The 250,000-nt window shown below is 41.2% G+C and overlaps 3 protein-coding genes and 2 long non-coding RNA genes across 21 annotated transcripts in view; 4 read left to right on the top strand and 1 right to left on the bottom strand.

Annotated features, from left to right (window-relative positions):
* The window catches only part of ACSL6 (acyl-CoA synthetase long chain family member 6), a 110,160-nt gene extending 64,741 nt beyond the window's left edge, over positions 1-45,419 (top strand). For 2 of the 6 annotated variants that reach the window (XM_072990177.2, XM_072990178.2), the window contains exons 3-21: positions 1,473-1,587; positions 6,280-6,344; positions 7,224-7,325; positions 7,420-7,519; positions 9,648-9,826; positions 10,234-10,266; positions 11,125-11,176; positions 13,117-13,190; positions 15,612-15,830; positions 16,817-16,951; positions 21,304-21,438; positions 24,203-24,298; positions 25,502-25,574; positions 26,125-26,213; positions 27,335-27,451; positions 28,232-28,375; positions 29,538-29,639; positions 36,206-36,277; positions 39,366-45,419. In XM_072990177.2, coding sequence (XP_072846278.2) covers positions 1,473-1,587; positions 6,280-6,344; positions 7,224-7,325; positions 7,420-7,519; positions 9,648-9,826; positions 10,234-10,266; positions 11,125-11,176; positions 13,117-13,190; positions 15,612-15,830; positions 16,817-16,951; positions 21,304-21,438; positions 24,203-24,298; positions 25,502-25,574; positions 26,125-26,213; positions 27,335-27,451; positions 28,232-28,375; positions 29,538-29,639; positions 36,206-36,277; positions 39,366-39,506 — 2,043 coding nt within the window. In that variant the 3' untranslated portion in view covers positions 39,507-45,419. The remainder of the gene's footprint in view (positions 1-1,472; positions 1,588-6,279; positions 6,345-7,223; positions 7,326-7,419; positions 7,520-9,647; positions 9,827-10,233; positions 10,267-11,124; positions 11,177-13,116; positions 13,191-15,611; positions 15,831-16,816; positions 16,952-21,303; positions 21,439-24,202; positions 24,299-25,501; positions 25,575-26,124; positions 26,214-27,334; positions 27,452-28,231; positions 28,376-29,537; positions 29,640-36,205; positions 36,278-39,365) is intronic. The other 4 variants (XM_072990179.2, XM_078385750.1, XM_072990180.2 and 1 more) reach the window with 2 other exon arrangements.
* A 6,587-nt stretch (positions 45,420-52,006) lies between these two features.
* On the top strand, positions 52,007-77,863 carry MEIKIN (meiotic kinetochore factor). 6 transcript variants are annotated; one of them, XM_078385748.1, is made up of 14 exons: positions 52,007-52,133; positions 52,792-52,973; positions 61,668-61,758; positions 62,185-62,263; positions 63,656-63,716; positions 64,543-64,683; positions 64,972-65,094; positions 65,853-65,877; positions 67,064-67,119; positions 67,697-67,791; positions 69,808-69,984; positions 72,368-72,451; positions 73,824-73,949; positions 76,797-77,113. In XM_078385748.1, the coding sequence occupies exons 2-14, from the start codon at positions 52,829-52,831 to the stop codon at positions 76,980-76,982; spliced, it is 1,389 nt and encodes a 462-aa protein (XP_078241874.1). In that variant the 5' UTR covers positions 52,007-52,133; positions 52,792-52,828; the 3' UTR covers positions 76,983-77,113. The 6 variants fall into 6 exon arrangements, with proteins under 6 accessions (XP_078241874.1, XP_072846276.2, XP_078241872.1 ...); XM_072990175.2 differs by lacking the exon at positions 52,007-52,133 and adding an exon at positions 52,204-52,277; XM_078385746.1 differs by lacking the exon at positions 52,007-52,133 and adding an exon at positions 77,673-77,863 and having other exon boundaries at positions 52,357-52,973; positions 76,797-76,920.
* Positions 77,864-87,462: 9,599 nt separating this feature from the next.
* FNIP1 (folliculin interacting protein 1) lies at positions 87,463-186,502 on the top strand. 7 transcript variants are annotated; one of them, XM_072990170.2, is made up of 18 exons: positions 87,463-87,694; positions 139,777-139,903; positions 149,154-149,297; positions 153,268-153,368; positions 154,581-154,655; positions 155,125-155,216; positions 161,456-161,539; positions 162,490-162,561; positions 163,420-163,555; positions 164,320-164,521; positions 167,488-167,573; positions 173,299-173,445; positions 175,143-175,312; positions 176,233-177,640; positions 178,405-178,573; positions 181,727-181,924; positions 183,775-183,890; positions 185,605-186,502. In XM_072990170.2, the coding sequence occupies exons 1-18, from the start codon at positions 87,600-87,602 to the stop codon at positions 185,681-185,683; spliced, it is 3,501 nt and encodes a 1,166-aa protein (XP_072846271.2). In that variant the 5' UTR covers positions 87,463-87,599; the 3' UTR covers positions 185,684-186,502. The 7 variants fall into 7 exon arrangements, 6 of the variants coding, with proteins under 6 accessions (XP_072846271.2, XP_072846272.2, XP_078241869.1 ...); XM_078385743.1 differs by lacking the exon at positions 87,463-87,694 and adding an exon at positions 88,069-88,132; XM_020807787.3 differs by lacking the exon at positions 87,463-87,694 and adding an exon at positions 124,923-125,792.
* A 4-nt stretch (positions 186,503-186,506) lies between these two features.
* Positions 186,507-244,957, bottom strand: LOC144586832 (uncharacterized). Its single transcript, XR_013541886.1, has 2 exons — positions 244,826-244,957; positions 186,507-186,711 (listed from the first exon to the last, which is right to left on the bottom strand). It is a non-coding gene; the product is annotated as an uncharacterized LOC144586832 (long non-coding RNA).
* Positions 189,192-200,038, top strand: LOC144586831 (uncharacterized). The gene is made up of 2 exons (XR_013541885.1): positions 189,192-193,281; positions 198,077-200,038. It is a non-coding gene; the product is annotated as an uncharacterized LOC144586831 (long non-coding RNA).
* Positions 244,958-250,000: the final 5,043 nt, after the last annotated feature.

Genomic DNA, 250,000 nt, shown 5'->3' with positions numbered 1-250,000 from the left:
ATATATCCAGTTTTTTGTGTATTTGCACTGATTCAGTAAAATAATGGAAGCCTTGAATGAGAATATTACACAAGTATGTATTTTATTTATTTATTTATTTATTTATTTACTTACTTACTTACTTACTTACTTACTTACTTACTTACTTACTTACTTACTTACTTACTTACTTACTTACTTACTTACTTACTTTATTTTATTGTTTATTTATTTATTCGATTTATATCCCGCCCATCTGGTCTGTACGACCACTCTGGGCGGCTGTTTAGCAGATGGATTTATAATGATTTGCCTTGAAGGGAACACATTTGGGCACAATACAAAAAGGATGATTTGCTAACAGTTTCTATTTATGCATGAGATTACAGAACATTTGAAGCATCCAATTTTACCATATTGATTTTTCTGAACATTATGTTTTGTACCTAGTGTTTTTAAAATTCTTCTTGCTGGCTGAAGAAACGATCCCTGCAGACACTCACTGTGGAATTAAATGTATTTTTCATGAGTCGTTCTGCATCATTCATGTTGTCCACAAAGCAAGACAGTGGTGGGAGCAGGAGAGGGAAGGAGATTGATTTCTGCACAGCTGCATGCCTCAACCTTTGGTTATTTTTTTCCTACAGATGTTGACAGCATTTCTGTAGAGCTGAATGTTAGCACAAGATGAATTCTGTGGCTCTCCTGTCTCTCCTCATCTCTTAGATATGTTTTAGTGATCTGCTTATTTTATAAATATCAGAACTTTTCTCAACTTTCCTATTCCACAAAAAGAAAACAGAGAGATAGACAGAATAGATTTTTCAACTTGAGAACTTTGTATACACATTTATAGTACTGCACTTAATTGTGCAGTTCTATAGTCACCCAAGGGTAAGTATCATTGAACTCAGTTGGATGTACTACAGAGTAGACATGCATAGGTCTGCAGTTTAAATAGGAAGAATCTGTACTTGTGAAGGCACTTTTTCCCCATTGATAGTGTAGTTTGGCAGTGAATGAAATGTTGTTAATCTTAAGAGCTGACAAATACATTTTGATGTTACAGTGTTCCACAGATCCTTTTTCATTGTCCAAACCAGTTATTAATATGAACACAGAAATTCTGACAACTATCAAATTGTAGCTGACTGTTTACATAATACTATCAATCAGAAGACATTTTACAAACATAGGGCTAGTCTCTTGTGTCCTAGGACCCCAGAGTCTACTTTTGGAGACCTTAGAGTGGGACCAAGGTGAAAGAACTGGGAAAAGCCAGAATAAAAAGCAGTAGTCTGAGCAAATTAGGTTTATATACCGGTAGGTTTCATTTCAGTTTGTATGTGAACTAAGAAGTATTTAGCATCATTTTATCATACCGTCATTAAGATTGCTAGTTTTTTGTAACTGAGAACCTGAAATGAGATTCCAAAAGCCATGCTCTTGCCATACAGACATTTGATCTCCTTGTCTGTATTATTTCACTGTAGGGCTGGGATGGTGCACGGAGATCTGTAATTGGCGAGAGTTCACAATTGCTAACTCACTACTATGATGATGCAAGGACCATGTACGAGGTTTTTAGAAGAGGGTTTAATATATCCGGTAAGTACTTGCAAGCATTACTGTAAGTATTATTACATATAGCATAATGTTAATTTTTATATTCTGTTCTTGGTTTTCTCCCCTTGTACCTTCACTCATAGTATATATTCCATAATTGATTGTATATAAAGTATATACAATTTCTGGCCACAATCAAAACTTCGCTGGGTGTTTTACATTTAGAGTGAAATACTGTGCAAAAAGATAAGTAACAGTTTTAACACAAGGTAACAATGAGCAGGAAAAGTTAAAAAATAAAATAAAACTTAGACCAACACATCTTAAGTCTATTTAATATCAACACTTCCATAAATCATCAAAGATGTTTACAGAAAAGTTTAAAAACCTTAGAAAACAAAAATATCTTCAGTTGACTTTGAAAAGACCAAAGTATAAGTGCCCTGTACCTCTTTCTTGAGGGGACGTGGTGGCGCTGTGGGCTATGCTGCAGAAGCCTGTGTTGCAGGGTCCGAAGACCAGCAGTCATAAGATCAAATCCATGCAACGGAGTGAGCTCCCATCGCTTTGTCCCAGCTCCTCGTCAGCCTAGCAGTTTGAAAGCATGCAAATGCGAGTAGATAAATAGGTACCACTTCAGTGGGAAGGTAAAACGGCGTTCCCTAGTCATGCTGGCCACGTGGCAACAGAAACTGTCTTTGGACAAGCACTGGCTCTACAGCTTGAAAACAGGATGAGCACTGCCCCCTTAAGTCGGACACGACTAGATTGAAAATGTCAAGGGGAACCTTTACCTTTACCTTTAAGTCTTTCTTGGAAGGAAAGTCCGTAACTGGTGTGTCACCACCAAAAAAAAAAAAAAAAAGCTTTTCCCCTGTTGTATCTTGTTAAGTAGGCATAGCTGGAGAAGAGCTCCCAAAGACTTGTTAAATACATGGGAAGATGTATGACCAGATTCTGCTCTAGCATTCTTGTGAAGAAGCCCTTGTCCAAATAGCGGTGAGACTCATCCGACAATAACAGATAAGGGGTTGCTACTGCGCTTAGGTCAGTCCCTTGGCCTCCTTTTGCCTAAAACATTTTCTGTTTTCACAGGCAAGGGAAAGAATGCTGTTGAGCCATGCTCCAAAGTAGATTTTCTCCTGTACTGAACTGCAAGGAGGAAAGGAAAGTTATTCAGACACTAGACAAACTTTAAGCTTTTAATACATAAAGAGGTTAGGCAAGCTTGAGTAACCTAAATAGAACACCTGATTTTTCCATGGCTGATCATTAAAAAGGTCAGCTTTGATATGATTTAAACTTCTGGTGCTTGGATATAGGTCAGTTGGAGATGAAGGATAATATACAGAAGATTCGCAATGGGAAGATGATGAGCAGAGCAATAGTGGGAAGTAGTGAGGATTGGGGGTTATAAGAGAAAGATCTGCTACATGGCCTCTGCTGTTCCTAGAATCCTGCTGGCTTCCAGATGCTCAGGCAAGGGAATGGATTTTGCCTTTCTGTTTTCCAAAAGAAAATTTCTGCTCCGATTTAAAAGTAGGAGGAGAGAATTAGTTGTGTCAGCTCTTGGGTTGGTGTAATCTGGGGGTGGGGGTGGGGGTGGTCAGCAGACTGAGGGGACCGTGGATTCATATCTTCCCCTGACACATCCTCAGGACAGTCTCTTCTGATCCTTATTACTATTGGTGGTGATGAGGAGCCATAGAATGGGAAGGCCTCCCACCTTTCTGGTCACAGCATCCCTTTTGCAAAAGGATCCCTCTCTGTCTAGGGGGAGGTTCATCCTCTCCATGCATGGAGAGGTTGCTTTGAAGCATCCCACAGCTGCCTTGACATCCTTCTAGGTCATATACAACAACTGCTGCCTTGGCTAAAGAAATAAAATGAATAAATAAAATGCAAAGAGTTAGCCATAAACCTTCACGGTTTTCAAAGTTTTGGCTAACTTTTCTTTTCTTCTCAGGAACAATTATGCTGTTCTTAGCATAAGATTTATTAAACAGTAGTGTGGATATGTATTTCACACTTTGTCATATTCCAGAACAGCTTCGTCCCTAACATGTAAAGAACATAATGGCTTTCATTATGTGTAGAGAGCTTTGCCCTCACAGGTACAGTATGCACATAGGTATCTGCAATTAGGAGACAATGCTTTAGCCCTAGGACGTCTTAGGCCTTCTGCACCTCTCCCTTCTTCTATTTATTTGTTTTAAAGCCAGTTCTTGCAAGTCTATCCCTATCAATTGCTACTGCAAAGCTTCAAATTATTGGCTTTTTTTTACTACGTCTCTCAAGGAGTTGGAGTGGTGTGATGCAAGGCAGATCATCACTAAATATAATTGAGCCTAAGTATTTATCAGCCCCAGACAAGCTGCAGGTTGCTCCGTATCACTGGTTTCCCTGATACTATTATTGCAAGTACTGTACAGTTTCTCTGCAGTGACACTTGCAGTGCAGCACAGTGCAGTTCAGTGAGAAGTCAGCCTCCATAAGGCTTTTCCAACCCTGTAGAGTTGTGGCTCCTAACCTTGAGTAACCAGGTTTTCTTGTAACTCCAAGAAACCCTAACCATCACAGTTGGTGGGGAAGGCTTCTGGAAATTGCAGTCCAAAAACATCTGGGTTACCCAAGTTTGGGAACCACAGCTGTAGAGGGTTACTGTACACCAGGAGCCAATGTAGCAGAGCAGATAGAATATCAGACTAGGATTTAGGAAATTTCGGTTCATATCCTCATTTAGCTATGGAAACTCCCTGAGATGGGGTGACACTAGCAAACCTGCTCATTTAATGTCTCATATACTTCAAGAATCCTACTAGGGGTGTCATAAAACAGAACTGATTTAATGTCACATCACACACACGGGATGACAGCATTGATGAACGACTGAGGTGTTTGTACAGTGAATCAGTTTTAGAGATGATGAACATTTTCATCCCAGGGTTAGCATGATGTCCTACATCAGCAGCACGATGCCCGACAGATATTTTGGGGGAAAGCCATGTAAGCCCCACACAGCATGACCAGTGATAAGGGACTTTAGGATTTATGGTGGAAAACATCTCAAGGGTACCAGGTTGCCAACCAACGTTGTAAAATGTTTCAGGTGGTCCAGTTTACAGTTAAGGCAGTTAAATGCTATACAAAATAGTCCTTAAGCTAATTCTTACTTTCCCTTGCAATAAGGAAGCCTACCGTGCCTGATATTGAGCCTTACACTGTTTACTTGCAGAATTTGGCCTTTCCATGGTGTAGCCTTGTATATTAGGCCATAGTTGGTCGAGCTACAGAATGAGATTATGTAGCAATCCCACTTTATTTTTAAGTAGTCCTCTCATGTAAAGTGTGGCATTGTTAAAAGAATGTGCTTCACTTGCTTGATACAAGGGATGTATTTTATGCAGAGAACACAAGATGAAGATAAGGAGAAGATCGGTGTGTACAGCTAAACCACAACATCATGTTCTTCCCTTTTCCCTTTTTTAAATCCTTCTGCTGTTGATCTACACTTAGCTATAACTATTGATGCAGACAGTTATACTGTATAAATCTAATGAGTCATCAATGATCTGATATAACTAAGGGCTGTAAAATATTACAAGAATGGGTCTTAACTTTGAGTCCCAGGTATTGTTACAATAGAGTTTCTGTCCCTGATTATTGACCATACTGGATGGGGATGATGGGAGCAGTAGTCTCACATTGCCTAAGGATCCAATATCTGGAACCTATGAGTTGGACCTTTGCCTGTGTCATGACAACAAGACCTGAGAGTGCCTTCGTAATCAGCTGGAGGTGATGGGAACTGTAATCCCACAATATCTGGAGATCCAATATTTGTAGCCATTGTGCTGCGCCTTTATGTACTGTACGTCATGACATCAAGAATTAAGAGTACCTCCACAGGGTTTCCTGTGCCCACAGAAGTCTTTTCTGGAATCAAATCAAATGTAATAATGTCTCCGTCATTGTACAGGGGCTTATATAACTCTAACGTCTAAGAATATACACCATGTATACTTTTTGGCAGTTTTTTCTTAATCCTGTAAATTAAGGTAAAACGTGGGCATAATCAGTTATGACAAGTTACAGCTTCTGTTCAAGAGCAAGAGGGAGACAAGGAACACATGTTAAAATGATCCTACAGTAAATCTAACAACTTTGGAAATAAGTGTTATTTTTTAATACATTTTATTGGTTCTCCCTAGAGCTTGCTACTTTTTATATTCGCTTTGCACTTCTGAAAACAATCACATTTTTATTGTTGCTGCTTTTGCTACTGTTGCTGCTATTATTATGATTGATTAGGATTTTCCAGAATTTATTTTTGCATATAATAAAGACAAAACAAAACAAAAGAATGAGCAGTGACATTAAGTCCAGAATTAGGTGCTTACCATGTTTTGGAGCAAAGTTTTCTTAATAAGGCAATGGCGGTGCTTAATACAACAGTAACATTCTCATTTAAAAATGAAAGCTCACAATTGATTCCTAGGTAATTAGAGAATGCAGCATTCCATTAGGCAAGATAGCTTCTTCTTGCATTTGATGGCCCTCTATATGAACTCTTGAATTGCTGACACTGCAAATTGACCTTGATAATAACAGTGGTTTATTTTTAAGCATGCTCTACCGGCTGAGGAGCAGTCAGGGAACCAGGAAATGCATTATTAACTTTCTTTTGGAAAAGGATTATAGACTTTACAGTTCCTATTATCTGTTTTTCTTTAGAAAATGGGCCCTGCTTGGGATTCAGGAAACCCAAACAGCCTTATCAGTGGCTGACCTATAAAGAGGTGAGATTCATATATTTTTTCCCCTAATAAAGCAAACAAATGAATTAGAACAGAGCTCTTGAAAAAAATGTGTAGTGGAGTCTTCCTTAACACAGTGCCCCTCAGATGTGTTGTTCTCTTTCTCTCTCTTTTGCATCCATAGGCTGCCTTTCTCCCAGTGAGGGGCTGAGGTGGCTCAACATGTTAAAGCAAGTCACACTAAAGTTCCTTTCATACCAGCTGGTAATGAAGAAAGTTGTTGCATAGCCCATATGGAGGCCACTACACTGGAAAAGCTGTTCTAGTCCAGTGTATAGCATTCGGGCTGTTTATATTCTGTCTCACACAAAATCCACATCAAGACAGATTCTTCACAGAGAGTGTGATTTCACTGGATTGTGTCATCCTTGATCTGTGCCAGTGCAGATTAATAGTTGCACATTTTTAACTTAATCTCTAGTAACTGAGAATGGCTGAACAAATTATTCCATGGTATAATTGTGTTCAATTCAACTTTTTTGAAGAATTTGGAATTCCTTTGCCAAAAGCTGGGAGGGGTCTCCTGGGATTCCTTTTGGGAAGAAAAGCAAGATAGAAATAAGATGGATGGATGGATGGATGGATGGATGGATGGATGGATGGATGGATGGGATAGGATAAGATGGGATAGGATAGGATAGGATAGGATAAGATAAGATAAGATAAGATAAGATAAGATAAGATAAGATAAGAATGTAGTCATTGGAGATTGGTGGGGGCAGGGTTCCCTTGATACATTATGATATGTTATTAATATGTTTTAATTCCATGTTAAGGCTTAAGTAAGCCTTGACTTGCCTCAGAGTAGTCTGTGAAATGTTTCCATGTTTGTTCTTTTTAAGCATTTTCTTTCACTTTTAGGTTGCTGAAAGAGCAGAAGCACTGGGATCAGGCTTACTCCAGAAAGGATGCAAACCATCAACAAGTCAGTTTATTGGGGTCTTTGCACAAAACCGGCCAGAGGTAAAGCGTAAGAAAGCCAGCATCTTACTTCCACCTTGACATTTTATTCATATTTATTGCCAAATGTAACATATTTTTCATCATTTCCTTCCAGTGGATCATTTCTGAGCTGGCTTGCTATACCTATTCCATGGTTGTGGTTCCCCTGTATGATACGTTAGGCCCTGGAGCCATTCGTTATATTATCAACACAGGTAAAAAATAAAATAGATTTATTTATATAAATAGCTTCTGAGTATACTATTTTTGTTGTGTAAAACAGCAGCCCATTTGGCTGTTTAAAAGGAGACATATTTAAGAAGCAACCATTCGTTTACTTCTAGTGAAATGAGATTCAATCGGAGTTCCCAACCTTGGGTCCTCAGATGTCCCTGAACTCCCAGAAGCCTTCACCACTAGCTACACTGGCCAGGATTTCTGGGAGTTGTAGTCTAATAACATCTGGAGACCCAAGGTTGGGACCCGCTGTTGCAGAGGAACCAAGAAGATCTTGCACCAATACATTTTGTTGAGAAAATGGTTACAAATGGCTGTTTTACTACACTTCTGCACAAGAACCAACTCTGCTTTTGGAAATAATCATTTTCTCCATGCTAAAAAGTCAGAATTTCAGCAGGGGAATCAAAGCTAATCATATCACAGAATCAACAACAGCAGACATCCAAGCGGGAATTTAAATGTTAACTACTAGTATATTTAGAGATGAGCTTATCCATTTTGGCTTTATTTTTGTTAATTAAATCATGACATGGTGTAATATGTCATGTGTTGTTGTTCAGCTGAGGTTATATTTACCTAATTTTCAGACCTGCTAAGGACCAGATGATTTTATGTCCTGATATAGAATTCAAAGAAGGTGTACTTTCTTTTTCACATGACTGTATATAGGTTTAACTGATTAATCACTTTGCAAAAGTCAGTACCCCCAAAATATTTTGATATCTCCTTGGACTGTGTCACCACTTTCCTTGGAGGAATATGGCTTTGAAAAAAGAAAGAGCTAAGGAAACATATCTGACATTACAGTATTATTAAATCACTGTGCTTGCTGCCTGGGGAATTCTTGGTACAGTATTCCAGAAATACAAATCTGCACACTCTTATTACTTCTGTAGGGAATCACTAACATCTGACTATCCTTGAAGACTCCATAAGTAATAATAATAGTAGCAGTAATAGTAACATTGCAGCATCTTTAAGATTAACAAGTTTATTTATGTACTTCTCAGCCACAGTTTAGGAAGTAATGGCTAGAATCTTGTTGCTTACAGACACCAGTGCAGTGGCTTAAATCACAATGATTTATTGCTAGTTATGGAGTCTCTGCTTGTATTTTCCATCACATCTCAAATCAGTTGACTAGCATATAATGAGGAGTAAAAGGGTGACTCCTTAACTACTGGCAACTCACTGCTATGGTTTATGCCTTGCAGTTATGATGGTGTGTGCAGTCAGTTTCTGGTCAATAGCAACTGAAATGAGCTTACCATATACAGTTTAGCACAGGTTGCAAGTACAAAAGAGAGAAAGAGAGAAAAATACACTTTCCTAGATAGTTATATAGACCTGTTAAATTGTTCAAGATGAGAGATCTCATACCAATACATACAGCTTTGCCTGTACTCTCCATAATGATGGAAGGAGTTTGTTGCTGTGGCTAAAATACAGATAACACTTTTGGTGTATTTTTGTGCAGTCTGGATTGGATGAGGTTTTGGAGAGGGGGAGATATAAAGTGGTTATTTGCCTACTTATGTAGTCTGGGATGTAGTGCTCTCGGGATGTATGTATAGTCTTGAGTATATGATTTTTGGAGGTTCCCAGTGTGGTGTAGTGGGTAGAGTGATGGATTAGGAAAACAGGGTTCAAACCCCTGCTTAGTTATGGAAACTCACTGGGGGAGTGGAACTGGAAAACCCACTCCTTGAATATCTCACTTAACATTAAACCCTACTAAGTTGCAATAAGTCAGTTCCAACTTGATGGCACAGCTCACACAAACAGGTTTTTTGGAACAGGTAGTTCTTTGGGTATTTCTGTATACAGTCTGGAGAATATAACTCCAAGAGGGGTGGCTCTTGGGTTTGTGGCTCTTGGGCAAGGTGATCTGGCTCCCGGTATCATAAGTTTCACTAACTACCAATAGATTTGCCTATCATTAGTTGTATTGTTAATGCCTACCCAGCCAATGGGCGCTAGTCACCACTGTATACATGTATCTCTGCATAATTGTCACACAAACATTTTCTATAATTTTAGAGAGAAAAAAACTCAGTTGATTCAGTATAATTGTCTGAACATTGTTTTGCTTGTTTGTTTTAGCTGACATTTCTATAGTAGTTTGTGATAAACCCGAAAAAGCCAAAGTCCTGTTAGAAAATGTAGAGAAAAAAGAAACTCCGGGCTTGAAATTCATTATTTTGATGGACCCTTTTGAGAAGGATCTTAAAGAAAGAGGACAAATGTGTGGAGTTCATATCCAAGCTATGCAGGAAGTAGAGGTGAGGTTCTCTTGCACTGCTTTATTTACATGATGTTAAACAGTGTTTGAAAAGAGTGTATAATAATAATATATTAATGTACGTGTAATATTTCCTCCTATTCTGTTATGTTACTCTCTTCCACACAAGACAAATCAAGATTAGCTCCAGTGCTATCAAGTACAGTTGATTGGTTGAGATGTTAAAGATGCCTAAAGTAGTAACAAGAGACAATAATTTTAAAAATTTTGGTGCAAAAAACTGACTTGCCATTTTTTAAAAGTGTCCTTGTTTGATATCACAACATGACATAAGCAAAGAAAAGGGACATGAAAAGCATCCACAGAGCAAGAGACATACAGCTCCTGAGACAAGGGAAACCTAGTCTGAAGATTTTAAACCATTATCTTTTGATTCAATTTTTTCAGGACTGTGGTCGAGAATGCCGGCATGCCCCTGTTGTGAGTATAAGCTTTTCTTCCTTTCTCCCATAATACTGTGGATTGTGCTCATAAATAACCCACCATTCGCATCCATGAGCCTCATTGAAATTAATGAGGGCTGCACATAAACCAGTTTGTTTCTTCGGGCACATCCCATTTCTTCTAATAGAAGTTTATGATGCAGGCAATTGTGGATTGTTCCCAAACTTTGTAAAATCTGCACTTTAAACATTTCCCAGTACAAATTGCTTTCGAATGGAATAATTGGCTTATATCAAGCATATTAAAATGGTGTGTTGTAGGTAGGTTTACTCCTCCACCACCACCTTTGAAAGGGAGAAGACATGAAGGAGTCAAAGTAGGAGAAGCTTGGTGGAGGGGACCAGGGGAGATTTGGTTTGGTAATTTTGGTAAACTCAAAATTAGGGAAAGCTGGTGTGACTTTGATCTCATGACAAATATTGAACTAAAGCATGATGGCAACTTCAGAATTGTACTGTTGTGAAAGTCTGAACAGCTGCAAGATATTTGCAGTCTTGGGGTTTAACATTACTGGGTATACCATCACTAAAATTCACAATACTAGATAAACATGTTTATTCAGAGGTACAGTGTGTCCCATTGTCTTCAGTGGAATTTAACCTAAGTAAATACATGTATGATCACATTTGAAAACTTCAACATGATAAACTATTAACCAAAAAATATCTGCTTATACTTGGAGCAAAGCCCTGTGGGAAAAGGAAGACTCAATATTAGAAAGACGAAACACTACGGAAACTTACTATAAATTTCTTGCAATGCTGAATCTGTTAAAGCAGGTCAGTCCTATAGACAAAATAGGGAAGTCATTAATTTTTCTTCTGATCTTTTTAGCCACCTCGACCAGAAGATCTGTCAATTGTATGTTTTACTAGTGGCACTACAGGTAAATATTATCTCTTCTGTGATTGTTTTCCCTGACTTTAATAAGGAGATACTGTACAGAAATAATATTTAAACACCTATTGAAACAATAGGCAAATAGATACCAGATATCAGATGTGAATTAAAGTTAGAATGTATGCATTTGATTTGTAAATGGATATATGTATACAAATGTGTGTGTGTATAAAAGTTGAAAAGAGGATTGCCTCTTCCCTATTGCCTAAAGCAGAGGTTTCCAACCTTTTTTGAGTCACCATCACACTCAAAGAATACAGAAATAACTAAGAACTCTAGGTTGCCTGTAAGTCCAGTTCAGATTAAAATTATCTTATCTGTGGGCCAAGAGAATTAAAATAAAACAGTATTGTGTGTACCATATTTAATATAAGAAACATATAAATAATTTCAACTAAAAATGACCTCCAAGAAATCATTTTGTGAACCCCTTGGTTGGGAATCCATGGCCTAAATCTTTTATCTTCCACCAAGTTGAGTTTGCACCACTGTCCCTAAATGTCCAAACAGAAGTTCAAACCAATCTTCAGTATGTCTTTCCAGCCCAAAGCTGATCAAGTCAGTTAGCTCTGTATGCTGAGTTCTCCACTTTTCCATAACCCTACTTCTATGGTTATCATTCCATTGCAGTTTCTCGCCTTTCAGCCTGATTCTTGCCAGTTTATACATATGATTGAGGCACTCAATACTGTAGAAGTAAAGGTACTGGAGATACAGGAACTATCCCATGTCCACCATGCCTTTCCAGAAGATGGGATCTCCCTGTGCCTCCACAAATGTGCAGGGTCAGCTTTTGTTTCTGAGCGTCAAATGATAATCTGAGATATTCTGAATGTCACCAAAATAAATCGGGATGATATTTGTTTCACTTGGCAGGTAGAAGATCTAGTCTACAGAGAATATTAAAATGGTTTCTCTCAAATTACTGTAAAGTATAGTTTACAAATAAAAATTTCCAGTATTTCTCTATTATTTCTTCTTTATAATCTACCTGCTGACTAAGTATTCTAATTTCTAAGTATCTTATCATGTTTCCTACAAGTCTAAGGCCTTCACCTTATGACACATCTTTACTGTACGTTAGTTTGTGATGAAAGAGAGAAATACTATATTAGGGAAAAAATCATATTCTTTCTCTTACTTGTATATTTCTTCATCAAATGCTTCCTTTTGAATTAAACTATTACTTTAAGTGAACTAATGTCATATTAATCTTGGAACTGCAGAGCTGGATGGGACCCTATGGATCATCAAATCCTTGATTCTTGCTTGTTCAAAGATCAGTTGAGGGCTATCATTACTGCTGAACATAGTGGAGAACAGAGACTATTAAGCAAGGTTGCTGTAATTACTTTGGCTGTAGATCTACAGCATACAGTAAATAAATTTTTAAAAGCATTCAGAAGCAGTTTGCTTGACAGGGTAGTTTCAGAACAAGCATATTGTTTTAACCTATCCTTTAGGTATAGCTGATGAATACTTCAAAGAGATCCCACTGAAGATAGCTTTAGTGTGCTGTGGCAGAAGATCAGATAGAAAAGCACACCACTGGGAATGGAAAATACCTTTGTGGTGTCTTCTTTAGGCACTTTTGGTGATTTATATTAAGAGTTTTGCCCCCTTGCCTTCTTTTTTAAAAAATGTCTCTTTCTGAAAGGCTATTTCATAGAAAGCATTCAAAATTACTGCTAAATAAACTTGTGATCCTTTCATGGATCAACTGGAATATGAGCTGATCAAGAGTCAATTGTTGAGAGAGTCCAGTGTAATTGGTCCTCTCTAATTTTATGTATATATCAGGCATGCAGCATGTTCATATATTAAGTAACAGAAATTCTACTTAACCAACATTGTTTGCATTGGGGAGGGGGGATTATGTTGTCAGTAATATGGTTTGTGTGTCCTAAGTTTCTGCTACTTTTCCAGGTAACCCTAAAGGTGCAATGCTGACACATGGGAATGTGGTTGCGGATTTTTCAGGTTTTTTGAAAGTGACTGAGGTAAATATTGTACTTATTTATTTTTTCGATCAGCAAAAATTGGAAGCAGAATGACCTGTGTAAATTATATTAATGTGGAAACATCTACAGGATGTGAAAGTGTCTCTTCTAAGGGCCAGTCTTGTCCCTAAAGTGCTCTTGTCAAGATTTTTCTGTGGAATAAAGAAGCCACCAAAATAATTCAACATCCTTAATAGCAACATTAGCTTGAGATGACCTGTGATATTTATCACATCCATAAAAGATCTCAAAAGGCGTGTCTAACTAAGGAACTAACAATTCTGTTTATTGTTTCTCTTGGTTTTATACCGAATCAATGCCATTGTTTTGGAAGATGCAGGACAGAATCAAGTCTTACTAGTATAAATAATATATTACACATCATCAGATCAGTTCCAGTTTATGACAGTACTTTCAGTGGCTTCCCAGGTACACTCATTACTCAAGAAGAAATTTATCATTCCTTTATTCTCGGGGCACCCTGGGACTGTGCAGTTTATCCCTGAACACACAGGATGGCTCTTCTCCTACAAGGCTCATTGGAGAATCAAACCCTTGACCTCTGGAGTGCTGCATCTCACTGAACTATCTAGCCGGCTTTGCTAGAATAAAAAAGAATAAATTTTCAATGCTGTTGTCAGTCCAGAGTCATAAAAGGATTGTTGACCCATTGTTTTATCCATACTTAACTACACCGAGAAAGCACTGGACTGTTAGAGAACATTTCATAAAATGAGGTACATGCTCAGTTTCTCTTTTGTTTCTGATATTCAGAAACAAAAGAGAGTTATTCAGAGAAACATTGCTATATAGTTCTGTAAAATATTGAACAGGAATACGTTTTATATCTGGTTTTGTGATTACTATATTTTTTGCTATTTCCGTTTAATCATCAAGATACTTTAATAATTTTGAAAAGGATAGATGTATTTTTAAAATATTTTATTTTATTGTGCCTTTTTTAGCACATGACTCTTAGGAACTTCACATTTTATAGCAGTTTTGTTTTACAGAAATTATTTTTGAGTGTTTTCATTTACTTTCTCTGAATGCATTTTGAACAAATGAAGGAGACTTAATAAAATGTTGGCCCCAAACACTTTGAGATGAGGGAAGCAAATGCCTGCTAAGTATTAACTTACACAGAATTTAAAATAGATACTCAAATGAATATATAAGTCTTAGTAGATATCAACAATGTCAAGAATGCAGTATTACTTTATTAAAATGGCCATTATTTTCTCTGGTAGGATTGCTGCATCTTTAACAACCTGATAAACAAGTGTAATTGATCGGTCTTCTTTACTGAAATCCAATTGCTGAGGTACACAAATCTTGCTGTGCAGTTATGCACAACTTGGCATGCAACAGATAATGACCATGGATATTTCTTAGTTTACAGCAATTCACATCTAAAAGTTATGCCATTGGCATTAGTGCACGGCAGGATTTCCGTCATTGTATCACATCCTCTACTGTGTTCTGTTTAAGAATATCCTACCTGAATATGCCAAGAAGAGAATCTAGAACCATGTGCATGCAAAGCATGTGCTCTGTCAAGGAATCGTGCTCCTTCTTATCTGGCAGCTGGAGATGTGCAAAGAAACATGCTACTGAGGAAAAAAGAAACATGGCAACCTTATGATGTAATCCTGTGGTGTGGATCTTCTGAATACCTGCTAATGCTAAAATGGGTGTCAGAAAACAAGCCTAAACCATTGTGCACCTACAATGTGCAAAAGGGAATAGATGGAACTTGATGACAGACCACATGCTTTGCATGCCAGAAGTCCGACAATTTATCCTTGGCATCTCCAGCTAAGGCTAGAGGAGATTCCTGTCTGAAACTCTGGAGGCCATATTTGCCAGTCAGTGCCAACCGGCCACTTGGCTCATTATAAAGCATCTCTGTATGTTCCTTGTCCTTGTTGTGTGTATATTAGACACTTTATTAGGTTGCTTAGTAATTGGGCACTTTTGCTGGAAACCCTTTGATGACATAGAGAAATGTGCCCTGCTTTTGGACTATCTCGGAGCAAATAGAAGTGTCAAGGAGAGACCACACAATGCTCTTTGGGCTGGAGGCTTTCGGTTTGCAGTCCAAGCATTTTGATGAAAGGGCATATCCAACCTTTCGGGAGACACCTGCCCTCGCCTGTGCAGTGGAGGAGAGCTCTCTCTGCATACCCATCCTTGTGTCACTACTCACCACTCTTGCTAACATAGATCCATCAGTGTTGTGGCCTAACACACATTACTTCAAACACTGTTCTCTTTTTCTTGCTTAATAATCTTTTACCCCCTTTTGCTCCTCTTGGTGCCATGTTTCTTTTTATTTTATTTTATTGTTTTATGACTTTCTTGTTGTGTCTTCCTGTCAGTGTTTCTTTCCTTTCTGTCTCCCATGCCCTTCATCTGCAGAAAGTGATCTTTCCGAGACAGGACGATGTGCTCATCTCCTTCCTGCCTTTGGCTCACATGTTTGAAAGAGTGATACAGGTAAGAAACCTGTCTAGACTGACCTGGGCCTTGCGGGGCTCCTTGTTGTGTTTTTTTTTCCAGAGTCAGTGGTCTCCTACATTTGAGGATGTACACATTTCCTATTTGCCCTTAGCACACATGTTTGAGAGAATGGTACAGGTAAGGTTGTAGTGTCAGTGGAGATCCACTTTCTTCCCCTGACCAATAAATACATCTATGCATAAACAGTGGGATGCTTCAAATGGAATGCCAGAGTATAGTTCAGTATTACAAGAACAAGCAAAGCCTCATGCTGGGTTCATGTCCACCATCCCCCAATATTACCATGAGGAGTTTGAAAGATCATATTTCATATTAACTACAACTGGTTGTCTTATTCAGCCCTGGAGGAATTGTGATTCAAATTGAACTGCAGTTAATGGGAACAAGCCAACCTGAGGCCATTTCTTAAATGCTACATGTGGCATTTCAAGAAATTGTGTCCAAAATATGTCTTTCTGTTGCTTTCCAGCAGTTAGCATTGGAAACCAACCATGTAGATCAATTTGCAAATCATGCTGAACTGCAGTTTCCATGATACATTGCATTGGCTGTGTAGACTAGAGCTGATGGGAATTGCAGTTCTGCTCCTGGATAGCTGCATATTCCCCAGCTATATGATAAAACATGCTAATCTGGAAAGAGTTATTAGGCATATTTGGATATATTTCAAGTATATTTCTTTATAATGGTCTTTTCACATAAGACATTTCACCCTATGTGGAAGTGGCCTTAACTGTTGTGGGTATGTACTTGAATTAATGTAGTTAGCTGTAGAGCTAGGCAAAGGATGATAAAGACAATGGCATTCTGTAGAATCATAGAGGGGTTTTGTTTTTTTTGAAAGGTGCCGTGATAATAGCAATTGCCACTCAATTTGTTCAGAAATCTTTCAGTGCTCAAAAATTGTTTCCCTTGCAAATATGTATTTGAGGAAGGAAGAATTTATTTGTGTGAACCGATCCATATTGTTTCCCAAATCAAGGAGAATCATTCATTAATACCTAAATTCTTAGAAAGTATCCTTTAAAAGGTACAAGAGGAATAGGCATGTTAATGTATGTGAACTAAGGAAATCAATCTATTTTCTTTGCTCTCCCCACCAGTCTGTAGTGTATTGCCATGGGGGCCGAATTGGCTTCTTCCAAGGAGACATTCGTCTGCTGTCTGATGATATGAAAGCACTGCGCCCAACCATCTTTCCTGTTGTGCCAAGACTGCTGAACAGAATGTATGACAAGGTAACATTCACATTCATATTGGTGATTTATTTTAAGCCAGTGATGATCTACACCTTTTTCTTTTGACTTCTCTAGGCAAGGGGTCAGACTTGGCATATTGTGTGTGCTACATCCGTTATGCTACACTGAATTGTTGCTCAATTTGTGCATGGTAAGGTGGGGGGGGGGAAGCCTGCAAACTTTACATTTTTGTACCACAACACCTAGAATCTCCCGACCAGCATGACCCCTAAGGGGATTCAGTGAACCAGAGCATCCACTGTTTGGGCCTGGTGTTTTATGAAAGGAAACAAGCGTTTCTATGCTAAATGCCACTGCACTTTCCTTTGACTTCCCTCAACTAAGCAGGGCATAGAAAGTGGGTAACCCACAGTAAAATGAATGCAGACTGGGCAATTATGGGAGTTGTGGTCCAGAAAAGGAACCCTTCCAAGCTCTGATATATTATGTCCCTTAAAGCATTTTCTGGTTTGGCAGAAGGATGGGCCTCCATAACTTTTGGTGTCCCTTCCAGCACTACAGTTCTATAGGTCTACGCATCTATGATCCTGTGGCCTTCCACAAACATTAAAGCCGACCCTGGGGGAAAATGCTAATGGAAAAAATAAGGAGCATAAGTTATGATTCTGCTTCTTGTATTTTTTGTGATTGAATATATGGTTGCTGTAAATATTAGATTTCTGGAAAGAGGATTTAGACAATGAAGAGAAACACCCAATCATGTCCTACGCAAAGAACTAATTCTACATGTATTTGTCTTGGTATGTCTTCTTGAGCTTACTGCGATATATATTCTGTTAAATTAAATTGCTGTTACATCATAGTAAATATGCATAACAAATTGATATGTCTCTATTCATGAGGAAGTAGAGATTGGCTGTTAGGCGACATGGTCAGTGATTATTCTAGATGGTATAGTCCCAAGAGTAAGTTTTTAGGCTCTGTTGTGAATCTCTTTCCCAATATAGCATAGCAGTAAAACAGAACCACAGCTAATGGCGTTGGGGGTTTAAGAAGCAGGAGACAGAGTGAACTGGCACTTCTCTGTGTGTATGTGTGCATGTGTGCGTGCATGCATACTTGCATGCACGTGTGTGTGAAGCCTTAATAGGGCAAAAAAAGAGTTAATCTATGATTGTTTAAAGTTATAACATATTTAATCTGGATCTCTAAAGAAAATGACACCATGTTTTTTCCCCTGATTTGTGCAGATTGTCCTTATTTTCCTCTGCCTTTTTTCTTGCAGAACAGGTGAATGTGTGTCACTCATGGGGGATTTCTGTAACATTCTCATGCAGGGTTTTAGTTTTAGTTCTCCTTTTGTTTGCCATCAGTAAAATCAAATTTAGTTTAAATGTTTTCCTGATTATTAATGTTTCAAGTGGTCCAGCAAATTTGCTGACTCTCTGAGGCAATTACTTCATTCAGAGTTTTACTTACGTCTTAGTTCCTTCATCAAAACAGCAGATCCCAATGACACCATATTAGAGGTATACTGGAATTTGACACATGCCTTGCAGAATTTTTGTATACATATAAAAATCCAACTTGAAATCACATCCCTGTTTATAAACCCTGGTTTAACAAGCAATGTACTATAGCGAAAAATATTCTGGTGGTAAAATATAGGTCATATAGGGAACAAAATTTGACAAGGATTCCTGCTAAATGGGTTGTGATGAAAAGAAAGCACAAAGCTTTAATGAAGATGAAAATGTTTCAGGCACAGAGAGACCTGTGGCAGCATTTAATAACTGCATCAAAACTAAATGATTCAGCCTTCTTTTGGAGGATTGTTGCCAGAGGCTTGCATAACCATTCAACCAAATGTGATTCCTGTATTTCTAAAAATGCATGGGATCATGTTTTCAGAGCATTTATGCAATGGATCAAGAATGTTCCCAGGTTTTGCAGAGAAGTTTGAATTGTATAGGAGAGTGGTTGCCAGTATACATCTCAGAAACTACCAAACTGAACAACTAAAGTCAGGCAAAGCTCCAGATGCTGATAGTTCCTAAACACTGTATTTATAACTTGAAACCTGTTCTATGGGGTTCCCATTACAGTGGTGCCTCGCTTGACGACGATAATCTGTTCCATTCAAATTGCTGTTAAGTGAAATCGTCGTCAAGCAAAATTTAAAAAAACAATTGAAACGCATTGAAAACCGTTCAGTGTGTTCCAATGGGCGAAATACCTCATTGTGCAGCGAAGATCCTTCATAGGGTGGCCATTTTCCGATGCCTGTATAGCGAGGAATCCATCCTAAAAACAGTGGGGAGCCATTTTGCACAGCGGGCTGCCATTTTGCAACCCGCTGATCAGCTGTTTGGAAATCATCGTAATGCGAAGAATCGGTTCCCGAAGCAGGGAACCGATCGTCGTGAAGCGAATTTTCCCCATAGGAACATCGTTTTGCGATCACAATAGCGATCACAAAAAAACATCATAAAGCGGATTTGTCATTTAACGAGGTAATCGTTAAGCGAGGCACCACTGTAATTGTCTATTTGTGCTTAGATCTATTTTTAGTGAAAACCAACACTTTACTCTTAGAATAATTGATCTTTAACAGTTCCTCACTTCAGTATGAGTTCAGTGCCCTCAAAAGTATCCTTAAACCAGTGCTAGTTAGAGACAATAACCCAGCAGCAGAAGCAGCATATAAGAAAGTGGACGAGTGGCCAAATTAAGTAGATGAAAATCAGGATTTGTCAAGCTTTTCACTACTGACTTAATACAGAAATTAAACACTGTGGGGGCTAAGATACAACCCTATTTGACACCATTAAAAGTGGAATCTAGACAAGATCCCAGAATGGTTGCAGTTCACCCGTAGTCTTTCATTTTCACATAGGTGATGCATAAGCAGCAGTAAAGATCTATTAATACTGGTGTTCTCAAATTTGAACCATAATTTGTCTCTAGGGATAAGATTGAACACTGACTTAAAGTCAATGAAAACTGAAAAAAGGGCACTATCATTTGGTGAGACATATTTATCTACCAAATGCTGAAGGATAAATCCCTTGTTCATCGTTGACCTTCCTGTTCTAAATCCAGCCTGTTCTTCCTCAAGAATGTTTCTAAATGTAACCAATTTTTCAAGCAGAGGATGAACTGTACTGTAGTTTTCTAATAATACTCAACAAACTACTGTAGTTGGATGATAATGGGCAAGGCCACATCTGTTTCTTCTCTTTTTTACTGGGATAATGATGGCTAAGCCCAAATGCTGTGGGATACATGCTGTTAGGTCAATCCATGTGAACAAAGATGCCAAGACTGGGGTCTATCAGTCTAAGTTAGCCTCTGACAGACCAGAGGGGGGGTATTATTCCAAGGTTAAAATACATTGAGTACAGGTTGCTGTCCTCTGAAGATGCCGGCCACAGAGACTGGCGAAACATCAGGAAGAACAACCTTCAGAACACGGCCAAAGAGCCCAAAAAACCCAGAACAACCATTAAAATACATTGGTAGGAAAGCAATGCAACAATTAGTGTTCTTAATTTGCATAATTCCACATCAATTCACATTGACATTATGCAAATGAATGTATTATGAAAATTGGACTATCTGATTTGAACACTATGCCAATTAAATTATTTAATTTGAAGAACTAGAACATAGCAAGCCTAATCAGCAGAGTTTCTTAGTGTTCTTCTCAGTATTGTGGTGTTGACTTTTGAATAAGCATGACGATGCTCATTATAATGGTCTCTTCTGTGTTTTATAATTGAGCACAGATTTCCAGCTAGGAGAAGGAGCTTGTGTGTTGACACTGAAATGCTGCAGTCTAATGTGAATAAAATCTGGTGTTCATTTTTTAATCTTTTCTTTTCTGCATATGGGGTTGTTTATGAAGTAGTTTCTGATGAATATTAGCTTGATTTGGCATAATTGTCCAATATTAACAAATATTAATAAATATAAGGACTAGCTGCAATTAGCTCATTAAAGAGCTGGGAACTTCTGTGCAGCTACCAGATGTTTTTATTGTGTTGCTACAATTTCTGAAATAATTCTATTGCTGTGCCAAGCTAATTGCATAATAGAAGCCCTCAGGACACCTTAATCTCTAAATATTTTTCCATTACTTTGTTTTCTTACTTGTCTTTCCCATTAGGAGGGAAGAAAAAGAAAGAAAGCATAATTCCAAATGAATTACAACAGAATAACTTTTGTTAGCTTTTAGCACTGAGTTTGCTAAGATTAATTTACATAATAAATTGTACTCCTGGCATCTGCAAAGTTGTGTTCCACTTATGTCAGTTATGAATTTGTCTTCTTTCCTTTTTATCCATGTGAACTTCCATTTTCCCCCCTTCTGCCGTTTGATATTCTCTTAGATCTTCAGCCAAGCAGACACCCCACTGAAACGCTGGCTTCTGGAATTTGCTGCCAAGCGTAAAAAGGCAGAAGTTCAAAGTGGGATCATTAGAAATGACAGTATGTGGGACAAACTGTTCTTTAACAAAATACAGGTAAGCATCTGGTGCGGAAATGCTAGCTAACATGATAAAAATAAAGCTGACTTAAGAGCTCACTGGACATTTAAAAGGGGAATATTGAGCTTAAAAAGGGGTAAACTCTTCTTTGTGGTTTATGCTGGATTAGCATAGGAAAATTGGGGGATATCTTGGGTGATTTCAGGAGCAATCTCATTTCTTCATCTGCAGCCTTTGAAGCAATGGTTCTCAAATGTGTGGGTGCCCAGATATTGTTGAACTACAGTTTATAGACTTCTTGACCAGGCAGGCTGGGGCATTTGTAAGTTGACACCCAGTGATGTCTGCTCACTTAAATTTGGGAGACACTTTTTAAAGGATGCTCTCTACAGCTAGAGGGGACGGGGTTTTGTCTGCAACATCTGTTCAAATTTCAACCAGAAGAGAGTTGGGAGGTTTCTTGTAGTTCTGTTTCTTCGAGGTGTGGATTATTACCAAGCTCCTGAAGCTAATTTAGGCCTGAGACCTGGTCTGCCAGCAGGTCTCCTGTGACACAGTAGAATGATTTGCTTTTTTACCTCAAGGAAATTCTGCTTCTGCATGTGACCAGAATGGTGTTTCACTGATTTACATGGAGCATGTTGCAAGGAAAAGTACTGCTTAAGATTGCTACAAAGATGCCAAGCGTATTCTTGTCTTTTGACAGTTACAATAACTGTGAAATTAACAACAACAAAAGTTACCCTGAAATGATATCAGTATTATCAAAATAAATATTTTTAAATCTCTGAATAAGTAAGTCACTCCTTCAACATGTTCAAGTAGTCAGGGTTATGCTCAACAGATTGTTGTATATACTTTCTGGGTAAGAGAGCCATTAACAGAGCTCTGCTTATTTTTCACCTTTATTCCAAGTGTCTTTGTCTCCTTTCCAACCCAGACACCTCCTATTCCTTTTCTTTTTGTTGATTAATTTATTTGTTACACTTTTTAATCATTCCTGTTTAACTAAGATTCATGGATGAAAATATATTTTTAAAAAAATCTTTAAAAACAGGTTAAAATAATCAAAAATCAGTTAAAACCACCAAAGGCTTGATGGAATAATATAGTTTTGACCGCCCCTGAGGAGCTCAACAATGATACAGTTGCCCTAATTTCCTTCCCTAATTTCCACAATTGAGGTATAGCTAGAGAAAAAGCTGTGCTTCATGCATCTGCCAATTTAGCCTTCCCGGGTGGCAGGGAATGCATCCAGGCCTTTGCTGAAGATGTCCGATTCTCGATAGGCTCATATGGGAAGAGGCCCAGCCCAATTCTGTCTCTCACTGTCTCATGATGTCTACCCGTCCCACCTGCACATCATATACTGGGATACTGTGAGCAGTGAGCCTGAGGAAGGCCTGGAAATCTGCCACCCAAAACTGGGACTTTCATTGTTGGCTGCTTGAACTCCCTCCCTTCTGAGGTGCAGCCTTGCCACTAACCAGCTGGGTGGGGAAAAATATAAATATTTTTTTTAAAAAAGGATGGGTGGATTGGACAGAGAATCAAGCTCTTATTCAGAACCTGTCAGAAGGGCCACATAGTTTAATTGGGGCTTTGTGTGTGTTGTGGATTGTCAGGTGACACCTGGCTTACAGAGACCCTAATAGTGTTTTCAAAATATCAATGTAAGATATTAAGGAGCGGTTTTAACAGAGCCATTGTCCAGCGAACTCCATGTCACAGTGAGGATTTGAACACAGTCCTAGTCCATCAGCTCTTAACAAGGGTTTTAGTCAATAATATTTGCAGTAGCCAATTGTGTTTTATCTAGCAAATAGTAATCAGAAATCAGAATGAAAGCACTAAACATAGCATTCATTTGACACAAGCAAAGAGAAAAACAGAATGCCTTATGGTTGATGGCCTGCCATCTGAATGCCTCTGCTGATCTTGTGTTGGCTCCCCTCAGTAAAATAATTTTTTACCTACCAGTCTGCAGATCTGTTCAGCTTGTGCTTAACTAGATGGCATAGAGTGACAAGCTACTTCTCTATTTTTAGCTCAGGAGATCACTTGTTCCTTTAATCTGTGGACTGCTCACCCTCCGTTTGTAAATGATAAGAAGTAGAGACTGGTATGATCTGAATAGGACAAAGATTCTGAAAGGTTCCGCAAACTCCTTCTGGTCACATCTTTTCTGATTCTGATTGACAGATAAAAATCAAGGTGGCTAATGATACTATTGGCATGTTAATGTCAAAAGTGCCCACACATAAATAAAATAGGCAGGGGCTGCTTAAAACAGTTAAATGTACGGGACACCATTTTGACCACAGTAGTTCTTACATTTGGGTTTTAAAGCAAACAGGAGATGAGTATAGCTGTTGCAGAATGGAATCCAGCAAATAGAAACCTGCAGGATTGTGCATTAAGAATCTTTTTCTTGCTTCCTTTGTCTATGTACACCCCTTGACCAGTTCCTCTTGGTACATTTTGCAGCAAAATGACATGATCAATTTGCCACTCTCTTAAAGTTACCAATTGTTATAGAGGAGCAAAGGCTCCTCTAGATGTCAGGGACTCTTCCCAGCATGTAGAATAACTTTGATACAGTATAAGAACATAAGGGACTTGGAAGGTGACAGGTATGAATGGTAAGATCAGCAAGTGTATTCGAACTTTCTTTTAATGGAATGGCAGGCTGGTCTGGCCATTATGCCAAACAAGTTGTACTGACCGATATAATTTAAATTATGTTTGTACAGGGGATTCAAACATTATAATTGGTTTCAACTTTTTGCTTGTCTTCTAGGCAAGCCTGGGTGGTTGTGTTAGAATGATTGTAACAGGAGCTGCTCCTGCTTCTCCCACTGTCTTGGGTTTCCTTCGAGCATCCCTAGGATGTCAGGTATGTTGCACCTGGACTGTTACCAGTATGTGCTCCCCCACTGCTGAAAGTACTTAATTGAGGATAGTCTTATTATTTTAATAAAACTATCAGATCAACTACAATGTTAACTGACAATGTTAACTACAATGTAAACTGACAGCTTTATAAAGATGAAACGCATATACAATGGTGCCCCACAAGACGATGATAATGCGTTCCATTGAAATCGCTGTTTAGCGAAATCATAGTCTTATGAAAAGCATTTCCCCATTGGAATGCATTGAAACCCGTTTAATGCGTTCCAATGAGGAAAATAGTTGCCGTCGTGCGAAGATCGCCCATAGGGAAGCCATTCTAAATTGCTGTCTTCCGAAGCAGTGCCGAAAACACCCTAGGTAAGCCATTTTGCGGAGCTGCCGATCAGCTGTTGAATTAAACTGAACAATGGCTGGCTGCCGCCGCATGCCCCGTATTGCCGATAGCCCCTGGTGGAAGGGAGCTCCTCCGTGCCCACCTGGCCCCAGTTAATGGCCAAAGAACCTCCCCTCTCAACTCCGTCTGGGGGACTCCTGCCCTCTGGTGAAAGGGAGCCCCTGAGTACCCACGTGGCAAAACAAAGGTGACCTCTCCCTCTCGACCCCCAGGCAGGGGAAACCTTGCTTGGCGCTGGAAAGGTGCTCCTGAGTGCCCACATGGCCGGCAAAAACAAAGGGAGTTGCTAGACATGGCCCCTCTAGCAACAAGGGAACCTCCCCCTCCCGAGCCCCAGGCTGGGAAGCCCCTGCTCAATGCTGAAAAGGAGCTCCTGAGCCTCCCAAGTAGCCCCGGTCGTCCCTGAAACCGCTTGCGACCCCCCCCCGCTCCCGAGACGCACCTCTGGTAAGTGCCACTTGTTGTGGGTAGGGAAGCAAAAGGGGGCACAGCTCTCCTCCAGCACCACATTTCAAACAAATCAATTTTTTTCCTGTCAGCTTCCTTTCCTGTTCAGCTTTCACACTCATACATGATGATTGGAAATACAAGAGTGTGGATGATCTTGGTCTTGCTCTCCAGTCACACAACAACATAAATAATGTAGTTTGTGTACAGAGCTATAAATTGCTTCTTGAGCACAGGGCTGGAAAGAAAAGGAAGACTTCACTGATTTTTTTTTAAACTTTTAAGTCTTCAAATAACCTGCTAAAAGAAATTTCATCTTGCTTAAATTATATATTTTGACAGGTTTATGAGGGCTATGGTCAAACAGAATGTACAGCTGGTTGTACGTTTACCACTCCAGGGGACTGGACATCAGGTAACGATTGGTTAATTTGGTCATCTAAGCTTGAAAACAGGTCAGAATTCTAAGATGTCATGTTTACAAATATATGGATAATTGTATGTTGAAGTACAGTATATCTTTTCCAGTTTGTGACTTAGCTTTTTTTTCTGCCAAAGAGGCAAGAGCTTCTACAATCGGGCAGTGGCTTGTCTCTTCTGTAGTAAATACCACAGATACGCAAATTTCAAACAAAGCTTGGCCAGACTGTCTGGTACGTTAAATCTGATGTATACATTACTACTATGGATCCCAGTGATTCTGATAGATTATGGCCCTGTTTGGATTTGTCTTCTTCTGAGAAAAACTGCCATCAAGGAGGAGAGAGAGAGGCTCATGTACATGTTCTCTCTCTGCTGCTCCTCTTATTGTGGGAACTGTAATTTTCTAAAAGTGTTTTCACAGAATATCAGTTAACTACGCATACTACAAGTTATTACATAATTGTAATCTGAATTTAATGTATAATAATCATAAATTTGTCACTTTTTTTTTAATGACAAATATCCTTGGATGTGATTTTCAGGACATGTGGGAGCACCTTTGCCCTGTAATTTAATCAAGCTGGTGGACGTTGAAGAATTAAATTATTTTTCTTCCAAAGGAGAAGGAGAGGTAATGTGCGTTATTGTACCCACTGCTGTTTCACTGGTAGTTTATAAACCATGGAACCATTCATTAAGAATAAAGTTTTGTTTCTTTTCTATGCCAAGGGCTGGGAGTTTGTTTTAGTCCTCAGGAAGCAAGGCATGTGAACAAGTCAAAAATTTAGAGTAATTCTTTTAAATTACAAGTGGCCATCGAGTGGTCTCCCCAATTCTGGAAGTTTTCACTCAGACTAATTATTTCCAGGTTTCCAACCACCAGTTAACCCAGAAGGAGCCCAGGAAGTACTAAGTCTGTGTGAAAACTTCCTGGATCAATTAAGTCAATTAAAATTAAAAATATACATAATTTTATATACAAATAAATACACGACTGTACTATTAACCACTAAACAATTTAAGGCAATTTTAACCCATTTCAGATATAATGGGAAAGTATTTGGGAACTCTGCTTACATGTTTTGGCAGCTTTAGGGGAACATATTTTCCCTCCCCCCCCCTTTAAAAAGGGCACCACATCCAGCTGACCCACACAAAGCATCTCCTGGTAGACCTTCCCGCTAAAGGATATACATAAGGCACATGTAACACTCTATGGCATATTGGCTCAAGCTACTTTTTGCTCACTTCATTTCTGATAAAAACAAAAAAGACTAGTGTGGGTTTTATTCTCCCCCCCCCCACCCCACTACAGGTTGGGTTCAACACTGCAACATAATGACATAGCACAGGAAACCCTATATGTGATTTGTCTCATTGTTTGTGTACAAAAATCCTGACTGCAACAAGCCCCATCTGCATCCCCATCAAGTTTGTCTACATTAAAGTCCTCTGTGCTGTATCACAACTCTGTCAGATGGAGAACTGCACTGGAACCCCAATGGGTAGCCCTCCCTGGGGGGCAAAAAAAAAAAGCAGCATTTTTCCTCTTTTTTCTTGTTCTTAAAAGGACAAGGAAAAGCACTGCTAAAATAAGGTTTCTTTCGGTGGCTGTTATACTGCCAGTTATACTGTCCAGTCTAGTCTTCAAGGGCTTTCCCCTTTTGTATGATAACAAGATAGGGTGGTGTAAGCCTCTCTTAAAACCAGAATTTCACCTTAGGTGTCCTGACATATTTCTCTGTCTTGCAGATCTGTGTGAAAGGTCCAAATGTTTTCAAGGGTTATCTGAAAGATGACGAGAGAACTGCTGAAGCATTAGACGAAGATGGATGGCTTCATACAGGGGATGTTGGGAAGTGGTTACCTGTATGTACAGAACTGCTAAATTTGCATGCAATTTGTAGTTAATTCCTTTTTCCAAAAAGAAAGGTATAACTATGCTACCTGACAACAACTATAACTTGATATGGGATAATGTCATTACTTTAAGCTACTTTTGCAGTTATACAGGTACAACATAATTCAGGTTGTGTCTTGTATTATATTGTGGGGTGCAGAGGTGACAAGGAGGTGGAGAGAAGGACAGTGAGCTTTGTAACATGGACCAGTATATTGTAGCAGTCAAATGTTTGGGTTTTTTAAAAGTAACTTTTGTCACTTTTGAAATAAGATAAAACATAGAATTACTTTTTAGAAATGATAACTATAACAGCAACTACTAACATTCAAACACCTCAGATCTATAAATATAGTTACATTTACAAAGTAACTTCTGTGAAGGAGTGATGGCACTGACATTCATGGGTAGTTTTAGACCAAAAGTATGGCTTGTGATAGTAAAGTATTAGCCTGTGTGGTTTAATAGAGAGTGGACGAGGTCTAGATTCAAATTTCTTCTCATTGATTTAGTTCACTGGGTGACTTTGAATTAGTCATTATCTTTTAGTATAATTAATTCCACTGGGTTGGTTTGTATATCTGGGAAGAAAACAGGACATAACTACGATTAATCATATAATCCCTAGAGTTACAATACTAAACACGCCTGCTTGAGAATAAGTTCTTCTGCCCATAATAGTATTTTTATTCACAGTGCCCTACACTTTCCCTAGATGGGTATAATTCTTTGTCCTTTTCTGTTTTCAGAATGGCACACTAAGAATCATTGATCGGAAAAAGCATATATTTAAACTGGCCCAAGGTGAATACATTGCACCAGAAAAAATTGAGAACATCTACATTCGAAGTGAGCCTGTCTCCCAAATATATGTGCATGGAGATAGCTTACAGGTAACCCTATTCTTTATATCTCTTGGAGCTTGGTCCCGGTTTCTGATAACTATTTTGTGATTTTATCAGGCAAAACCCAAAGGAATAATAATAATTAAAAAATAAAGACAAAAACTCTTAAAGATTATCTGTTATATTTGAATGTGAACTTTCTCAGACAAGTCCACTTCTTCTGACACTTCTTCAGACACATGATATTTTACTCTATGTGTCTGAAGAGGTGGACTTGTCCACGAAAGCCCACATTCAAATATAACAGATAATCTTTAAGGTGCCACATATTTTTTAATTTTATATTTATTCCCCCCTTTGGGATTTGCCTGATATGCTAGCACAGACTAACATGACTATATCTTCTAAAACTACAACTATTTTGTAATTTAAATGCTATATTTATGAACGGTGCAAGCATTACCTTTATTGTAAGCAGGATTGATCATTGCTGCAGTGCTCTACTTTTCACACTAGGGTTTTGCACTGTTACTTAAATGTGCAAAGAGAAGCACACAAGTAATTATTTTACATAATTTTCTTCTTGCATCAGCTGTGTGCAAATTATAATGTGCCATTCTTTTGATCAGGTGAGCCCACTTATTGGAAACATAGTTTGTTGAGAAAGAACATTTCATTTTCTTGCTGATGTCCCAAGCATGAAAAATTCTGCTATATACAACAAGCTCTTGGAACAGTAGCATACATGGACAGGGATGTCTGACTAAGTGAATGAGCAGATCACTGTATAGGTACAATGAAAAACACACATCTCTGTGTTCAGAATGCTTCTACACCCTAACTGAAGCCAGAATCCTAACAGAACTGTCAGAACTAAACGATACTGAGGAATTGCCGAGGTAGCCTTTTTGCAAAATCATTTCTATGGAAGCTGTCATGAAATGTTTTGAGGAGAGTGGCACCTAACAATTTTCTTTTCTCTAAGTCTGCTCTACATGCCCATCCTCCCTAGCCCTCCCACCCACTCTGCTCTGGCTTTTGTGATTAGCAGACACTGCCATAGCAGTTTTTGAGAATGGGAGGGAGCAAAGGGCCAAAGAGTTTGGCAGCACTTGCCATTTGAAGCAGACACAGTACACCAAAATAGAAGGAATTGTGCTGGGATACCATGCCATAAATGGGATTCCCTGTTTTATTTTTCTGCTTGCAGGCCTTCTTGGTGGGGATTGTTGTACCTGATAGTGAAGTCATGCCAGGTTGGGCCAAGAAAAAGGGCTTTGAGGGATCTTTTGCAGAGCTTTGTAAAAATGTGGTAAGTTCTTTATACATCTGTTTATGTGCCTTAGAAACATACAAGGACAGTACTCGGTGGTAAAATTATACAATGACAGACAGCAATTAAAATTCTAATTAATGAGACAAGATTTCCCAATGTGCTAAAGCAGCTTCATGCTAACACCTTCTGGCAGCCATTAGAGTAGGACAATTAGGAAACATTCGGTCTTGAGAGACTATGGGAACATGCTCTTTATGGGGGACTTGGAATAGCGTCTAGTGTGGCTGAGAAGGCCAATATGAGAGTGACAATCCCTTCCGCACTGAAGACAAATACAATCTGTCCCTCGTCCAGCTCCCTGATTTTGCTGCTTTCAGGACTGCCTCTTTGCCTTGGCCTGCTGGACAAGGGTCTCTTCGAATTGGGAGAGGCCGTGACGCACCGCCTGCCTCCAGGCTGAAAGCTCAGATGTCAGGGTTTCCCATCTGTTGAGGTCCATTCCAAAGGCCTTCAGATCCGCCTTGGAGATATTCCTGTATCTCAGCTGTGGTCTCCCTCTGGGGCGATTTCCTTGCACTAATTCTCCATACAGGAGATCTTTTGGAATCCGACCATCAGCTATTCTTACAACATGCCCAAGCCAACGTAGACGTCACTGTTTCAGTAATGTATACATGCTAAAAATTCCAGCTCGTTCTAGGACTACTCTGTTTGGAACTTTGTCCTGCCAGGTGATACTGAAAATGCGTTGGAGACAACGCGTATGGAACGTGTTCACCTTCCTCTCCTGCCATGCACAAAGGGTCCAGGACTCACTGCAGTACAGGAGTGTGCTCAGGACACAGGCTCTATAGACCTGGATCTTGGTATATGCCATCAGGTTCTTATTAAGCCATACTCTCTTTGTGAGTCTAAAGAACATGCTTTGCCCATGCATTTATCTAGCTTGATATCTAAGGAGAGAGTGTCAGAGATCATTGAGACAAGGAACACAAAGTCATGAGCAACCTGCAATTCTTGTGTGGAGATGGTAATAGAGGGAGGTGAGTCCACGCCCTGACCCATGACTTGTGTTTTCTTCAGGCTGATTGTTAATCCAAAGTCTTGGCAGGCCTTGCTAAAGTGATTCATTAGTTGTTGGAAGTCAATAGCTGCATCATCAGCGAAGAGGAAGTCCCACATGCATTTCAGCTGGACTTTGGCCTTCGCTCTCAATCTAGAGAGGTTAAAGAGCTTTCCATCTGATCTAGTCTAGAGGTAGACACCTTCTGTTGCAGTTCCAAAGGCATGCTTCAGCATGACAGCAAAAAAGATCCCAAACAGGGTTGGTGCGAGGACACAGCCCTGTTTCACTCCGCTTCAGATGTCAAAGGGATCTGATGTTGAGCCATCAAAAACTACAGTGCCCTTCATTTCCTCATGAAAGGACCTGATGATGTTAAGGAGTCGAGGTGGACATCCAATCTTGGGAAGTATTTTAAAAAGGCCATCCCTGCGAACCAAATCAAAAAGGCCTTTGTGAGATCTATGAAGGACACAAAGAGTGGCTGTCGTTGTTCCCTTCATTTCTCCTGCAACTGTCGGAGGGAGAATGCCATGTCAGTGATGGATCTATTAGCTCAAAATCCACACTGTGATTATGGATAGACTCTGTCTGCAAGCACCTGGAGTCTCTTCAGCACAGCACGGGCAAGCAGCTTCCCTACAACGCTGAGAAGAGAGATACCACAGTAGTTATTGCAGTCACCCCGTCTCCTTTGTTCTTATACAATGTGACAATGTTTGCATCCTTCATGTCCTGTGGTACTCCTACCTTCCCTCCAGCAAAGACAAAAGATTTTATACAGCTTGGTGGTGATGATCTCTTTACAGCACTTCAGCAGGGATGTTATCCTTCCCAGGTGTTTTGCCGGACGTGAGGGAATCCAAGGCCACTTTTATTTCTGCTAGAAGTTGGTTCACTGTCCAATTCTTCCAAGACAGGCAGGCACTCGATGTTATTTAGTGCCTCTTTGAACGAACAGTGGTTCTCTCTTGGGGATTTTTTTGATAATAGCTGCCAGATCATCGTAGAATTTGTCTTTGACTTCTGTTGTGGATGACAGTGTTGGTGCATATGCACTAATGAGGGTGATGAGTGGAGCTGCAGAGACAGGATTCTTTCACTCCCCACAGTAGGCGGAACAATGGATCTCAGCAGAGTATTTCTTACCGCAAAGCCAACACCATATTCCCTGGTCTCATTAAATGGGAGTTTTCCCTGTCAGAAGAATGAGAAGTTTTTTCTTTGACAGAGCCCAAGTCTGGCAATCCTGTCTCTTGCAGGGCAGCAATGTCCATCTGCAGTCTACTCAGTTCCATGTTGATGACAGCTGTCTTGCGCATGTCGTCTATTTCCTGCAGGTCATCAGAAAAGCCAGGGGCCATTGTCCGAACATTCCAGGTGCCCAAGTTTAGGGCAGAAGTTTTCTTATGATTGTTGCATGGTGCAGGGTTATCGATCTGCTTGTCGGCTTTCACCCTAAACCCCACACAACCCATGAGGTTAACAGACCGTGGCAAGGTAGCACCTTACTGGCTGAAGACTACCCAGCTTAAGGCGGGCAGTAGCTATCTAGTGAGGTGCCATGACCTCTCCCACCATTGGAGGTAGCCCCTGGAGTCATGCTCTACATCAATAAGCAAAGACTTATAACTGGTAACTGCTACTTCCGGTGTTGTTTCGACACTGTATGCGAAGCTGGAGTGTCCTCTCCAGAGCATGAAGCCTGGATAAAATAATTTGGAGAATAGGCTGTTACCCAAGCAGCAAATGCCCCCTCTCCATGTTGCTGAAATAGTCCAGTGGAAAGGCAAGAGCTAATACAACTGGTTCCAGCGACATTGCAGGAGTTGCCAGAATGATACGAACTGCCTCTGGGACTCCAGCTCCAGATTTTGCCTTGAGGTTAACTCCTGAAGCCTTTTACATCTGTGGATATAGCCGCAAGTTAGTGGAGGTTTGAAATCAGAGTTTTCATTCTCCTAGATGGGCTGCCTTCCAAGGCTGACGAGCCCCACCCACCCGGCCTGCTCCCTAAGAGTGCGGAGATTAAAACACAGGCCTCCAGCTGCTGGACTTTGTCTTCCAAGGTGACCACCAACTAACAGAGCATTTCTACCCAGGCACGTGGGTGGGACAATAGTACAATATGATAAGGCTAAGAATGTAATTCTAGGCAACATCTGTTTCGTGCAGGCATAAATGTTCCCCAAGTTATGCCTAGGAATGTGCAATTGGCATGTGATTCCCAATGCAACCATGGATAGCACTTCTGCTTTTGATGCTATTAGTATCTACTGTGGGGGTAACATGGTGTTATAAGAAGATTTTGTCCTATATGTTACATTGAAAATACAGTGGTGCCTCGCATTACAACATTAATTCGTTCCAGTGAAATCGCTGTAGAATGAAAACGTTGTAAAGCAAAATTAAAAAGCTCATAGAAACGCATTAAACCCCGTTTAATACGTTCCGATGGGCTGGAAACTCACTGTCCAGCGAAAACCCTCCATAGGGTGGCCATTTTCGCTGCCTGTGCAGCGAGGAATCCATCCCAGAAAACAGCGGGGGGCCATTTTGTTTACCCAGCGGCCATTTTGAAACCGCTGATCAGCTGTCAGAAAATCATCGTTTTGCGAAGAATCGGTTCCTGAAGCAGAGAACCGATCATCGCAAAGCAAAATTCCCCCATAGGAAACATCGTAAAGCAATCGCAAAAGCAATCACAAAAAGTTCGTCATAATGCGGTTTCGTCGTTAAACGGAGCGATTGTAAAGCGAGGCACCACTGTATTTTTGATTAGAATAGGTTGTGTTTGTCTCTTTCTTCATAATCATAGAAATGGACCTGATCTGAATCAGAACTGCATTATCCAAATACTAGTCCCAAACACAGTAAACCTACTGAATCAACTTCTGGGTGGTGAGTCAGTACTAATGTAAAACCCATTGTCAAAGGACTAGCATTTGGATTCAGACTGCAATGTGCTATATTCCTACCAATAATCCAAAGCTGATATTTGCTCCCAAAGATACTATTTTGAAATAACACATCTGCAGTTGCGATTTTTGAAAGGATGAAATTACATATTTTTTTGTAAAAGACATGCCTTGATTAGAGATGTGGGTATTCATATACAAATATCTTCATGCAGCTGGAGTTACTGAGGATCTGGCTCCTGGGACTGGGCTGTCCATTCATCCTTCTAATCGCTCCTGAGTGTCGTTCTCTTCCCAGTAATCTAGCCACTATGGAAGAAAAATGAGTTTCCCTGCAAGGCTGCCAAGTGGCTAGCCAAGCAGCACTCTGGAGTGATTGAAAATAAGAGAGGGGCCACTGCTGCCATTGGACATATGAGTGGACGTTCCGGCCCCAGTGGCTGGACCCTCGTTAACTCCAGCTCCACGGGTATATTCATATTTGTATATGAGTAAGAATATCCCCATCTTTAGACATGATCCTTATGTCATCAACCGCAACCACTGCTGCCTTCTGGGGAAAAAAAGTCAATGACATTTAGAAGCATGCCAGTTCTGAATACATCTAGTTAATTCCTTAATTATGTAATATACACTATGCAGAAGAGTGATTGCTATGTTGGAGATTTTAAAAGATCCCACTGGATAAGCAGGGTTGTGCACGATAAGATGTCTTAGTTTTTCCCCCCACTCTCTTCATCAGTATTATTCCATGCTGGCAAGATGACAACTCTTTCATATTTATTGGGGGGGGGGGTTAAGATTTTTTTTAATTGGTAGGGCCTAGAATTTCAAAGCCTGTGCCAAATCATGAGAACTTTCTGTCATTGCTAGATTGGAGGAAAATGGGGGTAATAGTCCAGAAAAAAGGCAACTGGCTTGCTGAAGAAAAGGTTTAGGTTTTTGTTAAGGTGTCTGTTGTGGATGTTCTAGCACATTGACCTGCACAATGGCAGTTGTAACTGAATTAGAAATTAATACTAAAAGGAGGTAGCCCAGTGACAAAGCGCAGATTCCGCACATAAAAAGTTCCCATTTCAGTTCATGGAAGGTCTTGCTTGACCTGAGAAATACCCCTGCCTGAAACCTTAAAGAGCCATGGTGGGTTACAGCAAACAAGACAAAAACAAATTGGGCAGTATTTCCGCAAGAGCTTGGAATGGTTATTTGTTTGAAATACACAGCAGCCACCAGCCCCAACGGGGATTTAGGAGTTTTAATCAAAAAATTAATGTTCCCAAGTTTGTGTTCCTTCTGTATTCCTTGCCCTGACAGTGACCAGGAATTTGCAGTGGTACAGGGATTAGATGCTGTCCTTCCCCTATGTGCCACTCATACCTTGTATCACCTTGAGAAAGAGGATGGAAATGTGTGCCTGGGACGTCGGGAGGAGTGAAGCAGGATTGAAGTCAACTCTGCCAACAACCATTTCCACAATATTGGGGTGCGGGAGAAGTTAGTGGAGACACAGGATCCAGAACATCAAGGAAATAGACAAGCATCCATTTTTAAATGGTTGTCAAAGCCCTCAGACATGAATGTTGATGAATGTTTATGGCATAATATAAATAATAAATAAGCTACACCAAATTAACATTAATAAATAGTATATCCATGTGCAATCTCCAGGCTTCAAAGGAAGGTGCTTCAAAATGCCAGATGCAGGGGTGAGGTATCATGTGCTCCCAGAGGCATCTGGTGGGGACCCTGTGAGATACAGGGAGCTGGACTAGATGGGCCCCTTGGCCTGATCCAGCAGGACTCTGCTTATGTTCTTAATCACTGATATTGCAACTACTGTATTGCTTTCTTTGGAATACAGATTAAGTCATCATTATGGGGCCTATGATTTAAAACATAGTTTACAGTCTGAACCTCTTCATGCTTTCACTTAACACTAGAATAGTTTGAAAATCAGACCAATACCAAAAATGACTATAAGCTTCCACCCTGCTAGCATTCATAGACATGCTTGATGAAAAATAACCTAAGGTGACTTTCCAGAGAGTTTTGTATTTCAGAGACCTATAAGATTAGGGATTGTAGCTTGTTACCTACCTACATTTGGGGGTGGGGTGGGGGCTTGGTTTTTTTCCCTTTACTATTATGCATTGTTGACCTGTCAAAAAAATAGTCAGATTAAGAGCTGGTTGTGGGGTTGAATCACAGCTCAAATTGGGCAGAACTTGCAGTTTTGTCCACAATATGTGTTTCTCTGTCTGTGCCCCCCCCCCATTCCTGTTCTACCTCTCTTTCTTATTCCGGCACGCACGCGCGCACACACACACACACACAAAAGCTAAAAGAATACTTGAATGTTAATAGGATTTTATTTTCTGGTTGTTAAATAGTGTTTATGAGCTATAAATAGACGTTTCATGTATTCTAATTGTGGTTGTTCCATACTGTACTGTCAAGTCACTCCTGACTGAAAGCCTGTGAATTAATGACCTTGAAAAGAGTCTATAAACAGCCCTGCTCAGGTTTGTGCAAATGCAAGGCCATGCTTTCTTTATTAAGTCAATCCATCTCATATTTTGTCTTCCTCTTATTTTTATTCTTGCTTTATTATTATTTTTCAGGAGCTGAAAAAAGCGATAATGGAAGACATGGTGCAATTAGGGAAAGAGAGTGGACTTCATTCATTTGAGCAGGTGAACTCTGAATACTAATACTGTTGCCTTGACTGCCAGGATGAGAGGACATTCTTATTTGAGATGAATAGACAGGGATTTTAACATGCATTATGAAAAAGCATGAATGCCCCACTGTGCTTTGCAGTTCAGTCATAACCTCATTTTTTGTTTAAAAATGTACACAAAGTAATTTTTAATTAAAGTCTTCTTAGGGTAGCTAACCTGATAAAACTCCATTCCATTCCACCCTTCCTGAAAGTAGTGCTAAAAAGTCAACTCTAGCCCGTAATTACCATTCTTACCGTTGACCTGGAAAATGCAGCTGTTCTGTTTATTCTGATAATCTCCTCATGACGTACATATAGATATTTTTGTATCAGACCGGCAGACACGCATGAGGGAAAGTTCAGAAATAAACAAAGTATTCCTCTTCCTTATTTAGTTATACATAGAAACAGACATGTGCAGACGAAAACATAATTTAGGAAGTATAATTTAATGTAATGTATTGTGAACCTTTTATTTGAGAAACACAAATATCATAGATCTAAGTAATATTTATATTATTGCTTACATTTCTTGGGATCCCTGTAATTTTCCAATATATTCTGAGATATGATAAATCTACCTAAGTCTGTACAAAGTGTAAAGCTGATTCTGGAGGGAAAAAAAATCAAAATCTCTGGCTTGTCAGGAAAACCTTGTTTGTTCTTGATGTAAAACCATCTCATATTGCAGTCTACTAACCTACCTGCTGCAGCCTTCCAGGATCAGGCACATGAATCCCCTGGAAGTTACCCGCCTCAACCTATGTACATACAAGATAATAATCCTGTTCCATATTTGCTGTGACAATCCTTTCTTCAAAAAGCAGACCACATAGAATATTTGGTGTCAATGCTTCTGCTTCTGATTTGTAGACCTAAGTGGATATTAGGAATGTTTCTTTTTGGGAATACAGCTCAAAGAATCACCCAACTAGCATTGCTACTGGGTAATAGCTGATGGACTCTAAGAGTTACAGTCCAAAAAAGGTATTTTTTCAGGCCCCTAGGCCCAACCCCAACTTCACCTATTTCAGAGGGCAAACTCCTCTTGGCCCAACCTCAGCACCTTCATATTGAAGCCATCGGACTTTGGACTTTGCCTGCAAAGCTGTTAGCAACAAAAGCTGTCAGTTGCCCTTCCATGTCAGCTTTGTAGTCACTATAGAGTCTGACATGCTGTTCCTCCATTGTTGTGCCCAGGAGGCTCAGATGAAAGGTTTTCAAAATGGGATCCTGCATTTCCACCTATCAGAGTTTTACTGGTCTGGGCCACACCTCCTCTGCCATAACCACACCCTTGTCTCCAAAGACAAGTGAAGCAGACTCCTCCTTAAACAATACCACCAATGTTCCCTCTAATTTTCAGCCCTGCTTGGGTGGGGTTTACCTCTCATGTGCACACAATTCTCCCCCCCCCCCCCGATTTCCGTGACCAGAACCAAAGGGGCTGAAAACTACTGCTGGAGGAGGAAGAACCCTGAGCGGAGGGGGGCAGAATTGCACGCCTTAGAGGGAACCTTGAATTCAATTGTGACCATGCATTGGAATGCATGATTGTAGCAGTGGAAAAAAGGGCACAACACATTCTAGGTGGATAGGAGACACTCTTTGCCATTGCTGGAGTCACCGAAATACTAGGCTGCCTCTTTCCAACAACCACTGAAATGGGCCTGGATTGGTACCAGATGTCACTTCTGACTCTACCATATTTACTTCTTGTGCCAGAGGCAGTTTTGGTTATTTATCTGTGACCAATCAAAAGTCCCTGGTAATTAAAGGGCCATCTCTTTATTCTTTCTGTCTGTTATTTTGATGTGTTGCAATCTCTTACATGGCACAGATATTGTGCTTCTCATTACAAGTCAAAAATAGTAAACTATTTAGCAGCATCTATATATAAATATCCTTATAGTTCTTCCAGAAATAATACTTTGAAAAATGTGCTACTGTCATGCAGAGGAAGGTTGCATCTGCATGAAACTGTGGGGTTACATTTAGCTGTAGAGGCAGAAAAAGGAGTCTGAGAGTTTAAAAGCAGATATTTCTTTTGCCAGTGATCTCTGCAGTTTCTGCAGGAGCACAGTATCTCAGCATGTCTTAATTATGTCTTGGTTCTAGAAAAAGTTTGTCTTTTGATGTTTGTTTTCAACTCTGTTGAAAACTCTGTTGCTTAAAATATATATTCTGCCTGTCAAATGCCAAGTTATAACAAAAGCTGCTGCCTGTGTTTCTGCCTTTCTTGTTCAGGTATTTAGAATGAGTATTTTAAGGTGAAATGGGCCTTATTATCCTAAATAAGGAGGTTCTTTATGGTGGAGATAACATATTCTGTGTGTAAAAGAGTTGCAAAACCTTTCCAAAACATCAGTGTTGCTCTCATTAATATAAGAGAGAATAAACAGTCTCTCTGAGAAGAGGAAACAGAGGTGGGTGTATGGATCTAATTCTGTCCCATCTGTCCCATTATATGGACCTAAATCTGGATCCAGCCCAATGTTAACAGTGAGTAACTGTAGCTAAAGGTATAAATTTAAAGTAGACAGGCAGTAATACTTGGCCCACAATATCCTCTTTTGGTGGTGTCTCTCGCCTTGTGGCTGAATTTGATTAAGGTACCACCCCTTTAGTAGAAACATTACTCAGGGCTGTTTACAAATTAAAACTCACAATCCCACCTGACCCCATTTAACAATATATTCAATATGGTGGTTCACTGATCTAAAATTAATACAAAAAGAGAAAGAAAACATGAGAAAAGAAGGAAAACAATTAATATTAACAGCATATGGGAGGAAAATCTATTGAAGGCTGCTGAAATTCTTTTGGTGTAAATTTATGCTGTATAAACCGGATAATCCCATCAGCAGTGGTCCTGGTCGGAAAGTGATTTTTGGCTGTCAATAGCTCTTCCCCATCCCATAGTTCCCAAAGGCTTCCCCGAGGCAAAAGGGAGCCCTAAGAAGCATCAGAACCTTAAGGGGGGGGGGGAATCGGAAGCTGGATTATATCATAATTCTATTTTAATTATAAATGCATGTTGTTGTTTTTTTCATTTTCAGGTTAAGGCTATTTATGTTCACTCTGAAATGTTCTCTGTGCAAAATGGCTTGTTGACACCTACATTAAAAGCTAGGAGACCAGAGCTGAGAGAATACTTCAAGAAACAGATAGAAGAGCTTTATTCCAGTGTTTCCATCTGACAGCAAGGTTCTTCGAAACAATGTACTTTGTAGCAATATTAGGAAAAATGAAAAGGATGCGGTTGAAATGAATAAGCATCTGACCTTCCACATGAGCCTTCCATTGTCTGAAGACACTGTCAATGAATAATTCCGTTGCCATCTAGTTTTAATTGCTCTTGTAATGGATGCTCTAAAGTCTGTTGGACAACCACTAAGCTGTTTTAAATTCCACTCCTTCTGAAAGTACTTTACCAACATCTTTTGTCATTAATACCTGCAAAAATCCCATAACAAACAGGAAAAACGAAGGAAACACCCCTCTTTGACTGGATCTGCCCATTTTGTCTGATACTCTTCTGCTCCTGGATATTCTGATAATGTGATCTGTAGGGTTTGCAGATGCCTCCCTGGATGAATACAATTAAGAACTCATTAGAAGCAAGAAGTGTGTGTTTTGAATCACAGGTTGTACATTATCTGCACACCTGTTCCCGTGTGACACAGCCTCCCTTTCTGAAATATCATTGATTGCAAACGTAGCCAAGAACTCCTCACTGCAGCGGAGCTCTTTAAAGTCCCAGAGTTCCAGTCCAGGAACAATCACCGACGAAGACTAGTGGTCTACCTCAAATGTTCTTTGTTACTCAACACTATAAATAAATCTGTTGTCCTGATCTAGAATTTAAAACTGGAATTGTTTAGTTGTTTGTTAAATGGCATCTGTTAGGCTCTGCAAGAGGAAAAAATAACATTCTTCGTGTAATCCATTTATACAGAAACAGAAATAGGTAGAGTTCAGATGTCCCATGCATCAAATTGATATAATAGATCCAGTAGTGTATGCTATATGAGAATGAGCCTTTAATTGTCATAAATGGTATACATCTCAAAATTATGCTACTTGTTTCTAAAGCAAGATTGGGGAATGGATGGTCCTCCGGATGTTGTTGGACTATACGTCTCATCACTCATCATCGGTTGGGCTGCCTAGGGTTGATGGAGGATGTAGTCCAACTGCACTTGAAAAAACATCCATTCTCCATTCTTGGTGCACCAGCACTTTTGTTAAGGGTGATGCAGAAGGTTTCCAGCCTTAGCAGGATTGTTGTACATGGGAGATAGCTGTTAGCTGCACTTTTTAAACAGTTTGATTGCTCTTATGGTTTGGAAGCAATGTGTTGGAAAGACAGTGTAAATCTACTACATAATTTTAGTACATCCGTTCCCTCTGCTGTGGATATGAACTATTTTTTTCCAGGCAGATTAAACTAAATATGTGCTTTGAGCCACAGCTTTGTGCTCCCACGTTATAGTGCACTTCAGGAAGACTGAGCAGGCTTGTGTAAATTGAAGAGGATGCCAAGCATCTCAGCAAACAGTTGATTGACTGGATGCTTTCTCAGATGTTAAAAGTGTTTGAGGTTAGACAGCCGTCTCCCTTCAGAACTCACAATATTTTCTCTCACAATCAGGATACCAACAGCTGCTCCTCTTGCTCTTCCCTATCCTCACTATTCAGTACCCATCATCCTGAAATCGTGTTTCTCATTCTTTCCAGTCACCGTTCTTCCAAGATGAAGATAGTGCACTGAAGGATGGCCTCCACCCTCCATGAGAGGGATTGTATTGGCTCCACATAACAACACAAGAAACAACTGTCACTCATATTCTAAGGTCTTTTTTCTACCTTCATCCTCTAAACAATTAGTTTAAATAGAGTTCAGAGTTCCTGTGGATAAATTAACACAGACACTGTAGAAACTACCTAAGCATTCACAAGATACTCAGGAACTGCCATGGAGACCAGGTTATAAAACCTGTGATAGAGCTAGATTTTGTTGGGCAACAACTCCTATCCTCCTGGCCCAACAACACTAATGGTCAGGGATGATGAATGTTGTGTTGTGGGACACAGGTTCTCCCAGCTCCTTGTGTTCATAATATATAATGATTGCCTGTTCTGGCTTAGTTTGAATCAGGGCTTGGTTTCACCAACATATAATAAGAATACAATGCTGCCTCGCATTACGACGTTAATTCCTTCCAGCGAAATAGTTGTAGAACAAAAACGTCGTAAAGCGAAAATAAAAAAGCCATTGAAATGCATTAAAACCTGGTTAATGCATTCCAATTGGCTAAGAACTCACTGTCCAGCGAAGATCCTCCATAGGGGTGGCCATTTTCGGGTGCCTGTGCAGCGAAAAATGGCTCCTAAACACAGCAGGGAGCCATTTTCAGCACCCGGTGGCCATTTTGAAAACCCGACGATCAGCTGTTTTGAATACCGAGAAGCGAAAATCGGTTCCCAAAACAGGGAACTGATCATCACACAGCGAAATTCCCCCATTCAAAACGTCGTTTTGCGATCGCTTTTGCGATCGCAAAAACCTCGTTGTAATGCGGATTCGTCATTAAATGGAGCACCCGTTTTGCGAGGCACCACTGTAATCATCCTCTCAGTGCTCAAGATATGAGAATGCACAAATTAAAATTCTCCATTGCTTAAAATAACTGTGAGCATGTCTGCAGAATTTAACTTAATAAGAAGAGAACATGGCTTGCAGTGTGTCTTCCCATCCTTCAAACTTACTTCAGCTTCTCAAATCATCCACACTGTGCATGAGAAAATTATTTTATGGTAGTTACAAACACTCTTCATAATGTAATATTGCTTGAGCAATCCATCTTGAAAATACTGCTTACATACACCAGTGAAAGTGAGTGTTGCCTGTCTAAGGTGGCTCAGGCACTGTTCGTTCTTTCATGACAGCACATCCACATGGAAAATTTTAAATTAAGAGTAGGGGATTTTTGGAATACATTTGTCTTGGGCTTCCAGATGAAATCAATTTATATTCCACTACAAATCATATTATTATTAAAAATGGTGTCAAATAGCCAGACTTTTCTAGAATGTATTGAATCAGATGAAAAATTAAATATTTGTCATGGTCGATTTTATACAAACTGTTTCAAAAGTGACTGCATGTTAGGTGTAGTACTTTGACTACAAAAAGTACTTTTTGTGTCTTTCACATACCTATCTTCTTGCCAGCCCAACTGCAGGTTTCACTTTAAGAATAAAGTTGAAGACTGATTTTATAAGTCTTTCTTCTGCTGCAAACTAGTACAGAATTTGTGTAGCATCACTATTCTCAAGTTGGAGCTACTGGCCATAAGGCTAGGGATAATGGGAGTTGTATTATGACAGTTGCAAGGCAATATTTTGGGGAAGTCTTGCTTGGTATCTTAAACAAAGACAAGTAACTTAGATAATGACCCCAATATTAGGTCATAATTTTGTATCGTATAATGAAAACATCCAGTTTTCATATTTGTGGGGCAGGGAAGGTATAGAAATATGTCATAAACATATTTTTCCAACTACATTAATGGTCATCTCAGATGAGATAATTGGCAGATAAATTGAGATAATTGGCATATAAATTCAACTCGGTCCATATGGTTTTATCTGTATGCATTTAATACTTTCCCAAAAGTTGTATTGTGGGCCCATTTATTTAGACAGGAAGTTGTACTGATGTTAGATATTAAACTTTTATTTAAAATAATACATGGGAACAATTTTCATATGTTTCAATCAAAATTTAGCACTTCTGTTTGATTTTAATTTAAACGCTACATATGCTGTTTTTATAGAGTCATGGAGACATAAAAATACATGGTTCTTGTTTTAATTGCACATTTCCATTATCCAAAAATAATTGCAATTGAAGCTACATCAACACAAAAAGACTCATCCAATAACTATAACTTCCCCAGTTTAGTGATGGATCAGTGCATATTGTCTGGTGTACAAACTCATGCTAAATCGTATGGTGTCCTGCATAAAAAAGAGACAAGCTAGAACCTGACCTTATATGCCTGTTCAGTGTTGGAGGATGCAAGCCACGATGGTTAGGCAAATTGAAAGAACCATGCGGCCTGACTGGGAATGATGCTCCTTATTTGAGCAGTAGTAGGAAGTAGATATTCATCCCTGGAATTATCATAAATGCATGGGATTATTAAGGTATTATTGACTTTCAAAGTGTCCTTTACTTATTAACACAGTGGGATGGAAACTGCTTACCCATGGCTTTATACTACACTGCTGCCATGAGATCTAAAGGAAGGTCAGTTATAAAGACCCTTCCCACCTAAATACTATCCTGATCTTAGTGAACTGGATTTTTGCCACCTGCAGAAGGATTATGGCAGCAATGTAGGATAAAGCTATAATTGTAATTAATCACTATGAGATCCATGACACAGTCATAACATATGAAAGATATTTTAGTAAGAAAACATGCACAGCTTGTGCTACTGTGCTTAAAATAAATGTATATGAAATAATAAAGTACCACCCAAAGTTCAATCATTTCCACTACTTGTGTCGGGAAAAAACAACATATGGTAGGATGGACTTCCTTGCACTATGGTGAGATAATGTTGCATCATTCTGAAGACTTGTGGGGTAAATATTAAGGATTGGAATGCTGGCACCACTGTTACTACTCATATTCTAAAAAATGCTATGAGTATGCATTTGCTATGCAACATTGTCGCTTACCTGCAGGCACAATGGAAGAAGGTACAAGGTTGCAGTAGCAGAGTGGATATGGATACCAATCAACTAACACCAGGGTTTATGCTGTAGCTATTTTGATATCCTGGTAACAATACAGTCCCGTACTACTTCAGCAATTGAGCCAGGATTTATTTATTTTTATTCAGATACTAAATATAGGGTGAAAAATAATAGGTTAATTCAGAATGAACATTGCTGCAGGATTCAATGGCATAAATGAAGTCTCAGACTAGCATTTTTTGGGGGAAACGATAGGGCTATGATGCTTAACGAGGTCTTTGTGCTCTAAGCCCACCAAGCATCATCATTCTCCTACTGCTTTTCCAGACCATGAGCAGATAATTTTTAGCAAGATGTCTTACAATGTCATGGGGAAAAAATCCACAGTATTTCAAAAAAGGTTCTGTATCCTTGACTTGTTCACATTTTTCTGGCAGATAATTCATATGTGTATGTTTATGATTTAGGATTATAAATGTGAAATGTGGCTGTTGGAAGGCCTGTTGTTTGAAAGAGGTAACATAAGGTTGCATGAAAGTTATGGCTGTGGTGTTTGAACTGTAATATTTACTTGCCACATGTCATCTCAAATTGCAACCCACTGAGTGAAACATGCCTGCCTGAATCTGCCATGGAACTAAGCCAAGGTCCATTTAAATCTGTACTTTTACGATGATCAGTTTATAACATGACTAAATCATTCCTACAGATCTAGAGAATGCTGTGTAGTTTTGCATTCCGTATATGAATCACAAAAAACAGTATTTCCTGTAAAATGTCAATGAGCTGAAAAGCTTAAACAAATATCTTTAAAAGACAGCTATAGAATCCGATCATACTGCTGTGGAAGGGGAGCACTCTGCATTTTGATGTGAATTTGCAGGGTACAGTGTATTCTACATAGGAAAAAAAGATAGGAACTCTTGTACAAATATTTTACGGCATACACATCACTGTAATAATAACATGAAAATTCTGTTTCTTTGGATTTGGTTGTTACTATATCAGAAAATTCCTCTATCTTCTAACAGTTTCCTTGGATTGAAGTCAATTAACTCAAAATGATAATCTTTGGTATTCCATGTGTGAAAAGCACAAGCTGGTGATTGGTATGTAAATAAACTTCTATGAAATGAATGTAAACTTTAAAAGAATATACAGTACTATTTTTGCATGAATGCTGACAACTTAAAAGATATGCTGATGTCTCACAGAAAGCTGTGGAATCTTATTTAGATGTGGCAGTATAGCAATTGAATATAATTTTCTTCTCTTTTTGTACAACATGGAGAAGTTTTTAGTTTGTACTAAGAATAAAGAGTTGTGTTGCTTTGTAGAAACCATGTTCTACTTTGTAGGACAAAGTCTAGGAGAACATAAAGCACATTTTCTATATGACAACATACTAATGCTATATAAGCGTCAGCTTGATATAAAATGTTCATGTGTGTTGGAATAGTGGAACTATTTCCCAGTTGATTGGGGGCAGCTCACCCCTACCCCACCCTTTTAATTAGAGTATTCTCCACCACTAATTCTGTTAGAGAATTTAGCCTGATTATTTTCTCAGGAGGTGAGCATTAAAAAACACAAAACTGATATGGAAGCTGTGAATTTTACTTCTTTTTTTCATGTTGGGCAGTACACAGAAGTTAAGAAGGAAAGTCTGAATCATTTCATTGTCCCTCAAAAAGAGTGTTCAAATGCCACTGTGAAAGAAGCAGCTGTACAAGTTTTAGTCTTGCATAAATTAACATGGTCCAGCTTTTCATTTTGGCAGTCCTACCACAGTTTCAGAACTGTGGTCAAATTCACCTCTTTTTTTCCTTGAATCTATAGCAACATATGCTAAAAATTTAGTTGAGGTTCATACCCAAGGTCAGGGATTCCAAAACAGGTAGGGTGTCCAGGTACTGAAGGTGTGGTTGCACACCATATCATATGTCTCATATGCCTCATCAAACCAGATAGGACAATGGCTTTACACTTATGTGCAGTTGAAAGGAAGTTGTGCTGGAAGTTCCAAAAATGGACATTCCAGCTTAGGAAAAGCTGGAAATAAATGGAGAGAAGTATCAAATCTCAGACATACAACAACTGCAGGAACGGTGTCAACTCAAGAAAAGGGGGCCAGGGTATTGATTGATTAATGTGACTGCCAATCCGTGTAAACAACTTCCTTTTTACTGCTAGAATCTTCATCTAGTGTTAGTAGATGGATAATTTTATTAACATACTGAAATGGGGTGGAAACACCCATCATATTCAGTCCATTTTTCTCCAAGTATAGCACCTTCCCTGAATTCCATCTCATGCAAAGTAACAATGTGCTGAGTAAGCAAAAATAAAAGAACCTTCTGCCACGTGTGCTTTCACTTCTAAAGAAAAACTACTTAATTTTTTAAAAAGATATGCTTGAGTTTCACCCACACAAAGATATTTTGCTGCCTGAAGCAGTAAATGATTTCTCCACCTGCCAGATCAACGTGTGTACAGTAGCATCCAAAGTCAGACAAAACATGTTGGCACGTAGGGCAGGAAATGCCCTAAGTGCTTTTCCTCATCCCTAGCAGGGATTTTTGCAACAGAGCAAATAATTGAAAATTTGCCCTTCCCTTTTGAAATCTGCTGCCTCACTCTGCCTAATGGTGCAGCTGGCTTTAGCATGCGCTCCTGCGGATAAACTCCTGCCCTTCCATATGCCCATATAACTAAACACCTCTAGAGCATTTTCAGGAGTACTCCTGTTCTGGGGGATGAAAAAAACGATAGAACAATCTCAACAAGCAGTAAGGTTACATGAGCAAGAAATACCTATGTAGTGAATGTGATTGTGCTGTGTTGATGACGTGTGGGGCAGAGGCTGGAAGATTTGGCTTTATCAGTCATTAGAGAAATGGAGATAAGCAGAGCTCTCCTTAGTGCGCATGTGTGCTGGTGAGGTGGGAGTTTTATCAGGAATCTCTTTCACGCCTTAATTCCCTCCAGTGGGCCCAATTCTATTGTTTTTATCTCCCACCCACAAAATCAGTTCCAGTCGGGCATGGATTAGTGGCCTGTTCCAGGGGAGAAAGGACATTTGGAGTCCAAAGTTACTGCTGGGACTCCCCTTACCAGGTTTTCATCACCAGCAGTAATATATGGGCACATTTATGCCCATGAAGCTTTCCCTGGGGTCCTTGAGGCAGGCCTACTACTCTTCTGCAGAGCAGTTCTCTGGCCAAGCCACATTTCCATCCTATCCAAAATTCCCTTAGCTGACATTTGTCTAAATTCAGAATACAATTAATCAATTGTTCCATTTTTAAAAAGAGTAAAAACTTCAGTTTAGCAACAAAACAGCAGATTTAGGTCTCTTGGCACAACCAGTACCTTTCCATTTAAATGGAATTTTTTTCTCTTTGAATGAAAATGTGTATAGAATGAAGTGTTAATTAGCACTATCTACATTGTGATCCTGTGCACAGCTACCTGAGAATAAGGTTGCACTCAGAGGGCTGAAAAGCTACACCAGATGAGCAATCACCTGTAAAGTGACCCTTCTATTTGCTGCGGCATTGCTGCAGTCCAGCCCCCCCCCCCCCAAATAGCAACCTTATACAGTAGTCAGACCAAAAAGGTCCAGTATGGGCATGAATTGATACTGTGCTGGAGCACGTTTCCCTATACACTGTGTGATCATGAGCAAGTACATTACACTGGACCACTCCATAATTGGTCCAAAATGTGATCTATTTCCCCATATGCTCACACCCCAAGTCCCACTGTACTTAGTAGATCTTATTTCAGCGTGGTCACATATACGGCAGCACTTTTAGACTATGAAGTTGTCAAGTGATGAGAAATTAAAGCAATAAAAATCTGCTTCAGGTCTGTCTAGTTGCAAGGAATTGGAATTACTGTACATGTAGGACTTTAGTAAAAGGAGAAATTTCAGGATGGAAAACTTTCTTTAAATCTGCATGATGAGGTAAACTTGCCAAAATGTCCTCTTCTATAGAAACTTCCCCAGGAATGGTACAGGAGCCCCGAATCCTTTCATATGCGGATACAATCTCTGTCTTAGAACAAAGAGTCTTTCCCGATCAGGAAAACAGACAGAAAATTACACCTCTGTGACACAGAACTATGATTACTTTTTAAGTGTTTCCCCCCTTTCCTGTGAGACAACAGCACCTCTCCACAGTCTTCACTTTATCCTTTCAATCATGCAATCAAACAACATATCTGCATTCAAATAAGAGTTAAAACTTAAGTAAAAGAACCATTTTTCCTACATATTCTTTATTCTATTTTCAAGTAAAGGAAAACGAAAGGATTAAAATACAATGACTTCTAAGTACGTTTGTGTTTTAAAAGATCTAAATTGTAATTAATTTTTTCCAGTTTGGTAAATCCGCATGTGTATACTGTATATATATATATATATACATTATATATAAAAATATATATAATACAAAGAGGAAATGTAGAATTTTTGTTTTGTAAATGGAAAAACTGTCAAGATTCTCAGACTTGTTAATATTCCTCTTGACTGACAAATAAAATTATTTTATAAAATCTCGTTTTATTCCAGTATAGTGTCTGTACGGCTGATAATGAATTTTTCAGGAATGTCTACTAATTAATGTTGAACTGAGATTTTTAGAATGATATATTAATAAAATTCACTGACTGCAATGCTGACATCTGCAATAGCAGAAATTAACAAGAGGAGACAAATTCAGGAGAGTTGGGGGCCAAATGCCTTTTTTTGTGATGTTTAAAATACAAAAACAGAAAGTAAAAGTAACTATAAGGACCTTAATGTCAAAAGCTGCTAGCAGTCTGGAACTGAAATGGACCATTTTCTGTGAGAACAAAACAAATAAGCTTTCCTAGGGAAGTCTTGATGACCTAGTGGCGGGCAAAATTACCCCTGTGAACTTCCCTTTGCCCACCTCTCAGATAAATGATGTTAGCTAACAGATTTATTTGAGTAACCAGTGGGTAACTCATCTTCAACTTTATTAAAGCCCTCTGTGCTGTGTCACTCGGTTGGCAAGCCAATGGATACGTTGCTTACCAATAAATGAAAGAAAAATCCAGCTTTCTTCTGCTCTTTACAGAGGGAGTGACAGTACAGGACATGGAGGGTGTTTTTTTCCCCCTCAACAATCCAGCACTGTTTCAGTTTGCTCATAGAAGCCTTCACCACTAGCTGTGCTTGCCAGGGTTGGTCCCCAGGCTGGAAACTACTACCCTGGCAGGTGGATCAAAAGATCACTCTAAATCTCAGACCGCACTTTCAAGTGACCCTTTCTAGCCTGATCCCACCTGAGAAAACTTCATTGTCTATTCACACCTTTCAACTCCTTGTTAATTCTTTGGAATTACATGGGAACTAAACTGACACACCATTTTCATTAACTTGTCACGCTGAGAGGCAACAATGATGCCTGCGAATTTCCTTCACAGCAATCTAACTGGCTCTCCACCCTGCGCTCCTTAATGCCTCTGCTGAAGAGGGCAAAGTTTAAGAAGCAAAGTTTGGAGGCATATGGAATCCCCTTTCCCTCATAACCAGTTTTCCTTCCAGAGGAGAGGAAAAGGGAATGTCACATATACTCCTGCATTTGGTATAGACAGGAAATCATTAGGTGAGCAAGATTATTGACTCAGAATTTGTTGCTGACTCAGACTTGGGCAGGTTGAAGTCTTTCTTCAAAGCTATAGCCTATACAGTGGGGTCTCTACTTAAGAACTTAATCCGTATTGGAAGGCGGTTCTCAAGTTGAAAAGTTCTTATGTTGAATCTGCATTTCCCATAGGAATGCATTGAAAACCATTTAATCCGTATCTGCTCTTTTCCGTCCATAGAAACTACAGTGGAACCTCTACTTAAGAACTTAATCGGTTTTGGAATGGTGTTCTTAAGTTGAAACGTTCTTAAGTTGAAGCAAAATTTCCCATAGGAATGGACTGAAAACCAATTAATCCCTTCTGGCTGTTTTTTTGTTATGTAGAGGTGCGTTCGTACATTGAAGCATTAGTTCCCATAGGAACTAATGCAAAGCTGGTTAATACGTACTCTACCACTAGGGGGAGAATTTTTTTTAACCTAAGATGACCTAAAGTTAAAAAAAGAGCAGGAAAGGTTTTTTTTTCCTGTTCTTATCTTGGATTTCTGTTCTCAAGTAGAAGCAAAATTTAGCAAATGGAGCTGTTCTTAAGTTGGATTGTTCTTAAGTAGGGACGTTCTTAAGCAGAGACCCCACTGTACTGGAAGACGAGGTCCCCAAGAGTCTGAGCTGCTTCTGGATTTCCCTTTTCAGCTCACATTAGACATCTCCTGTGCAGTGGTGGTTTCTGCCATCTCGCTAGATAGATAGATAGATAGATAGATAGATAGATAGATAGATAGATAGATAGATAGATAGATAGATAGATAGATAGATAGATAGATAGATAGATAGATAGATAGATAGATAGATAGATCCTTTGGATGCTATTACATCACTATCATTTACACCTCTACTCAGAAATAAGTTCCACTGAGTTCAGTGGGGCCTACTGTTGGGTAAAGAGGTACGTATAGCTTTGTAGCCTTAATTAAGAGTATTTAATTAGTATGGGTAAGGATGGGCATTCTTGAGGGCAATGAAACTCTGTTAGTGGGTTGTTGTTTTCTTTCCTGGTCGCGAATGTGCAGGCTCCAAACTCATCTCCCTTCCTTCCTTCCTTGGTCGCCTCTGGGCTAGCTGAATCTGCACCCTGGTAAACGGTTCCCGGTAGTAGCGACGAGGGTATGTGAGGCCTCTAAACAGTAGGAAGCTATCTAAATGTTTAGCCTTGCACCTGCATTTTTAGTCAGGTAGTCAGAGGTTTGTTTTTTGTAATTATTATTTATTTGGTCGATTGGTTTTGATAGCGGCCCATTAGCGTGCCTCCACTGCTCTGGGCGGTTCGCAGAATAAGACATTAACAAATTGACGGAGCCCTGGGACTCCCCCTCAGGTGGATCTCGGCCACCTGAAGCAAGCCATGCTAAGGGCGTCTGGAATTATAGAAAGCATCCGTGTCTGCTGCATAATTAGCTTATTAAAAATACGATTAAAACAGACGCATGCCAGCCTCGGTGCCTTCGGAGTCGCTTGGCACAACAGTGAAAAACGGTGTGACGACGAGCTTCCCCCCCACCCCCCGGCAGCAAGACTCGACAAGCTAAACGGGAAGCGAGACAAGCACCTGCGCCGCCATTTTCAACCCATGGTCTGGAGCGCCACCTACTGACCAAAATAAAAGCCTAAAATCCCTGTGTGTTTAGGAACGCAATACAATCCTTTACGTTTCACGTAACATCTAACGTGTTCCTTCAAATCCAGTTTAGAGCTTGGTATTTGAAGCCAATTAAGGGTTACCTAAGCGGACCGCTTTCGTTGCCCCCTCTGCCGTCCTAAAAAAGCCTCAACAGGGCTTGTTTTATCAATTTAAGTCGATATTATCAGTGGATAGCCTTCGTTTTGGGAGACTTTCCACACAATAACAACCAGCATCCCTTCCAGTAGATCGGCCGTGATTCCCACACGCCGGCCAACAGCTGGGACAAATGCAAGGAAAGACGAAAGGCTCCAAACACTCTCCCTTTGACCGCCCGTGGAAATCGCCTTTGAGAAAGAGGCGGGGCCTAGTGGGTTAACGGCCAGGTGAATGGTCGGATGGATTGCGGTGAACGCGGTCTTGGATGATGATTGGGTAATAGAGGCTGCCTGTCAAAAAGCCGGGAAGTCATTTCTTTCCCCACAGCCTCAAAAGGTGTCAGCTGTGGTGGGTTGTGCGGGGGTTTTGTTTGTGGGTCCAGGGAGAAGCTGGGAGACAACGAGTGGGATATTTATGAGGAAATCCCGAGAGGGGAGATGGGCAGGAACGGAGGCTTTCTCTCCCTTTTGCCGTGACGTCCAATGGGAACCTTTGCTTTTAGTTTCTGGAAGGCGGTGATCGCGTTAATGGAATTACTATTAAGAGGAGCTGTGTGTGCCCCAAGGATAAGGGGTTGATCATTTCATTACACACAGGTGCATATAATCCAGAGGGCAAATCCTGTGGTCTGCAGACTTGTTCGGCTGCAGGTATCTGGAGTCCCCCCACACACACACACACTAGAATCTCCCCAAGTGCTAGTCCTTTGCTTGCTGCTGTTTGCCTTCTTTCAGAAACAGGTAGATTTGCACCATACAGTATTTTATGAACTTCCCAGGACATGGTTGTAACCACATTGTAAAAATTTCTATGGGACTGATTCTTCTGTGAAGCAACATTTACTGAGATTAACAACAGTCCCTTTGGTATCCTTTTGCCCAGTGTATGGTGTGAGTTTGATATTCTTCAGAATAGCAACTTTTGAACTTGACTATGGAAATTGTAGAAAGGTTTTGTTTACCTCCTGCAACCACTTGGCAAGCTGGCCCCCCAAGTTTCATTTCTGCAAATCTCAATGGATTGCTGCTTTCTTTCTTTTGTGTTGTTGGGGATGTGAAGCTTGTGGACCAGGTTTGCCCAGCTTCAGGCCCTCCAGATTTCCAGACTGCAGTTCCCACCTTCCCTTCCTGGTTGGGGCTACTAACTGTTGATGTTCTAGTTCTAAACATAAGAGTGAGCCACAGTTTCCCTACCTTTGTCTTGAACTGTCATGGATTCAGGCCGTGTATTCTTACTGCTGTTTTACTCTTGTAGGCAGCACAGCTGTGGAGGGAGGAAAAACAAACAGAAGATGGACTGGATAAAATTGCGTTCCTATTCCAGGAAGAGCCGGGCTCAAAAGAATGTACACTGTGCTTCTCCTCTGCCAGCTGTGCCTGCATCTGCAGGCAGAATGAAAGCTAAAGCCAAAGGACGTACTGACGCTTATGTCAAAAGTAAATCTTTCTGTCCCATGCAATTAGTCCTCACTATCCAGTATGGCTGGATTACAATATTTGTTGTTTCTTTGTGCCTATCAAAATCCTAGACATTCTTTTATTTACTAATTGGTGTGTAAGTAATGTGTAGGAGTGAGAATGTGTTTCTAGTTTAGCCAAAATATAAATGAGTTTATGTTGTGAAACAGTGGGAAGAGCGTGGGGTGTTTATGAATGTGTTTGGGTCCTTACCAACAACATCCTTTCAGAGTCATATTTATTTAAAGACATGTTCATTCAAAGCAAATCTGATCCCTGCTGCTATTTTCCAATAAGCAAGATAGAAAGTCTGTCAGTGTTATTATAGAGCAGGTACCTGGATTGTTGTTCCTGTCCTTTGCAAATCACAGGTAAAGGAATCAGGTCGATTCCCTGTAATTTTGGGAAGAAACGTTTTTTTTTTTACATTGAGAAATGTATGAAGCATCTTTGATGGGTGTGGAACTGTATTGGAATGAAAAAGTTATTACATTCTTGATTCCTCCTTTCAGATATAGAACGAATTATGTCCTAGAGGGACGCTGTGTAAGGTGTGATGAGGTTATATACCCTACCACTTGGATGGCCTTGGCTAAACTGCATAGTCTCAGAGCACCGCCAGAAGAAGTGAAACCTAAACTATGTCTGACTGCTTCGTATATGGAAATTCCTAGGAGAGTCCCCATAGTTTGACTTGGCAGTACAAAGTTATTATTATGTCTTGGGTACGGAACCTTTGGCCTTCCAGATTGTCTGGACTTCCACCTGCCATGGTCAATGATAGTGGAATTGGTAGTATAAAAACATCTGGAGGGCCAAAGGCTCCCCACCCCAGCTTGTTCTGTGTTTGCTTTATTTGTAGCTAATGTAGCTTGTAAAAGTCATTATGCAGCTCTAAAGCCCCACATGTAATCTATGAAATTTCCAACAGACATGGCAGATTTAATGGCCGATAAGGGAATTTATTGATTTTCTACACTGAGATCTGTTGATACAAGGTAGATTAGAACTATTTCAATAAAGTGAACAGGACCTACACCTGCTGTCCAATGTGATCATTCCGAGAACTGCAGGGCTAAATTTCTATCCCTGATGCATTTTTATACACTTTTCGTGCTCAGACAGCTTGTCCTGCAAGATAACTGAGAACTGGGGGATTGTAAAGGGGAGGGGGGGAAGTGCTATTTTCCTCTTTCTTTCAGAAAGAGGAAAATAGCAGAAGACAGAGATGTAGTGCATCCCTATGCTTGCTTACTAGAAAGTATATGCATACTACAGTATCCCTGTTGTTCAACTGGTTTTTTAACTGAGATACACCCAAGACCTTGTCCATCAGCTGCAGCAAGTTATGCACACTTTGTGTGAACACCAATAGAATTCTGGCCATAGATGCAGGCTATATAACATGCTTTACAGAACAGAACAAATGCCTCTCAGATACTACTGAAAGCTCATTACTATAGGGCCAGCTGGGGAGGAGCTTCCCGGCTACTAATAGTGTCAGGGTTGGGGCAGCAGAGTCCTCACCTTCTGGACATGGAACTAAAACAGAGTTGCTGGAGCTGCCCTTTTGGCGAGAATGGCATCACTGATCAGCCAATGCTGGAAGCCTTTCCAGGTACATTGGGACAGACCAGCCTGCAAAATTGCTTTTGCCTGGCAGCAACTTAGTTTTTTACTGCATGTTGAGTGAACAAGGACTCTTAGCTGCTACTCTGACGCTGGTGGTATCGGTAGCCAGGAAGCCTCCTGGCAATGGTGGACCAGTAGTTGCTCCTGTTCTGCTTTAATGCAAGGAATCTCATTAAATCGGAATGTGTTTCCAGAGGTTTCATGCCTGTTTGCAAATAACCACAGTAAAAAAAAGTTTACTGCGGGTTATCTGCAAACATGTAGTCCAGTGATAATGTCCATGTCCACAAATAGCAGATTTGCAGCACAGCCCTATCCACAGTTACATAAACCCAGTCCAGTTAATGTATATTTGGGGAAAGGGAATCTTGTTTTTAATGGGCTTAGTACTATGTAAGTGGAGTCTGGTCTCTCTCTCACATACCCCCTGGGACCTTTTTTGTTGTTTAGTCATGTCTGACTTTTCTTGACCCCATGGACCAGAGCACGCCAGGGCCTCCTGTCTTCCACTGGCTCCCAGAGTTTGGTCAAATTAATTTTGGTCGCTTCAATGACACTATCCAACCATCTCATCCTCTGTTGTCCCCCACTCGCCCAACATCAGGGCCTTTTCCAGGGAGTGTTCTCTTCTCATGAGATGGCCAGAGTATTGGAGCCTCTGTCCTTCCAATGAGCACTCGTGGTTGATTTCCTTCAAAATGGATAGGTTTGCTCTCCTTGTAGTCCAGGGAACTCTCAAGAGTCTCCTCCAGCACCACAATTCAAAAGCATCAATTCTTCGGCGGTCAGCCTTCTTTATGGTCCAGCTCTCACTTCCATACATCACTACAGGAAAACCCATAGCTTTGACTATGCAGACATTTGTTGGCAAGGTGATGTCCCTGCTTTTAAAGATGCTGTCAAGGTTTGTCATCGCTTTCCTCCCAAGAAGCAGGCATCTTTTAATTTTGTGGCTGCTGTCACCATCTGCAGTGATCATGGAGCCCAAGAAGGTAAAATCTATCACTGCCTCCATATCTTCCCCTTCTATTTGCCAGGATGTGATGGGACCAGTGGCCATGATCTTAGTTTTTTTGATGTTGAGCTTCAGACCATTGTTTACACTCCTCTTTCACCCTCATTAAGAGGTTCTTTAATTCCTCCTCACTTTCTGCAATCAGAGTGGTATCATCTGCATATCTGAGGTTGTTGATATTTCTTCCGACAATCTTAATTCTGGCTTGGGATTCCTCCAGTCATGCCTTTTGCATGATGTATTCTGCATATAAGTTAAATAAGCAGGGAGACAATATACAGCCTTGGCATACTCTTTTCCCAATTTTGAACCATTCAGTTGTTCCATATCCAGTTCTAACTGTTGATTCCTATCCCACATATAGATTTCTCAGGTGATAGATAAGGTGGTCAGGCACTCCTATTTCTTTAAGAACTTGCCATAGTTTGTTGTGGCCCACCCAGTCAAACGTTTTTGTGTAGTCAATGAAGCAGAAGTAGATATTTTTCTGGAACTCTCTGGCTTTCTCCATGATCCAGCGCATGTTAGCAATTTGGTCCCTAGTTCCTCTGCCTCTTTGAAATCCAGGTTATGCTTCTGGGAGTTCTCGGCCCACATACTGCTGTCCCTACTTTAGCATTCCAGTCCACAATAATGACAAGAACATTTTTCTTTGGTGTCAGTTCTAGAAGGTGTTGTAAGTCTTCATAGAATTGGTCAGTTTCAGCCTCTTCAGCATTGGTGGTTGGTGCATGAACTTGGATTACTGTGATGTTGCAAGGTCTGCCTTGGATTCGTATTGAAATAAATCATTCTATCATTTTTGAGATTGTATCCCAGTCCAGCTTTATCCACTCTTTTGTTGACTATGAGGGCTACTCCATTTCTTCTACGGGATTCTTGCCCACAGTAGTAGGTATGATAACCATCTGCATTGAAATTGCCCATTCCCGTCCATCTCCTTTTTGACCACATCCAGCTCACCAAGGTTCATAGATCTTACATTCCAGGTTCCTATGCAGTATTTTTCTTTGCGGCATCAGACTTTCCTTTCACTTCCAGGCATGTCCACAGCTGAGCGTCCTTTCAGCTTTGGCCCAAGCACTTCATTAGCTCTGGAGCTACTTGTACTGTCTGCCCCTTCGAAATCCAGCGTGTATTTCTGGGAGTTCTTGGTCCACATACTGCTGAAGCCTCACTTGTAGGATTTTGAGCATAACTTTGCTAGTGTGTGAAGTGAGTGCAATTGTACGGTAGTTGGAGCATTCTTTGCCGCTGCCCTTCTTTGGGAATGGGATGTAGACTGATCTTTTCCAGTCCTCTGGCCACTGCTGACATTTCCAAACTTGCTGGTATATTTCGTGTAGCAACTTAACAGTGCCATCTTTTAAGATTTTAAATAGTTTAACTGGAATGCCATCACCTCCAGTGCCATTGTTGTTAGCCATGGTTTATAAGGCCCACTTGACTTCACTCTCCAGGATGTCTGCCCCAATGTCAGCAACCACACTATCTGGGTTGTCCGGGACATCCAGATCTTTCTGGTATAATTCCTCTGTGTATTCTTGCCACCTCTTCTTGATGTCTTCTGTTTCTGTGAGATCCCTACCATTTTTGTCCTTTATCACGTCCATCTTTGCGGGAATGGACAATTTCAATGCAGATGGTTCCTTTAATATCTCCAATTTTCTTGAACAGATCTCTGGTTTTTCCCTTTATATTATTTACCTCTCTTTCTTTGCACTGTTCATTTAAGAAGGCCCTCTTGTCTCTCCTTACTATTCTTTGGAAGTCAGCATTCAATTTTCTGTAACTTTCCCTATCTCCCTTGCATTTTGTTTCTCTTCTCTTCTCTGCTATTTGTAAGGCCTCGTTGGACAGCCACTTTGCTTTCTTGCATTTCCTTTTCTTTGGGATGTTTTTTGTTGCTGCCTCCTGTACAATGTTAGGAGCCTCCATCCATAGTTCTTCCGGCACTCTGTCCACCAAATCGAGTTCCTTAAATCTGTTCTTCACTTCCACTGTGTATTCATAAGGGATTTGGTTTAGATTATACCTGACTACCCCTTTCTTCAGTTTAAACTTGAGGTTTGCTATAAGAAGCTGATGATCAGAGCCACATTCAGCCCCAGGTCTTGTTTTTGCTGACTGTATAGAGCTTCTCTATCTTTGGCTACAGAGAATACTATCAGTCTTATTTCGGTATTTCACATCTGGTGATGTTTATATGTAGAGTTGCCTCTTGTGTTGTTGGAAAAGATTGTTTATGATGACCAGCTTGTTCTCTTGACAAAACTCTATTAGCTCTTGACCTGCTTCATTTTGAACTCCAATGCCAAACTTACCTGTTGTTCCTTTTATCTCTTGACTCCCGACTTTAGCATTCCAGTCCACAATAATGACAAGAACATTTTTCTTTGGTGTCAGTTCTAGAAGGGGTTGTGCAGCTGAGCATCCTTTCGGCTTTGGCCCAACCACTTCATTAGTTCTGGAGCTACTTGTCTTCCACTCTTCCTCAGTAGCATGTTGGATGTGTTCCAACCTGAGGGGCTCATATTCCAGCATCATATCTTTTAGCCTTTTGTTTCTGTTCATGGGTTTGTTTGTTTTTGGCAAAGATACTGGAGTGGCTTACCAATTCCTGCTCCAGGTGGATCGCATTTATTTGGAACTCTCCACTATGACCTGCCCATCTTGGGTGTCCCTGCACGGCATAGCCCATAGCTTCTCTGAATTACTCAAGCCCCTTCGCCACGACAAGGCAGGAATCCATGAAGGGACCTTTTAAGGAACTCTAAAAGGAGAATTCAACTTTCTTGTTTACGTGGGGTAAGATGTAAGGTATAAGAGGGATGTACCAGCATTCTCATACTTATAAGGAAAAATTGAGAGAATGATCGATGTTCTGAATTTTTTGCTTTGGGAGGCGCAGCATTAACGTTCTACTTTAAACCAAAAGATTTTTATATTTTGGGGGATATAGTCTCATTGCTTTTGATTATGTGTATCTAAGAGTTTTTAAAGTGGGAGAGTGATGTGTCATAGGTTTGTAGAAACCCTCTACCAGCAAGAAGAAGTAAGCCTTCAGCTACATTTTAGTTATGTATAGCATATAAATAGGCCTTGTGCAAGTGGACTAGCTCAAAAGTGTAACTTAGAGGTGATGGTGTTTAATGCAGGTCTCCACTTTTGGAGATTGCTTGCAGTGTTGCCTATAAAAGCAACAGCCACTTTTCTGAGTTTTGCTTGGGCTTCACCGAAAGTGAAACCAGTTTTAATCTGCCCCTAAACAATTCAGCTCTCTCCTAAATCAAGGAGCATATTGTAAATCTGATTTTACTTGTACATATTAATTTTTTGATATGTTTTAAAAATGTTTTAAAAATACTGTTACATGTGTGATTGTTTTAGTGTATTCCCTATATATAGTGTCTTTAATAGGAATTACTGTCTGATTTCAGTTGACTGTAAGCCGCCTCAATTCTCCTATGGGGAGAAAGGAGGCATGTTAAATAAATAAACCCTGTGTTTTCAGAAGTTCAGGCTCATTCACGCAACCTGTTTTTAAGCTTCATAGCATCATATCTCCTAATAATGTAACAAGGAGGGGGGTCTTTGAAAATGTTTCAGCATGGCTACAATCTTGTAATTTGAAACTACTTGGTTTTACATAATGATAACAATCTTACCACATGGGCTACAGCTATGAGATTATTTCCTGGGCACAGTACGTATTTGATTTAATTGTCAGAAGGGGGAGCTTTTTTCCTTTTGAAGATGCAGTAAGTCTTGGGAGTAGCAACTGCATGGCCTCAATTGTTCATTGGTAGTAAAACCAATGACATTGGTAGTAAAACCTGATGGCAATCAAAGAGCTAAACAAAGTTTTTGCACATCTCTGGAGAGTTGAATAGATTCCTTGATGTTACATTTCTGTTAGGGTGATCTTTTGAATTATTTCCATTTTAAAGAGCCAAACCTGTATGGTAATGATCTTTGTGGGTTTTCATTTGTTCAGTGCTGTAAATCTTTGGGATTAGCTGACTCTTTTTTTTTTCCTGTATGGAGTAATCAAAATTTGCTGGTCTTGGAGAGAATTTGCTGAATATGAATTAACATTAGAGAGGGGGGTATTTGTATACGAATACAGATATCCCCCCCAGCGGTGGAAATAACAAGGGTCTGGACCCCGGGGGCCGGACTGTCCACTCATCATTCCGCCGCAAGCGTGCACTCGGCAGAGCCTTTCTATCGCGTTGTTGTCTGCAGTGGATTAGCCACTCTGTGACCTGGCAGAGAGGCTTGTCATCCCGCTTCCACAGTGGAATGGTGAGGGGACAGACCCTTGTTATTTTCACCTGTGGGGGGTTATGCGTATATGAATACCCCCATCTCTAATTAACATATACTGTCCTGGAACTGAAGAGTTGGAGGGCAGCATGTGTCGGCCTTTTGTCACTGGCAAGTCTGCTCCCCTCTCAGCTCCACAGAACTTCACAAGGAGAGCCTAAACAGATACTTTTAAAACTGCATCATAATATACCTTTAGTATTACAATTCATGTAGTTACTGTCTAATTGCATGATTCTGTAATAACTATTTTTTTACCATAATGGCAAGCGTTGTAGTAACTGTACTGTTTTATTGTACATTATTTTTAATCACTTTTCCTGACAAATCTGAATGCAGTGGCACAAGGCCTGGCATGAACCAGAACTTGAACCGTGTGATATCTTCTGTGAGACAACGGAATGAAAGTATCCCATCTAATTGAAATTGTAATGTAATGTACTCTTTGTAACTGGAAAAGGAACTAATTATCACTGAAGAGCAGGGTTGAAGATCCTTGTATTAAAAGTAGTTTAATAAAAATACCTTTGAAATGAAAAGAAAACAGGCAGATACCTAAACTCTTTCTACATTAAAGTAGTTTGTGTGGATTCTGGGTTATTGTCTAAGAGCACAATTACACTAGGAAAAAAGCAGTATTTGAATTGGATTTAGCATTTTTTAAATTGATTTTTAAAGAGGTGACTACATGATGCACATGGAAGCTAGGATTTTCCTGAGAAGTGTGTTTTTTGGTCAGAAAATGAGTTTTACTGGATGCAGGAGGGTTGTTTATTTTAATTCATTTGTGAAATTGATTTAGTTTGAATCATTTTGGCATATGAGAATGCCTCTGTTGGTGTAAATTGTGTCCCTAGGGTTTGCCACTCTCACCACTCACTGGTTTGCGTTCCTCTCCTTCTCCAGTGGGTTTCCCTCTCTCTGTCTTTATCTCTGTGTTTGTGTGTCCATCTGTGCACCTGTGCCAGGCTACAATCTGATCTGTTTTATTTTTTTCTCTCAGTTATATTGATATAGTGATGTGCTAGTTTGAAATACATTTAAAAAACGCAGCCAGAGAGAGGGAAAATGCTCCTTCCTTTGCAAGTCTAGAAGCTGTGGGGCTTTGTCAATATCTTGTCAATTTCTCTTGTTCCCTCTTGCCTGCACTGGTTGCCTCACTCCCCTGTGTGTGCCTTTGTTGGGCAAACTTACTCAGATGTTTTCAAGGAGGGAAGGCTGCTGTCACTTTAAAATTTTACTTAAAGGGGAGCTTCTGTCTGGCTTCCATTGGCTGAGGGAAACCTCTGTTTTATTATTATTTTTAAAATATGTAACACTGGCATTTCAATACGTCAGTTGGAAAGAAAATTTTGAAATATAAAATTAACACAACAGTGGTGGCAGATGGCCAGCGTGAGGGCAGGTGGCCATAGAACAAATACTCAGTTGCAATGATTTAAAAAGCCAATGTAGCCTCCTCAACAGATATACAACACAGTTTAAAAACAGATTAAATGTTTTCTTAAGAGGATGCACACACTGGCTCAAAAACCATGTGACTGCCATATGATTTTAAATCAACTTCAAAAATCTAAATCAGCTCTCAAATCATGCCCTAACCAGTTCAATTTATAAGATAGATGTTAAAATTTCCATTATTTTCTTTCATAGCTTTGTCAACTTGTGTTTTTAATAAATTATCTCCTTCTATATAGGAAAGATTGGAAATGTCATTAAAAAGAGTTTACCAAAAATTCGAGAAATTTCTGAAGTGACTCAGATGGACTGCCTTTCAGTTGAACAGAGGTATAATATGGTAATCTTTCTATTATGTAGCAGGTAGCCATGTTAATCTGTTTTTATAACTTATACCAAAAGCAGTCATGTAGCACCTGCGTGTATAAGGCTCACTAGCTTTTATTTTTCATAAGCTTCTGTGTGCCTAAGCACACATCCAAAGAAGTGTTCTGAGACACGTGAAAGCTTATGAAAAATAAAAACTAATTAAGTCTTACAATGCCACATGGCTATTTTTGGTATGAAACAGTCATTCTGTATGCTCTGTTCTTTGATCTTGGGAGAGATTTTCAACTTGATGAATCATTCCAAATTAAGAATACTGGGGAAACAGTTCCAAATGACAAGACCAGGTTTGTTTTTTCCAAATATCAGAGGAGATTTTACATGTGAAAAATATGGGTCCATAATTGTGCTGTATTCTTTTCTAAATAGTGTTGAATTAAATTGTAATGAAAACAGGACTATGGAGATGAATAAAAATGTCAAAGAAATGGACACTACTCCATTGAAGGTATGACTGTCGTTAAATCTTTTAAACCCTACGAAACCTAAAAATAGAATAAGAGGCAATAGCAGTTTTTATTTAGTATTTAACTTCCACCCCACTCATCTAGTGGCAGGCCACTACTCTGGGCAACTTACAACAGAATGTGTATGTGAAATGAAAATATCAGGAAGAAAAGAAAAAACCCACCCCATAACCCAACAAGTGCCCCAAACATAAAAACCCAGGTCCCAGGATGTCAACGGCAACAGCATCAACTTAAAAAGCAAAAATCAAGCAGTCAAATAATAAAGTAATTAGGGAAAAGATTCTCAAAGGCCTGACTAAAGAGTGCAGCTACTCATGCCCTTCTTGGGAATATATCAGCCGTATCCATGGCTCTTGGCAATTGTTGCTTGCACAACATTTTGCTCATGAGAGAACTATTACAGCACATCTTGAAGAAGTGACTGTGCAATGGAGTCCCTCTGTTGGAGGCATCATTCATAGGAATTCATTCTGGGAAATGTCAGTTTATAGGGAACAATCTCATTGCAGTAGTCCACAGACTGGACTATTGCAACGTGCTATACGTGGAGCAGCCTTTGAAAATGGTACAGCGACTGCACCTGGCACAGAACCGGGCTGTGCGGCTGGTAAGTGGTGCCGCTGCACGGATTCATATTACGCCGGTTCTGAAAAATTTACACTGGCTGCTGGTTGCTGCTCAGCCCCAGTTCAAAGTGCTTACTTTGACGTATAAAGCCCTAAACGGCTTAGGATTAGGTTACCTAAAGCACTGGTCCCCAACCTTGGGCCTCCAGATGTTCTTGAACTTCAACTCCCAGAAATTCTGGCTAGCAGCGGCAGTGGTGAAGGCTTCTGGGAGCGGTAGTCCAAGAACATCTGGAGGCCCAAGGTTGGGGACCAGTGACCTAAAGGACCGCCTTCTTCCATATGAGCCTGCCCATCCTCTAAGATCAGGCCAGGAGGCCCTTCTAAAGGTGCCATCCCTGAAAGAGGTGAGGGGGATGGCATGTCAAAATAGGGCCTTCCCGGCTGTTGCCCCCCAACTTTGGAACACTTTCCCTATAGAGATCTGCCTGGCTCCAACACTTTTGGCTTTTTGGTTCCAGGCAAAGACCTTTCTGTTTAGCCAGCATTTTAATTAAATAGTATTCTTTAGCTGGCCATATGAGCAGCAGGATTTATTAGTATTAATGTTTTAATTACTGTTTTTAATATAGGATATTATAATATTGCTGATTTTTAATGGTTTTAATGTTTTTAAAGTTTTAATATTGTTGTACACTGCTCAGAGACCACTGGTAATGGCGCGGCTAAAAGTTTTTGTAAATAAATAAATACATTGCCCCTACATCATTGCTTATTGCCCACATCTTTTACTGTTGCTCTTAGGATTCTTTGACTTTAAATTCAGCAAGTAGAAAGAGCCTGAGAAATAATGAAAGTACATCAGGTGAGTCTGCCTAAGAATACTGAGATGAAGTACATTTTATTTCAATGGGTTTTCTTGAGGGCTGTTCCCAGGTTGTGGAACTATTTTCCAAAGGAGTTTAGGTGGGCCCCATCCCTGTTTTCTTTCTGCCAGGACTCAACTCAAAGACAATTTTTAAAAAATTACAATGAGCTTTTGTTGATTGACTGGTTCATTCAGGAAGGGACATTTCACAGATGGGCGTATGTTCTTGCTGTGTTTGTAATTTCTTTTAATTCAGTTGTGCTTTAATATTATGACTATTACAATTTTATCTGTACTTTTTCAATTAGAGCCACTTTTAAGCTCCAATTCAGGGTGAAATATGTGACCAACCTCCAGGAGGCAGCGGAAGACAGGAGGGCCTGGCGTGCTCTGGTCCATGGGGTCACGAAGAGTCGGACACGACTTAACGACTAAACAACAACAAATGTGAACAAAATAAATAAAAGGTTAAACATTTGACTTCTGTTATGTGACTGACTCCCACATCAAATATTATAAGATGTCTTCCCTTCACAACACCTTTAGATGGAGGATTTTCATTGGGCCTATTCTGCAAGGGGAAACATTCTCCCTTGGTGGAATGGTTTTAAAGCTGATTGATTTCCCCCTCCCCCCGCCCAATAATTTTTGAAATAAAAATTGGGCATTTGAAATGCATAGATTTTTGTACTGCCCAGTTTGTTTCCATACTAAAGTGCATATTTTGTCAGAATTGAATGTGTATGCCTTCCAGTGTTGCACAGGGGTAGTGATTTCTGACTGACAGTGTGGTGATTGTTTTCCATTTTGCCTTGAATCCCAGGAATGACTTTACCTACAGGTATTTCAGACTTTCTGTTGGACTGTTTGGATGCAGATTCCACTGTGAGCTACAGTACAGAATGTAGTGATGACACAAGTATTTATTCTTCACCAGAAATACTCAGGGATGAAAGAAGTCTAGGTACACATTGCTTATTTTTTCTATGTATGGGAGGAATATAGTATAGGGAGAGAGTTTATTGGCATTGTATATGCTTAAAATTATGGAAGAGCCAGGTCTTCTTGAGGTGGGGCCTAGAGGATGGGGTTTGAATGCTTTGTGCCCCAATCCCTAATATATTTGTTAAGGCCTACTGAAACCTCTCAGGGCTGTTCCAGAGACATTGGCTTATAAATGCCTCATTAACTTTGTAGAATTTCTTGAGTTCAAAACAAAATAGGGGGCTACCATATTGTCTTCTCTGTTCAGAAGAAAGCAGTGCTAGTCCACAAGGACCAAGGCTTGGAGGCAAAAATTCAACTCTCTTGGATACAAGCAAAGCTATCAACATTGACAAGATGCAGCAGCTGCCGAATCTTTCAAACATATCCGGTAACTAACTCTGAATGGGTTAAGGAAGGGAATGATTGTAAATTCAGCTGTGAACATCTGTTCTGTTAAAGGCTGAATGAACAGTCAGCAGCAGATACAGTATGGTGCTTTTGCACCACTAGGTGTTGGGGGGGGGGGGTTCAATTCAAGGGAGAAGCACCAAATGAGGAGCTGTCTGCCGATCCTGCAATCTGCTGTGGAGGCTTTCTTGTGCCCCACTTGGGGCTGACATGGAAGAGTGGGATATTCTTCCAACAAATTCTTCTCTTTCCTCCACTTTCCCCATTTATTTTATTTCAGTTGATCAGCAATAACAATATGCATTTTTATTTTCTCTTTATATGGCCCAGATTTTTGAGCTTTCTGCATTTTAACCAGTTTTACTCATTCTTTATAGCTGTTAATTCACTTTAGCATTTTTTGTTGCTCATCTTTTTGATACAAGAAATTCTTAGGATCCTCCAATAAACATTTTAGTTAAAACAATTTCCCCTTTTTTGAAATGAAGTTACTTATGGATGTGAACTGGGGAAGAGAAGCATGGATCGGGGGAAGGATTAAGCACTCTCTATGTGCACATCACCAGCATCCTTTGAGTAAATAGTGTCCTGGTTCCCAATTCATGTCTGGTGCATATTTTGCTTATTTTGGCCAATGATTAATGTGGAAATACTGTATGTCATTTGTATTGTGTTTTACTATGACGGTCACATTAGAAATTTTTCTTAAATCCCTGTTAAATTCAATCCCTACTTTAGGAGGTCAAGATTGGACCATTACAAGGTAATATATAAGATATAAGTATAATATTTCTTTTAATTTTTTATGAAAAGAAATAGTGTACTGTAATTCCATCATGGGGATCATTTGGAAAAATTAAGATTGCTTTTTGTTCAAGCTCAGTGGTGTCTATATGCATTCCTTTGAAGATCACAGTTTAGGTCTAAAATCATTACATATCACATAGGCATGCACATGACTATATGCTTAATAATCATCATCATGTGCTATCAAATAAATTCTTATGACAACACTTTTCAGGATTTCCTAGATAAGAGAATACTCAGAAGTGGTTTACCGTTTCCTTCCTCTAGGGGCATCCTCGGACTCTGCAGCTTGCCGAAGGCCACACAGGCTGGCTCTTCTCCCAAAAGGCACAGTGGGAAATTGAAATCTCACCCAGCTGCTATATTATTATGGGGGTGTAATTTACTCTCAAGAGGCAGCTATTGCTCTTAGAACTGATAGACTAAAATCCAAAACAGTTGTCTCCCTTCTGTGAAATTGGAATCACCAGTCTCCTATGAGCTAACTAATTAGGGTGCTGTGTGGGCCATTTGGCCTCATGATTTTGGAGCAGGCCATCCTTACCTGGTAAGGACATTGGGTTGACAGCTTTCCAATTTGCTTCATATCGAACCCTGTAGCTGTGGTGAGCAGAAGGCTTAAGTGCTTCATATTAGGTCACTTCCGCCATCTGATTCTCTCTTCTCACAATGATTCTCCAAGGAGCCTTTGTTCTGAAAATGTTTCATAGCCATAAGTTCTTCTGCTTCACCATTTCTGCTGCATGTGCATGAGAGAAATTCTCTTGGCTGTTACAGCTCTTACTGCCGTCTTGGAAATTTTTGCTGACATGCAAGAAAAATGGGATCTCATCTTTCAGAAGACATTTCCCAGAATAATGCATTTCTGGTGACACTGATAGAGCATCATGTCAGGGCAAAATGACCACCTGAACTGTTCTATTGACTACTGATCTGTTCTTAGGTGCTGTCATGTTGCTTCCAGATCAGTCATTAGCAGATAGATAGATAGATATATATATATGGTATATGATGCATGTTGACTAGCCAACAAAAAAGTAATGTTGATCATGAAAAAGGGGGTAGCTAAACATCTCCTTGCTTTCCTTAACACTTGAATGTTTAAATAAGAGACTAATGTTTTAGTTTCTTATCTATGACAGACCATCCAAACAGAAACTGCATTCTGGCCTGAGAAGTGCTTCAGCTATAGTAGCAGGTAAATAATACCATTTGAAATAAATTAAAAAGCTGTATTTGTTTTTGTTGTTATGTGCCGCACAGTCACTTCTGATTTATGGCAACCCCATGAATGAGTGCTCTCCAAAATGCAGAGAAGGAGATGAGGATAAGAGATAAGCATGGGAAGGGGACTTACACAGTAGCGAAATAAAGAAGCGGTTTAAAAATACCACCGTCTCTATAGCTGGGCATGGCAGTACTAATTGGTGCAAGACGAGATGCTGGTCACAGACTATCTGCTTGCTTAAGGATAATGTTAGTGAAAGTGCAAATCATTGTATTTTCTCCTGGCTACCGAGAGCACCTCAAGTCTTTTCTGGCTGCCATGTGAACCAGCAATTCCTTCAGAGTAACTGGTACACCTTGGCTTTAAACTTGCACAAATACTTTTCGGAATCTCATTCCACCATGGTTTTAAATGAAAAGGACAGAGGTGTTAAAAGCTCAGGCTCTGGGGAGTAAATGAACAATCATGCTGATCAGACCATGGCAAATGGGAGAGTGAACTTGCTTGGATTACTTGAAGGGTGGTTTGTTTTGTTTCTTTTTGGTAGGGAAACAAGTGCACAAAATTTTGCCTGCAAAGGAGTTAGCATCTGGATCGCCATCACCTGGAGCCTCCTTACTGCTTCCAAACCAAAACACACAGGTGCTTAATTTTGATGCTCATGGGTTGTGCTCTGTACACTGTGGTCTGCAGTACCATAGATATAAAAAGAGTTAATAATCAATAATTATATGTTAGCAAGTCTTGCATGGAATCCCAGGATTTTCTAGATAAAATACTGAGAGGTAGTTTACCAGTCCATGCATCTGGTGGTGCAGTGGGACTGTGCAGCTTGCCCAAATCTGCACAGATTACAGGGCATGTAACATCAGCCATATATGATATGGGTGATCTTGGCCATCCCTTCTCCTGAAGGGCACAGGGGGGATTCAGACTGAACAGCTCTGCAATTATGGGGCATCAGGTTGATTCGAATTTATGAGATTTTCTGGGTGTAAAGTACTCGGAAAGGATTTACCACTTCTGCTGTTGCTCTTGGTCAAGGTTACACAGACTCCTGATATGTCCAACGAGGATCAAACTCCTGATCCTTGGTTCCACAGTCAGGTGTTCCAACTTACTGAGCTAATTACTCTCGTGCTGGCCCAAGAATGTTTGTTGTCTAAGAAAGACATCTTCTTCCACAGGTATACCCTATTATGGTAGGTGGATCTAGAGCCTGGAAACCTAAATGTGCTAACATTCTAATGTTAAGCTTGTTACATTTTGTTAACTGGACAGCAAGCTAACTGATGTATCTAAAGTACAGTATAATGTTCTGAAAGTTATTGTTTTAAACATTTTAAACATTCAGAATGTTACTTCTAAAAAATTGCATTCCTTGATGCAAAAGCAACAATGTTAACATTAGCATGTTCAGTCTGTCAGATTATTTCCAAACTCTCATTTTACAAATGGCAATGGGATAACATCCTTGATCATACTGGAAGGCAGCAGGCTAGCACAGGAGACACAGAGTGGGATTTGAGGCACAAACTGTCCCATCCACCAGCATCTTCCTGCTTCTTTCCCTCACCCCCATTCCCCATTCTTCTGAATCCCAGCATTATGCACCTAGTGTGCCAAAGGGGAAGACTGGCCATGAGTTAACCGCATGCATCTGATGCTGTCCGTGTTGAGTGGAAACCGCTTTGTCCTGAATGGGTGGTTGACAGAGATTTGCATTTTCTGTCAGTGAAAGTGAGCCACGGTTGTGAGATTCATCAGCTGATGTGCTAATTGTTTTGCCGGCAAGTAATTAAGAAAACTTAACTCCTTTCCAATTCAGGTATTGACAACTACAAGCTGTTGTGACACATTCCTGCTTTATTGATAAATCTGGGAAAGAAGTGGGATAACAGTTCCCCCTTGAAAAAATATGGTGCCACTAGAGAATGAATGTGAGATCATCGTGCAGCTTTTCAGAAGAGCAAGCTTGCACTAGTCATTGCAGTTTTACTCGCGCAGGGACTATAATTGATAACATGCTGTAATCACCTAGAGTGGCATCTCTGTTCAAGTTAAATTGACAAAACATGTTTGATAGTGAATAATATACAGTGGGCAAATGTTTGCATGGAAAATCAACTAGTAGGAGAGAGATGATAAAAACTTCCTTCTGTTTGCTGATTCTCCTTCCATGATTCTTCATTTTAGCTCCTCCATCTGACAGACCTAGTGCTGAATTATCATTATCAAGTGCCATTGAGTCAATTCTGACTTACTAAAAACCTTTTCAGGATTTTCTAGGTAGAAAATATTCAAAAGTGGTTGACCGTTCCCTTCTTTTGAGGGCGCCCTGGGACTGTGCAGCTGGCTCAAGGCCACACCGGTTGACTTTTTTTGCAGGAGGGGCACACCTCTGGGTCAGACTATAAGTGATGCTAATTCGGCAGTTTAAAATTCATCTTCTTTAAAAGGTAAAGAAGGTTTGATTATCCTAGCAGGAGTTTGCTGGCATCTTTATTGTGCGGTCTTTATTTCGAAGCTGACTGGAGAAAATTACAAAACACTAGGTGGTGGGAGGGGATGCTGAGGGGACGCTCTCTTTATCAAGAGAGGAAAGTGTTAAACTACTGCTCTAGTTGTGCTAAAATTCAGTTCCTCATCTTATTTCAGCTTGATAATCAGTCCCCTAAGAAAACAAAGTGCAAGAAAAAAGTGAAGTTCAAAAGCATGTTGGAAAACACTTCTACCTCCACTGTTTTACCAAACTCATCTGGAAAAAGCAAGCCAAATGCAGCTTGTGGGGTTACAGTTGAAATGTTAGTTTCTGAACAGCCAGGTGCCAACATGGTAAGTGGTTTTGCTGTGGCATTTTACAATCATGCTTGAGACAGCAAGGAAGTTTGAGACAAGGACGTGGAAGTGCAAAGGATCACATGAGAGCTAAAAACTGACAGAAGATAATGAGGCACGTCATAGTCTGGTATAGTGAAAAATGTACTAATGCGGTCTCTTATTTGGGAAGGAAATCCTGTGGTGGTTTGTTTTCTGCAAGATGTTTTTTGTGGTGGTCAGTGTGGCCCGTGTAGCTAGCTTTTCCCCCCGAGCTTAGATCATGGTCCAATCAAAGATCTGTAAAGGGAAGCTTGCTCGTTGGGAACTTCCTGTCTTATGGACAAAGGCAGAAGAGATAGTTTGCTTTGAGTTCATATGATATGGGGAAAAAAGGACTCCCATGGATATTCAGGGATTGGTTCAGAACCATGTGTTGGAAAGGTGGGGGTACCAAATTCCAAAAACTTTTTTAATGTGCTCCCACTCCCTACATGATCCAGCACAGATTCCAAACAAATATATCCTCTGTTTTCATCTGCATTGGTTAAAGCGGGGTCCCCAACCCCTGGTCCGCAGCCCAATGCTTATCTGTGAGCACGGGGGTGCCCCCACCACCACATGGAGCCTGCCCCCCCCAACCGGTCTGTGATTCCAAGAAGGTTGGGGACCACTGGTTTAAAGTACTGTTTTTAACTGTAGGTCTGTGTCGCGTCCACTCGGGGTTCTTCCCAAACTCTCAGGTCCACCCTCTGGATGCGTTTCCTCTTTTTATGTTGCCTCCAGTGGATCTAGTCCACACTACTACCAAATATATGTAACTCAGACGCGTGCTGCCAATATAACAGATTTATTGATCTCTTAGTTGGTAAATCACAGATGTAAATCACAAATGTTCGTTTATTGCTGTTTAAGATCTCTCATTAAAGTACTTGGGTTTGATTACACATTTGCTTGCATATACTTATTCCCAAATAAGTATGTGCAAGCACATACATCAACAGTACTCTTTGACTATCTATTCACTATTCCTTCTCTTTCCTATTCTCTTTAACGCTCCAACTTTCCAAGCTCTGTCTTAACTCTATCAATTCAATATTCTCCTCTCCCCATTCAGTCTCCTCACTCTCCCTTCTCTCTAGCTGCCTGTCACTCTAGCTCCGCCCCTCCTGTCCTATCATAGGCTCCTGCACCTGAGCTCCATATGATGGACAGGAGTGACGTAGTGACGTGGGCATTCCGCCACAGTCTGTTCTTAAGAATGCTTACTGTGCACTGCTATCAACTGTTGTCTTGATTTTTGCTATTTTCTTGCATGGTGTTCTTCTTTATTAACTATTGTGGTCCAGGCATTTCTCACTCAAATACACAATAAAAATGTTTCACAGTAAGTATCTTCTGCATCTTTACATTGCACTAGCCTTTTTGAATAATATGCCTAGAAGCTGATCATGTATATAATCATTCAAAGTTACAGTTGTAGTTAATTCTAATTTTAAGATTTGTAGTACAGCTATTAGAAATCAGGCTGCACATTACCTATCCTGATTTAGTGTTACATCTAAAATGAACCTATATTCTTTGTGTTTAACAGTTAATAAATTAGCAGATAAATGGCATGGATTTTTGTTCTTTACCAAGAGCAGATTGAAGATACAGGGACCAAAATCCTAGACATATCAAAGGGCATTAAGCTCATAGAATCTATGGGTGCATGCAAGCTTCACTCTAAATTTCTTTGCAGGCACTGCTTTTTCCATGCTTAGGTAGCCATCCAGCTGCATTGATGGAATGTCAACCTATTTCTCATAGAGTGCAACATCCTGAGTGTCATCACAGTCTTCTCCAAGCTGGAGTTCCCCACATGTGTTTGTTTACAACTGTCACTGTCTCCAGCAAACATAAACTAATGCCTTGGTGTTTAGAACAGATGGGAATTGTAGCCCAGTGTATTTTGAGGGCAGCAACTTGGGGAAAGCTGGACATGTGAATCATGCTGGTTCTCTCTTCTCTCCTATTGTCCATCACTCATGTCTAGTTCTAAACTTTGTCATTTCCTCAAAGTAAGTCCAGACTTGAGTCAAGAGGACCCTACAAAGCTCTACTTGAAGTTGTGTTTTATTTATTTTATTTATTTAAAATATTTTTACCCCACCTTTCTCCTTGAAACCCAAGGTCTTTTCAGAATGAGTTCAAAGTATCTTGGTATAGAAGGAAAGTGTACTGTACAGAGAAGAATCCAGTTCTCTGTGTTAAAATGATTTCCCGCCTGTGAAGGCATTCAGTTTAGACATCAAGGTAGAAACTGAATAGAGCTGCAGGTTGAGGGATATTTTTGCATGAAATCAAATTAACAGCAGCTCTAGGAATTTGCTCTTGATTAAATTGTATTTTTGAATAGGAAATCAGTTCCAGAGCAGTGAACCCAGGAAAGAATAAAGCATTGCTAACAAGTACAGCATTTCTGCAGCCGGAAGATTTAGAGGTTAGTGAAATATGCTTAATAAAAATGCCACAGTTATTTGAATTTTGATTATTTTACTGCATGTGAATGATAAAATAGAATTTAATGTGTTTATATCTTTAATATTTTACTCTTTTGTTGCTTTCAAAAATATTTCAAAACCAGTTATAGTTACAGCTAGGAGTATCACGTTTATCCACATAAATATTAAGTTCGTAAGTGTTTCTCAGAATGGTTGTTGTGGGTTTTTCGGGCTCTGTTTAAAACATTCTGTTTTTCAGAATGTTTTAAATAGTTATATGAAAACTGTGGGCTGCCCTTCCTATGGAGTGATTGCCCTCCATGCAGAAAGAAAAAAAATATTCACATGAGAGTGAAACTCCCATTGGTGGACGTAAATGGTACAGATTTCAATGGTATTGGTAAAATAATTGTAGGAGTGGTTTTTATATGTATTGCTGTATTTATTGCAGAAAAGATGACAGAGCTGAGTTTCTCTTTTCATCAGATTACATACTTTTGTTTGTCTCAGTGGTTGTTTTAATAATTAATATTTCATCCCACCCGTCCTCCAATAATGTTCTCACAGTACCCATGGGAGTGTGAGCTTGAGAGAAGGTATATATTCAACCGACACAAATGTGAGCTTTGTAGTTTGCAGAAATTTCAGTGAAGATCTTCCCAATCCAGGTCTGACTCCAGAGTTTAGTAAAGTAGCTCTTTAAATGATAGTGTCCAGCAGGTGGCATGCTGAGATTTGCAGTCTAGAAATGTAACTTTTCCAAGTCCTCTTTTGTTCTAGCTGATACACCATAGTTCTTTTCAAGGACATTCAGACAAAACTGAAAATTGTTTTGCTGTCATTAGTCTAATACATGCTACTCAGAAAACTTGTTAGTTATACATTCAAAGATTTTTCAGTATTGCCATGCTAATTTGGTATACAGTTGATAAAGGCAAATAGCCTTTTGTCTTCCTTCTTATGACTTATTCCTGGCATGCAGACCAGGGGGTGGCCATGAGAAGAGACTTCATGACTACCTTCTGCTTTTCACTGTGCTACCATTATTAGTCACTCGGCTCCCTTTCCCACTGTTTCTCCACAGTGTTAATGTGAGACAAGGAAGGAGCTTCACTGGAAAGCTTGCCAAGAACTCTGACTTGTGGCAACCTTTTCCAGGGTTTTATAGGTATTAGAAACTATTTACCATTCCCTTCTTAAAGGGGTGATCTGAGTCTGTGCAGCTTGCTAAAGGCTACATAGGCTGCCTTTTTCATGGAAGGCACAGTGGGGAATCAAACTCATCAACTCTGGCACCAAAGCCAGATATGCCTACTTGCTTGGATATGTGTTACTGGTCACGCCTTCCCTTTTTGTTCTGTTTTGGTACAGCTGGATTTGTCATCGGTGCACAAAGTCTCTCTCAGTGAAGATGTCTTGCCAAACTCCTGCAGTTTGTTTGTCAATTCAGAAGAAATTGTTCCTTCATCCCTGTCTCCAGAAAGACACATCCAGCAGGTTATTTATCTTCTTATTTATATGTGTCTTTGTTGCAGTACTGACCTAAATAACAGTATCTTGGAATTGCTCTCAATTAAATAATAAAATCAGAATATATTAGAATCACAAATTATTTCAAAACTCAACTTTTCCTATCTTCAACACATGAAGACAGATGTAATAATAGAAGAAACACTGCAGTATGTTCCTTTTTTCACTTTTTACATTGGGTTTTCTTCTGACTTACAGCTTCTATGAAGCTTGTACATTCTGTGTTAGCTGTAATCAGTCTTACTGTTTTATCTGCTGCAGGAGCTGTAACCTGTATATATAAAATATAATTATCTTCCCCTTTGTTTATAAAATAGTGGCGAAGCTGCTCCAGAGCTTGGTAGGGAGGTGTCTTGGTGTCATGAGGAATGCTAGCCATTTGACACAATTTTCACCATCCACAGCCAGATATTGCTGCATTCTTGCAGACCCATTTGAGAGCCTGAGCTTGCTTGTACTGAGGATAGTGACAGTGCTTCCAGATTGACTTGCTCCTCTACAAACATGGCCCTTTTCAGATGTATCTGGCTGCGGAGCCAGAGGTTGGGAGTTTGATTCCCCACTGTGCCTCTTTGACAGGGACCAGACTCAGTGATCCCTTCTAGCTCTGCATTTCTAAGATGATTAAGCTGAAATGAACCTGAGCAGTCTTTGGACAATCTTTGCTTCTTTTCCCCCTTGAACTACCTCGAGGAAGAGATGGGTTAGTTGAAAGGCCAAAGCCAAAGCTTTCAGATCCGGGAGAAGGACAAGCCAAATTCAACTGAAACATGTGGTTGAAGAGGTTGCAAGGCCTACCACCTGTGTGGCCCTAAAGGTACAGCATGATCACAGAGTCCTACCAGAAGGAAAGACAAGTAAACCACTTCTGAGCACTTTAAACCTAGTAAACCTTAGGAACATTGCCATAAGTCAAAATTGTCTTTACTGCACATAGTTATAGCTAAAGCTTCCAAAGTTCCTCCTTAGAGATGTTAAACTAATGGAGGAGGAGTAGAGAGCAATACTGTGTAGATGAGGTAAAGTGAGCCAGTGTGGTGTAATGGCTAGACTGTGATTCAGGACAGTTGCATTCAACTCCCCATTTGGCTTCAAACTCATTGGGGGACCCGAAGCCACTCACACTCTCTCAACCTTACCTCACAGGGTTGTTCTGAGGATAATTAAGTGGGAGAGTAATGAGCTCTGTATGCTGCCTTGTGTGCATTGACTGGGATAGAAATGCAGATGATGATATGGGGCTGCAACTCCAAGCATTCCACATCATTGACTGTGCTGCCTGGGGAGCTGATGGACTCATCCTACAACATATGCAAGACTACCATTTGCCTACTAGTGATTTAAACAAGCCCAAATTAGAAGATATCTGTTATTCTGGTTTGCTATTAGATCATGGTTTATTGGTTCAATTCCCCTTGAATTCAAACATAAGAAGAAACTCTGGTCAGTTTAAAGGGGAATGTGAATGCTTCTAGAGCTTGGAATTGTTAGAGTTGCAGAATCCCCCAAAGATGAAGCCATTCTGTCTGAGCCATTCTCAGAGGAGTAATCCAAAATGTTAAAATTCCAACCACTGGATGTTTCTGACCTCTTCTGGGTTTATTACAGAGAATAGGGGAAAGAAAGTATGTGAACCTAGGGTTTGTGTATGTAATGAAAAAAATCACACTTTAAATCAAATATTAAATCAAATCCTTTTTGAAAAGGATGGTAAACAAATAAAGCAAAGCAAAAAGCGTGCTGCTTATATACCACCCCATAGTGCTACAAGCAGTTTACAAGTTAATTATGCAGGCTACACATTGCCCCCTGACCCAGCAAGCTGGGTACTCATTTTACCAACCTTGGAAGGATAGAAGGCTGAGTCTACCTTGAGCCAGATACCTGGGATTGAACCCCAGGTCATGAACACAGTTTTGGCTACAGTACAACAGTTTAACCACTGCGCCACAAGGCTCAGAATAAGTGTGATTGGCTTCATTTTGTGACAATAGCAGTTCCCCGTTTTCTTTGTGAATGACAGGAGACGTATTTACCAAATTGCTTATATCATGAAGAGGGGAGGGATGAACTACAACTTCTGTAGGTCCAACAAGACTGTTAAACAACAGTAAATCATTCCATATAACATCAGAGTCACTAGTAACAACCGTTTCCCTTAACAAAACACCATCCCAAATTTCTCCCAATCGGTCAGTTTTCTCATAGGTGTAGTCCGCACCGCACATATGATCCCACAGCAAGGATGTCTGGCCCAGTCCCCTTGTGTGGGTTCACTCCAGTGGGGATAGGTTCCGGACGCACCACCTTCCACCAAGGACCCTTCCCCCCATGGGTAAACGTATACTGTCCGTTCTAGTGGATCAAGTTTGCCTGCACTTCTATCCCTGTAGGAAGTGGTTCTAAAATAGATTTCCCACCTCTTTCAAAACCTCACTCTGTACTCCGGGGCACTTGAAAACATAGGGTTTAGATTCATGTCTTAGATCTGACTTTAACTCAGTCTTATGTTCTCCTTGCTCTTTCTCCTACTAACTTCCCTTTTTCCTCCTGCTGCCAAGCTTGCCAATGACCTCCAACTCCTGCCTATTCCCGCCTTTTCCTCCCACTCTTCCATTACTAAAAGGCCTTCTGTTATTGGTTGTCTCATATCCCTCTCTTTCCTCTCCTCTTGTTCCAAAGTCCTATATCCAATGCACTTGTTTTTCTGTTGATCTCTTCTGCATGAGAAGGAGGGGACGGCTCACTTTCTTGTTTGATTACTTTAAACGGTTCTTCTTCACAATAAGTAATTTTCCTATTTTGTTCTTTCAGTATCTATGTAATCTACCAGAAATCTGCTCTATTGTTAAAGCTTCTCCAGAATATAGACCACTGAAAGTTCTCCAGCGTCCACTGAACAGAAAAGCGCTGTTCTTTCCACCAGGATCAACAGAAGGTAAAAAAAAAAAAAGGAAAAAAAAGAACAGAGAATTTTTCTTTATTGTAAAAGCTCCTTAAATGGACAAGAGGAACACTTGGTCTAGGATTGTTGGGGTGCAGGATTTAAAAGTACAGGTAAATGTTCCTAGTTCCGTTTGGACAGATACATGTTGGAATACACAAATATGGTAAGAATCTAGAGCACACATTTCTGGCATTTGAAACTGCTGATTTGGGACTTGGGTTCAAATCCCTATTCAGCCTTGAAGTTGCTAGGTAGTTGTGGGTAAATCATAATTTCTTAAACATAATTTATAACACATTGAAAACAGAAATGATTGTAAATTGTCCTGTACTGCTCAATTAATATAATTACATTTATTAATCAGTGACAGGACATTTTAATTGGTGATAGTGAAACGGAGAGGAATGCTTGTCTGCTTGTTTGGTATGTTATAACAGGCTAGAGGGTAAAATCGAAAAAAAGGGAGACAGATGACTGGGGCTGTAATGTATAATTCTGTTCGTCCTTCAATTTTAGTAAAGAGCACACTGTTAATATGTTTGGCTTTGTGTGTAACACTCTAACAAGTCTTCTTGGATAATAGGCTCAACATACCATGCTCTAGAATTGTTTTGATCTAAAAAATTTATTCTGCTTTTATTGTAACAACAAACTACTGCATTTAGTTTCATCAGATTATTGACTTTTGTCTCCAGAAAGTAGCATTGAGAGTTGTTTCTCATATGGAAATTGATATTTTGCAGATATTATTACAAGTTCAAAAAACTGGGTCTCCAACAGTGACAGATGAACACTTCTATTGATTTGTAGGGCATGCTAAAAGATCTTTATGGGGAGAAAGAAAGAAGAAGCACTTTATAGAACTCTGTATAACTGTATTGTATGAATTGTTGATCCAAGAGGCAAAAAAAAAATATCTCCAAATCCTATGAAAATCAATAGAGCTCATATTAAGACTATCCTTATGTTTTATAGATTTCGGTATTTATCAATATCATTACCATTCTATATATATGTATGTGCCATAATCCCTCTGTGTATTTATGTGCCAAAATCTTATGAACTCTGTATTTATTAACCCTTAAAAGCAGTTGCTTGGGAACGACGTTGGATATGCATTCTGGACCTTTTATACATAAAATGCAAAATACATAAAATACATGGGAAACTATTTTGGTGTTTTAATAACTTTCTTTCAGTGTCAGAATATAAAATATTGTCCTTATTTACTTGTTAAAAAAAAAGAAAATGGAAATAGACAAAATTATAGTGTAGTGTGAGTTTGAACTGAATATTTGGATTTTCTTAAGTTTGAAATTCAATAATATGTTGAAAAAAATTATGAAAAAAAGTACTTCAAGATGTATAGTATGTCCAGGAATTAAGTTAGCTGGAGTGTGTTTGTTCTGATTCATGTTTTGTTTATGTGCTTATCCTACACTGATGCTAAGAACTCGCTGTTGCTTAACATTTATTTACCCTGTTGTCAAATATGTATTGTTTTTCTCTTAATAGTTCTCAGAAAGACACGCTAACATTATCAAATTACACTGAAGTGCTTAGATTTCAGTCATTGTAGGACAATTACATATACTTCTAATTCCTAATAATTTTCCTTAACCAGGTTTGTGAAGCTAGTTTGAATGGATGTGATTCAGAAAATTAAGTGTTAACATCTTTTCCTTATGAATAAATGTGCAGAAAAACTAGATTTTTTTCCTTGTGTCTAAATTTTAATAGAGCTAGTTACATTTCCATCAACTTTTTCCAGGATAAACCTTACCTTTGACATAAGAAAGTCTCTGGCCAGGGTCCTGTCATCAGAAAGAGGAAAGGGTGTTTCCTGTTCTGCAGTGCCCCCTTCATGGATCCTCAAAAGTTGAACAGTGGTCTATATGCAGCATGTTGTTTATTTATGAACAAAGATAAACATATGTTTATACAGTACTCCTAAAAAAGCCTAACCTGGACCCAAAGGTGGTGGTTAACTATCGACCAGCAGCGAACCTCCCTTATTTGGGCAAAGTGTCTGAGTGGGTTGTGGCCGGGCAACTCCAGGCACTGCTGAATGAAACAGATTTTCTGGATCCATTTCAATTGGGTTTCAGGCCAGGTTTTGGTATGGAGACTGCCTTGGTTGCCCTGTACGATGACCTTGCCGGGAGAGAGACAGGGAGAGTGTGACCCTGTTGATACTCCTGGACCTCTCAGCGGCTTTCAACACCATTGACCATGGTGTTCTTCTGGATAGGCTGGCTGGGTTGGGAGTTGGGGACACTGCTTTATGGTGGTTCCGCTCTTTCCTGGCTGACCATGTCCAGAGGGTTGTGCTGGGGGACAGTTGCTCTGTGCTATAGCGTTTGTCATGGAGTTCCTCAGGGTTCGATACTGTCCCCCATGCTGTTTAACATCTATATGAAACTGCTGGGAGAGGTAATCAGGAGGTTCGGGCTGAGGAGTTAGCAATATGCTGACAATACTCAGCTCTACCTCTCATTTTCCACCAATCCAGGTGAGCCGGTTTCTGTGCTGAATTTGTGTCTCGATCTGATAATGGACTGGATGAGGATTAATAAACTGAAACTCCATCCAGACAAGATGGAAATGCTGTTAGTGGGTGCTTCACTGGACAAGCTGGAGGGCCACTTCCCTGCCCTGAATAGGCTTACCCTCCCCCTAAGGGACAGGGTCCACAGCCTGGGGGTGCTCCTGGGCCGCAGTCTAACTCTGGAAACCCAGGTGGACTCGGTGGCCAGGAGCACCTTCCTTCAGCTGCAGAAATTATACCAGCTATGACCCTACTTGAATGAGCGGAGTCTCATGACAGTTACACATGCACTGGTAACATCTCACATAGATTACTGCAATGCGCTCTAAGTGGGGCTGCCTCTGAAGACAGTCCGGTGACTGCAACTAGTCCAGAATCGAGTTGCGTGGTGCAACCACTAGGGAACACATCAAGCTGATTCTGATTAAATTACAGTACAGTACATTGGCTACCAGTTGCTGCCTGGGCCAAATTCAAAGTGCTTGTTTTGATATATAAAGCCCTGAATGGCTTGGGCCCTGGATACCTGAAGAACCGCCTCCTTCCATATGAACCTACCCAGCAGATCTATCCAGGGGGCCCTTTTGAAAGAGCCATCTCTCAAGGAGGTAAGAGGGACATCTTTTAGACAAAGGGCCTTTTCGGCAGCTGCCCCCAGACTATGGAACGCCATCCCAATTGAGATTTATCTGGCGCCGATGCTGATGGCATTTCGGCTCCAGGTCAAAACCTTCCTGTTCCAGAAGGCTTTTAATTGAAATAATATCAACTGTGGGTCCTGATGGCAATTTTTAGAGTATATATTTTAATTGTGTTTTAATTGTTTTATCTTTTTTATTGTGTTTTAATTGTTGTAAGCTGTCCAGAGACCTTTGGGTAGTGTGGGTGGCATATAAGTTAAATAAATAAATAAAATAAATATGTTGGTCCATGAAAATAACACCAAAACATTTCACAAAAGTGTGAAAACAAGTTCTCTAGATCTCATCATGAGGCAAGATTGTGGTGTTTTTATTAAGGAGGGGAGAGAAGCAGGGAATTTTAAAGTTCTGACCAGATGTTACTCTGGCCACGAGGGCAGCTGTTAAACCTAGTTCCAAGATCAGGATTTTTCATGGAATCAGTTGTTGTACACAGATACCAGGCTGAACTTAGCTATATTTACTGGACTGTACAAGAAGTGTCAGGTCTTCATTTTTGAAAATATAAGGCTGGCTGCAATTAAGAGATTTATCTCTTTCCATGGTACATCTTAATGTGTTGCTTCTTCAGATATTAAAACAATACTCAAAAGTGGTGTGAGAAGAAAATTTGCTCAGGTTGCAGACTAGAAACAAAATGTGCTACTAAACAGAAGAAGAGAGTCGAGACAAAGAGCAATTCTTTTACAGACTTCACTTGCTTAAAATGGAAACCCATTTCTACCTATGTGTAGTCTTCCTATACTGGTGACCAGCGGGAACCACAGGGAGTAGAAGTAGGATTGGCTGTTGACTAATTTCTGCTTATAATGTCAAGGGAAAGAGTAGGCATAAAAGCCTAAATGATACTAACTTATTTAGTGAGGGGGTGATTACATTGACAATAATGTGGGAAATGCTCTGGGATTGGGATGGTCAAATTCACATTATTTTCCATTGACTACTCGATTTACAAATCAATTCAAATCTATCCAGAGTTATCCCCACCAATCTGTAACTTTCTCCTCTGCTGCTGGACTGTTTTTTTGAACTGAATGCAGTCACATTGATTCAGGCATTGCTACAAGGGTGGGATTCTCCACTCAATAATAGCTCAATAGGATACTGGCCAATAGATTTGGTTTCTTCGAATTTGCAGAGGGTTAGACTAGATGACCTCTTCTCCCCTTCCAGCTCTCTAGTTCTATTATTAATTATGGGACAAAAAGTCTATTTTGCTTTCCTGATTATACATTTGCTAATATATCTATTTTTCTCTGAAAATGTAATTGAGAAGGTGAAGATAATCGCCACTAGTTTGTGTAGCTTTCTAAAATATTTTCTTCAGATGCTGATACTGTTAGAAATTAGAACTTAATACTCTGTAGAGTTTCCTTCATGTTGTTTTCCAAAACATCAAACTGGACAAGGTCATAATATAATGAAGATTCACCTCTGATGGAGACCTTCAATGCTGTTGACACACAGCAACATACTTTGAATGACAACAAGCTTCTGATTCCAGCCTGAAACTCTCTCCATGACCTAGCTCTTAATGGTGTCAGTTTAACCTTCATCCTACATGGAAAAAAAAGTTTTATATGATCTGAAGAGAAACCAGGGTATACATAAAAAAAGATCTGCTGGGAACAGAGGATCTGCCCCTTGTTTTTAATTAACCCAAAGCAGGTACATCTATCTTAGACTGCTGTGAGGCTGATTGAAAACAGTGCTGCTTACTTCCAAAGAAACGTATGCATGAGCGCAGGACTGCTTCATATGTGTGTATCTTCATTACTTGATGACCATATGGCAAGTGGTAGCTTCCAACCAGGGATGAAATCTCATGAAATAGAGACCACCAACAGAATTTTCACCTGAAACATTTCAGTGGATTCGTTTTCATTCAGCTGCAAGCCGCCACATGCAGTGTAATATGTGCATGGAGTGAACTTTGGGCTAATTTGGGTCAAGTCCAATGATCTTTTTGTACAGTATATATAAACGGAACTTCCATTTTCCATGCCAGGAACTGAAGTTCCTGCTTTGCCTGAAGAGAGTTCTCTCTTCTGCTGTACTGTTAACCAACATGTTCATATAGAGAGCATGAGCAGCTTCAGATGTCTGTTTAGGATGTAGTTGTGGACACATCGGAGAGAAAACATCAGGAACTCAGTGGAACCTATTTCAGTGTAGACATGCCTAGGATCTTAGAATGAAAAGATACCTGCAATTATGTGTGGTTACTTGCTGCAGTTTTCAGATTGCCATCTTTCTTGCGGCTGGAACCCTATACATTTTGTTGTTGTTTAGTAGTTTATGGTGAAGGGGCTTGAGTAATTCAGAGAAGTTATGGGCTATGCCGTGCAGGGACACCCAAGACGGACAGGTCATAGTGGAGAGTTCCAACTAAACGCGATCCACCTGGAGTAGGAACTGGCAAGCCACTCCAGTATCTTTGCGAAGAATACCCCATGAACAGAAACAAAAGGCTAAAAGATATGATGCTGGAAGATGAGCCCCTCAGGTCAGAAGGCGTCCAGCATGCTACTGAGGAAGAGCAGAGAACAAGTACAAGTAGCTCCAGAGATAATGAAGTGGTTGGGCCAAAAAGCCGAAAGGACGCTCAGCTGTGGACGTGCCTGGAAGTGAAAGGAAAGTCCGATGCTGCAAAGAAAAATACTGCATAGGAACCTTATGCATACTGCCTGCTAAACTCAGTATTAATCAGTGTTGATAAATTTGGCAGTGTCAATGTTGGGTAATACATCTCACATATGTGTAACATGTATTTTGTATTCACATTATACAGCTGTAGGTAAAGACAGTACTGTAACACATTAGGAATGCAGAAAATTTCTCATGTGGTATTTTTCTTCTTGAGAAATTTTCTGCATTCCTAATGTGTTACAGTACTGTCTTTACCTACAGCTATATAATGTGAATACAAAATTTGGAAACGGGGATGAGCACTTCCCCCTAGAGTCGAACATGACTGGACAAAAATTGTCAAGGGGAACCTTTTATTTTTCTTCTTATCTTTGTTAAATTGGCCTGGAACCTTATTGGATTGTAGTGTAGGTAAGGAGGCTGACAGGTTGTGAGCCCATACATATATATATGTATATGTATGTGATTCCCAACCTGTGAGCCGCAGATGTTTTTTGATTACAACTCCCATCATTTGTCATACTGGGAGGTGACATGCAACCATATCTGAGGACTAGAGGTTGGCAACTCCTGATGTAGATAACAACTTGCAGCACACACTGTGAGCCAGCAGGAGGAGGTGCAGTTTACTGCCCTAGTTACTGTGATTCCTGTTGGCCTCCAGAACTAGAAATAACTCCCAAATGAGGTGAAAATAATTGGAATATAGCTTTAGAGTGAAAAAGGTCATGCAGGGGTAGTGTAAGAGTTTAGCAATTTTCTCCAACTGCTTATTTAAATCATGTTTCTTCCATTAGCCATACTTGATTGTATTGCTTTGGTTCTACTGCCTTAGATCACCTTTGGCTTTTCTTTGAAAAGAAGGCCATTTTGATCTTGGGAAGGGGAAACTAGTTGCCCACCAACTTCTATCATCCCTGTGTGGCTACTCTGGGGCTGATGGGAATTGGAGTCTGGCAATATCTGGAGAACTACAGGCTTCCCAGCCAAGGAAGTTGCCAAGGAAACACATGCAAGCTGAACCTATCCATACATTAATCTTTTCACGTACCCGCTAGAAAAATTTTGCTGTGTGGAGTCTCACTGTTCAGGATTCCAGCTATATAATTTGGTATTTCTCCCACACCTGCCAGTTTTATTCTTGCCAGCAGTCAGTGGTCGTTGTCCTCGTTGTTCTTTGGTGTCTTCCCTTCTATTTTTCTTTTTAAAATTATACTTCTCCAAAGGTTGAGGCATTTTGCTAATGTAACCCCTAGGGACTATTTGGTTCAGTCCAATGGGTGGGGGAATCTTCAGAAGGGATGTGACTCACTTAAAAAAGAGCTGGAGAAACAGGAGCTGCTGTTCACCTGGAGAATGATAAGCCCCTCACCACTTTGGTTTAGGATTTTAAAGACTGTGTACTTAGAGCTGTTTCCTTTATGGTGTGAATCTCCTACCTCAGTTGATAAACATAACTGAGGTGGGAGATAAGTTTGTGCAAGGTCAGATTTCGCTAATCATTCTTCCAGACTGGCTTCTGGATGTGGATACTAGTTGAACAGCTCTGTTCATTATAGGAAGAAAGCAATGGATCTTGTACTCTTGATAAATGTCATGAATGAGACATCTTTCCATGCTGTGATTTTCTTTCCTCCTTCCCATCCTTGTGAAATGAGACTAGAGATGGAAAATGAGTCCTCAGCATTGGACTCAATCTTTGGGTTGGATGGCCGGTACTTTTCAAAGTAGCTACTGTTCCCCTGAAGTCCATGTGGGGTTGACTTCAGGGGAACTTGAGAAACGTAGACCCAAAATAGAAGATTTTAATGACATCATCTCTGATGAGTCACAACCTCAGTAATATTACTAGCTAGCGGAAAATGTGCAATGGAGCACTTGGTCCTGAGCACATCATGCTAACATGTTGTGGTTGTGTAATTATAGTGATTGAAAGGGTTCCAGATTTCTATCTCGGGTCCAAGAGTTTGCAAAATTTGAACCTCTATGTATATAACATTTTAGAAGCAACTATATAGGGTATAAATAATCCAAAATAGACCAGTGATTTCTTTTTCTGTTACCTAACGTCAAAAGGAAAAAGGAAAGGGTAAAAATGAATTAATTCAGATCATCCCAGAATACATGTAATAAATCTTTAAGAGCAGGGATAACGAGTGTTGTTGGGCTGCAACTCCCATCACCCCTAGGCAGCAGACCTAATAGTGGAGACTGTGGGATTAACGGTCCAAAAGACATCTGGAGAGCTGCACTTTGCCCAGCCGTGTTTTAAGGCATATCTCTGGACTTCCTTGTCATGTCATAGTTAGTCCTTGATCTTGATGATTTTGCTGTGGATTTTTGCATTACAAAGGAGGTTCAATGGATTAGGTAACATGTGGGTTGCCTTAAATCTCTACTGTGAGCCTACAGCTTATATACTGTATTGTTCAGCTCGAAAAGAATGTGATTCACACATAAACATGATGAGCAGACTTCACATTGATGAGAGATGTATCCTAATATGAACTCATGTCTTCTCATCATAGACAATATGCATCATCATTTTATACTGGACTGGTCTATAACCTGCCGTGAGATCCTATGATACATAGTGGGCTGAAAATGTTTCAAATTAATTAAAATGTTAAATTAAATTAATATTCTGTCACTGCTATGGGAAAGTATGTGTACTTTAAAGGACTCATATGGGATGAACTGTTTTGTTGTGGGCCATGTACTATATTGATTTAATTATCATAATTTATTTTCATTTGTGCAGTCTGATAAGCAAAGTGCTTTGCCATCCACTATTCTTGTGTGTCAAGGAGCAGCAGGCAAGTTTCCCTTCCTGCTCTCTGTTGCAGTTTTGATCAGTCTGACTTCAACCATTATGGATCTGTTCTAAAACTGTTGATGTACTATCTAGTGTATCATATACAGATGTAATCTGCTCCAATGCCAAGGTGTCTTTAGATTAATAGGTAGCCAGAATGGCAAAAGTGAATAAAAATACTGTACAATGAAATGAAAACTGGATATGCAGCATTGTGCCAAACATTCAGAGAAAGATCTGGATTGCAATCCATCTAAACCACACATGAGTTGTAACTCTGACTGCCCAAGTTTCCTGATCCTTCTGGAGCAGTTCTTTGCATGTTGGCCCTTACATGTGAATACTGAATTTATGGGTATCAGTGATGAACCCAGCAGTCATATGGACCTGCACAGCTGTTACTGCTCCTCCCCCATTCAAGTCTGGGGCTGCAAGGGAGGAATATGCATTTTGATCTACAGTCCTGACAAACATTACAGTTATAGTAAAGCTACTGGGATACTTTCATGATGAAGAAGGAATCAGTTTTTAAAAAGTCAAATAGGGTAGCGCTTATGTGCTATGCCTTTAAAAAGAAAAGAAAACCTTCCTCCCAGAAGCAGGAGACAGAAGAGGGCAAGGGGGAAGATTCTTTTCTCTTTCAGAAGAGAAACCAAATATGTAGGATTGTTTGAGGTGCATATGCCAGTGGATGCAAGTATCACACCACATGGCATCTCAGACCTCTACCTGAACTTAAGTGAACCTATTTTTAGCCTGCACTAGTGAGGCTGTTTACCATATATTTATATGGTGGGCACAATTCTGTTGTGATCTGCTTTAGTTCAGGCTGAAATATAATACAAAAACAGTTGAAGATCCATGTGCTTAGTGTATTTCCCCATCCGGTACTTAGTTTCTCAGCAACTGCAGAATGCGGCAGTATAATGGGAAATGGCTTTCCTAAACATGGGCTTTATTCTGCTGTGTCTGGACATCATGGAGGGGAAGCCATAATTTTCACAAACACAGGTTACTAGATTGTTAATGCAAAATGGAAATGTATTTTATTTTGATCCTTGCCTTCTTAAATTACTCAATTTTTATAGCTGTTTTATTCAAGAATCAGAATTTCAGCAAGGACCAACAACAAAGCAAACACCTCAGAGATCGACGTTTTTATTTGAGGTGGCTGTAACAAACTACAGTACATTGCGGGCGAGGTTTGTTTTTGTTTTTTTTCTTCTTGCATCCTGTATTGGTCTCATTTGATTCTGAGGCGGGCGCAAAGAGCGTCTTGAGGAAGGCAAGGGGGGATTCGCCGTTTAGAAAACGAAATAGGAAACCTAAAGCAGATCACATGCACACAGCGCGTCCAGATGAGGGGCGTCGCCTTTCTCTTCCTCCCCCCCACGACGTTTTGGCGACCAAAACTCCTTTCTGCTTATAGGGCCAAAGTTTTGGCGGGAGACAAATGTCTCTTCCTTCCCCTCCACCCCCCCCACCCGCACCCCGCGCACTTCCGCAGGAGCAGCCGCGCCTGGATCCCTTTCCCTTTCCTTCCCAACCCCAAAAACAGCCCCAGCGCCGCGGCTCAGCTGAGCCAAGAAAGGGATCCCTGGGTTCACCACGTGGGCCTTGGCTTCTCAGCCAATGGGCGGCCGGCGAAGCCGCCGGAATCCCCGCCCGCTCCCTCGCCCTCCCCCTCCCTCTTTTTTTCTGGTGCCGTGGCTGCTCCCAGTGATTAATTTTTGTCATATGACTGTCTCTCGCGCGCTCTCTCTCTCTCACACACACACACACACACATACACGCGCGCGCGCTCGCCCCGGGCCGAATGGGGTCGGGTTCGCGGAACTAGTTGCCTTGTCCCAGCGGCCAGAGCCGAGGGCGCTCTAGCTCCGGCTGGCCTCCCTTTGGGGCAGAGGCAAGAGGGAGCAGCGCGTTGCGACCACCCCCCCCAACCCGCCCGCCCAAAATGCCCCCGACACCCACCTTGCTGCAGAAGCTGTTCAACAAAAAGACCGGCTTGCTCGGCCCTTGCAAGGAGCTCAAGGAGGAGGGCGCCTTCAGGTAGGTCCCCCGCTTGGGGGGGGGGGAAGAAGAGGAGGCGAGGGGGCCGAAAGGGCGCAGGGCTGCGGACAGGGAGCGGGAGGGAGGGAGGGGAAGGCGGGCGGCGCGGGGAGGCTTCCTTTCGGCTCTTTGCCGGATTGCTCGCAAGTGCACCGCGGTCTGTATACCGTGCGCGACCAGCACCCCGCTCCTTCCTCCTCCTCCTCCTCCTCTTCTCTCCATCCCCAACTCGAGGAAGAAGAAGAAGAAAACTGGGGGGGGGGGGGGGCGATTTCCCTTTTTCTCCCGGTTTCTCCCTCCTCTGTCCCGAGGAGCCCGGAGGGAGGGAGGGAGGGAGGTGCCTTGGCTCGGGCTGCCTCGGCGGCCGCGCAGCCGATATCTTCCGCCTAGGCGGAAATCACACGGATGTGGGTCTTCGCCATGCGCCAAAACTTCCAAGTAACGTTGCTTTCTTTTGTCTTGCGGGAGGGGGGGGGGAGAGGGAAGCTCCGCCGGCCCTCCTTCGCCCCCTCCTTCTCTTCCCCCCCCCTCCAAGTGTCAACTTGTCCCTCTTGGCGCTCCCTTTGAGAAGCGTGGCTTTCCTGAAGCGGAAAAACGACAACAACGCTCCCCCCCACACACACACACAACACACGCCCCGGCGGAGTCCCTTCCCTGCTTGCGAGCTTCAGCTGTTTTTCCAAAGCTTCTCGGTCGCTGAGGAGGAGCAAGGAAAAGGAGGGCTCGGCTCGCCCCTTCCTCCTTCGTCCAAAGCTTTGCAGACACCCCAGAAGGGGTCTTCCTTGCCTTCCTTGGGCTGGTTGGAGAAGCCACGTTTCAAGCACGAAACGCAAAAATGACATTTTCTCCGCCCCCCCCCCCAAAGGTGGAAGTTGGCAGGCAGGCAAAGAACGTTAAAGGGAGCGGAGAGCCGAGGAAGAAGGCTGCTTGTTTTCAAAGGGGAGTTAGGATCCTGCCACCACAGGACAGATTGGTGGGTGCAGACTACAACTTCCAGAGTTCTGCTTGGGGGATTCTGGGAGCTGTCGTTGAATAACTGCAGCTCTGCACCTGTGGGGCTTGTTTCTCTGTGACAGATCTTTCTGCCTGCGATTTGCCTTACCTTACAGCCAGATAGCCAAATGGATGCATGCATGGATCGATGGATCAAAGTTTGGGGCAGTTAATCTTTTAGAGTGCAACATTCAGAATCCTTTAACTGGCTGGCCTGTGCTGGCTGGGGGATTTGGGGGTCTGGAGCCAACAAAATGTAATTCCAGGAAGTCACTGTATTTGAGATTTGCTTCTCTCTCCGTATGTGTCTCTTCTTGAAATCTCAAAATGATCTTGCCATTTAGGTCTTAGGCTCACATCTTTTGCCCAGTGACTCAGTTTTGGTCTTAAGATGTATGGGAGTCCTGGTGACTATAGAAAGAACTTGGATCAAACTTGGCACTTTTGTTTCATGCATTTGTTACCCATCTTTCAGGAATGCAGCCTTTCTGTGAACTTTTGTGGTGCGGACACCTTTCCTTGTTGTAACCTATAAAAATAATGTCGAATTGCCAGCATGCAGCTCTCACATTTCCTTCAAAATAAGTCATGTTGTACTGACTGGGACCAAGTTCTGCATCTCTGCATCTCAGACTTAGCTAAATTCATTGGAACCTGTTGCTGATAGGCCTTAGGACTTGGGCTGGGTTCCCCAACAAAAGCTTTATGATTTCCATAGAAGAGTAGAACTGTATATAGTTGACCTCTCTGTGTGTCGGTCAGAATCTGTTGCAGCTAGATTAGGGGTTATTTACAAACTTTGACTCATATAAATGAACTTCACTTTGTCTGCATTCATTTGCATAAATTACATAACAGATGATATTCCAGTCTTGAGAGTGCTAGGTATTCCCACTGACCTCACACTGAAAAAAGGTTTGCTTGCACACACAAAAATTTGCTTAATATCTATTGCTTGATTTTTCCCCATCATGTGTTGCATTCAGTTTAAATATAAAATAATATAAAATACATTGCCCTGAGGCTACTGTGTGTCACCATTTATCAGCTTTGTTTACCACAACCATACTGTTGCCCTGTTAGCACTCTGCATTCTTTGGCATCAGCTTGTAATACTCCTAGTAATTACGCCTGTTCTTTTAGCAAAATTATTATTATATAGAATGGTTTTAAGTTTGGCATGTTTTACATAAAAATTGAAAACAATTGTATTATTTGAATATCGTGAGCCCTTTCTCATGTTTGAGAGTCCTAGCACTTATTTCTCTTTCTTTTTAAAGAACATCCTACTTGCTTACAGTGAGGTTAGAACATTAAGCTTTTGGACTCTGCATGTGACAAAAACAGTTACGAAATGACATTGCAGTAAATGCTCACTTCCATGACCAAAAGCAAGTTAGCATCCTGTATATTTATAAAAAGTATATGCAGAGTTTGTGAATTATATGTAGATAAAGTGCGAAAAGGAGTGGTGATCTTTTTTGCTTCTTGCACATTTTCATTTTGATTTCAGTGATCAGTTTGGCAATGGCGGATTGATTCTACAGGCGGCCACAACTTTGTAAGGCAGGTGTTTGATAGCACTTACCTGGGAGTAAGCCTCTTGTAACTCATTTGCTCTTGCATGAACATACTGTAGAATTGTGCTGTAAAGCAAACCCTATGACTTGACAGTGCTTGGAGAGGGTTTAAAAAAAAAAATATATATATTTAAACCCTCTCTATATATATTTACCACTCGTGTAATAGACAGCTAACTAGAACTTGCTATGTAACTTAATCCTTGAAAATCTATCTGCATTGTGATAGTACAAAGGCAGTGTATCTGCTTTTAAGTGAGACTGTAACTACCATGTTGCCCCAAAAGTAAGACAGGGTCTTATATTAATTTTTGCTCCAAAAATGCATTAGGGCTTATTTTCAGAGACTGTTTATTATTATTTTTTCATGTACAGCAATCTGCATTTATTCAAATACAGTCATGCCATCTTCTGGTTGCTGCACAATGGTGGAGGGCGGGGTTTCACTTAACTGGGGCTTATTTTTGCAGTAGGGCTTATATTACGAGCATCCTGAAAAAAATCATACTAGGTCTTATTTTCAGGTTAGGTCTTATTTTCGGTGAAACAGGGTATGATGTGTTCAAGGAATTCCTTTTTAATGTGCCTTCATAGAATGTCAAGGCTGGCTGGATAGCTCAGTTGTTTTGATATCTGGCTGCAGAGTCAGATGTTGGCAGTTCAATTTCCCACCGTGCCTCCAGGGAGAAAAAGCGAGCCTGTGTGGCCTTGGGCAAGCTGCACAGCCCCAGGATTCCCCCAGAAGTAGGGAGTGGTAGAACACTTTCTCCCTGGAGAACCCTGAAAAGAGTCACCGTAAGTCAGAGTTGAGTTGATGACACGTTGTTGTTGTTGTTGTTGTTGTTGTTGTTGTTGTTGTTGTTGTTGTTGTTGTTACTACTACTACTACTACTACTATTACTATTATTACTATTATTACTAGGTTATTACTAGGTTATTACTAGGTTATTACTATTATAAAACTCCAGGCACAGTCAAAATTACAAAAACGTTGGCTGGTATTATATAACAGATACAAGTTTTAAGCAAAAACCTAGGTATCTGTTAAATATTGACGGAGTATGTATGCTGTTCCTGTGACATCGCTGGAACCAGTTGTATTGGTTCTTGCCTTTCCATTGGAGTATTTCAGTGATGTGGAGAGGGGGAATTTGCTGCTTGGGTAACAGCCTATCCTCCATATTATTTTACCCAGGCTTCGTGCCCTGGAGAGGACACTCCAGCTTCGCGTACAGCGTCAAAGTCCTCCATACTGAGCACGTTACCATAGTCTCTCAAGACTGAAGGATGCCCATGATGAGGATGTATGCTGTTCCTATTAATAGTATTAGTATAGAATCCCTTATTTATAAAACATAACATGCGATTAAATGAAAACAATTGTGATTATGGTTGAACTTGCCGCCTGTTTTTAGGACAGAGATTTGTTAGTATATCAGTTTGGGAATTTCTTAATGAGCTGTCTGGTTAAGCTGCTGCATAGAAGTCAGTGAAAACTGTTTCATGGGTAACAATATTACAGGAAGTTATTAGCTTTTGAGAAGTTTAGTACATATTTTATAAAATCACTGAATTTTGCAAGTAGGTATGTATATTTAAGATAAGAAACAGCACAGATTTTTATAGGCCAGGTATGTATCCTGTTGAAAACCTGATTTACACAATGGCTTGACCATGTGTCCTGCAGTTTCTGGACTCAGATAGTTTTAATTAGAGTACTAAATAGGTGTGACTTGTACAGTGAACACTTGAATCTAATTAGTATTGATTCTATGGATTTACTTCTCTTGGGACTAACAAATGGGTTTAATCCTCTGTTTTTAAGTTATGATCCCATTTAATGTATAGTAGAAGACCTGTGGGGTGTGTGTGCATGTTTTTAGTTCTTATTTGTTTATTACCATCAAATTGCAGTTAAACTCTCTGCCTTAGGAATCCAAACTGATTGGCATAGAAGATAGTTACATGATAGAAGATATTCATTCTGTTTTAACATTCTCAGAGGTAGATGTCTAGTTGCTTACTACTGAAGACAAGTTTAGGACTAGAAACTCTTTGATCTCATACAACAAGGCCATTCTAATATTATTAGATATTTCTGTGTTTGTTGCAGTGCTTAAGAGTGTACGGTTGGTCCACAGTATTGTTGTATAGTTATTTACTGTTTTTAAGAACCAGGAAACTAAATAGTTTGCAACGCAGAAGTGTGTCTTCCTGCCAAATCTTTGTTTGTCTTTTCTTCTTCCAAAGAAAAGAGGGGAAATTGTAGTAATTCTCCCTACAATTAGGTGGCTTTATTGTATAATGTTGGCTTTTGGCTTTTCTTAAGAGTAGTTTATACAGTGTTTAAGTTCAAGGTGGATCAGTCAAGACTGATGTTATTGGCCTTTTTAATGTAGACAAATCTGAGCTTTTATGAGAACTAGCAGGGTATCAATCAGTCAGTCAGTCAATCAATCAATTAATCAATGTATTTTACAGAAATCATTGGATGTAGGCATAATGGACTTTTGCCAGAAGAGTACAACCAAAATTATTTCACATTTTTAGAGGCTTTATATCTTTTCTAGAAACTACAAGGTATTACATATCCCGCTCTAGCACAGTTGTGTTGTATATATGTAACAGGCTGTTTATGAAAGTGATTCATTTCATACAAACCTGCACCGGTGTGATTCTGTATCATAAGACCAATACAGTAGTTTGGACATTGTGCTGGGGTTATGGGTGTCGTTGCTCCAGTTTTATCCTTGAACTCTGCTTTGGTGGCATACCATAGTTTGTTTTTTTACCCAGATTCTGCACCATATGGTCTGTACAAAACATAGTTTTTATGCAAAACAGAAGAGGAATCTGTGGTCCAGGATTTGTTCTGGTTTGATGTTTCCTGCAAATTAACATTCCACAGTCTTACCTGAAATGTTACCTTTTCATAACTGTTGTGCTTTTTAAAAAAGGCACTAGACATATAGGTTCCTTTAATTCCTATTGATCTCTCTGTACACCACTATGTAGCAAACACATTCACACTGTGATATTTACTAAGCAGACAACAACATAGTGCTATCTTGAAAAGAGAGTCTCTTGTAATTCAGAGAGTGTGCTTTGGAGAGCAATGGGCATTTGGGATGTCATTATGAAATTGTATTCATTTGGTCAATCTCTGGTGGAGAGGTGTTTACTGCCACCTCAGTATTTGAAGTGTATGTGTTTGTTGCTTTGGGTTATGTGGACATATCCTTTCTTCCCAGACTCTGAGATTTGCAGATCTGCTTGGCAAGTGGCATGGACAAAAGACAGGCAGCCCAAAGTTTCTCCCCGCTACTACTTCACACTTCTTGTGCCTCAGCTCTGCTGAAACTATGAATTTTGTGTCCCTTCTTGCGCAAGCTGAGTGGAGTTAATGGCAAACCCATTTTTGGACAGGAATGGAATGGTGTTAATTGTGGCCTTTCCACAATTTAATTGAGTTATACGAAGAAAGAAGGGAAAAGTGCAAGAAGATCTAATGCGACTTCCTTTATTTTGCTGACCGTATACAATTAGTATACTAGAGCTCAGCTAGTTTTAATTGACTGAATATTGTATTAAAATGTGTTATTTTTCTGTGGATTGTATTAAAAGTATAGTATATTAAAACACATGTCTATTAACCAGTTGACAGTTCTTAACCAGATAAACTGTTTTTCTTTTAAGGAGCTCATGAGCATAGAGGTTACGTCTCTGATGTATTGATAAAATGGCATTTTGTCCAGGTTTGGTTTGGTTTGCAGCATCTTTAAAGAAAGAAATTCTCATTACCAACTTGCCTTCTAACTTTCAGCTCCACTGGGCAGGGCTTCACCTGTTGTGCGTGCAACTCCGCAGAATAGCACACAGGGTTCTGTCATCACCATAACCTAACCTGGTTGCTGCGCAGAGGGAGAAGACAGCCGTGCGGAGGGAGGCAGAGGCGCGGGGTCACCCAGCTTAGAGGGAACCTTGTTTGGTACTGATACGATTTTGAAAAAAACCCTGTATCTTTATTTTTATTTATTTATTAGATTTTTTTGCCCCGCCCCCCCTAGACAGCGTCTACTCAGGGCGGCTTACAAATGTCATAAAATATTATAAAATACAATACGATACGATACTAAATACAATAAAACAACATAATCATTAAACAATTAAATAAATAATATAGTATGTTCAAGATGGGGAATGATAGAACAAAAAGATAGAATTGAAGTATTGACAGAAAGGAAGGCCTGCCTAAAGAGCCAAGTCTTTAAATGGCTCTTAAAAACACCCAGCGAGGGTGCCAGGCGGATCTCTGTTGGAAGACTATTCCATAGTCCAGGGGCCACTGCCAAGAAGGCCCGGTTTCTAGTTCTTTCTTTCCGGACCTCTCTTGGCGTTAGGCCCCTCAACCATCCATCCTGGCTGTGCCAAATAATTCAGGTAGATCTAGGTGGGAGAAGGCGATCTGCCAAATATCGAGGTCTCAAACCGTTTAGGGGTTTGTACGTCACCATTAACACTTTGAAGTTAATGCAGAAACGAATGGGCAGCCAATGTAAGGCAGCCAGAGTGGGAGAGATGTGCTGGTGTTTTCTCACCCGACTAAGGAGTCTGGCTGCCGCATTCTTCACCATTTGAAGCTTCTGCATCAGCCTCAAAGGTAGCCCCATGTTGAGCGCATTACAGTGGTCTAATCTCAAGATTATGAGCATATGGAAGAGTGGTGAGGGACCCCCCCCATCAAGGTAGGGTCGCAGCTAGGCGATCCGCCACAGATGGAAATAGGCAGAGCGGGCCACAGACGCCACCTGGGTTTCCATGGTAAGTGCCAGGACCAGATGTATCCCCAAGCTGCGGACCCCACTCTGTGCAGTGAGAGTCACCCCCTCCAAAAGAGAGGGAGTTTCCAAACCGCCAATGGAGGGGCCACCCACCCTCAAGACCTCCGTCTTGTCCGGGTTCAGCCTCAATCCATTCAACTGCATCCATTGCGGTACGGCCTCCAAACAGCGTTGAAGGGACAGAACGGCATCCACTGAAGCAGGTGAAAAGGAGATGTAGAGCTGGGTGTCATCAGCGTACTGATGGCACAAAGCTCCACACCCCCTGATGACCCTAACCAGCGGCCTCATATAGATATTAAACAGCATTGGGGAGATGATCGACCTCTGTGGAACCCCACGATTGAGATTCCACGGGGCTGAAACACTCTTCCGAAGCTGCACTCTCTGGGGACAGTCCTCCAAGAAGGAACGGAGCCAGGCAAGCACCAGACCACCAAATCCCAACTCAGAGAGCCTCCCCAGGAGGATACCATGGTCGACAGTATCGAAGGCAGTTGAGATATCGAGGAGGACCAACAAGGACATGTTGCCCCTGTCGGCCTCCCTCAACAGGTCATCCAACAGTGCGACCAATGCCATCTCTGTGCCGTGGCGTGACCTGAAGCCCGACTGAAATGGATCCAGAGCATTGGTTTCATTCAAGAGAGCTTGAAGCGGATCAGCCACCGCCCTCACCACCACTTTGCTGAGGAAGGAAACATTGGCGACAGGCCTTTAATTGCCAGTGTCGTCCGCCACCAAATTTGGTTTCTTCCTAATGGGCCTAATGAGTGTCTCCTTGAGGGCAAGAGATAGACCCATTAATTACCGCTGTGGCCCATTCAGTTGTTATGGGCCTGGCTGCTTTGATTAGCCAGGCTGGGCAAGGGTTGAGAGAGGAAGTGGTGGCCCGACAGCGATCAAGCGCTTTGTCCACCATATCTGGTGTCACAGGCTGAGAGAGCAAGTGTCACTGGGCAAGGCGGAGCACTAGACATCTCTGCTTGATCCACTATATTTAAAGAAGGAGAGCGATCCGGGCGGATGGTCTCCACTTTTGATTTTAAAAATGCTACAAGTTGGTCAGGTGAGATATTAGTGGGAGGCCCATCACCCAGAGCAATTCCGGATAGATCGCGAACTATACAGAAAAGTTCCACCTGCTGATTTGAAGCTTTGCTTATCTGGTCAGCGAAGTGTGATAGTCTAGCAGCCTTCACCTTAGCCAGGTAATGGTTAGTTGCAATCCTGACAGCTTTCTTATTATAATCCGTTGGTTTATCTCTCCAAATGCACTCTAGCCGTCTCCTATCAAAATCTGTAGTCAGTTTAAAACATGCACACAATAATGCAGAGTTATTATTTTGTTTCTAATTTGTTTTTCCCCCCTACTAATTTTAATAGGAGAGTTAAGGTATGTTTCATCCTCTCCTGTTATAAACATCAGGGCTGATGGTACTGGGATGGCTCATTTGGGCACATCAGGAGAAGATAGGATTCTCCAGGAAAGATAATAATACTGAGAAATGTTGAAAGGAGCAGGAAATACAAGATGGACTGACTCCTTAAAGGAAACCACAGAGTTCAGTTTGCAAGAGCTGAGCAGGAGATTTGAGGACAGGACATTTTGGAGATTGCTTATTTATTTATTTGTTGTTGTTGTTTAGTTGTTAAGTCGTGTCCGACTCTTCGTGACCCCATGGACCAGAGCACGCCCGGCCCTCCTGTCTTCCACTGTCTCCCGGAGTTTGGTCAAATGCTTATTCATAGGGTCTCCATAAGTCAGGATGACTTGATGGCACACAACAACAACAACAAAAGCATGTGTTTCTCTTTAAATGAAAGGCTTAGGTGGGTGACAAATTAAAGGCTTACTAAAGCATTTAATAAGTACAGTGTTCTGTATATGGTTTGTATTTATGTACTGTATATAGGACTTGAAAAATGTACTCGTCCACTCGTCTGTGATTAGTGAAAAATGCTGCTCGATGAGTCACAGCTTCCCCTCCAACTGTCTCTCTCTCTCTCTCTCTCTATAACCCTGCAGTCCTCCCCTCCCCCCTCCCATTGCAAAAGGAAAACTGCCCTCTTCTTGTGAGAAGTGAGTTCGACTGGTACATAGACATATAGCTCTGCAGGAGAATGTAGAGTAGTCCCATGCTGGAGAATATGGAGATTCCTTGCTCCCAATTTCAACTGAAGGACACATCCTGGGGTGGAAGGGAACCGTGGGTGCTTAAGAGGCCGTGCGCTTTTGCTTTCAGTTTTATTTTTGCTGGAGACATTCAAAAGAAAGGCATTCAAAATACAAGCTTCATGACTCCACAGGCACACAGGTAATAAAGCAACCCAAGTCTGAGGGTATAAATCAGTGATTCCCAATCCTAATAAATTGCAAGGCTATAGTCCGGTCATGCTGACTGGTGAAATTTTTGACTGATTGGTGAGACATTCTAAAATTTTAGCCCTTATATAGTACAATATATTTGGGTATCTTTGAAACTGTCTAGCTTATATGTGACACGAGATCACTGGTGTGATGACAATGCTATTAGGGCATTTCTATTAAGGCAGATTTACCACAGAGGAAAGCATTTTAGCCCCACCTGCAGCCACACACAATTTTCTACATATGAAAGATGATGAGTCTGAAGAGGAAGAACTCTGTTATCCGTGTGTGTGTGTGTGTGTGTGGTGTCTTGACAAGACTAGTGACCCTGATTTTTCAGGTCCCGACTCATGTGGAAAACCTCCACAGATAGTGAGGTTCAGAGCTGTTGTTGCTCATGTATCAGAGGTGATTGATGAAAGTGTGAAGAAGGGAGTAGGACCAGAAGGCTGTCTTCTGCCCAGGTTGACATCATCATAATGGATAATCCTTGAGTAGGGTTTGAGTGGACATAGGTTTTGATTTTATTATCTTTTTACTTGCCAGTCTCTTTTTCTTTGAAATCTGATATCCTTCCTAGACCCATGCCCAACTTTGGCACTGCCACAAGAGTAAGCTTATCTGTCATCCCAGGGTTCATGTTTAACACTCCCCAAGCTGATGTTGTCTTATTCCTGCCACACATATGCCATGCATTTGGTCTGTTCTCTGTTACAGACAATGAGATTTATGGTCGCAACCTAACCTGAAGTACTAGCGCATGTCCCGAGAGAAAGTAGTGCAGTACCTGAGCAGATCGGCTAATGAGTTAGGGCTAAGAATGAGAGAGTTAATCTTGAGAGCTAAGTGCCAACTTCCCTCTTTTCCTCCTGGAATTTGTATGCTAGTTTAGAGAGTTATTTGCCTTGTAGGCCTTTTATGTGTCAGGGCACAATTCTGACTAGCCAAGAGGGCTGCAGGCTGGCTGAGCTGACTTTAAGCCAACTGAAACTGTGCTGAATACAAATCCCTACCTGCCTAAAGGTGTTGGAAATTATTTAGGACTACCCAGAGTCAACCTTGTGCCAACATAAGGCTGAGCTGAGAGGGGTTTGAAGCTGACATAATTTAGGTTCTGCCCTTCTCTGTCCCTTTATTGGGCTCTTCTGTTGCTGTGCTGGCAGATCCTGTTGTGCCTACAGATCGGAGATCAACCAACATAAAGGCACTTGTGCCAGCACAAGAGGTGTCCTGCCCGTTCCCAAACCACTGGTCTCTGGGTGTCTGTGAATTTTGTTGTATGGGTATACTGTGTATATACTTACAATGACAACAAATTATTATTATTATTATTATTATTATTATTATTATTATTATTATTATTATTATTATTATTATTATTATTATTATTATTATTATTATTATTATTATTCAGAGTGAGTTTGGCTTATGCGGCCTGTCTGCAGTCTACAGTATAAGGTTTTTTCCTGTTTTTCTAATTAAATTCTTTAATTCTTTGCCCTCTGACGGCTGTCTTCCTCCTCCTCTCCCCACTGGTTTTCTGGGTTTTTGTGTGTGCAAAATATATAAAAGCAGAGGAATGGTTCAGTGCAGGCATCTTCAACACTTAGCCCATTTAGTTGTGTTTCCTGCAGACCTATAGTTGTTAGCAAGAGCAAAATACATGACCCTTAATAAATTTCATACCAGTGCAAGCCAAGAAAACAGAAGTCCTGCCAGCATTTTGAAAAGAAATTAAGGGTTGTATCCAAAACACTGGGTTTAATGTTTCCCATTGCGCCCAGGATAAAAAAAAAAGGAAAAAAAGAGAACCCAAACTCATTTCATACTTCTTTGCTGTGGCTGGACAAACAGCCTCAGGGCTAGCGTTCATCACAGTGATCATGAGTTTGTTCTTTCGCAGGCATTCGTCTCTATCCCATGTCATCTGTGTTATCATTTCCTTGTCCTGCAGCTTCCTGTGTGGTTATTAAAGTTGGATGGTGACATCTGACATATTCTGACGGCCTCCAGAGCATTCTGCCTCCGTGGGAAGTACTTCAGTTTTCCCTCCTTCCCCTTCAGCATAAAGTTTTTTTTTCCTCTTGAGAGAAACAGAAAAAGAGCTGCAAAGGCAGATCAGTTTTCTTCCCCTTTTACACCTCATTGAGAGTCAGAATGGGACTTGTGAGAGGAGGCCTCAATTTAATCATTCCTCATGCGGACACCATTTCAGAGTTTGTTGAATTGGATCTTCTCAGTATCCTTGCCCAGGAGCCAGATACCTCCACTTCTGATCTGTTTATTACTTGTTCTCTCCGGTTTATGGCTTTGTGGGACTTTCTTTTCAGTAGTATAGCTGTTTCGAAGGTGAGGAAGAAAGTTGAGTGCACGTCTCGGCTATGTTAGAAGTTTGCACAGAGAGGGAAATGCCATGTGCCCATAGTCAGTGGTGGAAAATGTATAGTACGACATTGTAGGGGAGGAAAAAATGAGATGAGTTCAGTTTAAAGACATGGGACAGGGGGCACAAAATTCAGGATGGTGGGGGACATGTGCCAGTTTCTCCTTTGAGAATAATTAATAACATGTAAGATAATGTGCTCATTTATTGCTACCCACCCTTTTTGCAGTATGTCTAAAGATGTATACAGAGACTTGTATGTAATGCTATGTATCAATACTGTGTAGAAACTGTTTTTATATATATATTTCTGTGTTTTTTTTGCTGTAAGCCACCTAGAATGGTCTTAACCGACCAGATAGGTCGGGTATAAAATAAATAAATAAATAAAATAAAATAAATAAGAAGTGTATTTTGGTTTCTTGGCCTCCTCCCCCAAAGGCATAGTGTAAGCCCTAAAGGAGGTTTGTTAACTTGGCTCCTTTTTCTTTTTAGAACCCTAAACAGGGCTGACAACAGTACATTTTAAACAGAGATAAGAAAAGTCACATTTTAAAACTGCAACTCCCAGAACCCCACCACCTGTCAGCTTGTGGGAGCTGTTGTAAAAACTGGGAAACTGAGGTCTTTCTTGATTTGAAAATAGTGTTGTAGAAGATAAAACCTTAGTATGCTTATTCAAGGATTCTGACTAGGTTTTGTTTCTTAGTTCAAACTCAGTTTTACATGAATCATTTAAAATGTGGTTTATATATTAAGACCCAAGTTTTTGCTGCATATATTTTTAAATAAACCATTATTTAGGAAATCATACAAACATTAAATGCCAGCAAATGACAAATATCCACTTCAAGGAATACACACACACATTACACCTCCCTTGCAGTTAAGAATCTGTCAAGGAAAGACATGACCTAAGAAAAAGACAAAGGAAACAGATTTTTTTTTGCGGTAAGTGTGCATTTGTTACTAAGATGTTGAGATACCAGCAGATAAAGGATTGATTGGTGGTTGAAGGTATCTAAATGGCAGGTAGTGCAGGGACCAGTCTTGATTGCACATCAGGTATGCAGCGCTTCTTCTTTGTAACAGCTAGATTAAAGCCTTTTTATGAGGGGGTGACCATAGCCCTGTGATACACTGGAAGGAAGGGTGCTTTGTAGGTGCCAGCAGCAGAATTTGTAAAATCACATAATTTGGGTTCTTTCTGTATCTTTTGGATGACTTTCCCAGTTGGTCCTTCCACTGCTTTGGTTTCTAAGACTGCAGTCTTAGACTACACTCGCCTGAGATGAGGTCTGACTAAATTCAGTAAGATTTGCTGCTGAGTACACATGCACTAAATAACGGATGGACGTGAAATAGAAGCAGCTTCTGTTGGATAATGCCACTAGTAAAAAGATTGCCAAGCAATGTTCTACTACAGAAGACTCCTTTTTCATTACTCGTCAACTTGAGCATGTGATTTTTGGAAAATGCAGTAGTTCCTGTACGTCTACATCAGTCATTTTAGTCTTTGTTCAGGATTCTAGAACTGCCAGATCGCTCAGTGGTTTAGGTATCTGGCTGTGGAGCCGGAGATTGGGGGTCTGATTCCCCATAGGGGCTCACTTGATGATCCATGGGAACCTTACCAGCTCTGCAGTTCTAAGATTACTTTTATTTCGTTCTTACTATTACTGTTACTATTACTGTTACTATTATTATTATTATTATTATTATTATTATTATTATTATTATTATTATTATTATTATTATTATTATTATTATTATTATTATTATTATTATTATTATTATTATTATTATTATTATATTCTACCCATGATCTTAGTGTTCAGGTGTAAATCTATTTCAATGGATGATATGGCAAGTGCAATGAATTACATAGGCACATATAGTTTAACTGAATGGTGTGTTGCATTTAGCGTAGTTTGATGAATTTTGAACTCTTTAGTATGGGTTAGGTTAGTCTCTGCCATTGTGTGTTGCTTATTGATTTGTAGGTACTTTGTTATTAATTTTTATTATCTAGCAAGTCATGTTAGACATAGTATATGTATGTTACAATTTAGAATTTTAAGAATGAATCAAGCACTGTTTGGAGACTCAGTGTTTCAAAATATGATTTGATATGCAATTGAAATACAGTGGTGCCTCGCTTAACGATGTTAATTGGTTCAAAAAAACACATTGCTATGGGAAAACATCGTTAAGCGAAACGCGTTTTCCCATAGAGATGCATTGAAAACCGGTTAATCCGTTCCAATAGGCACGGATTGCCGTCCTTAAGCGAAAAAACCCATAGGAAACATTGTTAAGCGATACAATGTTTCCTCCATTGGAATGCATTGAAGCTTATTCAGTGCATTTCAATGGTTTTGCGATGTCCATTTTTGCAAATTTAAGTGTGTCTTAAAAGGTTCAAAAACTGTTTTAAATGCTTGGAATCGTTAGTGCACCTTCTAAAACAGGTGCAAACTTAATTTGGCTTTGATCTGACATTTTGTTAATTTTTGCTGAATTTTTTCCCCCACCAACTTTTGACAGCTGTCAAAATTTGACAGCTCCATTGTTTCCTATGAGGGAGAAAAAAATTCACAAAAGATTAACGAAGACTCAGAACAAAGCCAAACTAAGTTTGCACACGATTTAGAAGGTGCTCTAACGGACCCAAGCATTTAAAACAGTTGCTGACTTTTCGTTAATTTATTGTGAATTTTTTTCTCCCCCATAGGAAACAATGGAGCTGTCAAAAGTTGGGCTCCATTGTTTCCTATGGGGGAGGAAAAAATTCACCAAAAATTAACGAAAAGTCAGCAACTGTTTTAAATGCTTGGGTTCGTTAGAACACCTTATAAATCATGTGCAAACTTAGTTTGGCTTTGTTCTGAGTCTTCGTTATTTTTTTGTGAATTCTTTTCTCCCCCATAGGAAACAATGGAGCTGTCAAAAATTGGGCTCCATTGTTTCCTATGGGGGAGAAGAAAATTAACAAAAAGTTAATGAAGACTCAGAACAAAGCCAAACTAAGTTTGCACACGATTTAGAAGGTGCTCTAACGAACCCAACCATTTAAAACAGGTGCTGACTTTTCGTTAATTTTTTGTGAATTTATTCCTCCCCCATTGAAATGCATTGAGCCCAACTTTTGACAGCTGTCAAAAGTTGGTTTCACTGCTTTCCTATGGGGGAGAAAAAAATTCACCAAAAATTAACGAAAAGTCAGATCAAAGCCAAATTAAGTTTGTGCATGTTTTAGAAGGTGCACTAACGATTCCAAGCATTTAAACATTTTTGAACATTTTAAGACACTTTTAAAATTGAAAAAACGGACATTGTTAAGCGAAACAGGGGACCTAAAAATGCATTCGCTATGTGAAGCATGGTCCCGAAATCGCTAAGCGAAAATCGCCCATAGGAAACATCGTTAAATGATGCATAGAATTCTTTTTTTAAAAACCCATCGTTAAGCGAAAACATTGCTAAACGAGGCAGTCGTTAAGCAAGGCACCACTGTACATCTGATCTGTCTTGGTCTTTATTCATATAAAGAGATATACCTGGAATTCTTGTGTTGGAGAGTGGAGCTGTTGTTCTAGGGCAGTGATTCTCAATTGTGGGTCCCCAATATTGGATTCAACCCTATACCTTCACCATGCTTACTGTGAAGTACTTTGAGTAGTCTTAAAACTCTATATGCATACTTCTTTTCCTGGCGATTTGCCTTCATATTTTTTTTTTTTTTGCCAAGTTTACCTAATGAAAAATTCTCTCATCTAGGAAGAATGCAAATGACCAAACTGTGAAGGATAGCCTGTGGTCCTGTCAGGAGGGTGTTCCACTCTGAGGTGGTGAGGAGAAACAAGCTCTCTTCTCAGACCACAGACTTGCTGGTCTAGGATTCAAGGGAATTCGAGTTCTGAAATCAAAGGGAAGAACACTGTGCAGCACTAGGAAGAATTACGTTGAGATGCCTGCTTCAATTTGCTGTCCTGCCTTAGTAGTAGGAATGATTCAACTTTGGTTGTGCCAGTTTTTTCATAAAGCTGCAGAAGGAGTGTTTTTGCTCCATGTTGCAAGCCACATCCTCCCTGGATGAAGTGAGGATCTAAGCATCTGGGTGATGTGGTGTCTAAGCATCCGTTTTTAATGCTTTTGTTTGGATCTCCTCCTTTCTGCTGCTGCTGCTTTAAAAAGCTGCTTCTGGTTATATTTGTCAGAGGGGAGAATAACTGGTAGGATGTTATCATCATTACACAAGACATCCTGTTGCTGCATTCTAGCAGCACATGCATCATCACATGCTTGTGAATAAGCCAAGGAAGGAATTTGTGCTTACCTACATGAGTTTGCGTGCACCGTTTTGATTAGGATTACATTTGATGTAGACCCCATTGTGTTGAGAAACAATGTGTATCATTTCCTTTTGTCTCACTGACTGTGATCAATGTTAAGTTAGGAAGAATATGCAGAGTTTTGTCAGTAAACAACAGGAAAAACCCACCATCATTTTGGATGTGTTCCCAAGATGTATTCTGAATATGGATTAGGTGATTGTAACACACTAATATTTCTCTAGGCTGCAATCCTATGCTCCTGAGAGTGGGGCACCCTGTCATCAGTGGAATTTGTTCTGAGTAGCCATGCATTTGACCGCATTGTTAATATCTGAAGCATTCTTCTGAATGGTGAGCATGCCATATCCTATGCCAGCCTTTAAAATTATTGCACTGAAGTTTTGATTCCTTACCTGCAATGCTTAGTCTGTTACTCTTTTGTTTAATAAAATACTCCCCTATAAATAAGGGAAAGTCTTGCAAAAACATAACTATATATCCACTTGAGCTGAGAGCTGAACTTGTGCTTAAATCTTTCCCAAGGAAACCAGGGTGACTTATGTCCAGTACGGAGGTGCTACAGCTTTGCCTCTCTTGTACTGCATGGATAATAAGAGACACTCTTAACTGCATGACAGATGTCTACTCTGTGGCTTTTCTCCAGCAGGCACCAGTCTTCAGGAAGATAGGTTAATGCTTGCTTCAGTGGAAATCCCACTGTGGCAGAGGAAGATCCAGGGTTAGTTCACAAACTGAGCAGGGAGGCCCTTAACCATAACATTTCAGGGTATGTGTGTGTACATGCACCCCCTGCTGTGGTCACAAGGCACCCATGGGAAGACATGCCCCTGTCACTCCCATTCTGGTGGGGCAATGTATGTGCTGTGCCATTTTTAGACTCTGAAGGGTTGGATCATGGCCTACATTTGCATGGGGACGTGTGTGAAGCACAACCGTTTGGTCTTTCTTGAAACAGAAAGATTCCATTCAGAAGGGACTATCCCTTTGCAATGGCATTATCACTGACGTCTAAAAACAAGAGTAGAGAGGTTCTGTTGAGTTGCCAGTTCTCATATGCCTCTTATTTTCTCTGTTTCCATGAAAAATCCCCCACACTTGTTGCCTGCTATTCAGACTAAGACCCTCTTTAAAGAAGCAAGGGATGGCTGCTAATATGATTCTCCTCGCCTTCATTTTAACAGCAGCGCAACAAGCTGGGTGTGCGTGCACCTGAGATAAGAGGTGGGAACGTGTGGGTTTGTATCCAAAGAAGTAGTTGTATTCGTCTATCTCGTGTGGGTAAAAGGAAAAGGGGAAAAAGAAAAGAAGGCATAATTTTGGAGTGTTTTAAACAGATGTATGGTTGTGCCTTGGTGGATCCAAATCCATTTCTTCAGGTGTGCAAACAGTTGTCTCCTGTATTTATTTAATGGTAGTGAAATTCACATCCAGGTGTCTATTATTTGTATAAACAAAGTGACCATGGTTCCTTGCAGAAGAAGTACTGAAGCTGCACGTTGGCAGTGATTATTTAACATGGGAATGTCAAGATGTTACTTTCAGAAAATTGGGTGTCTCCTCACCGTAAAAGGCCTCCTACCAGATCTCGGACTAGAGTGGCTCATGCTTTCTAAGCCTTTTCAGAGGATTTTTGGGAAACGTCTAGATGGTAACTCAGCTGTTAAGGCATATGCTTTCCATGAGGAAAACCTGAAATTCAGCTTCTGGCATCTCAAGGGAGGAGGAAAGTAGAATGGGAAAAACTGCACCTGGTATGTAAAAGAACAGCTCTTATTATTACTTGGACATCTGTAAGGTACTTCTCCTTTTCTAGAACAGAGTAATTCCGAATTCTGCAAGTGGGCATTCCAGCCTGGTGGATGTAATGTCCCCTGGGGGGGGAGGGATGCAGGAAGGTCTAGTGGGTTGGCATCTATGGTTTCCTTTATCTGTATGCACCTCTTTGTGGTTCAGCTGTAGCATGTCTTGCAAAGAGGTTTTGTGCAGACACATGCAGCAGTGTCTCCTCTCTTTCCTAAAGCCAAGGAAACAGCTGGAGAGTTCTTACTTAAAGCTTCACATTGTTCACCCTGGCATCTGCCTTTTAATGTCTGTTTGTGGCACTGCACTCCTTGCTGCTGAAGAACCAGCTCTTTAAACAGATGGCAGCGGAACAGAGGTTTGTGCCTGGAATGTGCCAACTCCTGCATCTTAAACATAGAATGTGCCAACTCCTGCATCTTAAACAAAAAATATCTGTATATGTGGTTGTCTTCTGTATGTATGTGCCCTTTCTCTGGATCCCTGCCAAATCTACATGAGAAGCAGACAAAAATGAGATAGAAATGCATAGTCCTTTACAAAGCTGAAGGCTTGCACATCTGATAGTGGTGGGAGGATCAATCATCTTAGATTTCCTGTTTCTTGGCTCAGCACCAATGTGAGAGAGGCTTAGTTTATACAACTGGCTGCCAATTCATTTTCCATAGTGGAAGAGAAGGCAGATACCCTTCCCTTCTTCCTTGCATCGTCTGCAGCACACCGGCATTAGAGTTTTGCACATATGGATGTATATGTGAAAAGCCAGTTTATATGTAGTTTCACTTGTGTGTGCTAAACCATCACTTCACCCGTTACATTCTTATTCTGCCGTGAGATGAGATTGTATGGTTGTATGAAGTGTGCCACCGTTAAACATGCTTGATTTGTCAAAAGAGTATGCAGATACGTACATTAATGCAATCATTAACCTTCAGGCTTAATGGCACTCCTTAAGTCCTTACATCTGCTCATTCATTCTCATCTTTTTGGGGAGAGTTTTCATTTCCTTTTCTGTGCATGATACTTGGAATTACATTGCAAAATATTTGTTCACGAACTTCAGAAGGCACGCCCCTTTTTAATACACACCCCTTTCCTGCAGTGCAAAACACTCTTCTCATGTCCACTTCTTCCTCACAATAGAGCACCAGGCAGCAGAACAAGGCATCAGCATGGTTGTTGTGGGTTTTTCGGGTTCTTTGGCTGTGTCCTGAAGGTTGTTCTTCCTAACATTTCACCAGTCTCTGTGGCCGGCGTCTTCAGAGGACAGCGCTCTGTGTTGGCGAAATGTTAGGAAGAACAAACCTTCAGAACATGGCCAAAGTGCCCGAAAAACCCACAACAGCCATTAGATCCCGGCCGTGAAAGCCTTCACGAATACAAGGCATCAACACTCAGACTGTGTGATCATCCTCTTCTGTCTAGTGAAGAAGCTACATCCTCATAACTCTGTTAACTACCAAAACTGCAGCTATCATGTTTCAGTCATAATGTAGTATATCTATTTATTCAAACAGGTTCCATGCCTGCAGTGCTTTTATACTTTCCATATCTGTTAGATTTCATATCTGATTTCTATACTGGTCTAAAATGTAATTTTTTCTATTCTCATTTGTGATTATTCAACTACAGTTACTCACTGCATTTTTGACAGACTCAGAAGGGTTGTTTTTATTGGACGACAATTCCTAGAATCACATAGCTGGAGAAGTTAATGTTTCTGAGCTCGGATTCCCCCCACTCCCCCACTACAGCACATTCCTGTACTGCAGTGAGTCCTGGACCCTTTGTGCACGGCAGGAGAGGAAGCCGAACATGTTTCATATGCGTTGTCTCCGACACATTTTTGGTATCACCTGGCAGGACGAAGTTCCAAATAGAGTAGTCCTAGATCGAGCTGGAATTTTTTAGCATGCATACATTACTGAAACAGCAACATCTATGTTGGCTTGGGCATGTCGTGAGAATGGCTGATGGTCGGATTCCAAAAGATCTCCTGTATGGAGAATTAGTGCAGGGAAATTGCCCCAGAGGGAGACCACAACTGCGATACATCTGCAAGCAGGATCTGAAGGCCTTGGGAATGGACCTTATCAGATGGGAAACCTTGATATCTGAGTGTTCAGCCTGGAGGCAGGCGGTGCATCACAGCCTCTTCCAATTGGAAGAGACCCTTTCCAGCAGATCGAGGCAAAGAGACAGTCCTGAAACCAGCAAAATCAGGGAGCTGGACAGGGGACAGATTGTATTTGTCTTCAGTGTGGATGTATCTTCAGGGATTGTCACTCTCGAATCGGCCTCCTCAGCCACACTAGACACTGTTCCATGTCCTCCATACAGAGCACGTTATCATAGTGTCTCGAGACTGAAGGATGCCTAATCTAATCCAATTCCCCCACTCCCCATTTGTGTTAAAGGTTCTGGTCCTATTTGTACATACCAGCAAGCATCACAGTTTTCTTATATTTCTCATTAAAAACTTAAAACTGCTGGCAATGTAAATTTGCAAAGGATTTCTGAAATTTATAACAGTATTTAAATTATATGTTGATTAAATCATAGCCTTGTGTGTCTGTGAAAGTAGACACAGGAATCAGCTATCATGGGGACACAATGTTAATCAAAATGTTGAATTTAACCACACTGTTTATTCAGTGGTTGGGACTTTTTAATTGATGAAATATCCTACAGCAAAGTGCTCAGTTTTTGCTCCATGTCTGGATTCCAGTATTTGAGTATTTGTTTAAAAGAATATTGGTGTAATTCAGTTTTCATATTTTATATTTTTGCTTTTAAATTCTTAGTTCTGTAAAACAATATTTTACATATATCACAGTTTAGAAAACTAAAAAAAAAAAAAGAGTTCCCTTGGATGCATGTTTTGGATGTGTTTCCATTGTGTGCAAAAGAAAAGACAGGGTGATTCTCAGCTGCTTAATGAGCATAGCAATCCTAATCTCTACATCCGGTTGGTGGCAGGGTTAGGATCAGAGCTTAGAAAATATCTGCTGGGCGATGAGGTTAGGAGCAGAGCTGGATAAAGTTACTTTTTAAAATTACATTTCCCCAAATCTGCTGGTCTTTAGGCTGTTGTTCCCAGAAGCCCCAGTTAATACGGCTGGTTTCCATACTGGTGATTTGAACAGTTGTAATCCAAATGACAATTTTGCAGAGCTGTAGTCAGGATGCTGGACTGCCTCTCCCATGACCTCTAGGGAGTGTGGACAACACTGAGGAATGGCAGGAGTTGCAGTCCTGCCTCATCTTGGGGCCACGTGCTTCCCGTCCCTATTCGAAGCCTTCCAAGGATCATAGAGATTTTGATCCTCTTACCAACAAGGTCCTTTTTAATGTTGATTAAGTAGCCTCGGTATCCATAAACCAGTATGGCTCAGTAGGGAAACTTCAGTATGGAAATCTGAATCCCCACTCCCATCTGGCCAGACAAGCTGCTATGGGAGCTGGACCATCTTGTCCTGATATCATTGGGGTTTGGCTGCTGCTTCTTGTATGTCTGTCGAGAGGAATGCCCTATCTTTCCATTTTACCCCTGCAAGTATCATTAGGGAATACAGTATAAAGCAGCCAAAATGACAAATAGCACAGTTGTGCAGACTCAGCTTTTCTTAAGGGGGAAACAACAACCAGTTTTAAATCTGCACTCTGAGGAGGTGAGAGAGGGCAAGGAAACACAAATTTCCTTAAGAAGCATGTGGTGATTAGTGTTGAGACTGTGAGAAGGACAAGTAAAATTGAGTGTGGCTGCAGTTTAGCTTTGAATTCTTAGAAGAGCCAGCTGCTCGGGTAAGAATCCAAAAACATTATAACTTGATTTAACAATGGTAGTAGTTTGTTCCAATGTTTTGGGGTGAGGTGCTTCCCCTTGCTTCGTTATCACGTGGCAGCATATTCATCTTCTGTATCTATCAGTGACTGGTGTGCAATTTTAAAAGTCAAGAGAATGCAGGGATATTCTCAAAATGTCCATCTTATTGCAGAGAGATTGAGCGAAGAACCAGACATGGGTGCTGTTGGACAGACCTTGGCAAAGGTGAAGTTTTGGGCTGTCACACTTGTGGCAGTAATTCTGGCAAGGGCATTCTGGGAATTGTAGTCCTTGGAAAAGTGAATTTTCCAACCTCTCATTTTTTTTGTAAGATACTTCCCTCACAGGAATAATAATGGGGAACCTGCTATATATATGTAATTCTGACTAAAGTACTTCAGAATGTTTCATCCAAAATACTCTCATATTTTGTTTGACCAAATAAATGTTTTTGTTGGAATGAAAATGTTCAAATTATGCATCTCTGGGCACTTTACCCCAGCCCAAGTTAAGCACTTTTTGTATCCTGTCACTTAAAGCATGAGGAGAGATAGGCTCATTTTGTGTTACATATTTTGTTCTCTAGTTCTTTTTTCTAATATATTGTGCATTTTTAGTGCTGTATCTTTTCCCAAGGTCTGGAAAATACTGTTTGAACTCTTACAGTATTGGAGTTTTATGACACTTTGAAGTGTAGAGGTCGGTTTTTGCTGTCTAAACTGGCAATCATGTTTTTGTGATTAAAAAGTACATAATTTTATGAAATGTGTGAATATTATTTCTAGATAGAAGTGAAAAATGAAAGTTATTTTAAAGAAGCTGCAATTCTTCACATAAGGAGTACGGCCCACTGTCTTTACTGGGCCTTACTTCCAGTAAAGTGCACTGAAGGGTAGCCAAAGTGCCTGGAATCTGTTCTTAACCCAAATAAATGAACAAAGCAAGCCAAGATTGAAATGAAAACAATTCTTTCAGGCCAAAAGTGTCTCCTGGGACTTGTTTAAAGCAACAGTGAAAGTAACTTTTGGAACCAATGACAGTTGCAAAGAATGGTTTGCTTTTTACCTTTGGCAGACTGCATTTCCCTTGTTTTTTTTTTTTTCTCATACAGTAAACTGGCAGAACAGGCATTGCCATTCTTTTGAAGTTAGACCTTGCATCCTTGTTTGCTCAAGTGTCAGTTCTGTCTCATGACTGAATGAATCAACACCTGATGAATGTAGTCACATGAAAGACGGAGTCAAACAGGGCTCTGTGTACAGATTGCTGTGAATCTTTGAACACTTGGCTTATATCTTGCTTCACCCTTGTGCATAAAAATCTGGGTACTAGCCAAATACTGCCTTTTAACTCTGTCTCAGTACTTTCAATTATTATTTGTATTGGTGGGGAGGAAATGCACCAAAGTTAATCTAGCAATGCCAAAAATACAAGTACATTTCGATACTGGCATATAATTTTAGCACCTCATGAAATATTCTCAAGGCCTTTCCCAGTGCAATATTTGGTTCTGTGCTGAGCATCTAGCAAAAAAGAAAAGAAAAGAAAAGAAAAGAAAAGAAAAAAGACAAGGCAGTGTAGAGGGTAGAATGTTGGACTAGGGCTCAAGAGATCTGAATTCTAATCCCTCTTCAGCCATGAGGACTCACAGGGCCAGGTGTGGCACTGATAAAAACCACTCCTTAAATACCTCACATACCTTGAAAACTGTTGGGGTCACTGTAAGTCAGACGTGAGTTGATGGCACATAACACCTGCATGTAGTACTGTACTGGGAGAATTGGCTCCCCAAAATTAATATGGCTCACTGGCTCCAACTAGGGCTGATTCCAGGTTGTTTCCATGAAGACTCAATGAAACTGGCCCTGACTTCTGCAGCCCTTAGACGTTGTTGATGCATAGGAGGTTGCACTTTTAGTCAGACTGAAACAAGATACACATGTACACGTCATACACACAGCAGTGCTGTGTTTGCATGTTAGTTTCTCCTCCAGTGTGTCTAATGATGCATAACTGTGGAGTATAGTGACATACTGGTTTAAATTTATTTGATTTGATACCTTGCCTTTCTTCCAAGTCAGGGACTCAGGTGGCTAAATTAAACCTAATATATATACAGTCATTAGCTGAAGTTCATTAGCCTTTCCCTTCAGGTTCAGTGGTCGTTGCGGTGGGAGTCCCATCTGTCTGGAATGAACAAGTGAGAGGCTAGTGTACCCAAGGCCTTCACTGCAACAGCCAAAAATGCTGCAGTGGGAATCGGGGGAAACTGAATTTCTTGCTCAGGGTTCCACCCACTCCTTTTCCTCACCAGTGTGCCATTATATGAGATAAATTTAGTCATCTGAAATCTTATGAAGTGGCACCTGTAGTCATTGGGGAAGGTGGTTGTGGTAGCCTCTGGATACATAGTTAAACCTATGGGTTTTTATCCCAGCACAATTTCCTTGGGAAATTCATTTACCTCTCAGCTCCTATGAGTTGCAGTTAAGCTCAGAGGGAACAGGGAAGCCAGAGGGGTATTTATTTATTTTATTTATTTAAAATGTTACCCTGCCTTTCTCCATAAAAAGGAAACAAGGTGGCGTACATCATTAAAATACAGTATTTAAAGGAAACTTTGCCTGACAAAAAAGGTCTTTGCTTGTGGAAGGACAGCAAAAATGGGGCCAGTCTGGCCTGTGGCAGGGAGTTCTGGAGTTTGGGAGCAGCAACAGAGAAGGTCCACATCGGTGTCCCCACCAAATGTACCTGTGAAAGTAGTGGAACCAACAGAAAGGCCTCTCCTGATGATCTTAACACCTGGGCAGGCTCATAAAGGGTGATGTGCTCCTTGAGGTGGGATAGTGGTGGATAGTGCCAGTGCCAGCTGTTCAGAAAGTACCAGGGCTTCAACTCTGCAAAGCCTGACTCCAATACACGGGAGTCGGAAAAATCGGCAACAGTTCGTGGAACTTTAATATTTCAGCCCCCAGAAGTCATCAGGAATTGCTCCAGACAGAATTTTGGGGGCTTTAGCAAAGAAATCAAAGTCCTTCCAGGAGTTTTCAGTTTCTCACAGGTGGGGATTCAGGGTGTCATCAGCCATTATGTTCCAGTCAGGAAAACAGATGAAATGGATGGGAGTGGCCAAGCTATTGTTATCATGATTATTCGTATTATTCTTATTACTCTTGCTGACATTGCTTCTTGCCAAGCGGGTCTGGGCAAAATGTAAGAATGAGTACAGTATCATGTTTTATTGTTCTAACAGTGTCAGCTTATCAATACTCCGTAATAGTCTTTTTTTCAAATCTGATTGACAGATACTTGTCTAGAGGTTGTTTGAGTCTCAGTTATCATTTAGTCATATGTTTAGTCACTTTAAGGGACGTGGTGGCGCTGTAAGCTAAACCACAGAAGCCTTTGTGTGCTGCAGGGTCAGAAGACCAGCAGTCGTAAGATCGAATCCACGTGATGGAGTGAGCCCCCGTCGCTTGTCCCAGCTCCTCACCAACCTAGCAGTTCGAAAGTACAGTGGTGCCTCGCACAACGGGTGCCTCACACAACGATGAATTCACACAACGATGCCTTTTTCTGTTAAATTTGCCACCTCACACAGCGATGTTTCCTATGGGGGATTTTCACACAACGATGTCTCTTTTTCGTTCCTGTAAAAGTGTCTTACAATGTTTGGAAGCTGTTTTAAATGCTTGCACTGGTTAGCCCACCTCCTGAACCCTATGCAAACTGATTTTGGTGTTGTTCTGACACTTCGTTAATTTATGATGATTTTTTGTTTTCTCCATTGGAAACCATTAGACAGACCATTCAATGGTTTTCAATGGAGAAAACAAAAAATTACCATAAATTAACGAAGTGTCAGAACAACACCAAAATCAGTTTGCATAGGTTTCAGGAAGTGGGCTAACCATTGCAAGCATTTAAAACGGCTTCCAAACATTGTAAGACACTTTTACAGGAGTGAAAAAGGACTTCGCAAAGCCATTGAAATGTATTGAGTCGGCTTCAATACATTCCAATGGAGGAAACATTGTTTCACACAGCGATGTTTCCTATGGGGATTTTTTTCCCTTTATTTTTTTTTATTAATTTGGGTTACAAACTACCCCACACCTTCCCGCCTTTGAGGACAAGGGTTCAGACCTCGATACAGATCAACTTTCCCAAATTTCAGAGAGCATTAAAACATAAACAAACACAGCTGAGGGAAAAACAAAAGATACGAAGAAAAAGAAAAAAAAACCAACACAGTTCACCAACCACATTACCCTATCTTCATATCTGACCCTGGGCCCAAACATATATTAAGTTCCAGCTTTGTTTTGCATAGTCTCTTGGTTGATCTCGTAGTGCTTCTGATAATGTGTCCAGTTCTGTAATGTCCAACAGCTTCTTCAGGTACTCCTCCATTGTAGGTACCTCCTCACTTTTCCATTTTTGGGCCCAGAGTGTTCTAGCTGCTAACAGTATATACATCAAACAATATTTAACTTTCTTATCAGTAATCTCTGGCATAATGCTTAACAATGCTATTTCAGGTTTAAAATTTAGTTTCCTTTGAATAATTCCCTGTATCATACCCCACAACTGTGACCAATAGGCCCTGGCTTTTTCACATGACCACCACATATGGTAATAAGATCCCATTTTTTTTTACATTTCCAACAGATATTGCTGCTTCCTTCTGACATTTTTGCCAGCTTTATGGGAGTGTTTCCTATGGGGATTTTCACTCAGCGATGGCTATCCGTTCCAATTGGAACGGATTACCGTATTTTTCGCACCATAAGACGCACTTTTTCCCCACAAAACGGGGGTGGAAAGTCTGTGCGTCTTATGGAGCGAAGAAAACAGATTATATTTTCCTGTTTTCTTCTCCTAAAAAATTGGTGCGTCTTATGGAAAGGTGCGTCTTATGGAGCGAAAAATACGGGTAACCAGTTTTCAATGCATTCCTATGGGAAATGGTGTTTCACAGAACGATGTTTCACACAACGTTGATTTTTTTGGAACCAATTAACATCGTTGTGTGAGGCACCACTGTATGTAAATGCAAGTAGATAAATAGGTACCACCTTGGTGGGAAGGTAAACAGTGTTCCGTGTATAGCTGCGCTGGCCATGTGACAACGGAAACTGTCTTCGGACAAAACGCTGGCTCTACGGCTTGGAGCACTACCCCCTAGAGTCGAACACGACTGACTAAAATGTCAAGGGGAACCTTTACCTTTAGTCACTTTAATCAAGTATATGGATACAGAAGGATTGCAGCCACCAAGAAGAGCTTGCTAATTTCCCTTCGTCGCATCATTTTCAAAGGCAAAGCAATTTTCTCTAAAAGCAAGTACTGCAGGATGCATAAATTATCTTTCTAAACAGGTTGCTTCCTCACTTCCAGCAACCCCTGCTATATGCTGGGCCTCCAGGCTTTTATGGCTTTTATAAAGTTGTATATTAAAACATTGCAAGGAAGATTTCACAGCTGGAGGATAGAGGAGCAGGTCCTATATCTGGCCCCAGAGAGGCACTGTTCGGGGAAGACTTTATCAGCTATATAATGCCTTTATGCCCACTTGACCACCCTCATGCCGGGAGGGTGAAAAGTGCTCATTTCAAAAGCACAGAGCTTGCCCTACAGGGTGCGAAAGGAGCTGGCTGGATTGAGCTAAATATGGCCACTAGGAGAGCCGGTATGCCATTTGGTGCAATTCTTCCATCCAAATGGTGTATAGACCTCAAGCAACCCTATGTGGTCTGCAGGCTTTGCCAATATCTTGAAGTGACTTTCAGCTGCTTCATGATATTGGCAAATTAATCACTTCCTCAGCTCCATTGAGGGCCTGAGAAAATGAAAAGACATTTGTAAGTGTGTACAGTATTAGGGTAGTGAATATTCACTGCACCATTAAAAAAATTAATGACAGATGGAATGCATCCTCCTGGAAGCTTTTGTTTGCTTCTCTCTTAAAAGATCTGGTCGAGAGCCTGCCAGGAGCTAAATTGGGGAGGCTTTCTGCTGGACCTTTAAAAGAAAAATAAACAAAAGCTTCCAGGAGGATACTTTCTTTTGTCATTAATTTTTTTAAAAAGTGGTGCAGTGAAAGCTTTCCATTTGTCTTTTAAAAAAACTGGTGCAGCAAATATCCACTGCCTTAATACACACTTAAATCTACCACCAGCCCCTCCAGAGAGTTAAGGATGTGATTAATTTGTCGATATCCTGAAGTGGCTGTCTTATTAAGCCACTTCACAATATTAGCAAATGTGAAGAAGGTTCTCTTTCTGTCTAGTTCCAGCAATCCTATACTGCTGGAGCTAGATTGCTGGAAAGCCAAAACAGAGTGATCCTTCCCTACACCAGAAAAAAGTAGAAGCCCTTGGCAGGCTCAGAAAGGTGCAGTTAGGAGCGCTGTGGGTTCAGGCTGGTTCGCGCTTGGAAAGATTGTCTGATCTCCGTCTTGAGAAGTGAACCCGCTTGTCTCTGCAGCAGCCCAGCCTGCTGGCTAAATGCCCTGTAGTCACCCTCACTGTGGTACGTTTGACCTTCCTTGCAATTGTTAGCTTTTAAATGGTTTACTCTGGGGGACCATGTGATAGCTCAAACACACTCTTTCCTGTTACAAAAAAGAACTAAACAGGGCAGTTTACTAGCCCTGTTAAAGCTTTTGAAAGGCTATAACTGTGCTAATTTAAAAACATCCTATTCAGGGTAGCCATTGGCTGTCCCCGCCAGGGTTTTCTGCTGCTACAGTTGTCATATGTTGGGTGTTTCCAGACTGAAGGCTGTTGGCGCTGCCAGTGAAGAGACACTTGCAGCTGTTCTGTCTTTTTAGAATTTTTGTGGAGTATTGAAAAGAAAAAAAGCAGGGCAAGAGGAACTGCTGGGGAAAATGCAGGAGGGTAACTGAAAACAATTTTTTTCAGGACCCCATGTAAAATTCCACGAACGAGGCAGGACAGTTGCATGGCAAAAGCTTTCTCTGAAACAGAAGTTGAAAAAGGTTCTTTTAAAAAAAAAAAACTACATTTGGCAACTGTACTGCAAAAAACAAAACAGAAAATTTTCCGAAGCTGTGGTTTGGAAGCACTCTTTGTTTTGAGTTACCTTCAAGGAAGCATTTGCTGCCTGTTACGCATCTTGGTGGCAGAGGGAGCCGTAAGAAGACAGTACTAAATAGTCATTGTGTGGAAGAGAATCCACAACATTTTGTTCACCCAGGATGGTGAATTCCTAGAATGAGGGGGCAGGAAATGTACTTTTCCTTGAGAACCATATGCTGGTTTTGAGCTGACTGCCCAAGATACATATATCAAATGTGTATAGCTTTGCGTGCAATGTCTCTGCTAGGTTTTTTTTTTTCCACTGAAGCACTCACGATTTTTCTTCAGGCACAGGCGTGGGCTTGCTTTCATATTTGTGCATTCATGCACATTTGGGTCATATGCACTCTCATTTTTCATAGAGGTACAAATGAACTTTCGCAGACAAAGCCTGAGGAGCTGTAAGCGAGTGCTTGTGCACCAAGGGCATACCCTTATGATGATCTCACAGACTGAGTGAAGAAGATAAAGGAGAAACCTTTAAACTTTGTTATGCTCCAGGGCAGTTGGACAACATGGGAAAGAAAGACGGAGTGTGTGGTTGTCGTCAGTCAGTTCTGCTGGCTTCCCCCATGGCAATGATTTCATCCCCAAAATTCTGGCTTGTGTAATTTTCAGGCAGCTTCTCTTTTTCTCAGAAAACTGAGATGCTATGTTTTCATTGGATGAAGGCAGATGGAACTCTAATTGACCAGTGGGGCTGGTGTGAAAAGTAGCTTCATTCTTCTTCATTCCAAATGCACTCATTTTTCTGAATAGTTGGGCTGTTGTGGGGAAAATTATTCTGCACAGTTCTATCAAAAGGCAGCTATAGATCGGCCATTCTCATCTCTCTCTCTCTCTCTCTCTCTCTGCTGCTATAGGTGATGGTAATTGGCTGTAATTGGTGGTGTCACAGTTCTAGTTCAGTTTCAGAAGTCCTTTAGATAGGAATCCCCATCATGGTCTCACCTCTTGACTCCTAGTCAACGTACCCTCTAACTTTCAGCTTTTCTGGGTGGGCTCCACCTCTGTCTCACACATGACTGCTCCTATGCATGCGCATGACTCTGCTCCTCCGATGCGCAGAGTTCCATCAGTATTTGGAGCATAGAGCAGGAAGACAGCTGCACAGAGGGTGGCAGAGGCTTGCGTGCATGCGCATGTGCCTTGCTTAGAGGGAACCTTGCTCCCAGTGAATATTGGTGAGGCTCTCTTTTCCCCCAAGCTTATAGTTAGGCTAAATAAACCCCTTTCCTAAAACTAGGTCTGGGAAATAGGAATCCTGTATAGTTTTGGGTATTGCTCAGAGAACTCCAATCCCAAAGCTAATGGAAGATCAGAGTCATGGCAATCACAAATTTTAGCTGCTTATCAAGACGCCCTATTTTAAAAAATGTTTGTGCTGTTGTCTTTAAGGAAAAACATATACGTATGCTCATTTAGCATGTAAACATTTCTTAAGGTGGGAAACGCTCTAAAGCAGTGGTCCCCACTGGGACACCAGGGACTGGTTTAGTTGAAGACCTTTCTCCCAAGGACCAAAGTGGGGGTACTTGTTATGCACTAGGTTGTTGAAGGATAGCTTTGAATTGAGCTCATTACATGTATTGCCGCCTAGAGTGGACGAGTCGCCCAGATAGGCGGGGTATAAATAAAATAAATTAATAATAATAATAATCATCATCATCATCATAATCACAATCACAATCACAATCATCATCATCATCATCATCATCATAATAGTATTGTGTCAGGACTGATGAGTGGTAAGCAGGAGGTGAGCTGCAATTGAAGCTCCACCTCCTGCTAGAATAGCAGTGGCTTAGAACCTAATGGGAGCACAGGCTCCTATTAGAGTCTAATGCCACAGGCACAGCTGATCTAGCAGCAGCAGGAGGGGAGCGAGGAGGGGAGCAGGGAGCAAAGCTCCGCCTCCTGTCATATCATCATCAGTATTAGAACCTAATAGGAGCGCGCTGACAGGAGGTGGAGCTTTGCCTATCGCTCACCTCCTCCTCGCCATTCATCTGTCTCAGTAGCCCAGTCCTTCCAAAGTCACAGATCGGGACCAGTCCGTGGACTGCGGAGCCCTGTTCTAAAGAATGAGGAATATTGCTAAACAGTATGTCTACAGTTCGGTAGAACCTATTTGCATAGTTTCATCATGTAAATAGCTAAAGACCAGCATTATGAAGAATTTGTTAAACATTACTTTGTTTACCAGTAATTCATTACAAATTTTAGAAATTTAGAATTTGTTATTTTAATTGTCAAATGCCAATGTGATGTTTTTGAATAACAATGTTTCCAATTAGTTCATCTCTGTACTGGCCTTTTCAATAACTGTAAGCCAACTTTACAGTTCCCTGTGTTGTAGTGGGTAAAGTGACGGACTAAGACCCAAGAGACTTGGGTTTGAATCCCCACTCAGCCATGGACACTCACTGGGGGTGTAAAACTGATAAACCACTCCTTTAAAAGATCTCACTCACTTCGTGCAAGTTCTGTTAGGGTTGCTATACTTTGGTTCCGACTTGATGGCACATAAACAAAAAGCCAGGTTTTATAATTACATGTTTAGTAAATGCATTGATGACGCATTGGCTGAAATCCTGCTGCTTAGAGTAGTAAATCACTTTAAAGTACTATGTAGAAATTTGGTGAGTTAACCCCTCTGTAAGGTAAAGGTAAAGGTTCCCCTTGACGATTTTTTGTCCAGTCGTGTTCGACTCTAGGGGGCGGTGCTCATCCCCATTTCCAAGCCATAGAGCCAGCGTTTTGTTCGAAGGCAATCTTCTGTGGTCACATGGCCAGTGCGACTTAGACACGGAACGCTGTTACCTTCCCACCGAGGTGGTCCCTATTTATCTACTTGCATTTGCATGCTTTCGAACCGCTAGGTTGGCGGGAGCTGGGACAAACGACGGGCGCTCACTCCGTCACATGGATTCGATCTTATGACTGCTTGGTCTTCTGACCCTGCAGCACAGGCTTCTGCGGTTTAGCCCACAGCGCCACCACGTCCCTAACCCCTCTGTAAGTTCCATTGATTCAAATGGGCTTACTCTAATTGTAACTTACTTTAACACAGGAATTGACTCATGGAATCCATATCTAGGTCTACTCTAGTGTGATTTACTACTGTAAGCAACAGGATTTTGGCCAATATATAAATACTAGTAGAGAACTGAGATCTGGATAAACAGACTGCTGTGACTCTCTATACATTAGGAGCTTATGTCTGAATCTTCCTTTGGTATGGTTTGGTGAATATCTCTTCAGAATGTTATCGTTAGTCTTATTCCACACTGAGTTGTATGCAGAGCTTAGAAAAGTTACTTTTTTCATCCATAACACCCCAAAACCCTTAGCCAGCATGGCCATTGGCAAGGCCCCAAAATTACTTTTCCAAGCTTTAAGGCCATCTGAAGGAATGGATGGCTTAAACCAGTGGTTCTTAACCTTTGTTATTCTGATGTTTTTGAACTGCAACTCCCAGAAACCCCAGCCAGCACAGTTGGTGGTGAAGGCTTCTGGGAGTTGCAGCCCAAAACTCCTGAGTAACCCAAGGTTAAGAACCAGTGGCTTAAACTGAAGCAGGATTATAAAGTAATTACTGTATTTATCTTGTGACACTTATGTCACAGGCAATATCTTCTGACAGATCATCCCTGTGTTTACTTTGAAGAGTGCAATGGGAAAAAATATATATAATTCAATTTATATGCTGTCCCATTAGTTTAAGCACTGTATTTGGCAGTTTACATAAGATTAAAACTTGCAATACCCTACAATTAAAAAAACAATTAAAAATACAGTGATACAGCAGACAATAATAATTACCATAAAAATGAATAACTATATAAAAATCTAGAATTTATTTTTAAAATCTCAAAGATCCATTTATTATGCTATGCAGTGTGTTGAAAGCATTGGAGATTTGGAGTTACAGGAATGGAAATAATTGTTTTTCAAATTTTTAGTGATAGAATTATACTTTTTTAAAGGATAGCTTTTCTGCCCATCTTTGTGTTAACTGTTTTTCCCCCCTAACATCATTGTGTTGATTTTTTTCCTAAGAAAGAGAGGGTGTATATCCAAAATCTTCCTTTGGTGTGATTCTGCTCTTTAGGATGTAATCTTTAATTTTATTCCACGCTATGCTACATGAAGGGCTTAGAAAATTTACTTTTATGGACTACAACAACCAAAATCCCTCAGTCAGCATCTTGTGATTTCTATTGCCTGTTTCAAAACTTGTTGGTTGATCATTGCCATAATGATTTTCTAGTTGTATTCCAAGTTAGTAAAAAGCTGAAAATTGAAAGGCAACAAATAGTCATATCGAGCTACTGGCCTGAAAAAGAAATAATCTGAATTAGCCATAAAATCAGTTTGCAAAAAAAAAAATGAATGGGTTTTTTGCAATATGTGACATGACAGATCAAGCAGTGGAGGTATACAAATCAGTCCCTTCCATCTCTCTGTTATCTGGCAACCTCAACAGAAGAGTCAAGAGCAATGTTGTGCTAGTATTTTCCCTCCCCAAAATCTTTTCATGAAATGTACACACTAGACTATTGACACTTCCATTTTAATAGCTCTGGGGAAAAGATTATTCAATTCCCTGAGTAGCTGGGGCTCACAATAAAATAACTGTTCAGCTAGGGGAAAAATGCCCTGTTGTCTTGCAGTACCAGTTCGTATTATGTAGACTTGTTTGGTGTCTATTTATATTAGATTGCAATTAGAAACTGGATACAAAACAATACTATAAATATAAAAGCAAACATTGGTGCTTTAGTGTAGTCCAATTATTCAGTAGTATTTTTTCCCCCTAGTTTTTATCTTGCTCATTTGGCATCATACAGACTCGTTTAGGGAAAGTTACATATTCTCTGCTTCCCATCAAAATCCAAATGAAAATTCTTAGCCAGCTGTCATGGGCACTTAAATTGCCTCTCCCAGCATAAGCAACATAGCTGGGCAGGAGTCAGTCCTGTTGCGGGTGCAGAGTCTTTCCCCTTGCTCTTCGGTATGACCTTAAGTTTCAACCAAGCCTCCTCAGATTCTGGAGAGTCCTCTGTAATTAGCCTCTTCAGCAGTGAGTAAGGAATGATGGGACCTAAAGGAGGATTTCCCTTGTGTGCTTCATATCCCACATATATTGTGGAGTTTGGGGCCACGTCACTCCAGTCTTCACTCTCATACTCTTCCTCTTTCCTGCCAGGTGCCACTAGCTCCTCCTCTAGCTCCTTTTTTTATTCTGAGAAAATTCCTTTCTTGGCTTCCTCATCTTCTCACCTCTTCTGGTCTATCCTGTAGCTCAGTTCCAGCAGAGCAGTCGCCCCTGAATAATACCTGGAGAAGGGATCCATCCTCTGCCTGTTTTATCCCCTTGTCAGGGACCCATGGAGAGAGCTCGGAGGTAGACCCTTCCCATGTGTCCCAGTTCACCTGCTCACGAAAGAATATGCTTAGCTGCAAATATATACAGTATCACGGCATCCGGTATAATAAAAGAACAGAGACACATACTGTTAGTTTCTAGATAAAAATCTTTCTTTTTTAAAAAAAGGCATTCACAGTGGTTTAAAAGTATGATCTTGTATTACATTGTCTCTTTTTAAAAATCATTGAAGTTCAACTTCAAACAGAAATAAAACAAAGCAGAACAGTGTTTGTAAGATGAGGTGAAGCCATTAAATTGTTAAGTTCTGTTCATATTTTAATCTTTTATAATGTTGGTTACTCTTGTTACATGTGTGAGGCTGGTCTTCTCTTCTTAGAGCATCAGTGGAAATCCATTCACATAGTTTCCTCATCACTTACTGTTCAGTGATTGATCCTTTTTTAAAAAACTCTTTTATATGGATGCATATTGGACTGAGGTAATATGGAAACATACTCCTGTAAATAAACATTTACATAATAGACTGGGCTCACTAACTTCTCACCATTACATTGCCCGAGGGAGAAAAGGTCACTTTTGACATCAGTAATCTTTCAAGGACAGATCTCTGTCCAATAGGCTGTGCTTATTTTCCTTATTAACCTCATCCAGTTGGTCAAAACACTTTCATGTGTCACTGAATATAGTGAGACCATTTTTTAAAAAAAGAACTTTGGTGGGATTGTGTTCATTGACAGATACACTATCCCAGCCTCCTGAGTCTCCATTCTGAGGACTTGAAACAGAATGAGGTGAATCCTGAAAGCATTTTATGAATGGTTGTTGTGGGTTTTTCGGGTTCTTTGGCCATGTTCTGAAGGTTGTTCTTCCTGATGTTTCGCCAGTCTCAGATCCCAGCCGTGAAAGCCTTCGAGAATACATTTTATGAATGTTTGTATATGTGTTTGTAGATATACAAAGCCTAGTTCTAGCTGCTGTTCACATAATTGAAATTCATCATTTCTTTTAAAATAGACAAGGGTAATAATAACTTTATCAAACTGCTAAAATATTACAAGCAAAAATTAACTTCCAACTATGAGGGTTTTTATTAGGCTGGTCATTATTGATCTAGAGATGATGTGGAAGAAACATAGAAGTTCCTAATGAAAACTTACCGTATATAGGAGTCAAAAGCTGGCTTCTGCTTTTGATATTTTAGTGATCTAATAAAGATACCACCACTTCAAATTGTGTACAAGGATTACACAGTCCCCCCCCCACCTTTTTAAAAAAGCAAAATTTTTCTGTGCACTTGTTAGACATGCCAGTAACAGTAATTGTGTTTAATTCCCCCCCCTTGTTTTTTAAACAACCACACATTAGCACACAGGCTGGGGGGAGCTACTCTGAGGTCAAGAATCTTCCCCTAATTCTTGTGTCAAAACTGATATTAACATTTTAATATGCATCATAGCAGCGGCCATTGTCTGATATTCTGAAAATGCAAACCCAGTCTCTATCATTCTGAATATACAAACCCGGTCTCTCTCTGTGTGTGTAAATAACTAACTGCATTTAAATACTGTATATATATTTAAATGCAGTTAGTTACTTACACACATAAGCAGTTAGTTACTTACACACACACACACATATATCCTAGCCAAGACATCTTCTTGCAGGCCATTGAAACCATTCTAAGGGTTATGTGGAATCTTAAAACTTCGGGACTCTGAGATTAATGTAGCTATACTGGGTTTACAGATGGGAAATTGCCAGTGAATTAAATAAGTATTTTTGTGCTTCCTAAGAATCAGATTCATATCATGTGTAAAAGTAAGAAAGGCTTCTTGCAGAAGTTATGGGTGAGGAAATCCCCTTGCCATTTAACAGGTTTCCAATGCCTACCCCAAATAAAGTAATTTCACAGTAACATATAACCAGCAGTGGATGTGTTAGGTAGATGAATATCTAGAAACTGTTAAAAGATGAATGTTACTTTTGAATTCCAGTTGTGGTTGCTCGTTGTCATAATCTTAGATTCTGTGATTTTAGGGCAAACAGTAGATGATCTGCTTTTGCTGGTGTAATAAAATTCTTAGAATAGCCTTTCCTCCATATTGACGTGTCCGCCCCTCTATCCCCCAGCAGTTATGAAACCTTGTTTACAGCTAGGGAACTAGTTCTAAGTGGGTCTTAAGCTGTACATTGCCACCCAATAGTCTGCAGTTTCTGGGGTTTCACTTGTAATATTAATGAGCCTTTGCAAAGCCAAACACTGCTTCTTTTGTTCCTATGGAAGACTGAGGCTGGGGAAGGATGGAGGGTGAAAGAGAGGGAAATGATAAAATAACATCTTCTTGCTTGAAATAGAAACTTAACAGGAGTCCTGCATTGCTCTGTGCCGGAGCTATGCAATAACGAGAAGCATAATTTTCCTCCTTGTGCTCAGTAATAAATCAGACACCCAGACGAGAGCCCCACACGGTTAAACGGCTAATGGCCTTATTTTCATGGTGAAATCAGCATGCATATGTATGCAAGGCAGAGCTGGGATTGGCTGGCCAGCTCGTTGTAGATCCAGGTGGCAAATACTGACAGCTCAGGGTCACATGATGGCTATTAGGGCTTGCTTTTTCACTCCTCCAGCTGAGCTTGTCAGCAAGGGTTGAACACAGGCATTCTGCAGCTCCCAAGAATGCAGAAGATGAGAGGTGGGAGGTCTCCAGAGAAGAGGAGGGCTTCTGTTTTTGTTTTCTTTCTTTTTTCTTTTGCCCTGTGATGCGTCTGAGATTCTGACCAGCGTGGACCATGGAGGTGCAGGATTGCAGCCATAGCTGCTGGGAGGACTCTGGTCATGAGGCTCCACACAGATCGGTTTCGTTAAAGGAGCAGGATAGATTAAACCGGCATGTACAGTCTGCATTGGCTGCCAAGGGGGCACTTAGCTCGGTGATGAATTAGATTGATCTCCTGTTCTTCTTCGCTGTAGCACACGAGGAGACAAAGGAATGACTGGTTGTGGTGGGGGAGCAATATTTGCTTCAGTCGGAATTCTGGACAGAGCGACAGCATGGGAAGGCAGGCTTTTGGTTATGAAATGGCTGGACAGCGTCTGTGCATGGATTTTTGTGTGAAAGCTCGGGTGGCACGTCAGGGACCTGCTGCTTTTCTTTAAGGATTCCCGCCTCCTCTCTTTCTTTTTGGCAATCCTGAGTCTTCTGATTACGCCTGCGTTCTCGTCTTTGGGCTCCCACCCCCATTCCCTCTTTTTGTGCCACAGCATGGAACGTCTTTTGTTTCAGTTAAATTCAGACCTCTCAATCTGTCACCTGACAGTCTTGTGGTTCTGGATAAATGTGGTTCATTTCTATTATTAACCTGGGTTGGCAGCTGGTCTTCTTAACAGGACGCTAGAGAGATTCTGAAAAGTGGAGCTCGCTTATGGGACAAAGATGCTTCCCAGGTACGAGAAAATGTTGAGATCTCGACCATTTTTTCCAGCAGCAGACTTAGAAAAGTTTGTAAAAATACAGGAGTCCTGTGTAAGTTTAGGGAAATACCTGTGTTTTTCTGGGTTTTTTTAAAATATAAGCATGTACTATATGTGGCACTATTTCAAAGGTGTAATCCTAGTCTTGTCTACTCTGATGTAACTCCCATTGAGTTGAGTGGGGCTGATCAGTGGATAACTTAATGTTAAAACTGTTACCTTAACATCCTCCTGTTTTTTTAATAAGACATTATTGTTGTGCTGAAAGATTATGTAAAGGTACCTGAAGTGTTAGTGATTGTAAGTGCAATTAATTATTTAGGTGGAGCTGCTGCATGATATTGATTATTTTCTAAAATAATCAACTAGTGAATATTTCTGTATATAATAAAGCTCCTACAAATTGAACTGGTGCTTTTTACAAAATAATGTACTTTGAAAGTCCCAACCCCTCATCTTAAGGCTAAGAATCTTAATAATTTCAACAGGATGCATTTAAGATCATAGTTAATTTGACTACTGTAATTAATTAGACTCAAAGAGAGCTTCACTTTGGTGAGATTACACTGTACAGGTTATGGTTAAAATTATAGTAGCTGGATGGTCAAAGAATTAATATTTATTTAATCCTACTGAGGGCTGTTATGTTCCTTTTAAACATGAGAAAAGAAAAAAGAATAGTACCATCTGAATACACAAAATTTTAAGTTCACAGCTATTGAGAGGGGAACTTGAGCAGATCCCTCAATAGGTACTTGAAAGCAAACAAGCAAATCCAAAACAACAACTCTGAATAAGTACCTGGCTTCAAACCAGATGGCTAAGACTCAAGATTAAGAAGTGGGAAATAAAACTAAAAACAAACTCAAGTTGAAATCAGCAGTCTAGAGAATAGCAAGAAGTTAAGGCAGATGGGAGCCCAGTGGTGGGCTTTATTACTCTTCTTAACTGTTGAATTTACTACTTCTTTCTGTGTGACAGTTGAGTAGTGTAGGGTACAATTCCTGTGTACTGTCAAGCAGTTCAAGGTTGTTTGACCAAAACCTGTGCCGTCAGCTACACAAATTATTGCTAAATAAATGAGTGAGTGAGTCAGATCAGATTCCACATTTGCATCTGAAGAAGTAGGCTGCTACCTACAGAAGCTTGCGCTATATTTAACATTTGTCTGAAGAAGAGTTACTGTATTACGACTTTAGAATAGATGTGGCATGCATTGACGTATGTGCTTCCCCACCATCACTTCTGTCCTTATGTAAGATTTTCAAGCGCTTTGCAAACCAATCTGACCTTTGAAAAGATCTTTAAAAAGGGCAGCCGAACTCTCATAGCCAGGTTTGGAACTGTGACGCTGATTCTCTTTCTCTTGTCTGTAATTTACTGTCTTATTTGACACTTTGACGCTTCCAAGTTTGATACAGGCTTATGTGGAAGGAGAAAGGTGCCTTCTTGACAGCAGTCTACCTGGGTTGTGATGATCACAGGCCTGGGGACTGGGGAAAAACACTATTCATCTGTCTCTCTTGGATGTGCTACCTTAAAAGCAAACTTTTGTTGTGTTTGGGAGGCTTCTTGACCAGCAAGACACCTTGAGGAGGACGTCTTGCAATGGCCAAGTTTTTCCAGCTATGACATGGTTTTTGCCTGGCAAGAATTGAGAGAAGTCTCACTCCGTGTTGTGTAGCTTGAGAGAGAGTGAATTGGGAAGAGGAAGTTCAAATCTATTCTAAAGCAAATAATATAATCAGGAAGGGTTGTGTCTGTTAAAGTATGGCATGTTGGAGTGGTGATCCTTGTTTCTTAAGTGACTCTTAGTATATATGGTAGTGTAAGTGCAAAAATGGCAAATCATCATTCAATAAATGCTCCTGAATTCCAGTAGCCTCTGTACATGCATGGGAGGAAGACTGCATAGTAGTGTACACTTGCAAAGTTGATATTGAAATATAGAGCAACAAGCATTTATAGCATTCTTGTGAACTCCCTTCCCCCTAAAATCTGCAGTGGTGCCCCATTTTCTGTCTAGGTCTCAACTGGCTCTCTCTGTGCTTTGTTTCTCCTTGCTACTACACTTTGATAATTCCCTCCCTTATCTGTCCCTGTGAAAATTTACATTAATAACTCATAGCTCAGTATAACGATTTTCTTATATTGTGAAACTTGTATGCCATTTATCGATTGATCAATTGGACATAATGTGCCACTCCTTTATTGTAGCATTAACCGCAAGGTAGCCCAAGCAGGGAGAGATCTTGGCCCAATACCACCTGACAAGTTTCACATCTTACTGAGGACTTGAAATTTATGGTTTTCCACCTGTTGGGCCAACAATTTATTTATTGAGGTCCATCTTGCTCTCTCCAGTAAAGAGGATGTACATGTAACCTAGAGGTAGATTCAAGGTGCAGTTTAGTCTGTGTTTAACAAAGAGCAAGTTCTACTGTATTCATTAGAACTTATTTCTGTGTAAATTTGCATAGGATTAAGGCTAATAGTGGTTGGTTTTGTTGCATTCTGTGTGGAGGAATGTTTGTGCTATGTTTACATGGCCAGTGTTTCTACAAAGCAGTTAGTTATCCAATAAAATGATTTCGTTCAAACATATTATTGTGGAAAAACGTTAAATGTAAAATTAAATATAGATCTGAGTTTAGGACACTGATTTTTTTAATAGCTTGTTTTTGTTACTCATTACAATATTTGAAGGGTTAATCTATTGCTGTAATGTGTTAACTTGTGTTTCTTGTTGTTTTTCTGTGACTTCACATTGCTTTAAAAATTGGTTAAAGAATGGCAAAATCCCTAGCAGAATGACTCTAAACTGCCTCAAAATGTCCTTGAAAATAAATTTTTAGTATATGTTGACTATAATCCATGACTTCCAGGCTATGGATATAGCTTGACTGACCAATGAATATCTTTTTGAAAATAAACTTAAATTGACAAACTACTTGATATTACTAGAGGACTGGTTGGTGTTGGGACTTCCAGGTGGTAAGAGAATCCTTTTTATATTCTAGACCTTCTTGGTGCTTTAACACTCTATCCCAGAGATAGGAAATGGTCTGAATATTAAATTATCTTGGTAAAAATGACCCAAAGCCATATTTGACAGAAGAAAAGGAGTGTAGAAGTAGAATGGCAATTGCTTTGTTGGACTGCAAAGTACTATGGCCATGCTGGCTGTGGGATTCTGGGAGCTGTAGTCTTTTTAAAAAAACAACTTGCCCATCTCTAGTGAGTTGGCACACAGTGGCAACTCATGACGTGGTGATAAATGAGCAACTTGTGACTTGCAGACTCTTACTTTAAAAAAGCAACACAACAACGTAGTGGCTATATTTAAAGCCTCACATTATCTCTGCTGGCAGTTAATGATTTCATTGCTGATGCTAAAATCCTGCACACAGCTAGCATAAATCCCATCAATTTAAGTACAGTAATCTAATTTTTCACCAGTCACTTGGTGATCCTGTTATTATTGATTCCAGTCTCTTCAGGGAGGTAATTTCTCCATTCTCTAGTCTTTCACCTTTCAACTTTTAGGTAAGTTCCAGTTATTAGCAGCCACTGCCATAACCATCTGTTTGAGCTGCTATGCCACACGTATTATTGGCTGTAATACTGTTTGTAGCATAAATGAAATTGTAACTTTCCAACCACTCCTCCTTGATGAACTAAGTGCCCCTGCCACGATTTGCGAGGGCTGACATGTGCACACACCAGGTCAGTATGCACATGCACTCCAAGAATCAAAGGAGAGGTGCTTGGTTTACCAGGAAGGAACAGACCAAAAGTTACGATTTGGCTTACACTAAGCAACAAGATTTGAGCCACTAAGTCATAAACCTCATTTCATCTTTACATGCCTTCAGAAGCCCTATTTATATTATTTCTTTAATTTTTATCCTGAATTTTCCTCTGGTGAGGACTCAAGATGGCATACCTTTTTTGATATACCATCATGCTTCAGTTTCCCATTGAGACATCCCATGGTGGTCATTGTCAGAAAGAGCAGAGAACGGCCAGGAGAAATGGACCAGGAATGTATTCCAGTGTGCTTGTTCCTATCAGTGTTCTAAAAAGGTGCTAGCATGATAGGTATGCAGAACAGATAAGCAGGCATCAACTATAAATAACATTTGCGTCGATGTTCTTAAAAATAGTTTAAAGTGATGCATCATCAGGCATTTTTATAACTTTAGTTAATATGTTGTTAGAAATAATAATTTGGTAGCAGTAATCTTATAGAGCCAGTAATTGTCACTCTTGATGACAAATGTCATAACTGTTGCTGTTTTTATACCTCTCTTTCTCTATAAGAATTATGAAATTTTAGAATACTAAGAATTTATGCTTCATACAAATAATATTTTAAAAATAACGTCAGACGTTGACATTGAATTCACCAACAAATCACTTTAGCTGTTTACTGAGCAGGTGGTGGCTTTTCAACTCCCAAGATTCCTGGATGAAACACATTACTGTATCTGGATTCATTTCAGTCTGGCACCAGAGCCAGTATTGGGGAAGACATAGCTTTGGTTGCCTTTGGTGGATGACCTACACCTCGAACTAGAGGGAGTGTGTCCCTTTTGATTCTGTTGGACCTCTCAGTATCCTTCAAAACAACCGACCATGATATCCTTCTGAACTGTCTCTCTAGGATGAGATATGAAGGCACGTTTTATTGTGGCTCCAGTCTTTCCTGAAAGGGTAAACTCAGAAGGTGATTCTGGAGAACTCCTGTTTGATGCCTTGGTCTTCGGCCTTTGATGGCCTACAGGGTTCTGTTTTGTCTCTTATGCTATTTAATATTTACATGAAACCGATGGGCGAATGTGAGCCAGCTATAGCCGGCTGGGGGAAGGAGCTAGGTGCTAGCGTGGGCAGGCCCCCTCAGCAAGGGCAGAAGTGTCGTTGGCCTTGAAGGAAGCACACGAGGCAGAGGAGGGTGGAGGCCCTAAGCCCACCCACCCCCAGAGAAACAGTTGTAGCTGAGGTAGATATAGAGGCGAGTGAGCAAGGAGAAGGGGAGGAGGAACTGGACACTTGGGAGTTTCTGTCACCTTTGGAGAAAATAGTCTGCCGGGGTGGGGTGGCGTGGGGAGATGCTGAAAGGAGCTTCTAAGAGGCCTGCATCTCTGGAGGACGGGTGGCTTGTCTGAAGGCAAGTTGAAAGCTGAAAAACAGGAGCTCCCAGGGACAACCGGTGCTGCACAGCCTCCTCTGCTTGCTGGATGCCGTGCTGGGGGACTCAGCTGGAAAAGACTGTTTAACAGCCTGGACCTTTCAGCCAAGACGAGCTGCCACGGGAGTGAAGTAACTCCCTCGAAGCTAGGACAGAATATTCTCTCAGCCCTGGAAGGACTGGAAGGATAAAAAGCTACCAATTCCATCCCGGCTGCTTGGGGCTAGAGGCCCCATCCTGCAAAGGACTACAGAGACACTGTTTTTCTTTTCTTTGTATGCTGAGTCCAATAAAGTGTAACTGATCACCAGTACCTGCCGCCTCATCATGGATACAGCGGCTGGGGCCGCTCACTGTGAGCTTGTCTGGAGTTGGTGTCAGCAGTATGCTGATGATATCCAACTCTCTGTCTCCTTTCCATCTTAACTCCAAGGAGACCCTTTCTGATGTAAGCCAGTGTCTGATATATGTGAGGGACTGCATAAGGGCAAACGGAAGCTTAATCCAGACAAGACAGAGGTGCTCCTGGTTTATTGGAAGGGAGATCAGGGCACAGAGATTCAATGTCTGCTGGATGGGGTTACACTTGTTCTGGAAAAAAAAAAACCAACAGGTTTTCAATTTGGGAGTACCCCTCAACTCACAGCTGAGCCAGGAAGCCCAGGGCATGGCAATGACCAGGAGTGTGTTTGCACAGTTAAAACTAGTGCCCCACTTGCATTTGTTCCTTGAAATGTCCAGTTTGGCACATGTGTTGCATATGTGGGGCTCCCTTTGAAGATAGTTCAGAAACTCCAGCTGATCGAAAATGCTGTAGGTAGACTATTGATCAGGGTTGGTTACAAGGAGCATCTAACTCCCGTTACAGCAGCTTCTATGGCTCTGGTCCATTTCTGAGTCCAGTTCAGAGCACTGGTTATGGCTTACCTTTATAGGGGCTTTCCCTATACAGCTGGAGTCTGGCTATCTCATGGACTGTATCCCCCCATATAACCCCCTTGGGGTGTTAAGATCATGTAAGGGTACATCTGATAGGGACCTGGGAGCAAGCCTTCTTGGTGGTTGCCCCCAGATTATAGATTACACTCCCTCATGAGGCTAGGCTGGTCTCCTTTCTCCTCTGTTTTCAGCAGCAACAGAAAGCATTTTTGTTCCAGCAGTCTTTGAGTATTGAATAAGTATTTATAAGCCGCACAGAGTGGTCGACCAGACCAGATGGGCGGGATATAAATTAAATAAATAAATAAATAAATAAATAAATAAATAAATAAATAAATACCTAATTTTAACATATTAATAATACTATACTTGCTGGTAGTTTGTCCTTTTAAATATAAATGTGTTTTAAATGTTTTTATACTTTTAAACTTATTTCTGTATGATTATTTTAATATTTTCACATTTGATAACTGTTCATGCTTGTGTATTGTTTTAATGCCTGTCTCTTTTAATGATCTCTAAGACATCTTGAGTCCTGTTGCTGGGAGAATGGTGGCATAGAAGTGCAGTCAATAAATAGATATATAAAACGGAATTCTGGATAGAATTACTGGATAGAAAAAAGTAATTCGGTTTTGAGTTCTATTTTTCTGTCACATGGAAATGGTAAGAGCATTGTCAGGAATAACTAGGAGGATATTTGTATTAATAGTAACAAAGTGGTACTCCAGTTCTGCCGATGGGGCATTTTGTAAATGTAAATTTTGGGGCTTCAGCTGGGAAATTAGAAGAGATTTTATATGCTTCCTTTAATAATGGCTTAAAACAGGAAAGTTTATCTAGAAGAGAATTGATGTCAAAAAAGCTGGGTGTAGAGCAGATGACAGTGAGAGTGCTGAGTATAAAAAGGTAATGGAGTCATGGGAACATTGGGAATACAGCTTGTGTAATCTCAGTAAATTGAAGCAAACAACTATTACTTTCTCAAAAAGCAAAGGAACACATGTAGGCCGGCCATTAGGATCTTCCTCATGTACAATTAATATTAATATTGATTCCTTAATAAACTGATTATATGAGCTAAGGATCGCCGTTTTAAAACAACACCACACAGAGGTTTTAACACTCTAGAGCCATACACTGTACCACACTGTAGACATTTTTCATATTGTTATTGTTTGCATTTCCGGATACATGAAATACTTTCAGATTTATATACATCTTGAGCATCAGTGATACAAGACATAAAGGATGATGGAATCAGTCATGCCTTATCTCCACTAATGGACAGAATTAGATGCTTCTTCTTCATGGCCTCTGTGAATGCACACAAATGGGTTGTTCTGCACCTGCGCAGGACGTCTAAGAAGTTTCTAGAGCTTAAAGACTTGTGATAAGTAGGACGTTCCCCCATGGAGCACATGCTCCACCCTCCAAAAGTCCCCTCATAGTTCCTTTTTGTTGCCACTTCGGTTGGACTTCTTTCAGAAAGTTAGAGCGATTAGTGAGATCAAACCAATTTGACTGTTTTATATTATCTATTCTACAGTGGTGCCTCCACTTACGACTATAATCCATTCCAGAAGATGGACGTAACTCAAAATGGTTGTAAGTCCACACACAATTTCCCATAAGAATGAACTGAAATTCAATTAATCCATTCCGGCCAAAATAAAAAAAAAATCACCAAAAAAATCACTGCAAGACTCATTGGAAACGCGATTAATCCCTTCCTGCCTTCCTGGGAAAGGTCTCTTAATCCGACCTCCATGGATCCGGCAACCTCTCCAACTCCACATCCAGAATGTAGAAAAACCACTTGCCTGATATCGAGCCCGACAACTCTTGTCACCTTGACAAAAGGACCCTTTGAAGTCGAGCTGGACCTCCATGTCGAAAGCTCCAAGCCATCCCGATGACTCGTCTATGAAAAAGATAAAACTAAAGCTAAGAAAACTAAGAAACCTACAAAATGGACCCAAATAGATCCACCTCAACTGGTGATCCTATCACCCATCCTCCAGGAATCATCTAGAGATGTCCCTGCTTCGATTTCGGATAGAGATGACCCAACGATAACATTGAAAATATGGAATAGATAATAGAAAATAGCCAAATTGGTTTAAAGGATTGATCTCAGTAGTTGCTGTAACGTTCCGAAAGAAGTCCAACTGAAGCAGTGGCAAAAAGGAACTGAGGGGACTTTTGGAGGGTGGAGCATGCGCTCCACAGGGGAACATCCTACTAATCACATGTCTTTAAGCTCTAGAAACTTCCGAAACATCCTGAGCAGGCGCAGAACAACCCATTTGTGTGGATTCACAGAGGACCATTAGAAGAACCATGGTTACAGGTAGGTAACCTCTTTTTCTGGGTACTTGACATAGCTTGACGTTTTGCTTTCCTCTCCCCAACCTTTGGTCTGTCTGCAAGTTGGAATCATAATAGGTGAGCAGCACTCCGAAAGGGCTGTGCAGCCAGAGCTGGTCATACATATGGGAATAGAGGACATGTGGTAATAAGAAAATAAATATAAGGAAATATGATCTAAATATAACTGAAATCCAGAAGAACACAGTGTCTTTGGGGAGATGCTGGTCCTCCTAAAGACTTTTGCAACATAGTTTTGCAATAGGGTACATTGTGTTCAGGACACTATGCACTTTGAATAGCTATGAGTATACAACCTACACATACCTAAGCATCTTCCATAATCAGGCCAGGACCAGAAGTGGCTTTTATCTCAACTTCTCCGTAGTCTAGAGCAGTGGTCCCCAACCTTTTCGGGGCCGCGGATCGGCTGAGGAAGGCGAGGCACACCTTCCCCCGCTCTCGTGCGCATGTGCGAGGTGGCATGTATTGGAGCACCTTCGCTCAGGTGCATGCGCGAAGGGATGGGGGAGCGCTCACGCCGGCGGTGGCACACGTGCATGTGCGCAAAGCAGCTGTGGGGAGGAGTGCATGCAGAGTGGTGGTGGGAGGTTTGTCTTCGTGGCCCGGTCCAGCTCAGGCCACGGACCAGCACCAGGCCACGGACCAGGGGTTGACTACCTCTAGTCCAGAGGATATACTTCATTGGCCATATAATGTGTAACATCACCCTCTGGAAAGACATCAAATGTTCACAGTCTGTTTGAACTTAATGAGTGGAAGGATTTTGGGGATGTGTCATTTCAATACATTTCTAGAAGACCAGATAAAGTTTGCGGTGTCTATGTAGTGCTTTTGGCATGAGAATTGATATAGATGATTTTCAGATGATTTGGTCCTTATAGTTACAGACAATTTAGCCTTGTAAAAGAAAAAAAAAATTAAATATCAAATATTCAGCTACATCTGAAGAAGTGTCTTGGCCAGTTCTTGATATCAGTGGTAGCCTAGTTCTTCAACCTAACAAGTGAAGCTGCTTAGGTGCTATGACTTGCCCATCACCTCCACCCTCAAGCAGTTGGGTGGGTTGAACACGACCTTTGTAGTGAGGAATGAGACGATGTTGCGCAGGAGTGGGGCATCCGTTTTCTCCAGCTTCATGCAGTGAGTGATGAAGAAGCAAGGAGGCAATTGCTGGCTAGCTTTGAACTCCTATTTTTTCATGAAGCTCCAAGACATGGGGGTCTCATGCTAGTCACTGTGTTTCAGCCAACCAATATCTCAGAGTTGTGAAAATACTGTGGTAGTGGTGGGGCACTGAATGCTGTTTTGAGATCCTTAAAGGAAAGATAGACCACATACATAATATACAGTGGTGCCTCGCAAGACGATTGCTTCGGATGATGACAAATTCGCTTTACGATGAGGTTTTCGGAGCAATCTTGCGCTTCGTGTAACGATGTTTCCTATAGGCGATTTTCGCTTTACGATGTTAGGGACCTTGCCTTGCAAGACGGTTAAATTTTAGGTCTCTGTTTTTCACTTTACGATGTTTTTGACAGCTTGGTCTTGCTTCGCTATACGAGTCTTTTAATGGTCTCTGTTTCATTAGACGGCTGTCTTCACTTGGGAACCGTGTTTCGCTTAATGATGTTTCCTATGGCAATTTTCGCTTTACGATGGCAATCCGTTCCCATTGGAATGGATCATCAGGTTTTCAATGCATTTCAATGGGAAAACGTGTTTCGCAAGACAATGTTTTTGCTTAACAGCGATTTTTGCGGAACGAATTAACATCATCTTGCGAGGCACCACTGTATTTTAAATTAATCATCTCTATCCTATTATATCTGTTCTCCCCCTTTCATATACAGTGGTGCCTCGAATAGCGATTGCTCCGTTTAACGAAGAAATCGCTTTGCGATGCTGTTTTTGCGATCGCAAAAGTGATTGCTTTGCGATGGCCCCTATGGGGAAAATTCACTTTGCGATGATCGCGGGGAAGCGATCATCGCAAACGGCCCATTTTCACCAGCTGATCGGCGGGGCCTTTGCGAGGATCGCTTCCCCGCGATCATCACAAACGGCTCATTTTCACCAGCTGATTGGCGGGGCCTTTGCAAGGATCGCTTCCCCGCGATCATCGCAAAGGCCCCGCCGATCAGCTGGTGAAAATGGGCCGTTTGCGATGATCGCGGGGAAGCGATCCTCGCAATGCCCCCATTTTCGGCCAGCTGATCGCGGTTCCAAAATGGCCACCCACTGTGTTGCCTCGCTTTAGAGGCACCGAAAAGGGCTGCCGCAATGGAGGATTTTCGCTTAAGGTTAGTTTAGGAGCCCATAGGAACGCATTGAAGGGGTTTCAATGCGTTTCTATGGGCTTTTAAAAATCGCTTAGTGATGAAATCTCTTAGCAGCGATTTTTGCTGCACGATTAACGTCGCTAAGCAAGGCACCACTGTACAGAGTGGATGCAGGAGGAAGGCCTGCCCTGGGGTTGTTGTGGTAGACACACACACACAGACACACGTATCTCTCATGGCCTCAGAAGGAAAAATGAATTGGAAACTTACTGTGCTGCTGGGCTTCTTAATGCTACACGCCAACTGTGTGTAGTTCAATGTAAACATACTCAGGACCTACCTGAGTGTTAGATAAAAATTGTTTACCTGTTCCAGTTATTCTGTATCTTCCACTTAGGAAAAAAAAACTATATAGGTAGAAATGATAATTCCTTCTAATTCTTAAAAAAAGAAAAGAAAAGAAAAAGAAAAACAACCACCCTTCATTCTGAGTTCTTTTTATTTTGCCATGACTTTTCAAGCTAAAACTGGCATATCTTTGCAACATATTACTTAAAAAATTATTACAGTGGCATTTTGTTAAATGACAGGTTTATAGAAAAGAACATTTTGAACTTCTTTAATCCTCTTTTTCTCTCTTTTTTTTACAGTATAAATTTGGGATGGGGTTGGGATTCCAGGGTTTTCTGGGACTACTCAAAACATAGAAAACTCACACTGTACGCCCCTAGTGGGGAAAGAGGGGCTGTCCGAACATTGAAATATATATATAAAGGTGGTGGTAGGAAGGAACAAGAATGCCCCAGGTGCTGTGATTTTATTTCAAGTTCCACCATCAGTGAGTAAGATGGAATGCTGCGTATTTCTGTTTTTGTGGTTCTCACAGATTCATAGCATCAGTTCTTTGAAACGGGAAACAACTTTGGTGCAGTTTGCACATTTTGTGGAAATCCTAATTTCTTGATCATTTTTAAGAAGTGTCTGATCGGTTGATAAATGGTGCACGTAGTTTCTTCTTCAGTGCCTGTCACCCTGACAGTTTATTTTTAACACCTCTCTTCCCTGCCAGGACCTGCTGGTAGCTCATGGATGGGTATGTGTGGGAATCCAGCTTGTTTGGGTCTTACTGAATTACTAAACGCCTTCCCTTGGTTGGTCCTCTGAGGTTTCTTTGGATTCCTAAGACTCTTTTGGAGCTGCCAAAAATGGCTCTTAGGAGACCTGAGCCATGTTATGTAACACTGATAAGACTTATAAATAGCTAGCTGGGGTGATTGTAAAATAAATTTATAGCACACCCCATATCCCTTTCAAAGTGGTTTAAATATGTGCACAGATGGGTGGATAGATAGGTTCATTTTACCTTGATTGAATATGCTGTTGAATGTAATCAGTTGGGTTTTTACAAATATATTTAACTCTACAGTTAGCAGGTAATTTGCTCTTGGCGCTTTTTATAAGCAGATGTTCTTGAAGTTCTCGAACACTTTCTGCTTTTCATTGCTAGGCAGCTGTCAGAGTCTAATGTCAAAATACTAGCAAATGAAGAGCATGTGTACAAAAGTGTGTATGTGCTCACACGGATGTATATACATGCATACATGTGTATCTGGTGTGAGGGAGAGAGGGGAGCAGCTGTGTGAGATGTGGCTTACTGTGAGGAATCAGGTAAATGAAATAAATCACTTGAAGACGCTGTTGAGCAGTTCTTAATTCTTGAGTTACCATTTTCACCACTTTAAGTAATTTTTCTCTACTTCTATTAACATGCGTAGAGACACACTTGATTTTTCTTTGAGTTTATCAAAATCTTTTTTGAGCCACCAAGCTTTGTTTAGTAAACATTTAGACATTTGGCTTTCTCTTTGTTTCCATATTATATCCTTTATGGTCCTGTCCCATTCCACCCTCCCCCTGGGCATAATTTGCTGCAGACAAAGCAAGGTGCAAGGTGAAGAAATTCCTTTACTTTGAGGGGGGCATGTTTTTTATGAGCCCTTTCTGTTTAGGATAGAACTGTGTGTGCCATGTGGCCTGTTCTCTGTCCCTTCACACATTTTCCTCCATCTGTGTCACAAGTCTCCCCCACTCCACATTGACTGTAACCATAATTGCACCTGCACAGCACTAGTCAGGACCTTGTCAAAAAGTCCTCTTAATTTAATAAAAATTATTGCAAGTTAATAACTACAAATGTGCTCTATTTTTCCATGTATAACACGTCCCCACGTATAAGATGCGCCCCCCCCCCCTTTTCTAACACAGAATTTCTTTCTTTGGAAGGAAGTGGAGGGGGAAAGCATAATCATCAAAGTGATTCATCAAAGCGATTCCTACTTCCCCCCCTCCACTTTCTAGTGAGGAAAGTATTTTCTCCCTCCACTGTCTTCTGAAGAAAGTGGATAAGATGACCCTAAATTTTTAATCTAAATATTTTAGAGAAAGGTATTGCCTGATACATGGAAAAATACGGTAACATTTCTTTTTTCTTTCATTTTTAATACCACAACCTTAGGCCTTCTCTGAAAAGATCACAGAGCCTTAGGAAGACGGTGTGCTTTTCAGTGGCTCATTGAAGAAAAATTCTGTGTGGACTGTGTGAAATGTGATGTTAAATGTACATGAGATGTCTATGAAACAGGAACTGATTAGTCATGATCTTCTCATGATCACAATAAATTATTTTTGGAAAGCCATTAGCCTTTAAAAAAAAAAAAACTTAATCAAGCTGAAAACATTTGCTCTAAAATGTTTAATTGTTCTCAGTTGGTGTGTCTCTTTTCCTTAACAATAGTAATTTCAGTGCATGTGCTTTTAATACAAACATTGTAATCATACTCTGCATTGTGTGCTGGAAAGGGTGAGACATACCTCTGATAAGAAATCATTTTAATATTTATTAGTGTTTCCAGTGGAGTAACACCCTTATATATCACTGTGTAATATGGGAAAGAAAATATTTTCATGGCTTTTGCTCAGAATAAAATTTTTGTTCTGTTGTCCGGGTGGCATTACTTATTAATACTTATTTAATTAATTAATTGCATTTATTTATTTGATTACATGCACATTGCATCAGTTGCAAAAATTATGGTAACCGGAAAACCCATTTTCTTATTTATCTTTCCATCTCTTTCTCTCCCACCTATTAAAGCTGGCCTTTACCGGAGTTTGATCCAAGTCAGATCCGACTAATTGTATACCAGGACTGCGAAAGAAGAGGACGAAACGTTTTATTTGACTCCAGTGCTAAGAGAAGAAATGAAGATGCATCAATTTCAGTGAGTCAACATTAAGTGAAACTTGATTGTATTATATATGCATGTATTCAGATGTGACCAAGCTTAATTTGGTGGTAGGAGCTTCCACAATAAATTCTTTGCGTTGGGAGTCACCTTTCAAAGAGATATTCATTTTGCTAAATTTAAAAAGAGATTGTGTGGTGGAGTAAGAGACCTTGAATATACACTTCTTAATGTCTCTTCTTGTTAACCAAACATTTTAGTACCCTGTTTCCCAGAAAATAAGACCTAACCTGAAAATAAGCCCTAGTATGGTTTTTCAGGATGCTCGTAATATAAACCGTACCCCAAAAATAAGCCCTAGTTAAGTGAAACCGCACCCTCCACCATTGTGCAGCAACCAGAAGATGACATGACTGTATTTGAATAAACGTAGATAGTTGTACATTAAAAAAATAAAACATCCCCTGAAAATAAGCCCTAATGCATTTTTGGAGCAATAATTACCGTATTTTTCGCTCCATAAGACGCACCGGACGTTAAGACGCACTTAATTTTTAAATACTGAAAATTAAAATAAAATAAAAATATATAAACAGAGCAAGTCCCACACTGGGACTGCCAAAAAAAAAATCACCAAAAAACAAAGCAACATAGAAACATACCCCCCCAGCCCAAACCTACCCTCCAAAACCCACCCAGAACATTTTTAAAAAGTAAAAAGCAGCAACTAATTTTTAAATACCAAAAAATAAAGTAAAAATAAATAAACAGAGCAAGTCCCATGCTGGGACTTCAAAAAAAGTACCAAACCACAAATCAACATAGAAACATACCCCCCAGCTCAAACCTACCCTCCAAAACCCACCCAGAACATTTTTAAAAAGTAAAAAGCAGCAACTAATTTTTAAATACCAAAAAATAAAGTAAAAATAAATAAACAGAGCAAGTCCCATGCTGGGACTGCAAAAAAAGTACCAAAACACAAATCAACATAGAAACATACCCCCCAGCCCAAATCTACCCTCCAAAACCCACCCAGAACATTTTTAAAAAGTTAAAAGCAGCAACTAATTTTTAAATACCAAAAAATAAAGTAAAAATAAATAAACAGAGCAAGTCCCATGCTGGGACTGCAAAAAAAGTACCAAACCACAAAGCAACATAGAAACATACCCCCCCAGCCCAAACCTACCCTCCAAAACCCACCCAGAACATTTTTAAAAAGTAAAAAGCAGCAACTAATTTTTAAATACCAAAAAATAAAGTAAAAATAAATAAACAGAGCAAGTCCCATGCTGGGACTGCAAAAAAAGTACCAAAACACAAATCAACATAGAAACATACCCCCCAGCCCAAATCTACCCTCCAAAACCCACCCAGAACATTTTTAAAAAGTTAAAAGCAGCAACTAATTTTTAAATACCAAAAAATAAAGTAAAAATAAATAAACAGAGCAAGTCCCATGCTGGGACTGCAAAAAAAGTACCAAAACACAAAGCAACATAGAAACATACCCCCAGCCCAAATCTACCCTACAAAACCCACCCAGAACATTTTTTAAAAAAGTAAAAAGCAGCACCTTACCAGTGGAAAGCCTCCTGGAGGTCCTCAGAAGCCAGCGATGGTGGTGGTGGGGGACCCCCACGGGGCCTGCTGAGGCCTCCGGAGGCCACGGAAGCCAGCGATGGGGCCTGCTGAGGCCTCCGGAGGCCTCGGAAGCCAGCGATGGGGCCTGCTGAGGCCTCCGGAGGCCTCGGAAGCCAGCGATGGGGCCTGCTGAGGCCTCCGGAGGCCTCGGAAGCCAGCGATGGGGCCTGGGGGAGGCCCCCACGGGGCCTGCTGAGGCCTCCGGAGGCCTCGGAAGCCAGCGATGGGGCCTGCTGAGGCCTCCGGAGGCCTCGGAAGCCAGCGATGGGGCCTGGGGGAGGCCCCCACGGGGCCTGCTGAGGCCTTCGGAGGCCTCGGAAGCCAGCGATGGGGCCTGCTGAGGCCTCCGGAGGCCTCGGAAGCCAGCGATGGGGCCTGCTGAGGCCTCCGGAGGCCTCGGAAGCCAGCGATGGTGCCGGGGGGAGGCCCCCACGGGGCCTGCTGAGGCCTCTGGAGGCCTCGGAAGCCAGCGATGGTGGCGTGGAGGGGACAGTATTTGCTCCATAAGACGCATACACTTCTCCCCCCACTTGTTTTGAGAGGAAAAGTGCGTCTTATGGTGCAAAAAATACGGTATTTTCGGGGAAACACGATACTTCATATTTTCTATCACACGGTTTGTCCTTCCCTGTAGTCTTATGAATCATCTCTTTGGCTAGATGACTGTGTTTGTTTGTTTGTTTAATTTATAGGCTGCTTTTTTCTCAGTGAGGTGGCTCTAAAATCACAATAAATTATAATTAAAACAATTAAATTATAATAGTAATTAAAATACATTGAATGATTTAAAACATTTTTTTAAAGTTACTCGGTTAAAAACCAGTGTTCAGGGACTCAGTTATGGTTTGATCCCATACTTTATTTGTGGGAAACAAAGGTTGAGTAATGTTAAAGATCTCAGGGCACCACAATAACTCAGTGAATGCAAAACTAACATATGATAGAATATAGGTAATTGTTAAAAGACTTTTATGGTTGAGGGCTATCTACTGTTTGTGTCTCTCTTGTTCTGACATCTTTGCCCTTCATTATTCAATACCATCCTTTCCATCTTATTTTGTACACTGGAAAGATGTTGGGTTTGTGCGATGTTCCCCTTCATTGTTGCTGACCAGAATGGATTTTTTTTCTCCTTCTTTTTCAAGAACGGTAACTTTAGTGGGAGATGAACATGAAGGTGTTTGGTGATATACTATATACTACCTCTTATTCTATAATAATACTTTGGATTACTTATAAGGCATTTGGACTTGAAATAGACATTGTCAGAGAGCAAATTTTGTACCAAAGTCAGCTGCTTGCAAATAAGCCAGCGAAATGGCTTCACTTTTTCCCATCTGGCTTCTTCTGTGAGTGGAAACAGCTAAACAAACCACAGATCTTCTGCTTATCGTTAGTTTATAGATAAATTTACAAGCTAAGGATTTTGACTTGACAAGCCAGAATCATAGACCACATTTGATTGCTGGTTTATTGCTCTGTTTTATTTGTAAAGAGAGGTGTTCCTAGCTCACATGGAACAGTAAACAAATTAAGGCCAGAAAATATGTGATGTTCCTGCTTACAGCACAGAGTGATCAAGCCAAGTGCACAAGCCTGCTGCTAATACAGCAGCCCAGTTGCTAACTGGGGCTGGCCACAGGGATCACTTCACTCCCTTGTTACAGCAGCTCCGCTGGCTGCTGATCCATTGTCAAGCGGAATTCAGAGTTCTGGTTCTAACCTTTAAAGCCCTAAATGGCCTGGGTCTAAGTTATCTCAAAGACCGTATCTCCCATTATGAGCTGGCCTGGGTGATAAGATCATCAGGAGTGGCCTTTCTGTTAGTCCCACCTCCTTCACAGGTGTGAGAGGGCCTTCTCTGTCGCTGCTCCCAGTCTCTGGAACTCCTTCCCAGGCTGGCCCCATCTTTGCAGTCTTTCTGCAAGCAGGCAAAGACTTTTCTCTTCAGGCAAGGTTTCCCTCAGCGACAGGTTGTTAAATTGATTGCTGTGCCTTTCTGCTTTGAATGTGCTTTTGCTGTTGTTTTTATTTATCATGTTGTAGTGAGGTATTTGACCCTTTCTAGTATCTGTGCGCTTACTGTTTTTAGCTTTGAAGCGGTTTGAAAGCATGCAAAATGCAAAAATGCGAGTCGATAAATAGGGACCACCTTGGTGGGAAGGTAAACAGTGCTCCGTGTCTAGTCATGCTGGCCGCGTGACCACGGAGGATTGTCTGCGCACAAAACGGTAGCTCTGTGGGTTAGAAACGGAGATGAGCACCGCCGCCTAGAGTTGGACACGACTGGACAAATTGTCAAGGATTGTCTTTTAATGGATGCTTTTTAATGGGTCCCTGAGTACTTTTTAAGAAGAAAGGGTAAAAATATTTTAAATGAATAAATAAATAATTAACAAAAACCCTGAATGATGAACTTGAAATCCTGGATTATTATTACACCTAAACCAGATCCATAAATGAACACAATTTCTGAAAGATGAACAGTCATTCTTTCTAGAAAGTAGAAATATTCAGATTGCGCCTCCCAACCAAAGTGGTAAATAACTCTTGTGAATGCAGAGATGAAGCACTGCCTGCATCCCACAATACTTTTGCCCTTTGCAAAAAACTACTGTGTGGGACAAATGTTTTCTTGCTGTGAAAAGAGCATCTGTTAACTGCATTCATCCCTTTTGCTTGTTGACCCCCCCACATGTCCCAGCATGATTTATAGCTCCTTGCTTTCTCAGATATAGCGTTTGCTTTGTTAGCTTGGTAATGTGCAAGGTTTGGAGATGAACAAAGCGGTTCATCAGGGAGATTAGAGAATCGGCTAGTTCTTAGGGCATATGTGCAACAGGGTTATGTCCTTTCCCCAGTTGACAGAAAATTCTTAGTAAGTGGGACACATAATCACGAGAAAGCACACCCGAGCTGGGGGAGGAGGGGCGGAATTTAGCGCAAAGTATCTTCTGTCTGCAGTTCTGTCTAAATGGAAAACTACCATGTCAATTGAGCCATGTGGGATACTTGTTAAATGTCTGAAGTATTCCAGAGGCAGTTCACCGATCTCAGTGCAGCAGTTTAATGGGATGAAGCCCTCACCCAAACCACAATTCCCATGATTCAGTAGATGGGGGCCATGGCAGCTAAAGTGGTATAAACTGTTTCAAGTACTTAGCAGAGATGTACATACAGAGAAATGACTGTGGTTGGCTTCTGTCATTTTCTAGGGAAGCAATACCTTCTCTAATTTGTGAGGCCAGTGCAAGCATGGTTATCTATGCTCCTGCAGTACCTCTTACAGTGCTACTGATAGTATCAGTTGAGCTGGGCAGAGGTTAGACAGTGGGTTATTGACCCGTTTCCGGTCGATTGTCTAGTATTTGCTGGTTCATGGTATTCTAGCAAAGTATGCTGAACCAAGCGGTCTGATTTGGCAAGAGAAATCACATAAATCTTAAAGGGAAATTTGCTGTTCATTAACCAAAGGTGCTGGTTTCACCCTTGGGCATGCTCTTGATCACCGGGATGCCCAGGGGCACAAGCAGCACCTCATTCATGAATGACAGTTTACTCTCGCATTAAGAAAAGTGTGTAAATCCGCAGTAGGATTCTGGCCTTTGTGTCATTAGTACTGTAGTGGTGTTACTTTTGATATTTGACTTTTGGATGTGATCAGGGTACAACAGTGCTCTTTTGTGCAGTTGGTTCACACCATTACTTCTAAATGTAACTAAAAGTAATATTCAGCTGTTACTTCTAAATTGTTGCTGGGGGGGGAGGTCATTGGGGAGATTTTTTGGTCACTAACAGCTCCTTTTAGTTTGCTTTTGTAACGAGAAGAGTAATTTTGAAAATAGCATGAAAGTAATATTTCTGTAACTCAGTTATGCATACTTTGTTATACCAGAGTACAAAAACTACAGGATTGAGCCAAAATCTTCAGCAAAAGGCATGGAATTGAAATAAGGGAGGTATTGTGATGGGCAGTTCTAGGCGTCCTATGGATCATTTGATGCAGATGATTTATCTTCAGTCAATTATTAGGAGATCATAAGCCTCCATGTTGGCTTTTTAAATTTAAAACACAGCATCAGGGTGCAGTGATTTAAAGTTGTCTATGTGTTATGTTTTAGCAGACTGTGCAAAATTGAAGCCGGCCCATCCTTGGTCTAGTCTATGAATTATGCATATCAGAAATATTTGTAAGGTGACCTGTCGACCATTAATGCACATTTTAACTATATATGGTGCCAGTTTTGATAGACATTTAAACTCTTGCCTTTTGATCTCATTAAAACGGGTTTAAAATAAGCATTTGTGGGCCCGTAGAATCTGTTTTGGGAGGCTGTTCATCAGCAACTTGCCTGTCTTAGTCAAGGAATATAGGGCAGTGAAAGAATATAGGGCAACGTCTGTATGTGTGAGCCAGGAGGGCAGGGGGGTGGGGGGTAAGCAGGCCTCTGTTATTCTCAGTGGAGTTTCCCTCACGCATAGCCTCCGTGCCTGCAGTGAACTGGATTGAACTGATGCTGTTCCAACCCATTTAATTTCTCGTCAGCTCTGAAGTAATCTTTAAACAGTTGCCTCAGCTGCAGTTATAGTAGAGAGGAGTTGGTGTGCACATGTCATTTTACTCATTCACGTAATTTCCTCTGTACACACACATACAAACCCATCTAAAAGTGACTGTGTTCAGTGCAGTGGGTGTGCTGCATGTTACATGTATGTAGCCTGCATGTGCATCTCCTTATTTTTGTGTAATAAAGTAAATGGAAGCGTTATGTTGCAGCCACGGAGAATTGAAAGCAAGAAAATGGGAAGGCCACTTTCAAAACAGTATAGTTGACTGTGCTTACTTTTGTAACTTCTGTCATTAATAATGGTCATGGAATAAATTAAAGCTACCTGTGGATCATCATAGAATTGCTGTTTGGTGTTGTCAGGTCATTTTTGATTTGTAGTGAATCTAGTCTAGTTTTCAAGTTATGTGAGATGTTCAAGATGTGCAGACATTTGAAGCCAAGTCCCATAGTCCTGTTCTGACACTTTATCCATTATCACCCAACACTGGTTTTCACATGGCATAGCTTTACGTTGTGCTATATGTTTCATGCACCTAGGTGTTATAATGTAAGTTACAAGAATGGTGTTGCATTGACTGCCAAATGATTGTTAGTATTAATAATAGCGTCTGCTTCATTTGAAGCCACCCTAAGATACAGTTCCACTCTTACCTTTTGTTGCTGGCTTCGATGGGCACAGCAGATGGTGATAGCCTGCTGTGTTGATTTACTGCACTTACAGATACTTCTCAGGGACAGCAATCCCAGGCTTCTTATGCATGTACTATGTCTTCAGTAACCTCATTTGATTTTGGTAACGTGGCTTGATAAACTCCGCTTGGAACACAAGACAGACAGTTCCCCTTACGTAGTTGCATAACATTTGGCCGTTTCTTGCATCTTGTATTTCACTGACATTCAAGTAGAAAACCCTCAATAGGAGACACCTCAGATACTTAATCTAGGTGTCCAGCGGGTTGTTCTTGAACATCTGCGTGGTTCTAAAAATTGCATGTCCTAAGGTTTGTCTGAGTGTTGCATTTGGTGGGTAATTTGCTGCCTGGCAAGCTGCTGACAGGTGGCATCCAGAAGATGGTGACCCTTTGACCTCTGTGTAGCCATGGGATCCTTAGGCTCATCGCATTCCACTGTAAAGGCCAAAGGTATAATCTTCCCAAGTATTTCAGTCAGGAAGTGGTGTCCAGTAGTGGCTTCACAGAAAGCTACTGTGCAGGGAGTTTTAAAGATGGTTTGTTCTATAAGTGTGTAGATGTTTGTTTTTGGACTCCCAAACCTTTTTTTTTTTTTTTTTTGGGATTATCACTCCCAGAATTACCAAGGTAGTAAGAAAGAAAGAAAGAAAGAAAGAAAGAAAGAAAGAAAGAAAGAAAGAAAGAAAGAAAGAAAGAAAGAAAGAAAGAGAAAGAAAGAAAGAAAGCTGAAACTTGCTTATCTCTAGTTTCTGGGTAGAGCTATGAAGCTGGTGCTAAGGCTGGGGAACTTGTTCAGAGAATATATTTTATTGTTGCAGAAACTCTTTTTCTTCAAAAGAGAAAAACAAACCCTTTAATGTGCTTAACCTGCATAGGACGGAACAGGCCTTTGACATTAGCTGAAAGCGGCAGTGTGACTTGCCTGTGAAAGATGTTGTAACCCTCTGGATTTAGCGTGGTTTTATCACATGATGCTGTGTGAGCCTAGCCGAAGACACTGTCGTTTGTCAGAGATAAAAATGCAGTTGTGATTCACGGGTTCCTACTGAAATCATATGATAGCCATTCACATGTTTTCAGCCATTATATTCCCAAAAGTTTTTTTTTAAAAGATCAGGCTGTTTGCACTTTTAACAGTGCACGAGTTTAGCATTGTTCCTCTAATGATCAGCCCCTCATAATGGGAGGTTGTTCTCAGGAGAAGGCGCACATTCTTGTGTTGCAGCCATAAAAGAATGGACAAAAAGAATTACAGCTGGCTTTGTGTAGCCGCTTTACGGTCAGTGACGGGCAATTTGTAGCTCTCCATATGTTGTTGAATTGCAGTTTCCATCATATCAAGCAATATGCTGGCTTGGTTAATGAAAGTTACAGTCTCACAACTTCTAAGGCAGTGGTTCGCAATGGTGGGTCCCCAGATGGTCTCGGACTACAGTTTCTAGAAATCCTGGCCAGCACAGCTAGTCGTGAAGGCTTCAAAAGAGTTTTAGTCGAAGAACATGTGGGGCTCCAAGGTTAGGAAGCACCTATCTGGAGAGAGCCATGTTCTCTATCCACAGATGCTGCTGGATGCAGACATCTCTCTCAGTCTCCCAGCTGTTATTCTGATGGGACATCTGCAGTAGAGGCGTCTTTTAAGGATGGGAGAAATCCAAATAGATATTTTGTCAAATAAAATCTCCCCACACGCTGTATAGTAAAGTTACAGTTTGACAACTTCTAGGGCAGTGATTCCCAACGGTGGGTCTCAGCAGTGCCCACCTACACACACACACACACACACACACACACACACACAGACAGACAGACAGACAGACAGACAGACAGACAGACAGACAGACAGACAGACAGAGAACTGGGGAGGGCAACTTGTGGCTCTCCAGATATTGCCAGGCTGCAACCCCCAACATTGCTCACCATTGGTTAGTGGTAGGGTTCATGGGTTTTTGAAACCACAAACATTCCTATCCCTGCTTTATAGGCATGTCTCTTAGCAGTGACAGTTTAAAAAGCAACACCAGAAGAGAAATCTCTAGAGGAAGGGTAGAGGTCCTTCTTTGTGCTGGAATTCAAGCACAAGATGACTTGAATCCTTTTCCTTGTGTTGCAATCCTCATCTGGATCAGGGCCTTTACTTTCACTCTAAATTCTAAAGGCAAGGAGGCAGGTTATAGCTGCTACCTGTATATTCCAAATAACACGTGCTTTGCCCATGAGCTCAGGTTCTGATCTCTTTTTTTCACCCTTGCTTAAGTGCTTGTGTTAAAAGAAAGCTTTTTTGTTTGCCTTCTCTACACCCCAGGTGCAGGTATTAGTATGGGTGCTGCATTGGTAAATATGGAGCAACAATCATATCATTTTTTTTTTTTTTGACAGAAACTCTGCAGTGACGCACAGGTGAAAGTCTTTGGAAAATGCTGCCAGCTCAAACCAGGAGGAGACAGTTCCTCTTCTTTGGACAGTTCGATCAATTCTTCGTCTTCTTCCTCTGAAACAAAAGAGCAATGTCCAAAATTTCAGGTGAGAGTTCCTTTTTTTCCACTTATATTATACTTTCTGACAGTGTAGATTGAGTTTCGTGTTTGAAAACACTACCTTATTAGGAAGTGACTGGAGCTGTTTGGCTGGGAGTAAGCCCGGAAGCTATTCTTTGGTGATTGTCCAAGAAAACAGATGGCTGATGTTGTCTGGGCTTGGGACAGGAAAACTTTCAAATATCAGCAGCAGAAGAGAAATGTTCCTAGAGGTGGCTTGGTTGATCCTGAAGAATAGTGGCTAGTGGGTTATTAAGAGGCTCTCACAAGACTGGAAATATCAAAAATACATGGCATATACATGTCTTTTCCTTTAACTGATCCTAACCAGAATAAGAAAGAAGAGGGTTGTACTGGGAAAAGAAAGCTACAAAGAGGGGATATGTCACCTAGATTTTGCTGTTGAGCAGTCAAGAAGGCAGTAGCTTGACCTGAGCCTATGAACATGTGCTTCCCTGCCTAGTAAATCACACCAAATTCTGGTGTTGCAAAGAACTGGCCCATCTGTCTTTAACAGCCTTTCTGCCACAATTATGTTACAGGAGTTTTACATGCCTGGAATTTCGCATATTAGACTTCAAGTTATTCAGTATTTCCATTAGAAATGTTAATGATTTAAAACAGATTTTCTCTGACTTGGGTAACTGTGGGCCAGCCACAATCTCTCAGTCTGGGAAGGGTCGACATATATAGGCTGAATTGAACTCATCTGGAGAAAAAGCAGGATACAAGAGTAATCAATAAATCAAAACCAGAGCAGAACATGACTTTTTTAAAGATTGTTTCATGCCAAAGATATAGGAACAGGTTTTTGTGAATTTGGGTGGGAAATGTTTTATCCCATTAGTAAATTTGACTACAGTTGCGAAATCTCAAAAAAACGCTGCTATTGCTGTAAAGGTCAAGTGGTTGTTTTAAGTGTTTGCTAAGTTCTTGTGGTATGGGATTTTCCTTTTTTTAAAAAAAAAAGTGCACAAGAAGCACTTCGCGAAATATCCAACTATATCTATTTTTCTTGCTGACAAATTAAAAGTTTATGACACGAACACTCAATGAACTTGAGTTACACTTTACATAAGAGGACTGGTTTTGGCTACCACTGCAGCCGGAGTCATCTGACTGGATGTATTTCTGGCATCTCACCTTGCACTGATCACAAGTGTTTTCTATTAAGCCACCCTAAAATAGAGTTGAGCCTTTATATTCTTTGTAGTGAAGCAATTCTCTGTTTTAGGGTACTGCTTCAAAGATGCTAATATGTCAAATGTAACATAACCTTTCTATGCTTTACTAAGCATACATTAGTTGCTGCATTTAATTATTCTCTCTCTGACACGTGCGCACACACATAGTGCGTGCACACACACATACACAGAGGTTGCTTTCATGCTACACTGATGTGTCAAAAAATGAAGTTATTTTGATCTCTCATTCCTGATCATGGAAGAGTATGGCTCGGCGGTTTGAACAGGAAGAGGCATGGGCTCCTTTGAACTCCCTTCCTCTTACACAACAAAAACAGTGTTACTACTGCCAGAATTGAAAGTGCTGCCTCATTTGTCTCCCCATGTTGTGCAGGGTTTACTCACAAACCACAATGCAGTTAGCTTTATCTGACAGATGAGCCCTCCTCTAGGAGTACTCTCTGTGGAACATTGAAGAGGCTGAGCACGTATTGTTGGTATTGTTTTCTCGAAAGCACTTTGGGGGGTGAAAATTAAATAGACTCTGGAAGAAATGGAAACGTCTGATGCAAAGTACAGGATGCAGTACATCTGCTGAATAATTTAAATATCACCAAAAACATTTAAAAAGTTAATTGGAACACGGTATGGTGCAAATATAGGTTTCTAGTTGTCCAGAGAAGATGCAAATGATATTAAATGCCTGCAAGGTGATGTAGAAACAATCAAGAATCTTAAGTAGAGTCATGCTGGATCTAACCCAATATTTAAAAGATGGTGGTGGAGTGGAATTGTTGTAACATGCTTAGCAACATACTTCTCAAATTATTTTTCACCTGCCTTACTGACAACTTACGTTGCATTTATGTTCTTGTTTGTTTGTCTCTCTGGGGGAAGACTTACAGCTTCCTTTTGCTTCTTTAATCTCACTGCTGTCCTATTGGAGGGGGTAGTCCTTTTCCTAATGCAAGGTTTCATGTCCAAGAAGTTTTCCCCCCAAAAGAACCTCCAAACATTTTGGAGCAGTTTTGACCCTTTTAGCTCTTCCTTTTAAATAATGTCTTTCTCCCCCCCCCCCCAGTTTTGGAGGTCTCTTCTGTTGTAGTCAAATGTGAGTGACTGGTATTAGACTTTCTGCTTCATGGTGGTGAATTTGATATCCCCATGGCCACTCTTTCAAACTCGTTCTACAATATTTACCTCTTGCACTAGGAGCTTGATATGATTTAGAAATAAGTTCACAATCAACTGTCCTCCATCATGTTCCATGACCAGCTTTCCTAGAGCAAAATCACTCGGAGAAATCTAGAAATCTAATTCTTTATTGTGGATTGAATATGTGCTTATCCAGTCTAAGTGAGAATAAACAAAATCATACAACATTGTTGCACTTGCTCCTTTAGATGCTTTTCCAACTTTTTCTCTCAAGAATAATTTGAGCATTTGGCTTTGTAATACAAATGCATTACAAAACTATATTAAAAGACATCATAATCTTGTTTTAAAGGATCCAAATAGAACCATTGACTGAAAATTGATAAAAAGAAATTAATTGTCAAAAGAATGCTCATCTTGTTAGGGGGCAGGTATGATCCATCTATTCCAAATAAGAATGAATTGTGTTGGAAATTCTATTGTTGCAATTCCATTTTATATCTGCTTTTTGCCCCCCTAAATATGAAGCATTTGGCTGTGGAATGCGGATATCATGATGTTAATTACAGATATCAAATATTTGAAAATCAGATTTCAGTTATGACATCAAAATGACCTAGGTAAAAATAATTCCCCTGGATTTGTTTTATCCTTACCAGAAGCACTGCTGGCCGAATTCTTTCTGTTTTTTGTATTGGAACATGCCCATGCCTACAACTTAATCAGGAAAGTATATGTTATTCTATAGGATGTGACACATTTCCCTAGTGTCAAGTAATATTAGCCAGGTGTTAAATGGGTGTGAAATTCTGAGCCCTAGTACTTCAATGCATAAGTGCCAATTAATGATTAGAAACAGATGGAATATATTAAATTAATGGAATGCAGACCATTTGTCATACATTCAGTATTACTTTGCATACATTCTTCACAGGTTTAGCAAATCTGTATGCGTCCAGAACTACCACCCCCAGTGGGGTGGTCCCCACATGTTCTAAAGTAAGCCCCATGACTCACAATTCACATAACCAATGGCGTGGACGATGGGGATTGTAGTCCAAGTCTTCTGATCGGTGCTTGAGTATGGAAAGCCTGGTCTAAAGGATATATATTACAGGAGATTTATTTTAGTAACTTGGGGGATTTTGTTGGGAATTTGTCTGTCAAACGAGATACCGTAGGCTGTGTTGGGATGGGAGGATACTTAAGGGGAGGGGGGACATTCCTCAAAAGCCATCTGCTTGGGTAGCTGTTTAGGGTGAAGGGCAGAAGGATGTCCAAATGGAAACCATAGCCCACAGGCTTGTGGTGCTATCAAAGTCAAAATGTGGGCTTACTGCCAAAGGGTTTGTGAGACAAGCATTATTAAATACATTTGAACAAACATTATTAGTAGTTTGATAAACAACAGCCTCAGAATGATAAATTCCAAACCACTATTTAGAGCGGAGATTAAGGGTTCAAATGGTTTGGCAGATAGATATATGTGCTCCCCTGCTGATAGTATTTCAGATATTCTTGATTATGTAATGTGGTTTATTAAGTCAAAGCGATCTTTCCCCCATTTATACCGTTCCTTAATGAGTGCAATGTAATGATTACTGCCATATTCTGCAGGGCTCCCGGTGCTCCTCAGATGCAAACATGCTCGGGGAGATGATGTTTGGCTCTGTGGCCATGAGCTACAAGGGCTCAACCTTAAAGATCCATCAAATTCGGTAAGGTTTCTTTCTTTCTTCTGTCTGATAGTTCTCCCTCATTATTCCTTGTTAACGTCAGAGACACATACAATACATGTTCTAGCCCTGCACAAACAGTAAAGCAAAGGACTTGTGTGGACAAAGGCTTTGCTTGCTGGATCATAGTATGTACCTTTCCATTTTTATTAGGTACAGACTGCACATTTAGCATCTGTATTCTTTGCAGTGTATATATGTAGGCATCTGGGCAGATGTTCTGATTAGTATACTAAAGTTGTGGGCATCAGTAGCAATCCCAATCCCATTTCTTCCCCCCTCTGCAGTTCTATATTGGTTGAACATTTCTGCTGATTGGATTTCTGCTTACTGTCTTGTAAGACTATCCTTTGTACTGTAATATCAATAGCAAGTAGAGGTCTATAAACATGGGCCAACAGACGTTCATTTATGCACCCAACAGAGATGCTCAGTGTAGTGCCTTCTGATTACAAAGCATTATGGAAATTCTTGGCTCTTTCTTCACAGGTAATGAGCCAGTGATGCAGTCTGCTCTTGATATGGCTCTCCTTTCCAGTGGATATAGTTTCAGCAACCAGAACCTTACCAGCAGATTGTGTGTGCAGTTTAACGTTCCATCCAAGCAGAACTCCTGGCTTGTCACTCCTGGACAAACTGGGAATCATAAGCAAACTTCCAATCCTGGCTTGTTAGGAAGTGGCAAGTTTGAATGTGTTGGATTAGATTTTAGAAATTGTAACCCAGTACATCCAGAGAGCACCACATTGGGAATGAGCATTTTTCTTTTGATGAGTTCCTGGTTGTGGGTCTCTGAAGCTGCTTCCATAGACAGGAGAGGCTAAAAGGAAATAGCTAAGCATTATGCACCACCATGATTATGAACAATTGAGTATTTTCCTGAATTCTGGAATCTCACTTTTGGCAAGTGTGGTGTATGTTTCTTCCCATTTTCTAGCATGATGTGCAGCCACTGTTTCTGTGCCTGCACCATGTTTATAATCTACCATAACTGCTCTTTTTGTCTCTCACACCTGTGCGAACACCACCATATGCAAACGCACCATCTATACTTCTCAGTCTTACAGTTGACTAAATACAGTATTGTCTTGTTGATATGTGAAGTAAACCTGAAATAGCCTATTCTTCAGAGAGAAATCAGAATGTTACATGGCATCATAATATCTTTTCACTTGAACTCTCTCCTTTTGACAGCTCCCCTCCACAACTCATGCTAAGCAAAGTTTTTACAGCTCGAACTGGAAGCAGCATTTATGGAAGTTTAAACACGTGAGTATATTGGAAATTGTGGATTCTCAGTGGGGACTCCATTAGCTGTGTTAGTTGGTTGCAGCAAAATTGGAAGAAAGTTTCCCAATGCTTTAAAGACAAAAGCTTTCCTGGAGGGCAGCCTTCCACTTTAGACTCATCAGTGCAGGCTGCAGTCCACAAAAGCAGACGTCAGACAAAACTTGTTAGCCTTTAAGCTACCACAAGATACATTTTGGAAATTCTGATTTAGGGATGTGAGGAAGGAGGTGGGTGGGATCAACTTTGCCACAAGCCGCTTTGGCTGCAGCTGGAGGAAAGGTTCTCTGCTACCTAGCTGCTCTTTCTCTGAAACGTGTGGTTCAAACCCCTACCTCATAAGAGAGGGACAACAGGCATGCAGGACACAGCCAAGCATAAAGCCAAACAACACTGGATGAGAACACAAATGACTGAATCTTCTTTTTGGTTGCTCCCACAACCCACACAGCCTTCAAGACAGTCTCGAGTTCATTAATCAAGACAGCAATACTCTGAAGCCAGATCACAGCACAATTGTGAACGGACTCCTTGGAAACATAGGTAATTATAAAGGCTGACTTTATGGAGATAGTTGTGCCATAAGTCTTCTGGGGACTGGTGGAAACAGACAAACACCTGTGTGTGATAACATTTTAAAAGAAAATGGTGTAGATCTGAGACTGACAGTTATTGGTCTAAACAAAAATGCAGTTCATGTTGATGAATTTCAGAAACTGGACTAGTTTGTGGCTTGAAATAATTTGATGGTAGCAGCTCAGGTTGCCAAATAATATCTATGAGCATGATGTCTGGTCAACAATGTAAGCTAATCAAACATGCTGAAAATGGATGATGTTCCCCTCACACCTTATGAAGTCTTGATAAATGCAGTTATATTTTCATATATTGTATCTAATCACTCTGTTTTTAAATATTTACATCAAGAGTTTTCTGTGTGTACCCATACAAATATAAGGAGTGCTTACACACGGGGTGGTGGGGCAGGCAGGGGAGGAGCACATTTTCCTCTATGTGTAACAGACAGGAATGCCTGCCAGAAAGCCAGCACTGACAGTCATGTCTTCATTGGCACAAATGTGAAATATCATTCAGGCTCTTACTATAGCTGACAGGTTTGATGTTGCAGGGGAGGCTCATGAAAGGTACAGAAACATGAGTCATTAGCTGAATCTCTAGAGATGCTGTCTAGTTCATAAAAAAAGAAGAAGAAGAAGAACATGGAAGATGCTGCAGCATAATTTAGTAACGTGATTTGGTGTTGGAACCCCACCACCACAACTTTGACGATGATTGTAAGAATAGGGTGCTCTCAAGTAGCACGGCAGAGATCAACTTATAGATGCAGTTTGGCTTCATTTACATAATAAAGTAATTGCTCTGCATCTTATCATGGGAGCATCTTGGCACTACTGTTAAATAAAGAATGTAGTTGTGTAAAATATATGGATTCTTGAGGAATTATTTGCTTTAATACTGGTATTTTGCCTTCAAATCATATGGGAAAAGTGGTGGCAGAAGCCCCTACAGATAAATGTGGTGCAGTTACAATTTCTTGATATGAAATGTTGAGGGCTGTATAAAAGACATCAAAACCTTATCTTAAAGAATCCAAATAGAATACAGCGGTGCCTCGCTTAACAATTACCTCATTAAATGACGAATTCGCTTTATGATGAGGTTTTTGTGATCACAATAGCGATTGCAAAACGATGTTTAGATAGGGAAATTTCGCTTGACGATGATCGGTCCCCAGCTTTGGGAGCTGATTTTTCGCTAGATGATGATTCTAAAACAGCTGATCGGCGGCTCTAAAATGGCCGCCCGCTGTGCAAAATGGCTCCCCCGCTGTGCTTTAGGGCGGATTCCTCGCTTTACAGGCACTGAAAATGGCCGCCCTATGGAGGATCTTCGCTGGACACTGAGGTATTTAGCTCATTGGAACGCATTGAACCGGTTTTCAATGCATTTCAGTGGGGTTTTTCATTTCACTTGACGAGGATTTCGCTTAACGGCAATTTCAATGAAACGAATTATCCTTGTCAAGCGAGGCACCACTGTAGTGACCTAAAAATGGATAGGGTTTTTAGTTATCCAAAAATGCCTGCCCTTTTATGTAACACACATGATTTATCTGTTCCGAATATATATGAATCACACTGGAAATTCTGTTGTTATTATATTTTACGTCATCTTCTTGTTCTTCTAAATCTGAATACAAATTTTCTAAATTGGATAAATAGCCTTCAAAGCTATTATTATACTTTAACAGAGTGTACACTTCATTGAAGTTGACAGAATCATATTTATGAATGAGCAAATTTTTGTCATAGTGTAAAATTGATTGAGATTAAATTGGGTCAGGCTGCACTTAGGAGCTACTTTTGGTATCCTTGAATCTTAATACATGCTGTTAATGGAAGGATCTGTAATGCATAAGATGGCAGATCAGATCTATCTGAATCCTGCCTCAGTCATGAGCTCACTGGTTGGCCTCAGGGAAGCCACTTCTGCCTTAATAGCTCCAACCATAGCCTTGAGTTAGCAATTCTGTAAGGGAAATAAATATTATTATCTATTTGTTTATTTGAATTGCTGATATATTGCATTGACAGATGGTAAAAGACATTCCATGTCATGAGTGCCATTTGATCCCCTAGTAATGAAGCTAGAGAAGTCACAGCTTGTAGTTTTGAACCCCGAGGAATCTCTGAGTAGCAGTGACTGTGACATTGTCCACCGCCCTCCTCAAGCTTCTCTTTGCCCTCTAAACGTAGTTGTGATCCTCACAGTAGCAGGGTCAGAAGTGGCTTTTCTTGGGAAGAGTATATTATTGCAAGTGTGGTTTGTTGTTGACTGAGCAATTAAGAGCCTGTAACATTACAAAAGATGTGGTCCTAATTGCTGATATGAACTCACCCTAATGCCTGCGTTTTGATACTATCCTTGTTTGGGAAGGGGCTGGTGATGACAACTGTCATGTTTTTTCAACTTATGTATATACCACCCCATAGTGCTTAGAGCATCCTTTGGGCAGTTTACAACATAATTATGCAAACAACAACTTGCCCCCCCCCCGCCCCAGTGAACTGAGTATTCAATTTGCTGACCTCCGAAGGATGAATGGCTGAGTCTTCCTTGAGCCAGCTACCTGCATCCTGTTAGGATTGAACTCGAGTCATGGGCAGAGGCTTGAGTGAAGTATTGCAGTTTAACTGCTGTGCCATGAGGCTCTCAGGATGACTTCCAAATTTACCATGATGGCACTTTTGGAGTATCCCCTTTTAAGGGAGAGAACAGACATCACATTGAAGTCCTGTTACTCGTGTTGTTCTTTCGTTCAGTTGTGCTGGTTCAGTTGCTTTCAGGCAGCGAGACTGGCCTGGTTCTTTGTGGTCTTGCAGGGCTTGGATCCAGGGGCTTGGCACCTCAGAGCTTTCTTGGCTCCCCTAACACACTGCAGCCTCCTCTGGCAGCTGTTTGCTCTTCCAGGCCCAGGAATCTTCTGCAACAATGGTTAAGTCTGCATTGTAGATGAGAAAGTCCCTTTTTACGCACAGATTTCAGCCTGCAATTTTTGTTACCAATTATTTTTAAGTATTACTTAATGAATGTGAAGAAGGAGCTTTATTAATCATGATTATTTTCACTGTTGGCTTTTTTTTCTGCAATTAGGTGCCCTTATCCATGCAGGTGTTTCCCTAGCAGCCTAATTAATCTTACATAATCACACCTTGCCAGGCGATAGAACAATACGATTATCTTATCAAAAACAGTTGCCTTTCCCATAAGCAGTATCATTTATGTTTTCTGCTTTCAGTGCCATCTGTTTGAGCAGAATTATTTCAGAACCTGCAGTTTATTTAATTAGTGGTCTACCAGTTGGAATTGTGTGTCTGGATTTGTAATGGCTGGGTAAAAGATCGATCTAGAAGGAGCTGTGCGGCACACTGGTGAGACTGCTCTGTACACTTAAATAAACCAGGTGCCCAAATGCCCTTTTAAGCAATTTATTTAATTTCACTCAGCTTTCAGGAACAAATTGGTTTCTAATAGGGAGCCAAAAATCAAGAATATAGAACTGAAGTGATTTCCTCCCGTTTGTGGCACACTGTAGTATTTATTACTCTCTTGTGTGTCTCAAATTAAGTAATGTGGAAGGTTGGTAGCTATGCCATTGGCATTTGGTATTCAGGGCAGTTCTTCAGTTCATTGTAGATTTCATGAATCACTTCTTGAAGTTGTTTTCAGACAGCCTTACCTGCCACATGCTGGCTCTTTTAGAACTGACCTCAAGGAAAGCTTTGGGTAACTTCTTCCATTTCCAGTTTTCCATATCCTGCTTTACTGGCAAGTTTTAAAATGTGCCAGAAGCCTTTGGTTTGAAGTCAAAAGCATAAAGTAGCTTCCTAGTTCTGAAGTGACAGTCATGTAAGCAAGGACACGTTAAAGACCAGAATGTAGAAATGCATTGCTTTTGGATGAGAGCTTTGAGAATCCAGCCAGCCAGGACGAGCATGCTCGCTGGGGAATTGTGAAAGATGTAGACTAAGAGAGAAATGTTAGGTTCTACCTGTTAAGGTCCTGTATTATGATAGCTTGTCCTTACAGTTTCAGAATGTATCTATTCGATATTTGTGACAATAACATATGTGAGGAAGTAGCACAGACCACTAGTATGGCTGTGTGAGTGGTATTTGGTTGCTCATACCAGCTTAAGGGGAGTGTGGCTTTTACAAATCCTTGTTTCCTCTACTGGTTTCTGGTGTGACTGACATTAGGTTTGTATTGTAAATGGAAGTGACTGGTGAACTATATTTTTTATCACAAAACAGCCAAACGAATTACATGTCTCAGCTAATAATCAAAGTGTACTGATTAATGGTCCTATCAGAAAATGTGTCCACTCCAAGTATTTTTGAGCAAGGGGTGGCTCATGACCGGGGGGGGGGGGGGAGGAGGGAGAAGAGCTTAAGTGCCTCCTATCCTGCTCCAGAGGCTCCCGGCCAATCATTACTAGAATCTTCTTTAAATGAAGTTAATAGCCTCTTGGTTTTCATGTCTGGAAGCCTAGAAACAATTTCTCTTGTACTCTCTTTACCTCATTTGGTATTTTCTGTGACAGATAAGTGTGAGTGTTGTATTATGATTTCAGTGAGGCATGATAAGGCTGAGGGTAAATATTTCAGGACAAGAGATAATAATAACATGTGTAATAAGCCTGCACCAAAGTTATGGTCAGTTCCTTTATACTTCTTTCCAAGTCATGTTTCCAAACAGAGGAAAGAGAACAGAAAAGGAGTTAATCTGTAACCAGAACATTTCTAGAAACTAAATTAAATAAAAAGAATGCTTGTGACCCATAGATCCTTGCCAGCTCTTGATTTTAAAAGGTTACTGTGTGCTTTAGTGGGATGCCATGTGCTAGGGAAGGTTTTCCAGCCCACACACTGTTTGGTGGAACAGGTAGTGCTTATGCTTCCCTTCCTTTTAAGACAACGGATTAACAGTAAACAGAAGAAACCAACTTTTGTGACAGTAGAGCTTTTTGAATGTTGAAAATTGATACTCAGAGTTGGAGGTCCCAGGGAGATCAGGTCCAAGCATACTTGTTTTCAGTGTTGCTGTTAATTAAAAGCTGAGCACCACAAATAGCTGATTCAGGTCCCATTTCTCCAATTAGCAAAGAAAGCACAGATGTGTTCCTCTTTCCTTTAATTTGCACCTGAAGTTTTAATTCTCAGGGTGGGGCACAGAAGGAGGAGTTTTTGTTAGTATGGGGTTAGAGTCACAAATGCAACATAGAATGCAAAACTCCATCTGCTGCTATGAAAATGTTAAGACATTTAGCATCAGTATATGTAAATATCATCAAGGAATATCCTAAAAAGGAGAAGAGGTAGTAAAAGATACCTTTTATTCAGTTTCCTTCTGCAGCTCATCCATCTGAGGAGGTAAGAGTGCAATCTACTCCTCACTTGGAGAAGTTTGGGTTAATGAGCGCTTTGGAGGAAAGGGGAAGGTGGTTTTTTTCCCTCTGAAGCAGGGTTTGTCAGACGCTCTTTGACGAAAAGACTTCCAGAAGTCTTCACCACTAGCTGTACTGACCAGGAGTTGTAGTCTGAACAAGAACATCTGGGGACCTAGAAGTTGGGAACCACTACTCTGAAGTGGTTGTTGGGAATGGGACGTGCCATAAATATTGTTACTGTGTGCCTTATTTCCACTGGTGTGGTGTGTGTGCTCTTCTTTAACCATGACTGGTGTGGGGACAGAGCCAAACGGAGCTGAGCAACAGTGAGCTAACCCCAACATTGCAGAGCCTGTAATACTGGCAGAGCCGACCATCCTTCTGCTTTCCCAACAAGCTGCCCAGAAACAAGTCCAGAAGATTGCCCAGCCCTTTGTAGCAGGTTTTGATGATGAACGGGGGAGGGGAGAACAAATTTATTTCAGCTAAAGAAGGTAAAGGATTCTTTCAGAAGTAACTTGAAACTTTTCTTGTTTGCACATTGTATTTTGCAAGTTAAGACTTCCTAAAAATTAGATACATACTGGGGTTTTTTTTTTATCATACGCATTTCAACTTGAAAAGAACTATGTTTCCACTACGGGCTGTATGGCTTGAATTCCTTTATCCGGGTGTAAAATCTGTGGGTTATACTATGTTTGTGGGTCCGCGTTTTGTGTTTGCTTTTACCTCCCTTCTCTCCCCTTCCCCAGAATCTGTTCTGCTTTACTAACCTCATTCTTTCATATGTATTTTACGTTTTGCCATGTAGGTTTTTCACAGCTTTGCAGCCCTAGGCGGGCATTCTCTGAACAAGGTCCGCTCCGCCTGATCCGGAGCGCCTCTTTCTTTGCAGGTTTGCTATGTGCTGTGTGGGTAGTTTAGTTGGTGTGAAGAAGCTGAGTGGATTTTGTAGTGTGGCCTTGGAAATAAAATATGGTTAAAAAACCAAAACAAACCACCACCACCACCATTTGAGACATCAAATTAGACAATGGGATGGTGTACAAGAAAGATTCAGATAATATGTTGGAATTCTAAATAACCATAATCTCTGTTCCTCATTTCCTCTGAGGAGCTCATTTGTATGGGATTTGTAAATTCCTCACGATGGAACTTTGCCATTATGAGTCTTGTTTTATATGAATTCCATTTAAACAAATTTCACTATTCTAATAAATCTGAAGTAAATTGCCTTTTTGTTTGTTTGTCTTCCATTAACTGAGTTTTATTTTCATGGCTGCTATAGATTCTTCTTTTTCCCATGGATCTGGCAAATGTATGACTTCTAAAATAATTATGATCAAGAGGCTTTTGATCTGATGGGTGAAATCCTAACCTAGTGGTAGCATTTCACCTCTGCGTTTAGTAAGAACTGGCTGCAATGCAGATAGCTTCATGTGTAGTTTGAAGAAGCAATCAAGGTCTTGAATCCAAATCCCATATGCCTTAGACCACTCACTGTATAGTTATTTGCTATACATTCCTTTAGTATCTGCTTCTAGTTTGCACTGAGTGCTCTTGCTTCACTGCTAACTCTATGTTTGTTCCATTATTTCATTTTCCTTGAAATGAAGTGTGGGCTTCAGCAAACACTGTCTGGGCTTTCCTACAAGCAACATGTTTTCTGGCTTGATCAGCTTTGCAGCCTTTCTTGGTGATGGGTGTGTGTGCACTATCTGTTAATTTTCAGCCTTAAATGAATGCAACCAATGAGCATGATTTGTTTGGATAATTAAGTGGAGCACTGTGGATCCATAGAGAAGATTCATATTCTCAGACTAACTGGTGACCTTATCTATGTAGTTCACAGCAATCCGATGGACATGCCAGGGAGGGAGTTGAATGAAGACCGAGATAGTGGAATTGCAAGATCAGGTAATATATTGATTAGGCATGAACACACACAAGATGTGAATTTAATGCTATTTATTAATTATTGTATTTGAATTTTTACTCGTTTCTCCTGTTGGAAGTCCTTAGTATGAGACTTCCCTTCAATAAATGTCACTGTTAGTGTTATAAATACATTAATAGTGTAAGGAGCCATGGCTATTTACACAGTTTTTACACAAACACCAGCTGGACACTGACTAATACATATTTTGGTCAGCCTTACAACCATTCTCATAACTGTTTTGTTAATTCTGAAAATTTTAATATACGCTAGACCAAGGGTGAAAGAAAGTGCACATTGCCACAAACCAGAGAATTCCTACTATTGTATTTCAGTTGTATAGATGCTGACGCACCATGATGACCAATGCATAGAAGCAAATGTCCACATGCTGACTGCTCTTGCATTTGCAGCCCTGTGTAAAAATGGATAGTGCAGAGGAAGCCCCATGTCTAGCACCCAGGATATTTCGTGCTCACCTGCATACACTTTATTGGCGTGGTCCCTTAACAATCTAGTTCACTTGTTGGGGTTTTGAATCATGTTTCCCATGCCCACCATTTTAGTTGGTGCAAAATAGGTTTGGATTGGAGTTCTAGTATTTGCAACATAATTTGGATTTAGCAAGTCTGGACAAACATATAAGTTCAAATAACAAGCTGCTACTTACAGATAACTCTCTTCCAGATGAGGAAGAATTCAGCTGAGGCAGAAGACTGATGTTCTGTCTGCTGAGCCACACTGTTTACATTATTTAAAGATACGGTGGTTTTGTTTTTCACAAAATACTTACCATATTTTCTTCTTCTTCTTCTTCTTCTTCTTTATTTCATTCATAGCCTCTCTCAGCAGCTTGCTTATTACTCCATTTCCCTCTCCGGGCTCTTCGCTAAACAGAAGCTGTGCTAGCAGTTACCAACGGCGCTGGCGTCGCAGTCAGACAACAAGCCTGGAGAATGGAGTCTTCCCTAGGTGGTGAGTTAGATCTGATGGACAGTGTTGTTTAAATTACTGTGCAAAATTTGTATAGGTAAGGATGCCAGCATTTTGCTGTTTTTCCTGAATGTTGTGCCAGAACATCTTTATATGTTATCCATCGTGGAAATATTTTAGGGTTTGGGAATTAATACATAAAGTTTTGTCGTAATCTTATCTAACATTTCACACTTTGTTATAGGCCTGTTAGAAGTGGGAGAGTGAAACATTTAAATATATCTAGCCCATTTCAGTTTTCTCTTCTCTGCTTTATCTCTTCCAGTTGACACTGCATTATTTCTCTTTTCTGTTCACTGGAGTTTTCTCTTTTCAATCCATTTCAAACCTTCTGTCCTGCAAACCATTTCTTTTTGTCATGTATGGCATGGACTGTGATCATGGACTATGACAGTGAAAGGAAAAAAAACTGAATTCTGAATCAGTTGAAACAGAGTTAGAGAGATAGTATATGTGTTTCCATTCTCTAAAATTTGAATATTGGTTATAGAGTCAATTGATCAATGTTTTAATATGGTCACATTATAAAAGAAAGAGAGCTACTTGCTCAAACTCAGTTGACAAATGCAAAGCAGTTAGAACAATCTCCTCAAATCCTAACATGCCATATACTTCCACTTTGAATAAATTCGATTATCAGCTGAAGCAGAAATTATTCTTTTATACCTAGTACAAAAAACCCCTCATGCAAGGGAATTATTCTTTTGGAATTTAACTTACTGTGCAACCTTTTGATTCTCTTAAAGGTCAGTGGAAGAAAGCTTCAATTTGTCTGATGACAACTCCAGCCCAAACCCAGGAATCGTCAGGAAAAAGAAAATTGCCATTGGAGTGATATTCTCACTCTCGAAGGATGAGGAAGAAAACAGCAAATTTAATGAGTTCTTTTTCTCACACTTCCCTCTTTTTGAGAGCCATATGAACAAATTGAAGAGTGCAATAGAACAGGTGAATATTTCCACTGATAATCTGTTTGTTCTTCTTACTATACAGTGGACCCTTGACTTACAGACGGCTTGACTTACAGACTTTTTGAGTTACAGACTTCTCTGGCCGCAAAATTTAGGTCTGACTTGCAGCCTGAGAATTGACTTACGGACCAGAAAAAAACCAAAATGGAACAAAGACGGCCTGTTACGGGATTAATCGGTTTTCAATGCACTGTAGGTCAATGGAGACTTGACCTACAGACTTTTTGACTTGAGAACCGCCTTCCAATACGGATTAAGTTCTCAAGTCAAGACCCCACTGTATTCAGAATTCCCATTTTATCCTGTGGCACATGTTGTGTTCACTGGAGGAAAGTGAGTGAGAGAGATATAACTGATAAATGTAATAAATAAATATGGTTTTGCCAGATTAATTGTTCACATTAGGGCTATGCCAATCACTAGATGCATTGGGGTGAGTACATGCACATCGCTCAGCGATACTGATGATGGAAAGGACCTGCCATTTTTACAGCTCAGTAACATAGCACATCCTTTATCTGCACAGGTTTAGCCCCTACCATCTCCAAGTAGCAAGGGGTGGGGGGAAGTCCCCTGACTACAGTCTTGGAGATCTGCTGCCAGTCAGAGCAGACAGCATTGAGCTAAGTAGACTAATAGGTCTGGCTGCCCTTGTCTTTGTAAGCTCATGTAATCTCTTGTTCTAAAGCAGTGGCAGGGAAAGGCAGAGTCAAACTCTCCACACTTCTATCGCCAAGGTCTCATAGCTGTTCAGACTTATCCATGGCTGACTAAAATTGACACTTGCACAATTAGCATCATGTTTAGTTTATCTCTAAGATGATATGTAATGACTGTATGATATGTAATAACTAAGTAGTTATGTAATGACTGTCTTCCAGAAAGGGGGACATTTTGCCATGTATTTCCAGAGAATTAGCATACAATTATGTAAACGCATATTCAGAATATTTTTGCAGTACAAAAAACAGAACAGTTGTGTTAGTCCAAGCCTGGAGTACTTTCAGTAAACATTCTCTCAGGATTGCTGAGACCAGGCTCCTGACACAAGTCTTCAAATGGAAAATCAGCTCCAGGTTTGGCAATCTGAACTTTCGACCCTGTCAGTGAGGACCCTATTATCTGACAACATTTTAACTCTTTCCTGGCCAAACAAGAAGTGCTGGCAAAAGAATTCTGTGTCTGGTTATAAAAATATTTTAAAAGATATTTTAAAAAGAATAGAGAAGCTCATTCATTTAAACTGGGAAGTTGCTGGCTTTTGCTGTGTGGCTGGATGTTAACAGAGCTTTGGGGCCTATATCCTGTCATAGTCTCAACCATTGCTCTTACCAGTTGTCTGGTAATTAGCATCTTTGGAAGTTTTTTTTATGTGATATCAAGACACTTCTGATATGTGTTGACTGTAGGACTTAATGACCTCCCAAATGACCTGCCATTAACAACTCTGCTCAGATCTTGCAAACCAATAGTATCTCGTGTTAAGTTTTTTTCCTACTGCCCCTCCCTCAGCAACATTGAGAAGAACTTCATGTTCACACTGATAGAAAAACAGTCCTGACAACTGCTTTGTGTTTGGGTGAGAAGTGGTTAACTTATGAAAACAAAGGAGTTAGCTTCTGGTATTTTCTCTTGCTTTGTTTCTTTTTGTGAATGGTAGTGAACACAAGAGGATATTTTGTAGACCTGTGGTTCCCACCCTTAGGTGTCCCAGGTGTTTCTCCCAAAAGCCTTCACTACCAGCTGTGCTGGCCAGAGTTTCTGGGAGTTGCAGTCCAAGAACATCTGAGTTACCCAAGGTGGGGAACCACTGCTGTAGACTATCTTGACTGTTCCCCTTGGTGTTTTCAACCTTCAAGCTGCCTTTGGTTATCCTGCTGGCAATGCAGGCACAATGTTGTGTAGCAATATTGGGCTATTTCCAAGCCTTTTGAATTGTGGATACAGAAGAACAGTATCCCACATTCATAAACCATAGGGTTTTTTTTTCTTTTGATGAATTGAATTACACTTGTGACTGATTCTTGCAAAGCTTTCTTTGCAAAATACAAGGGAGAAGTTTGTGCAGACTGCTGCACATTGAGGTGGGCAAAATGCTATTCTACAACTCTTGTTGGACTGCATCTCCCAGTATTTGTCACCACCGGCTGTGCTGACTAGGGCTGATGGGAGTTGCAATCCAGCAACGTCTGGAAGGCTGCGCTTTGGATCTCTCTCAGCTGTGCACAGAATGGCTTGAAGAGCCAGCGTTAGGCAAGATGCTGTTCATAGGAAGGAAGGCTTCATATGCTCCCACACAAGAAGCAGGGAAACTTTTGTCTCTCCCGATCTTTTCTGGATTTCAAGTTTTCATAATACTTTACCATTGACCATGCTGGTTGGCTTCTGAAAGTTGAACTCCAAAACATGAGAATGGGTCAAAGGATCTCCATCCTGTCCTGTGTCATGTGAAATGTTACCCAGTAAATCAGGCCCCAGCCCCTAGTTCCAAGGGAACCACTAAGGTGAAAACAGAGTTTGTGATTTATCTGAGGATTGTTTCTTCACTTTGACGTGAGCTTTACCCCGTACTTATGGAACAATTACGATCACTGAAACAATGAAGCTGGGTGCAAGCAGCTTAATTCAAGGCATTGTTTAATGCTTCTCTAGGCAAGGAATCAGGGTGGTGAACTTTGGACCTGTTTATAACTTTCTGCAAGCAAACATGTGGCAAGGAAACACAATGCAGAGATACATGTGCTTCACGTATCTCTACCTTGATAGGAAAGTTGGCAAGAGGCCAATGTTTATCATGGTACCAGAAGACCAAAAAAAAATAAAAAAAAAATCCTGTTTGCTTGTCCATGTGCACCTGACAACTCATTTAGCACATGACTTGATTTTGCTTTTCATTACCTGTTGCTGTGCCCCACCGTCATATGTTTAACTGCTCTTTTCAAGGCTATGAAAATGAGTCGTCGATCAGCTGATGCCAGCCAGCGGAGTTTGGCATATAACAGGATTGTAGATGCCTTGAATGAATTCAGGTAAGTTCGTTTCCAGACCTATTCATGCTATTGCCAAGGACTGAAAGGCGTCCTTTGGAAACCCACATACAGTTTCTAAATCTGTAAATAAACCTTCAGTGTAGGCCTTTACCCCTCAACTGAGAATCATTGTTTATTGCAGGGCAGTAACAGAACCAATGTTGAGCAGAGGTACAGGTTGGAAAAGTTAATTTTCTTGACTAGCAAGTGCCAGCGTTCCTCACCCTGCATAGGTAATTATGGTTCAAAAACGTAACTTTTCAGACTCTAAATAAGAGGCTAAAACATTGAGCCTGAATGGGGAACTACGAAAATTCAAGTCCTTGCTCAGCTGAGAAGCTCTCTACTAGATGATAGTTGCATCTGTCCCTGTTTGGCCTACAGGAAAAGCTGGTATGCAAATGTAACAGATGAGCAGAATCTTCATTAATGAGAGAGTAGATGGGAGGAACTGCTTGTCTGTATGCTTCTTTCTTGAGACCTGCATAGATTTGCACTTTGAGAAAGTACAAGCAGCTTGTAGTGCCTAGTCCTTAGAGATATTCCAGTTATTTCAACTTTACCAAGTAGAGCCAGTTAGCTGTTAGACACAGAAGGCCACACCAGAAGTCTGCTTTCAGCGGCAGCTGCAGCTTGTTCACATCTCTGCTATGTGTTATTAACATAATTTACGACACTGATTTTCATGGGTTTGGTTGATAGTGTGATATGACGGACTTATTCTATAGCATTCTCCTGTAGTAAAATATAAGTACTTGAAAAGTATGAGGGGTGAACATAGGATGGATTTGGGCTCCTGTTTCATCCGCATAGGTTACTTTTTGGACTGTAAGTCCCAGAATCCCTCAATCAGTAAGGGCAGTGCTGGCCATGGAAAATGTGTGCACGTGTATTTCCACCCCCCACATGTGAGTGCTTTCCCCCTTTTTTGGTACAACTTTATGAATGCTGCAAGAAACAACTGTATGGCGTGCCTGTTGTTCTCAGGATTCAGAGAGGAAAGACTTGAAGGTGAGAAGGTGCTTTCCTGTAGAGCGTTATACTGATTATCAGGTTTGCTACCCTTCAGGCAAGTGTAGTCAAGGCAAACAGCTGTCAGTTTGGAAAACTTTGCAGCTGTGATTTGGCAGGGAGCAGGCCTTACTAATCCCCTGTGCAAGGAACAGTACAGTACTCACTCCATCCCTGATTGTCTCTCCTCCTTTCTTCTGTTCCATAACCAATTCGGGCATGGTTGTGTTCCTTTTGTGCCACATCCAGAGAAGCAAGTTTCTGCCACAGTAATAGGAACAGCGGGAGCGAAGATGTTGAGATAGGACAAAAACTACCCAATTTTATGGCATATGATTGAGAGATGACTTAAATATTTGAACACATTATAAAAATGTGGATGTGTCCATGGCATGCTGATTGCATAATTTGCTTTCACTTGCTTGCTTGTTCTCTTGCTTGCTGTTTTTCTGATACATTTCCAGGTTTACATAAAGTAGGAGGGTTACGTCTAGGATTCTAGGAGTTACTGTACAAAAAAATAGTATATTTCCCAGGCTGTGGTGTTGGACAGTATGTAATTATTCCCTTGACAAACATGCAGAAATTTCACTTATCCTGCTGAAAACTGTTGCTACTTCTCAATTTTTAGAAATACATTTTTCCCCAAGATGTTTGAATGCAGAAATTTCTAACACAGAAGATATAAAGTTTACATAATTAATATTTTAACATAGCAACTTTCTTTTTGTGCAATGTGGGATGTTATTTTGTCATCTGTTAGTTAGAAGCACACAAAATATGTTTAATTTCTTTGTTAAAGCCACAAAACGTATTAAACAGTTAGACCTCAAGATGCCCCTGGAGGTTTCTGCTGCATTGCAGTGTGCTCTATAAAACAAGGAACTTTGTTTACATAGGTGTTTGGTTGCCCTCATGTCCCTGAGGGCCAACTGAGTGCATTAATGCTGATTACCGTATGTCTCTTAACAACGTCTGCATGGCATTCATTTTAGGGAGGAAAATGTGCAGAAATAGGAGGAATTATTGGAAACGGAAGAAAAAACCTGCTAACCCCTTGCATTCCTTGTGTACAGGGTGATGGAACATAATGCATTGGTGCCTCAACAGAGATCTGTTGTTGTTTTTTTAAAATCAATTGTACAATGTGACCCATTGTCTTGCTTAGCAAGGCACCTCTGTATTTTTCAGCAACTTTTTTTAAAGCAGTGCCAAAAGTGTGTGGTGGGGATGAAGGTTATTGAAGGGTTTTCTTTCCTTACAAAATAAACTAGGATTTTTTTAAAGTAAGGAGGAAGATGTTTCTGAGGTGAAAATAAATCCCAGTTAGTTGGGAGGGGAAAATGAGATTATTCATTAAATAAACACACCATCCCTTTAAATCATCCACTCTCCAAACAGCTGTTTTTTCGTTGGGAGTGGGACTCCAGTCCTGCTCCATCTGTGAGAAAATACCCTTATGTCAGTAAAGACTTATTTCAGTACTGCTCTGTAAATGTGTTCCAGTTGGGTCATTAGTTGGAAGAGAATGATGGGAAGCAAAATGTTTTGGAGACATGTGTTAAAAGAGTTGCCAAAGGCCATGCGTTAACCAAGGATTTTAGGAATGAAACCTTCCCTCCTTCCTTTCCTACATGGACTACAAAAATCACCAGAAGGTTGTGCAACTCTTTGGGGGGAAATTGGGGGGGGGCAGTGCAAGAGCTGCAGGACAAGGGGGAATCTGCTCTGCAGGTATTTGCAAATAGACACCATTGAATATAAACCATGCAACGCTGAATATTGTTGTACCTGCCTTCATAGCCATGGTAGCTGGTAATACTGTACATTGGTCACAATTCCAAGACCTGTGTGAAAGATGGGAGTCAGATATGGGTGTTTGGCCCAGCACCTTCTTTCCAAACCCATATACATGCAGTTGCCACAATTCAATCAGACCAATAGATGAACTGGAACAATTTCCACCTATAGATCTGTTACTTGAAAATGCCAGGGGTTGCTATAGAAAGGGAAAATGTTTATTAGTCATTGCCGAGGTGTGTATACCAGGCCTCCTAATTGCCTCAGTCAGGGACTTTGATTTTGTTTTGCATCTTATTAATCAGGAATAACATATTTCAATCAGATTTGAACTTGGGGACAGTGTAAAGCACCACATTCCCCACCCTATGTGGGTAAATCTGAATGGACACTACACTAGTCCGTGTATTAATAGCTACACATATAAGCTAACACATACAGATTTTATACAAATCCTCTTTTCTCCTCCTTTTTGGTGATGCACTTCTTTGTTTATTTTTCTTCTCTCTCTCTTTGGCATTAACATTTCCCTGAGTTCATTCAGTTCCTGATGTGATAAAGATATAAGGGAGGTTTAAGAACCCTGAACCGCTGTGTTTCTTTCTGCTTAAAACACAGGGCTTGTTTCAGACCTTGAATAATTGGCAACAGTAACATCATGGTGCCCTTAGAAAAGTGGGGAAGGGGAAATAATGTATGTGTTGTCATTTTGTATATGGAGAGACTGCAGGCAAGAAACGAAAGGCGGGTGTTTACCCTCCCCTTGGCCGAGCTGCAAGCGGTTAATCCTCGCCCTAGCGCTCTGTGCAGTTACTTCCCTGTCTGGCTTGGAGGGTTCCCTTTGCTGCAGTCACATGCCTCCTGGCTGGCAGCCAGTGGAATCTGATCTCTCTCGGAGGAAACACTATCAGTTGCAGATGCAGCCACGGTTACCAGAATAGTAAATAACGAGTCACAAGACTGGAGCTAGCCTTTCAACGAAAACAAATAGTTTAGTATCTTAGTGTCGGAACAGAAACCATTTCCTTGCACAGGCGTGCGCGCGCGCACACACACACACACACACACACACACACACACACACACACACACACACACACACACACACACACACACACACACACACACACACACACATATACATATTGCTCAAACTGAGTAAGCTTTCTGAGAGGGTTGATCTTGTTGAAAGAGAAGTCAGGAGGCTCATTTTGTTCCAAGCTTTCAATTTTACCTGAGGCTTTGAAAGATGACTGAACCTCCACAGGATAAATTTAGCCTCCCGTTTTAAGCTCAAAGTTTTAGTTACCATTTCTCACTGTCCATTGGACGTCCAGTGGCTTGACCGTGAAAGTCTAGGGAAGTGAAAGTTAAACCTGTGGGAAGATTGCTTTCTTCTGAGTTTTATTTCTAGCCACAATTCTGAATTCTGAGGAATGCAGTGGAGTCAACAGTTCTAAGGAGGAAACTACAAACTTTCTCTGATGCTGCAGGCCAACCATGGCCTCATTTTTATTATATTGTTAGTTCTCATTGATAGATCTTCTTAGACAATGATTTTATTTTGTATTATTTGCTGAGGGACTATATAATTCAGCTGCTACATCCATTTCCAGAAAATCATATTTTTTCCTGTAAGCACTAAGCTGCTGGAAAAATACTGAGTAGTATCCTTAGCCATTGTACCTTAGGCAGTAATTTCTCAAAAGAATTTGTGATGCGATTGTCCTAGCGTTAAAGATATTGAAAATGAGTGCCACTAATCATTTCTCCTGCTTGCACAATTTAAAAAATCTGAATATATCCTCCAATTTAATTTAGCTTTCAATTCCTCTGGCTGTTTACTCTTGTTTAGAGATGGGAATATTCGAATATGATTATATGCCCCCAGGTGCAGATAACGAGGGTCCGGGCCCCTGGGGCCAGACTGGCCACTCACGATTTCACCGCCGCTGCAAGCTCCACAGAGCCTTCTTATGCGTTGCTTGCGATGGACTAGCCACTCTGCGACCTGGCAGAGAGACTCGTCATCTCGCCTTTTTCCAGGGCTGGCTAATCGGTCACGAGCAACGGAGCAATAGGAAGGCTCTGCGGTGCTCGTGGCCAGAACCCTCATTATCTGCACTTGTGGGGGGTTATTCATATACGAATACCCCCATCTCTCTTCTTATTCTGGAGCTCACATTCCAGCACATATGTACACACCACACCCAAATACACCAAAACGAACCACAAAAACAGCAATACTACGTGCTGCCCTTTAGCTTGTATAGCAGTAGTTTAGTATTTTAAATAACATTTGGGGGGCAAGGAGTCTTTTGGACAGGCTGCCCCGAGTGTCTGTGGAACATACAACATAAAATACAGAAACGGAGACCAACTGCAACTTACACAGAACTGCTGTTGCACTACAGATGGCACAACCATAAGAAATCTGAACAAAACAATTTTTTTTACATGTGTGTCTAAAATAACAGGGGAAAGTAAGAACCTGTGAAAGCTTAGTACTGATTTGTGGAAGATTTAAATTGCTCAGGAAAACAGCATAATTTTGTAAGTCAGTATCTTATAGCATGAGGAGATTAAGAAATTTTACAGAAGCATAGATACCTGCAAATCTTGGACCATCTCTCTGAGATCTGTAGAATAGGTATTAAATACAGTAATAGGAGGCCCTGACAGTACAGCCTTCATTCTGAAACTTTCAAAACATACTGGAATGGTAGCCAGTCTCAGCCATGAATAAAACAAACAAACAAACCCCTGCTTGCCATAGGACTGGGTAAGGTCCTCTAAAAATAATGCATATTTGGATGCTAACAAAACGTAAACTTTCAATGAAACAAATAGCGGTACATATATTGTAACAGGTTTATTAGTCTGGTGACTTTGTCTTTTCTTTCTTTTGATTTAGAACAACAATTTGTAATCTGTATACCATGCCACGGATTGCGGAACCTGTTTGGCTTACCATGATGTCAGGGATGCCAGAGAAAAATCAGCTCTGCCATGGCTTAATGAAGGAATTTGCTTTCTTAATGGAACAAGCCTCCAAGAACCAGTAAAGCATTCCTCTCTTGTTTTTCCCCCTTTAGTTTTTTAATGTTGTAATCTTAAAACATTATGTTGTATGGTGCATTAGCTGTGAAATGAGGCATAGGCGGCTTTCTTTAAAAAAAATAGAAAGAGATGCAGCTGTGCTTTCCTTTCCCTTTCAAGTACCAAATAAAAAGATGACTGTGAATTGTGAAGAAGGGAGTGGGAGTGGGTGGTGAAAAGGCCATGTGGTGATAGGTAAAGAACTGCCTTTCACATCAAAGGGATAAAGGAAGCTATTATTTAAAATAATGGAATTTCAGTACGGACCACATATACAACAGCATCGTTTTCTTGTAAAGAGCTACAAACCTCACAAAAGAGAGAGAAAGTAGTCTAAATCAGAATCCAATGATGTACACTCAGCAGCAGTACTGGGTCAAAGCACAGATGAAATCTGTACCACTTAGAAATGGCATCTCATTTTCCTTGACTAGTTAAATTCAGATTTTCTTTGATGAATTTGTAGCATTCCCTCTGGGAAGTAAGCCCCACTGAGATCAATGAAACCTTTTCTTAGGGAAGATTGCATAGGATTGCAGCTGCAGTTAGTTTGCATCTTAAAGAATTGCTAATGTATCTAGATTTGTACTATAGTAACATCAAAACAAGCCACCTCTTGTTTCCTCAGAAGTTTAAGTGGGTAACCTTAATGAAACTGGAAGGAACTATCTGATGTTTAGTTGAGGTTTTTCTTCAGAGAACCTAGTTCTGTTTTAAATGAAGGGTGCATAGCAGTTCTGTTTTAAGTGAAGAAGATCTTTTTCTATTAATAGCCAGAAGTTTCCTGGAAAATTTTCATCAATTCAAAATCATACTGTAGTCTTAACATTGTTTAATGTAGCATTTCAATAACATACATACATACATACATAAATAAATAAATAAATAAATAAATAAATAAATAAATAAATAAATAAATAAATAATTTAAGAAGTCTGGCTAACAATATGCATGGACAGAAAGTTAAATTGAGAATAACATCAAAAATCTATAACAAACAAACATTACTGGAATGGGATGTTACAAGCTGTCTCCTATGAGATGCTAAGTTTTTGTCTCTATTATAATTATAAGGTGTAGGGCAGGGCATTATTATGACCAGATTTCACAAGAACAGTCTAGTCAGGCCTGTATGTTCAGACACCTCAAAAGCTTCAACCTACCTTGCTTTATTCCTCTCCAAAATAGTGCCACATGCATTATTATAGATGGCTAGAATGCATGGTCTTTGGAAGGTTTTGACATTACAGGTTTTCATGGTTTTTTTTTCCAAAATGGCAACATTAAAGAATTAAATATGTTTCAGAAAATATGTTTCAGACTTCATATCATTTCTATTCAGATGCCTCAATCCAGGACCTCCAGAATACATGTGAAGCTCCTGAGTGAGCAATGGGTTCTCTGTACATTGCGTTTTGTGTTAACTCAGTTTAGCATTTTCTCACTGTCAACATGGAGCTTCCCCCCCCCCCCGAGGAAAACTGTTGTTATACCTGGCAGATGAGGCGGGTCTGCATGAAATGCTGTCCACTGGTCCGGCAATGAGAGGAATATTTGGGGCATAATTATGCATGATTTCATAAATGTTAATGAAAAAAGGCCTGAATGCGGAATTTATGGTTGTGACCAATATTATACAAGCTTTTTTTTATTTTTCAGATTTTTACCAGCTCTTCTCACTGCAATTTTGACAAACCACCTGGCCTGGGTCCCAACTGTCATGCCAAACGGGCAACCACCCATCCGGATCTTTTTAGAAAAGCATTCCTCACAAAGTGTGGACATGTTGGCTAAGTCTCACCCATACAATCCATTATGGGCACAGTTAGGTATGTCTGAAGTTACCTTAGGCAGGATATTCATTCCGAGAACAAAATATCTTTTGCTTAGTTTCTCTACTATAATAGGAAAGACAGCTAAATAGTAGTGGGTAATGGGCAAGGAGGGGGGGGGGGGAAACCTAACTATTGAGTCAACGTTCTTGTGTTATGTAGTATCAAAATAATAATAAGAAGAAAGCCAACCCTCCCCAAGCAGTTGTACTGTTCCTTCTGTCTGCCTGGACTCTCAGTTCTTTCCACCTCTTCCATGTGCCCACTCCACATTTACCCTTTAGAATGAAATTCTATTTTTAGTTTTTGATCAGAACTACATCCTTAAAGCCTTTAATTAAGATACTTATAATCCAATTCTGTACATGTTTTTCATGGCAGTATTATAGTAAGGAAGAAAAGCAGTGAAACAAACAAGCATCTGGTCATTTTTAGGTACAAATTAGGTACTATACTGTGTACTTCTGATCTTTTATCTAAGCAGTGGATCAGTGTAGCTGCCTGTATCTTTTGATATGTAGTGGCTTCTCAAAAAAAGCTCCTATGCTTGAACTTAAAACTGACTTCCAATAGTGACTTACAATTAAACCATCATTTAAAAGGGAGTCCAAGAAGGTTTAGTTCAAAGGGACTGTGGTTAAAGTGTGCTTTGTTATACACAGAAACTCGGAAGAGCAGGCATCATCTTTTCAGCAGTCCTGTGATTTTAATGCCCGCATTTAAATTTCACTCTGCATTGATATAGTTAAATAGAACATGACCATGGAATATTTCATAGGTAAATCTCTCACCTAGCCATTCGTCCCAGTAAAATCAAGAACACATTTCTTCACAGAAGCCCATCCCCTTCCAGAATTATTGTGCATATTTTCGGAAATTGGTATGCTAACATGCTTTGTTTGCATTCTCTTTAACAGGAGATCTGTATGGAGCTATTGGGTCCCCTGTGAGGCTAGCAAAAACAATTGTGGTTGGCAAAAGACAAGATCTTGTGCAACGTTTGCTCTACTTCCTCACTTATTTCATACGATGCTCTGAGCTGCAAGAGACTCACCTTCTGGAAAATGGAGAAGATGAAGCTATTGTGATGCCTGGCACTGTTATCACCACCACCCTCCAGAAAGGGGAAGTAGAGGAGTCCGAGTACGTGCTGGTCACAGTGCACAAGAACAGGGGCAATTTGACCTTACAAGAGCCAGAAGAAGTGAGAACATCTAATTGTAGCTGTAAATATTGCAAGCCCCCCCTTAATTCTCATCAGAGCACAGAGGGTGTTTCAAGAGAGGAGAGAGAAGATTCACAGAGTACCCCAAAGGTGGAGATGGAGGATGCTTCAGGTGAAAGCCAAGCTGCACCAGTTGACCGCCAAGAAGGGTCTGCAGAAGTGAAGCAATGCAAAGAGGCATCAACCTCTTGCCTAGGTATCAAGTTAGAGCGAGTGCTTTTCACTGGGTCAGCCTCAGCAGAAACGTGTGTATTGGCAGAGTCCAGATTGGAGCCCACAGATGGATCATGGAGGAGTGAGACATCCCTGGAGTCTGACAATCAGTCAGTTGAAGTGACAAGATCAACAAGTACAATGATAGAGAAGAAGCCACCTGATAAAATTTCATCAGATGCAATTCCTTGCAGCACTGCTGAAGGTCAGATGAAGGTGACTTTCCTTATTGGAGATTCCATGTCACCTGATTCAGATATTGAGGTTCGAAGTCAAGCAATAGTAGAACAAATAGCCAGGCATAGCAGCGAGATGGAAGCTGAAGAAAGAGTAACTCCTGATCAGGATCAGGAAGCAAAGCAAGCCCTTGAGGACCAAAAAGGAAATCAGAATCTGCCTGTTGAGCTCCAGAATTGGAACCCTTACAGTGCAGAAAGTGCAAATCTGCTTGATGCGTATTTTACTGAGGAACACTCTGTTCAAACTAGGACTGTTGACAATATTCCATTGAAAGCAACAACAGACATTCTAGATCCTAGCAGTAGATTAGAATTTCCTCCCAAAACTTGTACAAAAAGCAAGAAATCACCCAGTGAGTTTTGTAAGTTTATGGAATCTGTCCGTCAAGAGACTTGCAAAAACTGCTTTGCAGATCAGGACCAAAGAGACAATGTCTCTGTGTTTGTCCCCTGTGGGGATAGAGAGAACTTAGAAAAAAAGGCTGATCCCGGGGTGGATTGGGACATTCCAAGAAATGAGAGTTCGGATAGTGCCCTTGGGGACAGTGAAAGTGAAGATGCAGGGCACGATGTGGCCAGAAGAGATAGAAACTATTATGGCGCAGAACAAGAAGAATGGGCAGAAGAAGAGGAAATATCTTTTCCTGGGTAGGTACTTCTTCCAGTAATTAGCTCTTGGTCAATTTATATTGTTCACTACATTTCTGTGTTATTTCGCTATAAAACAATGGCCCCGGAGATAGTAGGGAAACATGGGTGCTCTGTGGGTGGACAAATGTGTAGCTGGTTAATAAATAAATAAATATACACAGACATCATTATGTCCGTGCAGGAACACACACACAGGCACAGTGCTTGCAGAATGAATATCAGGAGACAGTTGCAGTAGAGAAAATACTGTTTTCCTCACGCAAGTGATGCAGGATTTCATATTTCAGCTGAGCTTCTTTCAAACACTAATTGAAGCTGTGCAGCAATGTAAGAGTGCTGATTTCACTGAGGCTGCAATTTAAAAGAAGCTCTAATTACCTTTTATACATTGTGGGGTATACTGCTAATTTAGGAAAGACTATTAAAAGAAAGGCACTTGACCAAGAGGGGGAAAAATACAGCCTCGTGGTTATTAATTTCAGCACTGGTTCAGGTTTCTTTATATTTGCGCATTTTATACAGTTGTCAAACTGAAAATTACTTATCTCTCTTCTTTTAACTTTGGTTCTGCAATGAAGATGAGATTTATTTATTTATTTACTAAGACTGAAATCCATGGCATGGTTGTATGTGACCAGGTCCCAGTGGGACTTATGTATATGTTAACTCTACAGCAGATTGTAGGTCATAATGCCTCACTGAAATAAGAGAAATTCAGTGATAGTTGTAGTATACATGCCCATGTTATACCTTTCTTTCAGGTCAAAATTAATTGAAGTGAACTCTGTCCAGCCCAGTATTGCCAATTTTGGAAGGTCCTTGCTAGGTGGCTACTGTTCATCTTACGTACCAGACTTTGTTTTGCAAGGCATAGGAAATGATGAGAAACTGAGACACTGTTTGATGTCAGATTTATCGCATGCTGTGCAGGTAATTTGAACTATCTCCAACAGATAAGATTTATTGTTGACCATCAACAGAAGGGGATATTTCTGAAGGCTGCTGAAAGAGAATGGGTCTGGGATGCTGCTAAATGTTTCTCGCTTTTAATTCAGAACTTCTGTGGCCAACATTTGGGGAAGTTCTGCCAGGCTGCTTAGTTGTGAGAAACAAAAACAACCACTGTCACAATATTAAGGGCTTTTAAACTGCAGTGGCTGAAACCCAAAGAGAGTCCATTCTGTGTAAGCGCTACTGTAATCATTAGGACACGTTAGTCACAAGTACTTTTAGTCCCATTGAAATCTGAAGAGCATCCTGTGAATTAGGGGTCAACACATTCTGGATTTTTGTCTCTGCTACATCCATTGTGGCTCTGAGCTTTCAGAGGCAAGATTTTCTTTGCCCGGTAATTCCTAGTCTTCAGGCCAGTCATCTAATCTTATTTGCCACTGAATTACAGGCACTGGCCATATGTATGCCTCTGAGCTGTAGATTCTGGGAACAAGAGGATGACCATGACCCTTATTGCCATCCCTTGAATTTTCAGAGCTATCCAGGTGATAACAAGCTGTTTACAAAAGGGAATATTGATGTTATTGAAATATAAAAACATGCCTATTTCTTCCAGGCAAAAAAGGATAATGTTGCTGCCATTAAAAACATACTGGGTAGAATTGTTTTGGCTAGTTATACTAGTACAAGTGTGGTGGTGTAAACTGAAGTGGAAGGTTGCCGCTTGTATGCCATGTTGCATCCAAGTCGTGTGAGGGAGACAGGCAGCAACTGGTTAACTAGTAGTAGTTTGTCACTGCAATTTATATTATTGCACTTTGGCCAGCATAAGTAATCAATAGGATTTGGGCCATTTTTGTTTATTTAGTAATAAATTATGAAGAAGGCAAAGTACATTAAGCATCTTATTATCCATTTCTTTCCAAATGTGCAGTAGTATTTTAACTAAGAGCTACGGTGATGTAAAGGGTAGGTTGTCAGAATAGGACTGAGGAGACCTCTGTTCAAATCCTCCCTCAGCCATGAAAACTCACTGGAGGTTGGCAGTGGTAAAGTATGCCTTGAACAACTCAGATACCTCAAACCTCTCTTAGGGCTGCCATAAGTTGAAAGTTGAAACGTGATGGCATGTGAAAACAACAGCATTTTAACGCCAAAAGCTGATTTAAACACTTTGTTTCAACTACAGTGGTGCCTTGCTTAATGATGATAATTCCCAAAAAATCGCTGTTAAGCGATTTCATCGCTAAGCGAAACATGGTTTCCCATAGAAATGCATTGAAAAACGGATAATCCGTTCCAATGGGAACGGATTGCCGTCCTTAAGTGAAAATCGCCATAGGAAACATTGCTAAGCAAAACACAGTTCCCACATTGAAATGCATTGAAACCTATTCAATGCATCTCAATGGGGGGGGGGGGGAAATTACAACAAATTTAAAAAGAGTCGGAACAAAGTCAAATTAGTTTAACAAAGGGTTTATTAAGTGTACTTATGATTTCAAGCATTCTAAACATTTTTAAACATTTTTAAACATTTAAAAAACAGCCCACATGAGGCTGTCAAAACCATCGTTAAGTGAAACAGGGGGACCCAAACTGTCATCGCTATGCGAAGCATGGTCCCAAACATCGCTGTGTGAAAATCGCCCATAGGAACCATCGTTAAACGGAGCACAAGATCGCTCCGAAAAAGTCATCGCTAAGCGATTTCATCGTTAAACGAAGCAATCGCTAAGCGAGGCACCACTGTATGTCCTGTATGAAAGTGGCTCTTAGATCAAGCTTATTCAGGATGTAGCAACTGACATTTTGTTTTTAGGATATACTTTGGCTTTTCATTTGGGAAAGAAGGAAGGCAGATGGACAGACAGATAGAACAGTCTTCCTTTTCCAGCATCAAGACAAGCCATAGCTAGTATATAGAGAAAAATACTCAATGCTGACTATGAAAATTAAAATTGAAGTTGTTAACTGATACGCTTTTGGTAATGGAGGGATCAATTTATTATCTGATCTGGTGAGGAACAAATCTATGTGTTTCCCTGAAAATAAGACATGGTCCTATATTAATTTTTGCTCCAAAAAACGCATTAGGGCTTATTTTCAGGGGATATTTTATATTTTTTATGTACAACAATCTACATTTATTCAAATACAGTCATGTCATTTTCTTCTGGCTGCTGCACAATGGTGGAGGACAGGGTTTCACTTAACAGGAGCTTATTTTTGGGGTAGGGCTTATATTATGATCATCCTAAAAATCATATTAGGGCTTATTTTCCGGTTAGGTCTTATTTTCCAGGAAACAGTACCTGTTTGAGTTTCAAAAAATAACAATTGAGGATGGGGGGGGGGATGATTCATTGTTGATTTTTTTGTGCTTTGCTCCCCCTGCTGGTCCTTTCCCATATGTTAGATACTTATCTGTTGCTTTAACACCTGGCAATATTATGTGGAAGCTGCAAAGTGAAATTAAACTGATGAGTTTAAATTGCTTCGACAAAGCAAAATGTGCAGCATTAAAGTGTTTTTGCCTTAAAGAAATATAATGTTCTGTTTCTCTAAAACTGTAAATATCTGAATGTGTCATAGACATAAGTGGACAAGTGCACAAATGTAACAGCTCAAAGGACTATGGACAAGTACTTGTTCATGTCTGTGAGATCTTTCATCATTTTGTTTGAACAGTAGGCTCCCTGTTATATCACAAAATACATCTGAAAACCTCCCTTGAACAAATAGTTTGCCATTTCGTGACTGGGACTGCTGCTCCAGAAATCCAAGTCTAAAGTTATCTTGGTCATACACATTGTGCAAGCTAGGGGTTTTTTGTTTATTTGTTTGTTTGTTTGTTTGTGGGTTTTTTTTTTAAACCTCTGCACTTGATACAGTGAATGCAAATAGAAACATTCTCTTTTAGACATCCATGGAGCAGCAATTTTGGTCCAAACACTGGATATATGATGAAATTAGCAGACAAATGTATTCCCCCCACCTCCGCCCAGGTTTTAATACAAACATTGTATTTGCAAGGAGCATGCTTCAATAGTACCACTGCTCAGAAACAGTGTATTTGGAACATGTTGTAGCCTTTTTTTACACGCTGTGTTCCTCTTTGCCTTCTAGCACCCAGTTCTGGATGAACCAATTGCAGAAGCTGTCTGCATTATTGCAGACACGGATAAATGGACAGTGCAAGTGGCCAGTAGCCAGAGGCGAGTCATCGATAACAAACTTGGGAAAGATGTGCTCGTCTCTAACCTTGTCTCCAACCTCCTTCATTCCACTCTTCAGCTTTATAAGCATCATTTATCTCCAAATTTTGTAAGTACTTAGGGAGTCCATAAGAGATCAGGGATAAATCTAGTCTCAGTGTGAATAGAATTCAGCAGTTGTTTAAAAATCTACCTCTGTTCAAAACTAAGTAAAATGTGTAATTGTGTCTCTTGTGTTCTAGTTCTTTCTACTTCTAGTTGAGTTTATTTCCATGTGAAATGTGTTTAGATACAGAACCTTTGCTTCGCCTCAGCAAGCTCAGCTGTTCAGCGACCTCTTAGTATTTTGCTGGGACTTATACAGATCCATTAAAGTGAATGAAGTTGCTTTTATGGAATTCTTCCAGTACTTCTAGAGTTCTCAGTAGAGAGTCTTCTTGCCCAGCTTTGACATAATGAGGGGCAAATTATAAATCAAGATTCATTCATTGTAATATTTCAGCTTATGCATCAGAGGTCTTCTGTGAATATTCCATTCAGAACTAGTTAACATATGAAAATAACAATCCTAATGGCAATGGAGCAATTGTACAAAAACCTGTCTTGTTCACTGTTGCTCTAAATAGGACTGGTGTCCGATCAGCATAATATATTTCTTTTTATGTTTGGATTTCGCCCCCAGCAGTAAATATATCAGTGTCAGATTTTAACTTTTGTAATTTTGGGGGAGAAAATTACCTGTTTACCTCTTATTGCTACTTGTAAATAGCTGTTCCTTCACCTCATTTCCGTCTACCATTTTAAAAGACTGTTGCAGAACTAGTCAAGTTTTCTTTTTTCTTTTTGGAGAAACATCCCAGCTAACCAGGAATCATATAGGAAGTGTGGTGACTCTGTGTATGCTGCCAGATTCAGCTATACAGTATGTTGAAGTTGCAGAAGCCCTGATCGGGCATTATCCTCCTTTTGGCCAAGATGCAAGCAGGGGCAGCACCTGAATCCCCTCTGGTGTCGCTTTCTCTGTATGAGAACAGATGTGTCAGCAGAGAAAGGGAACCCTTCTTCAGTAGAGTCTCCTTATGCAAACAAGAACCATGGAAAACCAGGGTCCTTTCTTGTACGGACAGCCTGCATGCAAGTAGGAACCTCGTTTCTCTAGAGGCATGAGCAAAAAAAGGACTGCAGTGGAGAGCGGCTTGGACATTCTTTGCTCATGTGGCAGATAGAAGAAGAATAAATAATTCCCAAATAGGGGTAGAGCTCAGTTGGAGTGAGGGTAATGTTTCCTGGCCTTCTTGTAAGCAAATACTTCTGCATGATTTTGGAGCCTACTCAAAATTGCTCAGATGAAGTAGACAGAAATGACAGCAACATTTTTCAGAATATTAGTTATCTGTTAAAAGTGTAAGATTACATTTCATATCTGATATTACAGTCTGTTAACATCTAACTGTAGTTCCTAAGAACGTGTTTTTAATAAAATTAAAGATGGTTTGACCAGCACTTAACTCAGTCTTTCTCCTGCTTGGAATGAATGAACTAAATGGCTGAAATCCTGTTGCTGAACATTGTAAGTGGCAACTAGAGTAGGCTCATTGAATGAATGGGTTTGACAGAGGAAGAGACTCTCCGAATCCCCACTGATTCAGTGAAGCTAGTCTAATTGTACCTCACTATGCTAATTTAATTAATTTAGGCCATTTAATTCTGTCCTGCTTTATTTTTATGAAAGAAGCTCAGACACGTTTCAGAGGGAAGTGTATTTGGATGCTTATCCAAGTCTTTAGAAGGAGAGCAGAGTGTCAGATTCAGCGCATGCAGCCATGCTGGTGGAAGATTATGGAAAGTGACTTCTCCGAGTTTTAGGCCATGGAATAGTATTTGTCTCTTGTTTGACAACTGTCTGAAACAATATAGGGTGGTTTTTGATGCCATTGTTTCTGTTTCATTTGGCTCCAGTGTGTAATGCACTTGGAAGATCGGTTGCAGGAGCTGTATTTCAAGAGCAAGATGTTGTCAGAATATCTCAAAGGCCAGATGCGAGTTCATGTCAAGGAGCTCGGAGTGGTACTAGGGTATGATTTCAATTCAATATCTCTTTTTTATCCTCTTTATGTGCATATTCCTTTAGGATTATCCTGAACACATGTGTAGTAGCAGATTTGCTGCAGAATTACTTGTGTCTAATTTTGTCCATGCAGAAACACTGAAATTACTTAGTGAAGCTCTTGGGTAAGACTCTGTTTACAAATGGCAACCTTTTGGTTTTCAGAATAGCCATCTATTTCCCTAAGGTTTCAGAGCAAGAGAACAGAATTTTCCATATTCCCAAGGGACTGTGCATGTGGGGGGGGAGGGGCGGGAAGGCTCGTGACATCTAAAAGACAAACACATTTTATTCAGCTTATGTTTTTGTGGTCTCTAGCCCACTTTATGCATCTGAAAAAGGGCCTTACAGTCTCTGAAAATGTTTGTCCAATAAGATTTGTTTGTAAGTTGCCATAGAAAATTTTTAAATATGAGAATTTAAACATTTCTGCCCTGATGTGTGTAAGGAAATCTTTCAGTTTTCCAACTGGATTTAGGATCAGTGGCTGAGGTTCCAGTCCTGCTGCCATTTCCATGTTAATTTGCCTTGCTAATAAGAAAGCTGAGGCTCCAATACTTTGGCCATCTCATGAGAAGAGAAGACTCCCTGGAAAAGACCCTGATATTAGGAAAGTGTGAAGGCAAGAGGAGAAGTGGATGACAGAGGATGAGGTGGTTGGACAGTGTCACTGAAGCTACCAACATGAATTTGACCCAACTCCAGGAGGCAGTGGAAGACAGGAGAGCCTGGTGTGCTCTGGTCCATGGGGTCATGAGGAGTCGGACATGACTTAATGACTAAACCAAACAACAACAACAACAAGAAAGCATACCTAGGATGGAACTCTTTAAGTCTCATAGGACAACCTACCCGTTCAAGCCAGTCCTACTCCTGTCTGCTAGAGGCAAGGACGGGCAACATTTTGAGATCATCCGCTCCTTGTTCAGTGAAAAGTGGACTCCACCCCCTCTAAAAAACATGTATCTTTACTAGCTAGAAGGATCTGTACCATAAGAAGAGCAACAGCAAAAACAACAGCTAGTTTGTTGGTAATTTGGCTGGAATATATCTGGAAAAGTGCATTTTCTCCTCACTTTTCAAGAAATGTACAAATATTAATACAGTCCTGTGGCATGATCATCCATCTGCACCATTCCTCATTCAGCAGGCCCCTAAAGCAGTATGTTAAGTGCATACCAAATTCAGAACAACAAAAAGTACACTCCAGGTAAAATTTCCTTCTTTGTTGGTTCAGTGTCTAGTTTTAAGTAGGCATGCTCAATTAAAGGGCCTTAACTGAAATCCATGAGGTTCTCTGGGGATTTTCTTGGTTGCTTTTGTTGAATTTGGTTCCCGAGACAGCTGGAAACAATTAAATATTTAGTAGTGGAGACCTGTCACCAGATGGGTCCAGGGGGCCATGTTTCTTGTGACAAACAACCCAGTCTTATGTGTGTATGAAATAAAAGAGTGCATTCTTTAATTGTAGGAATGTATATTGGCTACAACAGTAAAGTTGCAATGTTTAATGGCTCAAAGATTCTTCCTTTAGGGGAAAAAAAACCCAAACAGCTGCTGATGTTTTATTAATCTAACGGCAGGCACCTTGAAAAGATAAAATAGTCCACACTATAAATGAGTTTTGAGATGTTTGGGACTGTGAATGTAGATTGACAAATATCTGTGTGTCTTTCTTTCAGGATTGAATCCAGTGACCTCCCTTTGCTAGCAGCTGTAGCAAGTACCCACTCTCCATACGTTGCCCAGATTCTGCTCTAAAATACCAAAGGGCAAAGACAATAACTTTCTTTTTATAAAATAGAAGGCCAGGAAACAGACATGAATTGCTCTTGTCTGGCTGTTTCTTGCCCGTAGGCAAAGGAACTGAGCAGCTTGCTGGCATGACTGTGTGCCTCAGCAACTGAATGCATGAAGTGCAAGCAAAGGGACTTCAGTCTATCTTCCTTCATTGCCTGTTTTTAAAGAAAGAAATGAAAAACAAGACCAGAGACTCAGATCCTTGAAGAAGACACTAGAACTTGAAGGACTGTAAAATATCTTGGGCAATTTCTGCCAAAAGGGATGTAACTAAAAACTGTTGAATTACAAGATTACCAGGATGAAGATCTGTTTGTTCCACAACCTTTCTCAGTGCTTTTACTGTTTATACAAGAGAAATGGAACCAACTGGCTACTTGATAGCAATTAGAGATCATCTAAAATCCATAATGATAAACATACAGCTGTTTGTAACAGGATTGACCATTTCTGCAATAAAGGTTAGATGCTGAAGATCTCCCTTCCTCCCAGGGGGAAATGCAGTTTAAAGGCATGTAGGCATTTGGGAACATAGTCTACTAATAACACTTGGTTCAGAAATGTATTTGTAGGTACCTTCCCAGGGAGAAAAGGCTGAGATAAACAAACCAAGCCATGTGTCGAAATTCTTTTTAATTTGAATGTATAACTAACAACACTTTTGATGTTCTGGTGTTGATACTGTTGTGCAGTACTCAAGAAAACAGTATTTGGGCTAGAAAATAAGATATGATTTTATTTTCCATTTTTTATTTTTGCAATATATTGTTACTACTGGTTCTTCTTTGTGGCCTCTGTGATTCACACTGTGGGTAATCCGTGTATGCGCGGGGCCTTGTGGGAATATTCTAGAGCTTCTGTGGTAGCAAAGGAAAATACATTAGCATAGACCCCTCCCCCCTGGTATATGTACCTTGACATCAAGGCTCTCCCTTCAGTTTCTTTCAACTGCCATGTTGAGAGCCTCAATCATTGCTTCTGTGAGAAATCTGAAAACGAAAGAAGGAAGGTCATTGAATTTTATTTATTATTATTATCCTTATTATTTTCAAAAGATACACTCCGGCCTTAAGGCTGAAGTGTCCCACCCCCCAACTTTTCGTTAGTTTCTTTTCTGAACCAGTTCTCGGTTCATGGCCTTTTCAGTCCCATTTAAAAGCTGCGTAGCCTGTGATAACGAGATCCCACTCTCTGACGGCCATGCTAAACGCCTTTTTGCCTTGGTGAGGCCATCAAACTTTCTCTTCCCCTCACTGCAGAAACTTTAAACGTGGAGTTCTCTGCAGTCGCCTCTCTAGACTCAAGCTTTGGCTCTGGGAGCAATCTCTAAAGCCATGGATGAAGCTGTTTCCGAAGCGACAAAATAGTGCCCGTCAGCTACTCCATCTTGCTCTAATCATCAACAACTTACTCTGCCCTCGATATCGGTCACGCGAATGCACAAAGCCAAACATTTTACATTGAAACCCTCGACATCGAAAACAGCCTCTAAGAGAAAACCGTCCATGGATGCTTCCTAGGTACTGGAACCATCACCTCCTAAGTCTTTGAAACCGAAGCCTTCCACAACCATTTCCCTGACTCCACAACCACCGGAGTCTGGGAACCTCATCTGCATCGGTTCTCTTTCAGATGAGGAGGCACTTCCACCTCATCAACCTCACCATCACAGTCTCCCAAATGGGAACAGCATGTTGATCAACTCATGGCTTCCCCTGATAGCTCGCAACAATCCTTGGGCTCTCCGAATGAGTCTTCACAAATTGCCTTGCCAGACATCCATGGCGCTAAACGCAACTAGAAACTGTGCCTTACTCTGCCCCTCTACCACCTTGGCCTCCTGCACATCAACAAATGCACCAAGCCTATATGAGCGTCCACTTGCCTTCTCGCGCAGAAAGAGATCATGCTCAGCACCATCATCGGGATGCCATTTGCCCCAGAAGGTGCCTAATGGAGAAGCCCGCCAAACACTATCAGCCAGTTGCTTTTCCTAGTCCGCCAGCGTGCCCCTGCAGGATGTCTATGCTAGGGAGCCTTTTGTGTTGAAGCAATCTTATTACCATGATCACCCAGGACTACCTGGCACATCTTATCTGCTGGCACCTAAGAGACCCAACTAAGCCAATCAATACTCCTCGGTTCTGGGCACATTGCAGCACCGGCAAGTTGCTATTTTCCTCTCCGTTATGGGGACCGCAAGTGCTCATCCCACTCAGTGTCACCAGCATCTGTCTATTCCACCATAATACAGTGTGGTCCATCGACGCCTTTACCACCTCGGCAGCTGTCTCAACACTGACAGCACCCTCCATTTTGACACACCTCAATACCAACCCTTTCGATACTGACGATCCTCTATATTGAATGCTGTCCATGGATGCACCTTCCATGTCGGCAGCAGTCAAAGACCCTCGCTATCGACCCCTGTCCATGGACGAACCTTTGACGTCCATGCCGATCAAAGACCCTCACTATCAACCCCTGTTCATTGATGCACCTTTGATGTCCATACTGATCGACATCCCTCAATATCGACCACTGTCCACCAACAGTCCTTCAACATCAACAACTTGACGTCAACACCTATATTTTGAGGACCAGTCGCTCAGCATTGATATTGATCGACAGTTAATTGACTCGAGGCATGATGCTGACCCATCTGGTCATGGTTCCAGGCCTCAAACACCATCAGGACTTTTAACATCGCTGGTTTCTAACCTGGCAGACACAGACCATCTGTCACCAGGAGAGGATTTTCAAACCTATGCACAACTAATGATTCGTATGGCCAAATCCCTCGACCTACAAATCCGCAGACCCACTACTGGAGCAGCAGATCATCTTTATGATCTCATCTCACACCAGTCCATATTTCCATGCTCCTTTCTCTGCTGAGCACAGCTAGACATTCTTGGACCAAACACAGCATTTCATTCAGTCAAAATGCATAGACGACCTTTATCGAGTACATGACCCAGGCGTAGTCTTTTTACAGAAACAACCAGCTCCCAATTCCATATTTGTCAAAGCTTCACAATCTCACTCTCAACACAGACAAATACTAATACCACCTAATAAAGACAGCAGGCACATTGTCTCCATGGGCAGATGGCTATACTCTTCTGCCACCTTCATCATGAGAGTTGCTAACTATCAGGGAGCTAAGGGAGCCTACCAATGTTTTCTCTGGACAATATGTCTACCTTTATTTCAATAAGAGGGTCTTTCGATGGTGAAACAACAGATGCTATCCGCTAGACACACAGTTGATGCCGCTCTTAAATCAACGGCTACTTCTGTAGCGCTTCAATGTTTCTCTCAACCTAGAACCCCATGTCTAGCCAAGGACACGTGTGCATGCATTAAAGATCTCGCATTCGATGGAGTTGGTCTCTTCAATGCCGACACTGATAACATTATTTTTTTTCTTTTCTTGAGAATGTTCAGAAAAGGAGGACAGCCGCCAGGCATTCAGGAGTCTACCCTACATACCAGCAGCGCAATCAGTGACACAGCCCTTACACCTCGTATCAGAAATTTCAACAAGAACCTCAAAGACAAACATCTTATGTGCCTTACTACAAACAACAACGTTACCAAGCCAAACCTTGCCAACAAACCACAACTATGCGCAATGACCTTAAGCCTAAGCATCATGTTTGACATCCAACCAGCCGAGATCCCAATACCACCTCCCACCTCTCCTTCTGCCCTTTAGAAGCACTTATCTACATTAAAAGACATCACTACAGATGCCTGGGTGCTCTCCATCATAAGAAACGGGTACCACATCAAATTCCACCAGCTTCCCCCACCATCACACCTCCGTTGCAAACTCTACAAGAAGAAATACAGTCGTTACCACTCAAAGGTGCCATAGAACCAATACCACTATGACATGCAGTCATAGGTTTCTCTCTCTCGCTATTTCACCATCCCCCAAAAAGATGGAGGCCTTCACCCCATCCTCATAGAGCTAAATCAGTACATCACTACCATCAAGATCTGCATGGTTACCCTCAAGTCTGTCCTCCTTTTACTCCACAGAAAAGACTGGTTCACAGTCACAGACCTAAGACACACCTATTTTTCATGTCTCCATTCATCCTTCTCATGGGCCCTACCTATGCTTCCAACTCGAACTTGGGCCTACCATTTCAAAGGACTTCCATTCAGACTCACAACAGCTCCCCAAGTATTCACCAAATGCATGGCCCCTGTGGCAGCTTACCTCACACTTCACAAAATTCACATCTCCCCATACATCGATGACTGGCTGCTCATAGCATGCTCCCATCACAAAGCACAAGACATTCACTTCAGTTTGTCTCTTCTCCAGGATCTTGGCCTTGCAGTAAATCTACACAAATCCAAGTTAAAACCCACAAGGCTGGTTCATTATATAGGAGCAATTATAGACTCCAAACATCCTTGCGCGTTTCTTCCAACAGACACCTCAATCTAATCTCCTTACTACGTTCCTGCACTCGGCATGCACTTGTATCTGCTTTAACCACCCGATGTCTTTTAAGCACTGTGGTGTCCATGACTGTTGTGGTTCAGCATGTTCGCCTCAAAATAAGATAACTCCAGGCATGGTTCCTAGCCTTGTTCAACCCATTGACACACTCACCACATACATTGCTGCAAGTCACTCCAGAACTCGCCTCCCAGCTTACATGGTAGCACTCCACTCAGAACCTGACGGTGGGACGGCCCTTTCAACAACCCTGCCCACAAATCCAAGTTACTACAGATGCCAGCCTTACCGGTTGGGGTGCCCATTGCTGATCTCTGCAAATCTATGCCCGGTGGTCACAAAGAGAGAAACTGCTCCATATCAACAAGCTAGAACTCTTACTGCTAAAAGTAATAAAAGCTTGCAAAGCTTTCAAAAAACATCTTGTCAGCAAAATGGCTCAGATAGCCACAGACAATGCCACCATGATATATTATATTCTCAAACAACGGGACACTCACTCCTCAAGTCTTTTATACCTTGTTGTCAACCTGTGGGAATGGTGCCTCTCTCATCACATTTGTCTCATGGCAATACATATAGCCAGTCAAGACAACAATCTGGCCGATTTCCTAACTCGAAAAGAATCGCAAGCCCATGAATGGGAGCTAGATCAATCTGTTTTTCTCTCCTTGTGCAAATGATGGGGCAAACCCACCATCGACCTCTTTGACTCCCAGATAAACTGGAAATACTGTTACTGCTCCCACGCAGGAGTAGGCAAGAACTCCCATGGAGATGCATTCATCGGCCATTGGCCCAAGTCACTCATTTACCTGTTTCCGCTGTTCCAGCTTCTCCACAAAGTTGTAGTCCGGCTTCAGCAGGACAGGTCCAATGTTATCCTGATAGCTCCATGATAGCTGCGACAGCCATGGTTCCCAATTCTCCATCAGCTGTCATCTGACATTTATCACCTGCCCCATCTACCTCACCTGCTCATACACAACAAAAATCAAATTCTCCACAGATCTCCCTGCTCTTTATCTTGCAGTGTGGAGAATTTGGCCTCACTGATGTATGTCATTCATCATGCAAAGAAACCTTCATCTAGGAAGGCCTATATGTATAAATAGAAAAACTTTCAAGCTTTTACTGCAGGGGTCACGGACCGCATGGAGAAAATTTGGAAAAAACACAACCTACAAACAGTATTCAAGACCACCACAAAAATACAACAAATGTTACGGTCAGCAAAGGAAAGAAGGGACCCCCTCACCACCACAGGAGTATACTTAATACCTTGCAGTTGTGGCCAGGTATATATTGGAACCACAAAACGAAGCATCCACACCGGAATCAAAGAACATGAGAGACACTGCAGACTAAAACAACTAGAAAAATCTGCAGTAGCTGAACATGCCCTGAAACAAACTGGACATGAAATTCTATTTCAAAATACTGAAATACTGGACAACACCAGCAATCATTACGTCAGACTGCACAGGGAAGCCATTGAAATCCACAAGCACAAGCACAGTTTCAACAAAAAAGAGGAAAGTATGAAGCTCAACGAAACTTGGCTCCCAGCTATCAAACATACTACATGCAAAAGGTCAACAAACTCTACCCACCCACAAGGACAGGGGATCACTACACACAAAAGACCAGCTAATGACACCCATCAACCACAGGAACAGATAATCTCTTCCCCTTAGCACAACAATACACACTAATCACCCATCTACAGGAAAAGACAAAAGCCTATCTCACAGCCATAAATACTGCACTCCCAAGCCAACTACACGAGAGTACAGGTTGCTTTCCTCTGAAGATGCCAGCCACAGAGACTGGCGAAACGTCAGGAAGAACAACCTTCAGAACACAGCCAAAGAGCCCGAAAAATCCAGAACAACCATTAGATCCCGGCCGTGAAAGCCTTCGCGAATATATTTTACTGCAGTATCATCTTTCTCCTCAACCAGCTCCTCTCTTACCACTGTCTTATGTTTTTTATTGCAGTTAAAAACTAAGGGTCTTTGTCTCTTGTCCCTCAAGGTCTACTTTTCTGCAATTGCGGCTTATCAACCACCAACCTCTCAGGCAGCTAACGTTTTCAGACACCCTACTCTGAAACATTTCCTCAAGGGACTATCATACCTGTACCACAGATGTCCACCTTCCACCACCTCAGTGGTCACTGACACTGGTCCTTCAACAACTCACAAGGGTCTCGTTTGAGCCCCTGGGTCAACTAACCTCAGGTTACTTACCTCCAAAACTATATTTCTTGCGGCCATCATGTCAGCTCTACGTCCTAGTGAATTTGCGGCCTTAACGTCTGACTACCCTTATCTCCAGTTTTACCCAGATAAGGTTAAACTTCTTGTAAATATTTCTTTTCTACCCAAGGTTGTCTCCCAGTTCCAGCTATCCCAACCTTTGGTTCTTCTATTTTCCATCTCCTCCTACTCATCAACAAACGATCCTTCATGCTCTAGATGTAAGACAGGCTTTGGCTTTTGCATAGTCCGCACTCAATCCTTCAGATGCTCAGCTAGACTTTTTGTCAGCTACCAACTTCCGGCCAATGGTCTTCAAGTTACCTCACAGAGAATATCTAACTCGGTTGCGTCTACCATCCAGCCTGCTTATCAGCTTGCTTGAGTTCCAGCACCACAGAGTATCCGTCCTCATTCTAGGGCGTTGGCGACATCTACAGCGTTTCTTCGGAGCGTCCCCGTACCAGACATCTGCGCCTCTGCCACATAGTCACAGCCGTCCACGTTTATCAGTCACTACACATTGGATGTTCGGCAGTAATCTGATGCTGCTTTTGGGCATGCTGTGTTATCATCTACCTTGGCGTGAAACCCTCCTCCGGGTACAGAGCTTTTTATTCACCCATAGTGTGATTCACAGAGGCTGCAAAGAAGAACGACAGGTTACCTACCTGTAATTGTAGTTCTTCGAGTGGACCTCTGTGATTCACACATCCCAACCCAGCCTCCCCACTGTCACGCCCTTTTCTTTACGCGGTGGTTGACCTAATTGAAGAGAGAATCTTGGCAAAAGGGTACATATACCGGGGGGAGGGGTCTATATTGCGAGGCCGGCTCGAAGAAGTGTGTGCTGAAAAATAAATGACTCCCAAAGACAGAAGACTTCGCTTTGTTTAGCTCTTTCAGTTTGCTGGGGAGAGACTGTTCTTTCTGTTAGCTGGGGAGAAAACTGAACTGCCTCACAGCTTCTCTCTGCAGTGTTCTTCTATTTTCTCTTTCGGTTTCTCCCTCAGCTTTATCAGCTCAGCTCTCTCCAGCCACTGTCAGAGTGATTTATTGCCTATAAGAACGCCTACTTTCAGCAGTTTCAGCCTATCAAACAGCTTATACAGCAAAACCTATCCTATTACAATGCAATAGGAAATGAGGAAATATGCTTCTTCCTGTTGCCTATAGATATATGGAGAGTACATAGACTTATAGATATAGCTACATACAGTAATAAACTCTCTTTTCTGCTGCTGCAGAACCATTTCCCAACATTCCCTCCGTTGTTTATTTAAGCAAAGGATTATAGTCATCTAGCCTGATACAATCGCTTAGGGCTAAGAGAATCTGATGGGATGGTTCAACGACAGTAGGATAGCAGTGTAGATACAAGAGCAGGCAAACATTGAATAACGCAACATTAAATAACTAAAATTACAATTATAATAATGATATACATAACAAGGGTACGCAACCAGGTCCACTAACATGACATCTAAAGCTTGGCGATTCTGCAACGCAACTGAACATAGTTTGCTGAGCTCTGAATTTAGAAGCTTTAAAGCACGATGGTTTCATTAAACATGGCTTCAGTGAAATTAGATAACTTTAGTAAACTGCGATAATTCCAGGTAGCGCCACTTCAGAATTTCAGACACCTTACTTATCTCTTTAAAATAATAATTGTCCTGCCATGGTCCTAAAGAAATACTCTGACCGCAGGAAAAGATCAATAATAACACTAAGCACATTATGAGTCCACAATTTCCTTTGGAAGCGCAGTGCGCCATGGTCGAACACATCGTGCAGGAATCCACACAGCTCCTTTGTCCAAAGCAATCGCCGCATATCCACGTCCCCAGGTGATCAGCTCGGCCGGGCCCTTCCAGGTAGGGTCCGGTGGCTGACGATATGACACCAAGGGTCGCGGCAGCTGCTCCTGGGACCTAAAATGAAGCTCAACAGGAGTGTGGTTCCTATTGTGAGGAAACAGCAAAAAGTTTAATGTGTACAATACATGAGCAACAGCTATAGGGATGTCAACTACAGGAACATTCTTCCCAGAGGTCTGTTTCTGAAGAAGGGATTTAAAGGTTAAATGAGCACGCTCTACAATTGCTTGACCTGTAGAGTTGAAAGGAATCCCATGTTTAAGCCTAATTCCCCATTGTTTACAAAATTGAGAAAAGGCATCTGAAACATAAGCCTGCCCATTGTCAGTTTTGATCAAGTCTGGTCGGCCCATGACAGCAAATGTGCGAACACAATGCTGGATGACGTGTCTAGTAGTTTCTCCTTTCATTGGTGTCGCCCAAATAAAACCTGAATAAGTGTCAACAGTGAGATGAAGCTTAGAGAACGGGGACAACAATGGAGTATGAGTTACGTCCATTTGCCAAATCTCATTAGAATGTTCTCCACGGGGGTTAACAGCATCAAAAGGCAGATTCAAAGGAGAGGTAGTACAGAATGAACAGGCTGAGACAATGTCCCGAGCTTGAGCCATGGGAATATTAAACTGTTTATGAAGAGTCTTAGCAGATTGATGAAACATCCCATGCGAAGAAATAGGATCATCAAAAAGGTGAAAGGTCTCAGGGATGTCATGTAAAAATGAATCCGCCACCGCATTTCCCTGGACAAGGAACCCAGGCAAATTAGAATGGGAGCGAATGTGAAAAACAAAACACTGATTGATGCGTGACTGAAGCAGAGACTGCAAAGTGGAAAACAAGCCATACAGTTCCTTGTCCATCGAGGGAGCAAGATAGGAGAAAGGCAAATGTAACAGTAGTCGAAATACGTACTGAGTGTCCACAATTAGGTTAAAGTCCTGGTGAGCAAATATTTGAAAGGCAAGAATAACAGCAGCAAGTTCCGACCGTTGAGCAGAAGTATGAGAAGATGTAAATTGAGGAACCCAGTTACCACTTTCGTCCTGCCAGGTGACAACGCCCTTGCTTGGTGAGCCATCCGTGAACACGGTAGTCGCTGTAGGCAATGGATGATCTGCAAAGCAAGTGGTTAAAGTATAGGGAACAAGAGACAGCAAAGTTATACGTTTGTCCTTTGGAGGATTAGGAATGATTTTGCTGAGAAAGTCGGCGTATGCAATTTGAAAATCAACTGAATTTTGTAGAAGACGTTCAGCATCCCCTTGCCTGAAAGAAAAATAAACACAGTCAATATCAGAACCAATCAACTGAACACAACGAGAACGGGCCTTAGAAAACAGGTCTGCCACAGCTGTGACAAATGGATAGAGTTTGCGAGAAGGTGTGTGAGGAAGATGCAACCATTCAATTATGGCAATCCTTTCAGACGTGACAGGAGCATACAGGATGGCTGTAGGGAGTGAAGGAGTAGATAAAATAGCACATGAAAGATGAGAAGAGTTTGGAAGTAGTCGATCAACGGCTTGAAGTTTAAGGCGGTGAGAAACAAATTGAAACGCTTGCTTCATTGGCTCCGTGATAGGAAGGACATCCGCCGGCGATGTGTGACCAGAGAGAGCGTCGAATAATGGAGAAAGTTCTTTCGTGGTGAGAGCCAGGAAAGGTCTAGCCCAATTAATATTTCCTAGTAGGCTTTGTAATTGTACTAAGGTCAGAGTAGATGGAATCTTCAGTTGAGGAAGCTTTGGTATAGATGCTTGTTGTGCTGCAGCATACATAGCTGCCTTATGAGAAATAGACCCCACATTTTGACAGACTCTTAACATATCCTGAATAGTGGTTTCTGGGTTGCTATAAATGGGAGTCAGTGCCTTTCTGCAGTCATCATTAGCATTTTCAAAGGCCAGCTGTTTTTGAAGCATAGAACGTGCCTTATGGTTATCAATTTGCCTTTCTATTGCTGTAATCAGGTGACTAACAAAGTCAGAGAATGATTCTGTAGGGCCTTGTCGAATGGTTGTAAATCCAGGTGATGGCCCCTCAGTAGACACTGGCAACTTGGCCCATGCTTTTTTCATAATTTTGGCAAGCTGTTCAATGGCAAGGTCTGAAAGGCCAAGTTGTTGGGCTGTTGTTTGAAACTGCCCATCACCAATAAGTTGATCCCTGGTAACCCTGTTTATGACTGCTTGGTTTGACTGGGCATTTTGTTCAGCTTGCTCCGTTGCCAAGTGTCGCATTTCATCCAAAATTAACAGCGACTGAGCTGGAGGCAATAATGAACGAGCAACCAGTTTCCAATCATTAGGTGTCAGCTTCTGTTCTGACAAATTTTCCAGTAAGGCTTTGGTGTAGGGTGCATGAGGGCCATATTCTTTAACAGCCTGCAACAAGTCCTTGATCAGTTTCATTGGGATGGGTTCATATCGGTCCGGGACCGCGGCTGCACCAGGGATCGCAGCATTCCCGCCCGCAGCAGGAATTGCAGCGACAGCAGGGGTCCCCCGGATGATGGGAAATGCAGAAATCATTGGGTGTGCTGTATCCCCAGAGTCAATTAGCGCAGCGGACAGAGAAGCTGCAATCGGGGTTACCACAGGGGTTGTTCTTAAAGGTGCATTGTGGTCATTTTGTAGAAATAGGTCAGGAGTGCTAAAGTCATCATTGTCCAGTCTATCAGGAGGCTTCTTCCTACTGTGGTAGGAATCATACTGAGAAGGCAATGGAGGTGCAGATGGCAATAGGGATGCACTAGGTGCTGGAGGTAGGATCTGTGGCAAAGGAGGGTACATGGACATGGCCCCACATTCCATTTGTTGATTGAAAAGGATGTTCCTTGGGGAAAGATACTTAAGAGAAGCCCTCACTTTGCACCAACTAAAAAGAATGCGTGAAGTAATTTTTGGGTCATTTTGAAATGTGCTCCCAATCTTCATCCATTGTTCTAAGTCAAGGGTGCCACTCTCAGGGACCCATGGACAACATGAATATATGGCCAAAACTAAGTCTTCTAGCTCTTTCTTTGTGGCTGGGTGGCCATGGCTTGTAATTAGAAAGAACAGTTCATCTACGAAAGCCTTTTGGTCTTGGGATAATCCTGAGCCCATTGTATGTATCTGAATTTGACCAACCTACTCACCCTTTGGGATCCTTTAAAAGGATGATTAGCGCGCTGAGCTCGTGCAGAGCGAGGTGGTAGGGCAGAACACAAGTACTGTCGTTCTGTGGTCGTAACTGAAGATTGATGGCCCTTTTCTTATGTTCGATCACACGGGAGCACCACTTATTGCGAGGCCGGCTCGAAGAAGTGTGTGCTGAAAAATAAATGACTCCCAAAGACAGAAGACTTCGCTTTGTTTAGCTCTTTCAGTTTGCTGGGGAGAGACTGTTCTTTCTGTTAGCTGGGGAGAAAACTGAACTGCCTCACAGCTTCTCTCTGCAGTGTTCTTCTATTTTCTCTTTCGGTTTCTCCCTCAGCTTTATCAGCTCAGCTCTCTCCAGCCACTGTCAGAGTGATTTATTGCCTATAAGAACGCCTACTTTCAGCAGTTTCAGCCTATCAAACAGCTTATACAGCAAAACCTATCCTATTACAATGCAATAGGAAATGAGGAAATATGCTTCTTCCTGTTGCCTATAGATATATGGAGAGTACATAGACTTATAGATATAGCTACATACAGTAATAAACTCTCTTTTCTGCTGCTGCAGAACCATTTCCCAACAGGTCTATGCTAATGTATTTTCCTTTGCTACTGCAGAAGCTCTAGAATATTCCTATGAGGCTCCGTACATGTACAGATTATCCATAGTGTGAATCACAGAGGGCCACTCAAAGAATTACAATTATAGGTAGGTAACCTGTCAGTTTCTTTCTTTCTTCAACCCCCTAAGAATTTCTTCATCTTGATCTTTCCCTATTTGGGATGAAGTAAGAAAAATTTAATTTCCTTAAATACCTTTAAAATTCAAGACTTCAAGTACGTACTTAACTGAAAAGAAAATCCTATAAATATCAGCAGGATGCCAACATTTTACAATGAAGTTAGCTGACAGCATAGTCTTCTGTGTATTTAGAAGTCCCAATGAATTCAGCGGGACTGAATTCCAGATAAGAGCTAAATCCAACATCACTCTTACATGAGGCCACTGAAATGAGTAGGACTTGTTATCCACAGCTAATTTCAGTCCTGTTTATTTCAATCAGTGTACTCTTAACTTAAGTAAAGCAAGTGTTAACTTTTGTCCGAAGTTTGTATAGGATTGAAGCCCTAAATACAAAGAGAGAAGCTGTAATTGTAAATCATTATGCCTTTCTTTTATGACCCAGTATTTATATTTTTGTCCCTGATTAAATGATAAAGCTACAGTGGGGTCTCTACTTAAGAACGTCTCTACTTAAGAACAATCCAACTTAAGAACAGCTCCATTTGCTAAATTTTGCTTCTACTTGAGAACAGAAATCCAAGATAAGAACAGGAAAAAAACCTTTCCTGCTCTTTTTTTAACCTTAGGTCATCTTAGGTTAAAAAAAATTCTCCCCCTAGTGGTAGAGTACGTATTAACCAGCTTTGCATTAGTTCCTATGGGAACTAATGCTTCAATGTACGAATGCACCTCTACATAACAAAAAAACAGCCAGAACGGGTTAATTGGTTTTCAGTCCATTCCTATGGGAAATCTTGCTTCAACTTAAGAACGTTTCAACTTAAGAACACCATTCCAAAACGGATTAAGTTCTTAAGTAGAGGTTCCACTGTAGTTTCTATGGACGGAAAAGAGCAGATACGGATTAAATGGTTTTCAATGCATTCCTATGGGAAATGCAGATTCAACATAAGAACTTTTCAACTTGAGAACCACCTTCCAATACGGATTAAGTTCTTAAGTAGAGACCCCACTGTATCTGACGAGGACCCATCAGTGAATAAGAAATATTTACAGTAGATCAATAGATGATGTTCTAAACTGGTTTACTACCTCAGATTAATTAACAGAACACTGCATTAAAAGTGTTTTCTAATTTTCCCTAGCATCTTGTCAGGCCTTGTTAAACACATGTATTTTATTAAATACATTAAGAGGGTTTTTTTCTGGATTTAATACGTCATCATTACACCATAAAAATCAAATATGTGTATTTCCTTAATTTACTAAAATAACATATACCATGCTGGATATTTCTCAGGGCTCACATAAACATTTTACTTTTCCAAGAGATGGCAGTGCCCTTGATAATTCTTATGCTGTTTTCTGGGGTTGGCCTAGCTAGAGATGTCTTTCTACCACTACGCCTGTATTTACAAGCCCTATTCTGGTGTTCAGAAAAATGCTCCCTGTGTGAGCAGGGAAAAGGTTCTAGCCTCACTTCTCTACCTGTTACTGTGTCTTTGTCGGGGAAAGGACTTCTCTGGGGGTGGGGGTGGGGATCAAGCCCCAGTCACACACGGAATCTCTTGACCTAACTGGAGACTAAAAAATTAGGGTGCCCCATCACGTGGAAGATTCACTACACGTAGCAGTCCTCCTTCTCTTCTGACGGCTCTCCTTTGCATTGAGACGGTGACAGGCAAGAGGGTTCTGACATCCCTGATAACAGCCTTTGTATTTGAGGGTTTTTAAGAAAGTTATCCTTTAACATTTCCATAGGTAGTCAGTTTTTTCTTTTTCTGCATTAGCGCTCACACAGCTTGTAAAAATGAAAAAGAGAACATCCTATTCCATCTTCTGAAGCTGTGCTCTGTCATTTTAGAGCATTTTCTTTATGAGTTTCTTTCTCCCCCCCCCCTTTGGAGAATATCTACTTCACTGTTCACCCCTTCTAGTACTGGAGCTCCTTGTCTTCCTTTTGGCTTTTGTTTACCAGGCAGGCATACTTTTCCACAACACTATCAGCGCTAATTTCCTCACCTCATCCCACCCCATTTCCAGTAGCAAGGCCTCCCTCCATTATACACTTGGAACATCTTTTGGGCTATCATTGCAGGACTGAGGATACCATTGATCGCATCCCTGCAGCAGGATCAGAGCCGTTTCCGCAACTGCACTTCTGTCTGTCTGCTTACTTAACATACCGTATTTTTCGCTCCATAAGACCCATTCCATAAGATGCACCAATTTTTTAGGAGAAGAAAACAGGAAAATATAATCTGTTTTCTTCGCTCCATAAGACGCACAGACTTTCCACCCCCGTTTTGTGGGAAAAAAGTGTGTCTTATGGTGCGAAAAATACGGTATTCTCTCTTCCTGGATTTTTCCTAGAAAGTCAGTCTTGTTCAGTAACAGTTATGTTGCTAAACTTGTTGCAGATCAGACTGTTGCTTGAACAAGTATGTGTGAAAATAGTGGCCTTGGAGAACCTCTGGCAGATAAAATTTGGCACTTCAGATAAAATTTGCCAACAGATGAACTTGGTCTTGTCCTTAAATGAGGGTAAATGGTTTGTTGCAGTGAAAGGTAATTTGATTCAGGGATGCTGCAGACCACCTTGATCAAGCGTTCTATATGTGCAGGAGACTTTTACAGCCTTTGCTATCACCACCATATGGCTAGATAACACATTTTTAATTGAACCAAGATATTAATTCAAACAGTGTAGAGGCCTCTCTGTAAACAAAAGTTGATACTGATTACCAAATAACCAATCTAAGGCACGTACTTAGTATTTTTTAACATTTATATACCTTGTTAATTCTTGCAAGTTTTTAATTTTCTCTCTCAAAAAAACAACTGTATCTAGGAAATATTAATCTCTCTGGACACTCTGTGTAGATCAGTGGTTCCCAACCTTGGGTCGCCCAGCTGTTCTTGGACTGCAACTCCCAGAAATCTTGGCCAGCACAGCTGGTGGTCAAGGCTTCTAGGATCTGCAGTCCAAGAACAACTGGGTGACCCAAGGTTGGGAACCACTGGTGTAGAGAAGTGCACTTGCAGAAGGCTTAAACAAAATGAACCAATTCCTTAGGTTATGTATTCTCGAAGGCTTTCACGGCCGGGATTTGATGGTTGTTGTAGGTGTTTCGGGCTGTTTGGCCATGTTCTGGAGGTTTTTCTCTTCCTAACGTTTCGCCAGTCTCTGTGGTCGGCAACTTCAGAGGACACCAGAACACAGACAGAGTTCTGACTCTTGTCCTCTGGAGATGCTGGCCACACAGACTGGTGAAACATTAGAAAGAAGAAACCTACAACAATCATCCTCAGATTATGGTTGCTGTGCTGAAAACAACTGGCTACTGAGGGGGATGCAATTTAAGTCTCACGGGAGGTTTCAGGATCGCAGCTTGAGCCCAGCTCCAGTGAGTTTACTGCATTTGTTTTAAAAAGAAAAACACAAAACAGCAAACAGAATCCCAAATCTTGTGGCATCCTTAAGACTCAGAGATGTCAGTGTAAGCTTTCATGGATTAAAACCCTCTTGAAGCTTGTTTGCTTGGTCTTGTTCTTCTTGTATGTGCTGAAACAGACCAACGTTGCTACCTCGGAGAACTACTGTTTCTTGAATGACTCTCGCTACTTCTAGACCACAGAGCTTAGATCAGCCTTCACTAACCTGGGGCATCACAGGTGTCTCGAGTACAGCTCACATCATCCCCAGCAGAATTGGCTACAGTGGCTGGGGATAATGGGAATTCTATTGCAGTTTGTCAGGGTAGGGAGGGCTATCTTGGACTTTTAAAATATGAAGCCTTTCTCTTTTTTATTCAGCTAACTCCTCCTTTCTTTCCCTTTGTTTATATTGTAGGTGTTATTTTGGTTGAATTTTCACAAGCCATAACTATACAGTAGCAGTTTGAGGATGGATGAGGGATTACAACTACAGTTGTAATATACATGTACTCCATTAATAGTCTTCCTCTTCTGCTTTTGAGGAAATGGGTTGCAGGTTGCAGCTGTACACTCTGATCTTAGGGTACCACCAGGAGCAGGGGTTTGTGTTCTCACATAATGCTGCAGATTTTTCTTCTCCCCCTGTATAGGATGCCTCTGAGGCTGGATCACTTTTGTAAAGATAAGGAATGCCCTATACAGAGGCTTTCATCAGCAATCTTTTGAGCAGACATGCCAGGGAAGAGATTGTATCTGACATTTCCTGTGTGCAAAAGATGCATTCTACGACTGGCCGAGGCCTCCTTCCCATTAAGGTGCTTTTCCAGATGCCCCAGAATTTTTTGATGATTTTGCTTGGTTCCACGGTGGCTTATGGAGGCACATGCTTTCGGTTGCTTTCAAGTGTCATTTATCCCAGCTGCTCTAGCTGCTACTGTGTGGCAGTTGTGTGTGCTGATGCTAGGCTACATCATTCGAGAGAGGCTATTGCAGAAACATCCATTCCAGCTAGCACCTCTAAGCTGAGAACCTCGGTATAACACAACAAAGGGTGATGTTTTGCCACTGCATCAATCCTTGCACCCTAACCCTACACACTTTGGCAAGTGTAGAGGCTCATAGGAGCAGTAACGCAACTTGATATGATCAGTTGCACAAGCAATAATCAGCATTGCCATAGATACAGTCTCTCTGAAGCCTCCAGAGGCACACTGGATACTACCAGGTACCACTTGTCTCCTGCCCATGTTCAGTTCACGGGAGATGCATGTAGTGGTGTTAAATGTTTGTTCTAAAGATGTTGCTGGAACGTAATGTTACTGTGCAAAAGACTTTGTAGCATGATGGCATGCTTTCCTGTGACTGATGAATTGTTTATGGTACATGCAAAACCAAGGTACTGCATACATCTATTTGTTTGGATTTAAACAATAATTTTTAAAGGGAACTATAACAGCACTGTTGTGTTGACCTCTTAATGTATCATGCTTTTCTGAACAATGTATATACAAAACTAATCTTTGATTTTTGCAATATTCCCACTGTCCATTGATATGTCTTAATTTTAAGGCTGAACATATTGTATTGCACAGAAATACTAACAATTTCCCCCCATTCCAGCTTGCAAATACAGGGCTGCTGGGGGGAAATCAAAGCAGAGGAGGGAGGGTGGTCCAAGGTGGGATTTCTGAAACTGCGTCTTTTAAAGTCCCTATTAGGAAAGGTAGATGTTTTAGAAGGTTTTGTTTGTTTTGTTTTTGGTCTCCTCTAAATTATGTAGATGGTGGTATGTGTAATATGCTGGGAAAAATGTACATACTTGTTATCTTCTGTGTTTTTGTATATATTATTTCTCAAGATGTGCACTTGTATTATAATAACCATTCCCAATTTTAGGGGAACTTTGTGCAATAAATGCAATATTATCCATTTCATTACTAGTCGTCGGTCTTTCTCACTCAGAAGAAGCAAGGAAAGAGGATATCATTAACGACCTAAGGGACCTGCTTTATGCGTCTCTAAGAGTCTTCAGGCATTCAGCCTATCTCTAGTGGGGTAAAGAAGTCCCCACCATATGCAGCTTCATTGATTCTCCAAAGTGATTGCCATGAAGCCGGGAGGAGTGCTGTCTTAAGTCCAGAGTTGTTCAGCCACTTGTCCTTGGCTGCCCTCTCAGTTCTCTGAATGTTATACTCATGTGTCCATGTGAAATATGAGCCTGCTTTGCCCCTGCTCCCAAGCTCCTCATAATTCCATAATGCACAAAGAATAAAGGACCATCTCCAGCCCTAACAAGAGTGTCCTGCTATCAGGCTTCTGCTAAGCATTTATCACCTGCCTCTGTGATTTGTATTGTGTACTATTGGAACGATATGTCCTGGAAATCAATTCTTGATAAAGACTGGTGTATAAATATGCCCTTGAAAGGGTTTTTCCCAGAGGAAAAGGAAATCATGCTTTACTTCCCTGTTTGGAAACATAATATTTGTAATGTTTCATCCCCTTGTGAACTTTCCATGATGTCACAGAAGTTCAGCCAGTCTGCAAGATGGTTTGCCAGAACCGCTAAAGACAGCTGCCAATATAATGAGCTGTTGAAATCTTAGATTTCTTATTGCTAGCTATTTTGCTCAGATGGTCAATAAATAAAAGCCCCATGCTTGTCAGATAGTAGGGTTCATGTTTAAGTTCAGTAGTAGGGTATTAATCACACTTTTAAAAAAAGCACCAAGTTTTGATAGCTTCATTACAGTTAATGACCAGTATCTGAAAAACAAACCATGAATACATAAAATATGTTATTCCAAGGATCCGCATTGCAAAACAAAACAAAATAACTAAATATCTCCTAGTGGCATAGGTGGCACCAAGTGTGTTCCCTCTTAGAAAGTTGCTACTGTTAAATACAACTAAGTATTAATTAACTAAAACCCTTCCTTCACAAATTTTAACTGTAGCCATGCAGAATTTTGACACGTTTAGCAGCAAGCTTATACAGTGGTGCCTCGTACAGCGAGGTTAATCCATTCCGGATTAACCCTCACTGTGTGAAACATCGCTGTATGGAAAGAAAAAAGCCATTGGAATGCATTAAACTTAGTTTAATGCATTCCAATCGGCTGATTTACTCACGGTACAGCGATGCTCCTCTATGGCCGGCAGCCATTTTCGCGCCCTCCCTTCGCTTAATGAGGGCGCGAAAACGCTGCGCGCGGCCATTTTGGGGCTTCCGGCAGCCATTTTGTAGCCGCGGAACAGCTGATCGGCGGGTTGCAAAGCGAAGGTCGGTAAGCAAACCACTTACCGACCTTCGCTCTGCGATTTTCACCCATTGGGGCCGTCGCTCTGCGATCGCATTAGCGATCGAAAAAATGTCCCCGTAGAGCGAATTCATCGCACTACGGGGCGCTCGTTGTGCGAGGCACCACTGCATTTTGGTCTGAAAGCAATAAAAAAGTGTAATATGCCTCTGAACATTAAACAAAGTTCAATAAATGGTTTTCAAAATGAAGATTAAAAAGGCAATGCACAAACACACACCCACACATACACACACACGTTACTGTTTATTCTTCCAGAATTGTGACGTTTGTGTTGGCTGGGATCTTTTTAAACTTCCTCTCCTGGACTGCTGATGGCAGAGCATTTAACCGGCTAAGAGTAATAGGTCTACAGTACTTTTGTATTGAAAGTAAATAAAAATAATTAGTAAAGGTAAAGGTTCCCCTTGACAATTTTTGTCCAGTCGTGTTTGACTCTAGGGGGTGGTGCTCATCCCCGTTTCCAAGCCATAGAGCCAGCGTTTTGTCCGAAGACAATCTTCCGTGGTCACATGGCCAGTGTGACTTAGACACGGATCGCTGTTACCTTCCCACGGAGGTGGTCCCTATTTATCTACTCACATTTGCATGCTTTCGAACTGCTAGGTTGGTGGGAGCTGGGACAAGCAATGGGCGCTCACTCCATCACGTGGATTTGATCTTACAGCTGAAGATCTACAGACCTTAGAGCACAGAGGCTTCTGCGGTTTAACCCACAGTGCCACCACATCCCTAATTATAAAAATAATTAGCTGGTTTAAAAGGCAGATCCTGTTACCTCTTGACTTCTGCAATACATCGTCTGATGGCTTGTCATTTGCCCCCAACCTAGCATTAAAGTCACCCTATAATAAGTTGGGAAATGGAGAAAGTTGATAAGAGGTTTTCAATGTAAATTTCTAACATTGGCCAAATCAACTTAATCTGAGCATGTAGAAGTTGTAGAGGAAGATATACACAACATTTATAAACAGTACTAAGCATTGGTTGAACTTCACCATGACTCTTATTGCAGATTGATTATAGGTAGGGAGCTTAGTGACATACAGAGTTTGGTAGAACCAAGCATGAGTAGGCCACTCCTTGGTCTGCAGTTCTTATCACTGGGGGTAGCACATTGCTGGTGGGCAGTAAAACCATTTAATTATATTGCATCCAAAGCCTGTGTCTTTTGTAAGATTAAAATGTCACATCTGGAGAGATATCTAATAAAAGAGACCTTTTTTTAGTTCCATCCTGCAACATTACATGAAAGAACAGACACATATTTCTGAAGAATCAATCCATCAGCTCCTGAAATGATGGAGACTCTTGTGTCTATCAGATAATCATTTCTGATAGGCATATCAGGAAGAGGCATGAAAATACATTGAGTGGGACCTGCCTGTATTGAATTATACTGAAGTAAAGCAGATTGGGACACATCCTTTGGAGGAACATAATGAAGACTTTAATCCTCTTGTTCTGATGTTGTCACAGACCTGGGTACAATTTGGAGCATCTGTGAGTTATCATAAGTATAGTGCCCCTCATTATCTTCAAAATCTATCGAGATCAGGTTCGCTTGTTGACAATCTATTTGTTGCTTTGAGTCTCCTGATAGACTAGTATGTCTAGTTAATACAGTGGTGCCTCGCTTAACGATGTTAATTGGTTCCCAAAAAAACATCGCTATGGGAAAACATCGCTAAGCGAAACACCATTTACCATAGGAATGCATTGAAAATCGGTTAATCCGTTCCAATGGGAACGGATTACCGTCCTTAAGCAAAAATCGCCATAGGAAACATTGCTAAGCAAAACAATGTTTCCCCCATTGGAATGCATTGAAGCCTACAGCTGTCAAACCTACAGTTCAATGCATTCCAATGGGGGGGGGGGAGATACACCAAAAATTAACGAAGAGTCAGAACAAAGCCAAATTAAGTTTGCAAAGGTTTTACAAGGTCCACTAACTATTCCAAGCATTTAAAACAGTTTTTGAACATTTTAAGAAACTTTAAAAATAGCAAAAACGGAACATCGCTAAGTGAAACAGGGGACCTAAACTGTCATCGCTAAGCGAGGCAAGGTCCCGAACATCGCCATGCGAAATTTCCCCATAGGGAACATCGCTAAACGGAGCGCAAAATCGCTCCAAAAACCTCATCGCTAAGCGAATGCATTGTTAAATGAGGCAATCACTAAGCGAGGCACCACTGTATAGAGTCTGGGGGTCAGTATTAGACTGAATAAAGGTAGTCTTTAAATGATTCAGCCCTTTTATGTAAGGAGAGCAAACTAGTATAACCTTCCTCCCATTTAGCATTAAATTCACATAGAGCAGTGATTACTTATCTAAGTCAATGTCTAAATAGCCAGCCACAGAAAATAGACTCAAAGGCAATAGACTGGCTTCCTACAAATCAGGCAAAAAGAGACCACTTCTCACTTTTGAGCAGGCTATGATCCTTCTCATGCTATTCAAAATGAAAATTTCCCAGGCAAATTTCCAGATTATTCCTGTAAGAGTCGTCTCAGACATTACCTTCCAAGATACAGTAATTATAAAACAAATGGCAATACATGTTTCAAATGGGATTGACAGTGTAATGATGTGACTGGTGTCTCTAGGGTTCAATACAGTGGGCCCTTGACTTACGAACTTAATCCGTTCTGGAAGGACTTCGTATCTTGAAAAGTTTGTAAGCTGAAGTATTATTTCCCATTGAAATGCATGGGAATGGAATTACAGTCATGCCTTGCATAGCGATCGCTCCGTTTTACGATGAAATCGCTTTGCAATGGACTTTTTGCCATCACAAGAGCGATCGCTTTGTGATGGCCCCTATGGGGGAAATTCACTTTGCGATGATCGCGAGGAAGCGCTTCCCTATGATCATCCCAAAGGCCCGCCGATCAACTGTGCAAAAATGGGGCCTTTGGGATGATTGCGAGGGAGCGCTTCCCCGCGATCATCCCAAAGGCCCCGCCAGTCAGCTGTGCTGCGAGGGGTGGAGAGAGAGAGAGAGGAAGCACAGCTGATTGGCGGGGATTTGCGATGATTGCGGGGAAGCCATTATCGCAAACCCCGCTGATCAGCTGTGCTTCGGCTCTCTCTCTCTCTTCCCTCGCAGCTCCAGCCTTGGCAGGGAGACTGAGACAGCGCCGCCACCCTGGCCGATGGAGGATTTTTGCACAAGGTGAGTTTTTAAGCCCATAGGAATGCATTAAACGCGTTTTAATGCGTTTCTATGGGCTTTTAAAAATCGCTTAGTGATGAAATCGCTTAGCGATGTTTTTCCTGCACGGATTAACGTCACTAAGCGAGGCACCACTGTAATCCATTCCAGCATTTCAAAAAATTACCAAAATAAAAATAAAAAGAGCAAGTCCAACATTGGGACTGCAAAAACTCACACACACATACACAAAACCACAGAAACATAACCCCGCCAGTCCAAACCCACCCTCCAAAACCCACACAGAAAAGTTTTAGGACTTACCAGTCCGAAGACTGCCAGTGCTCCGCTGCCTCCACGCGGCCGGGGGTGAGCGGCCAAGCCCCCGGCCAGCTCTAGCCTCCTGGCACTGGGTGAGCTTCAGTGGCTCTGAAGCCAAAAAGGTAGGGAGAAAGAGCAGGAAATTTGAATTTCCTGCCCTTCCTCCCTGCCTTTGGAGCTTTCAAAGGGGTTCCTCGGGGGAAAGCCCTTTGAAAACTCTGAAGGCACTGATCGCAGTGGCGGGGACCCCCAGGGAGGTCTCCCATGGTGGCGTGCAAGCCCTGGGAGACCTCCCTGGGGGTCCCTGCCGCCGTAACTGGAGGCTTCGGAGGTTTCAAAGGGCTTTCCCCCAACATTGGAGGAAGCCCCTTGAAAGCTCCAAAGGCAGGGAGGAAGGGCAGGAAATTTGAATTTCCCACCCCGTTCTCCCTGCTTTTTGGGTTTGTAACTCGATCTGCGTTTGCAAGTAGGGTCTACTACTTGCGATGAGATTGGGTTCATAACCCGAAATGTTCGCAACTAGGGCCATTCGTAAGTCGAGGGCCCACTGTATGGTATTTCTACATATCTTTTCACTATTCCACAGCAAGCACAGAGAGAAATTCTTTGTGAAATTATATTGATAATGCAGCCAGAAGCAGATAAAATGGCTGTGTTTTGACTGAGCAGGTTGCATTTCGGACAGATCTTTCATTTGCAAGACAACTCCCCACCATCTCAAGCAACCATTGACACCCTACAAACTACATATCACTGATACAGAGATGGAAACTACAGCCTGCCTTAAACTCAGATACCATCTCTGTCCCCACTTCTACTCTGGCAGCACAATTACAGACCCCAACAATGTCATCAAAAATGGCAACACACAAAAATCTTTTCCAGGACATTTCAGTTTCCAAAGAATAAGGGGGGGAAAGCAATTATGGAGTGAGATTTGAAAGGAGACAGCCGAAGAGTGTGTGTGTGTGTGTCTGTGTCCATACAAACACACACATGTCTGACAGACTATGATAGGGATTGAACAATGACCAGGGATTCATAGCTCCACCAAATGTGAAACCACATATTGGTTTACACATTCAGTTTACATACTGTTTATGTCAGTTATGCTATTGTTACCAGTAGACTCATATTCAATACCTCTTAATTGAAAGTATTCACAACTTGACAATCAGATTTCTCAACTAATGAACCATTGTCATTTTGTCCATCATCTGTATCCTTCCCCAGTCCTAGGGCTATGTGTAAATATGCCATCCATTTAGCCTTATTCTAATGTTTGAGGACATGAAAGGGGCATTAGGTTTCTTATCTGTGCCATAGAGCCTTATGCAGTATTACCAGCACTAGGCAACATATGGAAGATCAGATGCCCAGTTATGCCGATGGGTCCCTTGAAAAGGTTTGTCCCCCAGTTTCTCATTAAAGCTGCAGCCCTATTGCCTCCCATGAACAGGACTGATGTTTGCGCAGGTACTCTACAACACCCATGTGGCTTAGTAACCTTGGGAATGGCACCCCCACACAGGGTAACAATACCCTAACCACACTTTGTGATGTCACTTTTTGTCAACTTTATAAAGTCTCCAGCAGAGACTTTAGGTAGAGTCATCATGTCCTCAACAGAGGAAAGCAGCTTGGCAACAACTCCTGAAAGCCAAAAAGTGGAAAAGACAGAAGACCTTTCCTCCAACAAAACAACTGGGGTGAGGAAGTCAAATCTATTTCACTGGACTGAGCGGGATGCTTCCGACATAGAGGTGGGTGAAGAAAGTTTTCTTCCAGGTACTCCTTTTAAAAATCTGCTTGTAAGTTTCCCAAAACATCCTATTGGGCATCCTAAAATATACCTTTGTTTTTTGGAACCTAAAGGGCTGCTTTAACAGCCTGATTTCATTGCAGAAGTACCAAAAACTTCTGCAATGAAGTGGTAACTTCTGAAAACCAAAAAGTGCAAAAAGCAGAAGAGCTTTCCTCCAACAAAACATCAGGTGAAGTATTCTAACACGGTGATCCCCAACCTTGGGTCTCCAGATGTTCTTGGACTTCAGCTCCCAAAAATCGTGGCCAGCAGAGGTGGTGGTGAAGGCTTCTGGGAATTGCAGTCCAAGAACATCTGGAGACCCAAGGTTGGGGACCACTGTTCTAACAGTTTGGAGACGGAAACAGTTGGTGAGGAAGGATCACCAATGACCACAAGTTACAACGACTCTGAAGAAGATATGAAATTGGAGGCATGACACCATCATCAGAAATGGAAGATGAAAAGCAGCTTCATCCAGCACTTTGTCAGCAGCTTGTACTTAGGAAAGGAAAACTCCGACTTCAAATCCCTACTGAGGTGCTGCCATCGCCATCCATGCCATGAGGGAACAGGCTGGGTAGGTGGGACTCGTCAGCCCTGGAAGGCAGCCCATCTAGGAGAAGGAAAACTCCGATTTTAAACCTCCACTGCCTTGTGGCTATATCCACTGATGGAAAAGGCTTCAGGAGTTAACCTTGAGGCAAAATCCCGAGCCAAAGTCCCAGAGGCAGTTCGTGTCATTCTGTCAACTCCTGCAACGTCGCTGAAACCAGTTGTATTGGCTCCTGCCTTTCCATTGGACTATTTCAGTGATGTGGAGAGGGGGGGGGGATTTGCTGCTTGGGTAACAGCCTATCCTCCATATTATTTTACCCAGGCTTTGTGCCCTGGAGAGGACACTCCAGCTTTGCGTACAGCGTCAAAACACTAGACGCTGTTCCAAGTCTTCCATACAGAGCATGTTACCATAGTCTCGAGAGACTGAAGGATGCCTATGAATGTTTGAGGAAGTGGACTTGTCCCACGAAAGCTCACATTAAAATATAAAATGTAACCGTCTCTAAGGTGTTGTCTTTTCGATTCGATTTGTTTTGTTTGAAATTTTTACACAGACTTTGACATCTACAATTATTAAAGGAACTAGCTGGATGACACAGAGATCTGTCAGCCTCATGTAGAAACTTGCCCAGGTACAAATGGACATCATCCTCTTTACCAAATGCAAACAACAAGACATCATCTTTTAGAGGACTTACACTGGAAAACCCTTTTATGGTCTACCTACCCTATCAACTGTGGCAAAAGGTTATGCATCAATCTATCCAGGAAATTAACGCCCGCTAATCAGCATCCAGTACAAATAGAACAAATAGAAATCCAGGGAAAAATCACATCTCCCAAACCACACATACAGAACTACAGTCTTTGCACTGGACATTACACAATAGTACTCCACCACAAGAAGAACAAGCTATAATCCCAAACTTGCTTCCCTGAGGAAAAATAAAACAAATTCTCTAATTTATTACAACTAGCATAGCCTAACATTTCCTTGCATAATTATTTCCTATTTCAAAGCACTGTCCACCTCTCAGTGTGCATCATACTTGGGGGGAATCGTAGAAGGACACAGAGATGGGAAAGAAGGCTTTAAAGAATGGGGTGGGTGGCAGGACTTGAAGAATTAGTGACTGAGGGAAGAAAATAAAATGTTCTAATAACTATGTGTTGATATTTCCCATACAGACAGGACGTTGGATATGGTCTATATTATAAACTGTGGTTATGTAATTAGTTTCATCCTTACCATACATTTTGGCAGACATCCTATGTACATGAATTTCATGAAACTGATGGCACAGGTTGTCCAATCAGGCATCTTTGTAAGCCACTCTACTCTTCAGCTGAAGCAGAGGACATAATGATAATTGTGTACCATCAAGTCAATTCTGGCTTGAAGCAACCCTTCCCATGGTTTTCTAGGGATTCACAGGGTTAAATTATCATTTTCTTATTCTCGTGGCACTTTTCATACTACGCAGATTGCCCAGTGGTCCACTGCCTGGCACTTCTCCTAGGTGGCACAGTGGAGAATTAAACTCCTGACACTTGGCTCCACAGACACAGACCGAGCAATCCAGCCAACCATAGAACAGGCTGCAATGCTTTAAATCAGGGCAGGAATCCATGGCTTTATCCCCATTCCCCATAAGCCATTACAGAACCATTTTTATGCCCACCAGAGCCCCTAGAGGATTCCACTCAAGTTTTATATATATTTCACAATAAACACAGAGAAACAATGTGTTGGGAAGGGGGAATTTGTTTTTTAAAAAATGTATTTATTTATTTATTTATTTATTTATTTATTTATTTATTTTACCCTGCCTTTCTCCTGAAAAAGACCCAAAGCAGCTTACATAATTAAAAACACAATATTAAAAGCTAAAAATAGTAAATTATTCAAAAAATTTAAAATAATTAATAGCATTATATAGACATGGGGGTATTCATATATGAATATGAATATCCCCGCACAGCTGGAGTTAACGGAGACTACCTCCTGGGGCCGGACCATCCACTCATGCATTTGGTGGTGGTGGCGACCTCGCTCGTCCTTCCAGTCATTCCCACAGCCCCACTTTTTTCCTGCTCAGCTAGCCAGTCCAGGCAAGGGGAGGGAGGATGAGTCTCCCTGCCCAGCTGCCGCATCGCTAGTTGAGCAGGAAGAGAGCGGGGCTCCAGGATTGACTAGAAGGATGAGCGAGGCCACTGCCAGATGCATGAGTGGACGGTCTGGCCCCAAGAGGTGGACCCTCATTAAATCCAGCTGCATGGGGATATTCGTATATGAATACCCCATCTCTAGCATTATGTTTAAAAACTTTGGTAAAGGCATTGTTAAATACAGATTTAGAAGCAACAAAATACAAACCAAACTTTTTTTAAAAAAACACCAAAAACCTCTCCATGACAGTCAGTCCCTAAGGAAAAGCTTGCCTGAAGAGAAAGGTCTTTGCTTGTTTGTGGGAGGACAGCAAAGATGGGGCCAGCCTGGCCTCCCGTGGGAGGGAGCTCCAGCGTCTGGGAGCAGCCGACGGAGAAAGGCCTCTCGTGATTATCTTAACGCCCAGCCAGGCTCATAAAGGGAAATACAGGTTTTGAGATAGCTTGGACCCGAGTCATTGGGGGCTTTATATCTTAAAACCAGCACTGAGTTGTGCCCAGAACTGGATCAGAGCCAGCGGAGCTGCTATAACAGGAAGGTCAGGTAATCCCTGTAACAAGTCCCAGTGAACAGTCTGGCTGCTGTGTTTTAGAGCTGCCAAAGTTTCCTGACACATTTGACAGGTAGCCCCACGTAGAGCGCATTACAGTAATCTAGCCAGGAGATAATTAGGGCATGTGCCACCATGGGCCAACCATACCTCTCTGGGAACAGGCGCAGCTGACACACTAGTTTTAACTGTGCAAAGGCATTCCTGGGCTCTGCTGAAACCAGGCTCAGAGATGAATCGAGGAGCACACCTGTCACGTTCCGGCCAGTCCCTTGGCTGTTTCACCAAGCAAAGGGCACAAGCTAACGTGTCGTGTTGCGGCCGCCAGTTGATTACATCAACATTATGTATTATTAATAATAGAGGTCCAGGCCATTTGTCATTTTAAATAGAACTAAATAGAAGTTGTTTATTAATGCAGGTGATGAAGGTACAATCAATGTCTTTAACTCGAAACAAAACAACCTTCCTTTCTATTCTCTTATCGCCTTCCCAAACTCCCAAATCAGCAATCTTTCAATCTCTCAAAAAAAAAACCCATCTTATTTCCTCCTCCTCCTCCTCCTGCAGAGACTCTTATATCTTGTGATTCCGCCTCTCCAGCACTCTCATTGGTCCATGCAGATAGCATAAGAATATTCTTAGACGCCACAACACCCAAGTGGTGCACCTGTGCTTTCAGAGTTTCCTGTTTTATTTGGAAAAGTTCCATTTTTCATTTCGTTTAATTTGAAAAAGACAGCAAAAGTGATGTGGCCTCTTTACTAGGCTTGTAATAGCGCTGTAAAAATGGCCCCAAGAACCCTTGGATTTTGGTGATTCTTGAATTAAAAAAAATGTTAACATGGACTTAACTTTGCAAGAAAGCCGGGTTTTACCCTACTAAAGCTATGTTAGTTCATTTGTGGCACAAGTCATCTTTGATTTAGGCTACAGGCCACAGCCAGAGGTATTAGGAGTGTAGTACACCAGGATGAACATGGTGAGGTACGAGGCCTTAGGTTCCAGAGCCAATCCCTAGCACCTCCTCAGAGAGCCAGGAGAGGGCCCCCCCGCCTGACATTCAGTACATGACAGCTGGTGTAAAGAAGCTTCCTAAGGCAGGTGGTAACACCATCTTCTGAAAAGGGTATTGAGCCTTGCTCCAGTGAACATCAGGCTTCTGATCTTGCTCAGTAAAAGAAGCTGCTTCTTTACTTTAAGTTGAAGGGGAAGTCACAATTGCTTCTTGTCCCGGACGTTTTGAGAAAGTGCTTAGCTAATAGCCTGGTAGAATTTCTTTATGTGTATGTAGCAAGAGCTTGTTGCACCGGAATGACATCCAGGAAATGGTCTCATGGCAGTAACGGAAAAACATGTGTGTTCTTCAACAGGCTAAAGTTTCCTGCTTACAATACTGGGACATGAATCTTAACCCTCACCTCCACCCCATTCTGACTGCCTTCTTTCTCAACATAGAGTAACAGAAAATGAATCATCATCATTGTTGTCATCATCATCATCCTTAGCATTTAAGGATGCTACAGCAGATTCTGGACATTCTATATGTATATGTGTGTGTTTAGTCGTTTAGTCGTGTCCGACTCTTCGTGACCCCATGGACCAGAGCACGCCAGGCCCTCCTGTCTTCTACTGCCTCCCGGAGTTGTGTCAGGTTCATGTTGGTTGCTTCGCAGACACTGTCCAGCCATCTCATCCTCGGTCGTCCCCTTCTCCTCTTGCCTTCACACTTTCCCAACATCAGGGTCTTTTCCAGGGAGTCTTTTCTTCTCATTAGATGGCCAAAGTACTGGAGCCTCAGCTTCAGGATCTGTCCTTCCAGTGAGCACTCAGGGTTGATTTCCTTTAGAACTGATAGGTTTGTTCTCCTTGCAGTCCAGGGGATTCTCAAGAGCCTCCTCCAGCACCACAATTCAAAGGCATCAATTCTTCGGCGGTCTGCTTTCTTTATGGTCCAGCTCTCACTTCCATACATCACGACAGGAAAAACCATAGCTTTGACTATTCGGACTTTTGTTGGCAAGGTGATGTCTCTGCTTTTCAAGATGCTGTCCAGATTTGTCATCGCTTTCCTCCCAAGAAGAAGGCGCCTTTTAATTTCAGGGCTGCTGTCTCCATCTGCAGTGATCATGGAGCCCAGGAAGATAAAATTTGACACTGCCTCCATATCTTCCCCTTCTATTTCCCAGGAGGTGATGGGACCAGTGGCCATGATCTTAGTTTTTTTGATGTTGAGTTTCAGACCGTTTTTTGCACTCTCCTCTTTCACTCTCATTACAAGGTTCTTTAATTCCTCCTCACTTTCTGCCATCAGAGTGGTATCATCTGCATATCGGAGGTTGTTGATATTTCTTCCGGCAATCTTAATTCCGGCTTGGGTTTCTTCCAGTCCAGCCTTCCGCATCATGTATTCTGCATATAAGTTAAATAAGCTGGGGGACAATATACAGCCTTGCCGTACACCTTTCCCAATTTTGAACCACTCAGTTGTTCCATGACCAGTTCTAACTGTTGCTTCCTGTCCCACATATAGGTTTCTCAGGAGACAGATAAAGTGGTCAGGCACTCCCATTTCTTTAAGAACTTGCCATAGTTTGCTGTGGTCCACACAGTCAAAGGCTTTCGCATAGTCAATGAAGCAGAAGTAGATATTTTTCTGGAACTCTCTGGCTTTCTCCATAATCCAGCGCAAGTTAGCAATTTGGTCTCGAGTTCCTCTGCCTCTTCGGAATCCAGCTTGTACTTCTGGGAGTTCTCGGTCCACATACTGCTGAAGCCTACCTTGGAGGATTTTGAGCATAACCTTGCTAGCGTGCGAAATGAGTGCAATTGTACGGTAGTTGGAGCATTCTTTGGCACTGCCTTTCTTTGGGATTGGGATGTAGACTGATCTTTTCCAATCCTCTGGCCACTGTTGAGTTTTCCAAACTTGCTGGCATATTGAATGTAGCACCTTAACAGCATCATCTTTCAAGATTTTAAATAGTTCAACTGGAATGCCATCACCTCCACTGGCCTTGTTGTTAGCCAGGCTTTCTAAGGCCCACTTGACTTCGCTCTCCAGGATGTCTGGCTCAAGGTCAGCAACTACATTGTCTGGGTTGTCCGGGATATCCACATCTTTCTGATATAATTCCTCTGTGTATTCTTGCCACCTCTTCTTGACGTCTTCTGCTTCTGTTAGGTCCCTCCCATTTTTGTCTTTTATCATGTTCATCTTTGCGCAAAATGTTCCTCTAATATGTCCAATTTTCCTGAACAGATCTCTGGTCTTTCCTTTTCTGTTATCTTCCTCTATTTCTTTGCACTGTTCATTTAAGAAGGCCCTCTTGTCTCTCCTTGCTATTCTTTGGAAGTCTGAATTCAAGTTTCTGTAACTTTCCCTATCTCCCTTGCATTTTGCTTCCCTTCTCCTCTCTGCTATTTCTAAGGCCTCGTTGGACAGCCACTTTGCTTTCTTGCATTTCCTTTTCTTTGGGATGGTTTTCGTTGCTGCCTCCTGGACAATGTTACGAGCCTCTATCCAAAGTTCTTCAGGCACTCTGTCCACCAAATCTAGTTCCTTAAATCTGTTCTTTACTTCCACTGTGTATTCATAAGGGATTTGGTTTAGATTATACCTGAGTGGCCCAGTGGTTTTTCCTAATCTCTTCAGTCTAAGCTTGAATTTTGCTATGAGAAGCTGATGATCAGAACCGCAGTCAGATCCAGGTCTTGTTTTTGCTGACTGTATAGAGCTTCTTCTATATGTATATACACTTCATATTTATTCCCCTAGTAATTTTGTAATAATGGCCTCAATATTGCTGATCGGGACATGGGACAAGCGCTGGGAGCTAGTCGACTATCATCACAGCATTTGTGTATGTCAGAAGCAAGATTTGGGTATTAGATTGCATCTTCTGGTCTTTCTGTTCACAGAAAAAGAAAGAGCAAGAAGCTCTTTGGAAAGTCCTCAGAAACTTCAGTGGATCCAAAATGCTGCAGCCAGATTGAGGGCTATGATTGTGGATTGAACCTCATCAGATTGAGGGGTCAGTCACAGGAATCATGTAACCCCTGTTACAGCAGTTCCACTGGCTGCCGATCTGTTGCCAGGCTCAATTCAAAATGTAGATTCTAATCTATAAAGCCCTAAATAGCTTGGGCCCAACCTATTTCAAGGACCATGTATCTCATAATGAGCCTGCTTGGGTGTTAAGAGAATCAGGAGAGGCCTTTCTCTCGGTCCCACCACCTTCAGAGATGTGTTTGGTGGGGACACAGGGGAGGAGCTTCTCTGTCGCTGCTCCCAGACTTTGGAACTCCCTCCCACAGGAGGCCAGACTGGCCCCATCTTTGCTGTCCTTCTGCAAGCAAGTGAAGACCTTTCTCTTCAGGCAAGCTTTCCCTCAGTGACTGGCTGCCTGAGTGGGATTTTTTAATAGATTGTTATGGATTACTGCTTTGAATATGTTTTTAGTTGAAAACTTTTTAGCTTCAAATATTGTCTTTTAATGATGTAAACTGCCTTGTGTCCTTTTAAAGTAGAAAGGTAGGGTAAAAATATCTTGAATGAATGAATGAATGAATGAATAGTTTAGTGCTAGATCACCTCTGCACAGACAAAATAAAAAATAAAAAGAGAAAGTATTCGCGAAGGCTTTCACGGCCGGGATCTAGTGGTTGTTGTGGGTTTTTCGGGCCAAAGAGCCCGAAAAACCCACAACAACCAAAAAGAGAAAGATTGGTACAAAACTGAAAAAACTCCAACAAACTCCAGCAGACTACAGTACTTCAATGATACATATGTATGTCTGGGTATGTCTGGAGAACTTTGGAAAACTCTCTTTTCTCCTAGCACCATGCAGCCCTTTAAGCCATCTCAGTGGGCTCAATAACAGATCATAAAAGGAGATTGGCAGGATGGTGGTATCAAAGGAAGTGGGCTATGATTGTGGATTGAACCTCATCAGATTGAGGGGTCAGTGTGGGCACTGACACTGAAACAACCTAGGGTCTTTGTGTGGTCACCTAAACCGACAACAGTTGCAAAAGAGACAGTGAATCATGCCAATGCAAAGTAGAATCAGAAGAATTCAGCTTGCCAATGTACTTGCACCCTAAAATTGGCACACAGCCCATTTGACAGAATGACTCATTTCAGAACCTGAATGACCATCCTGCATTTAATCTGTGGAAGCCACTTAATAATACCTTAACCTTTGCAACAGATCAGGCAGTGAAATATCATACCATATTTTCATTAATACTGACAACTGACCACATCCTTTTTAAGTGGGTCACCTCTCCTGGGGCATAATCATGGGACATTGACTGCACACATAAGCTGAAGACCTTACAACTGATATTTATATTGATATAAGGTAAGTTAATGACAGGATCAGGTATATTTTGTTGAGCTTGTATGATATATACAGCTTGTAAAAAGGACTGACAAAATCACATCACATTAGTTCACTGTTTATTATTGCTGTTGACTGATTCTTCAAAGTAGTGTATGTGATTAACATGCAAAGTGAACTGATTATGGGAGGGCACCTCCCTGTGTAATAATCTTCACATAAGCTTTTAGCTTACTCTAGAATAATTAGCAAATTAACATTTCTGCAATAGCCAGCTAGATACCTATGGAGAGCCTACAAACAGAAGATACAGTACTAGATACCTATGAAGAGCCTTGTGGCGCAGTGGCTAAACCGCTGTACTGCAGCCAAAACTGTGCTCACGACCTGGGGTTCAATCCCAGGTAGCGGCTCAAGGTTGACTCAGCCTTCTATCCTTCCGAGGTCGGTAAAATGAGTACCCAGCTCGCCGGCGGGGGGGACCTCCCGGAGAGTGCTTGAAGTGCTATGGGATATATAACAGCACATTATATAACAGCATTGCTTTTTGCTTTGCTTTAAATAGTAAATAGCTTATTACTTTGAAATACCAGGTCCTTAAATCTCATGGGCAGCACTCTTAGAGTTTAGTCTGTGTCTTCTCAAGGTTATCTAAAATATATGTTTACATGAACAGGCACTGTAGGTTATTCTCATGAACTTAAATCAGTTTACAGCTCCAGTTTTGGCATAATCATAAACAGCTCCGTCTATGTTGGCTTGGGCATGTTGTGAGAATGGCTAATGGTCGGATTCCAAAAGATCTTCTGTATGGAGAATTAGTGCAGGGAAATCGCGCCAGAGGGAGACCACAGCTGCGATACAAGGATATCTGCAAGTGGGATCTGAAGGCCTTAGGACCTCAACAGATGGGAAACCTTGACATCTATCTGAGCGTTCAGCCTGGAGGCAGGCGGTGCAACATGGCCTCTCCCAATTTGAAGGGGCCCTTGTCCAGTCCCGAAACCAACAAAATCAGGGAGCTGGACAGGGGACAGATTGTATTGGTCTTCAGTGTGGAAGGGATTGTCACTCTCGAATTGGCCTTCTCAGCCACACTAGACGCTGTTTCAAGACCTCCGTACAGAGCACGCTACCATAGTCTCTCGAGACTGAAGGATGCCTACTTTGGCATAATCACTTATTTCACAATTCATTCATTTGTTTATATTATTTATATATTTATATGGCCCATATGAACAGGTTTAAAATACTATACAAAAACTCTATTTTAAAACGATTACAACAAAACTTTAAAACTTTTATTTAAAAACAATTTAGAAAAACATTTTTAAAACATTTAAATACCTCTGCATTGAATAAATGCAGCATTCCCTAGGCCCCCACATGGCTTAAAAGCCTGCCTGAAAGGGAAAGCCTTTGCTTGATGACAGAAGGACAAGAAGGGGGGGGGCTACCTGGCTTCTTGGGGAAGTGGATGCCAAAGCTTGAGAGCAGCCATTGAGAAGATTTACTTTTTAGTTTCCAAGGATATGAAGGCAGTGATAGCTAGTGTCCTTTAGATGAGTTTGGCCAGCTCCATCCTCCCAGGAGAATCATGTTTACCTTCACTGGTTATGATCATATTTCTGTTTTTAAAAAATAATTATTACAGATATTTATTTATTTATTTATTTATTTATTTATTTATTTATTTATTTATTTATTTATTTATATCCCGCCTATCTGGTCAATAGACCACTCTAGGCTGCAAATAAAAATAAGATACCTGCAAATAAAAATAAGCCCCCTGTTCTCTCATTTTCAAGCAGAAGGATCCACAGTGCTTGACCAAATATGAGGGTTACAATTCTACACGAGTATTGAATTTTCAGACAAAATGCTTGTGACAGAGAGTTGGAGCTTCTTAGCTGGAGAGCTGTGCAAGACACGTATGAGCAGACAGGATTAAAGCAGAGTACTTATTATTACTGTTTGGCATGCTCTAAATGCCAAAAACTTATATGGGGAACTTCAAGGAAGACAACAGCTAAAACTGAAATGTAAGACAACAGCCAAAGTTCTTTTGTGAATGATGATAGACAGAGTATCTCGGCAGATACTAAATTGATGACTGGTGTTTTTTTAAAGCATCTCCACTCCACAGGTACATTAAGAATATAAGAAGAGCTCTGATGGATCAAATAAAGGGCATAACGAGAGCAACATTATCATTCCTACAGTATCCAACTAGAAGCCTAAGGAAAGCCCACAAAGACATAATCCGTTTAACTAAGAATTTGTTTGCAGCTAGCAAGAGTATTTTCAAAAAGGCCCAATATGAGCTCACCAGATTCATTCTGACTTGTTTGCTCTTCTTTGTCTATGTTCTGTCATTTAATATTATTTCTTTATAGGGTGCCAGAACGTGATACTTTCCAGAGTGACATTAAACAGTGGCTTTTAAAAAGTAACTTTTTAAACATTGCCCTGGTTATGCCTTTCTTCTCCCGAAGGCCACTCAGTATAACTTTTGATTAACTTCATAAGAAAAAGACAAGGAAAGTACACTAAGCCAGAAATTCAATGTTCGAAATTGCTGAGAGTTTTGTTCTGTTGGGTTTTTGATAACCAAAATTCTCAGATTTTAGCCCCATGGAAGGGATAAGCAGGATTTGAGATTTAAAAGATTGAAATGAGGAGGACAACAAAACTGTCAGAACCCTCCATCTGGGATTTGAGTGATGAACCCTTAAAAGTCTCTTCTGTGGTGCTGAATTGTGTCAGCTTTTTTTTCTGTCAGGCAGATACCACAAATATTATGTGTGACAGAAAAGTATTTTTACCACATGGTCAATAATAGTTGTGCCAGTTGAATCTGGTCATTGGACATGGGTAAGGATTTCATTCAGTTCACTAATAAAGGGGGCATGCAAATTTGCATATTTCTTCCTAAGTAAGAAAAAGAACTTGAAATCTGGAGTATATATATATTGATGAGAGTTAATGATCCTTAATCAGTACTGATTAGAAACTGAAAGCCAATAACTCGGAGTAGAAACACTTTCTTGCACAAGTGTTCTGTTCCCATGGCCAAAGAATCTGAGCAAAAAAGCATGTAAGAAATGGCACACCAAATAAATCACCTGACTGTGATTGTGAGCCGTGTCATGTAGGAATAAACTATTTCTGCAAGATCAGTTACAGTTTGTCACTGCATGAGAGAGAGGCGACACAAGTTTCTTGCTCTAGTCTAAGAGTATAATACAGCAGCAGCTTACCCCTCCCCCCTTTAATGGAAATTGGTCTCTGTTGAATGAAAATAAATAACTGAATGAAAATAAATAACTGAATTTCCACAGGGCATATAAAGATGAAAGAGCTGGGCCTTCAGGTACATGTATATACATGATCCCCTAGTGTAAGAAGGAAGCTGCTCTTCCTTCTCACTCCAAAGACGGCTCACTTCCCCTGGGATGAATTATCACTACCCAGTGGGAGAAGCCGTCAATGTGCTTGACAGAGTGGCGCCTTATATTTACAAGCCTGATTTGTTACAAAACAAGGTGGGGCCAATTGTGCCTCCTTTCCTTATATTGAGTTCAACAACAATAACAATACAGTTGTATGACTGCTCTTACCACTTCCCTTTGATAGCCCCACCCCACTTCTGTATTTCCAGAGTTGTCACTTCTGTTTTATTGTCCTTGTTACAGTAAGCTGAAGGCAGACGTGAACTGGAACCACTAGAGGTCAGAAGTTGCATCTATGATTAGCAAAGGCGTTTTCATGAAGTATGCAATTTGGTTTACGCAACATGATTTTTCTTTTAAAAAAACAACACACAGTTCAAAGCTAGGTTTGTACACAAAGAAAGAGAATGGCATGAATGCGTCTTGGTATTATTTGGTATTTTTCTGCTCCCCAGAAGCCATAGTAAATAAGGAATGTGAGATAACCATAGTTGTACTTGCTGATTTCAGTTTCATCCCACTTTTAAACTCTTTTGAATTTTGAATCCATGTGGCCTGTGACAGACTAGGTAGGTAGTTTTAATCATTTCACAAATATATGTGTGTTGGTTCTACCAAGATCTACTTCCCATAAAATTGAAATGTCCTTCTGCCCGATTTTGGGGATTCTACTCCCCTAACACTGGGGATCTCTCAACAGAAGTAGGGCATTTCAGGGGGTGGAGGTGGGCTGCTGGGAAGAGCAGGGGATGTTGAGGCCCAGTTTCAGTAGTTTGAATGTGTGTCCAAATCTGAATCCAACTCATTGAAGATGCTGAAGGAATTTCAGTGCAGCAGCTTTGGTTAAAACTGGATTGGTGACTCGGTATTTTGTCCAACTGTTAAATTAGGCATTTGCATTTCAGCTGACAGAGTAAGCACAAGCTATGATGTGCAGGTTGAAGTCTCTGTACGGAAGGTTTGGGAAATAGTTCATCAACTCTAAATATGACTAACTCTGTATCTACAACACAATGTAAATGGTCAACAAATAGGGACCAGAGAGTCCTGTTGCTGATTTATATTTGTACAAGGGAACAGTAGAAATTTTGGCACCAAATTTTCTCTCATTAACAAAGTGCTGGTTGCATTCTTCAGGATGATCACCTATGTGTCTAGGAATGCAACCGACACCTTGCTAATGAGAGAAAAATTGCCACCAAGATTTAGTGTGATTTCTCTCATGCACATGTAAGTCAGCAGAAGGATCCCGGTCATTCAGTGATCCTTGAGGATTGTAACTGCAAATATAATGAGGTCTCTAGCAGCTCCTGGCATGAACTACAAGTTGCAACCCCATGCATATAACATCCCAGTGAAATCTCTACTTTTTGTGCTGATTATCCACTTGGGAAGGGAGAATGGAGATTATAGCCAACTGACAACAAGAGGCACTTATCTGCTCCTCACATACAGATCTTTGGCTGTCAGCACATCGGAGCATCCCCTGGGCAATGACAGCATCCTGTTGGCTGAACTTTCCACTCCAAAAACACTCCTGGATTGCTTCTGATACAAATGAAGGAGGAGAAGCAATTACTTGGTCATATCCTATGTGTGTGGCAGCAGCATATGACAATGGCTGAGCTGGAGCCACGGTGCCTGATGCTGGGATACATAATTTCTGTTAAAAGAGATATTCCAATACTTCTTATTAAGCTAATTTGTCCAGGATACCACTTTTTATTTGTGGATGTTATCTTCCTTCTCATAACAATGCACGTATCTTCTTTGGGTAATCGCCCTCCATCTCCACCTATTCCTTCATCCCACATGGAGAAAGAACAGCAGATGAAAAGCACTGGATCTTGTGACATTAACTAGCATGTCTTGTGAAAAGCAGCTGCAGCTGGGAATCATATGCAGTGCTGATATCTGGCAGATGTGAACCAAAGAGCAAGTAAATGTTCCCTTTCTGCATAGATTAGCCATAAAACAGATGATATCTTTCCAGAGGGCATCTAGAGAGAACAGGATAATTACAGCTGTACAGCTTCTCCTGCAATCATTAATTACTGTGTTCACTTCATTTCAATGCTCCATTTTTTCTAAAATGTCGTAAATAAAGGTCTTAATCTTTTACCATTTCAAACTACCTTGCTCTGAAAGTTAGAATCCTGTGGAAAGTCATTCTGACTGAAGGCAAACAATATTTTCAGAATAGAATACAAATATAGTAAATGCTCCTGAAATTAGAAGCTTCTGGAAAGAACAAAAACCGCTTTCATTTATACATATCACAAAAAAGTTTTGCAGTAGTTCTGCAGTTATCGTCTTTGTTGCTCTTCTCAGCCCCCCTTCCAGGGCCTCAGCATCTTTTTTGTATTGTGCTGACCAGAACTGGACACAGCACTCCTAGTGCAGCATCACCAGTGTGGTATAGAGTGGTACTATCACTTCCCTTGATCTCGATGGTATCCCTCTGTTGATGCAGCCTAGGACTGTGTTGGCTTTCTTGGCAGCTGCAGCACCCTGCTGACTCATCCTTAGGCGGTGGTCCGCCAGGACACCTAAATCCTTCTCACAGGCACTACTGTCGAGCCAGATACCACCTATCCTGTACCTGTATATTTGGTTTCTCCTGCCTAAGTGCAGGACCTCACTTTTACCACCACCGAACTGCATCTTACTGGATAGGGCCCAATGTTCAAGTCTATCTTCCAGAGTATTAGCAATTCCCCCCGCTTTGTGTCATCAGCAAATTTGATGAGTGCTCCTTCAATCCCCTCATCCAGGTCATTTATGAAGACTTTGACGAGCACTGGGCCCAAGACAGAACCTTGAGGGACCCCACTGCACACTTCCCTCCATATAGGTGTGGTTCATTGAGGACCACGCATTGAGTGCGGTTGGTCAGCCAGCTGTAAATCGATCTGGTCATTGTGCTGTCTATTCCACTTTGTTCTATTTTACACAAAAGTAGCTTGTGGTCCACCTTATCTGAAGTCTAACTATGTCCACTGCATTTCCTTGGTCCACTAATTTAGTCACTTTATCAAACAAGATTTGTTCGGCATGACCTGTTCTTAACAAACCCATGCTGGCTTCTCGTAATCACCTTGTTATTTTCTAGGTGCTCACAAATCTGGTGCTTGATTATTTTTTCCAGGATTTTCCCAGGTATTGATGTCATGCTGGTCAGTCTGTAGTTTCGTGGATCCACTTTTTCCCCCTTTTTGAAGACTGGAACCACATCAGCTCTTTTCCTGTCTCCTGCCAGTTTGCCCGTGCTCCATGACATCTCCAAGATTTCATTCAGTGGTTCCAAGATCACATCTGCCAGTTCTTTTAGTGCCCTGGGATGTAAACCATCCTGTCCAGGAGACTTGAACTCATTCAAAGCAGCTAGGTGTTCTTTTACTACTTCCTTATCTATTTTGACCTACTTTCCTCTCCTGTCTTCCACAGTGCTGCTTTTGACAGGGTGGACCAATTTTTCCTTTTACGTAAATACAGATGCCAAAAAGAAGAAGGGGGAAAAAAATAAGCAATTCAATTTTCTCCCTGTTGCCTGTCCACCTTCTTGTCATCTTCTCCCACTAGTGGACCAACCATTTCCTTGACTTTCCTCTTGCTCCTTACGTGGTGAAAGAAACTTATTTTTTGTTATTTTTGGTATTAAGTCTTAGCTCATTCTGAGTCTTAGCCTTCCTTACTCCATCTTTGCAGATTTGAGCTATTTGCTGGTATTCTGTTCTAGTTATGAGCCCCCTTTTCAGTTTTTTATACTTATCCTTTTTGTCCCTTAGCTCATCAAAGAACTTTGTGTGCATCCACGCCAGTCATGTTCACGCCAGATGTCTGTGTCTTGTTTTTCTTTCTCATTGGCATTGTTTTAGTTTGGGCCTTTATTATCTCGCATTTAGTGTTTCTCAAACATCGTGAACTGCTTTTCCCTTTAGGATTTCCATCCATGGGATCCCTCCTATTACATCTCTTAGTTAGTTAAAGTCAGCTCTCTTAAAATCTAGAATATTAGTCTGACTTGGTGCAGTTACCCTTGCCTGCATGATGGTGAATTCTAATATGACACGGTTGCTTTCTCCTAAAGTTCCTACAATTTCCACTCCCTCAATTATTTCCTTCCTTTTAGTAAGTATTAAGTCCATTATGGCTGATTCTCCAGTTCCCTCCTCCACCTTTTGAATGATAAAGTTGTCAGCCAGGCATGTCAGGAACATGTTGGGTCTCCCCCTTGCTGCAGAGTTGGTTTCCCAGTTGATATCTGGGTAGTTAAAGTCCCCCATTACTACAGTGGTATGTTTCCTACACATCTCAGCTTTTCTGTATAAATATAACATGTTTCAGCCACAAGGAAAGCTGTTTTAGGACCATGAAATGCAGGAATTTGAAACACTGAATAATGAACTGTTCTATGACAATGACCTGTCCATCCCAAAATGTAACACCTGAAATAAAAGAAAGAGAATCCCTGTTTCAAAAAACATATTCATGTGAATACCACTAGTTTCTTTTGCATGTGGCAGTTGTGCTGAGAACTGGATGCATTTGGGTGCATTCTGGGAATATTTGCTATTAATTTTCAGCATTAACCACACTACCTGCAAGGAAACCTCCACAGCTGATCAGCTCTTTAATCACATTTGTGAGTGTCACCGCCTGCAGGATGCCATTGTTATCCATTCCTCAAGTGATCAAAGTGTACCCTATCTGCCGGCTGCATTTTGTCATTTGAAGATCTCTGTGAAAACATGCTGTGACATAATCACATCTCACAGCACGAATAATCATGACCCAGCTGTTGCTGGGTAAGGAACTCCCAGCCTTTTCTTGATACAAACTCATTTTATCTCATTAATTCACAGAATAACAGGTAGAATTTTTAAGAATGTATGTATGCCAGCCTCGGTCTCAGAATTTCAAAAGAGCTGTTCCCTTTAAGTCGTCATGTGCTTCATGTGTTCTTTGGGGAAGAAAAAGGAAGAACTGTGATGGAATTAGCATGAAAACAGAAAACACACACGGCAACTATATATGAAAGGATTGCCATCCTACACCCCAAGTATGTCTGATCTCATATGATTTGGGAAGCTAAACAAGGCAGGGATTAATTTGCTCTTGGATGAGAGAGCCCCTGGGAATACAAAGGAGATCCAGATAAGGTTAGGGAAGAATCCTGCAAGAAAACATAGAGGGCAGCTGCCAGTCAGAGTTGACAATACTGGGTGAGAGGGACCATGCTCAGTCTAAGCATTAGGTGGCTATCCCTGTTCCTACGAGTTATATCTTGAGGCTCTAATACTAAAAAGCAGCCTTGTAGCCTGCAGCATTGAACATATGGTTATCTGTGAAAAGGGGCTGCTTAGTCCTTCTCCTTCCAGCTGATTTTCACTATACTGTACATTGACCTACCCATTCTGCAGAGGGATGATATATGGGCACTTATGCCTTTTCCCCTCTGGTAGTACAGTAGGTATGTGCATGTTAATATATTTAAAATAGCTCTTATGGTGGTTTGGGAGCATTGGGGATGGAGCCGGGGGATGATAGAGGATGGGTGGGATCCTGCACACTGCTATTGCTGAATCCCCTCCCTTTGCGGGGGGGGGGGGGTAGGGGCAAAGACCTTGGGTGACAGGGAGCCTTGGAGTGACATACGCCAGCATGGTCTCTAAGGAACTGGCACTCCAAGTCATTTCCTAGAGGGGGTCTGGTAACTGGTGGCTACACTGGTGATGCACTTGGGCCTCCCGATGGCACCAGAACTGACCCTAGTGCTTAACCCGAGGAACTGCAGCTGGAATTCAATTAATAAAGTTGTGGCCTTTTACTTCCTGTTCAAAGTGTGCACTGTGTTTATTATTTGGGGGAGGTACTGGGCCATCTTAGCCATAGGCCCACAAATGGGCACTTGCACCTTTTCCCCTCTGGTAGTACAGTAGGTGTGTGGAGTGTGTGTGTGTTAATATCCTGTATTTAAAATAGCAAAAACAGAGAAGGAGAAAAGGGTTCCAAGCAGCATTTCCACCTTGTTCAGATCATACACTTTGAAGGCTGCTTTCATTTCTCTCTCCTTTTAATGGGAGAAATCAGCTCCTATAGTTTCCAACCCATAGGATTGTATAGACATTCCAAACTTCGAAGTGGGTGTGGGAAGGTAAAACCAAAAATCCTTAAGATATAACACGTGAAAAACGACTGTGGTTTAATACAGAAGCCACTACCAACATTGTATTTTTTTATTTATAACTTTAGTACATTTGTGTCTCAAATAAAATATGCACAGGATGTGGGAGACAGCTGAAGGATAGAAAACAGAGCAAACAGAAACAGGAGCAGCTAGTTTGGGCTAGTGCCCAACTTTTTAAAATTATTAGAATGAATTACTTATGAATATATATGTGGGCTTAATGTGGATCTGGTTTGTAAGGGTGGAGCACAGAACACAGCCTTTGATAGCTTACATCAGACTGTGAATCACTCAGTCATGTGAACCTCCTGCTCCTTGTGTATTTCCTGCTCCCTGCTTGCGCTTCTCTGCTCCATTCTATGCAGTTTCTATGACTGCCTTGATTGCACAGATGCACTTAAAATCCCACTTCCTTTCACTTCATTGCAAGCTGTGGTGTAATGCAGAACCAGTCTGCTAGCACATCAGCACTGCTGCATTTAACTCGAATATCAGCAAATGTGCATACAACAGTAAGTAGAACCAGTTTAACCAATAAATGGTTAAAGCCACAGTCCTATATACACACACTAATCTGGAAAGTAATTAGACTGAACTCAGCATGGCTAACTTCTGAGTAGATATGTTGAGGGCTTGGGTTGTATAATACTGTGTGGAGTGCATTTCATTTCACCCAGTTCTTGATCTGAACTGGTGAACGAGAACTGTCTTCAAAAAACCACTGCATGTTCTTATAAGGAGAATATTTTGTATTGGCAGGACTTGGCAAGTCTAAAGCAGGAATCAAGTGTGACTCACAAGCTAGTTGATGACGGTGTTCCTATCCTTTTGTTTTATTGTTTACTTCTCTGTCACCAGTATTGTTAGCCAACCTCAGTTTCCTTCCAGTGTGTCTCCAATTATCTTCTTATGTGCGATGATCTAAATGTAATACACGAGCCCTCCCCCAGAGGGAGACCACAGCTGCGATACAAGGATATCTGCAAGCGGGATCTGAAGGCCTTAGGAATAAACCTCAACAGATGGGAAACTCTGACATCTGATCGTTCAGCCTGGAGGCAGGCAGTACATCACGGCCTCTCCCAATTTGAAGAGACCCTTGTCCAGCAGGCTGAGGCAAAGAGGAAGTCACAAAGGAAGCAAAACCAGGGAGCTGGACAGGGGACAGATTGGATTTGTCTCCAGTGTGGAAGGGATTGTCACTCTCGAATTGGCCTCCTCAGCCACACTAGACACTGTTCCAAGTCCTCCATACAGAGCATGCTACCATAGTCTTTCGAGACTGAAGGATGCCTACTACCAGAAATAAACTTTCTTCCAAAAATTACTCTCATTCATCCACAACAAAGCTGGATGTATGGAGCAAGTGGAAATGCAGAGAGCCATCATATTTTCAGGTAAAAGTGAGACATTTCACATTGTTGTAGGTTGCACCTATGGCAAGCATTACATACCTTAGAATGATGAACAATTCACTGATAATATTTAAATATTGCTAACATTGCTGCTTTCACCTATCATGTTTTACTTCTGCTTTGTATTTGCCATCATCCTGACTCATGGACTTTCCATAGAGGACAAGACTTTATTTGTTCCAGTTACTGCCTTTGCTAAAAGAGAGAGTAGTAAAAGCATACATCGGTCACTTTCCCCTCCTCCTCTGTGTTGCTAGCTTGAACTTCCTCTTTAATATGCATTCTATACACACTCGATTTTCAACTCCAGATATATAACATAACTTGCTTAGTGGGTAAATTATTCTAACGCTTTCTCCCTAGCTTCTGCTGAATGTGGATCCCTAGGAATTGGCTTTAATCTTGCCACTGTGCTCTGTGTGATTCCTTCATCTGTGCTTCATGTTTTCAGACCTCTAGCTCCAAAGATGCATAAACTGACCTCCTGGCCCCTGATCATTCTTAGTTCAATCTTCTGAATGAGTTATTTGGTTCCTTGACTATGATAGGCTTTCAGCTTTGGTTATTCTCCATTTAATTCTGTTCTGAATGTTTGTCTATGAGAATTAGCACTTGACTTGACTGGGAGTTTTGCACTATTTAAGACAGAAGAGTGTGTTGGACAGTGCTTGCTAAAAACATTAGTGATCCTTGGCCTCTGTGTCAAAGCACACAATTCCTTTTATTACGGTGTGACAGCCAACATGTACGCTATATCTCTTGATATTTTCAGAATTTGTAAGAATTTTCTTACAGAATGATTGCCTGCTTTCAAGTGTGAATGTTGATAACTCAACTTATTTTGGATGTTGACTATAGTGTGCATTGTCCCATCCGGAGATGGGCAGAATAGGTGTGTAATTATGCCCCTATAATGTGTACAGTAGAGAGCGTACCCAAATCTGTAGGGATTTGTCAGTTCACACCTACCAAGAGGTAGTCTCATGGTGTAACATTAGGAGGGTCAAAGGTTTAGCATCTGGAGAACCATAACACAAGACAGAAGACTCACCAGCTGCAGGTATATTTTTAGAATTAGAAAGAAGATTGCATCTACACGCTGAAAAGTAATTTGTTTTGTCATACTCCAGCCATCATGTGATTGTCCAGGATGTTTCATCAGCACCTCAGGAATGCAGTCTCACTGATAGAGAAATCTTTGAGATTTTAATAGTCGTACAGTGTCATCTAATATTCACATGCTGAGGCTGGTGAAATAACTCTGCAGTTAATTACATTACCCTGGCAAGAGCTTTAAGAAGAAAAATACAGAGACACAGGCATTTCCATAAGACATGACAAAAAGGGGAATGAAAAGATACATACTGAGTAGCACTAAAGAAAGACTCCCAAAGGGGGTCAATTCATGTCCAGGTAAGCCACAGAAACCCTGGCTTTTAAAATGGCATGGACAGGACCAGTGTTAGCTGGCTAAGGCTAAAAGCAAAATGTGCTGCTTATATACAGTACCTCCCTACAGCACACATTGCCTCCTCCCTGCCAGTGGGCAGGGTACTCAATTTAGTGGCCTCATAATGATGGAAGGCTGAGTGAACCTTGAGCCAGCTGCCTGAATCTGTTAGGATCTAACTCACGTTGTGAGCAGCGTTTTGACTGCACTACTGCAGTTTAACACAATGTCATGAAGATCCCATCAGGCTTGATAGTGGAGAGCAGCCAATGGAAGAGAAGTAAGATCGGCGGTGCATAGGGCTAACTAATTCTGGTTTTGTGCCTCCTTTGCAATGGCACTGTATCACAACTGTCCACTGTTTAACATCTAAATGAAGTGAACAATTGTTTATTACATTGGTTCAATTGGCTTTCAGTTTATTGTGATTGCTGTCTAGTTTAATCTCTACCATAGCAGTGCAACAGAGCCAGAGCTAGAAGAATCAAAGCACCTGGACTTTCTGAGTAGCAGGGATTATGACATCATTTCCCACCCCTTTCAGGATTCCCTGTTCTTTCTGAGTTTAGATGCAAGCATCATGGTAACTGGGTCATCCAGCGCAGGAATGATGCATTGCTGTAATATATCCATCTTGTATTGCAGAGTATTTGGGGGTGGTTTGGTCCTGAATATGCAATTAAGAGTCATCAACTGTACAAAAGACCTGAGCATAATTTGTTGATATGGACTGATCCAGGGGCCTGGATTTCACTTCAGTGTGAAAACCTGCTAATACATTTTTGGACTCTGTTGGGAGAGGCTGTCTATGGGGACAACAAGCATCTACCACTCTACCATCCTTTGTAGCCACCAGGTGGGTGGGGCAATTCCACACTTGACTTTAGGAACTGATATCTGCAGTCCTATGGTCAGTGGAACAGGCAAACGCTAAGAGGTAAGCAACAAGTAGTGAAGTATCCCATCCCCTTTCTCTCTCTCTCTCTCTCTCTCTCTCTCTCTCTCTCTCTCTCTCTCTCTCTCTCTCTCTCTCACACACACACACACACACACACACACACACACACACACACACACACACACACACACACACACACACACACACACACACACACACACACACACACACACACACACACACACCAAGCACATCAAGGCAGCAAATGCAGGGCTGACATTTTGAGAGGAATGAGCTGTATGTGCCATCAAGCATCTTGGCCTGGGCTCTTTAAGCTAGCTTGCTGGCCTCTTGCACAGTCGAGGCTCCTGCCCCCATCGCCACTATTGAAGTGAGACTGATCACTAAATCTACTCAGCTTCCCTAAACAGAAAGGGTGTTGGCATCATGCTGTCTTTCACCTCAGGCAGCCGAATAGCTCAGGCCAGCATGGATTATACATCGTGCTTTTGAGAATGTTCCACATTGAGTCCACTGTATTCTGTTCCAGTTAATTATTCAGAAGACAGTGTTATGATCCAACATGTCTATGAGAGTAAACAATGTGATCCAGATGACTAAAGATAGGCAGATCCATATACTGAATAGAGGTGCAATAAATAAATAAATAAATAAATAAATAAATAAATAAATAAATAAATAAATAAATAAATAAATAAATAAAATTTACATTCACAAAAGTGACAAGTATGGGCCTGCCCACACTGTGAAATTTGGTGCAGTCTGGATGGTGCTTAAAGATCGTTAACTTCAGTGCAGTGTATTCTAACTCCTGGTACCTATCCGGGACGTGGTGGCGCTGCGGGCTAAACCGCAGAAGCCTTTGTGTGCTGCAGGGTCAGAAGACCAGCAGTCGTAAGATCAAATCCACACAATAGAGTCGGACACGACTGACTAAAATGTCAAGGGGAACCTTAACCTTTACCTTACCTATCTGTGAAGGCAGAACAAAGAGCTATTTTGCATCTCAATGCATCATTCCACAAAGATTGCATTCTCTAGCACTGTGCCAACAAGATATGGGCCAGAAGAGTAATGTGCTCTTTCTTGGTGGGAAGGGATGCATCTTTCCAGTGGTCCTCATTCCTGAGGAAAGTAGGAGAGACCTTGCTTTGCGAGGCGAGCCCAGGCAGCCTCCAGAGCTGAGGCAGCTGAAGCAGGATGAAGAGAAGTAGTAGTAGAAAGCACTGCCAGGTGCTGAGGCGACTGCTGGCCGGGCTGGTGCTGGGGGTGCTGAGAAAGAAAGAGCCAGAGAGCAGCTTCCCTGGAAGAGGTGGTGGTGGTGGCAGCTGCTTTTGGCAGCTTGGAGGCGCTCTTCGAGGATGGGCCCGAAGCGAGCTCCACTCACAGGCATCGCTCAGCGGCAGCTTGGGCCCTCGGGGAAAAGGGGCAGCAGTGCAGGCTGGGGGCTGGCTGGTAGGCTGCAGTTCCAGATGGAGGGTGCAAGAGGCACTTTGGGGGGGCAGGCAAGGCAGGGGCCACAAACTATCATCCCCCCGGGCCGCATGTTTGAGACCCCTGCTCTAAACGCTGGGAAGAGCGAGGAAGCAGGCAGGCACCCTCTTCACTGTCCAACGGTTAACTGAAAGTTCAAATTTCACGCTTTGCCTCCCGCGTGTTTTTTCACTTCGTAACTCAAATCTAACTTCGTAAGTCAAGTCAATATTTTCCTATGAGAGCGGTTCGTAAGTCAAAATGTTCATAACTCGGGCCATTCATAAGTCAAGGGTTGGCTGTATTGAGTCCTCTGCAGACACCACAGTACTCTGGGAGCTGCCCTTGGAGTGTTAACAGAAAGAGGAAGGTAGAGCACATGCTACATTCTTTCCTATGCTCTGTGGTTAGGTGCTATTTCATAGCTTTAACTGTGATTTTAAAAAAAAGTAACACTGAAGCAAATACCAAAGTAAACAGGCCACCTGTGGATTATCTGAAGTTGGGGGGCTTGGATGGAAAGGTTTTGAAAAATCTTCCAAAACATCTGCCAGGAAAGGGTCCAAGAACAAACAGAGATGCTTGTTAATCTGAGCTTTCTGTCATTCTACCTTGTTTTGTAAAGACATGGGCTGAAAGTGGATTTGAGTGGAACTGCAAAGGAAAAAGAGAGAAGGGACAGAATGGTTAAATGTGAGCGAATGTCATGCTTCTGGAGACACGGTCTCTGGCAGATGTTGCAGAACACTTTTGCCTTCCCCTCTTCAGAAATCATGACAGACTAGAAAAAGGAGTCTAGCCCTGTTCCAGCTTTCCGATGCCTGTATTATGATCTGCTAATCATCTAATAAAGTCCATACTATTATTGACAGACCAATAAACCTTTGTGTAGCCACTTTCAATTCTGTTTGCTCCACTCAGTACACACACCATTACTCACATTTCCTAACTCTTCAGATTCTTGCACAGTTTTGTTCGGTTGAGCTACTGTATCCTCAGTTACTGTGCCTATGCAACATCCTTGGGATGATCTTTCATTAGAATAATGCCACAAATGACAGTGTTTCAGGGGGACAAAAGCCTTCGGCACATGATGGTACGCTGCCTTTGACGTGCACACCAGAGCGCTTGCTCAAGCAGACTAGATTCTCTTTATATGTTGCGAAGAACTGTAGCATCCCAGAGGTGGAAGGGTCACTGAGTCCAACCTTCTTGCCAGGGCAGGAAATCCACAGCTAAGGAATCTCTCCCAGATGGCCATCTAAACACTGTTAGAAAAACTGGTGAGGGAGAGTCCGCCGGCTTTCGAGGCAATCCCTTTCACTGCTGAACAGCTGTTACCATCAGGAAGTTTTTCATAATGTTCAGTCAACTAAACTAGGGGAAGAGGCACATTTCCTTCATTCTGCTTTCATACTCAGATGTTTAGCGGTGTTCACAGTCTGTGTATTATTTTTGTGTCACACCCTAAGCTGAGCTTTAGTGCTCATATTAAAGGAGTATTACTTTGAACTTCCAAAGAATAGCAAGGAGAGACAAGAGGGCCTTCTTAAATGAACAAAGAAATAGAGGAAGATAACAGAAAAGGAAAGACCAGAGATCTGTTCAGGAAAATTGGACATATTAGAGGAACATTTTGCGCAAAGATGAACATGATAAAAGACAAAAATGGGAGGGACCTAACAGAAGCAGAAGACGTCAAGAAGAGGTGGCAAGAATACACAGAGGAATTATATCAGAAAGATGTGGATATCCCGGACAACCCAGACAATGTAGTTGCTGACCTTGAGCCAGACATCCTGGAGAGCGAAGTCAAGTGGGCCTTAGAAAGCCTGGCTAACAACAAGGCCAGTGGAGGTGATGGCATTCCAGTTGAACTATTTAAAATCTTGAAAGATGATGCTGTTAAGGTGCTACATTCAATATGCCAGCAAGTTTGGAAAACTCAACAGTGGCCAGAGGATTGGAAAAGATCAGTCTACATCCCAATCCCAAAGAAAGGCAGTGCTAAAGAATGCTCCAACTACCGTACAATTGCACTCATTTCGCACGCTAGCAAGGTTATGCTCAAAATCCTACAAGGTAGGCTTCAGCAGTATGTGGACCGAGAACTCCCAGAAGTACAAGCTGGATTCCGAAGAGGCAGAGGAACTCGAGACCAAATTGCTAACTTGCGCTGGATTATGGAGAAAGCCAGAGAGTTCCAGAAAAATATCTACTTCTGCTTCATTGACTATGCAAAAGCCTTTGACTGTGTGGACCACAGCAAACTATGGCAAGTTCTTAAAGAAATGGGAGTGCCTGACCACTTTATCTGTCTCCTGAGAAACCTATATGTGGGACAGGAAGCAACAGTTAGAACTGGTCATGGAACAACTGAGTGGTTCAAAATTGGGAAAGGAGTACGGCAAGGCTGTATATTGTCCCCCAGCTTATTTAACTTATATGCAGAATACATGATGCGGAAGGCTGGACTGGAAGAAACCCAAGCCGGAATTAAGATTGCCGGAAGAAATATCAACAACCTCCGATATGCAGATGATACCACTCTGATAGCAGAAAGTGAGGAGGAATTAAAGAACCTTGTAATGAGAGTGAAAGAGGAGAGTGCAAAAAACGGTCTGAAACTCAACATCAAAAAAACTAAGATCATGGCCACTGGTCCCATCACCTCCTGGGAAATAGAAGGGGAAGATATGGAGGCAGTGTCAAATTTTATCTTCCTGGGCTCCATGATCACTGCAGATGGAGACAGCAGCCCTGAAATTAAAAGGCGCCTTCTTCTTGGGAGGAAAGCGATGACAAATCTGGACAGCATCTTGAAAAGCAGAGACATCACCTTGCCAACAAAAGTCCGAATAGTCAAAGCTATGGTTTTTCCTGTTGTGATGTATGGAAGTGAGAGCTGGACCATAAAGAAAGCAGACCGCCGAAGAATTGATGCCTTTGAATTGTGGTGCTGGAGGAGGCTCTTGAGAATCCCCTGGACTGCAAGGAGAACAAACCTATCCATTCTGAAGGAAATCAATCCTGAGTGCTCACTGGAAGGACAGATCCTGAAGCTGAGGCTCCAGTACTTTGGCCATCTCATGAGAAGAAAAGACTCCCTGGAAAAGACCCTGATGTTGGGAAAGTGTGACGGCAAGAGGAGAAGGGGACGACCGAGGATGAGATGGCTGGACAGTGTCTGCGAAGCAACCAACATGAACCTGACACAACTCCGGGAGGCAGTAGAAGACAGGAGGGCCTGGCGTGCTCTGATCCATGGGGTCACGAAGAGTCGGACACGACTAAACGACTAAACACACACACACACACTTTGAACTTCTTTTGAACCTGATTTTGGTTCCTTTTCCATTGCAGCCTGTGGAATCCAGTTTTTCTCATCCATCCACTCCAGGGCCCCCACTGGCATGTAGCTCCAATAGATCATCCAGGCCAAAATGTGGACTCAGCCTTAAAAAAGTAGTTACCCACTAAAGTGTAATAGCTGCCAAAGGGAACGTAATGGGGGAAAAGATGGGTACAGAGCCACACATGCATTCTATGAACCCACCATGCAGGAAAACAAGCACAGAATTTATATTGTGTACAGGATTCAGTTTTATTTGGATTTTAGTATCCACTGAAGAGAAAGGGTTTCTATCCCTGAAGAGAAAGAAGGTTAATTTGAAGCCAAAACATGTAGGACATAAAGAGGTGGGACGGGAAGGAAAGAGCTAAGTAGGGTTTCCACTGAATCAAGCAATGCATAGCTGTCTCTCCTTTGCCGTAAATAGTAGAAGCAACATATATAAAATACACTCATTGTGCATAATGAACACAGCTTACTGGATTTAGTATGGATTAACCATGCCACCCAGAACACTCTGATCAAGTTCACTTTTGGAAACTAAGCAGTCAGGTCTGGTTGGTATCTGGATGAGTGACATTAAGTAATGCCCAGGATCTCTAGGTACGTCTTGGCAAGAATCTTTCCTCAAACCATGGAGAGACAAGGCTGCAAAGCAGAGCAGACAACATTGAGCCAGCCAGTCAGATAGTCTGACTCAGTACAAGCCATCTTCTTACATTAGCTGGGTTTCCTTGGTGAAAAATTACAGGTTTTTTTTTGGTTAGACGAGAATATTCACAAACCTGGGGCATCCGGAGTTCCTAACAAGGAAACGCTCCAGTCCTGATTGAAAAAATGGATCCTGTTCTTTGGAACAAAATGTGTAGAGATTTACACATGAAACAGAGACAGCTTGAGAGTGTACCTGCTGGTGACATGTTTTGCACAGACAGATTCTGAGTATACTTCAGAGGCCTGGCTACATACAAACCAACCAAGGGAAGCCCTGAATGCGTTGGAATGTTGCTCTTGTCAGGCCACGGATTTTGAGATAGTTCAGTTTATGCCACCACAACCTTTTTATGAACAGCAAGGAAGACTCTGTCTAGTCTGTAATACAGATGTTTTAATTCTGTAACAGATATTTTACTTAGGCAGTTTTTCAAATTGTTAACAACCGGTTGAGGAGTCTGATCCTTCCTACAGACTCTGGGCAGATATTATCCAATTATTCCATACATTTTAAATTAATTCTTTAAATTTGACCAAGGTTTTGATGCAACACAGTGCATAGGTATTGTGGATTCCTGTACAGTTATCTCCTGGGGCTTTTGGTCAACCTTGCTTGCAGCCATTAGCAATAGGGCAAGTGAGCAAGATATCAGAGGGGAGACAAAGCAGGCTTTGTTGATTTATTATCAAACCTGCTCAAAATCATTCAATAGCCAAGCTGTACACAGGTAGCTGCAAGTCAGCTGATGGGCAGGTTAAAAGGTAATACGAAGGCAGGATTCAGCTCCACATTTGTATAAGCAGTCATATTAATGCTAGCAATTGTAGTTATGTGCTAACAATTTGATTCTATCTCTCAGAGGCTCTTCCTAGTTGTTGTTGTTGTTTAAAGTATAAAGTACTGAGGTTTACCAGTATCAAAATGATACTTATTTGTTGAATAACACCTACCCAAAAGGGATAGAGAACTGGACACAACCAAATCATGTGTGTAAAAGTTCGCTGGAAAAAGTTACAACACCAGCAGTTAGCCAACACAGTCATAGTTTTTTCTAATAAAGAATCATTGTGGAATCCAGTACACACAGAGAGAACATGAACCTTTGCTGCTCAAATTTCAGATCCATAAATGAAGGAGTTAAAGAGACAAAAGCTTATTAATTGACTTATTGATCAATGAATTGACCATATTTCAATTATTTTAATGTGCTGTATATCAGGTATCAGGCGACCATATCAGCAAACCCTTGAGCCACACGGTGCTGTTGATGAACGCCAGGTCAGTACAAAATAAAACTGCCCTCATCCATGATGTAATTCTGGATGAGGGGTCTGACCTGGTGTGCATTACTGAGACCTGGGTGGGAGAGGAGGGTGGTGTTCCCCTCTCCCAGCTATGTCCGCCTGGGTACTCAGTCCAGCACCAGGGTCGCTCAGAGGGTCGGGGAGGGGGAGTTGCTATAGTCTATAGGAGTTCTATCTCCTTGACCAGGCTTCCTGTCCCTTTGAGAGGAGGTCTCGAGGGCCTGTATTGTGTGTTGGGCTCGCGAGACAGGTTAGGGATTCTGTTGGTGTACCGCCCACCCTGCTGCGTACCAACAGTCTCCCTGCCTGAGCTGACAGAGGTAGTCTCGGACCTGATGTTGAGGACTCCCAGGCTGTTGGTGCTGGGGGACTTCAACATCCATGCCGAGGCTGCCTTGACTGGGGCGGCTCAGGACTTCATGGCCACCATGACAACCATGGGGCTGTCTCAATGTGTCATCGGTCCGACGCATGAGAAGGGCCACACCTTGGACCTGGTTTACTCAACGGGACTGGAAGATAGTGGTTTGGATGTGGAGGGGCTGGTCGTGACCCCATTGTCATGGTCAGACCACTTCCTGGTCAAGTTCAGTCTATTAGCGTCTTCTTCCCTCTGCAAGGGTGGGGGATCTATTAAGATGATCCGCCCTCGGAGACTAATGGATCCAGATGGATTCCTGAATGCTCTGGGGGATTATCCGTCTGATATGGTCAGCGCTCCTGTCGAAGCTCAGGTCACCCTATGGAATAGGGAGATGACCCGGGCAGTTGACACGATTGCGCCTAAGCGTCCTCTCCCTGCTCGCCGAGCCCAGACAGCTCCTTGGTATACTCCTGAACTGCGGGCGATGAAGCGAGAGGGGAGACGGCTGGAGCGCAGGTGGAGGAAATCCCGCTGGGAGTCCGATCGAACACGACTTAGAGCCCATTATCGGGCCTATTTCGTGGCAATACGGCTGGCGAAACGGCAATATTTCTCCAGCCGTATTGCTTCCTCAGAATGTCGTCCAGCAGAGCTGTTTCGGGTGGTCCGGGATCTTCTTCAACCGGGAAATCCGGTGGAGGTCCCGGACTGCTCATCAGCTCGCTGTGATGAGTTTGCTATACATTTTGAGGGAAAAATCGCTCAGATTCGCAGTGGGTTGGACTCCACAGTTACTGCAGAATCAGAGGATGTGTCCAGTGCGCCGTGCTTAGGTCCAGTATTAATGGATGAGTTTCAATTGTTGAGACCTGATGATGTGGACAGGGTGCTTGGATCTGTCCGTTCTACCACCACTCCGCTCGACCCTTGCCCATCCTGGCTAATTGGAAGATCAGCCAGGGGGGTTCGCACCTGGGTCCAGGAGGCCGTGAATGCCTCTCTGAGAGAGGGAGTGGTCCCTACCGCCTTGAAAGAGGCGGTGATTCGACCACTCCTTAAAAAGCCTAACCTGGACCCAAGGCTGGTGGTCAACTACCGACCAGTGGCGAACCTCCCTTATTTGGGCAAGGTGTTGGAGCGGGTTGTGGCCGGGCAACTCCAGGCGCTGCTGGATGAAACGGATTTTCTGGATCCATTTCAATCGGGTTTCAGGCCGGGTTTTGGTACAGAGACTGCCTTGGTCGCCCTGTACGATGACCTTTGCCGGGAGAGAGACAGGGGGAGTGTGACCCTGTTGATACTCCTGGACCTCTCAGCGGCTTTCGACACCATCGACCATGGTGTCCTTCTGGATAGGCTGGCTGGGTTGGGAGTTGGGGGCACTGTTTTACAGTGGTTCCACTCCTTCCTGGCTGACCGTGTCCAGAGGGTGGTGCTGGGGGACAGTTGCTCTGCCCCATGGCAGTTATGTCATGGGGTTCCTCAGGGCTCAATACTGTCCCCCATGCTGTTCAACATCTACATGAAACCACTGGGAGAGGTCATCAGGAGGTTTGGGCTGAGGAGTCAGCAATATGCTGACGATACTCAGCTCTACCTCTCGTTTTCCACCAATCCAGGTGAGGCAGTTTCTGTGCTGAACTCGTGTCTGGACCTGATAATGGACTGGATGAGGGTTAATAAATTGAAACTCAATCCAGACAAGACGGAAGTGCTGTTAGTGGGTGCTTTGCCGGACAGGCTGGAGGGCCATTTCCCCGCCCTGAATGGGGTTACACTCCCCCTAAGGGACAGGGTCCGCAGCTTGGGGGTGCTCCTGGACCCCAGTCTAACACTGGAAGCCCAGGTGGACTCGGTGGCCAGGGGCGCCTTCCTTCAGCTGCGGAAATTATACCAGCTACGGCCCTACCTGGACGAGCGGAGTCTCATGACAGTCACACATGCACTGGTAACATCCCGCATAGATTACTGCAATGCGCTTTACGTGGGGCTGCCTTTGAAGACGGTCCGGCGATTGCAACTGGTCCAGAATCGAGCTGCGCGGCTGGTGAGTGGTGCAGCTGCCACGGAACATATCAAGCCGATTCTGTATAAGTTACATTGGCTACCAGTTGCTGCCCGGGCCCAATTCAAAGTGCTTGTTTTGACATATAAAGCCCTAAACGGCTTGGGCCCTGGATACCTGAAGGACTGCCTCCTTCCATATGAACCTACCCGGCAGTTAAGATCTAGCCAGGGGGCCCTTTTGAAAGAGCCGTCCCTTAAGGAGGTAAGAGGGACGGCTTGTAGACAAAGGGCCTTTTCGGCAGCTGCCCCCAGACTATGGAATGCCCTCCCGACTGAGATTCGTCTGGCGCCGACGCTGATGACATTTCGGCGCCAGGTCAAAACCTTCCTGTTCCAGAAGGCTTTTAATTGAAATTATATTAGCTGTGGGTCTGATGGCAATTTTAATTGTATTTTAATTGTATTTTAATTATTTTATCTTTTGCTATATTGAATTTTAATTATTGTAAGCCGCCCAGAGACCTCTGGGTAGTTTGGGCGGCATATAAATTGAATAAATAAATAAATAAAAATAAAATATTCGTTGACTCTCAAAAATATTTATTATATACTGTATGCAGGAAAATTGTTTTTATTTTTCCTATTCAATAATTCATAATTTCAGAATTATGGGAGTTTATGAAGCACTCAGGGCAATTGGACAACACTTAGGTGTCAACATATGTTGTAACGGAAGATACTGCCATTCTACAGAGGTTGGCAGATCCTGTCTTGCAAATGAAAAAACAAACAAAACAAAAACTTATCATTCTATCCAAAGTACTGATTGAAATCAAAGAGCACCACATCAATCCAAAGCTTCCATATGAAGAGTTTCTTCTCAGTTCTCAAATTGAGGTTTGTCTACAGTATTAATTTGACAATGGGAAAATGGGTAAAAATGATCCTGGCGTAGCACAGACAGATTGCAATGGCTGAAATTCCATATAACGTTGCAGTAGTCGGTAGGAATTTGGTGAGCCAACACCTCCATAAATTCCACAAATTCAATGAATCTACTCTAGTTGTGACTTTTTACTAGATTACAGATGAAGAACGAGTATATGTGTACGATTCTAGGAACTATTGGCTGTCAACAATCTGGAAATTCAAAACCACCTACATCATCCGGAGGCTGCATCTTGCTAAAAAAAAAAAATCTACTGTGAGAAGGAACCCCACAAAAATTTATGAAACAGAGCATTCAGTTTTTGAGAATATTTGATAGAAACATAGATAGAAGCCTCTTTAAATCATTACAGGTGAAACCAAAATGAAAAGAGTAAAAAAAGACAAAAATGTGGTGGCACTTTAAAGACTTTTATATTCTTTAATGTGAGCTTTCATTGGCAAGTCCACTTCCTCAGACATCTTATTTATTTATTTATTTATTTATTTATTTATTTATTTATTTATTTATTTATTTATTTATTTATTTATTTATTTATTTATACCCCGCCCCTCTAGACCATGTCTACATCCTTAAACCATAGATTACTGAGCAGTAATATTCTTATTAAGTGTAGTAACCTTGCTGCAAAGAGTGAAAATAATGTGACCATCTGTTTAAATCCAAGGATATTTAAGTAATTAGTCTATTCAAGTTTAATGTAATCATACAATAAACACCCTTCAGAATTAATACTTAGGTAAGTAACAGGCTCTGGGCATCACCAAAATTGCCAGTCAGCAAATACATTATGTGATCTTCAACTATTGTTAATTCACACCGTCCAGTTAATCGAACAGCTAGACAGATCTCTAGACATATTAATCACCATTATTATTGCCAGAATAGAAGATGGATGTTTAGAGATAAATATACATCAATATGCATTGTGATTTTAGTTTGAGCATAACCAGGTGGTGCGAACCCTGCATGGGCCTTTTTAGCTTGAGGAGTTCATATACACTACCCAGTTGCTGTGGTTGAGACTTTCCTTTAAAGCAGGAATATACCTGCAAAAGGTTCATTTTGGAAGTACTGTATGTACTTCTTGCTAGTTTGGACCACAGAGGTTTGTACTGTAATCTTCTCCTGCCCACAAGCCAGGAGAAGTTTGCCTCACAGATACATTATAAAGTAATTTGAATAGTAAATATCTGGGCAGGGATATTCATAGGAATATCCAACATGTACAAATATGACAATCAACCCTTGCCACAAAAATAGCTCATTCGTTCTCTAAATGAGCAGCTGCAGCCTCCATTTCCTTCCATGTAAATGCAGTCTTTTATACTGTTAACATTCCCTGCATTCACTGGACAGTCTAACCCCCAGAAGCCAGCGCATTAAAGGATGACGCAAAGTGGGTGGTGAAGAACATCAACATTTTAGAAGTTATATATAAACTCTCCAGCACTATACTCTGCCATGTTGAAGTCTTTACTTTTTTATGTAGTGTGTGTCACTTGTTTTCAGGGTAGAGTAAAGGCATGTGTGTTGATATTCTGAGTATCTGTAGAGTTCTGCTTTCAGTTCTCTGAGCTGCCTCCACTTCTGAGAAATTATGTTGCTGAAAGCCTTTTGTGTCTGGTCACTTTGTGAGGAGAACAGAGGGAAATAATTAGGTTTGGCAGGTAAATATCTGGGCAGGGATATTCATAGGAATATCCAACATGTACAAATATGACATAGGGCATCTTATTCCTTGGGACTCAAGGTAAAAACCCTGGGACAGAGTCCAGAATTGATTCTGGGTCAGCGAACTGTGGAAACACAAACAGGGAGAATCTAGTTAAGTATGTCTGAATTAGGGTAAAATCCAGCTAATCAAGTAATGTGGCAATCCAAAGCCAGGAAAAATAGAATAGTTCTTGAGGGCTGAGCAGGTGGCAAAATGCACTCAGCAGTTGCTGTCATCCCACCTAGAGTGCATGTCTTGTGCACCCTTGACTACTGCTGGGGTTTGTAGAAAGCTCACTGTCAACCTGCAGAACCTCCCCCCCCCCGCCCCCAAGGCTGTTACTGTCAGTGCTTGTTCAACAAGAAGGCTCACAAGAATAATGTGCCTTTGTTCCAAATGGCACTATGGGCCTGAGGGCAAGTATCCTATTCCCTTCTCCTTGTTCCTGGGCATTTTGGTCTGCCTACCTTGTGCATGTGCAATACCCATACAAACAACATGGCGAGCCAGTGAGCCCTGGTATCATTTATAGATCAGTAAAGATGGGCACTTGGAGATTAAACCCACCTCACAAACAAAAATCAAACTCCTGCTGCTCCAGTGCCACTTACCCTGAGACCTGCTTCTCTATCTTGAAGCCTGAGAAACACAGCAATCCCCTGAGATGTCAGCTGGTGCTCTGGGATTTGGCGATGATGGTGATCCACCTCCATGCTATGTAGTACATCCGGCACCAAGGGATCTGGCAATGCAAAACAGTAATTTTTAAAATATCCCTAAACTTAGAATTTACTCACTAATAATATAATGCTATGCACATGCACTTAGAAGTAAGCAAAACTGAGTTTAATGGAACTTGGAACAGTGGTCATAGTGCTGAACTGGGTGCAGGCTCACTCAGACACAAGCATAACTGAATTCACGCTCAGGGTAAAATTATACATTACAGGTTTTGCACATTCCTATTATTAACACCTTCCCTGCTACAGTGAATTTTCCTTCAAAAAACCAATAGCACAGCTAAAACAAAGCATGTAAGGTGCACAGATGAGGAAAAGCAGCTCAGTGGTTTAGGTATCTGGATGAAGAGCCAGAGATTGGGAGTCCAATTCCGCACTGTGTCTCCGCAGAGAAGAATCAACTTGTGTAGTCATGGGCAAGTTACACAGCCTCAGGGTGCTCCCAGAAGAAGGAAATGATAAATAATATCTGTGCATTCTCTACCTAGAAAACCCTGGAAAGGGTTGCCATAAGTCAGAATTGACTTGATGGCATGCATAAAATATTACAGCAAACAAACCTCTCACTATCTGAGGAAACACCTGTTCTAAAAACAATAAAGATATAAACTAGTTTGACTTAGTATGTGTTCTTAAGATAAAATGGGAGAAGGCTACGCATGTTACCTTCAGTTTCTTTCTTTCCTTCTGAAAAAGGCAGCGTTAAAAATGCAATAAGTGACCAAAAAGTGAGGGAGTGAGTAAGTAAATAAGGTGCCTAGGATGCAATGCTATACACACTTAGCTGGAGGTCAGTCTCAATGAACTCAGTTGTGCTTAGTTCTGGTAAGACAGAGATGTTTTATACATTATTTGGTTACCTTTTAAAAAATGATGAAAATCAAATGAAACAGAATTAAAATATAATGCTGCAACTAAAGCACATCATAGCCACACTGGTTAAAAAGAAACAAATGGCACCTGAAATTTAAAGTTCAGCAACAAGGCAGCTGAACATCCAAATGCCTGCCTGAATACAAATCTCTTTGCCTGCCAATGGAAGGTCAATAAAAATGGAGCTGGCCTTCCCTCTCTTGACCGGGAATTCAAGAATCTGGGAGTGGCCACTGAGGAGAACTTTTCACACATTCCTGTTGAGGGTGCCTTCAACTGAAAAGCTTCCAAGTATCTGAAAACTTAAACAAGACTTCTCAGGGATAATAAAGCTTTTCAAATACTCTGCTCCTGTATGGTTATGTAGGGATTTAGAAGTTATAGTTGGCACATTGGTTTATTTTTGGAAACAGCTAAGCTGTAGTACAAAGGGAACAGAGTTTATAAGTAACTAGAGTAGTCCACCATGACTAGATAGGCGGGATATAAATTAAATAATTAAATAAATAAATAAATAAATAAATAAATAAAGAGAAGTAACTAGTTAGAAATGCTTTTGGATGAGACACAATATAACTAGCAGTTACAAAGGTATTTTTAGATGCCATGAATTCACACCTTACTATCTTCAAAAATTACTTTTAAAGCATTTAAAGGCATTTTCAGATGCAGTATGACAGAAATTTATGAGTTTTATACCATTTTCTTATCAATCCCAAGTGGCTAAAAAGTATTTATTTGGTTTTATCTTTTGACTTTTCACAACTATTTCCAGCATCAGAATTGGCCACTAGAGGGGAGCAGAGAATATTTCCCTTCATTTGTCTCATCATTTGGCAAGGTCAATGCAACACAACTGCCAAATTCTTGTTGCATAGTGTGGTAAATCACACTAGAACAGGCCCATTGAATCCGTGAAGATTTGGTGGGTAAACTTCGTAACTTCTACTGATTCAAATGGGTCTACTCTAACTGTAACTCACATTAGTATAGCACAAATTGATTAAAGATGATTTTTGGGTGCTTATGACTCTTACACAAAGTGACATTATATGTACTCTAAAATTACCCAAGGATTTCTATCCAATTTGCTGCTGATGTCATCAGAGATGTGCATCTACAGCTACGCAACAAGATTTCAGCTTGTGTCTTTTAAATTATTACTGAGCTGGAAAATGAAACCTGTTTATAGCTATTTATTATAGATTTAAATAAAGGTCTATGTGCACCATAGCATGAAAAGGTCACAACATTTCCCCTTAAACACTAAGATTTGTTACTACCTATGACTACCACATTCTAGTTTGTGTCTTGGTTCAGTGTCATTTTAAGGTAAATATTTATTTCCAGGGGTACACATTCCGATTGTGCAAACAAACAATATCTCCAGACCAGTTGCTCTGCATACAGAAAAATATGTCACAGGTCTAGTTGGGAGATGATGGGGTGGAGGAGAAAGCAGAGCAGCAGGATATTTCTGGTGACTACTTACACACCACCCATCACCAGCCTACATATACTACTTATCACCACATTCTGCTGTAAACCATAGTGTGATGCTAAACTGGATTCACATCCCTGTTTTGTTCACAAAGGTCGCTGGAAGCCTAAGGCAATTGATTATCTCTTAAGTCTAAATGCTAACAAATTAAATTTTATGGGTAATTAACAGGATGGTTTTATGTATTCCACCCTGGAATTCATGGAGGAAGGGTGGAATGCAAATATGAACTTAAAACAGTGGTCAAACATGTTCTGAAAATCTGCATGCATTCATATGGATTTCCTACAGAGCTAAGGGAGCTGAAACCACACTCTATCATGCAGACACTGCTGACTTGTGTCTTGCTAATACACACAAGATGTTTGCCTACTTCTATGGTTTTCATCCTACTTCCCCCTGCTAAATGTGAAACAGTAACCTAAATTTGCATTAATTCAGGATTACATTCTTTTTGTTTAATTTTGCATTCTGCTTGCTAGATGTTTATTGCTGATGTTTCCTTTTCTGATTCTACTGCTGAGTGGATTTCCTGTATCCTTTTTGTACTTGTTCCCATCACCAGTTCCCTACTATGATATTCTGTACTCACAGTTTGGTTTGTTTCTCACAGTCTTTATGCCATCTTCAGTTCCTACATGTTTTGTGGGTATGAGAATCTCTCATCCAAGCAGATTAAAGGAAGATCATGCCAACAAATAAGACTGCAATGTGTACTTAACTGGGAATTAGTACTATTTCAACTGGCATGACTTACATTTACTACTACTGCATAGATATGTGTAGGATTGTACTGGCATTAAATGGTGATTTGAAATAATCTACTGTTAGCCACATTCCCATGTTTTACACTGAACTACTGTATTCAGTTAGGAAATATTACTGAAGATGACACTTCCCAAAAGCCTCTAGGCAGAATGGCCATTGACCATGATAGTTGGGGAATGCTGGGAAATTTAGTTTAAAAAAGTAAAAAAAATCCAAACATTTATTTATTTATTTATTTATTTATTTATTTATATCCCGCCTATCTAATCAATTAAGACTACTCTAGGCGGCTTACAGCAGCATAAACAACAACAATATGATTAAAAACAATTTACATAAGGAGGACTTTCAGCAAGATGGGACATACACTGGGAGAAGAAGGAAAAGGGAGGTCAGGAACTGACAAAGGGGAAGGCCTGCCGAAACATCAATGTTTTTAGTTGTTTTTTGAAAATGCCCAGCGAGGGAGCCGCGCGAATGTTAGGAGGGAGGTTATTCCAGAGGCGAGGAGCCACCGCCGAGAAGGCCCGATTTCGTGTCTTTTCTTTCCGGGCCTCCCTCGGCGTTAGGCTCCTCAGCCTCACCTCCTGGCTCGCGCGGGTGACACCGGTAGATCTTGGTGGGGGTAGGCGTTCCGCCAGGTATCGAGGCCCTAAACCGTTTAGGGCTTTATATGTAAGCATCAACACTTTGAAGTCGATGCGGAAGTGGATGGGCAGCCAATGCAATGCGGCCAGAGTGGGTGAAATATGTTGGTATTTTTTCACACCATTAAGAAGTCTGGCCACCGCATTCTGCACCACCTGTAGTTTCCGCAGCAGCCTCAAAGGTAGCCCCACGTAGAGCGTGTTACATTGATCCAGATTTGGCTAACCTTGACACTATGCTATGTAGGAGAGATCCTAGCCAGTTCACATGCCAGATAACTTCATCAAGATGTTTATTTTGTTATTATAGCATGTTTTATTTGGCTTTAAGGAGACCTTTAATACACATGAAAGAACAAAGGCCTTTCTGTTATAATAAATTCGCTGTGGATTGATAATCTTGTGATAGGTGTACTCCAGGAACCTGAATAGATGGCATTTTATTCTTTTACTGACACACAGGGCAATTCTAGGTAGAAGACTCCACAAACACCTAAAATCCCCGTAAAATTCAGTGAATGAGGCAGTAGGCTTCTGTATACACACATCTCCACCTTATTAATCAACTATTTCTCTCTATTTCCAGCTGGAAAACACTCTAGAAAGTTCAACAGAACAACTAATCTGACCACCAAAAAGGACAAACAAAGGGGGGGGGGGTAAACCAGTTGATTCAGCTATTGTTTCTATATAGATGTAAGACAAAAGGACTGTTTAGTAATCCAGGCATCATCCCATGATCCCCTTTCACCACCTTTTCATTAATCATTTAGAAATTTTGTCACTGCAAGTTGGAAGAGCAGCAGGAGCCTGGTTTTTCAAATAATCTGCTTGCTCCTCATCTGTATTGTCATCACATCTCTTTCAACTCTTCATTTTTCTAAACATTTCTGCTATCCATTCTTCTTGATCAGAGATACTACTGTTGTGATGTAGGAAGGTCAAATTTAATTAGTTAGGAGAGCAAATTCTGCATTTTATCATGAATGAATACTAGTTTCAGACTTGAAATATATATATTTATATTTACAAATATAAAACACATGTATCTCTGGATTATTAATCTAAGAATTCAGATTTTTAAAAATTAAGACAGCAATTTATATTTTCTTACTCTCCCTAGTTACTGTCAGACTGATGTTAATACTCCACTGAAAATGGTTCCCTTATTAACAACCAATGTTTGAACATGGACATCTATTCAGATTTGATACTGGGCTTGTTCTAGGCAGCGATGTAAAACTGCTCACAACTGAG

Source organism: Pogona vitticeps, chromosome 2 (genome assembly GCF_051106095.1).
Source record: "Pogona vitticeps strain Pit_001003342236 chromosome 2, PviZW2.1, whole genome shotgun sequence".
Classification (NCBI taxonomy): Eukaryota; Metazoa; Chordata; class Lepidosauria; order Squamata; family Agamidae; genus Pogona; species Pogona vitticeps.
Note: the sequence above shows the minus strand (reverse complement) of the source record. Positions and strands in the feature narration are given on the sequence as shown.

Bases quoted from the DNA above. Each gene is read 5' to 3' on its own strand.
- MEIKIN (XM_078385744.1), top strand. From the start codon at position 52,748: ATGGATTCAGGCCGTGTATTCTTACTGCTGTTTTACTCTTGTAGGCAG. The intron at 69,985-72,367 runs GTAAGTGGTTTT...ATTTTTGAATAG, and splicing joins AACAGCCAGGTGCCAACATG to GAAATCAGTTCCAGAGCAGT. The intron at 72,452-73,823 runs GTTAGTGAAATA...GTTTTGGTACAG, and splicing joins TGCAGCCGGAAGATTTAGAG to CTGGATTTGTCATCGGTGCA.
- FNIP1 (XM_072990170.2), top strand. From the start codon at position 87,600: ATGCCCCCGACACCCACCTTGCTGCAGAAGCTGTTCAACAAAAAGACC. The intron at 175,313-176,232 runs GTATGTCTGAAG...TCTCTTTAACAG, and splicing joins TCCATTATGGGCACAGTTAG to GAGATCTGTATGGAGCTATT. The intron at 183,891-185,604 runs GTATGATTTCAA...TCTTTCTTTCAG, and splicing joins GAGCTCGGAGTGGTACTAGG to GATTGAATCCAGTGACCTCC.